This window comes from Maniola hyperantus, chromosome 5 (assembly GCF_902806685.2).
Source record: "Maniola hyperantus chromosome 5, iAphHyp1.2, whole genome shotgun sequence".
Taxonomy (NCBI): Eukaryota; Metazoa; Arthropoda; class Insecta; order Lepidoptera; family Nymphalidae; genus Maniola; species Maniola hyperantus.
Window position 1 is genome coordinate 4959208 of NC_048540.1, and position 253576 is coordinate 5212783.

A 253576-nucleotide genomic window follows, 5' to 3' on the forward strand; every position below is an offset into this window, starting at 1 on the left:
TGGCCTTCGGTCACTTAAAAGAATTAATAAGAAATGATATTCACACTTACTTCCGTATTTTTAAAGGAGAGCGCATCAACAAATTCGAAGACTCAAGTTTTTCACTGCATACCTTATTAAATTTAGCTTATTAAACTTAGCTTGCAATAAAGATCCTCCCCTCTTATTAAGAAATTCAGCCTTTTCTGTTGCCTTTAGAGCCAATAAGGAACTAAGATGTTCACGGGTTTTTATTGCAATTCATTCAATGGGTTAGCCGTTAGAAAACAGGAAAAAACCGCGGAGTGCTATTAAATTAGAGGGTAAACCACCCCTTTAAGTTTTTTCAATATACCTATGTCGTAAACAAAGCAAAACTTTGATATATCTATTGTTTATAAAAAAAATTGTAGAGAATCAAATTTGCCATCAAATAAGAAAATTCGAAAATTAAAAAAAAATCGAAACAGACTTGAAAAAACAGGCAAAATTACGATTTTTTTTTTGAGTTTTTTTGCTTTTTCACCTGAATATATCTTTTTTGGGCTGAAATAGGTTTAAAAAAGGTAAATTAAAATTCCTTCAAAATGCTGGGCTGAAATATTTTTTTGATTAAAAACGGACCGAGATATGGCCATTTGAACATATAGGTAGCTTTTTTGCAAAAATTGCAAATTTCTTTTTTTGTAAAGAATGCATATGGGGATTAATTATTATAACAATGTACAAGAAGCTGATATTGCAAATGACGACATTATTTAAGTCGACCCGCCCCGGCTTAGCATGGGGAGCCTACCCTATTCCGTAGACAAAATATGGGTATGAATGTGTTTAAGCTTCATGATCAACCCCTCTAAGACACAAACTGATATTTTCTCATTGAGAATCTCAAATTCGCTCGCTAATAAAAACTGTCAGCTTCGCGAACGGATGTCCTCGCTGACCAAAATCTGTAACAAAAGCCCGCACAAGAAAATAAATAAATCCAATTTGCTTTATTGGAATTCCATTATTCGTTTTTAGGTGTAAATTTCAACACCAGCAGTGTTGCTGTTGCCACTTGTACTTAACTGCAAGTGTATATGGGCACGCATGATTGTATGAATTCTCAGGTTTTTTGCGTCCAATCTCAATAAATATGAAATTAACCTGGCACTGGCTCAGTCGTGTCACGTGATCAATTATAATGATGTATGAAACCGGTTAATTGATTACATTAATAATTTATATAATTATTATTGACAGTGATAATAACATACTTAGTTGCATGTAACTAACTTATACAATATGTGTAACATTGTCGTACCAGAAAGTAAAGGTAAAAAAAATAAGTACTTAGGTAGATAAAATGTTTCCAGGATCAGTTTTTTAACCTACCTGTTGTAGGTTCATGTACAAGTAACCACACATTATTTTAATATAAGATAATATTTTAAACGAATTTTAATAAGAAATGCTATGAAAATCTCCGATAGCCATATTATGCATGTAGGTAGGTACCTAAGTATTTACCATCGCATTTTTATGGTCATCCACAAAAAAGATAAATTAAAACAGATATTTCGCTATGTAATTATTTTGACTTATTTATAGCCAACAACAGAGCATTTTTTTTAAACTGCACTTACCATTTTATTCTGTTTATTTTGTACAAAAACTTCAAATCTAAATAAAACAGTAAACAGTTTCAGTAGTAACACTGACAAAAAGTTTACCTAACCTATGAAGGAAGAAAATAGAAAGTATGAACCTATAGGTAGATAGGTAGTAACACTTAGGTACCTACCTCCAATTAAAACAAATATGTGCATGTGAGGAGTAGGTAGGTATATTTTTCCTGAAGATAAAGTAAATTTTTTTCTAAACCAAGTCATCATTATTATTATTATATATTTATTTATTATTTAATTAGAACGGCCATAAAGCCAATTACACTAATTAAACTACGAGTACAAACTAACATAAAAGTACATACAAAAATTGTTAAAATTATAAATTTTAAAAAGCAAAATTATAAATTTTCACAAAAGTGCAAAATCTGACCCATGAGGTCAGCCCATTTGTCAGCAAATATGATGATGATGATCATGATGGTTATTCGGTACACCGACACCTACCTACCCCAGAATCGGTTGAATTAATATGAAACTTGACACAGTGATTGAAATGGGGATGAAGCTTTTAACTGCAAGAAAATCCTACGGAAAATCATTAGAGAAAAAAACCGCCCAAGTGCGAGTCAATCTCGTGCACCGAGGGTTTCGTACTCGTACTATTTTTTTTGACATTTTGCAGAAATGTTTTATCAAAAGTTCTAAGATATCTTTAGACAGGTACTTTATTCTAGAAGAAGCTGAAAATACTAGATAGTATTTAAACAAAATTATAAGAAGAAAATGCGGTATTAATGCGCGGCCGCATCTTTTTATCAAGTCATTCGAGTTGCCTCTAAAACAAAGTCGACAACCTCGAACCACCAAATTATAGTGTTTAAGACTTTTAATATAACGCTAAAAAATGTACGTAAAATTATAAAATCGATGGGGCTCATAATATATGTATAACGCTGCCTTCTGGCACCCATTACTTAGGTGCGGGCTTGTTATTAAATTCGGACTCATTTATTTATTTATGAGGTTATACTTACTTATTATGAGTGCATTCGTAAGAGCTTATAAGTTTTCAGGGTTCCGTACAAAAACAAGGAACTCGTATAATGTCGCCTAGTTCGTCTGTCCATAAATCACAGCCGTTTAAAAAATAAATGTACGTCTACCTATTAGAGCTTTAAAGTTAAAATGTGGCACTAAATGTGTAAAAAATACTAATTTTTGTTCATGAATACATTTTTTTTTCTTGTGATGTAACCACAAATTGACGGTTTCCGGATTGTTCCCTTTACTTGTGCTATAAAAATTTCATGATTCCAGGTCAACGGGAAGTATGCTATAGGTTTTCTTGATAGACACGACGGACAGACAGACAGACGGCCATACAGAGAGACAGACAACAAAGTGATCCTATAAGGGTTCGTTTTTCCTTTTGAGGTGAGCTAAAAATCTGAGAAACTAGCACGTAAGTACCAGGCTAGTATAAAGTTGAAGATAAATGTTGCAATTTTTTGAAGAAAAGATCGTGTTTGTCTGCGTGGATTTAGGTTTTTTTTTTAAATCTCATAAGAACTCTTTGAATCTGCGATGCAAGCTATCTCAAAACTTTCGTCACAACGTAACAGACAAAGACGCTTTCGCATTCATAGTAGGTATTAATATGTAGATAAGACCTAATCTATATCTAAAAGATAGGGATCAAACTTATTTTATTATAGGGAAAAGCCGTGATAGCCTAGTGGTTAGGAAATCTGCCTCCTATTCGGGAGGGTGGGGATTCGATCCCAGGGATCTTTTCGGAGTTATGTATATGAGTTTTAAGAAATTAAATATCTATCACTCACTTTAACGGCGAAGGAAAACATCATGAGGAAACCTGCATACCTGAGAGTTCTCCATAATGTTCTCAATAGTGTGGGAATTCTGTCACCACCAGCGAGGTGGTCAAACCCTTTTCATACTGAAAGGAGAACCGTGCTTTGTAGTGAGCCGGCGATGGGTTGATCATGAACCTTATTGTAAGTTTGATGCATTCATTAGTACCTACTGATGTACTTTTTGTACTAACTACTAACTACTAATAAGTAACTTGATGATTAAAAAAAATAGTGTTATCGTATCAACGATAGATAAGATAAACTTTTTTTTTATCTACGTTTCGCCGTTTTTCCTGTATGTAATTAAATGGTTTATTCAACCTACATAGAACACATAAAAGTGCTTTTTATGGATTTTATAGCATGAATTTCCTCCATTGCAGACCATAATTAGATATCGTTTATTTTCAAGACTTGATTTTATAGGAATCTACTCTTTAGATTTCCTTATCAGACTGTCTTTGTGTAGGTACAATGTGCATTATATTCTCTATCTTTTTTAATTGTAAAAAAATGTAGAAGCTAAGGATAGGTAGGTACCTACTTAATCATATTAAAAACTCTCGATTGTCAATGATTAACATCAAGTTAGGATGCGATCACATGAAATATTAATTCAGCGAAAAGAGGTGCCAGTGTTGATGACACCTAGGTGTAAACATTCGATTCTCGAAAATCGATGTTTGTTGTCGAGTCAATCAAAAGGATCTAATAAATAAACTGGGGCAGTGAGCAATAACCTAAAGTATTGATTTCGCGAATACAACATATAATAGCGTAGACTATTAAGGAATTACAATGTAATATTATAAAACTAAAAAATGAGCAAGAAAACCAGACAATAAATGGTGTCACTGCCAATTTTCATAACACCGCGCCTAGGCGTGAACATTCGATCATTGATACTCGGTGATAAATTAACAGCTGTGATTACCTACATATAGAATCTCGATTTCGCAGACACGAAATAAGTATGTAGCGTTGGCTTAGCTAGCGACTACATTGCTGCAATAATTAAGTAACCTGGGTGTGTTTATTAATTCCCAAAAATAAAAAGAAATATTGAATCATAAAATGAACAAAACAAAAAAGGTCCCAGTGTCGATCATAACGCCTAGGCGTGAACATTCGATCCTCGAGAATCGATGATTAATTCCGAGTTAATTACAGGGGCGATCACATAAAATATCGATTTGGAAGTATATTCAAATCGTACAGGTGGCTGGCCCGCCCCGGCCTCAGGCCCGTACACTTGTATAGAGAGAAAACTTTTAAAAGTGTTATTAATTTATGGACAGTAGATATTATGTTAAATCACTCGCGGGTTAACAACCCCGAAAGATTTGTTTTGATGCGACTACCAGACAAAAATACTTTGCGTGCCATTAAAATTCTATTTTTTAGCCAGTTTTAGACATTTTTGTTAAGAAGGTCAAGACATACAGGATGTAACCAGAACGCTAGAAAAAACTTAGCGTTATTATTAGGTAGGTATACTTACTTAGGGGTTGAATTTTAAAAATTCCTTTTTTATTCTGCATGCCAAATTTCAGCCCGAACCGTCCTGTAGTTTGAGCTGTGCGTTGATAGATCAGTCAGTCAGTCAGTCACCTTTTCCTATATTATATACTAAGATTATTATTTAAATCCGCAATGTATAGCGTGCAAAAATCGGGGTTGATGTCCCATCTACGACGCAGCATTGATCCCGAGTGGCCTATCTTCGCAACGTTCGTTGACATCAGTCAGATGTTTTATACGGTAGCATTAAGCTTGCACAACCACCAAAATACTCAGCAACTCATTAGGGTTGAGACATGAAATATAGCAATCGAGATCGCAAAACTGCAAAAGTTCGCAAATTGTTACTGTACGCTGGTGTAGGTATACGCGTCGAGCTCAAGTCTTTTCCGCTATCTCCCAGATTTATCTCTCAAAACCTACCTTTCTGGGATCGTTTGCAGGCAACATTAGCGAAGGCAGATGCATCGAGCACGAAGAGAGTTTCCCAATAATTTCATACTCAGCGAGTCGCGATCGAGAAGTCGTCGTATCGTGGAATTCATCTTTAGCCGACGGCCGAGCGCTCTCTATGTAGGTACCTACCCTTATTACTTAAATGCTAAATTGTAGGTAACTCTGTACGGATTTGTTTCATAATATTGAAATGGTTTGTGTTGAAACACATGTGATACTAAGTAAATGTTGTAGCTTAGTTAGATACTTAAGTACATGCTATGGATACGATTAGGTATAACATCGTTGATATAGGTGATTGACATAACTAGAGATTAAGAGTAGGGTAGGTAAATAGGTAATTGGTATACCCATTAACAGTGTGAATCTGTTAATCTAATGTTAATCAACCACCATTATCGATAAATTATGTTATAGTTTTTTGTTGAAAGTGACATAGGACGTAGGATTTCATATCCTATTTTTAACTCTCTCTCTCTCTTTATAGGATCTACGAACTACAAACATTGATAGAAATATAGTTCAGAATTTCATATAGGTAAGTAAGTAGGTACAGTCCGTAAAAATGACTCCTCACGCGCCATTTTAACTCTATGGGTCAACTGTGATGTCAAAAGTACGCTTCATCTTTAAAATAAGGACTATCACGCGTATCAACTTTTGACATGAAAATTGACACAAATAGTAAAAATGGTGCGCGACAGGTTGAGATGGCAATCGGAGTACGAGGCGGGGACGCCCCGCACACCCGCACGTCACACGTGCTCGTCACCGGGTTAGTGCGGGGGCTGTACGGGTGTGTGTGGCGTTCTCTCGTCGATTGCCATCTTGACCTGTCGATAGGTACAGTACCTACTTATTTAACCAGTAATTCTGTTCTCAACGAATCAGTTTTGGCTACGAAGTTAGAAATCCTATTCTGTCTGTTTGGAGTATTTTAAATTCTGGACGCGCTGATGAGATCGCGCAGCTAGTTCTCAATTTAATGTTCCCACTTCATAACTCAACGTGCAATAAGCTTGCAAAATCCTTTACCGCCCTTGCAGTTTGTAGGCGGGGTCGATAAAACCGGAGATTCCCCGGATTGCGCCTTCACGATGAATCAAATCTTCCCTCGTATTTCAAAACATCTATTTGTCTTGCGAAAATCGATTTCTATATTGTTTCGTAAATTATTTTCTCGCTTTGATTCGATTGTGGCTATTGCTTTATAAAAGTTTGCACTTAAATTCTCAATAAATATGTGTTGCATTCAAGAGTCATATGGTATAGAGCTTACCTAGATTCCTATATTTACAATAGCTTCCACGTTTGATAGGAACCTATAGATACCTAACTACAGTAAGTATACGCGGCCAAAAGTGATGAACATCGATCTTTAGAAGGAGACAGCAGATTTGCAGAGCACTGTCACGGTCGTTGAAACCGACAAAGCGTCATATGGGTGACAGAAACAACGCTCTATGTCATTCTAAAGGCCGATGTTCATCACTTTTGGTCGCGTAGGTAGGTAATGTAGGTACCTAATTAAATATTTACTTATATCCAATCTGATCACCTTATCCGAAACATCCAGGAGATGTGATTGTACCTATAGTTGTTTGTATAGTGATGTACAGAAGTGGTTTTAACAAAATTCGGAACCTGTCTCTTGCAATGTAGAAATTGGATTAAATTAAGTAGGTAAGTAGGATGGCCGCGAAAAGTCAAAAGCCCAAAACATCTAGGTACCTACTTACTTGACGAAATTTCTCCAAATGATAGCATGCATCCTACTAACAACAGTGAATTGTAAGTGTAACTTCTAAGCATACCTACTTACATCTGTCACAATCATTATAACGCACCTGCACAGTGCACGAGGCTGCACATTTACATAAACTAAAGCCCCGTGGACGATACGCCACGGAATTCTGAATATCCATAAACGTAGCTGCCAGCATACCGAGGGCCATACTTAAAAACAAAATTAAAGGGGATAGCCGTACGATAATATGAATTAAAAATAATAAAACAAAAAAATAGGAGTCACGGATCGCCTCGAGTGTTGTTTTTTTTTCAAGTTTTTTCGAACGATGCCTGCGAACAGTCTGGCCGTATCTCATGACAATATCTTTGACGAGTTTTTTATGCCGCATTATTATTAAATGCACAGCTTTTAAATGCTTGTTTGGCGATTTAACGCCCAATCTAATTAGGCAAATGATATGTGTTTTAGGCAAAGATCGATTTACTGTGGCATAGGTTTTTGTTGTTTGATTTCTTAATTGGATTGTGTGATGGGCGGCTCTTTCTTAATTAAACTTTCTAATGTCGTGTCAAGTTTTGATATATTAGTTTTGATAGAGACACAGATTTGTCTACAGTTTTTTTTTTTTTTTTTTTTTTTTTTTTTTTTTTTTTTTTTTTTTTTCTCTTTATTTGGAAGCTTAGTCACTTATAGTGACTATGTCGCTTCGTAGTCTACAGTTTTGGAATCCTCATACAATCACACAATACCTATTATGCATGGTAAAGTTGCAATTCATCGCCTGTGACACCTGTTTAATTTTTTTTTTCCTCTTTAACCTACCTTTATCTCTATAAACCTATATAAAAGCAAAAGCTGACTGACTGACTGATCTATCAACGCACAGCTCCAACTAGGTATGTACTGGAAGGAGGCATGCAGATAGCTATTATGAGTAGGTATGACGTAGGTACACATCCGCTAAGAAAGCATTTTCGAAAATTCAATCCCTAAAGGGGTAAAACCACAGAATATACATATACTTAATAGGTAAAACAGGGATTTGAAATTTGTGTACCTAGTTCACGCGGATGAAGTCGCGGGCTAGTTTGTATTAATGAGGCAATAGCTTGGTCCAAATGAAGATTTTTTTATAGTGCCCAAACAAAACCGTTCTATAGGAGTAGGACAGACAAGATTGCGTGCGGGATGCTCTGATTTCGTACTGGGTCACATTCCAGCAAATGTTACTTACCTACAGGTAGGTAGGTAAGTACTATGCGCTTATGAATTGACTGAAGAGTTTTAATGCTGGGAATTTCTTTCAAAACTACTTTTGACTAACTCGTTTGTGACATTTTTCCAGTTATTAAAAGTAGTTTCGACTGTTAACCTAAGTAGGTAAGATTGATATTGAAAAAGGATCTTAGTTTTACTAACCCTTTACACGTGATTTTATTTGTTTCCATTTAAATAATTCATTAAGACGTGAAGGTATTTGGGAAATGGTTTTCCCTTCGTGACGAATATTTATCTATGCACGCACATCCTACAGGTGTCTTGGGTGTAGCGATGAATGATTACTGGATCCTTGGAAGTTGAATGCCAATGTCGTCATTTAGTAGGTATATAGGTAGGTACCCACTTTCATTTCTTCTATTTTGTTAATTTACTAGCTTTCTTCGGCTTTGGTGGAGTGGAATTCGGCTCATGCCTTATAGGTACCTACTTATAAAGTTATGCAACAATACTTAAATGCTTAGGTATAGGTTACGTACGTTAGAGTTTTTCAAGCGTTAGTCGCGTTCGCTGCGGAGATGATCACATCACATCACGCATCTGTTCTGCAAGACGACCTGCGGGGACTTAGATGTGTGGTGCCTTAGCTACTTATTTAAACTATTAGATATCTACCTATAGGTAGGTACCTACTAAACAAAGTTATTATACCTAACATAGATACCTACCTACACAGATCGTGAAGGAAGCAACGTCGATTGTGAGGAAAATCAGCAGTCATTGCAACCATTGTAGGTAAGTACCTAATTGTTTTAATTGGCTGAATTTTTTAGTAGGTGCCTATTCTCAAAAAAAATTGGTAAGTAAGTATTCTATGGAAATGAGTTTAGATTTGTATTCAGTAGATCAAATCCCCCGGATTAAAGAAACAAAAATATTTCGATCAGAAGTGTAGGTACGCTATCTAATTAATCAGTTTTGTCCGTCAGCTCTTCAATTTTAATGTAGATATCTTCCTACAAGTGAGCGTGTCAATTGCACGCATTGAGCAGTTGAAGGCCGCAAATCATTGACCGGCAGTGGAAGGCGTCAGCGTGGACGTGTGCCTCGACTGCCGATGACTCGGCGACGTGGGAACGTGGCGAAGAAAGTGCCAAATCGCACTGATGCATCTTACATCCGTTATCGCTTGATACCAACACGTTTTCTTACTGTAGGGATGAGTTTTGCAAATGCTTCTACGTTATTTTGTAGCGATAAAGTTAGAATATTTCGACAATTTTAGAAGAATTTGGTTAGGTAAGTAAACGGTTGCGGCGAACCTTGTCATGGTTAGGTAAGATATTGACCTCCTGTTCGGGGAGGTTAGGGGTTCGATTCCGGACACGTAGGTAATAGGTAAATACTGTAGTTTTTGCGTTATTTAAGCAACTTGCTTTAAGGGTGAAGGAAAATATCGTGAGGAAACCTGCATGCCTAAGCGTTCTGCATAATATACTTATCTAGGTAATCTAATGTTCTTAAAGGTGTGAGAAGTTTGCCAATACTTACCTATAGATACTTATTAGCGTGGTGCAACTACCATTTTATAAGATTTAGTTACAATTTTACCTTTAGTAAATATAGTAGGTAGGTAGCTAGTTTATTTATAAGATACTGGTCTGTGCTTTAAGGTTGTGTAAAATTATAAAGTCCAAAAAAAAACTCGTTCAGCGCGAAGTTCAGTCCACTTCAGGCGACATCATAATTTAAGGCCTCGTAAAAAACTGGTGTCTTAATAAATAAATCAACGGATTTTTTCAGCGTCCATAAGTTAAGGCGGGAAATCGGATGGAAGTCGAAGGCGAAACTTTTAAAAAAGGAAACTGCTCTTGCGGCTGCGAGCGCGCCGCGATTGGTCGGCGCGGCGGGGGCGGGCGCTGCCTGCGCGCGATTGGCTCCACCGAGACGCACTATAGGCGCGTTCATCTCGAGACACGAACAAATAGTTTTTTTTTAAACAAGCAATTTTCCTATTCTTCTTGTTTGGCGACGTTTCTATAGTTTGTTTTTGCTCGGCTCCGTTTTGTATTGTTTATTGTCGAGTGCGACAATCCGCTCCCGGTTAATTCCCAGTGATATTAGCAACTCCTCCGCGCATTGTTCCGGAGGTTGCATGTAACATGTAAATTCACTAAAAACTAGCAATTGTTCCAGCGAACACGCACCGCTCTGTAGGAAGCCGGTTGGCTGTAAGTTATTGCTAATTAACATTAGATATTTAACGCGATATCGCTGACTGAAGCCCATTGTGCATAATTGTACCTAAGCTCTTAGGGCTTGCTTTCAGGCATTTTACACTTTTTTATCATTTGATGTAAAGATATACTTACCTACCTACCTAGCTATTGATTATACCTACCTACTTACCTCTGGATAGTAGATAATATTATGTCATTCTGAGCCCATAGGTAGGTATCAGAATTCGAGTAGCAATTCCGCAAAACTAATTTCAGTATTTCTGAATCGGTTTAAAGGGGGATCCGATAGGTACCTGATGCAGGAATTGTAGGTAGGTATTAAGGCACTCTTAAACCTTAGAAATTCATGAACCATAGACAGTGAATTAATGTGGTAAATAACTACCAAGTACTTAGGTAGGTGACTAGGTGCATACTCCACAAGTTCGACCAAGTTACTCTTTAAACTCAGAGTCCCAACTCCTCAAACCTGATGCTACAGGACACTTCACACCTAAGTACGTCGTGGGGATGCACAAACTGTTTATTGTAAATTGATATTGAAAGTAGGTACCAAGTGCAGCAGAGGCGTCTTTACCTATGGTGCAGGGTGTGCAGCGCACACGGGCGCCGGGTCTAAGGGGGCGCCGAGCGCCCTCTAATGCGACACCTCCAAAGATGCGTCGATGCCGGCGCTCTCAAAGACCCTGCGCTCGTGTTATGGCCGACGCCGTCATCATTTAAAATTGCACCATTTGCATCCGAATTTCCGTTTGAAAATATAATTGTTAGTATTCCATTTTGACCCTGCTCCTACTAGACTAGAGGGCGCCAGGGTACTGGTTGCACACGGGCGCCACAAGGGCTAGAGACGCCTCTGAAGCGCAGACTTCGTCATTAAGCTCCCAGTCTCAACTACTTAACTGAAATAACAAAGAATAACTGCCTACCTACCTAAATGAAAACTTTCTTTAGGTAAAAGTTGCCATGATTGGACCGGCCCAAAGATGAAAACTAATAATGGTCCATTCCAGACAACTTTACTTAGGTAGGTACTTACCTATCAAAAAAAAAATTGTTAGGTATAAAATATTGAAAAAAAAAGTTTTACTCCGGAATGTATTTTAATATTTCAAATTATTAAACTCAATCCAACAGAAATGTAATGATACTTAAGTAGGTAAGTACCTACATAAGTTTTTCGGTAAGTAGGTAATTTTTACTTCCCGGGGATCGAATACACGCTTGCGCGCACGTTAGTCATTGCCGAGTCTCATGATGCAACAATGATTCCTGTATGGTGCTGGCAATGCCATGGCACGAAAGTAATTGTGTGGTTAGTTTTTGAAATATGAAGGTGGTCCAATAAAAGCACTGGTCCAATAATTGCAACCTTCCGCTACCTAAGTACTAGCTAGTGCAAAAACCGATAGTCTCTAATTATAAGTAGATATATAGCTGGTAAGTAGAGTCTGGTGGTAGAGTCATTAAAGTCTGACTTTTACTTTGCAATAGGCAGGTAGGTAGGTAGGTACTACATATAGGTATACCTACCAGTTTACCTACTGCTACAGTTTGCATTAAGTCTAGCTGTAATAAATTCAAGTACTTAGATAGGTATGGCATTTCATGTTTCGACATAAATCTCTTAAAATATTCATTAGATGAAATGCAAGTCGTGCGCTCGGGTCGACGAGAATAATAAATAGGTACCTAAGTACCTACCTATAGTAGATACCTACCTGGGTAGATCTATATCGCGCTCCAAATCTGTAGCACTGCGGACATGCTTAGAATAGGATTAGGGAATGACAAATATTAAATATATTAAGTACTTAGGTATCAAAATAAATATTAGGTAGGTACATGTAGATAGGGTAAGGTTGCCACTATTGGACCACATTTTTTTACATTTCGATAACTTGGAAATATTTTATTGTAGAACTATTAAATTTAGTCTTTAGTTAGCAAATATGATTAACTGTAACATGAAACTATTCAAATGTCATAAAAACAACATATAGTAGAGAAAACCTCGAATAAAGCTCAGGTAAAAAGTTGCTTTGATTGGACCACCAGCACCTTGATTGGACACCCAAAGACTCCACGATTGGAACACAGGCTACTTATACAACTGGTCCAATAATGGAAACTCGAAAAAAAAAATTTTTTTTTCAATAAGAAATGAAATTTTTTGAATACTTAAATTTTATAATTTTAATTTACTTCAAATAATCAAACAACTTGAGATCACAATATTGCGACATTATAAAACTTTATTTTTCACGTAAATAACAATTGCAGAAGAGTGGCTTTCAGAACTCCGTAAGATCTAGCTGCCCCATTGAGACCAATTTTTTTTGGACTTATGTGGTTCAAGAGCAAGCGCCATACTTGTTTCGTTACAAGTATAGTATAGCCTTAGCTTTTTGCTTTTACTGGGCTCATTTTCATCATTTTCAGCCATCCTAAAAATAAAAAATAAATTTTGTTTTCCGTACAGATCCATCATTGGACCAGTTCAATGATGGCAACTAAGACTGGTCCATTGATAGCAACTGGGTACTTCATTAGTAAAATGTCATTCACCACTTATACGTTATCCTAAAACTTACCAATCGTGTACCAAAAGCAAGTCAGTTTCATATGAAACCCACTAGCTGTAGTAAAATTGAGACACATTAAAGAATAAAGTACTTACTTGCTACGTCAAACCACCACATAAAAAATTTACTGCACTCTCTGACACACAAAAAAACGTCACTTCGAAATGGACGTTGCTGGTACACTGGCGGTTGTGGAGTAAGCAAGAGAGTTCTAGAGAATGTGTTTTATCTCTTTCTTTCACGCACAGGTCTTTCCAATTCCGAGAAACATCGATGGTCCAATCAAAGCGTCGGTCCAACGATGGCAACCTTACCCTAGGTAGGTACCTGGGCAGGGCAGTAACAATAAGTAAGTAGGTACTTACCTAATTAGTTTACCTAACTCTGACCTAATCATCTTATACAAGGAATATACAGGAAACGTTAATCCATTTGTTAATAAGTACCTAGGTAGGTACCTATACCTACCTACCTACCTATTAAACCATTAACCCGTGGGGATTTGGGAATTTTGATAGTGAAATGATATTTTAGGTAAGTAGGCAATCCTGATTAAGCGGGGTACGTACCTACCTACCTACATCAACGCTCCTAAGCCATGCCCAGGTAGGTACCTATTCAGGAACTGTTATATCTAATGGTCAAATACTTAGTACTTAGGTTAGGTATATTGCAGATGCCGAGCATTGACTTCATCATTAAACCGTCCATGTAAAAAAGCTTAAAATAAAAAAGCTGTAGCAAAAACAAAATTGCAGACTAAGGTAGGTTACTAGGTACATCGTTGGTATTCCTCTAGGTAGCCTAGTAGGTACCTAATGTTCCTACCTATTTGGATTAAATCTCGACTTCCATTCTCAGGTCGACTTCCTCAAATTAAAAATGTCATTTACGTACCTACCTATAGCTATTTAGCATCAACATAAAGCACGACAAGAACTGATTAGTAAGCGCGAGCGCACCCGATAACGCCCGAGCGCCGCCGAGAGCTCCCGAGATGATTCAAGATTGTGCCTATTTTTCCTCCAAATTGCGCCCTTTGTTATGCAAAGCGCGCAAGCGCCGTGTGCGGGCCACAATCGCTCGTTTGTGTTCCGTGTGACGCGGCTTATCGCGCATCGCGGCCACAACGTTAGTGACCGATTAGAATACTTCATCACCCATTTTGGGCATAGAGGTACTATCTAATTACTTACCCAAAAGCTCATTTCCTTTCAAGGTTCGATGACATCTCTCATCTCCGGAGTTAGAGCCTTCAAAGCAACAAGTTTTTCAAAAATTACCTAGGTACCTACTTATTAATAGTACCTACCTACTTAAATTATACTTAAACTGATTTTACAAAGTTTAAAATAAACTTTTTTACAATGGATTTTATATTTGAATAATTCTTAAAGAGGTATCAAAAACAACAGAATCGTCAGGATTGGAACCTTGCGTCTATCTGAGGGTCGCGCTCGGAGTAGAGAGTGCCTTTGACCGCTGCTGGGCCAATGTAGAATTTTCAAATGAAGCTACTATACTGAAAAGCATACCTACCTAAGGTCCGCGACTGGTTGAGATGGTAATCGGGGTAGGTATGAGGCAGGGGGACGCCCCGCACACCCGCACATCACCTGTGCTTTCCCACACCGGGGTAGCGCGGGGGCTGTGCGGTTTGCGGGGCGTTCCCACCCTGATTGTCGATTGCCATCTCGACCTGTCGCGTAGGTAGGTACTAGGTGTAGGTACTTACCAACATACCTAAGATGGGTTTGGTACACAGACATTTATCCAGGTTTCCTACCTACTTTAGTAGTAAGTAGGTAGTCCTTTCCAAGCCTTTTTCACCTAGATACCTAAGTATAGTTAAAATAATTAAGCAATTAATCTCTAGAATCTCTGCCAAGGCATTTATTCAATAACTACCTAAGTGGTCCATTTGGTAATTAGAAATAGTTCCAAGCTCTAATCATTCAAACGATAAATCAGCAGTAGGTACCAGCAGTAGTCCAACGAATAACCAGGTAAGTAAGTATTTCGCATTACACTGATTGGTTTCGTTTACAATCACAATAGCACCCCATTTCCATTATTTAAGTAGAATTTCCACGAGATATATCTCAATGAGTGTCCGATCACTCATTTCACGAGAGTAGACAGGTAATCCACCAAATGAGGCCTCATTGATTCTCCTGCACTAATAATTGCGATAACAACGAGCAACTTTATTTTGCTCACAGATTCACCAAATTGTTGCACCCTGCATTCTTATTTCGTGTGAAATAAAGTTTATAATCGCTTGTAAGGTCTTAGAAGGGTGGCATATGAATTACTTTACCCTATAGAGGCATGATATCGCCCATCATCCCAATGCATCATATTTGTCGCGCGTTTCGTCATCAGAACACACAGAGATCGGGATCGTGGCGATAATGAATGGTGTGCATTAAAAGTACTACTTACTGAGAGTGTAAGAGACGGCTGTAAAACTATGAATTGGGCACAATATAAAAAGTATCTACTTACAATAGGTACCTACTTACCTAATACGCGACAGGTCGAAATGGCAACCGGGGAGGGAATGCAGCACACCCGCACGTTAATCTAGTGCGGGCGTACTTTACTGTACTTTTATTAAGTACCTAGGTACCCATTTACTATGAAACCAGGTCCTCCTGATTTTCTCTTTCAAAAAGGGTTTATTTTATGCTAAAATTTAGTTGAAATCTAGTAATTTCGATCAAAACGGTATGATTTCAGCAGCTTTGATTCAGTTTTTGCTGCTCCTGTAAAACTTTATTTCGTGCAAATTACAACGCCAGTTCCTTACTTATTGTGCTCTGAAATGTTCAGAAAATCTTACGGTCATCTCTTCGACTACAGCGCCCATGTCTTAAACAGAAGCTGAATTTTTAATTTAATAAACACGGCACACAGCTATAAATCATAATTTTTGCTCCCTATAAGTAGTTGATAGAGAAAAGGATATGCTTGATCCTTGATAGCAAATAGATCACTGATTCATTTATTAATCTACTTAATATTATGGCAACTGGCATTGGATCGTTATTATTTTTATCAGTTCTTTGTAGCTATTTCAGAATCACTACCCATACCTATTATAAATACTGTTTGTTTGTTGGTTAAGGTATTGGTCTGTCCTTCAATCACGTCGCAACGGAGCAACGGATCGACGTGATTTTTGTATAGGTACTTACCTGGAGAGTACATAGGCTATACTTTTATCCCGGAAAATCAAAGAGTACTTACCCACGTGATTTTTAAAAACCTAAATCGACATGGATAAAGTTGCGGGCATCATAAAAGAGTATAAGAGTAGAGAGTAGGTAGGTATCTAGGTAGAGTTATACCTAGATCTAAAATCAAATTGTTATACTTCGTGATTTAATTTATTATTAAAGGATTGCAAATGAAACGCGGTGTCGTCCATCGGGCTGCCATAGAGGATTCTTTTTTTATTCTTTTTCTTATAGACTACAGACTAACATTACCACAGACAAGTTTATAGATACATAGACACTTACTGTGACAGGTATATTAGTTGACTAAATTTAACATGACCAAAATTAGTGAAATACTTAAGTACTTACCTTCGCCTATTCAAACCGAAGTGTTAGAGTGAACTGGATCATCACCATGATCAACCCATGACCGGCCTACTGCTGAGCACGCATCTCCTCTCGGAGAAGGGTTCTGAGAACTGGATACTGAATATATACCTAATATAATAATGGATATTAGGTATCTATCTTTTATGTTCCAATATGTTACCTATTGCTTGCTTTATCCAGTAGTCTTTCATTTCAAATACTAAATTCTTGAAAAAACAAGAAGTACCTAAGGCTTGGACTTTTTTTTCCAAGCACAGTGACGAACAACAAGGTGTAAGTTACAGTATTGTACATTACCATTGCCAGATTCTTAAAAAATTGAACAAGGTACAGTGATCACGTGAGATTAGCGCATACGCCATGTTTTTGTTTGAAACCAGCCTTTACACGCTTAAAATGCACACCGAGGGCATAAATTTGAATTTGCGCTTATCAAAATACATAGTTACTCTTACAGAATTTTATTTACGACCGTTGAGAAATGTTAACGAATGAATTACGTGCACTGAAAGGGTATTTAATAAAGGGTTAGATGAAACCACCATCGCGATGTATTCGTCATGTACTTACCTACATACCTACTACCTATTGAGGTATTAATTTATCTCTAAGAAGCTAAAATATAATGTTCCTTCCGATTGAATTTTGGCTACAGCAGACGGCTCATCTCAACAGACATATATAGCCAACTATACGCAGGAGATTGGGCACAAGTGTGTGCGCAAACACAGGAGCTCTCTGTATTCCTATAAACTCTCATAGTCCGATGGGACGGCAATCCGACACGACCAGAGATAGATTATATCTACATATTTTTCGGGTCACGGGGATGAAAAACAGCCAAATGGGAATTTCTTATTAGAAAACCCAATGTTTTTTTTCTCTCGACTTGGGATTCAAATCAGAGACTTTATGATCTGCAGCCTAAGAAGCTAGCAACTAGACCAACGAGGCCGAAAGATGCTCCTACGTAATCATATCAAATGGAAGGAGCTCAGCTTGAGCACTTGACCAGCGTGGTACAGATTATGGCCAAAACCCTTCTCTTTCTGAGAGGAGACCCGTGGTCTGTAGTGAGCCCGTCACGGTTTGGTCATGATGAATGATAATGATGATGTTCAAATTCAAACAACTAAGCATTCCTTATCCCTACAGGTATCAGATAAAAGTAAAATCAAAAATCGCGTAAGCGTTGAGCACGCAAGGCTGTGGTCGGAGACAATTTGAGGAGCTATCAACTTATCAAGTTGTCGGCACAAGCTGCTCGTTAATTTACCACGTGTTGTTTCAAATTGGCTGTTTATTTCATTTTGGTAGGCTATTTTATTTGGTAACCACATCGCTGAGTTGATAAAACGTGTGGCTTTACAAAAAATACTACTGATAGACTTTCGACTGGCGCCTCGTTTACACCTGTTTCACAACACGGAACAAGAAAGCAAACAAAATGTTAATCCGGATTTTCTAAATATGACCACTTTTGTCTCTCGATATTTTAAGTTCTGTTCTTCTTTTCATGCCTCTATTGAAGTCTGGTTTCATCTCGTCATATTATAATCAATAATTTATTGTGCTGTTGGGCGATTAATTTATTATTAAATATTGATAATTTATTTTATGTATTGGCACATAACGTTTCCATTCCCGAGTGTTTGAGGACGATGATCCACTTATTTATTTTCGTTGAACCATTTCAGTAGGTGTTGAAGGTTGTATGTCCCTATTGCAACAGGGTAGGTATAATATCAGTCGATTGATCTAGGTAGCTACTTCATCTACTCATATTCTAGTCGTATGCGGAAATATATTCTGGGATAGCACCAAAAATCACCTAAAAGATTTTGTTTTGGCATGTATTTAAACGAGTGAAAATGTTTTTTTAATTCAGTACTTGAAAATTCCATTACAAGATTAGACGCTTTTATCAGCTCATTTTACATATTTTTTGTACTCCATAGATTTTCGCCAGATAAGTATGTTAGTTTTTCGCCAACATAATATTTGAACAACGTTGGGTAATAGCTAACTCGCTTTAATATTACCCTATCCCATTAGCAGTCACCAACTTATTTCTTTTCCGCACGATTTATTATATCCCATTGCAATTCATCGTAGGTATACCTTACCTAGGTATTCTTATATTTTGGTCGTCTACTTATAATAAGAAATCTAAAGTGTCCAAAACAATCACCAAAGTAGAATACACAACCACATAACCTACTAATATTCATCGCAAACATCTTCTGTCACAATTAATAATTATTCTATTATTGAATTTGAATAGAAAAAAACCCGTGAGGTAGAATAAAAGGCACTTACATTCTACCTCACGCCTGTTAATTAAGCTTTAGAAATATCAATTACTCTAAAAATTACTCGATGTGAATAATTAAGTAGTTATCAATTAATTTGATAACATCCTTTGTAAGTATAAGGGCTAGTGACACCTGCATGCCCTATCTTTAAAACTTAATAGGATTCACAACGTTTATTTGCAGTTCACCTCATTACATTTTAGTCTTTAGGTACATATACTTTAGGATCATAAATCATTTGTGCAACTGCAAAATAAAGTTGGCATAATACAAGGCATTTCTTTAAGCTCGTGAATATAAAATGCATTCAGATATTGGTATTTATTAAGAAATGATTGGAGCCATAGCAGGATTCCGATACGTTGACAGCTAATTATATTTTATTATATTTTTTAATTAATCATGAAACATAGTTACGTGTGCGCTTGATAACATCGGAACTTGCCAACGTTTTTGCTATATATTTGTAAGGTTAGCAAAAACGATTCCTTATTAAGTTTCTAGTTTTGTTTATGGAATTTTAAAACGGCTGTTCAACATCTATTTTGCTCAACGCCTTTTCAACGCCTACCTGCATGCAACGCGCAAGTATTCAACGCCTGTTTAATGCCTATTCAACGTATGTTCAACGCCTCTTCAAAGCATAGGTAGGTTCAACGCGTCTTTCACGTGTGTGCTTGTAAGGAAATGTTTTAATAAGGACAATATCTGCCTTTTTATAAATAAATTCTGCTTGCCCCACAAAACCCTATTTTAATTGCAAACAAGCACTAATGGCATGGTTACAGGAGTACCTAGTACCTACATAACACAGTTTTCGCTTTTATGGCAGCTAGAAGCTTAAAGTAAACTTTGTAGATATTATTGCACATAAAGACATTTATATTTACTAGATGCTGCCCGTGACTTCGTGGTGAACTTCCACCATGTGGATTCAGGTTCTTTAAAAATTCCGTGGGAACTCTTTGGTTTTCCGGGATAAAAATTAAAAAGCAGTACCTATGTACGTTTCCAAACAACCAAACATCAAAATCGGATAATTGGATGAGTCATGAAAAGCTAGAACTAAGACTGACAGAATACACTTTTATACCTATTATAATACTAAATTGATTTATGGTTTACGTTTAGGTACGTTACGTTAAATTGTTATGTTTTTAACTAGCTGATGCCCACGACTTCGTACGCGTTGATGTAGATTTTTAAAATTCCCGTGGGAACTCTTTGATTTCCCGAGATAAAAAGTAGCCTATGTCACTCTCCAGGTCTAAATTTACACATGCAAAAAATCACGTTTATTTTTTATTTTTAAAAAGAACATTAGCCATGTTAAATGACTAATATTCCCCTTTCCTCTCCAACTAAGCGTCAGGCTTGTGCTAGGAGTAGGTGCGACAATAGTGCAACGGGCGGCGTTAGAACCGTCGAACTTTCGGTTTTTAGTCCACTCCTTTACCGGTTGAGCTATTGAGGCTCTAGACGTTGATCCGTTGCTCCGTGGCGACGTGATTGAAGGACAAACCAACAAACCAACAAATCAACAAACCAACAAACCAACAAACCAACAAACCAATAAACCAACAAACAAACACACTTTCACATTTATAATATGGGTACCATAGACTAGCGTTTGGCTGTTAATCAGACCCGCTGGCAAGTGATGATCCAGCCTAAGATGGAGCTGTATAAATTTATGGATGGATATAAATTTGGCTGCTGTCGCTACAATTGAGCGATTGCATCGTCTGCTCGCGCCCCTGCGACGTTCCTCCGTACACTCGTACGCTAATGAATTCGCGTGTTGCTTCATACTCACAGCCTAATTATGGGAAAATGAAATAATGCTTCCACCATACACACTGAAGGTGTGATATCGTAAATAGATAATCCTTTGACGGCTCACTCGATACGAAAATCGCGGCAAAAACGCGTTGAACTTCAATGAAAGCGTGCCGACTATAGAAAAACACGAGAATGTTAATATTTTTAATATGCTTTTTATTAAGCTTGTACCTACACGTATTCGCAATTTTGTCTTCATAGAGTCTACCTACTCATAAAATACTCAGTAGATAATAATATATTATGGCGTGTAAATATTTTCATTTTATACTCAATTCTCGCTCGTTTTTAGAGTTCCGTGTCACAAAAGGAAAAACGGAACCCTTGTAGGATCACTTTGGTGTCTGTCTGTTTGTCAAGAAACCTATTTTATTTTTCAAATTTCGCGCGCTTATGCTCATCAATCAGAGCTAAGACGCTAGCTAAGAGTGTGAAAGCGAGAACACTCACATCACTTTTAGAAAGAAAAAAACATCTACTTAGCTGTTTACTATAGCAAACGATTGTACTTAAATGTAAAAATTCACTTTCCTTTAAAAACCACAAGTGAAATATCAGTGCTATTCATTTTGATAATAACGCCAAGTTAGATTAATGTAGGTAGCAAATGATTGTAAGTGAAAATCCTTTTCCTTGAAAAATCACCAGTGAAATCACTGTAAAGGAAAAAATCATAAAATGAAAATTGTTTGAGGAGCTGGCGAACAAAACGGTATAATTTAACAATTCTGATTAAAATACCTTAGTACTTTTTTCTTTAATCCAGATGTTTTTAACCTACCTTCTGAATACTTATCTGAACTCATTTCCAAGCAAAACAGCCTAAAACTGCACTGAACTATAGTCCAAATTTTATGATTAAGTAGGTATTTCCAAGGAAAACGGCCTAAACTTGTGCTGAAATTGAGCCCAAAGTTCGTGATTTCGATAAAAATATTTAAGTTAGTACAGTAAGTACCTACCTAAAGTTTGACAGATTTCATTCGGTTGTTTGCTCGTCCTGTGAAATTTCATTTTGTGAAATTACACCGTTTTGTTCGCCAGCTTCTCATTGAAAATGCCCATCTCTACTTATGAACTAAGCCTCCGTTCATCACGGTGCCAGTGACGCGAATCGCGTGACCAGCCGCATTCAGTCGCAGAGCCTTGTAAGTTTCTCGCCGTTTCTCGCGAACCGTGGCCGTCGCCTTATCGGAATCGCATCGCAACGACTATCGCCCCCCTATCCAACTTCCACCAATATCTTGGCCCACGCAGGACGCAACGCTAGCTTTTTTTGCGCTTTATCAATTTCTTATTTGCATAAATTCATATTTTTATTGCAGTATTGTAAACTAGCCGTCGTCTGCGGTTTTGGCTGTGTGAAATTTGCGTGGGATTTACCTAAACATACTTAGGTACTTACTTATTATGATATTTTTATATAGGTATATTATTTATTAGAATTACCTATAGAATTATATTTCACACAATTGAACGTAAAAATTACAGATCGAAAATATCATCTAAACCACCGCAACGAGACAGGGTGCCCAGAACGCTGGCAGGGTTACCTCGTTGAATGGCCAGACTAATATTATGCTGACCGAGGTAACTGCCAGCCCTCCGGTCCCCCGTGGATTCCGCGATTCTATTTCACACAGTCCGATTAAGTTAATATTTTGAACCTACACCAAATTTTTCATTAACATTTATAGCCATAATTTAGTATACTTTGTAGAATCCCTCTAGCACACCTCTAGGTTCTAAAATAAAAAAGTAAAAATCAAGTAAAGTACCTAGTTAACAACTTCCCCGTGAATTACCTACTTACTTTCATACGTTTCAAACTTACTAAAAACAAAATTATAAGTAAATGAGGATGTAAAGTTTGTCTTAGGTAAGTGATCTGCATTCAAACAGGTTCAAACAGACTGACAAATAGTTTTACTTTTATTGCAAATAGGTACTTACAGGACAATTAAATGATTCCCATCGCGAAATTGAAAGCGAAAATTTTGCGTAATTTCAAGTTATTTGCATCAAAATTACTATTTTTATAACGAGAATGCGTGCACGCATGCCCGTAACGCATGTCTAATTAGTGTTTTACAACCATGCAATATAACATTGCACTTTCTCGAATAAAAGCCTTACGAAATACCTACCTTGCAGGTATTTACTTACTTATATTAAGGTGTGCCTGATGTCTATTAGTGTAAACATATTAGTTAGATAATTATTGTTCATTTTTTAGGGTTCCGTAGTCAACAAGGAACCGTTAAGTATAGTTTCGCCATGTCCACCTGTGTGTCCGTCCATCCGCGACTCTTCATCATCATCATCAACCGATAGACGTCCACTACTGGACATAGGTCTCTTGTAGGGACTTCCACACGCCACGATCTTGCGCCGCCTGAATCCAGCGGCTCCCTGCGACTCGTCTGATGTCATCCGTCCAACTAGTGGGGGTTCTTCTAACACTGCGTCTCCCGGTGCGAGGTCGCCATTCCAGCACCTTGGGACCCCAACGCCTATCGGTTTTACGAACTACTTACTTATGTGCCCTGCCCATTGCCACTTCAGCTTCGCAGCCCGTTTAACTATGTCAGTTACTCTGTTATTAAAGCTCTATTAAGATAATTATGATAGTATCATAACAATAATTTCCACAGCCTTCTATAATTTGACATGAAACATAACAACTCTCGATTGTAACTGAGTTAACAACAAAACCTTCGCCTATTGTATTGATTAAACTATTTTTCAAACAGCCAACAAGGCAATTAAACAACAGCAATGGAATTTTATTCAGATTCATCAAACCAATTCGAAATCATAATTGATCTGCCATGTAAAAAATATAGAGGGCTGTTAGGTTGGAAATAGGCGCCAAAAATATAAAACTAGAACGATGACTGGGCGAAACACTCGGCCGAAAGTCAATTAACAACCGGCCGGGCACGTGGAACCGGGCCTACCAATCGCATAGTATGTGGAAAACCAAAGCATAAATTCCTATTCGAACAAATAAAAACAGCTTGCGTTTTAATTTAATATCTACCTACGCTTCTAAAAGCTCTTTGTACGATATACAGGTATCTAAGTAGGTATACTTTAGTTTTCCTTAGCTGACTTAAAAGATAAATAAATCACAGAAACCTTACAGAAACGCTTTTCTACGGTCTGATACACGCGTGACAGGTCAAGATTACAATCGGGGACGCCCCGCTCACCCGCATAGCCCCCGCGCTAGCCCGGTGCGGGATGGCGCGGGTGACGTGCGGGTCTGTGTGGCATCCTCATACTCCGACTGCCATCTCGATTCTCGACCTGTCGCGTACTATACCTAAGCTTCAACTAAAGCGAAGCCGTTTAAAGCTAGTTTAAAGTTATTTATCTGATAACTCACACAAGAAAAATATGACGTTGACGATTATTGTAACCAATCGCTACAACAATCGTCATCGTTTCGATACGTTTCATAGAATTAAAATTCAGTTTTATCTTTATTTTTAACTTGTACTATCTAATTTGTTGTGCCTATTGTAAATCTTGTGCCAGTTTACTACAATTTATTTCAATAAAGCACACGGTAAGTTAATATACGATCAAGTTTTTTACTACCTACTATACGAGTATTTTTTGCAAATTGGAGACATATGCATCTTATCATAGTCAAAATATTATAGATTCGTTCATAAGAGATTAAGTTCGAGTAGGTAAATTCCTAGATAAGTACTTACTTTGTCTTATAGATAGGTACGGACTATTGTGGCAAGCTACGAAATTACGCTACATCTGCAGTAAGCGGCCGAAAGTAATGTAAGTAGGTAGGTACATCGGCCTTTAGAATGAAATTTCGGCTTTGTAGAGCGTTGTCTCTATCACTCATACACTATACTACACTATACTCATACACATTCACTATCACACACTTGTCGGTCTCAACGACAGGGACAACGCTCTACAAATCTGCTATCGCCTTCTAAATGTCGATGTACATTACTTTCGGCCGCGTACTGCACCTAAGTACCTACCTACCTATGACATACATACTTAATACTTATTATGAACATACAGCGCATATCTTAAGGATATATGGACATGTAAGTTAAGTACTTAATACTTATAAATGGTGTGGATCATTATATTTGAACATAATAATAAGTAGGTATTATTGTTTCAAATAATTGATCTAAGAGCTTCAAGAAATGAATACTTATTCCATTTCGGTGGTTTACGTGTAGGTAGGTATTTTGGAGCCAGAACAATATTTTTTTATTTAGGTAAGTAGGTATTAGCTGATACCAGTGACTCTGATTTTCCGACATAAATAGTCTATGCCTATCTCTAGGATGCAAGCTCTCTTTCAGCGGTAGCCCCCTGAAAAGGTAACGAACTGACTTGTGCATATTTTATAAGATAAATTATTATTATGTATGAATTCTACGTACCTATTCCATTTTCAATTTTACATAGCGTAAAGCCAATGTCGACCGCGTGGGGGCGCCACCCCCTGCCGCAGCCGTGAAAAATGCGAATTACGTTTGAAGATGGCCAGCCAGTCAGAAAGTCATTGTTGTTGCTGATAACGCGGACTCGCTCCGAGCGCCATTGCTCGTGAAATTATTATGGACGCGGAGAAGTGGGGAATTAATACAGGCTTTTATGCTGTCCAATACAAATATAACATCCTTTCACAGATGCGTATACCTTAGCTGGAAATCCTGGATAGATTTTTTTTACACAGACAATAACATTAACATTTAACATAATAATATGTACATTGTAGGTAAATAATAAGATTTTTAATTTTCTTTTCTAACATAGGCATTTTTTATTCCATTTTTTTAGAATAGAATAGAATAGAATGTTTTTTTATTCATGTAAACTTTTTAAAAGTGCTTATGAATAGTCAGGTTTAATTTACCACTGGTTCGCAATGCCGTTCCTACCGACAAAAATGTAAAATATAGGCACATCTGACGACCTCCCTGGCGCAGTCGTGAGCGCTGTGGTCTTATTAGTGGGAGGTCCCGGTTTCGATCCCTGGCAGGGGTTTGGAATTTTATAATTTCTAAATTTCTGGTCTGGTCTGGTGGGAGGCTTCGGCCGTGGCTAGTTACCACCCTACCGGCAAAGCCGTGCCGCCAAGCGATTTAGCGTTCCGGTATGATGCCGTGTAGAAACCAAAGGGGTACGTACGGGTTTAATAAAAACTGCCATATCCCTTCCAGGTTAGCCCGCAATCATCTTAGACTGCATCATCACTTACCATCAGGTGAGATTGCAGTCAAGGGCTAACTTGTATCTGAATTTTAAAAAAAATGTAAAATGCACAAATCAAAAGCATTCTTGCATATCGCCATGATTGCAATGTGGATGCATTCTTAACATGTTGAGTTATCACTGGTTCACACTACACTGAACATTTACTATTAAAAGTTCACTCCAAACAATTCCATACATTTTCGCTCACCAAAACTATTATTTAAAATAATGTTTGTAGCAATATTCGACCTTACAAAAATTTTTACTTAGAAATTCAAAACATATTATATGAAAATTAATTCATTAACTCTACTGTGTGCGTTACGATACGATGCGTTGCGTTGCGATGCGACGCGTAGGGGATAATCTCTGGAATACTGAATCGATTTTTAAAATTCTTACACCAGTAGAAACTAGAAAGCTACATTATTTCTGAGTAAAATTGGCTTTTATTATTATTATTTTTAATTAGAGATCCCTGCGAAAATAATAATAAGCTACCTGTGTGAAGCCGGGGCAGTTCGCTAGTTATCTTATTACCTACCTATTACAAGTTATTACTTAATATAAATAAACGAAATCCCACACCATTTTTCCCCATAATGGGTAAGTAAATTTAATTCATAAAATTTAGGTATCTACTGGCTAGCAGAAATACTGGATCCATAAAGCGGTTAAAAGGTATTTTTACTTCATTATAATAATTGATTATTATGTCGTAGCAATTTGTAACGAAGCTCAAAAGGCATTCAAGTTACACCAAATAAGGTCCATTTAAATTAAGTTTTACGCTTACAAAATATGGTAAGCTATTTGCATTTTCCGGCCCCGTGTGGTTTTACCCCATTTAGGGGTCTATATTTTTCGCCGTCTTGACATTTTGACGGTCGGGTTCGTAGTGGCGGTGCTAGAGAGGTGTAATGTACTAGAGGAACTAATGTTCCACAAAAAACTTCATCTTGGTCCATGGCCATGAGGACCAGTAGCTCGAGCACAATCAGTGTGAAGCATCTGTCTCAACGATTTTTTGATGAAAAAGCTACTTTGTTTGTTAGTTGTATGGATTATGACGTTTTATAAAGTCTCAGAATACAGAACAAACTGTTTGTTCTGTATTCTGAGCTTATAATATGCGGGAGGCAATTACGAGTTACCATCCCTATTGGCAAAGCCATACCGCCAAGCGAGGTGTTCCGGTATGACTCTATGTATGAATTTTAATAAAAGAGCCAACCTTCCAGCAGGTAAGTTCGCTTCCATCCAGGCTACGTAATAAAAAAGTTATTTAATGCAGTGGAGCTTTTTGTCATACATGTAAGATGGTGGTCTTAAGAAACAATGTCTCCATCATCCATACATATTATAAATACGAAAGTGTGTGGTGTGTCTGTCTGTCTGTCTGTCTGTCTGCTAGCTGTTCACGATCCAACAGTTCAACCGATTTTGATGAAGTTTGGTACAGAGTTAGCATACATCCTGGGGAAGGACATAGGCTACTTTATATCCCGGAAAATTAAAGTAAAGAGAGAGAGATAAAATATAAAGATTTACTTTATTTATAAGTTCCATTACATTATACACATGATAAGTAGGTACATAGGTATAGGAACGCTTTTTGACGCCTGCAGGTTGAGGTCTGCGTCTTATAGTCTGTAACTCAATGGTCGTCTCGTAGTGGTAGTGCTTGCAGCTAGGCTACATTGTATTTTAATTAATTGTTATGGCCGGGGTCAAGAAGGCCACAAACTGCGGGTAGGCATGAAATGCTTGTTGTCATAAAGTTGCCACCAATCGGGCGATCGCCGTTCTATTGTTGGTGCGTCTAGAGTCTGGTTGTTTTAATCCCACTCTTGTTAATTAAAGGGTGCAATGGTAAGGGTAGTCTAGCATAGTTAATACCTGATACATATAGGAAGTAGGACCAATAATTTTAAACATTCCCCCTTGTTGCTATGGCTGAAATAAATTAATAACTGGTTAGTTGACGAAATTCGGAGGTTTTTAAAGGTAGGTTATAATATCAAGAGTACAACCCTGAGGCCCTAATGCTACTTCTCAGGTTCTTGTTCTTGGGTTTTAACTTTCATCATAATTATCATGATAATATGAGGAGTTTCCTTGGTAATCGTCTTAAAGCAATTTTAAAATCATATTTTGCATTCAACTGCCTAGCCTGCAAAGATAGAATAGACATTGGAAAATTTCGCCTTCTGAAACCTACCTAGGTTCCTTCCTAAAAACTTTCAGTTGGCGTGCTTCACGTTGACTCAAAATGTAAAGAGTCATTAGAAAAAAGTCCTAGAGTGGGGATCGTGTAAGTACCTATACTTAAGGAAGTAAGTGTTGTGTGGAGAGCCCTCCAGCACGATGGACTGACGATAAAAAGAGACTTGCGGGAAGTAGCTGGATGAGGAAAGCTGCGGATCGGGTATGGACGGCGCGACGTTCATTGGGAAATGCTTATGTGCAACAGTGGAGGCTGATGATGATGATACAGATACAAAAAAACCAGCCAAGTGCGAGTCAGACTCGCACACTGAGGGTTCCGTACTACAGTCGTATTTTTTCGACATTTTGCACGATAATTCAAAAACACATAATGCATAAAAATAAATAAAAATCTGTTTTAGAATGCACAGGTAAAGCCCTTTCATATGACACCCCACTTGTTATCTTACTTCGAATATTGAAAATACTAATTATTAGTTCATGACCACAGTTTAAATTTTTTGTGTGATCTAACCCTAAATTCACGGTTTTCAGATTTTTTCCCTAAAGCCAGCTATAAGACCCATCTACCTGCCAAATTTCATGATTCTAGGTCAACGGGAAGTACCCTGTCTTGACGGACAGACAGACAGACAGAAGGACAGACAGACAGACAACAAAGTGATCCTATAAGGGTTCCGTTTTTCCTTTTGAGGTACGAAACCCTAAAAAGTGTAAAAAAAGTTTAAAGTAGGACTTAAAAGTAGGTCTACTTGAAATTAAGGTGATTTATATTTTATCCTTATCGTCGAAACGCCGAGATGCAATAGCTCACGATATCAGCTATAAATCCGCACCGCCATTTATATTTGGCTGTCACAGGCTAAAATATTAGCTACATACACCGCTGTGTCGGATTGAGTAATTACAGCGCCTACACATTAGTTGGGTAATGTATTTGCGCTGTGAACTTATGACAAATGTTCCGTAGAGCAATGAACTATTGCAATTCATGTGTGGAGAAGAATTACCTCTACTCGAATTATTGGCAATCCGAATATCACAGATAAGATTATCAGATAACTATATGGTTATATAGTTCAGAATTTATTATTTTATTAGATAACTAGCTTATGCTCGCGACTTCGTCCGCGTGGACTACAAAAATTTCAAACCCCTATTTCACCCCCTTAGGGATTGAATTTTCAAAAATCCTTTCTTAGTGGATGCCTACAGAAAGTAATGTACATCGGCCTTTAGAATGACATTTCGGCTTTGTAGAGCGTTGTCTCTGTCACTCATACCGGATACCTAAATGATATTTTGTCGGTTTCAATGACAGGGACAACGCTCTACAAATCTGCTATCTCCATCTAAATGTCGATGTACCCACATTACTTTCGGCCGCGTCCTGTACTGCTACAAATCGAACTGATAGAATTCGAATTTTAATAGGTACGCTAAGTTCATTAAAATTATTGGTGTCGATATACATAGACGCAATCGTAATAAACGATTACCATACACTCGTCTTATCTAACACATGCGAACCTAGATACATTTCACAATGAGCAATTCCGAACAACATACGTTGATTGTCTAATGAAAAGTAATTAACCTGCGGGGAAGTGCGGAGGGGGGAGGTATGACATGACAATGCCGGACAGAACAATCGCTGGAAAGAGTTAAAGAGGAGATGCTGACTCAGCAAGAAACTTGCGGGACACGGCTTGTAGCGGCGCGACGCAGAGCTAGGAAACTATTACAAGGTCCCTCATGGAAAACTTCAATACCTATTAAGACGCCCACCGAGTCCATCACTAGACCTAACCTCCACTTCTCAGTCTAGAGTTGCCCTTACACTTCCCTACTGTTATCTTTATTATTGCTGTGCCTACTTATTCGTGAATCTCCCAATTTTTTAGGGTTCCATACCTCAAAAGGAAAAAGGAACCCTTATATAGGATCACTTTGTTGTCTGTCGTGTCTATCAAGAAAACTTATAGGGTACTTCCCGTTGACCTAGAATCATGAAATTGGGCAGTTAGTTAGGTCTTATAGCCAGTGGCGTGCACAGGATTTCAAGCCAGGGTATGCATTTAGGTATGAACTTATTTTCCGGCAGGTTTTAATGAAAAATAAGCATTTATTTTTTACAACGCGGGTAAGCAGTGCGTTTATGCCTCTATGAGCTGCACGCCACTGCTTATAGCACATGTAAAGGAATAAACCTGACATCGTGGATATAAAGTTACATCACAAAAAAATATGTGTTATGAACTAATAATTAGTATTTCCAACTTTCAAAGTATGAGTAAAATACCAAGGGATTTACCTGTAGATTCTAAAATAGATTTTCAATTATTTTATGCATTATAGTTTTTAATTTAGGAGTGCAAAATGTCGCAAAAATACGACAGAACTCTCGGTGCGCGAGTTCGACTCGCACTTGGCCGGGGTTTTTTTGTAAAAATATCACAAAATATTTTGCACTCGCTTAACTCGCACTATTGTTTAGTATTATATCATTCTATACTTTTCTCATTTAAAAGTACTTTCAAAAAAAGAAATTTTATGATGGCTAACCTACTCGTAGTTTTGTTGCGCTCTCAAAACCAAACCATTTTTCTGTAGGTAGGTGCTGCACTCGCGTTTCTGTTTGTTATTGAATTCTAACTGTCAAAAAAGGTTACATTTTGAAAAAGGAACCCAGTCAAGTATGATAGGATTCGGTTAAAAATTTCGCCCTAATACTATTCTACAGACTTGCTATACCTAGCTTGGATCTCTACACGCACAAAATCTTCATCTTAACTTATTACCGACCCACTACTGAATACTGTGTTTCCTCTAAGAATAAGATGGGTTTACATGGTCCACAACGCTACCAAGTAGGTACAGATTAGCTCTAGCTTTGAGAACATTAGGGAACATTGGGGAACCTTCAGGCATGTGGGTTTCCTCACTATATGTTTTCCTTATGCGTTAAAGCAAGTGATATTTTAATTGCGTAAAAATTGCACATAGGAAATAGGTATTATTACGGTATAATAAATATCAAGTAGGTAAAAATAGGTATGCTCTAAGTGAAACAACACCGTAACGAAATCATTAATTCCTCAAAGAACGAAAGAGCTAATTATTTTAATTTTATTCATGATATTTTACAATTGTAAAGCCAGGTTTTAACGGCTATTTTACGAGTGTAGGTCATTATAATCGGTATGTGTACCTAATTGTTACGTGGTTATGATACCTACCTATGTATTTTTAGGGTTCCGTACCTCAAAAGAAAAACAACCCTTATGGGATCACTCTGTTGTCTGTCTGCCTGTCCGACTGTCCGTCTGTCTGTCGTGTCTGTCAAGAAAACCTATAGGGTACTCCCCGTTGACGTAGAATCATAAAACTTGGCAGGTAGGTAAGTTTTACAGTACAAGTAAAGGAAAAAAAAAAGATTCCGACGAATTGAGAACCTCCTCCTTTTTTTGAAGTCGGTTAAAAATCCGAACGTTGTGAGTTTGTGGTTGTAACCACAAATTATGATGTATCACAAAAAAATGTGTTCATAAAAAAATAATTAGTATTTTCAACCTTTAAAGTAAGATTACTAACTAAGTGGGGTATCAATGAAAGGGCTGTACCTGTAGATTCTAAAACAGATTTTTATTTATTTTTACGCTTAACAGTTTTTGATTTATCGTTCAAAATGTCGTAAAAATAAGACTGTAGTACAGAACCCTCGGTGCGCGTGTCTGACTTGCACTTGGCCGATTTTTTATAACAACGAAATTAGTGATAATTATAGTCTACGCGTGGTCACCTGCCTCGCACATAATACAAAGGCTTACCTACCTAATTTTAATATTATTTAAATGAAACAGCTGACGTATGACATCATACAGAAATTAATAAATAATAACGCGTATATAAATGGATTATTATCATCCAAGGGATTTTAAATTGTGTTCAAAACATTAATTAAGTAGATTAAAATTAATTAATTAATGAGAAAAACAGAAGTCTGAATAATCATAAGATTTTTCTTACATTACAGAGAAATCTAACAGGTCGAGATGGTAATCCGGATATGAGGCGGGGGGACGCCCCGTACACCCGCACGTCACCCGCGCTCGCCCGCACCGGGTTAGCGCGGGGGCTGTGCGGGTGTGCTGGGCGTTCCCTCCCCGATTGTCATCTCGACTTTTCGCGAAGGTACTATGGGTCTCTAGCTTCTCTCGTTCGTGGTATCTACATTTTAATACAAAACTCATACCTACCACATGAGTAGGTAGGCTGTCTGTCACTGATTGTAGTAATGATTGTGGTATTGTTGAAATGTGTAGGTAGGTACCCATACCCAGTGGCGTGCAGGTCATAGAGGCATAAATGCACTGCTTACCCCTCAATAATAGCTCAATGCATATTTTTCATTATGACCTGCCAGTAAATAGGTTCCTACCTATCTAATGCCTACCCTGACTTCAAACACTGCGCACGCCACTGCCTATACCTACATTTCAGTGCCACATAGGTACAAAACCGTCTTTTCATATTGTGAAAAATAAAGTCTTCATTTTTAACAATGTGAAATTGCTTTGCTTACCTGGAGTTTAAAAAAAATCACACACACAAACGTAGGTACGAATTTGTCTTCTCTTTCCAAATAAATAGGACGACTATTTACGAGCTTTGCTTACTTGATTTTTTTAATATCAGTGCCTCATGTCACCTCTAGTCCTTTGCAGCTCTGCGACGGCTTCGGTTAGTTAAGCCGCAAAGAGACCGACATAACTTCATTGATTACAGCTCACCTTGATCGATGCCCGTTTACGTTTCCTATTCGTGAAATTGCTTAAGTGTGTTGTCGATTGTGTGACGTAACGCGTTTTACGCTCGGTTACAAGGTTTATTAGTGTTTTATTCAAACAATTTGGTTTGAAAAGCGAATCGATTTCGTGGATGTCCGCGTAAATTGAATGAAAAATGATAAGCGGTCTGTTCCGGCTATCGTATGTCTCATCATCATCATCATCATCAAGATCAACACATAGTCGGCTCACTACAGAGCACGGGTCCCCTGTCAGTATGAGAAGGGTTTGGCCGTAGTCCAGCACGCTGGCCAAGTGCGGATTGACGGACTTCACACACCTTTGAAAACATTTTGAAGAACTCTCAGGCATGAAGGTTTTCTCACGATGTTTTCCTTCATCGCCTAGTTCCAAAAAGTTAGAGTTGCGTGCCGGTATCGAACCCCCGACCTCCTGAATAGGAGGCGGATGTCGTAACCATTAGGCTATCACGGCTTTTATTTCTGTATACACTATAGGTACACCCGGACGCAATCGGGCCTCACTCGCAGTCTTTCAGTTCAATTAGATACTCTTACCCTGAATTTCCGGGTTAAGAATCAAAAACCGGCCAAGTGCGAGTCAGGCTCGCACACTGAGGGTTCCGTACTACAGTCTTATTTTTTCGACATTTTGCACGATAATTCAAAAACTATGATGCATAAAAATAAATAAAAATCTGTTTTAGAATGCACAGGTAAAGCCCTTTCATATAATACCCCACCTAATATAGTTATCTTACTCCGAATATTGAAAATTCTAATTATTAGTTCATGACCACAATTTTTTTTTTTGTGTGATCTAACCCTAAATTCACGGTTTTCCGATTTTTCCCCTAAAGCCAGCTATAAGACCCACCTATCTGCCAAATTTCATGATTCTAGGTCAATGGGAAGTACCCTGTAGGTTTCTTGACAGGAAAATTATTGGTGATTTACACGAAATATTATTGGTGGGATAATTATTTTCAATCTGTGTTTTAAGCTTCCTACGGTCTTGATTTGCTATAGACTTATAAATAAACGCTATTAGTTGGCCTAGCTATAGGTACATAAAACAAATGTTTTTCATATTTTCAGTTTCAAGTAGCCATTTCAACCTTGCGTCAATTCAAACTGGCCTATTAACTTAGTAATTCTCTCAGGAGACCGACTACTAACCTAATTGCTAACGAATAATCATTATTTAATCAGCTTATGTGGCAAAAAATCCATTTACAATCGGCGAGTGTATCGCAGGGGTGCGTCATGTGGCCCGGCGGTTAGCTATCGCGGGATCTTCACGCGTGGCCGCCTGTACCTACCTACCTACACTTACCCCTTACGACTGGTGCGTATGCTTAATGTCCGGCAAAGACTAGCCAGATAACGTATTAAGTTTTTTATGTAATTGGAAATGTATCGGTTTTTCGAATGTTTACTGCATTCATTTGCATCAAACCAACTTACACTTAAACCCCTTATAACTGACTAGATGATGCCCGCGACTTATCCGCTTGAATTTAGGTTTTTTGAATCCCGTGGGAACTCTTCGATTTTTCGGGATAAAAAGTAGCCTATGTCCTTCCCCAGGATGTAAGTTAGCTCTGTACCAAATTTCATCAAAATCGGTTTAAGTGTTGGGCTGTCAAAAGCTAGCAGACAGACAGACAGACAGTAGACACACTTTCGCATTTAAAATATTAGTATGGAGTAATAGTATGGATACACCCAGTAGTATGGATGAGACTATTATCGAATATTGTGATCATAGTTTTTTGTTCAATTTAATTAAACTTAATATTATATTTACCTAAGTAGGTATATATAACTGCATTTATCTTAGCTTTCTGACAACTCAGCTGGCTAGGTATCAAGGTGACCCATAGATATAAAATTCATCTTGATGAATGACGAACATTGCTTATAAAACTGGACTGCATTAGACTTTGCAGAACGCAAACGCGACTCACAGCGGCGACACGCGTCGCGCCATCCAGGTAAATAAGTACCTACCTACTTATATTATACCTATAGGTACAAACTGTTTCATGTCACGGTTTCTCATCTCTAAATGCTTTCTATACAAGGCAGTATGCAAGTGTCGCGGTTAAAGTCTACTTCATCACTTTAGATGGTTATTTAATTGCTATACTCCTGCATAGATGCATAGCAATTTTCCTCTATATAAATACTTATCCTTTACCTATTTAGAATACCTGAAAAGACTACCTACCTATTTAAAGTGAATAACTTCAAAAGACTTTAACAGAACACCACTTAATAAGTAAGTAGATGTAGTCCAAAAAGCCATTTATAGGCTATTGAATTTCAGCCAATTTATGAAGAATTTCTAATCATTGACACGTTCATCAACGTGCGCAATTGTCTTGACGATCTGATTCATCATCTAATCCCGAATCAAATCCACCGCAAACGGCAATCAACAATTAAACAGCTGTGGGTACCAGGCATCTCTGATTGCCACGATACTGATGGCAGTGGCGGCCTTTGGGGGTAGCAAGCAGGCCAAACGGCTGGGGCTCCGCTGTTGCAGGGGCCTCGGGCCCTCGTGCTGCAACCCGAGTAAAAAAGTTATTGGGAATCTCGGGTCTTACGCCGGCCGTAGATTAAAAAACCTACAATGCGCTAATTGCATGTAATTACTACTATAGGTAGGATACAATTTGAATTTTTTTTGAAAACTTTAAATTTATTTATTTAAAATTTTTGCAATTATCGTCAAGTATCATGAATGCACTGGAAAGAGCAACGTTGAAAGACCCCACACTAGGTGGACAGATGACAACAAACGAGTCGCACGGAGCCACTGGATTCAGGCGGCGCAAGTCCTATGTCCAGCAGTGGATGTCTCTCGGTTGACAATGATGATCATGAAAAATACTTTCAATAAGGATATGGGCCTCGTTAATACCTAGTGCCCAGAGCTTCGCAATGGCTGAAGCCGCCCCTGACTGATGGCTTACGAAACGGCTCCGTTAGTAGACAAACTAAAAATTAAAATAGCTAAACGGGCTTCCCCGCCACTAAGCAGACCAATTGTAGCTCCCAGCGGGCGGCGCACCTTTCATTATTCTATAATAACTCCGATACAGGGCGAGCCAAACCTCCGTGTCATGCTGCGTCCAAATAACCAACTCTTACCGAATTAATTGCCACATTCTGGGCGGTAACGTCACTCTGGCTAGCTCATTGCCCGATTCTGCAATCCCGATACAATCGTAATTAATGAATTATTGTCATTGTACTTCGATTTTCTTCATTAGATGCTAGGAAGCATAGAAAGGCAGAAAACTCTCCGTTGTTCCATCTCAGTTTTAATTGCTTTTACGCTAAGTTTAATTAGCGTTACTTATAATAATAATCAAAGAAATAGAAGCCTTAAAAGAGTCTACACTCCGTCCGTTGACTTCGGGATGTCCAAAACAATGTGCCTAGGTACTTATATTTATCAAAATATTTTTTGTAGGTACCGAAAATAAGCATAATTTTCGCGTTTGAGATTGAGATCTCAATTACATGAGATTATTATTTTATGAGATTCGTGTATTTTGACTAGCACTTAGTTAAAACGAGACAAATATAATGTATCAGAGGCTCCGCCTTATTTTAACTGAAACTTAAAAACAAAATAAGAAATAAACTCTGTAGACCTCAGCCTGAAAATCCGGAACGTGATTAATTCCTTCTGCCCTGAAACGTAAACGAAAGATATCACAATAATTTTGACACGTTTAAGTTATAAAATCAGTTATCGATTAATCTTAACAAGTATAAAAGTAAACGCGCCCATACCTTGCTTAGCAGCTTACAGAGTTTGTGAACCCTGGGCATTATTCTTCGATCAGGATGATTTGCGTGTTGCGCGCACGGCGTACCTGTACGAAACTTATTAGCTGTTAAGGCACCGGCACCGCCTCCACCGGGCGTTGCTCGGAACATCTGTACAAATCGATATAGCACTCGATCCGAAATCGAGATTATGCTAAAGCGATGTTAGACGTGTCGAAGTCACTATCTCGGATCGATATAAATCATCTTATTAACTATTGTTTCGGGAGGTGTGGTGTGAACGAGCTGATGTTATCGGGCCTCTGATGTGTTTTAAATTAACATAATAGGTTTTGTGAATGGATATCGCCTCTATGTTTGTTGTTATTGACGGCATGGCCTGGGAATATCGGTGGTGTTAAGCTAATCCTCAATAGGTACCTAATAAGGCTATAGGTACCTACCGACAAAACTAGTATCTATAATCTACTTATCTATCGAAAACGAATTCTTCCATCATATAATTTTACACTCCTTCATTTCAGCCCAAAGGTCATTCAGTTGATTTATACCCTGACAGTCACAGTCTGTCCCATGAAACTTTTGACAGACCGACTTAGTATCGAAAGGGTCTATTAGGCGATAGGTATTTTTGTTTACTCAAATACGATGTTTTCGTTATAATAATTTATTATTTGGATAAATGGGATAAATCGTTGCTCTATCAGGCCCTATCAACCATTCAATACCTACTCGCTATTGACGGATTGACCCGTTAATGTCAGAGGAATCTAGCCCTGATATATCGCATAATTTTTTGGCTTCACATATGCATCATTTAAGGGATCTTCATTGACGCCTAAGATAAGCCAAATAATAATTTGTAAAACAAAGCTGCAAATGCCAAAGTTTAGGAATACATAACGCTGGCGACACGTAGGGCAAAAGAGCGAGAGGCCGCTCACCAACTAGGTGGTCAGACCAGTTAAAGGGATCCAGCAGGTGTGGATTTTATCACATAGATAGTGAAAATGGCCACCAACAGAAGCCGGTGGAAACAGATAATCCATTCGAGGGAAGTTTGCCAGGACCACGATCTTCATTCAGCAATGAAGGAACAACCGGAGAGAGACAACCCTTGCAAATCCTGAAGATTGACTGAACTTATCATCTGAGCGGTTGAGCTTCGAGTTTTCACAATATCTACGTACGATAACTACCAATTCCCTATTCTTGGCATGCATACCATCTTATATTATAATACCTAAGTGAACTTAAAATATAATCATGTGAGATCTAACGCTAACCTACCATCAATAAAAAATTTAGAACAATAAAATTTAACAGTCACTTTAAATACCTCAAGTTAATATGCGATTGAAATCTGATACTTATTACTGTTTTATAGGTTTCTATTCCAGTGTTGCTACTTAACAATCTGAGAGATTTTCTCACAAAGTGAATCAAATCCATTACACACATTTTGATAATGATAAGATATGAAACAGGCGTTTGAACTTTTCTATGGGTAGGTAGTACCAAGTAGGTATCATATTACTATTTAAATATTTTTTCTATAAATAACTTTTTAAAATGAAGTAATTATTTTTTGGTAGGGACCTGAGCTTCCTAATCCTAATACGTACGCTCTAATGTAAAGTTTCTATACGTAAATCTGCCAATACCTAGGTATTATGTCCCAACTTTTAGAAGTTCTTCATAATTCCTATCTTAGTTGTAGGTACCCATTCTTCTTCCCACTGTCAAGGGTCACTGAAAGAGATCTCTTATAGAGATGAGTGTTTCATTCTCTGTCTTATGTTTTTATCTTTTTTTCTTCTCATTGATACAATTTTATGTTACGAATAAATTAAAAAAAAGTTGTATAAAGGGGTAAAATCACATTTTCTGTTCCCAGCCCTTAGCAGGACAGTAAATATCTACTGTTGTGATATGCTGAATTTATGGTATTCTTGCATTTTACCCAATAGTTAGCGAGTATCTGCCCAATCAAAGGCGATCGTTACACCATACACTGCAGTAAACTACGGCGGTAGACGGGATTGTCCTAGTTTGAATATGATAAAATATAGGTACAAAACACTGTCTGATATTTGAGAAGTAAGGTATGATCATGAGAAAAATTAAACGCTGATTCATTCACATTCAATGGATGTGAAATCTACCTATGTAGACCTACCTATATTATGTACCTACTATCTACCTATATTATGTGCCTACCTACCTACAGCAGATAGAACATCATTGTAGAGTCTACGAAACTTAAAAATGTTGCATGATCTTACAAGCTATTACTTATGCCAAATAAGTTGCTTTTTGTACCTAATTAAATCTCGAAGAAAATTAGGTAGGTAGATAAACAGGGTGTAACCAGAACGCTACCAAAAACAGAGACAGGTGATAGTACGATTATATGTATAGTTCACGATATATTGAAAATAAAACATCTGACGGACGCTAGAGGTCAACGAACGTTGCGTAAGTAGGCCACACGGAGTCAATTCCGCGTCGTAGGTGAGGCATTGACTCCAGTTTTGTACGCTATACATTGCGGGTTTGATAAATACTAAATCACTAAAACTAAAAATTAAGGCAAATGGTTAATGGTATTGGATCGTGTTAAGATGGTATAATAATAACGCTAAAAGAAAGGTCCTTTTAATTTGGTTCAATTAATTTATGAATTTTGAGCAGTGACTAACAAAGTGTACTTACCTATTTAGTAGTATGAATTCGTAGTTGTACTTGATTTTGTAAGGTTGTGGCACTATGCATTGATGACGTTAAGTTTTGTTTACAGTTTTTTCTACAAGTAGGTTGGTATCTATTAGTACCTAAAGGTTATCTATTTAACATTACATTTAATTACTACATTTCCGTACTTTAATTTCTGCCAACCTCATAGCTTTTTATAAGAAACAATGACTCAGTATTTTTGGGTCACGACTTTAATAAACCTAGAAGCAATATTTATTGTACCTACCTGTCTAACTAGGTACAGTACGCGGCACATCGACATATAGAAGGAGATAGTAGATTAATTGTAGAGCGTTGTCCCTGTCATTGAGACCGACAAAGTGTCATATAGGTATGAGTTACAAGGACAACGCTCTATGCCGATATGTCATTCTAAAGGCCGATGTACAACGCTTTCTGCCACGTACTGTGAGTGTAAGAAGGTACTTACTCTAAATACAAAAACTTTTAAAACTTGATTAAAACAGTAATAGGTACTGGAAACAGTAACAGTAACGTTTAGAACACGACCAGTTGAAATGGCAAGCGGGGAGGGAACGCCCCGCACACTCGCACGGCCCGTGCGCTAACCCGGTGCAGGCGAGCGCGGGTAACGTGCGGATGTGCGGTGCGCCCCTACGCTTCATACCTCGATTGCCATCTCAACCTGTCGCGTACTACACTTAGGTAGGTAGGTACCTACCAAATATTCAATATAAAAAACTAACGGAAGTGATTTTCCATAAAAATTTACCTAAACTATATATATATTGTGTTTGTTACCTACAGAAGTTATTTAATAAGCTGGCGAGAAATTGATTAATGATTTCCTTTCAATAAAGCTGAATCATATACAGCTGATGTGTGGTTTTATTTATTTCTGGGGCTACTTATCTAAGTTTAATTTAGTCAATTGAGTTTGTTTGGAACATTTCTCAGAATAATAATTATAAGTATAAGCCATCCTTACCAGAGTATTATTTTGGGGATGAATGACGAATTTTTGCCCAACAAAGTGTTTGGATAGGCCTACAAGCACTTTATCATAAAAAAAAATTTACAAAAAAAAAATTAAAAAACCGACTTCGATACACAAACACTAAAAATTGAAAAATAATTTAATTTATTACCGAATATATTATGTATACAAGAGTTAATATAGTTCCATAATAATACTTTTTGGTGCCGGTGCCAATTAGCTTTAGCTGCGCGAATCGTCTAGACTTCATATTTTTATGAGACTCCACAATGGCACCTCATTGGCACCGACCCCAAAAAATATTATTATGGAACTATATTAACTCTTGTATACATAATATATTCGGTAATAAATTTAATTATTTTTCAATTTTTTGTGTTTGTGTATCAAAGTCGGTTTTTATTTTTTTGTAAAAAAATTTTATTTCACAATTTTTAGTGGCCCCATGGAGTTATGCTATGACTGGTTAAAAATCTACTGTTTACTAAGCTATTACACTGATCGCGAGCAATTTACTCTTATCCGTTGAGGAGTTCCAGTATCTATCTTCGAAGATGTTCATCAGATCTTCACCAAATTTAAATGGGACCAACTTTGAAGTATACCCTTTCAAACAAAAAAAGAATTTTCAAAATCGGTCTAGGCGTCTTCGAGTAATCGGGGAACATACATAAAAAAAAAAAAAAAAAAAAGATTCCGACGAATTGAGAACCTCCTCCTTTTTTTGAAGTCGGTTAAAAATAATATTTAAAATGCTAAATATAATATTTTATGCCCATCAGAACAATGATTTTAAACAATAAAGCGTACGGCACTTAAATGGGAGAAAATATTATACAAAGTAAGTATATCACTTTTCACTACCCATATTATAAATGCGAAAGTGTGTTTGTTTGTTGGTTTATTGCTTTGTTGGTTTGTTGGTTTGTCCTTCAATCACGTCGCAACGGAGCAATGGATTGAGGTGATTTTTGCATGGGTGTAGTTAAAGACCTGGAGAGTGGCATAGGCTACTTTTTATCCCGGAAAATAAAAGAGTTCTCATAGGTTTTTTTACACCTAAATCCACGCGGACGAAATCAGCTAGTGTACAATAAATCGAGGTAGAAAACTAGTTTTAAACACGCATGTTTATACATAGACCCGTTTTAATAGCTTGGTAACGCCTCCAAAACGATTGGATAGGGAATATGCATGAATGCTAAATATGAATAAAATCAGGCTCTGAAATGAAAAACGCGTCCGATCTGAGATAAATACTCTCGTTAGTTATATCTGCAGTGGGCGTGGACTAACTACGTGTTGTAGATCGCGTAGCCTCAGCTCTAAGCTTTACTCCTTTGAAAAGAGCAGCTACAGACGCACCAACTTCTCGGTAGCTGAGCACTGACAAGTTGAATTGCCAATTATTGTCTTATTACCATTTATTAATTGCCAAGTTACATCAACTATAATCGGCAGCTGAAAAGTTGGCACGTTTGCAAAAAATGATATATTAGCTTTAGTTTCATCCATAGATATTAAAATTATTATCTTAGCGAGGGCTTTGCCGTTCCCCCTGATAGATGCGAAAGTTTGTCTGTCTATCTGCTAGATTTTAATGGCCTTACAAAATTTAATACAGAAAAAGCTTACACGTCAGCGACGGACTAGATTAGTACTAATTATCAGGGAAAATCGAAGAATTCCCTTAGAATTTTTAAAAACTTAAATCCACGCAGACAAAATCGTGGACATCATGTAGTATTTTATAACACAGGACTGGCTCCCTTTTCTTGTAAAAAAACATATCTAGGTCCTAGGATTTCTAAATGTTTTTGTATAACCTTCACAACCCTGTTAATCAAATTAATGTACCTATAGTGATAGATAATATACCTCACCAAAAAAGTGCTTCAGAGCTTCTAAAGTTCCCCCTACATCTAGCTTTTATTATAATAATTTTTAAGCTAGATTTTAGATACTTTATGTTACGCTACGTGCTTGTATCCGCACACGCTTTTGCACAGCTTTGTCCGCGTGAACTTAGGTTTCTAAAACTCCGTGGGAACCCCAGGCCCTCGAATAGGAGGCCTAAATTAGCTATCACATACATGTTCCCGTATTACTCTGTACTAAAACTGTAAAGGTGTCTGGAGTGATTAGTTTAGGCTGGTTCAATAAATAACATCTCATTACAATGGAGGCTCGCGGCAAAGATTGTGTCTACAATATTTTACTTTACGCGCCCTTCGATGTGCGGCCGAGCGTTGGGCGCGAATACAGGGACGGACGCAGCTAATACGACTAAACAGTGCTAAAATCTAGTTATTCGTATGTTAAAATGTATTTATGACAGAATTAAAATCCATATCCATACTACTTAACATGATAAATGCGAAAGTGTGTTTGTCTGTCTGTCGGCTTATAGCTTTTCACGGCATCGTCGGTGCATTCCTGAGACAATTTCCTGATTAAAAGCAATAGAACCTAAAATATGACTGCCCTCCGCTATTTCTATTTCAATAAGGTAAGTAAGGTAACCTTCAACGAAATTACTAATCTATAAACCTATAGAATACTTATACAATACGTCGAAACATTTTTACGAACTTATGATGGTGAGTTATGCTTTTGAATTTTTGAGAAGCATCATGTTGCCATTCGTATAATTTCACGAATGCGCTTCTCGCTGTAGAAAAAGCGTAAAGTTCAACATTGTTATAGATGCCATTTTGCTTTGATTCTCCGATAATTATAATAGAATTTTGATGGTTATAATGAGAACTTTAAGGGCTCCTACAGACCAATAGATTGTTGGTCGATCGATAGTTCAGCTGAATTGGGTTGCGACCGAGTAGGCATGAACAACACAAGTTACATGATTGTTAACACGGGGTACACCGAGTAAGCCAGTCAAATAAAAATTAAGAACTAACTGTTTGTATTATTGCTTATACAACGTATAGAACATGACCAGTTGAAATGGCAAGCGGGGAGTAAACGCCACGCACACTCGCACAGCCCCTGCGCTAACCTGGTGCAGGCAAGCGCGGGTAACGAGCGGATGTGCGGTGCGTCCCCACGCCTCATACCCCGATTGTCATCTCAACCAGACGCAGACTATACTAAACTAAACTACAGACTAGAAATAACAATCTAGCAATAGACAAAAAATTGATCGCAAACTCAGTATTACCTAGCTTTGACAACAATGCTTAGCGCAGGTTTTCTGTTTACTCCATATGTAGTAAGTATGTACCTACTAAACAGTCAAATCGGACCGGATAAATACTATAGGTACATTGAATAGTACGATACGATAACGAACCAAGTGACAGTATTAGGTAAATAATATCAGCCAAACAACAGTTTTGTGTCTGTTAGGGCCCTAATAAAGTTTAATTGGCAATTTTAAATGCTTCGTATGTAGGTTTTTGGACATATGTAATAATATCTCAGAAAAAACGTTTCACCAATTCGAAGGCACCTCAGGCGTGTTTGTATCAGTTCAGATCATATCAATCTGTCTGATAGATTTCTTGTAGGAAACATTTCGATGATATCGCTATAAATTTTGTTACATGAAGCACCTTTATTGTTTGATATGAATTTTTATGGATATCTATAACTTCTTACAATAACGAGTAAGTATTATCGGCAGAATTTTATCGCGTTTTTATTTGCCCTTAGTTTTGTTCAGTTCAAGATACTATCACATTCTCTGAAAGACAAGTACCTATGGGTGCTAGGGAATTTTTCCTTCCAAGGACGTCACACATCTTTCTTCTCTGGCAATAATTGAAAAATATTTTTTGTAGAGGATCGCGTTTCGCTCGTCTGAAAGTAGAAAGAAAGAAGCGACATGCCTATTATATTTTCCCAAGCACAATATTTAAGGCATACAAAGAAGTAGGCAAGAATATTTATCTGAGGAATTTAACTAAGTCGATTATTAATTTAACTAGTTTAGATCCCTGACCTTTATCTACATGCTCAAACTGCTGGTTGATTGAAAAAGTCGTGATCATCACATTACTATACAGTATCAATTATTGTGATTTTGATGAATTCATGGTATTCTTGCTGCAACAATGCATTTTTTCAACTTTTCTAAGTTAAGTAGTTCGTTTCCGTCTCAGTCTGCACCATCTCTTACCACAGGTCAGATCGCAGTCAAGGGTTAACTTGTTTTGAAAAAAAAAAGACCAACTGGGTCCTCAATGAATACTAACATTCTATCCAGCCATTGTTCTTAACAAGTGCATTGTTATGAAATGCAGAGGTTTAATTCTCCAAAAACCCAATGGTCAGTCCGCACCTCGTAGGCGTGGCGCAGTGGTCGTGCGGACTGCGGAGCCGCGGGCGGGGGCGTGCTGCTTCGAAATGTACGTGTTTCTTACCGCAAGGTTTTCTGTGACTTGAATACGATATGAATTGGTTTCAGACAGTTCAGAGAGGAAAACTGTATAACCTCGATATGTCCGCTAGCAATAAAACTTGCAGAAGTCAGAAAGTTGCCCTGGAAACATACTTGCATGTAAACATTTCAATTATTTCACTTGCAAATAAATTTACGGAAGTTTTTTAGTTGCTAAAACTTACAGAAATTAACATTGACACGACTATGACGGCAGTCTTGTGCAAGTTTAATTGCCTTTGTTCACTTAAGTAGCTTATGACAGCGGTGATAGCTTTGTGGTGAAGACGTCGGCCTGCTAATCGATGGGTCCGGGGTTCTATCACATACCTCATGTGGTGACTCATGTGGTTCTATCCCGAGCACGGACCTTTAACTTTTCAGAATTAAATACCTAATAAGCGTTTTGCTTACAACTTGATCAAGTGTCATACTAATTTCGCCAGCTACATGGAACACGGTAATTGTTTGAAATATCAATAATAATAATACAAGGAGTACCTACCTATTAAAATCAGGTAGGTATCAATTTAGTTCAATGGTCGCCGGTATGGTGGTATTTTACACTGGAGCTCATGTTTTGACATCTGCAATTCACGCGTACCAACAACCATAAGTGCAGTGCAGTTATTCCAATCGGCATTGATCACGGAAGACTTGTAACTCGTTAATCCGTAGGTATAAGTACGAGGCGCCGCGCAAGGGCGGGCAGGGCGGCCGTCCCGAACGTATAAACAACTCAACTACAGCATTTAATTATCGCTCTTTATTAAACCAGCTAGTACAAGAGATGGTGGAGCAGTGACGGACCGAGACCATCGGAGACCCGGGGTGGCATCACTGAACGGGGCCATACATTGTACTTTTTTCTTTTTTTGAGCTGTTCCATAGCGCCTACAAGAAATTAGACCAAATAATAGATAGATAATGGCACGAGCGAAATGAGCGATTTTTTTAATTGAATTTTACAAAAAAGGACCCTAGGTACTTACTCATATAACTAAAGCGAATAAATTTTACAGAAATGATCCATAACCTAACTGAAATATAATATTAACTGGCTTTTGCCTAAGAACTTATTGATTTTTTTATTATGTTTTGCGATTTGATTATGGCATATGATATTAGCATCTACAGTAAATACAATATCGTGAATTTAGCACTTTAAAAAATTTCAAATAGATTTTTTTGTAGGTATGTATGAGGGAACTTTCCTTCTCCACTAGCTTTCCATACTCAGATAATGTCATCATCATCATCCCATGCTACCGCTGCCGGACGCACACAATATAACTCTACGAGGATAAACCTATAACTAAAAGGTTTTAGGTTTATCCTCGTGATCAAATCCCGGACCTTCCGAACAGGAGGTCAACGTCAGACCATCAGGCTAGATCACTGCTTCTCAGAAAGTTTACATAATGTTTTCATCACTTATCAATAACCTCCTAAATTTTTGCACCAGCTCTTAATCCAAGACGCTCAGCACACCTACAGAGTATATAGGTTCAGAGCGGATAACAACTGATACCAATCGTAGATGAAACAATGTTCCAATGTGAGGTGCCTAACACCTACCTACTGACATCAAGAGTTTGTAGCCTCATTGTATTATCCATTGTTTTTTCAAATTGGAAAGTCTATAACAAGTCTTTGTCAATCCAATGTGAATGTAATGGGTGAATTCGATTATCAAACATTAATAAGCCTATTGTTGTTCTGACGTTCTCATTTTCATCATAATCATCTTATACCATCGCGCCGTCCCATTACTGGACACGGGTCTCCTCTCAGAATGAGAAAGGGTAAGCCATAGAATCGGCAGACTTCGCATACATTTGAGAACATTGTGGAGAACACTCAGGCATGCCGATTTTCTCATGTTTTCCTTCACCGGTAAAGCAAATACTTAATATTTATTTGCTTTAAATGAGGAAAGCTAAACCTAAGTGCGTCCCCGGGATTGAACAATGGATATCCGAATAGATAAGGCCTCAGATAGAAGAAGCTTAGAAGAAGTGACAGCCTAGTTTTCATTTTGAAACACTATTTTTCATTGCATTAATTAAGTATATCTAACCATAATACATCGTCCTATTTGAACGAATGGATAGATCCTAGACCTAGTAGACCTATCCTAATAGGTACATGTTACGACCTTTGTAGATCTTTAATTTTCTTAATCAACAAAGTAAAAATTCTTACAAGAATTTACTTTTTTTATACCTAGTCCTATCTATCCTGAAGACTGAACACTTATTAAAAGCTATCTATCAACTACCTATACGATACCTTCAAGTGACAATAGGCATCTACTTTTTTTTCATATAATAAAAATTCCACTACCACCTTTATAGGTAGCTGAACTGTTAAACACCGTGACAAGAGCCAAGCAATCGCGTGAGCTGTAAAGAAACTTAATTGCGCCCACAGCAATAACCATTAAGTTTGTAAAGCTAAACAAATCACATTCTTAGAGCAGTAACTCTGGTGTACCTTTCTGTTAATAAATGACATGTTAGTCCTTGACTGCAATCTCACCTGGTGGTAATAGTGACTATGGAATCTAAGTGACAACAGAGTCGGAGTGGAGTCCAGTCGAGTCTTCTTGATAAAAGCTTACTTTGTGTAGGTACTTTGGCAAACGGTTGAAATTAGTATAGATACTGAAAGTGCTGAAAACAAAACACAGAGGACGTGCGGCGATGGATCGAAAGAGAGATGTAGAGCAGTCGCACTGTATGTGGCTAGAGAGAAACCATTTCACAGGTAGCATGTATGAAACAGCACGTTAAAAGGCTTTTTATATGTAACATTTGCTACCTTACTTAAAGGAACCTATGAAAAATCTTTCAATTATTACATTCAATCAATTCAGAGCCTCAATAGCTCAACGGTTAAGGAGCGGACTGAATTTCGAAAGGTTGCCGGTTCAAACCCCACCCGTAGCACTATTGTCGTGCGTAGGCACCCCCAACCCAACTTGTGCTAGGAGTAGTCCTAGCACAAGTTTTTCGCTTAGTTGGAGGGGAAAGGGGAATATTTGTCATAATTAACACGGCTAATATTCTTTAAACAAAAAGAAAAAGAAAAGAAAAAGAAATCATGCTTTTGGTACCTACCCATTTCTTAAATTTTGCACCGTGCGCACAATTATTGTTGACCCGAGCTAAGACGCTTAAGAGCCTGCGAGCGCAATACCAGGTCAAGACCCCGAAGAAAATATTGAGAAAAGCTGGTCAGCTAGATTTAAAAAATTGGATTCTCAAAACACCTTAAGACGTAGAGCCGTAGCTCCAGAAGTGTATTGCTAACAAATCACAAGCGAATGGCTCGTTTAGCCGCCATTTGTTGCCCCGTGGGTGCAGGGCGGGGTAATTGTGTTTACAATACCCCCTTTCTGAGGTAGTACCCCACCACCCCTATCCGGTCGTTCCTCATGCCTGACAGGGTAACGCTTAGCGACTTTACGAAAGCATACATTTGCCGTGTACACCGCTTAATGTGACATAGACTCTAGATTTAAGATTTGTTATTTCAGCGAACATTTTAAAGCCCGGAAATCCAGTGCACACAACTCCTTTTTGTTAGGGTTGCGTAGTAAAAAAGAAACCATCGTTTTATCCAGTCCGACTATCCGACTGTCTGTTGTCACAGCCATTTCAAAAATAAATTTAGAATTCATTATATATAAACCTATTGCCGCTACAAAGAGTTATCTGAATTTATATTTAAAAAAATCACGTGACTATAACGCGGTGACCTGCGTGAGCGACGAATACTACGCGACGCGACGCTGCAAACGCGACGAACGCGATCAACTCAACGGCATACCGTGCTTGCGGCCTAAGTATACGCATTACGTCGCGTCGTCGTATCGCGTCGCTTCGCGTAGTATTCGTCGCTCACGCAGGACACCGCGAGCTCTACAGTTAATGAGGTTAACAAAAAAACTTATATTTAAAAGAAGAATTAATTAACTTACCAAGTACATAAAGAATCAACTAGAGTCACAGCCTCCTTCCCACCGCTCTCCCATGAAAACGCCGTAAAAATAATAAACAATTTACGTTCCCCGACACGCGCCAGCCTCATTACGCTTCAGTATTAGCCATCTAAGATTTTTCATAAACTCTGCTGTTGGAAAAATATTTAACCCCGATTTATATTTGTCAAGTGTTTAGGGAAGTGGCGAGTACAAGTACAGTGGCGAAAGCCCCGACAATGACTATTTTTATATTATATTATTTCTGTATTAGCCGTCAAGTGAGATGGAGGAGCAACGTCACGAAATTCGTATGAATCCTCGCAGATTTTTTTCAATTGTTATAAAAATAACAACAAGAAGTTTTAAATTTTGCTCTCAGTGGCTTTTTTATTTTATAAGATCGATTTTCATTGTTCCATAGACATTCATGAGTAATAATATATTCATTCACAAACTTCACTGTAGAGTCCACAGACTGATCATTTGGCTATTATTTATTCCTATTCCTATTTCAAAACAAGTTTGTGTATAAAAATCTAGCACGTATAACCACGCATCCATCTGCCTTACATAATATACTTATGCATTGTACTAAATTAATTGAATGTTTACTCGATCCTGTGGCTAGACAACCACCGCGCGGGGTGCGCGAGGGAGGTTTTTCTTGCCGAAATTAATAGAAAGGGATTCTATTTGAATCCACCGGAAAGGCAGCTTGCCAGCCAAATTGACTTGCTTCTTTTCTATCGGTTCGGTTTACACTTTACACTACTACCTTACCTACTGTACCTACCTACTTATTGACTTCGCTAAGCACTTGACCAATGTGAATCGGCCATAAAGCTCGCCCATTCTCAAACTTGTTGGCTTTGGCACAGAATAAATAACATCTAGTAGATTAGCTATACAGAATGCAAAGATTAATTAAAAAAAATAGATGATGCCCGCTGCTGCTAATAAATGTCAGCATACGTTAGTCTACAGGTATTATTGTCATGATGAGTTTTTGATGTGATGCAATACAAATGCGTAAGTTCTTGTTTTGTACCAGCAAACAAAACCCATTTCAAAATTTTTTTAGTGAAACACTATTTAAACGTCTTGGCTATTTTTGAGTATGATCTAGCCAAAATTGCAAAATAACGATTTTCACTCGTCCATCCTACTTGACGGATTTACGGAAGCACGTTTTTGAGTATGATCTAGCCAAACTCTCATACACACTCTTGAAACATCTTTGTCTGAATTGCAAAATAATGATTCTTACTCGTTCCTAAACCCGTCCATTCTAATCGACAGCTTTACAGAAGCATATATGTCACGTTGGTTTCCTTGTAAGAGTTACATTCGGCCTTCAAGTTAGATGGTGGTCAACACGTGAAATTCAAAATCGTCATGGCTAAAAAAGCACACGCACCTCGCATTGTGTATACTTAAGTAGTATGCAAAATAAAACTGGTCGAAAGCAACAAGTGTACAATTCTTGGAATACCTAACAAATGTTACGTTTTTTCCGTTGTCCTCGCAACATGGCCCAATTAAGGGCCCAACACGGCCAGCGCCTTACTCTCTCTTTATAATTTATTCGCTAAGGATTTTGGTTTTGGACTTTTATTTTTCTGATCGGAATCGATTTCGTAAACACCTTGTTTAGTGGTCTGCGAGCTTTGTTTCTTGATAACGATGGTAACTGGCATACGGTAAGATATTTGATTATATCGATATTCCGATTTGATAATTTAGTTAGATAACAACATACCTACTACCTATTAGTAGGAACCCGAATAGAATAATTGCCACCGACCAATATAATACCGTGAATAACACAAAAAAAATTAAATAGTGGTCATGAACTAATAATTAGTATTTTCAATTTTCTAAGTAAGATAACTATGATGTAACAGATTTTTATTTATTTTTATGTATCATAGTTTTTGAATCATCCTGCAAAATGTCGAAAAAATACGACTGTACCAAGTACGAAACCCTCATTGCGCGAGCCTGACTCGCACTGGGCCGGTTTTTAATTATTCTCCAATTTAAGTCCAGTTTGACAGTGATGAACTTTGAAGTTCCTAGTGTACCTATTATTGCCTAAATTAAAAAAAAGTGATAAAACGGCTATGTTTATTCTTTAATTAGATTAAAAGATAAGCATTATACGAGGTTTTTGTTTGTAAAATATTTATACTGCGGCACCTGCGGGACCACTAATATTAGACACATCTACTCGTACCATGTATTCGAGGCAATTATAAAATTATATTATAATCTGCCCTTGAGGAAAAACTAGAACTACCAGTCGCGTTAACGCTTTAGATAAAGTTGATTAACACAACCTAACGCGTCTGAACATGTGTGTGAAAGTGGCTGAACGGGCTGAACCGCACAAGGCTGGGGGTAAAAAGCTGTTATTTATATCATTAACGCAAGTTACAATTCATAAGATGATCTTGCTAACATATTTAAAACAAGACATGAAGATGATAAAAAAGTACCTAGTAATTCTAGTACAGTTCTTGCAATTCACGAAGGCGAGTGAACTTTACTTGTGGTTACGTCGTATACAAGGGCATTGTGTAAGTGTGCGTGCATGTCGGACCAATCAGTCGCGAGCAAGTGCTCGCAGACGCACACATTTACTGTACGTGTTACTTATACCGATACAACTTAACCCAAGCATAAGCCACTCGCCCTCGTGAAATGCAAGAACTATACCTACCTGAGCATGCTTCTTTCTAGACCTGCAGTTCGATTGCGGTAAACTGATATGTCGCATCGCAGTAGAAATATCCTTATGGATCGTGATCGTTACAGTTGATAAATTTGGTAGCACGGACGATTGATGCACTAAGTAGGTATATCACAATCGGTCGCGATCGCAATCGCAATGTGACTATCGACATTCAGGTGAGATTAAACGTATGACTGCTATACGTTCAACGGGGCTCACAGAAGTTGAAATACCCCCCACGCCCATGTCGTACACTTCTCTCAATATTGAGAATTCCATTGTAAAGAACACGATGATCTCGCACTTTACTCTGAGTCTAGTCGGAGTTGAGTTAACATCGAGATTCGAGTCAGAGTAATATGCAAAGACCTTTAGCCCGATAAGTAACCAAGTATGGACTTCATAAGTCCTTACGTCTACCTAGTTACTTGTCGGGCTAATTAACCTTAACGTCAAGCACCCAATTGGTACGACAATTAATTATGTAATTAATTGTAAAATAGGTACGTCAAAGTGCAATGGATGTAGTTCAACCAGTAGGTTCAATGTACCTGACCTTTTCTTCGTATTTCAATCTCCACTCTCTAGCGCTTTTGATGATGTGATTGCAATGCGAATTTTCTTCCTAATGCGAGTTGCTGTTGTGTTTCTTTTTATCATGATGAAATTAACTTATGAAATCCATATCGCTACTTTAAGTGTGAAAGTGTATCTGTCAATCTATTCTGTCTGATAGTTTTTCACGGTCTTTCTGTTTGAACGATTAATTATGACAAAATTTGCAATAAAGCTTGCATCCCGGTAATCGACATAGGTTACTTTTGTCCCGGAAAATTTCTCAAATTCAAAGAGTTCCGACAGAAATTTAAAAATTATTTAATCCTTTGCCAAAAGATAAAATAACCAATTAAAAAAATAGGCAACTAATAGGACAACAATTCCTAAAAGTAACATTGCGACTTAAAAACCAATGTTTCATCCAAAATGCTTGCGTGTTACTTACTATTTTAAACGACAAAAGCCTCTCTTTTGCCTTTGGGTGGACTACAATCTTGAGCCGTTGCTCATTGGTCCATTCCTCGCAAACTATGACATTTATCTCCTAAGAAGAATTTAGTACAGATAAAACAAACCAGTTTCGGTAGCGAGTAAATGTCGACATGCTCTACAGTTAAATATGTCTAGAATAGTGATGGACCTCTCCGATTTGACTAAGCCTCTTCGACTTTTCGACTGAAATTTTGAGATTTCGGAAGACTAGAATAAATTCAACCCTTTTCAACTGATCTGCGTAGGTAATAATTTACTTTCGTTCTAGTTATCTAAATAGCATTTCTCTAAATATGTATCTATATTTTTTTAATAATATTATAAGTAGGAATATTCATTCAGATAAATATTGTAAATATAAAAACTTTATATTAAAACATTTTTACTATTAAAATCGTGTCATATAACTATATAAAAGTATTTAGGGCAGATTTTTGAATTTAACTGGCTGAGGAATAGTTTGATTTTTAAAAGTTTTCGATACGGATTTGCAGACTTCACGCACCTTGAGATAGATATTTATGGAGAACTCCTAGGCATGCAGATTTCTTCGCCATATTTTCCTTCACCGTTAAAGCAAGTGATTGCTTAAAACGTACCTACATAATTCTGAAAAGCCCCAGCAGGAATACAAGACAATAAAATCAGACACATTGCAGCGATATTATGCCATTGACAAGTTTGACTTGGAGTTTCTCTACGTGATCAAATCAGAAATGAGGAGAACTGGACGGACGACATCAGATGAGTCGCAGGGAGCCACGGGATTCAGGCAGCGCAAGACCGTGGCGTCTGGAAGTCCCTACAAGAGACCTATGTCCAGCGGTGGACCTTCGGTTGATGGTGATGATGATGATGAAGTTCGACTTGCTCAAGTTTGCATAAATTGCGCATCACTAGCCCAGTCTCAAGCGCAGTTTGTCTTAAATCATGCCACATAATGATACAATTATTTATGTTGATTTATGTCATTCATCAAAAACTGGTATGAGGCATTTTATGTAAAGTTTTATTTATTTATTTACGACGTCTATTTATTAGGCGGCAGTATTTCAGGTCGGTTGTCACGTCGAAAAGTTGTGTTTTGCATTTACGATTGTTATATAATAATTAAAAAATTGGATTTGTATTTTAGGTTGTCTCATTAGTCATGCTCATAATTCATTCTGTCAAAGACTGAAAACGCTCATTGAGCGAAAAAACAGCTCACGACGCGTTGCGGCAATCGCAGTTCAAGCCACGACACGTTTGTGCTATGGCTCTTATTGAAACGCTCATGACTCCCAGAAAATAAAGAGATCCCGCGGGATTTTTATAAATCTAAATCCATGCGGACGAGCCATACCTAAGTACCTACTTTAATTTTTTCAATTTAATTCAAATCATTAATTCAAAGTAGGCATTATTGTACTTAGGTACCTACCTACTCATTTTGATGTTCGGGATACAGATGATACGTACCTAGTAGTGATAATTTTAGTTACGTTAACTTAAAGTCAAAGTCAAAGTCAAATGATTTATTCAAAATAGGTAATAAATTACTCGTATTGATTGTCTGGTATGGTGTTAGATTTGTAAGATATAGTGGTGATAATTATTACGCAAACTTAAAACTAAAGCTACGAGGGTTAGCTTAAAACTAAAGGTTAAACTTGGATTATCATCTGTCAGCGTCTGTTGTAATTCGATCGTAATAACAGAAGCTTTAAAAATCTGAAAGCTTTACTAAAGGAGTGTATTAAACATGACCAAAACAACATTCTTAGTTATCTGCTACATTCTGACTTATTTTATTAAAATTCCACTGCTCATACCTAATAATGTAGCCCTTATATTCGTGCGAGCACCGTGCATACGGCCCGGACGGAGGCGCATCGATTCCCAGAACTCTTTAATTGCATCCACTGCGAAGATCGAACGCTTAAAATCGATTTTTTATTCGATTTATCCCATGTGAGCTCGAGTTCAAAATCTTGTTTTTGTTTTGCGATAGCGAACGCTCTGTTTATGCAAATTTTACACGCATCTACTGAAACTTCTCAATTAATTAAAGATGGTGACAGACGGTTTGCGTTAAATGTAGTTAATACTTTTTTCTATGAAAATATTTAGTTTCGGTACGTTCGGTTTTTCGCTTTGATATAATAATATATTTTATTAGCTATTACATGGGTGAATATTCAATGGAAGAATATTTTATAATAAAAAAAATACATAGGTATGTAAGTAAATAGCTTTCCACTACAAATTAATATGTAGATAGATAAGTATAATAACAAAAAATATACACCGTCCAGCATAGTGTAATAGAAAGTGTATGGTGCGTACCTATATGCTATACCTACCTACTAAATAATATTTTGTGACATAAATCGTCATTTACATATTTCCTAATTAAAAAACTTGCAATACAATTTCCCTAGCTTAGTTACTTTCATAAAATTTTGATAAATTATGTACCTACCTAGTACGTATCTAAAATATATCAATTACCTAGGTATTATTATTTATAGGTATGCATGCATATAATTGGCTTTAGAATTTCTTGATAAAAACATTTTTTTGCGATTATTAAGTAAACTGTATTAAGTCAGGTAAGAAATTAAAAAGATAAATTAATATTCTCTCTGGTAAACCGAGGTTGCTCTTATTGCAACAGTTTTGCCTAATGAAAATTAATTACAATGAAAACAAACAAATTACTTATTTCACGCGACAAGTTTAAAAATTGGCCAGCGAATGCAACAAGACTATTGCATTCTGCATATTATGTTGGGAATTATTTTAATTGGAGACATAAAGGATAGTGGGCATTAGTCCAGCTCCAGTATTTCAATGAGCGAAATTGTCGCATTCACTTCTGCCTGCCCGCGCGTGTCTTCACACCTTTGTAAGACATACTTACAAAATAATTTTAACTCTAAAGCTAAGTTGCTAGAATAGCAATTCGCTTGAGTAAAATATTTAAATCACCTCATTTAAATAACAATCAATTCCCAACTTTCCTACGATATCCTTTAAGTATAAATTTGCAAATAAATAACGACCAATGAAACGCAAACTGTTAGATATCTTTCAATGCTTATTTGTCTCTATTTGAATGTAGATAAAGTTCAAATTCGTTTGTGTTGTAAATATTAATATATCTGTTGTAGTTCTAAAGCTATTCGTGCACGTAATGAGGTGAAACAACTCAAAATGCGAGCGGATTCAAATATGTAGTTTTTATCTGTTGCGAATAAGTAGGCATCTGTAATCGCTATCTAGTTAGACTTTAGAGGGTAGATTTTAAAGAGCATTTGCTCAGAATAGCGTAGGTCAAGTACGAATATAGAAAACGTATTTTCTATCTGTGAATCTGGCGGCTCTTTTGGTGGGAATCCTTTTACAACTATTCTGTATATTTACAATAGTTATACTTGTTAGATTGTACCTTATAATAGGTATATGGCACATACACCCATAGCATGGTTTAGTTTGTGTGGTACATTTTGTGATGGTACTTATAGTTCCCGATAGTTTAATAGTCGCGTGTAACCTACGATGCAATTGCGAGCTAGCGCAGGTATTGTTCCACGAGCTTGAGTACTGTGTACGGATGTAGCACTCACACTAATGCAGATTGCTAACGCGAGGTGCGGTGCGGTAGAATTTCTGTCAATCTCCTGAAAATCCTTTCTTAGTGGACTTCTACTGTAGGAAACCCTACAAACAAAATCTCAAGTTTCTCTCAATTGATTTTAGCTAAACGCACAGCTCCGAAAGATCGAACGCCCAACCACCTGAACATGAGGCCCAAAGTCTTAACCGCTTTTTAATTTAATTCCTAGTAATCCTTTAGCTTCAATTTTAAATCTAGCTCATTTATCCGCATTTAATGAGGGACAGGGATGGTCAGTAAAATAAAAGAGGACAGAGACAGGTGCCTGACTCACGTTGTAGCAAGGTGCAGGATCGATCAGGTGTATTTGTTTAACAAGGTGCTTTCTCAAGGACTATAATAAAATAATAATCCATTGTACTCTTGCGAAATGGCCGTTTTTTGCCCTCATTATCATAAGGTAGCCAGCTATAAAAAATAAAATACAGGATGCAATAACATTTTTCAATTAGGGATAAAAATTGAAGGAAGGAGGATAAAAGAAGAGAAACTCTTAGCAAGTAGCGGAGAGGAAACTTCTGGAAGATTTTGAGGCCTACCAGAGGCAATAAAGAGGTGTGGTGGTTGGAAAGAAAATGGAAAATTGGTGGTTAGAGAAAACCGGAAGATTGATGAACTGATAGCGAACCCACTGCACTGAGAGACGAAATCAGCGCGACTCGCTGCTGGCTTGGACACCTAAAAGAATGGAGAAGGATGGGATATGGGAGAGGATCGTGCAAGAAAAGCATACTTTCGTCTACGTATCTTCTACGTATAACTTATGTAGGGTCAGCAACAAAGCTAGGTTTGCACTTGTCCATAGTCGCTTGTACTGGAGGGTGCAAACCTAGCTTTGTTGCTGACTGTACGTTACTTTTCTTTACTACTAGATTGTCGAGTACAATAATACCCTCTTGGCAGCCCCAGGTACCGCAAAAGGGACCTGGAAGGTAACAATACCACTTGTAATCGGTTTTTATGCGACTTCGTGCTAGAACTCTAAGTTGATAGCACGGCTTTGCCAGCCACGGCTAAAGCCTTTCCACCAGAACAGAACTGCACCAATTTAGAAATTAAAAGTTCATAAAGTCTTCCAGCCGGCAAAGAATTCAGCACCTGCTACCAAAGCACTCACCATGCTACACCACGTAGTCCGTCAAAAATTTGCCCAAGATGCGACATTTTTGCAAATTCAAAAAGTTTTCGATATCCAGGATTGTTCATACATTTTCATTTGTGTTAATGCATCATCCGCTCAAATTGCGCATACCTATTCTCAGAATTATAAACACAGACTCATCTCACAGATTTTAAAACTTATAGACACCCTACATTTATAGCTAGTTTGTGGATTTAATTTTTAACGAAATTGTAATCTAGCTTTTTTTCTATAGGTAGTATTCTACTGTTGTAGCATTTATTGCTAGTTTGAGCTGGCTATAAAAGTTAATCCAGTTATCATTATGTACCTAGTTAATTGAACTCGAGTGCTGCCGTAGTCAATTCATTTGCATGTCAGCTGAGCGTTCGTAATGACGTAACACGCACAAAATAGGCCTAGTGGTTTTTTTAAGAATATTAGCCAAGTTTATCATGCTGACTAATATTCCCCTTTCCCCTCCAATTAAGCGTAAAGCTTGTGCTAGGAGTAGGTACGACAATAGTGCAATGGCCAATGTGCTAGACTGTGGCCAAACACTTCTCAATCTGAGACGAGACCCGTGCTCAGTAGTGAACCGACGATGATCATGATGACACATGCGTTTGGTGTCAGCCAACAAAATTGTATTGTAAATTATTGCATTGTATTGCATTGTACTTACATAATATTTTTTTTTATTCAGATACAAGCTAGCCCTTGACTGCAATCTCACCTGATGGTAAGTGACGATGCAGTCTAAGGTGGGAGCGGGCTAACCTGGAAGGAGTATGGCAGTTTTTATTAAACCCATACACCTTTGGTTTCTACACAGCATCGTACCGGAACGCTAAATCGCTTGGCGGCACGGCTTTGCCGGTAGGGTGGTACTTAACTAGCCACGGCCGAGGCCTCCCACCAGAGGTCTGGTCACCAGAAATTTAGAATTATAAAATTCCAATCCCTGCCAGGAATCGAACCCGGGACCTCCCACTAATAGACCACAGCGCTTACCACTGCGCCAGGGAGGTCGTCAAAAGCACAACAACACACTCGTCCAATACAATTGGCGAATGTGTACAGGGCCACTTAGCGCATATTATACCTAATCGGATGCTGCCAGCGCTGACCGGCTTTCTGAATTTTGTAGGTTTTCGTATACCTACTTACTTTGACTTTGCTCAGACTAAGGGTGAGATCTATAGAGTGCACTCTAACTAACTTTGCTTACACATAAGACATAGTTAAAACGAGACATATGTACATCTCTTACATACATCTGTCTCGTTTTAACTCAATCTTCTACAGATCTCGGTATAACTCTGACTCGTTTTAGTAAAGTCTGAGCAAAGTCAGTCCTATACCTACGCTTTTTCGAACTCCGCCTGACGGTCCGGACAGGTGTGCATCTTTGACATGAAGCTCGTGCGGCTCTTTTGGCCTACTTATACTAATTACTTACCTGTGTACGTGGATAATTAAAATGCAATAAATATCAAAGGCACGTAAATTGTAATTGCAGAACATATTGTAGACTATTTTGTAATGCACATTCCTATTTATTTAGACGTAATTAGTGTGTTATTATAATTGCTTTGTGAGTATCTCGAGACGCCATAAAATATTTTCTACTGGTCTTTGGCTTATTCGGACGTTTTTTGGGTTCTGTATCCTAAGGGTACTAACGGGACCTTATTAAGCCTGCGGTGTCCGTCCGGTCCGTCTGTCTGTCAGCGGGCTGTACCGTAATAGTCATGAGAGTAAAAATACAGTGTTTGTTTGTTTTTATACCTCTTTTAAGTACTGAACAGATTTCAACGAAAAGTTTTGTGCTTTGGCTAAGGGCACCCAGAAGATTGGACCAAGTCACGCGCAAAGCTCTAAACATTTTAAAGAAATCTTCTCACTATAAAACACCTCATCATCATCATCATGATCAACCCATAGCCACTACAGAGTGTTTGCCCACTACAGAGCATCGGGCCTCCTCTCATAATGAGAAGGCTATAGTCTACCATGCTGGTCAAGTGCGGATTGGCAGGCTTCATACACCTTTGACAACATTATAGAGAACTCTCAAGCATGCAAATTTACTCACGTTTCCCTTCATTGTTGAAGCAAGTTATATTTAATTGCTTGAACCGCACATATCTCCGAAAATCAAATTTTGCACGCCATACATAAATGGCAAAATGTAAGAGACTATACAAATTATGTACCATGTTACTTTGTTACTTTGTTACTCATATTTGGCAAATAAAATAATTCATGAAATGAAATGAAATGAATAGTTATAATGCGTGCCCGCGGTCGAACCCCCGACCTACCGAATCTTAACCACGAGGCAAATTACCGCTTTTGTTGAACTTGTAAAATACCTCAACAGAAATAAATAAAAAAGAGATTAATTAATTACATCTATCATGTAGTATGTTCGAAATGCGGTCAGGTGCAAAGGCAGCTCGTGCCTCGCTCGCGCATTGACAGTTAACCTTAGGTGAACTGACGGATTCAACCGTTCATTTCTAAGAACCTCTGAGCTCCCAAATGTATTTTATTTCGCACTAGCGACCCGCCCCGGCTTCGCATGGGTGCAACTTAGATACTAATGTGGTGTCATTGAGGTGTCATTTTCTCGGAAACTCTCAAATGAGAGGATTTATTTCCGACCTAATTCACATTACTTCAATTTCTCTAGGGATCTCTAATTTTTTGAGAATTAAACTATAGCTATAAACCTTCCTCTTGAATCATTCTATCTATTGGTGAAATCCGCATCAAAATCCGTTGCGTAGTTTAAAAAATCTACGCGTTCATACATACATACATACAGACTCGGGAAGCGACTTTATTTTATACCTACTATGTAGAGATTTGACGACCGTTCTCTGCTGTCTTAATGATATAATTATAAGCTACCTACTAACATTTCTTTTTATTTACATTTGCTTGCTTGACCTATGTAGTTTTTGGGCATTCGCTTTTGTAAACGAAATAACCATCTTACGTGATTCAGGATTTTTGGAAATTCTATCCCTCACTGATTTTTAAAAATTCCACTCGACTGAGGTCGGGGCCGGTCAGCTAGTTCTTTCGTGATAAAATTAATGTAAATGTCAGTTGGAAATTGATAGGGAATCGTAAAAATCACTTGCATTACATGAAACCACTTACACCTTACGTATTATCTTGAAACAGGTGCGATTCACGCACATGCATGCTGCCGGCGTAAAGCGCAATAGGCTTACATCAAATGGCTGAGTGGACTGGACATTTATGACGAAAAAAAGGTAATAAATGATAATTCCTTAATGCAAGGGTTCCTTAATCCTAACCGAAGGGTTAGGTACTTGTTTTACTATTTTTTTAAAAAATTGTGTTTAAAAGATACCTAATACATATACCTAACTAGTACCTACTGTATACTATTACCTACCTAAGTGTAATATTTTACTTAAAAGTTTTCATTGTAGGTCCTAATTTGTGACAGGATGATGATGCCCGCGACTTCATCCTAGTCGAATTAGGCTAGCCCGTGAAAACTCTCGTGGATTTTCTAAGATATAAATAGCCTAGGTACACCCGTCTCCGGGATGCAAGTTGTTTTATCCAAATCGATTAAGTAGATGGGACCCACTTTCGTATTTATATGGATTATTGATAGGTATACATATAGGCGAGAATTAAGAAAATTTCGTCACTACTTACTTGCAGTTAACAAAAAATTTGTAGGAACTTTTGAGAGCTTTCTCTGTAAAATTAATAGATTTACGTAAATCAGTTCAGGTGTCTCTTCAATTCCACACGACATTGGCGAAGTAAATTGCGCCCGTTTGGTGCAGCCGCGCGCCATATAATAATAAAATAAAAAAAAACAGTTCAGAAATAGCTACGGGAGATGGCAATGGGTGTATGAGGCGGGGGGACGCCCCGCACACCGGCATGGCACGTCACCCGCACTCGCCTGCACCGGGTTAGCGCGGGGGCTAAGCGGGTTGTGCGGGGCGCTCCCTGTCCCCAATTGCCATCTCGACCTGTCGCGTACTATACCTCCATTGCACAACATAAGTACAAAAACTTACAATCGACATAATAAATAAGTTTATATCGGTCGTATTACTAAAACCATTACGACTTTTTATCTAGGTACCTAGGAGGTAGGTATTTTTCCGTATTCCAAATTTCTCCTCTAGCAGACACTTCAAATTTCAATAAAGCTATCCATCTGACTCGGTAGTTCTTTTATTTCTGAGGCTATAATATCAGAATATGCCAGTATTAGGTGTCTGTAACGTGATACATTTCTTACACCTGCCTAAGGAGGGCTCCTCAACGGAGCATTAATATTTTAATATATGCGGTCGAAACGACCCCTGATGCATTCAGTCTGACGAACTGCCTTAATTATTTGGTGCAAACGTATTGAATTTTAAAATATTGGGGAATTGCCATTGACATAAAAATTTAAAGATACAGCTTTCTAACTACCTACCTCCTGTCCTGTCTTATGTAGGTACGTATAGTTCCGAAAAATACAAAAAATAGTAGGTACTTACATAATATTTAAGCTCTTTCGAGTAGGCAATTAGGTATACGTCGCTTCTTAAAATCACCTATTTAACTAATGAATAGTTAAATAATATTATATTGTCATACATTATTTTCAATACGATTATTTATTTGTTTATTTCATTTGTTACATTCATGTCAGTTACATCAAAATAACGCTTATCTTTCTGTCGTGACTATAAGAAATATAAATTATCAAAATACTTTTCAATTATAAATGCGTGGACGTGCGTTACAGCAAAGAGAATTTACCTAATCACGTTACGGCACACAACGAACACTAGTAGGTATAGACCAATGTTCTGAGATCAGAGTTCCAGTGGCCGTTTCCTATTACTCTATTAACGTTCCTGTTTGACTATTTTTGTATACGTACTTACCGACCTATATGATTATTGATTGGTCTAAAGATAAAATTCTAAGCATATGTCTTAGAGTTTTTAGCATGTAATAGATACAAGGAACGCTCTCAGAACTTTAGATGGCCGATACTAAAGTAGTATTAGATACATGTGTATCTTCAAGTAGTATATCAGTGTATTGGAGCAAATGATCTCTTTGTAAGTATGCTAATTACAAGTGTAACGGACTTTCCGTTGCAGGTGACCCGGTAAAAAGTGTCGGAAATCCGATAAACATGACAATATTATTAATTTCGTATAACTGTACATGACTGTGTTGTTGACATGTCAGTGGTATGTAAAAAATTTGCTCATGTCAATTTATTGGTTTATCGAGGTTTATAATTTTTTTAATTAAGTAGGTACTATTTCTTCCTTTATTACAATCAATACAAAAAGTTATTTTCAATAAATATTAAATAAGTGAAAATAGATCGAGAGTCAGAGATCGAAATCATTATCGACCACTTTATCACTAATTTGAATAATTTGTCAAGCTTTTCATCAGTATACTTATAGGTAGAGTACGTTAGCTATGCTAGCCTCCTTGTTTAGACATCGGTCGGCCTCCTATTCGGGAGGTCAGAGGGTCGATCCCGGGAACGAACCTCTAAACTTTTCGGAGTTATGTCAAAAGCAATTTCAAGCAATATCATTTTCTCATTAGGTATGTCGGGGACAATACGCAGAGAAACTTTGAGCTTTTATAAAATAAGGAAGGTCTGGTACGCGCTGGCTCTCTTTCTAAAACCCTATACCTACGTGACAATTAATAATGATTCGACGAAAAAATTGCTTTTAAAATCACCTGAAATATTACCTTCCTAATCCGTGTATTTCATTATTTATAATTAATTACGTCTGAGTAGGTACCATATTATAGTTAAACAAAGACCAATTTATTTACAAAGACAATTAAAAATCCCATAATAATATAATAGACATGTTCCTATTCCTTGTGTCATAAAAGTAATAATCATAAATTAATAAAAAATATGATTGCAAATTCCCCCTATATTTTATTTACACCCTTGTCATAGAAACAAAGGCTAGTATTGGCTTTTGAATAGTCTAGGAGTTAGTGTCTACCTAGTTAATTAAATCTTCATAAACCGCAACTTTTGTTACCTACTTTCACAAAAAAAATATTATGCAAATAGTACCTACTACGAATATTTCCACTTATCTCTCTGGATTTTATGAATATTGTATTAATAATTTTATAATGTTTTTAACTCAATGTTTTTTTTTAATTTTATTTTTTAATAGTAACACAATTCTATTAAATAAACTTAAATCTAAATTAAAAGTACTTAAAAATATTAAAATAAAACATACAAACTTAAATAAACCTTACCAACTTAAAATTAAATGTCGTCAAAAAGTCCGCCCGTTGCCCCTGGGCCAAAGGTGCCCATTAAGCTGGCACTATTGCCACGCTGAATGGCGATGGACAACCTTTGGACCAGATATCAGGAGTGGGCGCAAAATCTGGAACAGCGGCTATTTTTTGCAGATTCTATGAAACAGTTAGGTATCATGGCCATGGGCACTAGCTCTTGGACTATAAGAAATGAGGAGCACCTGTCTAAAGCTGCGCAGGCTTTATAGCCGCTGATTGAGCCTCTGAGCTTCCAGCAACGGAAGTTTAGACAAGCACCTTTAGCCAACGGGTTCACTAATTACCAGGTTCCTAACTTGGTTCCTGCATTGCTTTCCGAGTACGTTTTTTATATCCCATTTTATTTACTGAAGCGAAACTCAGCTGTTTTCATATCACTAATATTATAAAGTGGTTTCGCAGGTTTGAATTTTTATTTATTTATTCACATACAAGCCCTTTTCTGCAATCTCACCTGGTGGTAAGTGATGATGCAGTCAAAGATGGAAGCGGGCTAACCTGGAAGGGGTACATCAGTTTTTATTAAACCCATACCCCTTTGGTTTCTACACCGCACCGGAACGTTAAATCGCTTGGCAGCACGGCTTTGCCGGTAGGGTAATATCCCTAACCAGCCATGGCCGAAGCCTCCCACCAGACAGAGAAGGGTTGAAAATTCTTTCTCTTATAAATAGCTTCATTATCGCCGAGTGCTATTAGGCTATACGTGAATGAACTCAGGATTCACATAATGGTAGAAATTTTACTGAGATGATGATGATGATGAGAAATGCACTCCTAAATCCTACCTCACACTTATTATGACTAGGTAAGGTAAGGTACCTACGATTTTGATTCTTGGTTTAACAATTAATTTTATCATGACTACTTACCTAGTGTTAAAAACGAAGCTCTCTACGAAAGATGAAAAGTAAAGTCCAAATTCGGACCTCCAAAGAAAGCCATCCTGTTACCGACTTTGGTCAACGTTGATTGATACCTTCAGAGTCTGGCTATCAAGGTTCAAATGTCTTACGCTTATGTGGTAAGTTTGAAATGCGTAGGTATTTGTATGATAATATAATCTTGTTTATTCAAATAGACTTGTAAAGCTCCTTTGAAAAGTCAACCTTCTGTCTGTTATTCAGCAGCGTTGATACTTTGATGGACACCATATAGACACACCATTTAGAAATGCCAAACATCGATGTCAAAAAACATGCAATCTTTCATCCTATCGATAAGGTAGGTATAACATATTTTATACCATTCTGTTTATAGTACCCACCGAAATATGGCGAACTTTTAACCTCAGAATAGGATATTGTAATTTTATCCCTTTGATTATGAGTGAGAGTATCTTCGCTTCTGTTGGGTCTTCCACGACACCTGATGGATATTTTTACTGTCCAACCCTAGTTAAAGAAATCTTTCCTTTTTAGGGTTCCATAGCCGAAGAGTGCCAACGGGACCATATTATTAAGCCTCCGCTGTCCATCCATCAGTCTGTGTGCGGGCTGTATCTTGTGAAGCGTAATAGGTAGAATTCTCTACCTATTACGCTTCATAAGATTTCATAGAATGTGTATTGCCGCTTTAACAACTAAAATAATAAAAATTTTGAAATTATATTAATGCTATGAAAAATTAAAAAATTAAAGTCTTATTTTTTGTACGATGGTCCGAAACCCTTCGTAGATATCTACAAAAAATCCGACATTTAAGTCATTTTAAAAAATTGACCGGTTTTTTAAAATGACTAAGTAAACCATAGTTCATCAGAGAAAACCTACATACCTAGGTAACCATCATCAACACCATGCTAAGTAATAAAAAAAACCTTTTTTTTATTAGCACGTGCCGTCTCAATCCGGCTGGTTGTAAGTAATTGGGTCCGGCGATGATATTTTGCAGCTGTAATGCGCTTACAGCTATTAAGTTACGGATACCCAATACTGTTATGAGCCGTGTATGTTCAAACATGTCAGGAATATCATGTCGGCGTGTTTTGGCGACTTAAAGTATCCTACTTAATCTTTTTTACTTAGATAGTAAGTAGACCATAATAAGTTAAGTTTTTCTGGTGACTGATGACTAAGTACGGCTGTTAGATTAGGTAGTAAAACTAACATAATTTTAGTTCCAGCATATTATGTGGGTGTAGCTGTGATAGCGTAGTGGTTAGGACGTCCACCTCCTAATAGGAGGTCGAGAGTTCGATCCCGGACACGCACCTCTAACTTTTTGAAATTATGTGCGTTTTTAAGTAATTAAAATATCACTTGCTTCAACGCCGAAGGAAAACATCGTGAGGAAACCTGTATGCCTGAGAGTTCTTCTTCATAATGGCCTCAAAGGTGTGTGAACTCTGCCAATCCGCACTTGGCCAGCGTGGTAGGCTATGGTCAAAACCCTTCTCACTCTGAGAGGAGACCGGTGCTCTGTAGTGAGCCGGCGATGGGTTGATTTGGTTCTCAGATTAATATCCTAACTACTCATAGTCCCCTGCTTTATTTCCATCCACTATCGCACCTATCGGATTCCACTAAGTAGATAGTCGTGCATGCTTAGTGTAGAGTTTTATTTAGACGATGATCTCTGATCCCTTATCTACGATACTTACTAGAGTGCTTCCAAGAACAATTTCTTTGACTCCAGCTAGTGACGAAAGTGCCTTCGTCATCGTTTATTGCTTAGTCTAAATATATAAAAGGAAAAGACCCATCAACCAGACCATCAATAACAGTAATTTATTACCTATTTTTTTTTTTTTTTTTTTTTATTCAGATACAAGTTAGCCCTTGACTGCAATCTCACCTGGTGGTAAGTGATGAAGCAGTCTAAGATGATAGCGGGCTAACCTGGAAGGGGTATGGCAGTTTTTATTAAACCCATACCCCTTTGGTTTCTACACGGCATCGTACCGGAACGCTAAATCGCTTGGCGGCACGGCTTTGCCGGTAGGGTGGTAACTAGCCACGGCCGAAGCCTCCCACCAGACCAGACCAGAAATTTAGAAATTATAAAATTCCAAACCCCTGCCAGGAATCGAACCCGGGACCTCCCACTATTAAGACCACAGCGCTCACCACTGCGCCAGGGAGGTCGTCAAAAAACATTTTGAATAAATCATTTGACTTTGACTTTGTGTAGTCCACGCGGACGAAGTCGCGGGGATAAGCTAGTTTATTTATAATAACCGAGGAGAGTCTTTAAAAATTTAAGTGTCATTCTTTGAAGATTATGAAACATCTCATGAACCGTAATATCTATACCCTATCGGCGGAATGAAGTTAGCCTACTCCTCCTCTTAAATGAAGTTAGCTCTCTCCTCTGTTACGTAATTCCAGAAAAAAAACAGAGAGTGCGCTATACCTACTAATTTCATTCTGCGGATAGGGTATAGCAGAGAGTTGTCTCAGAGTGTGTATTTCTATTATAGTCCTTGCATTTACGAAGGCGAGTGGGTCATGCTTGTGTGTAAGTCGTATCGGTATAAGTAAGGTGCAGTAAATGTGTGCGTTTGCGACTTGCTCGCGACTGATTGGTCCGATATGCACGCACACAGTGGCGTGCACAGGGTTTGAAGCCAGGGTAGGCATTAGTTAGGTAGGAACCTGTTTACTGGCAGGTCATAATGTAAAATTTGCATTAAGCTATTACAACTGGGGTAAGCAGTGCATTTATGCTTCTATGACCTGCACGCCACTGCACGCACACTTACGCAATGTCCGTGTATACGGCGTAACCACAAGTAAAGTTCACTCGCCTTCGTGATTTGCAAGAACTGTACCGCCATAACAACAAATAATAAAAAATCCAAATAGCCGCCAAGCAAATTAAAAAATTTAAAAGTACCAACGTCATAGAATTATACCTAATATATTGTACGGATCCCTTCGTTTGCGAGTCAGACACGCACTTGACCGAATTTTTTGAATAGGTACTCCAACCGATGTGTTTAGATTGAGTTAACTTCTAGAAACCATGACAATTTATGTCTTACTGGTTTCAAGACGAATTCAGTATGGGTATTGACCCTTCTCACTCTGAGATGAGACCTGGCTCAGTAGTGGGCCGGTAATGGGTTGATCATGATGATGATTGATCCTTACTGAAGTCAAGCATGAAACAGCTGTTAAACTGCGATAAAAAAGCTTCATACATAATCTAATAGGTATCTAATGTTCGAAAATAAGTAAGTATAAGAACCGTTAAAGTTGATATAAGCTTAGCAAGTCAATTTATATTAACCCACCTTATTCTCTGGATTTCATCAAAAGTATTGTGCCATAAAATTGAAAAGGTAGTCCAAAACCTTGTATTGATAGCTTCGTAGACAGCGAAAAAAGATTGACTTGAAATTTTTGGATTTTGGATTAGGTGTGTCAACGAAGGTAGGTAGGTAGGTAGGTATAGGTAGGTAGGTAGGTCTAGAAGATGCAATTCTAATTTTTCTATGGCGTTCTGATATTTAGGCATAGCTGGTAATTGGAGAAGTCAAAATATAGAAAGAGGTTTTAGAATTGTCATTTAGGTAGTTTCTTCCAAGATGAGGTCTCAATAAGGGGCAAGGCTAATACGTTTAAGGGCTAAAGGAAGCTCCTTACATTTCTCATTTAACTTACTCACTAACATTCTAATAAGTATTATTGAAAATGTAAGAACCATTAAAGTATAAGAAAAGTTAAGTTATTAGCTCAATAAGTCAATTTATCATCATCATCATCATGATAAACCCATCGCTGGCCCACTACTGAGTATGGGTCTCCTCTCAGGATGAAAAGGGTTAAGGCCTAAGGGCATAGTCCGCCACACTGGTCCAGCGCAGATTGGCAGACTTCACACACCTTTGAGAACATTACTTATGCAGAACTCTCAGGCATTCAGGCTTCCCTTCACCGTTACAGCAAGTGAGATTTAATTGCTGAAAACACACATAACTCCGAAAAATTGGATTTGCGTGCTCGGGATCGAACCCCCGACCTCTTGAAAAGAAGGCGGACGTCTTAACTACTTGGCTATCACCAATTTTAGAGACTTTGTATTCCCCGCTTCATTCTCCAAATCTTATGTCAAAAGTATTGTGCTATAAAATTGAAGAGCTAGTCAAATATGTCTTGACACTATATACCCGGGGTCAGCGAGATAAGGCCGGGGTAAATCCATGATTGATTCCGGGATCAGACGGATAGTCGCGAGCGCTGGAGTGTGTACGATTCTTTAGTTTACGAGTCACTGCACTCTCTGACTGACTCCTAAAGGGATTTGTGAAGCTACACCCCCGCCACTTGGAGATCCAAAAGGATATTGACCGTTGATTTATAAAGAGTATTAAAATAATCTCTAGGATGCTTTATCAAGTGATGATATAGCTCAGAGTGGTTCTAGCTTTCAAATTCAAATTCTGAATAGGTCATCATAAGATTGTACCTACCTACCTTTGAAATTTGATTAGGTATTACAAGAAAATATTTGTCTAATTTTCTAATTTCAACTAAGTACAGAATCTTAAACCGGTCGCGGTGGTAGATTCATTACCAATATCCAGACTTGACGATTCAAAGAGGCTTTGAATCGTCAAGATTTGTTTTTGCGAAATGTTTTGAAAGTATGCGATATTTCTCGATGCGTTCATCCGATGAAGTGAATATTTGGGTAATATACACTTCAGTCGTTATTCTTACATCTTTACATTTTTCATTGCCTTTATCTCAATTGAATTTAGGCTCGTGTTACAGCCATCCTCTGGTGCGAGTAAACCCTTTGTTGGGAGGAAATACAGCAGTTTACAGTCGTAATTTAGCCAAGTGCGAAGTTCCGTCACATCAGGGGGTACGCGCATTCTTGCTTAGGTGTAAGAATATGCGCCCAGTATTGGCAAAGTTTAGCAACCGTACAGTTGGGCAACACGTTGATTTTGGAAGAGTGCGACCATAGTTCTATCGATATGACAATCAGATGTAGCTGTACTGCATAAGATACCTTGCAGCACGAGTTTGTAAGCGAATTTCATTTTTGTCAGACACCATATTTGGTTCTCTATGTATTACTACCAAACTGTACACCATTGAATCTAGTTAGACTCTTTTATTTCTTGTCTGCTCTGTACGCTTTCTCAATCCAATCGCTGTGTTGTATATAGGTAGGTAATTGTGGGACGTGACCCCCGGCAAATTTCTGTGCAGGGGCTTTTGACTTTTCTTTACTCATTAAGTAGGTACCTACTAACGTCCGTCACTCAAACTGCATTGTAGTATATAGTTTATGAAGCATTTTTTGATATGCGATGCTGGGGTTATCCGAATATGGCCTGCTCATTTCCTTCATGCCCTGGAGAGCACGTTAAGCCTAGTTTCAGTTATACCTACTGCAACACTAATCTGATAATAGTCGTTAAACCTAAGAGTTCAAATAGTATCTAGTCTTAGTCGAGTCGTATGCGGAAAGATCTGGGAACCCACCGCATTATTCCCAAGATATCCCAAGAGAACCCTTATTTAACTACAACAACAATGATGACTGCGAGGCAGAGAGAGAGAGATAGCTTAAAGCTACTAGTGGCCCAACTGTAGGATTATCAAACTGTGTTGCCATATGCCTCGAAATATTCCGCGGTGTTGCCACACGCAATAAATCCCGTGGAGTGATGGCGCGGTTTTTGCAGCGGGACATTTTTTCCCGCGCTAGTATCGCATATATCACCGGCCGCTACGTAGTGACTTATGCGGTTGTCTTGTGTCCCCGCTTAAAATAAACCATGCCATTTTTGAAAGGCATACTGCCTTTTTGTCCGCTTTTTATTCGTACTTAATATTTCTTGCCTCCGTCAGTTGCATTTTTAGTCTGAAGCGACTAATTTTAATTATTACGCGAGGCTGAAAAATCTTTACCTATCTACTTAGGTATAATATGATTCAACTTCAACGGTTATATAGTCTAAAAATTCGTAGACGAGCATGAAATTTAAAATCAATTTTTGGCAAAAAAAAATCGTAGGGATTAAAAAATTTATAGAGCAACTTTTAAAGATACCTTAATCCTCTTTCTTTCTATACCTTACTCCCTCTATTTTCTTACAGCTGGCCACGTTAACCGCGTCATCCGCCGAAGCGAAAAAGCTTACAAACTAGCAAAATCCACCGACTTAAAAAGATCAATCGCAAACATTAATTGTGTACAACAATGTCACCCTTAAAATCCGGACCGCAAATAAAACCAACATATTTTATTAAGTAAGGCCTATCGTCGGGAACGTTTTATAGGTACATTATCCGGTGCCCTTTCTTCTGAAATGCGATTAAAATTGAATAGGTCCGTATGTCGCAGGCAGCCCCGTTGCGCGACAATCACACGGCCGGTTGCATTTTCAATTTGCCGGGAGATAAGTGCCAGTTTTGGACATTTTTCTGCGGAATGGTGGAATTGATCCGGTGACTTATGGCCAACGTAAGACGGCGGACGGTCAATTGAATCGGTTTCTAATTTAATTCTGTCTACATTGAAAATGTATGCGATGGATTTTGGGGATCTATTTGACGCAGCTTCGTCCGCGTCTCCTATCTTTATAAAAGGAAGTTCATCTCTCATTTCACTGTGCTTTTCATATTTTTAATGTTAGGTATATTGTAACATTGAAAGGAAAAATTACTGTGCAATATTTACCTTAGGTAAGTAAAGATACTTGAGTTAATGGTAAACTTTTATTATTAAAATAAAAAGTCGTATTGAAATATCAATAAGTATTGATAATTTATTCGCAATTTTATTTAAAATACACAACTTCACAATGTTTTGTTTTAAAAACTAAAAACTTTAGGTACGGGATATCGTTACAGGCTGTTCTGCGGTGATCGCTAATTTACATTTTATTATTTTGACAGTTTTATTTTCTAAGGTCATTTACATTTTTTTTATTTACATACTTTTGAGTTCGGAAACATTGTTTTTGAGAAACTAATTTTAATTTTCTTTTTGCTTAAATCAACGCTCTTAAAAACAATGTTTCGTAATAAATTTATGGCCACACAATATTATCTTAATTTTATGAAGGTACCGTTATGCAAAATATTACTGTAAAAATGAATAAAAACAACATGAATTTACAAAAGATTGAATTAACCCAATTTTGTGACCTATTATTGAATTAAATAAGAAAATTGCGGTTGATATCACCACGGATACCAGTCCTCCATACTGATAATATTTTTACCGTAAAGTTATTTACAACTCGCATGTATTACAACTATTTATATAAATTACTATTGCATTTTAATAAGACTACACGAATCGAATTTACAAAAGAAATATCTGGAATATTTTTTTGAACACATCACAATTCCTATAGCGAACTGAACAGTTCAAAATTAAATACAATAACACAATAATAAAAACAATCTATACAGGAACGGAATATAACTTAATAAGATATTATTTACAAAATACATAAATTGTTTACGAACAGTACCTACTTAATTTATTTATATAAATCATCTAAGCGGACATAGTAACCGACCTTAACTATATTATAATACTGTACAATTTCGCTAGTTACTTTATCTTGTAAAATGATCCTAGAATCAAATCACACTGAACTATTCAATTGAAACTAATTTTCTGAACTCGAATATATTCTTACAAAACGAGTAGATGCTTTAAGTCTAAGTTAATGGTACTCAAGCATTTTCTGGACTCTGATTAAGTACTACAATCAAATCGTATTTTTCTCTTATGAGCTAGGTAGGTACCTCAATATATAGCAAAATGCAATATCTTACAACAGCAGTTGCAGTCAAAATGTTTGGTATTATCAGACTCCAGAATTTTATTAATTTGACAGAATTTGACAGTTCAGTGTAATACGATGCATAGATTTTAATACTTGTAGGGAACAATATGACGGAATATAAAAGCCATTCACTGGGAACCACATTGGTATTTAGGTATTTTCGTATCAGATATGTTCTTCAATTCAAATGTTGAAATGTGCGTTTGTATAGCGTTACAAACATCAATTCTGTCCAACAGTCTTATAAATTAGTGTGACGTGTCAAAGTACGTGTAGGTAATTAACACTTTTAATGAAAAACGTTATATGACGTCCATGACGAAATAGGTATATTGCGCACCTTTGCTTTCAACGAAAATATTACTAATTTAAATTTCGACGTGTCAAATGCGTTACAATTTACACGTTTGAAATCATAACAGTAATATTATTGCCTAATCAAAAACACGTCATAAATCGTTTCGCTTTAAAAGCATTGTTACGTTTCTGTTTAATTACTACAAGTGAAATCACAGTATCTATTTTTGTGATGCCTTTGTTTAGGGTCGCTCCGTCCGAGGGACTTTATGCCTACATAATCACCGACATACCAAGTTATGTTCTTGTTTGGTTGACTTATCACGTATACTCACTCCTCCAGCCGGTCTGAAAAGAAAAACATCTTTTAAAATCTAGCAAGTTGAGATATAAGGACTACGTAAAGTAACCTTAGGGCTTATCTTTAACAACGATCTGATCTGATAGTAAAAGTTAAGTTGCAAAAAGTGAATATAAAAAGATTCAACAAAGAGTTAATAGTTGTTTGTACAAATACAAACGGTAGGGTAAAGAATAACAGATGAAAAGTTAAAGATGTGCCATAAAACCGTAAAATTCAATGCGTAATTTGGTGTAGGTCTAGGTAATTTCGTAATCATCACTATTCAATCTCTCATTAACTATGATTTATTTCATAATATCAATATTAATATTAATTAATTAAGACTACATCAAGTATCAAGACATATCGAATAGTGTAGTTCAGAATAATATTGGATACATTCACTAATTCTTAATGATCTAGTGATCTTAGGCATATCTCTAATTTAGCTGTAAGTAATTTTTTTTATTTTATTCAGATACAAGTTAGCCCTTGACTGCAATCCCACTTGGTGGTAAGTGATGATGCAGTCTAAGATGATAGCGGGCTAACCTGGAAGGGGTATGGCAGTTTTTATTAAACCCATACCCCTTTGGTTTCTACACGGCATCGTACCGGAACGCTAAATCGCTTGGCGGCACGGCTTTGCCGGTAGGGTGGTAACTAGCCACGGCCGAAGCCTCCCAACAGACCAGACCAGAAATTTAGAAATTATAAAATTCCAAACCCCAGCCAGGAATCGAACCCGGGACCTCCCACTATTAAGACCACAGCGCTCACCACTGCGCCAGGGAGGTCGTCGCTGTGGTTCCAATATACGGATGGTCTCGAGCGAATCGCCTCACTAGGAGTAGGATTCAAGTAGTATACGATCTGTGCTGCCATCTTTTTTTTTTGATTTTCAAAAACTGACATTTCTTAAAAGAAAGGTAATACCAAAGTTTTTAGTTTAACCTTACGTAGTAAACTTATTTAGAAACATCAGTTTTTCTGGAAAAGACCTTCCTTTTCCAGTATGGCGAAACTTGCTCATGTAATAATAATATGATCGTCAATCTCTTGTAACTATAGAGTCTAAAAAAATTAGAATTTCATAGAATTTAGTTGCGAGAGGTGATGTTGAAGTTAAAGGTAAGGATGGTGATTTATATCCAACTGTGTTCATCAATGTCTTAAGACCATGATGACAACGACGACAAATTTAGGCAAGATTAGAATCGAACCATACCTAGAACTACTACACTACACTAACTAAGGTTAGTAGAGATGGTAGAAGGGTTCGATGGCGATTTTTGTCCAGTTGCGATCGTCAATTACTAAAAACTACGATGGTGACGACGGAGAATTTAGACAAAATTAGTATCTTACCATAGAATTTAGTTGCGCGAGGTGGTGGTGATGGTAGGGGTTGTGTGACGTGGGAGGAGGAGCGAACCCTTGGTGCGGCGCGCCGTACCAGTGTGACATATGTGCTGCCGCGGGATGGACTAAGCCTACTTGATGCTGACCTGTGGAAGAAGGAAAAACACTTGGTATATTAAAAAGAAGATCGTTCAAGAAGGGAAACTTAGGTCCAGTTTGTTAGTTATCAAGGGCACATTGTAGTTGTTTTAAAGAAGTAAACCATAACCAAAAGTACTTATAATATTTAATGACTAAAAAGCGGTGATTGCTATATGGATAAGAATATCGGTATCCTATTTTGGTGGTCCCGTGTACGATCCTGGTACCGCGAAACTTTTGGGAGTTAAGTGCGTTTTAAGCAATTAAATATCGTTTGATTTAACGATGACGGAAAACGTCGTGGGGAAGATTTCTTCATTATAGTTTTAAAGGTGTATGAGGACTGACATTCCGCACTTGGCCAGCGTGGTGGACTATGGAATAAACCCTTCTCATTCTGAGAGGAGGCATGGGCTCAGTAGTGGGCTCGCGATGGGTTGATCATGACTATGGCGATGGAATGATGCTAGTTGGTTATCTAATCGTAGGATGATAGCATATAGGTAAGACTAGAGAGTGAGATAATAGACTAGAGAGTAAGACATGCTAAAGCTTACCGAAGTCCATAGCAGAAGGGAACGCGGAGCCACCAAAGCCCTTGGTAGCATCGCCGAGGGGCTTGATCATGTCGCCCATGACCCCGCCCAAAGCAAGCGCACACGCACCGCCACCACCCATGCCCATGCCTCCCTTCTTCTTCTTACTTTTACTGCTCAGCTTGCGGTTCCGCGTCTGGATCCCTTCTTTCTTCATCGTTAAGGGCCGGTTCACCTGCGTAAAAGGAGACAAAATTTGGTAATAATTTTATCCACACAAAGAGTATGTGTTACTGATGAGGTTTTCTGCCGGCTCTTTTTAGTAGAAATTGCTTTCTGAACCGCGCGCTGGTAGGATTCTGACATAATATCCTAAATGGCAGTTGGCCGACATGAAATAAATACATAGTAAGTTCATTTTATTAATAATATGCTTTAACAGAATTATTAAGTCAAAATGTTTTTTAAAATTATAGGTAGGTATGCCAAGAGTTCCTCGGTTTTCAACAATTTCTTCTATAGAGCAATCGGTAGAGTTTATTTCTATTTAATGTTTAAAAGTTTAAAGAACTGACTATTAACCTGTGCTGATTGAACCAACACTTATCTATTAGAGACTTAAAACTATTAAAAATCTAATAATGACAATTATGCTTTATATATAGGTTTACGACAAAATTCATTAGTACGTTATTTGCCTGCGTATTACACAATTATTCACAGCCACTTTAATCTAAATTTATAAAAGGAAAAGGTGATTGACCGACTGATTGATCTACTTATCAACGCACAGCTCAAACTACTGGACAGATCGGGCTGAAATTTGGCATTTACATAGCTGTTATAAGGCAGGTATCCGCTAAGAAAGGATTTTTGAAAATTCAACCCATAAAGGGGTGAAATAGGGGTTTGAAATGTGTGTAGTCCACGCGGACGAAGTTGCGAGCATAAGCTAGTATGTAACATCGAGTTCTGTTAGCACGAGGTTAACAATCGTAGCGGCTGACTCAGTTTAGCCAGCGCGTTCCCACTTTATTGCTATGACATGACATTAAAGCTGTATAAAAAACGTTAGCAAACTAATTTGGAATGCTAAGTAAGAAGTATAAAGGCGAGCCGAGACCATAAAATGGTATCACAATGGACTGTGTGCGAATATTTAGCTGTTTGGTGGTCGAAGCCGACATGCGTGAAGTGGACCTACGACGCATCCTAATTACTGCACCGATGCACTTTGTGACTACATTTGTTCACATTTGGTGGGAAACTTGCGTTGCGTCATCGTGCATTTTAATGCCGAAATGGCGAGAATTGTGATTATTATTAGCGCACAATGCATGACGTGCAGTTTTTTGTTTTATACCGCACTGATCAAGTTTTTTATTGGAGAATTTGGGTTAATAAATTATGATAACATTTTGCAGCAGTTTTTCTTGAACTCTAATCTAAAGTATATTCATCATCATCATCAACCCATAGCCAGGTTTGGCCATAGTCTACCACGCTGGCCAAGTGCTCATTGGCAGATTATATTGAGACCAAAGAAACAATTCAATAATTCATTTATTTTAATGATCTCCCTGGTGCAGTTGTGTGGTCCGATTTCCGGCAGGGGAAAACTAAATATCCCCTGTCAATTTACAATTTCTAAATCGTCTTTGATCTAATCTGGAAGGCTTCAGCCGAGCCTTGTTACTACCCTACCAGCAAAGACGTATTGCCGAGTGACATATCGTTTCGATACAATTCCGTGTAGAAACCGATTTGTACCCTTTCCAAGTTAGCCTTCTTCCATCAGCCTGCATCATCACATGCCACTACGGTCACACGGAGAAACGCAGTCACTTTGTCATCGAATTAAAAAACATATTTTTCGATCAGTTGGGTCAACGGTTTTAATTTTTATGCCTAATCCTGGTAACGTCGACATTTTTGAAGCACTCTCGTGTAGTCCGCCACAGGTTGAAATAGCAATCGGAGTATGAGGTGGGGGGACGCCTCCGCAATTGCCATCTTGACCGTTTGTGTACACGAAGTCAAGAGATGCGTAAACCCTGCACCAATATTTATTAGTCAGTGCCGTTACGCGTTATGGTATGTATCACTCATCATACATACAAGAGTACGAATTTGTCTTCACTTTTTAAGCTTTGCCTATCTGGAGGTTCATATCTTTGGTCTAACGCATACTTGGCTCCTTCTTCACTTTCATAAATAAAATACAATTACCTCGATTGTCGTCGTTGCAAGAGTTCACATGCACCTCGACTGCCGACGTTTTCTAGCGCGGTCCCGTTGAAAGCTTCGGACAATTTCATTGTTCCCGTGCGAAATGCACTTTCATATTTGTGCATTTCGCGGGTCAAGTATCTCGGTCACTTTCTGCATTGCATCGTTACTTCCAAGAAGCGTGCGTCACGACGGACGGACGGACGGACAATGAGTTATTCATCGCCTTCCGTGGAAGTTTGCGGCGGCATGTGGCCTCAACGCACGATTTCATTGCGCCGGGACGCTCAAGCGCATGACCTGATCTTGTTTGCGCTTTTGGTGTTAGCCAAGTACTTGGATGGCGCTATCATTTTATTTTTTTTACACGATTGTCATGCGATAGTCCAAAAAAAGGAGCGTAATGTTTTTCATGTAAGTAATCTCTTTATTCCACCATAACATCTAAATGCCTCAACAGATTTGGAATTGGGTATCGTTAGAATTCTTACATCATCCCAAGTGACACTGACAAAATTTTTTTTGAAAAAGAAATACTAATATAAGGTATGGCTACATTTTCTAAAAAAAATTACTTTCTAATTCGATTTCGCAGACAGTTGAACATGTCAACTGCATAGTTGCAGTCCTTGTGATAGAGCTCTTATTCATTATTTACCCATCTCATTAGAAACTCATTATTTTTAAAACATTTAGTTCTAGATCCTAACCTGTATTTAAACTTAACATCTATCTCACCTAGATAGAGGTTACGTTTACGACTCCGACATTAGCGTATGAATTGTCTTCCCGTTGCAACCCGCATCGTCCAGGCACGAAGGCTTCCCAATGACCTAATTACGTGCGCTAAATCTGCCGGCATGCGCGCTAATGCATTTTATATTGCTTCAATTGCACGCCGCGGTCGGCGACGTCGCGGTATGCGCCGCTATGTGTGGGCGATTCGTAGGATCGTATTAGGGACGTTGGGAATTAGCACGCACGTTTTACTCCAATTACCAGTTTGAATGACCTTCCATAACACTAAAAATCTGATTTTACCCGACGACCTCTATACTACGCAGACTACGCACTAGACGTCTCATTTCGAACATTTTTGAGCTGAGAAATCTCAAGGGTGGATGACTGGTTGGTTGGACTTTTGGAGTCACTGATTTCTGCGGTTAGTTTCGACGCTGGTGAATTTACTGTAGAAACTGTCGATCATCGAAGATCGATTATGATATTTTTGTATAATTTATTGTTGCTAAGAAGGTATGTGTATTTATTACCAACCAAAACATAAAAATTAAACTTAAAAATGGCGAAAATTGAAAACGTTTTCTGGTAGGTACCTACCTACCTACTGCTGAAAAATATAGTCAGTCCATAAATAATTAGATGTTCCCGATCTCAATTTCAAATTAATACAATTTAGGCATAGATCGGACTAAATATCATCAAATAAAAAATATACAAAAATCTCTTTTCACAAACGAAAAAATATGGGACTATTAGGTAGATACAGATAGGTTTTGAACCTAGACAAGCATTTATACATAACAGTTTAGTAAAAAAGGAAAACAAGATTCCACGAAACACACAATAACATAAAGCAGGAAAATGCAACCAAGTTCGCAATCGTCATAGCACGCAGTTTGCATGCGAATCAGTTCCTTTTAAGGGTTATAGTCTCATAAAGGAAGGCGTATCTCCTAAACGTAGCAGTACCTAGGTTGCTAGGTATCTGTACAACGCACAGTGAGTGGTCAGGTTAGCCAGTATGAAACTACTCTTCAATAGCACCTTAATTTTCATCATCATCATTATCCAACCTATGGACGTCCACTGCTGGACGTAGGTCTCTTGTAAAGACTACCACACGCCACAATCTTGCGCCGCCTGAATCCAGCGGCTTCCTGCTACTAGTTTGATGTCCATATCTAGTAGGAAGGCTTCAAACGCTGCGCCTTGACAAGCAAGGTCACCCTTCTAGCACCTTTAGATCCCAAACGTCTATCGGTTTTACAAACCACTTTTAGCGCTAACGTTTCCTATCCTCGGCCTTTCATATCCAATTGAGGATAACCATTTTTCGGATGTCAATGCTCCAACTGGCCGGTGGGTGCCGTACACTCCGCCTTACGTCGGTTCTCCGTGGACGTCCGTGAATGTCAGCGTGGCAGACTATGGCCTAAACCCTTTCCATTCTGTGAGAAGACTCGTTCTCAGTAGTGGGTCAACGATGTGGCAGTCGCCACAATTACACGCAAATGGCGTATCAATCAATCAATCAAGTAATCACGCGAAACAAAAACCCAAGAGGAAGCAATTCACAAGTAACCTGCCAGATGGCACCATGAGTTAGGTAAGTAGATGATGAACAATATGGAACTAGATGGCGCAATCGTCAATACGACGAAGTCCCGAACAAATATGCCGCTGACTTTACTCGCACTAACAGAGTTTGGTACAGTACACACAGCTCCCGTACAGGTATCATCATGATAATCATGATGATACCTGACACCTGTATGATGATGATGATGAATAATATTATGTTTTGCCCAAGTTTCTAACAGTGTGCAGCGGTTTTAAAAGTAGGTAGCTATAGGTACCTATATAACGTACAGTTAGTGCTTCTAAGGTCTCAAGACAGCCATGTTGCGTCGGAATTGCTTAATAACTGGCTATTATGTCAGGTTAATTACATTGTCGTTCCCACTGACGACGCGATCTACAGGAAGGCTCTTGTAACAATAAGGTTATAAAGCTCAGTGCACCATAATGCTTAATTAGAAAGCTACATGCAGAACTGAAGTTCGAATTTTTCAGTTGCGATGTTAATGTCCTTAACCGAATGAAGAACAGGAAAATCTTACAGTTTTCATTAGCATCTTGGAAGTTGCAACCGCTTTCACAAAATTTTGTGCCGCTTCTGTAGTTTTTCTACCACTGACAGTCACTCGAAAAATTCTCTTGGATCACAATATATGAATATGTTTGATTTAAATTAACGGCATACCTACTTATTCAATTCATTTTTCAGGTTTTGAATTCTATGTTTCATAATATTTTTAATTCTTTAGGTTTCCTTACGATGTTTTCCTTTTTAATTGCAGAAAATAATGTATATATTGATCTTTAGAATTAGATTTCAGCTTTGTAGAGCGTTGTCTCTGTCACTCATACCTATGTGACGTTTTCTCCGTCTCAACGACAGAGACAATGCTCTACAAAACCGCTATCTCTTTCTAAAGTTCGATATAAGATTATTTTCTGCTGCGTACTGTAGGTAGCTTGGATCTCGTGCACTCTACTAACTACCTACAATAACTTATGTAAAAATAAATATCTACTAAGTAACTATTTCTTCTAATCAATTACCTATTTCAAATGATCATTAAAATTAATACTTTAGGTTTCCTTACGATATTTTCCTTTTTAATTGCCTAAAAACCCGGCAGAAAATAATGTAATATTGATCTTTAGAATGAGATTTCAGCTTTGTAGAGCGTTGTCTCTGTCACTCATACCTATGTGACGTTTTGTCGGTCTCAACGACAGAGACAATGCTTTATAAAACCGCTATCTCTTTCTAAAGTTTTTTTTTATTTTTATAAAAGAATATTAGCCATATTAAATGACTAATATTCCCCTTTCCTCTCCAATTAAGCGTCAGGCTTGTGCTAGGAGCAGGTACGACAATAGTGCAACGGGCGGGATTTGAACCGTCGACCTTTCGGTTTTCAGTCCACTCCTATACCGGTTGAGCTATTGAGGCTCTAAGGTTCTACTGTACTGGTAGCTTGGATTGGACGTCGTACGTATCTACCTACAATAACTTCAATAAAAATAAATATCTACTAAGTAAGTATTTCTTCCAATCAATTACCTACTTCAAACGATTATTAGAATCTGTTTTCAGCGCGTACGCCCTGTCAAGTAAGACCATAGTAATTACGCAAAGAAATATCGTGGTCCTACGAGTAGGTACCTACGCCTGCGAATCCGTTCACTAACGATATACGCACTTTGCATGCAACATTCCGCCTCCTTTGTGCGACCGACCCAAACATTTACACAATTATAGTGTTTATTTCTTTAGTCATAAGGACAAAATGTGTGCGCACGTAAACTACTTAATAGGGCAGATTATAATATGAAACATGTAACCATTTTGATATCAATGGGAAAAGCAATTATGTTTAAGTCTATATATTTTCATAGGTAAAATGATTGTTAACTCTACTTACTAGTTACTATACTTGTAACTAGTTACTAGCGAGGAAAGCTAAAGTTTTCAATTGTCTACCAGTCTGTTTCAGCGCTTTTTAGATATTTTGCTATTTTAGTTAAGTACCTACCTATCCTAACCTAATGAAAGTACAATAGGTCTGTACGTCAGCGTATTGTCCACTGTCCACTGTTTCTTCTAGTACACTGAAAATGTAGATATAAGTTCCTTTTATCTTAACGTCTCTTTCTAGTAGGTAGGTATACCTAAAAAATTTAAGGTAACCTTAGACCTAATATGGTGTCGTAATCTTTCAATCACTTCTGCTTGCATAGAATCGATCTACCTCAACAGCGAATTATTTCCTTGCTTTATAAACTAAAACCTTCCTTCAAATATACTTAATACGAGTCCATTCATTTGAGTGCTATGATGCCACAAACAGACAAACAAATGCCACATACAGACAGACATGTGCCTCAAGCAGCGAGCTTGTAACAACCCTATTTACATCGAGTTTTAAACAAAAGAAATGCATTAAAATATTGTGCTGCTATTTATAATAACTCTATAAAACTGACCTCTAGCATAGAAATGTAGGTTAACCTTTAATGTAGCCGTGTTGATATGGTTATACTTAGCAATAATAGCCGGTAAAGCATAGAATAACACGAGATTGAAAGGATTAATACTGCAAGGCGGAGGATAAAGCGCATGTAGGTGAATGTGGCTTGCACATGCGATCGCCCTTATGGCGTGCTAGCATGACTTTGCTTTGTAATTGTTTACCGACTTTCTTCATGAAGTAATTTTCTTTTCATTGATGACAAGTTAGTCTTAGATTGCACATGGTTCAAGTTCAATATGGACGTAGGCTCAGTTACCATACCTACATACTGGTATACCATACTCTGTCTGTCACTGTCATAATTATAACTTCTCTAAATTTAGTTCTCAACGACTTTCGTGGTCCCATACTATAAATGGCTCGAACAGCTCTTTTCTATTTTATGTAATACTATTTTATTGAATACTAGCTGCCCCGGCGAACTTCGTACCGCCTAACAGTCGATTAAATTGTTTTAAATTTTTCTCTCCGTAAGAACCATCCTCGTACTTCAAGGAATATTATAAAAAAGAATTAGCGAAATCGGTTCAGTGGTTCTCGAGATTTGCGATGAGCAACACATTTAGTGATTCATTTTTATATTATAGAAGATTTAATTTATGTAAATATAGCTAATGCTGACGACTCTGTCCGCGTAGATCTAGGCCTTCTCTCTAGGATCTAGATCTTTGATTTTCCAGGATAAAATTCTGTGCCAAATTTCTTGAACATCGGTGTAGAGTTTGAACCGTAAAACGGTCACAGAGAAACAAACAGACATACTTTCACATAATATTATGATATTATAGGACCTATGGAGTTATCTTTCTTGCTCACGCATTTCTATGTATTTCATTGGTAGGTATGTGGTGGAAAACAATCCATAATTATCACTTACTGTTCAATTCTGTAATGCGTAACGCGAGCATGCTTTCGAAACGTAAAAATTGAGCAATACCACCACCCACATAGTTAGCTACACATAAAAATATTTCTGACTCGTTATGTTTTGCGGTGCGTGTGAATAATTACGTTAGGTTTCTAGCTCGGCTATCTGGCCCCATCTACGCAGCCACCATAAAGGCCTAGACAGACCCGGTGCGCGACGGTAGCGTATTCAACGCAGCTCTTAAAAGTTAAGGTAAGTTCTAATAAATAGGAACTGCATAAAGGCCGAAAGAAACTTAGGACATAATTGTAGGCTCAATAATAGGACACTGGGGCCGATTCTCTAGTACACAATCTCTAAACTAAACTAAATTAACAGGTCTAAATCTAATGCTATCCTTTTCCGCAAGCAACATAATGAAAGGGATAGCAATAAATTTAGACGTGCCATTTTAGTTTAGTTTAGAGATTGTGTACAACGGAATTAGCCACACTGTTCGTTAAACAGTACGCTTAGTATAAGATTTTACTTCTCAGCAACGTTGCTAGTATTTGAGAGTCGATACACTTTGGCTTTACGTAAAATGCCCTTAACCACCTTGTTTTAATGCTCAAGTTTGTACATATATTTACAACAGCGCTCCAAGCGGAAACGTTGCGAAATTAAACCAATGGTACTGAATTTTTGACTTTAAATCAAGAAGCTTTAGGTCCATTTTAATTTGACGTTATTTTGTTTCGACTGTCGAATACTATCAAAATTGGTGAGAAGTAAAATCTCATACTTAGGGCACAGGCACTTCTTCGTTCTAGTTATAACCAAAAGTCCTGTATACAGAGCATAGTACCTACATGGAGAGTGACGAGACAGCGGAACACGTACTGCTCAAATGCAGCGGTATTTCTGCCTAACGAGAAGCCTACATTGGTTCCCCAGCAACACTTCCCAAAGTCCTCGTTTACCTGGGTGACCTGCTAGGATTTTGGAGTGAGCTCGGCTGGCTGGGAGCCTCACGTACAACCGACGGCTAATTCTAACGAAACCCAGGAAGAAAAAGAAGAAGAACAAAGACACCGCAGACGCTGCGCGCTGAGACGAAAAAAGATATTAAAATTGACAATTCTGTACCTACCACCGATTTTAATTTCAAAATCCGTCACACCACAAATCTACATGTATGAAAGATGATATTAAAAACAAGGCTATTAAAGTTCATTTTATTTTGAAGCTAGGGTGTTTCGACGCTCGAATCCATGAACGTTAGAAATATGTAATTTCTCATACTAAGCAATCATTCTCACACTGAAGGAAGGCTTTCACACTTTCAACGTAAGATGTAAAACTCTATACCTACTAAACCTAAGTCCCCTGTAGTAGGTACAAATTGTACACTCGATCAGTGTGGTGTCCTGCCGTGCCGCTGCTGGCGTCACGCGTCGCTGCCATTGCGTCGTGTCTATCTAATCCGTATAACCGCAGAAATGGGAAAATAACAGGCTCACACGTACAATGCCATGGAAAATGCGCACGGTACACGTAGTAATTTTTCCGACAGCCAGGGAGCTTTGTGTTCGCGTTGGTATAATTAAAGCAGATTTACGTACGTTTACCTACCTACCTAGCCTACACCTATCTACCTAGCTGGGAAAATGAAATCAACATTTCTGACGACCTCTATGGCGCAGTGGTAAGCGCTGTGGTCTTATTAGTGGGAGGCCCCGGGTTCGATTCCTGGCAGGGATTTGGAATTTTATAATTTCTAAATTTCTGGTCTGGTCTGGCTAGTTACCTACCGGCAAAGCCGTGCCGCCAAGCGATTTAGCGTTCCGGTACGATGCCGTGTAGAAACCAAAGGTGTATGGGTTTAATAAAAACTGCCATACTCTTTCCAGGTTAGCCCGCGCCCACCTTAGACTGCATCGTCACTTACCATCAGGTGACATTGCAGTCAAGGGCTAACTTGTATCTGAATAAAAAATTAAAAAAAAAACACATCATACATACATGCACCTAGGATCTCAAACGACTTTTACGTACCAAATTTATTTTCCGAGCAACTAAAAAATAACGGTGACTCAAAGTTCGCACTAAAAAAGTTTTTGTAATAATTATTTTTCCTTCTATTGTTCTAGCGAGAAAGCTATACTGACAAATCGAGTGATGACGACGTAGCCAGAAAAACTGTGATTCACGTTAAAAAAAATCCCAAACCGCAATAACAGGTAGGTACGCGAGGTCGAACCCTCTGACACGATGAAAGCAGTTACCGCATCCAAAACCAAAAGAAAAACAAGGGACTATACCAAATAATTAATACATTTTCGGTCAATTACTCGTAGGTACAACTTAATAGAGTTCGAAAGAATATTGCTTTTAAAACACCACGAAAAAAAGACTAAAATTCCTTCTTTTAATTCGCTCGCCAATTGAACGATCATGAAACAAAATTCGGTACTGTTCCAAATGGCCCAATTGCAATAAAACCAGAACAAAATGGAATGCAACGGCCACGCAGCGAGAGAAATTGTACAAACCCCGGTTAGCTGTAAATCAATCGATAAGGATCAGATAAATTAGACAGCCGTACCGCACGACAAACCTTAAGAATTAGCAACCAATTACACAACAAAAAAAAATGTACACTGTTCAGTGTACAGCTATTATCAGGCAAAAACTGCCTTAAATGGCTCTATTGAAACCGCATTGAAACCGATCGCTGTTGCGTGCCGCTTTTGTTTTTGTGCGAGTAATCGCCTATCGCTGTCAATATTTACCTAAACAACGATGGCAATTACTTTTGTGTAAGTATAAAGAACACTACTCAATTTTGTAAAGCAGATAAAACTGTGTAACCGACTAATGGTACATTTTTGATTAGGCTAGACGCTTATTAGCTACTTTCGCCTGAGCAAATGCTTTTTCAGCAGGTGAAACGTTTGATTTATGGCAGCTTTGGCATCCGTCGAACGCTTAGGCTCCCGAAAGCGTTCGAGTATTTTTAGCTGTCTTAGTTAGTCTTAGAGTTTTTTTTATTCTGATATGCTCCTTTGGTTTCTACACGGCATCGTACTGGAACGCTAAATTGCTTTGCCGGTAGGGTGGTAACTAGCCACGGCCGAAGACTCCCACCAGTCTAGACCAGAAATTAGAAAATCATTAAATTCCAAACCCCTGCCGGGAATCAAACCCGGGACCTCCCACTAACAAAAACACAGCGCTTACCACTGTACCAGGGAGGTTGCCAGAGTCCCCGCTTACTAGGCAGCCTGGCTGTGACTGCCTGGCTGCGGTAGCCAATCTTTTAAGGGCAGCTTGAGCTACTTATTTTGATGCCATGGCTGCTAGTAGATGATGTACCTATGTACCTTCCTACACGCAATCGTAAATATTTGTTGTTGGAATATCTACTGCAAGTATCTATCTACGCCTTCTTTTAAAAAACAATAATACATTATGTACCTACCTACTTACACATTATCTTTATCATAACTATTTTAATTTAGTATTTGCATACAAGAATGTAAAAATTCCTTATCTATATTGAAAGAAAGTTACCTACTATCTTATGGGTAAATCAGAAAGTTCTGTAGACAATAATCTAATAACCTATCTCTATGGGGTAAATGCTCAAATCAAACCCTTTTTATTAGCATATTATAGGTAAGTAGATATTATATACATTTAATTCTCCTGTCTTCTGTTTTGTAATCATCAACGTCGCGTGCGTCTTTTTATCGAACGACATGTCAAGTTATAATAACCGTAACAAAAGCCTTGGAAATACCTATATCAAGTTACAATAGATATCAATCGTGTGAAAATCAAATACTTTATAAATCGCAAAACATAATAGAGTCGCTTACACGCCCATAAGGCTGCCTTCTTGTATACAATCAGCTGAGATAAAGATGTTAATGACAATTTATAACCGCAACTATAATACCCTTTTTTTCTAACTCACTAAGTGAACCGTTCACTGATTACGTCGTAACTATTACCTAACAAAAGATTGCTTGAGATTTGAGATACTGCACCTTCAGTTTCTTTTCACGTCTGAAAATTACTGTAACTACCTTCTTCGTGGTTATATTTATTGTTATTACGTTTCTTCCGGAAGTAACGAGTTTCTCTACCCTTAGAAAAACTTGTAACTTCCGGAAGAGACGTGAAGGATACCGATATCCTACTTTTTTTATAAAATTCACTAGAAAATAAAAATAAGTCATTCAATTTTAAGAAACTGACAATGAAATCGGTGGAGATAACAACTTTTAGATATTATATAGTAATATTAGTGGCCATTGACCATTGGCCCCACGTCATATCAGGCAGCATCAAGACTGGGAGCCGCAGTATGCCTCCCTTATCGCGAGTTACAATTTTGTTCCGTTGTCTATGGAGACCCTGGGACTTGGAGTCTTACTGCAAATTTTTTTTATGACAAATTTCTTTAGTCATAGAAAAAATTTAGCCTCATCTGGTGACGGAAGGACTGGTTCAATTTTTGCGCAACGGATCAGTTTAGCTGTCTAGTGCCGAAATGCAGCCAGTAAGTATTCTTGGCACCATTCCACGCGGGCATGATTTGTATAGTAATTAGATAAGATTATAGCTTTAAATTCTATTGTAATAGGTATATTAGTGTAGACCTATAGATAAAGAAAGTTAGTCTTGGAAAGGACTTCGTAGCACTAAGTAAATTATAGTAGACAGGTATATAGATAGGTAGACTCACACACATCACTCGAATGTTTGTTTCATCAACCCCACCAAAAATTCTCGGAACTAAACAGCATGGAAAAAAGTACGCATTTCGTAAAAAAAGCATCCCGCCATCTGATCCAATCAGCCTCGTGTCGAAAGCAGCAATTAAAGGGCGAAATGGTCTCGAGGTCGGGAGAAATGTGGCGAGCAGACAAATAAACGAATGGTCGCAATTGGCCGCGACGACACCGGTGGCCACACGCAACTCGTACGCGGAATCCACTGGCTTCTAAGACTTGGGGATATCAGGATCTTTTTCGTGTCAATGGAGTCATACAGTAAGTTATCCGAAACGAAATCTTGTACACCACTAATTCTATTAAAAGCACAGCTAAACAAACAACAACAGCATTTACACCGTACATTGGAAGAGACCTGCAGATTTCCCCCACCGTTAAACCAAGTGATATACCTACATAAAACGGACATAACTCTGAAAAATTAGAGGTGCGTGCCCGGAAACGAACAACTATAGGCTTAAGTTGATTAGTATTTTGACATCAGTTACATCAGTTTAGTAGAATCTTAATATTAGAAAACCTGAGTAGGTATAGGTTCACCAAAATGCGAAAATCTTACGTCCTATTGTTTGTAATGGACCGCTTATTTTAAAATTTTCATCCAAGAATTTATTTGTAGAAGTAACTTTTTGGGATTCCGTAGGTATCTTCAGAGAAAAGGGAACTCTTATAGGATCACTTCATTGTCTGTCTGTCTGCATGTCAAGACAGGTCAAGGGAATCATAATCTATAGGGTATTACTTCCCGTTGCCCTAGAATTATATTATAATTTGGCAGTTAGCACACAGCACAAGTAAAAGGAAAAATCCTAAAATCGTGACTTTGAAGTCTCATCACAAAAAAGTGTTATTTCTTGTACGATGGTACGGAACCCATCGTGTGTGAGTCCAACTCGCACTTGCCTTTTTTCACAAAAAGCAGTGGCGCCGCGGTTAACTTCCAGCTGCGAAAGAGTGGCGCGTGAATGAGATCCAACCAACTGTAAACGGAAAGGGTTCGGGAATTTTTAAGGGCTGGCTTCACTTTGCTTATTGCCTACTGACTGACTTAAAAAAGTTGAGTTTTCGTTGTGTTTGAATAACTGGAGATAATTATTGTAGCTCGTTAGTAACAGTTAGTGCTGGGGACATGAAAAGAGCCTCCCTGCGTGGTGCTTAGTTTTATACCGATCACAAGCACCCGGCGTCTCTGGAAGCAGCCACTACACAAACAGATAAGTAGGCTTACTAATCTTTTCACCACGATCGATGGCTACCTTTAAGACCTAGCTATCGTAGTTGCGGCTTTTTGGGCCCGTTTTTGAGGTGACCGTCGAATCGAGAAGAAGAAGAAGAAGAACAATTAGTAACTATTTTTAAATGCCTAAATATCAAAAATTACGGAATCGGCATGATTCAAACCTTCATGTTCTGTATTCTGAGACCTTCCGTCTCTCTGGGTAGGTATCACCCCGAACGCCTTTAACCGCTTATAGGCTTTGGTCCTTTTATCCTTACCGAAATTTCTAAATCTCATGTTCTGATTATGAAATAATTAAATATTACCTACATTTAGATATTTTCTATGATTTCTTTTAATTAAAGTTAGTTTAAATAACCATTTAGTTTACATCGATTGTTTGCACATTTTAATGCTAAGAATCTCTGTCTAAACTATAGACGGAAAATAACAATGGCTACTTTTTATCCCGGAAAATCAAAGAGTTCCCACGGGATTTTTAAAATCCTAAATCCTTACGGACGAACTCGCGGACAAGTAAATTAATAAGTAAATAATACTTACAACGAGAAATCCATCCCTAACTCTTGCCTTCACATATCGTTTAAAAGTTCAAAAAACATACACATAATATTTTGCGTGGTTCAATGAAGAGACGGCTCTCTCAGTGTTGTCAGAAAATTAGTTCCGCGTTGTTAGCGTGGCAATCGAGCGGGCGGCGCCTGCGCAACGTATCTTGGTACTTGTAAAGTTATACCTATCAATATCTTAGTTTTGAATTCCTTAAAGATAAACAGCTATTTGGATACAATCTATGGTTACTCATCGGCTCGGCTTTTGTAAAATGGCGAAGGTCTGGCACTCACTGGCTCCCTCTCCATAAGATATTTTATAGGACGATATAGTACGCGATAGGTCGAGATGGCAATCGGGGAGTGAACGCCACGCACACCCGCACAGCCCCCGCGCTAAGCCAGTGCGGGTGTGCGGGGCATCCCCTCGCCTCATAACCCGATTGCCATCTTAACCTGTCGCGGACAGCAGAACTTCACTATGAGAAAATCTAATATAGGTAATACTAAAACTGCAGAATGATTCATAAATAGGCGGTAAAAATAAGTACGTACTTTATCTTCAAAATGAGAATAGCTATCGTTAATTAAAATTATAATCACTTAAGTAGATTTTACGTTATCACGCAATGGCTTTAGCTACTTTACTTAGGTACCTACTTTGAGGTTTATTAATCTTACTATGTATGTGATTTATTTTATGATCGATCGATTACTAATTTTAACGTAATATGTCACTAAGATATCTAATAAAGGTTTTGATGACCTCTTATGCAACGACTCGAGTAGGTACCTACTCTCATCGTAACATCTTATAAGATACGGTAATACCCTAATAACTAAGACATTGGAAAGTAATTTGAGAAGTTCGATGTTCGATTCCGGGCACGCATCTCTAACTTTTCAGAGTTATGTGCATTTTAAACAATAAAATATTTTATTATTTTATATAATAATAAGCTTTAAAAAAACGTCGTGAAAAATGTGTAGATACACTTCAATTTTTCCTCTTGCAAAAATCCATAGTTAAATGATTCAAATGGACCTTGAACTTGAAACTTTCAATCAAAAAATTCTACCCCTAATTCACAAATAAAACTTTCAATCAAAAAATTCTACCACTAATTCAGAAATGAAACTTTCAATCAAAAAATTCTACCACTAATTCAGAAATGAAACTTTCAATCAAGAAATTCTACCACTAATTCAGAAATGAAATGTTCAATCAAAATATTCTACCACTAATTTAGAAATGAAACTTTCAATCAAAAAATTCTACCACTAATTCAGAATACAGGTTTTTTGTGAAGAAGCCGACAAAAACCGCGCTTTTACTTTAATATGACATTGATACTTTATTATAGCCGACAAATTATTTATGAACTGGGCTGTATTTTAGCACATAAATACTACCAAAGATGGACGATGCAAGTGTCGTTAATTGACAATTGGTTCAGTGATTGCAATAAGCAATATTTCATAATTAAGAATGTGCCTCGAGAGATGTCGACCGAGACCAGGACTTTGTATTACTTATGTGTGTTCTTGTGTGTGATTAAAATAAATACTCGCGGCAGTAGTCAGACAGCTGCTACTTCAGGGATAATTGAAAATACGATTTATATTCCCGCCAAATTTATCGACAACCTCGATTTTTACGCTCAGTGTGAGCTGTGGAGAGTCACATACCTATTTGTATTTTGGATTTCTCATATTTTTTGAATTGGCATCTTCTATTGTTTTAAATTATAGTAGTTAGCGACTTCTCCCAATTTAGGTACTAATATTCTAATGTGTATTGAGATTTTGATTAAAAATAATACCATTCCAAATTATCGACTTTTCCGGTGATTTTCTAAAAATATTGTCGCATTAAAAACCTTGTCCAATTATTATAAACACAACAAGAAAGAAATCAGCCAAATCGAGATGCCTATTGGTATACAAGGATTAGTGTTAACTTAAATGACGCCAAAATTTTGACGCTAACTACGTGTAGGTACTTTAAAAAAACATTTTTACAAAATAATAGAACAACCCAAAAAGGCATACCTTTACCTAATACTTAATAGTACCTATACCTGCCTACTTAAGATTATAGCAGTTACAATAAATTACCTTAAACCAGATTTTATGTTTACAATTCAGATAGCGGCTATCTTTAAAACAAAATTAAATGGTAATTTTATTATATTTTAAAATATAATGGCAGTTTTAATTGTTTTTTATCAAAATGTTAATTAGTTCTCACTATCGATAGGCACCGTCCGTATCGCGGGAACAACTCGTAAATTATCTTGATTTGTACTTAAATATTGCGACCGGCTTGCAACACTTTTAGGGTTCGGTACCTCATTATAGAAAGTAAATGGTCAAGTGCGTGTCAGAAGTCAGAACACGCAATAAGGTACAGTTCCGTAGCAATGTTAGTTGCTAAAAACTTTGGCGGCCGTTTTTCTTAAACGGTAGGTTAGAAACTTAACTCGAGGAATAAAAACATTTTTTTTTGTCTCATACTTGTCATGTTCAGGTGTTCTTGCAATTTGTCTTTAAAAATTTTAATTGCCTCTATGGCTCAAAGATTTCTAGCATGTGCAAGCTTACAGCTCTTATAGTTTATTTTTAAAATAGTTATGACATACAGACAGATGGATAGACGGATAGATGAACCGGACGAAACTATAAGGGTTACTTGTAAAACCATTTAAGGATCATGAATGATTAGGTTACACACCGTATACCCGCAAAGAGCGGTGCGGGTGAGGGCGAGTGACGTGCGGGTGTGCTAGGCGTCCCCCCGCCTCATACCCCGATTGCCATCTCAACCGGTCAAGGACTATACAATCTGGAAATTTGGCTAAAAGCCACAGAAGATATAATAGTACTAATCAAAGGTAGGTCTTGTGGTACAAGTCACATGAAACAGAAAATAAATAATTAATTTCCAAACCTGTGTTTGGAATAGGTGGATATGCAAAATAATTACATTAAGTACTAATGGTACGGATACGGGACCCTGTCAGAGCGCAAGTCCTTTGTCGCACTTGGTCGTCTTATTAATTACCTATCCACGAATGTAATTAAATATTTTTACCTAAGAAACGACCTGCCGACACAAGGTTTAAAACTTTAATGTTTTTATTTCAAACAAGGTATGCACATATAAACATAAAGCCTCGGTGACTATAAAACATACTTAGCATACATTTTTATTATTCCTTGTTTTATGAAAAGGAATGGCGCATTCCTGATGTCAGGCGACGACTTTGTGAATAGGTGTGTCTGTAATTTAAGGGTTGCATAATTGTCTACTATAGATGAAGCTCATGACTTCATCCAGGTGATAAGGATATCGTGTAAAACTGGCCTTAGAATTTAAGCTTATAAATATAAAAGAAACGGAAGTAATCCATTTGACGCGAATATGAAGGGACGCTACTTGTTGGACATTGTAAAATTATTGCCGACTTCTTACGCGGAAGTTTGTGCTTTGCTAGTAAATTGTACTTTTACATGAACACGCTTTTTTATCGCTGCGAACCACATAATTAGATTTCACATATCACTACACCTAGGTACTATAAATAGTAAATACTATCCAATTTGCATAGTAAACGGTTTTTTCTTGTATGTGTGAACAGTCTAGCATTCTAATGAAGATGGCGCTAGAAGTTCTGAAGGCATATCTCAAAAACAATTATAGGGCGCAATAAATTTATCTGTTTCGCGCCTGTGGCATCGAACCCGGTCCAATTAGATATCGGCGGGTCGTCAGTAAATCTCATACGGCTACCACGCTACACTAATTCATACGCGGTCAGCGAGCGGTAGCTGTCGACATTCGACACGAACTTTAACAGCTTCTCGATAATCGATAACTCTGGTTCGCAACACTTATGATAGCCTGGTAGATTTATATCGTTCTTAAAGGTTTGCTTAGGTTTTATTCATTTTTTGTATGAGATTTAAACGCCTGAATGTTTATCTATGAAAAGGTCCATAAAATTTCTTTTTTTATAGTAAGTAAATATGTTAATTACCCATTGCAGTTTTAACAACTCATGCTTACATTACCACCTATTTCTAATTCATTATTGATATAAAAACAGCTGCAGCCAAATTATTCACATAAGTACATTTCCCAATGGTCTATTTTAAATTATTCATTACAAAGCAATATTTTTACAACAATTTAGTGTTTCAATGTAATCATGTAACGCGGGTCCGAAGTTGTAAATAAATGGACTGGCGGCGCGTGCGGACGAAGAATCACCTGCTCCTAAGACCCTAGTAATTATTCCACCACTTATTATATGATTATAAGGCTTTTTTGGTGCTTTCAATCAAATTACACCTTGGCCTGGCCACTTCGGAATGAGATGTCATAAACTTCGTTTTTTTTGGTTCAGTTATTACGAACGACGGTTTCGTGGTAACGGTGTAAAACGGTACGACAATTATTCCGGACTTTTTGGGGTTATCGATTGGCGACACCTTTCTTCCATTATTGTAATTATAAACAGATGCCCCCGTTTCTTGACCCAAGTGAAATGCTTTAATACGTTCATCATTATCGCGTGCAATGTTAAAAGTGAAGTTTAGAATAATATTCGATAAGCTTTTTCATCTCGACTCTTGGGCCGCTTCTTTTATTTACTTTAGTGTTTGAGATTTCTTACCTCAAATTCTACTTTTAATTTAGTATTTGAAATCTGTTGCCCCAAATCTTTCAATTTAACAATAATTAATCTTTCGGACGAGATTAGACTTTTCTTTGTAAGACCAAGGAAAGCGAGTTTTCTTCGCATGAAGATGGGCACGAGTTCTCGGGTTATAATATTGGCTCTAGAAATTCGGAGTCTATGAGACCAAGTAATATACCTACTACAACTTCAATAACAAGTTATATCATCATTATGGTTCAATAAGAAGTTGGTTCTGATTTCATACCATATTCAGATTTCCAGATTTTTCTATTTGTCAACTCAAAATATGTTACTCTATAATCACCTATCTGTTATAAAAATCTTTCGAGCACTTAAATGGACGTTATACTCATTTTTAATCAATAAATAAGAAAGAAAAATCTACAAAGATTTTCGAATTCAATGTGATTAACTAAAACATTTGAATTTTCAAAAAATAAACAAAACCAATCTATAGAGCATACTTACCTACTACTACTCGCGAAAGATTGACAGTTGAATTACAGTTCAATTCGTTTTTGACCAATACGAAATTGGTTATTAATTGATAAATAATAACTATGATCTTAATCTAAATAAATATAAAAGGAAAAGGTGACGCGCCTACGTGAGAGATCTATCAACATTCAACGCTCAGCTCAAAGTACCTACTGGACGTATCGGGCTGAAATCTGGCATGCAGATAGCTATTATGACGAAAGGATTTTTGAAAATTCAACTCCTAAGGGGTGAAATAGGGGTTTGAAATTTGTGTAGTGCACGCGGACGAAGTCGCGAGCATAAGCTAGTATATATATATAGCTATACTTTGATAGTAATAAAACTGCAAGAAATGTAATTATAAAAATGTTGATTTGCCACTGCTGGCCGCATTGTAGAATGTCGCATCTTACTATCTAGCCGCAACATAAATACTAAAAAGATACTAGGAAAGTTAGCCGTGATTAAACGTCTAAAAGCGCGGGCATACCGCATAAATAGCGTAGCAAAGTATTGAGGCGATTTTAGAACGGACTGTCACTGAGATCGCTTAAATGATAACGTTATGGCTCCATTCTAAATTCGTGCTCATGAAAATACGCAGTTTTGCCGCCGAGCGCATCGATGCTCTGATAAGCGGACATAAATAAATAATTAGACGAAGAGCTGAGGAAGTTATGGAGACGGGGAAGTGGGCAGAGCGAGGGGAGGGGAGGGAGGTATTCGGATAGTTCTTACTTCTTAGATAGTATCTCCCGCAACCGCGCTTTGTGTCAAACGTCAGATGCCTATCTCTTAGATGTTTACAGATGTACCGGAGGGGGAACGGCCCAAATCTTTAGTGAACGCAATCGACCGATATCTACTCTAATATGGTTGATATGCGAGTTAATTACCTGTGCTTCTATACACTTTTGTAACGTGTGAGCTATGACGGAGGAAGGAAATGTTATAACTTTAATAGACGGGTTGACCGAAAATAAAACACGCTTTTTATGTAGCTATTTTTAGGAAACGATCAATCTTATTGTAAACTATATCGGTAAGTCGCAATAAAAAAATGGATCGAAATAATTTAGGCGCTCTATTTGTACCGTTTGAAATAATTGTTGATAAGATATTGGTAGATTAGACACGATAACATAATTATTACCGAAGATTGAATTTTGAAATCGTGGGTTGCCTGACGCAATAGACATAATTCAGTTAAAACTTTACTTAATATAGAGAATTATGTATTTGTAGGTACCTTATTTAATATTTGATCCTGGTGATACGTTTCAACATTAAAATCCTAAAGCCCAGACCCTGAAATATTAAATAGTAAAAATCATACAATAATACTTGTACTATTTAAAAGTTTCAAATGAATGTAGTTCAAAGAAAATGTCTATTTCCCGCCGAAGTTATTTCAGTTCCCCGTAGATCACACGAGATGGCGCTGATAAGGTGGCCAATCGCCAGATCTACGGTCATCTCTGGACTGGCGTCTTCATCGTCTAATTACGAAATCAGCTGCAGATGTTTTATCTTGTTCCCTATCCAGAAAGATTTTCCAAAGTTTAGATTCTAAACTATTATTACAGTAGCAAAAACCCATAAACTTTTGTGGATATGCTTCTCACAGGGCTTGTAGAAGATTTATTTATGGTTACCTTAAACCTTGCCGTTTAAACAAAAGTGATTACTAAAATAAGATATTCAGAGCTAGAGGCCTAAGTTTTAAAGTACTTATGTGCCATAAAGTTCAGATTTTCATAGGAATCACTAACTTAGAGGAACTCTGCAATGAAAAAACTGTTCCTTTAACGTAGGGCTGCAAGGATTTTGAGGATTATTCAAGTTGAGTATTAAATTTTGTCACGTTACGAGATAGTTTCTATACATTCAGGCAAACAGGCTGACATCGCTGGAGTGGCAAATCTTGTTGAAACTAAGTATAAGGGTTTGGAAGAACCAAATGGCCGAAAATGACCTAGATCGTATTAAGTAGGTACCTAACTGAGTCAGCGAAATAATTCATTAATAACTAGCTACTATAATATTATGAAGTATGGTTACTAGCCGATGTCGGCGACATCGGGATTTAAGTTTCTAAAAATCCTTTTGATTTTCCGGGATAAAAATTGCGTGTTATAGATATCACTTACTATCCGTTTTAATCAATATCCATCCAAAAAATACATCTATCCGTTGCTCCTTTGCAGCGTGATTGAAGGACAAACCAACAAACAAACACACCGTCGCATTTATGATAGCTATGGGTAGTGGTTGCTGAAGTTGTGTTTAAAATTGAGATGAACAGAATTGCAGCACAGATATTTATAAAATAACGAAATCTTTATCAGAAGGAAATGATCAACTTAATACAAATATTTGAAAACTTTACACTTTAATAACTTATGTTTTGATTTATAATATTATATTGCTTATTGCACAAATCATTGTAGGCAAGCTGGGTGTAATTGTTTTTTAGAAGGACACTGCTATCGCGCTAACGATCGCCCGACTAACGTGCAGCTGCCATTTTGTTCCTTTTTTAAATATATTTGAAATCCCCTCTGCACGATGGGCCAACAGAAGCGAACATAGGTCAATGCCCTATGCTGGAATGTGTATTTATTTAATATGGTCAATGCCAAAAAACTTATTTGCCTTGACCAGTATTGGCCCAAAGTGGATTTTTAGTAGATTATTATGCCACAAGTGTATTATTTTTCTATGATAATATTCTATACCTCTCTAAATAAGTACGCGGTAAAAATAATGTAAATCGACCTTTAGAAGGAGATAGCGGATTTGTAGAGCATTGTTTCTGTCGTTGAGACCGACAAAACGTCATATAGGTATGAGTGACAGAGACAACACTCTACAAAGCCGAAATGTCATTCTAAAGGTCGATGTACATTATTTTCTGTCGCGTATTTTATTTTACTCTTCAGTAAAGTGTAAACTCAAAACAGAGTATGTAGGTACCTATGTTACATACAGGTTTTCCCAACACAATTTATAGATATGGATGCAATCCCATTTCAATGGATTCCCAACGAGTCACACTGTGACACGATTGGGAACCCCCCACACCTTATTTCTGTTTCAAAAACTAATTTATAGAATCAAGAACAGAATGATGCTTAAATGTACCTATTTATTTGTAAATGTAGTTTATTCCTGAGAACAAAAACGATTCACAGTTTCCCAAATTTATTACAAAGACAATAAATCAGCTGAGAATCGCTCGCTAAACAGAATGGGAGCCTCATGAATAAAAACATGCTATTTAGCGCTACACACCATGCCTCCGAGCCCACAGAAAACGGTTCCATTCACACACTTGATGAAGGAAAATTAACTCTAAGAAACGGTGTCAAGTGTCAGAATTGCATATAACCTGTATTGAACCTACTACCGTTTTGCTTTGTACGCTTGTTCTACGCAAACGCATTTCCGGCCGAACGCTGCCGGGAAAAAGCCATTTAAAACAAAAAATAAAAAATGGTAACGCGCGGCGCGCTCGGACACTTCCGGTGGGCGCCATTTTTTCTGTATTGCCAACAGATAAAATCTTTCCGGCCTACTGCGCAAACGCTAACTTCTATTCATGTTGTTTTATTCAATGATGGGTTTTAGCGAAATTAAATAAAATGAGAAAACGATATGTTACGTCCAGTCACCACGCTATGCAAAATATTAAAATCAAAAGCGAGTTTAATGCCAAACGATCAATGCTTCATTAATTATTATTCAATGAGGAGTTCTTTGTAGGCATAACTTCCTGTAGCATTAGCAATTAGCATGTGGCATTAGGTCGGAAACTTCAAATATTGCAATGGCATGGGAACCTCATACGCACGGCAAATTTCAAATCTACTGCATATCGTCAGCATTCATGAATTAGGCAAAAATAGGGTATTTTTTTTATTTGCTTGTAGGTATCTTGTCTTATGTCGTTCCCAGGTTGAAAGCTATCTCTGTACAAAATTTCGTGAAGATCGGTTAAACATAATGCGCTGTGAAAATGAAGCAAATGGACAGCTGACAGACAGATAGATACTTTTGCATCACTATCCATAATGCGAAAGCGTGTTTGTTTGTTGTTTTGACCTTCAGTCACGCCACAGCGGAGCAACGGATCGACGTGATTTTTACATGGATACCTATACAATTAGATATGGAGAGTGACATATGCTACTTTTGTCCCGGAAAATCAAAGAGTTCCCACGGTATTTTCAAAAACAAACCTACATCCACGCGACTGAAGTCGTTATCAAGCTGGTTTGTATTTGAGTGTAGATGTTAAAGGCGTGCAGTTTACGGCAGTTGGCAACCACATCACTAATAACTTAAATAAAATATAAATTATTAAAACAAAAAGCTTTTCGTTTTCCCTTATCGCTATTGGCGTCGGTAGCTAAAATTAAACACTAGGGCGACATAATTAGGAGAGAACATTTTGCACTGCCACAAAATTCAACGGTCGAATCTATGTAAATGGGATCGCTGTTCGATGTTGAATATTCAAATTGATGTCATTATAACATTCGGCCAAACGTGCTGGCCGTTTGGCCACCAGCCAGATGCATGTGTAATGTTATAATGAGTAATTTAAAGGCTCTTTTCATGTTCGCCGCTGGTTAAAAACTGGCAAGCTTTATTTTATTAACGGAATTTAACTTTATTGTTCTAATTTCTAAGAATACAAGGTAAAGGAATTTTATCTATAAAGAGTGGATACGTTTTGTGTCTTATGCGTTTATTTTCTCTTGGTATATTATAAGATTAGATCTTTTACAGAGATAAGTAGGTACTTTTTTTTCTCTTTTTCTTTTTTTAACAATTTTTTGGTGTAAAGAAATAAAAAACCGGTCAAGTGCGAGTCAGGCTTGCGCAATGAGGGTTCCGTACTACAGATACTACCTCTACCTCACGGGTTCTATACTAATAGCTAATACAAAAAAACTACGTCATCTAAATAGGCGTATATAAAAAATGAAGGTTTACTTTGTATCTATAACCCTACATTTAAATCTAATGCAAAAGAAAAACAGGAGAAAAAACAGTGACTGTCAGATTCCCTCGGATGTTAGCTGAACAAAACAGCACTTTAGCCTGGAAAAAAAAGAACTAGAAGAGCGTTCTCAATTCAAAAATTGAATTGATCGCCCCATTGTATTCGAAATGTATCATTTGAGCTGTTATTATGTGCTCTCTCTCTAGCTTGAATGCAAGCTGGTAATCCAATACTTTTGTATGGAAGGCACTTAACGTCGCGATCTAGTTACGAAACGGCCGAAGTGATTGTTAAAACTTAATTTGTTTAGTGTTTTATCGGTTAATGTATAAGGATGGGTTTGTGGCTGCCTGTTAATGATGGTGCTTGTTTATTGTGCAATTTGTACAGCGTAATTTTAAGTTTACTATTTGTGTGATAAATAGGTATTCTTAAAGAATGTTGGAATGTAGGTGTGCGCTAAAGTGTAGAGATCGATGGCGAGATTTAACAACCAACCAATAATAATAATAATTGTAAGATTTACATTATTTACTATCTGATGCCCACGATTTCGTCCGCGTGGATTGAAGTTTTCAAAAACCCCGTGGGAACTCTTTGATTTTCCGGGATAAAAAGTAGCCTATTACTTATAACTCTCCTAGTTTTCAACTACCCTTGCAAAAATCACGTCAATCCGTTGCTCCGCTGCGACGTGATTGAAGGGAAAACCAAAAAATAAACACACTTTCGCATTTATAATATGGGTAGTGATATCATAGTTAGTTACTATTTTTTATTTTTTTATGCAACTTGGTGTATAATGTATGTGTGTAATAAAACGTCTTTACTTTTACTTAGGCACTTACCTAAGTACCTACTTCAAAAATCAGCATCGTATAACACAGATGTAACTTTTACGGTCTATGTTTGTAACAATACATTAGGTATTAATTTATTTTTGTTATAATTAAGCAAAAACCTTTAAGAAGCCTGGCTAAAATTAAAATCATAAGTTATAGCGGAAATGATACAAAAAATACTTAGGTAGTAACTAGAAACACGCACGAAATAATGAATTTTATGTTTAAATGAAAAAAATTCAAGCAACACAAAAACCTAATCGTTTATAAGTAGAAGGAAGTACCAAATAAACGAGCGTGATAAATTAAATAAACAAATTTATAAAAACCTTAACAGACAGACGGGCTTTTTGTTGTTAAACCTTTGCGGTTGGTATAAGCACCCCGTTTGTAATACTAAATCAGTTTTTAATACTGAGCAAGCAGAGTTTATTTTTGTATAGCTACTTTAACAGCAGTTTAGTTAAGCGATTTTGTATTGACTGCCGAGAATCGAACCCACGCACCTTAGTTAATCCTATTAACCGAGTATTGTGGTTGCCCAAATAAATAATTTAATTTTCTATTAATATAAAACCGGCCAAGTGCGAGTCAGACTCGCGCACCGAGGGCTCCGTAATATAGTCGTATTCTTTCGACATTTTGCACGATAAATCAAAAACTATTATGCATAAAAATAAAGAAAAATCTGTTTTAGAATGTACAGGTAAAAATCCCTTTCATATGATACCACTTGGTATAGTTATATTACTTTGAAAGTTGAAAATACTAATTATTTGTTAAAGTTTTTTTTGCGATGTAGGTAACTACAAATTCACGATTTTCGTCTATAAGATCTACTTGTCCTATAAGATCTACCTACCTACAAAATTTCATGATTCTAGATCAACGGGAAGTACCTACCCACGACAGACAGACAGAAAAAAAATATTTAAAACGTGTGATTCAGTTATAGTACAGTTCAAATAACCATATGAGCTTAATATGAGGTAGTTATCCGAAATTACAGACAGCCACTTCGCACTTATTTATTAGTGGGTAAGTATAGACTATAGAGTATAGATACCTACCTAAGTAAAGATTAGATATGCCAACCTACGAAGACAAAATATAAAGACATAGGTTGGTACTTTTATATGAAACAATTTATAGATGTACACAACTTTCTATGTAGGTACATAAATTTTCCAAACATAATTTCATTGTAAACATGAAATATAAATATTTCATCCAAATTAATCATCATTGAACCTTCTATAGTACAAAGCTAAAGTTTCCCATATCAATCAAGTCACAAAACAAGAATGTATCAAAAGACGAATAAAATGTTTTTATTAAAAACAATAATACAAAAACGCATTTACCAAAACCGAAAAATCATGATCGTTGTGTTCGTAACTGTAAGTTATAAGGGCAATTTAAGGCAAGCTCTTGTAAGGACTTAAGAGGCGTGTTTTGAGTAAACACTCGAAACGTATTCGAGTGGTGTAGTTCGATGTATACCCCTTAATGCTTGATTTGTTTGTTTAATATTATAATGTTTGACGTAAGTATTTATTTTAAGTGCGATTCTCGTATTCAAATTTGTATGCAAAAGCAAAAAAATAAAATGATAAACAGCTTAACCACTCAGACCAGAAACTTGATTTTCTGCATGAAACGTAGTAGGGAATTGCTAAGAAAGAATTTCTAGAAATTGCAGCCGAATGAAACCTGGCTGGGTCATCTAACATAATATAATATGCAAAAAGTTTTCAGAAAGATTTCAGAGTTAGTGTGGATCTATTAACACGGTACGTAATTTCGCTTTATAATGAATCATTTAATTTTAAAGACATCTATGTGTCAATTAATGTAGCTTTTGCCTTCTGGTTATATCGGAAACAACTTCATTAATTTTTTTGAACATAAAAAAATTGATTATTCCATAACTTCAAGTGTAAAATATATTTTTTCCTAAATAGGTACCTACTTCGATAATTCATATTATAAATCAAATATGATTATGATAAAGAAGTTGTTTGTACACTCACTGAAATTTCCGATGCCGATAAGCATAATCTTAATAAAGATAAGCTATAATGCGAATGCATGTAGCTCCCAAAAATCAAAACTAATTACTTACTGATAAATTGATTGCCGTTTGTTTTATCTTATCACCATAATGTGTGTGACATATTTTGAGTTACCTATCTTCAGTAGGTTCGTATTACGGTTGGTGTGGCTTACCTACATGACTTTTTAATTTTATCAATTTTATTGATTTGCATAATTAATGCGCTCCCGCGTTGCGGGGTGGAGCCGAGGCGCGGCGCGGCGCGGTTAACAAATCGAACTAAATTTTAATTACTTTTACATAAAGGTGGCAGCGCGAGACTTGTTCAGGAACGCTCATGCGTGGCACGCGTTCTTGGAGCCTTCTCCGTTTTTTTGAAGTAGGAATTTTAATTTTAACTAACTATCCGCTTCACAAGAAAGCTCAGAGTCACATAGCGGTCAATGAAGAGAGAAGAATGAGGAGATCTGTCGCAAAACCAGTGTAACCGATAGTAGGTGGACAGTACCCGTAGTATAAGATTTTACGTCTCACCAAACGTTGCTAGAATTCGAGAATCGAAACACAATAACATCAAAGTAAAATGGACCTAAAGAGCCTTTAATTGAAGTCAAAAAGTCAATGCCACTGATTTTAATTTCGCAAGGTAGCCGCTTGGAGCGCTGGCTGTAGATGTGTAGACAAACTTGAACTTTAAAACAAGGAATTTAAGATCCAGTTTACTATAACGCAGAGGTGTTTCGACTCTCGAATTCTAGCAACGTTTCGTGTGACGTAAAATCTTATACTACGGGTACAGACGACATCAAACAAATCAAGCCGCTGGATTCATGCGGCGGCGGCGCAAGACCGTGACGTGTGGAAGTCTCTACAAGATACCTGACCATGCAATGTTGACCTGAAAATGAAATGACCTGAACTGAACATGAAGTGTTCTTAATAATGATCAAAAATCCATTGAACCATAGATATAGAGTTAAAATGTTTTAATTAATTTTACAGACAAATGGGGATTGTAACTTTATGAATTATTTATTTTAATATCAACAACTTGGAATAACACAACAATAATAAAGTTAAGACCTCAAATTTTCGGTATAAGAATTGAACCTGTCCAGCATAGATTTTTCTTTCCCAAAAAATTCTGAGTAGGATTTACGTAGTTACTTGCAACTTTAGTTAAATAAGTAAAAAAAAATACGTATTTACATAGTAATTTGATGCATGTATCAAGAATAACGAGATGCTGTGTAGGCGGCGTGCGCGGGTGACGTCGCATCACAATAGGCCCGTGCGTTATTGTATGAATCGCGTTTTTTTGAGTGAAATCGATCGCGAGCGGCCCGGTGCCCGACATCATACTGTATTTATTTACGCATTGTTACTGAATAGTCCTTTGCTGGAGCCGATAGGTACTTTGACAATAGTGCTCTACTCGAGAATAATAATTATAGGAGAAAATTCTCTAGGTAAATTTAAAAAACTGCTCTACATTGCATATAAAGATAATAATTATGACTAGTTCAACATCCCTAAATTCTCTACTGTCATTTATAACTCTACAAAGTTGAATTTTGCGAATAAGTATCAAATCTAAATACTTTATTTTATAAGTGAAAAATACAAAAAGTAACAAATTTTCCGAACTCAGGAAGCTATGACTAATAATTAACCACTAGCGGCCGAAATTAATATTTAATCAACGTGTAGTCTAACGATAGTCGATAAGTAAGAAACGTTGTTATTTATCAAAAAAAAAATGGTTTTCTACGTACGACAAATAACAGTGTAGCTAAGTACCTACCTTATTTATCGATAGCATATAATAGACCGATTTTGTTATTTTTGACAATTTTCTAGACATTCCGTGACAGATTTTTATAGATAGATTGAATTAGATAATATGGAGCAATATTTCTGGAATATTGGTTATCGAAATGCAAATAGATGCACATTACAATAAATTATTATTTATCGCTATAAAAAGGTTGCAAGCGGATCCGAACTCGTTTCCTCAAACTAGATTCTCACATTTTATGTATGATTGATGGGGACTCGCAGCCAAGGCCAAGGGGCCAGCGAATGTTTACAAGATTCTATAAATATGTATGAAGAGGCGTTCCTCACATCTTGACATCGCTACTGGTGACTGCCGACTGGTCCACTCCCGTATTGTGCTCCCGACATTATGCCTTTAGTTATCTCTTATGTGTTCTCTATACGTATAATTCAGAAAAGAAAAGCTGTAAAATATTTCTAACATAATATTATCTATTCCTTTTAAAGTAGGTAGCTACATACCTATACCTAAGTAAATAAAAGCGTCACGCTAGACAAACTTGGTGTAAGCATGGTTAAACGTTTATATGATGAGCTACGCAAAATAGTTGTGGCGCTTGCAAAAAATTTACAAAATATGAGTATCGCTTCATATTCTGAAACAAGATATTATTTAGAGTTACTAGTATGTTTTATTCAGGTGGATATCTATTGTATTCTATCTGTATGGATTTCAAAAATCACTGCGAATATTTTGGCAACCTAGGTACTTGGCACAACAATTAAAAATCTAGCCATCAAAAATCTTAGGTAACAAAGTATTTAACTTGGAACCCCCTGAACTATTAAGAAATGCTCTCTCAGACTCCGAAAAACTGAATCAATTGCAAATCTACCCTCAATCGTTTAATATAAATTGTGAAATGGTGCACGCATTCCTCTATTCTACATCTGCTGCTTTAGAATTTAGAATAATTAGACCAAACCGTATTGTCGGGTTCGAGAGAGGCAACAAAGTATACATTACAACAAAAAATAAACTCAAGTGCTTGAAGGGTCGCTATGACTGTTAATTCCTGTCATTGTGCCGCGCCATACCATGATGTTTGTTCTTTTTGAAATGAAATGTATCGTTGAAAGTGCATACGGTTTGATACGGGGTTGTGAGAGTCGTGAGAATTGTTTTACAAGTTTTATTACGTGATTATTTCGATAAATAAAGTTAGTAGCTTTTCACAGCGTGATTATTTTGAGATATGGCTGCAGTAAAGGCATTGAACCAACTACCTAGATGGTTGAACCCATTGATGTTGGAATCCCTTCTGTGGTTGAACCAGACTGGGCTGATTTGGTCACGTAACTCGAAGAATATACCTACGAGGGCGCACCCCCTCGACGGCACATGAGTTGCTATTCATTTAAACGTCTTTGCGTAGTGATTTCTCTACCTGAAAGGTGCTATTACGTACTTGTGGTTCCAGCTTTACTGCCAATATTGTTACCTAGATAATCATTAATCAGGTAAACTGTCTTAAACTTTTGGATACAATAGGTAACTATCTCTTAGATTAAGGGTTGGTCTTCGCTGCGCTGTCGTAGCGTAGCGGAGACCAATCCTTAAATTAATCTAAGGCCTATCTGCTATAATAAACCGTGGTGACATAATACGAACACTATGTACATTGACAAAATTTTAACTTGTCGTATAATTTTGTTCATTGTTATTTTGTCTTCAAGTTTCATTTCTACATGTCTACTACAGGCAGAATATCTTAGAAATGTCGAAAACCAATAAATCGTAGCTTCGTATATTAGCATTGTCATGGAAGTCAATCGTTTTAACTTGACACAATTGTATGGGTGTTATGACACATTACTCCCCAATCCCCGCGGGGGTGCGGCGGGACCCCAAGTAAGTAAACCCAAATACAGTCAACTCATCCAGCAGTGGGACTTACTCGCCCTAGGGAGCTAGGGACTCGATTTGAATTTAGCATTTTTAAGTACTTTTGAATGTTTTTTTATTTATTTACTAGCTTATGCTCGCGATTTCGTCGGCGTGGCTACACAAATTTCTAACCCCTATTTTACCCTCTTATGATGCCTACGTCATGATAGCTATCTGCATGTTAAATTTTAGCCCGATCCATCTAGTAGTTTAAGCTATGTGTTGATAGATCAGTCAGTCAGGCAGTCAGTCACCTTTTCCTTTTATATATTTAGACTGACGAGTTAACTTTTCAATGTGAGAATTTACGCGATAGAAAGAGGGGCCTATATTATTTTTTTGGCCACAGCGCTGTGCGATCTGAATTGTTCTTTATTGAGTCGTGATAAGAGTCCCTACTTATGTAGGTAAACGTCTTTACGGAGTGAACCTTCTGTACCTTTAAGGTACTATTGAGTATTCTATGATTGTACTCACATTATGTAGTCTGCTATCTCCCTTATAAGAATTTACATCATAGAAAGAGAGGTGCTTTTTAAATTTTTGGCCACAGCGCAGTGCGAGCTGAATTGCACTTTATTGTGTCGCCATTTATCGTCACAGTATAAGAGTCCTTTGATCTCGTGGTAAAGGACAACCACGACGACTCTTTAATATATGTCCAGGAATTAATGCGTCTCGGGTCGCCCCCTTACCGCACAATTGCGCTGTCTACTCTAGATCGTTTCGTCGAACCTTTGTAGGTAATAACATAGTATTTTTACTCTGTTTTATCGTCTTGTGTATTAAAGGTATTCTGTGGTTGTACTCACATTATGTAGTTTGTAGTAGAGTCCACACGCGTTGCACACGGGTTCGCCGTTCTGGTTGCGCCTCCACAGCGTCGTCGTTGTGGTCTTGCAGTTCGCACACGACGTGCCCGCCCGCCGCGCTGCACTTTGTAGCGACTGGAAACAAGAAAAACGTAGATATTATTATCACTGGTCATTAGAATATCCCACCCGTTCAAACCTCACCCGTTGCACTATTGTCGTATCTACTCCTAACACAAGTAGGTCGATTTCATAAAACCTGCATCAATCATTATTACAAACTCAATTGTTCTGATTGGCTGAATTTGTTCGATTCTTGTTGCAACAAAGCATTGTAGCCAATACTTAGTGAGCGAGCGTTAACCAATCAGAGGTTATTGCAATCGTGACATTGTAGCTGTCATTGTCCCGCAATCGCGCAGAAGCTACGCTTACGCTTAGTTGGAGGGGAAAGGGGAAAAAAGAATATTAGCCATGTTAATCATGACATGACATGATTAACATGGCTAATATTCTTTTTTTTAAACACTAATGACCATCCTTAACTTTGCTCTGTGACAGACACACACGCACACAAGTATCCGGTTTTATATCCAACCTACTAAATATAAATTACCTACGTCTAGATGTTTCTTCCATTCATCCTATGATTTATGAGTACTATTAGTTTCAGGTTCAGGTGCAAACCAACTGCCGCTTTGCCAATATCATCTACTTAGAACTGGGATAGGTATTGTTCGCTGTCTGTAATTTATGTGACCATAAAATTTTTTTACAAAAAAAATAAAAACCGACTTCGATACACAAACACTAAAAATTGAAAAATAATTTAATTTATTACCGAATATATTATGTATACAAGAGTTAATATAGTTCCATAATAATACTTTTTGGTGCCGGTGGAATTCTGCTAGGAATTATGCTAGGACTGGTTAAAAATCTACTGTTTAGTAAGCTATTACACTGATCGCGAGCAATTTACTCTTATCCGTTGAGGAGTTCCAGTATCTATCTTCGAAGATGTTCATCAGATCTTCACCAAATTTAAATGGGACCAACTTTGAAGTATACCCTTTCAAACAAAAAAAGAATTTTCAAAATCGGTCCAGGCGTCTTCGCGTAATCGGGGAACATACATAAAAAATAAAAAAATAAAATAAATAAAAAGATTCCGATGAATTGAGAACCTCCTCCTTTTTTTGAAGTCGGTTAAAAATAGGAAGCCCGTGTTATGAATCGCTGATTAAAAAGCACATGTTAAACGTCACTTGCAAATTTACAGTCCCATTAAAGTTAAAAACAATCACACGACAAAAGCTATTTTGCGACTCGGCCGACAAAAAGTGAACATTTGAACATGGAATCAAAATGCGGGTAGCTATCGGAAGGCCCTCTTACGCACCTGCCCATTACTACACGTCAATCAAACAAAAAATATCCACGGCATGCGGTGGCCGTTTTATACAGTCCACAAAAGTGCCTCACTCAATTAAAAATGCATTCGTCCTAAACCGACACGAAAATAAAACGAGCCGCGCAATCCGACTCATAATAAATCCATTAATTTGTCATGTCATTTATCGAACAAAAAGTATTGAGGTCGTAAAATATTACGAACAAACTATTCGGTCGGATCGATTCTCGGTAACTAGAAACGAATACTACCAAGATTATCGTGACCGCACCGCGCGCCGCCCGTATTGTCCGACTTAATATTGTAAACTGTATCGTAACTCCCTGACGAGCTCGAAAGTCAAACACATTACCGAAACGTTAATAAAAATGTGGCACAAAACGCGCGGCAAATGTTCTCATAACGCATAAAACGGCTGTATTACAATAATCATGATCTCGTGATCAGATAAAAGATATCTAAACGAGTAGGTACATACATACGTATTTGTGTCAGCCAAAGCCGATGCACTAAGCGTGTTTATCTCAGACAAAAACAATAGCGTCTAACATGAAGTAACAATTTTTAAATCAATACTGGTTATACCTGTTGTACACGTCGCGTCGGTACAAATTCATATTGGAATACCTAAATATTAAATGGCTTGCGTCGATATTCGCCTCGTCATGGCATCTCCTTTGTGCCAGAAGATTAGAGCTCGCCATATTAGCCGAGCCAACAACCAAATCATTTTCTTCCTATTAAAAAATGACTAAGTCGAGTTCAATCTGTAGCCCTGTCAAAGAAATAAGTAATTTTGTCCTTGAACATTTATAGCATAGCTAGATTTTACTGTATTAAAATAAATAATAATATGCAATCTATCTGTAATCTGTCGATAGGTAAGTTACTCAGTACCTACTTACCTATCGTTTGTCATTTGTCAGATCTACGATTTTCTCGGTACTTACCTACCAAATTTTCTCAAAATCGGTAAAACAGATGGACCGTGAAAAGCTGGCAGACAGACAGACACACTTTAGGATTTACTTATACGTAATACAAATATAGTAGATTAGGATCACCGCTTTGCTTATAGACGCTAAAAATTAAAAATCTACACAGTGAGTGGAATCCGTTCATAAACCGAGCCAAAAATTAACTTTAGCTTTTATGACTCAATTACGCGAAACCGATTTTATAATCTGTAGATAAGGTTTTCTCATCAAGCCATAACACCCGCTGCATCACGCGGCTCCCAAGGGAGAGTGCCGTCTGAACCGAGGGGTAGCTCCTAAGCCGATTATAAAAGTCAACCGATCGTGGGGGCGCTTTTATTTCCATGGAAAACGGCTGTTTACTCGTAATTTTATGACCGATATTACTTTCGATACCTGAACAACATGGCTGAAAAACACTATGAAATCACGTTTCTTCTTCGGTCGGAACAATAAAACATTGGGCTCCATTAAAAACTAAATGTTTTTTTAGGGTTCCGTACCTTAAAAGGAAAAACGGAACCTTTATAGGATCACTTTGTAGTCTGTCTGTTTGTTTGTCGGTCTGTCTGTCGGTCTGTCTGTCTGTCTGTCGGTCTGATAAGAAACCTACAGGGTACGTCCCGTTGACTTAGAATCATGAAATTTGGCAGGTAGGCGCGAGCCTGAGTCGCAGTTGGCCGGTTTTTTTTTATTTGATCCAAAATTTTAGGAAAAGTTAAGTAAGAAACGTCTTAGTTGACTAGTGGTGCTTTTTCGTGATTTTAATTGAAAGGAAAAGGTCATCGACACCATTTCCACCACCACCATTCAAAATTGCTTCAATAACATTTCAACAATTAACAAATAGGTAGATAATAATTTAGTCTATAGTTAAAGTTAACTTTTGATTTGTCACAAAGGCTTCGTTTTTACTCAGTATATAGGTAGCTACTGGTAGCTAGCCATCAATAATATTGGAAATAATTTTAATGTTATTTAATTTGTATATACAACACAGCTCTTGAACCCCAAAGAGACATCAGAAAGAGACACTATAGGTACTTACTTAATTAAAAGTAGAAAACCTTAAATTCCCGAGGACGAAGAATAAAAATCCAAGGCATGCGGACACTTGTCCCGAAGATCAAAGAGTCCAAAGAGTTTTATTAATTGTTAAACCCATTTCACTGTCAACAGCATTCCTCAGCGATCAATATCGCGCAGGCTCCCAAAAAATAACTATCAAACAGAAAACAGTATGCCGCCAAAAATAAAAAAGCTTCATACAAAATACTCGTACTTAGACCAAATCCAGTACATATTGTTGTGGCACTCTAATTTTCAGTGTAGTGTAAACTCAAAGGACGCGATGACAAAATCAGAGCTCCTTTGTGTTGTGACGTGAACAAAAACGGTCCCATTGTTGACAACTTTGGACTGAATATACCGATTATAATAGAACATAATGCTGTCCCTTAGAAGTGGTCAATCTAAGGGATTTTATCTGTAATAGTAGGTAGGTACTCTTATTTCCTAGTTTACGAGTAGGTGTGTAATTGAAAACAACACACATCATGAACAACGGACAGCTACATCTAAGTTTGGAAAATAAATCCAGGAAGAAAGAAGAAACGCTGGCAGAATCTTGAAAATATCTGATCTGAAAATCACGCACGATTTCTAAGTTCTAACTTTAATGTTCATTTATTAAGATTTAATTTAATTGAATAAGCTCTTGCGTGACCATCTATCTATTCTTTATAACATTAATTTCTTAAATAGGTATCTACCTTAGATAGAGAAAATACATTTCACTTACTTTCGTTCCACTGATTCTATACCTAATAACATTTCCAAAACATTAATATTGCCTTAAACATACTGAGAAAACACAAAGTTTACCCATATCAAATTCAATGTAAATAATTCAATTAAGCCAATGAACAAGCACTCGTTTTAATCATTAACCAACAAACAGCAAACGGATTAGTTACACTCCAGCTCGCTTCAACTGAGATAATTCAATAAGCTACCCACATTAAAAACATATTTCTATAAGGGCCTGCCCTCCCTCTAGCGATCCAATCAGCCTTATCTCCCCGACCCTCGGCAAACACCTCCTAATCAAATCAAATCACAGCCTCCGTCTTCCCTAATCTATCCACCTATCTACGCTTAAACATAAAATTATATTACAAAAAGGGATGGTTACCTACAGCCCCTCATATATTTGCAAACACGGGCAGAATTTAACCCGTCGGAAGCGTCCCTTCGCAACACCCGTATAACTTCGTAAAACACAGACCAGCTCGACTATAGACTACACATAGACAAACTCCGTTCAGCCACATCGCACACATAGCCGCCTATCAGCATATCTACGTCATCTAGATCCCACTATGAGAACCCCCAAGAGGGAGGCAATCCATTTACCGAAGAGCTCTCACTACTGAAATTTCCCTCCTACATAAATAAATTTAGAGATGACAATCGCATGGCAAGAGCACTATTTTTAAAGGTTTACATGGCCCCTAGCAGTGAAAGCGCGGAATCGATGTAGCCTTTACCCCTCGCCCCGCACCAGTTTTTCCGGCGTTCCGTCCTTATCAGACCGGGGCGATTAGATAAAGAGAGATAGAGCGTGAAAATAAAGATTTTCATCGTGTTCACCCACACTGAGTTAGTTTCAGTTTATAATAATACAAGGTTGTTTTGCGTGTGTGATCTGTAGGTATCGGGAGGTTTCGTGTAGGTTTTAGTTTTTACGTCATAAAGAGGGCTCTTGAAATATAATACAGCGCAAGGTTAGGGTGGAAAACGAAGTGATGGAAAAGTGTAATAACGAACTTTAAGTAAATAAAATTTGCATAGTTAAAATGCGTGCAAAATTTGTAATCCTATAAAGATTTATCTTTGATTATTTTGTTGTTGAAACCTTTGTTATCAACGCTCACTTCCACAACAGAAACCGGGATATGGTTTATATCAATATTGAACCCGAAGCCTTACCGCCTTCAGTACCGTTACCTTTACCTTAGATTAGAGCTACTAAGGTATAGAGCTGACATTCATCAATCATGATCAACCCATCGCCGGCTCACTACAGAGAACGGGTCTCCTCTCAGACTGAGAAGGGTTTTGGCCATAGTCTACCACGCTGGCCATGTGCGGATTGGTAGACTTCACACACCTTTGAGAACATGCAGAACATGGAGAACTCTCAGGCATGCAGGTTTCCTCGCAATGTTTTCCTTCACCGGTAAAGCAAGTGATATTTAATTAACTAAAACGCAAACTCCGAAAAGTTAGAGGTGCGTGCCCAGGATCGAACCCCCGACCTCCAATTAGAAGGCGAACGTCCTAACCACTAGGCTATCACAGCTGACATTATTAATTTATAAACTAATTGCTCAATACGGCGTATCAATAAAAAGTGACAGCCGAACAAGATAGATACAGCACAACAGCCAGCATAGACCGAATTTTTATGAATCCGTTACGTTAACAAAGGCAGTCGGTTGCCCAATAGGAGCGGTCGGAATACGGGCCCGATACGAATCGCATCGGATTGACACATCAAGCCGCCGCCGTGCGTTCTGCGAGATTACATCGTATACGTCGTAATCGACGCCCGCGTCACGCCGCGTCATGCAGCATAAAAATCTTTCAGTACCTAGGTATGTACAATTGAATGGACTAAGAGCCAGCGCGTGCCAGACCTTCGTTATTTTATAAAAGCTGAAAGTTTCTCTCCTATTGACCCCAACACAGGGAGGAACAATCAGTGACTATAAAGTTTGGATCATGGTGGTTTTGGGAGATAACAGATTATAAACATAGACACCCTTAGGTACAGTTTAATAAATTGTTAAAGTTTAAGAGTGTCTGGCAGGGGGTTGCCACGATACTAAGTATCTGGCAATGCATGACATAATTTCTAATAAAACACATATCATCACCTATAATAGGTTAAATTCTCTGTGTACCTACTATTCCGAAGAAATTATAAAAATTGGACTTTATAATTTTACGTACGTAAGATTTTTTACACCAAAGTCAAAGTCAAAGTCAAAGTAACACCATTATTACCTGTTATCTCACAAAGCCACCATGATCCAAACTTTATAGATAGATTTTTATAGATCGTTCCTCCCTGTGTTGGGGACAATACTGTTGTATGCGTATTACTAAGTACATAAAAAGTGCATGCAGGTAGAATAAAAATAAATAGTCACTATCGAGCAGCTGGACTTATCATTACATGGTGACAGCGGTGGGATTTACCGGAATTAAGTCCAGGCGAACAGGTAATAATGGCGGATGGTAAAACTGAACGGCGTCGCATGACGGTACAGGCTGCCACGCCACAGCCGCGATCATATTTTGTTGTCGATGGGTCTGGCAGAAAATATAGACGCAACCGGCGTCACCTCATTCGGGCGGAACTTTGTCCGACGGCTAGTCAGTCACCTCCTGCTTCTTTCGATGAGAAGGGGGATAGTGACCATGATGCAGACCGTGCCAGCCTGCACGGGGATGCAGAGGAATATGCCGGTGGCATTGACGGGTCCAGTGAAGGTAGTGACCACGAGATTCGTCTTCGGTCGGCTAGTGCCTCGCCTAGTGGGTCGGATAAAGGTCAAGGTCGAGCGGCAGCGCGTAAGGCTCGTAAACAACTAGCATCATTTTTTAATAGAAAATAATGTTTAGTCTAAGTATGTTTAATTAGAGTTAAGTATTACCTATATGCGGAGTTCTATTAATTTTTAGTATTTTAGATTTAGTTTATACCATTGTTTCTTAATTTGTTTGTTTTAGGGGAAAGATGTTGTATGCGTATTACTAAGTACATAAAAAGTGCATGCAGGTAGAATAAAAATAAATAGTCACTATCGAGCAGCTGGACTTATCATTACAAATACGTAGAGAAACTTTTAGCTTTTATAAAATAACAAAGGTCTGGCACGCGTTGGCTCTCTCTCTAGAATGTTGTGTATTTTTTAAAACAAAAATAGGTTAGATTTAAAAAAATACTCTTTCAAAGTCGAAGCTTTTTGTAATGTACTAAAACGGATATAACTATATACTTACTCATAACATAAAACAAGATAGGTCCAAACAACTGTCCTGCCATACGGCTTTGCCGGTAAGGTGGTAAGCCACGGCCGAAGCCAACCAGACAAAATAATATATTGAATAAAAATCACACGCATTCATTAATTTCACATTATATTTTTTTATGATAACAAAGCAAATTCAATAAATTAGATACTAACACAGAAAAATAAATAATAATAATTGAATGAAATAAAATTCAATCGCCAACCAAATTCTATCACGAGCATGGTATATAGATTGTAGAATCATCATTATAATAATACAGTTTGCAGTGCTTATTAAGTATAGTAAAAAAACATGGGAATGCACTGTAATTAGTTCAGTCAGACGTTGATGGATGGCGCCACTGTAATGTAAATAAGGTCTCGTCACAGATACGAAGGCCTAGCGCTAACTTTGTGATTATTATTTTTTCTATTCATATTTTTATGCATAGAGATATGCATAATTAGACCGTGCCAATGTCCCGCAAAATGTCCTCGACCTGACTAGTGTACAAGGCAAGGACAGTAGTCATGCTTTATTTTTAGGGTTCCGTACCTCAAAAGGAAAAAAGGAACCTGTCCACTCCGTTGTCTGTCTGTCTGTCAAGAAACCTAGGGTACTTCCTGTTGACCTAGAATCATGAAAGGCAGGTAAGTAGGTCTTATAGCACAAGTAAAGGAAATAATCCAGAAATAGAATTAAAAAAGCATTTGTTATAAGTAGGTACATGTTTATGTTATCTTGCTGTATATAATATAGTAATATTTGCATCAATGAATAAAATACTAAGTTATTCAATAAAATAATTATTTTATTGAATAACTGCATATTTTACTAATACGATTTTTTTTATTTCATATATTTTTACAGCGATAAATTTTTAGATAAATGTTAGTTCATCATAATCAACCCATGACCGGCTCACTACAGAGCACGGGTCTCCTCTAAGAACGAATGAGAAGGATTATGACCTCTACCACGCTGGCCAAGTGCGGATTGGCAGATTTCACACACCTTTGAGAACATTATGGAGAACTCTCAGGTTTCCTCACGATGTTTTCCTTTACCTTTAAAGCAAGTGATATTTAATTACTTAAAACGCACATAACTCTGAAAAGTTAGAGTTGCGTGCCCGGGATCGAACCGCTGACCTCTGATTAGAAGGCGGACGTCCTAACTAACTGGCACAGCTTTTATCTTAGTTATTAAACACACTATATATTATACGAAAAAAATACTCTTAAATATAAAGATGTAATTATGAACGTTTTTAGTAGTCTCTTTGTAAAAGTTTGCAGTCAGCAGTTTTAGCAGAAGCTAAAAGACATATTATATTAATATAGGTAGATATCTACCTATAGTTCATTTTATTATATTTTACAGTTATCATAATAATATCAAATTCAAGAACCAAAAATAATATCTAAAACATTATTAGATACTAAGTTACCTTCGATGGAACATAACAGTGGAAGTGATAACACTAATTTTCGGTTTTATCAATTGATAATCTCGATTGATAACGAGTTACAGCGACTCTATTATTTACCGATGGTTGCACAATCCTTATCTTGCATGTAGCATTAAGTAGTTTATTTTATTTAATTAAAGATAATACTTATTGTTGCCATGTAGAAGCTAAATGTAAAAATAGTAGGTGTACGCTAGATTAGATGTGCCATAGAAAATGATAGCTATTTTAGTGCCGATTCAAAGCACCCCCCGATACCGCGAAAGTACCGGCAATTGTTTTTTTTTTATTCAGATACAAGTTAGCCCTTGACTTCAATCTCACCTGGTGGTAAGTGATGATGCAGTCTAAGATGAAAGCGGGCTAACCTGGAAGGGGTATGGCAGTATTTATTAAACCCAAGGCCCCTTTGGTTTGCCGGAACGCTAAATCGCTTGGCGGCAAGGCTTTGCTGGTAGGGTGGTAACTAGACACGGCCGAAGCCTTCCACCAGACTAGACCAGAAATTACAAATTATGAAATTCCAAACCCCTTGGGGCTTAACAACGGGAATACCTACACCGTTTTTGTAACCTATGTACCTACTTAATAATATTAAGCATGTGTGATTCAAAAGATTAACTGCGCCAACATTACCAACGAATTCAAAATAATATCCAGAGGCGACTAAACGTTGGTAATTCAGCGTCGGATCGCTTCTCGCAACGTGTGAATTTGCATTGAATGGCAAAGGACAGTGCGGCCGTTTTCAAATTAGATACAAGGCGAGGCCGCGAGATACACTGTGTTTCATATCCAACGAGAGACAACCGTCAAAACATACATGTACCGTATACAGGAATTTAATCTCTGTTGTTATCGGGAATAATAGTTTGCCTGCATTGGTTAGGTATCTTAATCAATTTATTATAAATGCGAAAGTATGTTTGTTTGCGAGTTTGTTGGTTTGTCCTTCAATAACGTCGCAACGGTGCAACGGATTGACGTGATTTTTTGCATGGGTAGGTATAGATAAAGACCTGGAGAGTGACATAGGCTTCTTTTTACCCCGGAAAATCAAAGAGTTCCCACGTGGTTTTAAAAAACCTAATTCCACGTAGGCGAAGTCGCGGGCATCAGCTAGTGACATAATAGGCAGGTAATTGTTTTTATTTCATTTAATACATACTTATTTACCACAGTGCATCCCTACAGTTTAAAATTAATATAAAAATATCGCAGTGACGCAATAGTGCCGAACGCGACAGCCATAAAGTAGCTGGCTTCGATTTGGTAAAGTCAAAGTCAAAGTCAAATGGTTTATTCAAATAGGTAATAAATTACTCTTCTTGATAGTCAGATGTTAGCTGTGATAGCCTAGTGGTTAGGACGTCCGCCTTCTGATCGGAGGTCGGGGGTTCGATCCCGGGCACGCATCTCTAACTTTTCGGAGTTATATGCGTTTTTAAGTAAATAAAATATCACTTGCTTTAACGGTGAAGGACACCATCGTGAGGAAACCTGCATGCCTGAGAGTTCTCCATAATGTTCTCAAAGGTGTGTGAAGTCTACCAATCCGCACATGGCCAGCGTGGTAGACTATGGCCAAAACCCTTCTCACTCTGAGAGGAGACCCGTGCTCTGTAGTGAGCCGGCGATGGGTTGATCATGATGATGATGATGATGTTGGATTTGTAAGATATAGTGGTGATAATTATTACGCAAACTTAACGGTACGGAAAGCTATTGAGGCTTTATTTGTGTTATTGAGGTTTTTCCCCAATCAACTGGAAATTTGACCTTACATTTCGGACGGTCGTATCTGGGACTACATTTAAAAGACATCAAGTAGGTTACTCCCAAAGCTCGTGTGTACACTGTGGTTCACAGTGCAATAGGACCAAAAAACATTCGGAATTTGTAAGTTTTATTAGAATGCCTGAAGGTTACTGTTTGTGATTTACTGCAACGACATAATAGATTACTTATAGCTGTCTTCAAGTGATATTTATGGCCCCACGATTATAAAGTTTGCCATTACACTTTTTATAGTGCTTAGGAACTCATTTTATGATTAAATGGTTCATGTTTTATTTATAATGTAGGTTTCTAGACCGTTGATAATGATGTAATAATTTCATTATTTCTGAATTAGTAAAAACATGTCGGTTTCGATTCATTATTTGAATTAATTGACATAACCGTTTCTTACATAGCAGGGCAGGTAGATCTTCTTTCCCTATAGTGATACAGTAGTGACCCCTTGTAGGAGTACCTACTCTTGAGATAATAATACAGTGGGATCCCAGATCCTTCCGTATACAACTCGACTAAGAGAACGAGATTTCGACTCATACGTTAATTTACAGTTAGGTACTATGAGATATTAGTCATAATAACCAGGACTGATGGCTTAACGTGCTCTCTGAGGCACGGAGGAAGCGAAAAGACCAAATTCAAACCTTCAAAGTTGGTCACCCATCCAGTTACCGACTTGAATCAACGGTGCTTAACAATCGCAATCAATTGATATGCGTTGTCACAACTATAAGTCCCTCACGTATTGAAAGTGCCTTGGAGTGCGCTAAGGCTATACTTCTCTTAATACCACATAGTTCCATCATGGCAAACAGAATTACAACGCTTTCTCGCAGATTATGCTTTGACAAAGCTTTGTCACACTGATTGTGCTTGAATGTATCAAGCACAATCAGTGTGATAGTTTTATTCCAGCGCTTCTTCTGCTTGAGGTCTTTGGCTTTAATATTCAAGTATTAGAGGCGCCGGGATAACCAAACCCGTAGTAACTGGTAAGGTGTGATAGAACTTTCAAAAATAAACGTTTTCCCTTCTTTCTTTCAGATGCCTAGGCACTCATCGCACCTCAAAGGGACAGGAACTCAAGGTGTATAAAATGCTACAGTTAAATTACAGAAGAATGGTGAATTAATAAAACTAAACAGGTGGAACGAGCGGGCTCGAGTCCCGTAGGAAAGCGAGGAAGTCGTAAATACGACAGCTGCCCCGTCTAGCCTCCACGATTTTACACATTTGCATCCAAATTGGACGAGAGTGTATGTATATTCTAATTTATTACGAATTTAATTCGTGTATGATAAAAGTAATTTAATTTGTACCTAAGTATGTATGTAGAATAGTAAAACGCTTAATTAAATTGTAACAATTATATTATCAACTATAGCTGACCCGGCGAACTTAGGACCGCCTAACAGTCGATTCTTTAATATTTTTTTAATACTTTAAATTATTCTCTCCGTAAGAACCATCCTCGTACAGTACGCGCGGCGAGAGTTTGGCTTTGACCGTTATTGCGCAGAAATCAGAAATTGGGTATCAACGGGCAATTAGTGGGGTGCGGGGCGGGTGTGTAGGCGCACGCGGTGCTCTGATTGGCGCTCCACTGCTCCAGTCGTTCCCTGCCTCTGTTTGTACAATCACGTTCACAAGTGAATTGCTATTTTCGTTAATTGTTTATTATATAAGAATCTGAATAGCACTGCTGCTAAGACTTTTTTTTAATGTTAACTTTTGTATTTAATAATTATTTTAAGTTTTCTTTTGTTTGTATGTACCAATTTTACATGTATCTTGGAATAAATAATTTTATTAAAAAACAATTATTTAGAATTTTCATCGCTGTCTCTGTAAACTTTAAAAGGAAATAAACATTTTATATAAGTAAAATAACTATCAATAGTTTTAATAAATGAAGAAGTTTATCTATTTCGTATTATTTTCTAGCATTATTACCACTGTACATGAATTTTGACCCACTCAAATATCCAACCTGGTACATAAAAAAGGAAAAGTATTGTGTGCGTGACAGTACCCATGCGCAGTAATCCCCTCCACCCGAAGGTCAAAGCCAAACTCTCGCCGCGCGATCTGTACCTACTTCAAGGAATATTATAAAAAAAAGAATTAGCGAAATCGGTTTAGCTGTTCTCGAGATTTGCGATCAGCAACACATTTCGCGATTCATTTTTATATACCTATAGAAAGATAGGTAGGTACTAGGTATCTACCTACGTTGCATTTAATGTTTTTAGCAACTCACTCACTCACATACCTATTTAGATACGGTCCATATTCATTCATACCAAAGTAGTACTAGATAGGTATGTAGGTAGGTACTTACTTACTATAGCGGATGTTCGGTAAAACGTCACGATCTCGTTAAGAGGCGTTAAATAAATAAATAAGAGGTTGTACGGTAGATCAACCTCCCAACAGGATTGTAATGTTTTGCGCTGGACATAGATACACGATCAAGTTTACCGTCAAGTTTGCAGCATACTTGAAGCGGGTCCAGCCAACTACTTAATAGCCATACCGTCGTAACTCGTATGTGTGCATGACATCATACACACTGATAGCCATACAACGTCAAGTTTACTGAGCGCCCGCTTCAAGTCCGCTGCAAACTTGACCGATAAACTTGATCGTGTATGGCCAGCGTTACCGAATACCCGGTATATATTATAAACACAGGCTCTTGTGTAAGTTTTAGGTTTTAAAGTTAAAAGACAAGACACCGGATGTCCACTGGTCTTCTATATATCTGCACATTTATGTCAATATGGAAAATCTATCTGTCGAAAACTTACCTACATTCAGGGCACCGGTCTCCTAGTAGGTCCAGGTACCTAACATACATATTAAAGAAAATTCACGTTCACTCATTCGGAATCCGGGCATCTTAAAAAAACTACTTAATGATTTAATTCTACAGATATGAATATCTCAATAGTTTAGTCCAATAAGTTCTCATTCAATACGCGCTGATTTACGAATCGGAGGGCGTAGTGCGAGCCTCGTTCACACTGCCCGCGCGGGTCGCAGGGTCAATTCGCACAGTTTAGCACCGCGTCATATTTATAATTACCGCGAAGCGAGGCGCACGCGCGCTGGCCTCTCCCGCGTTCGTCGATAAATCAAAATTTTAAATCACCGGTGGGCGGGACACCGTCCGGCGAAGCGCCGAATAAAATGAATTAAAAATAAAACAAGCCCCATCCATGCGCGCCCTGAGAAAATTTAAAGATATTTTCGCTTTAGTTTTTTTTAATTAATACCTTGTTAAATTTTAATATTGAGAGCGCATGCGTTATTACAATGGGTGTGCGCCGTGCGGGAGAGTTAACCGGCCCCTCGGACCTTTCGGTAACTTATTGACGCTTGCAAGTCGCGTCCCGTAATTGGATCAGTTTTTAACGAGAATTGATAAGCTCCGCGAAGGGTGCGACGGGTTCATCACACGGAACTCTCGCTCTCGCAAATTAATTGCCAAAATACGTCGCGTGTGAGTTAAGAGACGCTTTCGAGGAAGCATCTCTTTTCGATGCTCATAAAAAGCTATGGGCTTTTGAAAAAACATTTTTCTTTTGGCTCTCGTACCTACCACATGGTTCATTATTAACATCATCAGCTGCTGAAATACGGGTCACGGGTCTCCTCTCAGACTGAGAAGGGTTTTGGCCATAGTCTACCACGATGGTCAACTGTGAATTGGTAGACTTCGTACACCTTTGAGAACATTATGGATTACTCTCAGGCATGCAGGTTTCCTCACTCACGATATTTTGCTTCACTGTTAAAGCAAATGATTTTTAATTACTTAAAACGCACATAACTCCGAAAAGTTAGAGGTGCGTGCTAAGGATCGAACCCTCGACCTCTGATTAGGCGGCGGGTGTTCTAATCACTACGCTATTGCAGTTGTAGTAGTTACAAATATGGAAATAACCTAAATATCAGGACCCGAATAGCATTGGGCATTGTCTCTCTTCTGTCATGTCAATCGGCAGCTGTTGCCTGATAGTGGATAACACAAGAGTAAAACACATTTCATAATTTTATATGCTCATTTTTTATATACTAACTTTAATAACCACAAGCCTGCTTTTTACGTTTTACGAGAAATAACTGACTGGGTACTCTGTGACTTATACAGATTGCTAATGACTTTTCAGACTTCATTTAAATTAGAACTTTTTAATTTCGTTATACTGAAATTAATATGGTAGGTAAGGATGATGTGTAAATATAACAATTTTGTAAAACTTGACGAGCGAAAAAAGCGCATTGAAAAATTACGAAGAGATTACAGAATAATTTCACCTTCATTTCGAGCTGCCAAGTTATTCAATTACCTACTCGAGAATTACTTAATCGAAAGTTAAAGTTTTTTATGAAGGTAAAATTAATTTTATTTCATAAAAATGTTTTATTCATACGACAAATTAGTTAAGTAGAGTGGAAGTCACTACTACACTTTCTAGTTGTTAATCAAGTTTTTTTTTTGTTTTTACGCTTTCTTTTCAACGTGTGCCTAAATAAAAAGTACGGCACTTATGATCCATTCACATTAATTCACAACGTAAAAAATTATGTAATGATTGTTATTAAATGTACTTAAATGACTCTACCATATGCTGTAAATAAAAAGGAGTATCGTAATTTTACGTAGATATATTCAAATTTATGTATGGAGCTTGTTTCTATTATTGGTAAGTTTGATGTTCTATGGTCTAATCTTATCTGGTGGTAGGTAGGCATATTCGTGTATCTAAAACGTAGTAGCTTGCGCATAGCTTTTTAATCCATTCTCTGTCACACAACTCATCGCTGGCCCACTACTGACCACAGGTCTCCTCTCGGAATGAGAAGGATGTCAGCCATAGTCAACTTTGGCCGCTCGTCAAGTGCGGATTGACGTGTGTCAATCCGCACTGTCAACCGCGTCAATCAGTCTGCACTGATTTCGATACCTAATTCTTAAAAAAATTAAATAGTGTACCCACTTTTTGGTGAAGATCTTCACTATCAGTGCAATAAGTATAATCAATAAACAGTAGACTTTTTAATAAATCAATAGTATTGAAATGGTAATCAATGCTAAGTATGAGGAATATTGTCACAATTCATGAAACCATTAAACCCTACGACACTTAAAATCCTACTCTAAAAAATGTTGTAAGTAAGTAGTACAAAAGATCTCTTTTTATTTTAACAAGTAGGTAGACAAAATAGCTGGATTTCATTCCGTAAATGGCCTAAGCAAGTTACTCATTAGTTCGGTTTCGACGCGGGTAGCCGTCACACTGGAATGATTAAAGGCGCACCAATCAAACGTCCAAGGAATGAGCCGTCAGCTAAGTGACGTGTGTCTGACTACTGTCTACTGGCGGAGTGTATGTTGAAAATATTTGACCTACGAGGTGACTTGGCTCGCTCTTAAAACTCGTACGTCCCGTTATTAAGACGAAAAATTTGAACGTGTAATGTGATCTTCAATTTATTTTTTAAGCCATAAGCCGAAAGCACATACCTACCTACTAACTACGAATTATTTATTCAGCCTGTGCCTGTGTGTTGAATATTTTATTTATTTATTTATTCTACAACAAAAAGTTAAAAAGAGATGGGTTTAAGACTACATTGCATAATTAGTTAACTGTAATGTATTTAATTTTATATGTAACGAGTTAATAGGTAGATAGGTATAACTCTTTTACATCATAAAATATGCGAAAGTGTGTTTGTTTATTGGTTTGTTTGTTGGTTTTATCCCGGAAAATCATAAAGTTAACACGGTATTTTTAAAAATCTGAATTCACGCGGATGTTGTGGTGGCCATCAGCTACTTAGGTAGTTCATGATAATGATCAAGACCCTACACAAAAATATTTTTGATAATCCCTTTTGTCGACACCTCATCTACGGGAGATGGCGACACGGTGCATAGATACCTACACAGAAAGGGTGCATACAAGTTTTCAAAATTAATAATAGGTAATTAATTAAGTTATTAACGTAGAAAAATTTAAAAATTATCAAATAATCTAGCCAATTGCAAAATAAATAATCTTAATCATGCTTATCTTATTTTATAAGTAGAGTTTAATCAAACAAAATTGGTATTAGTACCCATATTATAAATGTGAAAGTGTGTTTGTTTGTTGGTTTATTGGTTTGTTGGTTTGTCCTTCAATCACGTCGCAACAGAGGAACGAATCAACGTGATTTTTTGAATGTGTAGAGTTGAAGACCAGCTAGGTGATTCGCTAACTCAGTGTCTAACACAGAATGATAGCCACCGAGGTTGGTTGGTTCTATATTGCTGCTTCACTGGGTGGTAGTAAAATGTGTTTTCGTAGAAAACCTTCAACGGATTAAAAAATGAGCTCTATGGCTATCGTTCAGTGTTAGACACTGAGTTAGAGAATCACCCCGCTGGAGAGTGACATAGGCTACTTTTTATCCCGGGAAATCAAAAAGTTCCCATGGGATTTTTAAAAATCTAAATCCACGCGTACGAAGTTGCGGGCATCAGCTAGTTAGTACTAAAATCTATCATGACATTAAGTACGATAAATATAATAGAATAGGACTTTTCGAGCTTTCAAAGTCAGTCGTTTGTTTTTTACTATTAATTAATTTTCTGGCGTGTCAGCCCTACCTAAGTGTCCGTGAAATGACATTCAATGTGTGCAAGCGTAGTTTTTTCGCACACTAACCACTTTTTGTAGATACTTGATTAATGTACTTACCTTATATCTATGCTGGGTTTCCACGTTCGTATATGCTCGAAGTTGATAAGTTCGTTCAAGCAAATTCAAATATTGAACATCGTGCAATAATAAATGCTCTACCAATATAGAGTTTGCTATTCGAGCATTCATCTGCATGGGGTGGGTCCTCATGGTTGGTAGGTACCTATATCTTACAGTGCTAGAAACGATGAGTAGGTGCTCGAATTTTTTCAGTTAGGTAATTCATGGAAGGTCGCATGTTTGCATGCAACGTGGTACGTTTTTATTTATTCTTCTATACTAATATTATAAAAAAGAAAAGTTTGGAGTTGGTTTGTAATCGATAAATTCTGAAACTACTTTATTGGTTTTAATAATTTTATTCACCATTAGAAAACTTAAGTAACCATAGGTAGGTTATATCAAATTTCAGCCAAGCAAATACGGGCGGATCACATAGTGTTTGTTTTCTATGTAAAGCTTGCTTGACAGCATGTTTCTGAGTGAGAAACAAGCTTAACATGAACTGCTCAACTCTATTAATGTGAAAATTATTACTTATGCCTTTTTTGCTTTTAATTAAGTGTAAAAGATGGGGTGTTGGGCAATTGCATGCCCTCATGCTTTTCAAAGACTACCGGGCTGTAGAAAAACGTTTACGAGGATGTTCAACAACTAAGTTAGGTACAGGAATAATGTTTTTAAATTAACGAGTTGAATGAATTAGTTAACAATACAAGAAACAATATTTCTAATTAATTTCACAAGTCATGTAACATACAAGTGCGTCTACGCGTTTTATAGGTGACGTATTTTATTTCAATAAAATCTTTTTCAGTGGGTTTCACAGACATATTAAAAGTCAAAGAACTTTAAGCAAAACTCTAAATTAAGAGCAAAATTCGACAAAACGACGAAAAAGAGTCAACTCCTGCAATGCACAAAAACATTGCTCAATATTGTAGAGTATTTATACAACAAGGGCTAGCGAAAAAGTGTCAACTCTTGCAATGCTTGAATTGATACTTAAAGTCACAGCACCATTGCCTAAACCCTAAATTACGAGCAAAACCCGACGGGACGATCACAGAGTGCAAGGGTGGCCCCACATTTAACAATACGGATTAATTATCGACCGAAATCGACCACTGAAATATACCTGTCAATGCTGTAAAACAGCGCGACCCAATTTATAAGGGCCCCGAACAATGGTAAAAGCAGTAAACACAATGGATCGCCGCAAAATGAGCAAAACTGACTGCATCGCAATGAACGCCCGCCGCCGGCTTCGCGAGTCGAAATATACAAACTATTGTTTTCAGAGTGTAATAAAATGTAGGTATAATAATGTATTACTTATTCATATTTTGCGTTATGAACATTTTTGATAGGGAATCAACTCGGCGCATATAAATAACTAGCTTATGCTTCGTCTCCGACTTCGTCCGCTTGGACTACACAAATTTTCAAAAATCCTTAGCAAATGTCTACTTCATAATCCTTAGCTATCTGCATGCCAAATTTCAGCCTGGTTCGTCCAGTAATTTAAGTTGTACATTGATAGATCAGTCAGTCAGTCAGTCAAAGCATAGTTCATTCTAATGCATCTCTTAAAGTTAACACAAGTCGCAACAGAGTTACGATCGGTGTAACTACAATATGTTAACCAAAACCAGAGCTGGTGGCTCTGGTTTTGGTTGGAGCTTCTCCAAACTAAATGCTTACAATTTTAATTGTTACATAATAAAACTATTACTTTCTTGTATCTTGAAGTAGGTACCTATTGACTGTATAGCACTTCTAAGAGTATAACCACTTTATAGTGCTTTAATGGACACAAAATAAGGTTTAGGGGGCAACTACAGATAGGCAAGTGCTACATATACTCGTAGGTACCTATAATACTTATTTAGTATCCCTAGGGAAACAGATTTAAATGTACCTTATAGCCATAGGTACTGCATTTTGTATATAAGGCACTTGGAAGTATTAAGTATTTATGGCATGAGCATATTTCATATTTCTTGTGAAATTTTTATTCGCAAAATTTTCATATTTTAATACAAGATTTATCTGAGTGGTAGGCTATATCTTGAATGTTTATGTAAATCAAAGGGTTGAACAGAGCCGCGCACGCGCTGCTGACGTGCGGACCACCGGCGGCTGTGTCAGCCCTGATTCACGGCCCTGCGGCTAGGGTTGTACAACCATTCAAACAAAAACTTGAAAATAATCTAATCCATGATAAGTCCCATTGCGCTGGAACCATGTCGTTATATATGTTAATATAGAATTGACGTCATTTTGACGTCAGCCGAAATAAAAATATACCATCAGCTCGAAACTTCAGTCTAGTGCTGACGTCACTAAAATGGCAGCCACGCGTATTAGCAATTTGCGGATTGATACATTGATTAAACAAAAACTTGAAAATATTCTACACTAATCCATACTAGACTATATTAATTCATACCTACTAGTCTATACTAATCCATACTTGATATCATAAATGCGAAAGTGCGTCTGTCTGTCTTTCTGTCTGGCTGCCAGCTTTCCACGGTCCATCCATTTAACCGATTTCAACGAAACTTGATACAGAGATAGCTCGCATCCCGGAGATAGATATAGGCTAGTTTATTCTGGAAAATCAGAGTTGCCACATTTATAAAAACCTTAATCCACGTGGACGAAGATCTGTATAATATACCTACGGCTTCTCTGACACAGTGGTGAGCACTGTGCCTTATAAGTCGCATGTCCCGGATTCTATACGGCTTCTCTGACACAGTGGTGAGCGCTGTGCCTTATAAGTGGCAAGTCCCAGATTCTATACGGCTTCTCTGACACAGTGGTGAGCGCTGTGCCTTATAAGTGGCATGTTCCGGATTCTATTCCCGAAAGTAACGATTTGAAAATTAATAATTGCTAAATTGGTTTAGCGCTGGCTGGGTAATTTTGACCAAGCAATTAGGCATTCCAAAACGATGCCAGGAACCAATCAGGAGTATCAGTTTAATACAACGGGTTAGCCCGTTACCATCTTAGCATCATCACTAATGGTAACTACCCAAATAAGATCGCAGTCAAGGGCTTACTTATACGCTTGCTATCGAATAAAGATAGAAAAACATAGCTGTATTTCAGCTGTAAAATATATAATGCAATTCAAATATAATTTACCATCTCCTATAGTCCTATAGACTATAATAATCTGGCAACGGCACGAAAATTTTACATATCTACTGATAGGGTTAGTACAAGACTGTACATTTTGCCAACGTTGATAAAATTCGAGCGTTAAAACATTTTAACGTCAAAGTAAAATGGACCTTAATCGACTTGTTTTGAAGCACAAGTTTGTTCATAATCTCAGCCAGCACTCCAAGCGGACATCTTGCAAAATAAAACTCAATGGTAGGTACTGAATGAATGACTTCATATCAAGGAGTTTTAGGTCCATTTTACTCTAACGTTAAAGTATTTGGTCGCTCGAATACGGTTTACGTTGGCGAGATATTGGTCTCATACTAACCCTACAGCACTAGCTTTTGCCATAAAAATTTATAGAGGATCATGCGATCGCTTTATTTTCAGGCTTTATGTTGAATAGGTCGGCGGCAATGCTCCGATATTGTTATGGACTTGTTGAGCCAGCCCTGCGGCGTGGCTGCGACAAGCGTAGCATTGTTAGGCGGAGGCCGCCCTGCCTGTATAAATACATTCATATTGCCACTCTAAATATCTGGAATAAGCCCTATAGTCTTAGCAGAAAAAGACCCGTTCGTAAAATATATCGCTGTTTTGAAAGATTGATCGGCGTGTGAATAATAATCTTTACACATTGAAACCGGTCTATCAAAGCTGATAAAGCCACTACTCAAATACAAACAGCCACTTAAAACCCAAGTGCGAAACTGAAGATAAAATACGAAACTAAGAGCGCTCGAAATCGTTAACACTAACAACTCATTCCTATCGCACTCCGGGATTTAATCGCACAAAATCTACCGCATTGCCGCACATTCGACGCTTCAGAATGCACAGAAAATGGAAAAAACATGGCGCTAAACCGCGAAACCGTATGTATTTAAACGCCGAATCCAAGATTCTGGCCATCAAAAAAGCGGGCTATTTAAATTTTATCAAAACGTGAACACAATGGAACAGATTCAGAGAGTCGTCGTTTTGTTTTATTTTTAATTTTAAATTTGAAAAAGGAATTCGGTTCGGCAAAGCCTGTCACATCATTCCAGCGCTGCTAAGTGACGCCGGACGCACGTCAGTCCCGTGGATGTGTTTTATTTTCATACGAATCCAACCGACTCGGCTTGTTTTTTGTTATCCTAGATGTCGGACTCGCGTATACGATTAATTTTATAAACGTTTTATCGATCTTTTCTCTTATTTTTAGCACCGTTATAAAATGATCTAAGCGACAAAAACAAGACATAATTTTCATATTTCATGGAATATAGTAAAACCTAATTATTTTAAGCACATTATTATTCTACACATAATACAGCCTCATCATTGAAAATTGCTAAATAAATATGAGTATAGTAAAACAGTCATTGGATGAAAATTATTGATGCAATTTCACTAAAGGAGAATCAATTGTTAAAATTATAATAATTACGGCATAGTGGCCATAATACGGCATACACTGTATCGCTCGGGGATAATAAAGGCCGTCGCTCACTTGCGCTCAGTGGGGCGACTAGCGATTGACGTACGTCGAGATGACGCTAAAAGGTCTATTGTATACGAAATGCTCGTTACTCGCCATCCAACCGGTCTTTAACACGCCCGAACAATGTGATCACTTTATACGTACGTACCTTTTTATGTGGCAATGATTGGGCTCCAATACATTGTATTAGCAATATTTATTTTATTAGCTGTCTGTCGCTGTGGTGACAATGATTGTTTGAGTACAACCGCTTTTCTATCCGATTCAATAGAAGGCTGATTTTATAGTGGAGTATAAATAAATAACGATATTCCCGTAGTCTCCACGATCCGGTTATATTTGTAATTTTATTTATAAATCCATTTTTTAATAAAATTAAACTATTTAAAAATTTACTACGAGTATTAAATCGCAACTTATTATTCGTACATGAAATGCGAATATTGTATTATTTTATTGTTTTTGTGCCACACCGTAACCGCTAGAGTTTATTTAAAATGATTTTTATGTATTTATTCAATAATAATAAAGCCGTAACTCAAACTGACCGTTTAATGTAAATGTAATTACTCCATTGCGTTCTTTTATAGTGCAATTAATCAAAGGCTGTTACAATATGCATGATTACTTAAACAAATAAAAGCAATTATGTAAATACGCGGCTCATTAAGCATTTCACGTGAATATTGTCGCGGTAAGGGCTATCAAGTCAGCGTGTGATATCGCATCTCGGATAAATATCGGATTGCGTCAATTACGCGACTGATCTACCGCGATCGGGCGATACATACAAATGTGTGCGTCGACCCTCATATTTGGCGAACCAGTTCTACGCATATTAAATTAGCACAACAAACTGTAAGAGTGCTAGTAAAAACTTACCAAGTGCGATGGCCGATGGCATTCGTCAGGCAAAGGCATATCCTGATCGTTTATAGTTTATATTAACTCACGAAATTTTAAATTTTAAAGTATTAAATATAGTAAAACAGAATATACAAAAATGCTGTATGAAAAATTGATCTGCATCAAAATTTAAAATAAGAGAAAAATATCATAATAATAATTATTAATAAGTAAGAAAGTATAGTCCGTAAAAAATGACTCTTCACGCGCCATTTTAACTCTAGGGGTCAACTGTCACATCAAAAGTACGGTTCTACTTTACAATAAGTACTAAAATCATACTTTTGACATGAAGTTTGAGACAAAAAACAAAAAATGACGCGTAAGACTAACTAATATAACTTATATACCTACCTACTACTCTCTAGTAGTGACCCATATTTTTCCTCCCGTACAATAGTCCCTCGTCTGCTCCGGCTATATTTTTATATTTTTACATAATAATATATCTATCGATGTTTTATTTGTTTAAGTTTTAACCAATCTTTGGTGCAGTCTTTCTCTCGAGTCCGAATCTCGTCTTTTTTTAAGCCGATCTAAAAGCAGAGTAGTAGCAATGTTATGTTAATTGATTAGGTAGTCAATACTACGGGCATCGAAATCATTTATTTGATCGAACATTTCGATCGGCTGATCGACGGAAGCTGCTTTTACTCGACTGTCAGTCCGACCGAGGCTTAGCCCAGATTATAACGTAACACGGTAGTTCTGCTTTGATGTCATTCAAACGATTGCTTAATGCTCTTAATTGCTTAGTTTGGGAGCAACATGAGGAAATATGGTGATTGGCAGTTTTACAGAACCACTCCGCTTTGGATGTAAGCGGAAGGATCTATTCTTTTTAGGGTTCCATATCCGAAGGGTGCCAACCTGACCCTATTACTAAGCGTCCGCTGTCCGTCCGTCCGTCCGTCTGTCTGTCAGCGGGCTGTATCTCGTGAACCGTAACAGGTAGAGAGTTGAAATTTTCACTGAATGTGAATTTATATTGCTGTTATAACAACAAATGTTAGCATTCAAAATAACCACTATGAAAATTAAAAAAAATTTAAAAGTGTTAAAAACACGATGCTACGGAACCCTTCTATGCATTTGACCGATAATGTGGACACACAATATTGTACCATAAACTATAGATAGATAGACAGTTAATAAAATATTGACCTATTTATTCTTCTTCCTTTGCGACCTCTCCCACTGCCAAGGGTCACTGGTAGAGATACCTCATAGAGAAACTTAAATGGTTCCCTATCCAGTGTCCACTTCTGAGCCTTTTTCATTTTATTGTTACTAATTTTTGGTACGAATAAATAAATAAAAAATCTCTCTGTCAAGATATATAGTGTTATGCGAGAGCCTTCGAAGGGGCGCGCCACTATAGGTATCTACAGTAGGCGGCAGAAAGAAATGTAACATCTACCTTTAAAAGGAGATTTAAAGGTCGATTTGTAGAGCATTGTCTCTGTCGTTGAGACTGACAAAACGTCATATAGGTAAGAGTGACAGAGACAACACTCTACAAAAACGAAATGTCATTCTGAAGGCCGATGTACATTACTTTCTGCCACGTACTGCACCTATATTTCCCTGGTCACATGAGCAAGTAGGTAAGCCTGACGACCTGGTATACTGACTTAGGTATACTATTGAACATTGATTTTCAAATCCAAATAGGTTATATTACAAATTTCGATATTGTTCGGAGCCTTATCTCAACAATTTAACCTAAACCGTTGTTGTACTGAACCCGGGAGCAGGCGTTTTGTCACCCGCGATGTAGCGACCCACGCGTGCGCCACTGAGCCCCACTTCGATTCCCCGTTCACTTCCTTGTACAATCCCTTGATACATGCCTACCAATTGGTCGTACCATTTTGTTGTCATTTAGTGCTTTGAACTCGGTAAGTATTTGTGGGAATTTATTGATCCCAATTTGTATTAGGTAATCAACTACTTACCCAAATTATAAATGGCAAATTAGAAAGTGGTGGAAAAATATTAATAATAAGTATTAAACAAGGTGGGATACATAAAATTGTGTCTCATCACTAAACATTAGTTTCGATTACGCGTGCTTGATGGTCACTGATGCTATCAGCGCCAAAATGGCGAAAATGAAGTTGCTCCAAGAATAGCCCCCCAATTCTGTAAGAATGACCATTTCATGACTATCGCAATCGTCAACAAATTCTGCCCTTTGATTTGCAATGAAAAAATGTAAACAGCGAATCAACCAATCAAAGGGCAGAATTTCTTGACGATTGCGATAGCGATGAAATGGTTATTCTTACACAATCGGGGGGCCGGTCAGCAATGTCAGATCCAGCGTACTTGTATAACTATAGGTCAGTGATAGGTAATGGTAGCAAGTTGCAGCCGAAGAATAACACGGCGAGCAGGAAGCAACGGCCGTCATTAGGCCGTCAGCGCCAACTGTTCCAAAAGCACTCGAATCACGGTTTACGCTCATATAATTAGGAGTCCAATGGTTCATAAATACAAATAAATAAAGATCGGTGTTGTGGCAGGCGGCAATTTAGCGATGCGTTCGCCGCAGCTCAAATTATCGGGTGCGAGGGCGACGTCTCACTGACTAATGACTCGGCCTAAGCCGTGATATAAGCGTATTTAATAAAAATCAATTTGAATATTTTATATCAACATATGCCTTACATCCGTTGTCATAATATAACTAATACTGCAGCTTGGGTTTTGTCACAAAAAAGGGACGTGAATTTTTTATGACTAGGTAATGCATTCAAACTAAACATCAATGAACAAGATAACTAAAAGTTGACACCCACACAAATACAGTGTAATTTCAATTTCTGTTTTTCAAATAAACAGAAACTGAATAATCATTGAAAGTATAACAACGTATAGAATGCACCTATGTCTTTGACATCTAATCTCCTGTCCACAATTATAGTTCACTGTGAGAATATTGTGTTATTCATGGAACTAGGAATCTGCTTATGGGTTATCTGTGGTGTTAGGTTATTAGTGAAAAAGTTTTGGACTATTCTAAGCTTGGAAAAATTAGATAATAATGTGATACTAATAAAAATCTAATAATAAGATTGAACTATATTTTCATCTCCACCAGATCATTAGAGTTTCAAGTTTTACATCTGCGCTTTACACTTATACCTACTATGTTTAATGTAAATAAGACCACAAGTTTAAGGGAAACGCTCTCATAACTCCAAGCCTTGCAATTTAAGGCTTTAAATCAAAGGCCTCCGCAGACGTTCTCGGCTACCGATAAATAACTTTGCTCGCGCGAAACGATTTGTGTAACACAAGGATCTTTCCACTACATTTCTTATGAAGTTATTATGCGCTTATAGTTTAACAAACAAATCCCAAGATATCTATTGAGGAAGAGATGTTTAGGTGTACCTACCTAATAATTGCCACTTATTTCTAAAATACGTGGCAATTATAACCCGTAACAAATAAAGTTTTTTGGATGAACAATGCAGCTTAAATCTCCCACCAGACTAGACAACACAAGACCAGATCAGACCAGCCAAGACCAGAGCAAACAAAACGGACCCGTTCTATTCAGAAAAGACAATTTTTCAAACTAAAGTTAACCGGGTAACTTAACCAGTAATTGAACCAGGAAATAGTTTATAGACAAGCAGACCACTCCTCTAAAGACACTGTCAAAGTATAGAAGTAGTAGGATAGAAGGTTGTAGCAATAATTGATTTCGGGGTAGGTTTTATATCAGGGCCTTTTTAACCGAATTCTCCCATGATAAAAAAATCTGCCCTGACTTAAATATTGGACAAAGTCGCGGGCAATATTTCCTTAGCTAATTAGATTACCGTAACTAAAGTTACGTTCTCTTAAAAAATTTGACAACAAGGAAGCGTAGTAAGAGTAGGCTACGTATATGCAGACCCAATTGAGTTGATACACGTCGTAGCGGGCAATCGATTCTCCCCGGTTCACGCGTGAAATCGTCGGCTCTCCAAAACCGATCCGTTTAGCCGGCTCACTCGATTACACAGCACACACTGCCAGTGCCTTCCTATACAGACCATTGAATTATTATGTACTAATTTTGCCCGCGACTTCGTCTGCGTGATATACCTAATTTATAGCATACTACTAGCTGATGCTTGCGACTTTGTTCGCGTGGATTTTCGTTCAATTTCATTTGAAAAGTAGCATATGCCCGTCTCCACCTTAAATGCTATCCATCATTGGTCTGAGAAGCTATCTCTGTAGGTACCAACATGTCAAAGTCGGTTACACGGGTGGCCGTGAAAAGTTAGACGTTACAACACTTTTGCATACATCCGTAACCGCGTGGATTCAGGTTTTTAAAAACCCCGTAGGAACTCTTTGATTTTCCGGAATAAAAAGTAGCCTCTGTCACTCTCCACGTATTTGACTCTATCCATGCAAAAAATTGCGTCGATCTGTTGCTACGGCGCGATTGAAGGGCAAACCAACCAACAAACACACTATATGCGTGGTGTCTGGTAATGATTAGGATGGAATGAATTGTAAATATTGACGAACGATACAAAAATCTTATAGGTAGGTACCTACATAAATAAAGTAGTAAATTTAAACAAAAGAGCCCGTACTTAATTTATTTTAATATCGGTAAAAAATATCCCACGCCCATTTAAACAAAAAAAATGTCAGACTCTATTTTGACACGCAAATAAAACAGGAACCCTGCAGTCTATTTATATGAATTTATAACCAGCCTGAAATGGTGTTCCTGTTATTAATATGGACATTAATACATTCCCAATATCCTGCCCATAAACGTCACAGCCACTGGCGCCTAGGACAGGTAGAGACAATCTCAAAGTGCGTACAGAAAAACATTAGGATCCCGAAAAAAATTAAAATTTATAACACCTCGCTATCCGGCCACCGCGTATAAAAATCCGGAGAATTGTAATTTTTAGGGTTCCGTACCTCAAAAGGAGAATAGAACCCTTATAGAAACACTTCGTTGTCTGTCTGTTTGTCGCGTCTTCGAGACCCGTCAAGGGAATCAAAACCTATAGGATACTTCCTGTTGACGTAGAATCATATTATTTGGCAGGTAGCAATGGCTTATAGCACAAGTAAAGTGAACAATCCGAAAACCTTGAATTTGTGGTGGCATCACAAAAAAGAATACTTATTTCTTGTACGAAGATACGGAACCCTTCGTGTGCGATCCCGACTCACACTTGACTGTTTTTTTTTTCTTTTACGAAATTTAGTGACATGTCAAACCTGTTCGACGTAGCAAATAAAAATGTACGAGGCAGTGGAGAAAAAACGAACTAAAGACTTTGGGTTATTGCTAAAACAAGGGAAGGTTACCATATCAATCAAGGCGTTGACAAAAGTGGAATTTTTTTACCTCGTGCTCGGACCGTGGGATGAAAAAAGGGTCCGTGTTTATGGAAATGCAGTAAGAGAGACACGAAGGCTGCGCGGGCTGGCTCGCTGGAATAGCTTCGCTTCGCCGGTGTCTTAGAAAATATTTATACAATGCAGTGGTTCGTTTGGTCCTCTTTTATCACTGATCTAATTAGGATTTAAAACGATTACTCTATTCCTATCGCAATTGGATAATAAAGAGCTTTAGTAAATGTACTTACCAAAAATATTTTAAACGCCAAATATTTCATAGATCTTTGCATTATTATATAAATCGATGTCCATAAAATAGTATCAGACTATCATCATCGTTAAACCAAGTTTTACGATGACAGTTATTATTAAAAAGTTTCTCAGAGACTAAAGAGATCTCGATAAAATTACACTGAGCGTGCGCCTCGAGCGCCTCTTATAACTAGTGCCTAGAGTTCCGTTTTTTCATTCGGACGTACGGAACCCTAAAAGCCGTTAATATCTATAAACTTAAGCCGCAAATCGAACCCACTCGCAGTCGTAGCTGCAGGTGTATAGTACGAAGCAGCAGGCAGGTCGCAGGTAGGGTAGGGTAGAGTAAGATTGATACAATGCCAGCGCGCCCCCGCTGCGCGGCCGCATGTCACTCACCGAGCCACACCGAGCCCCGCGTCGTGAGAACTGAGAACTACCTTGTACAGACTGTTGTACCCACTATCGAAATATTTGTAACTGATGATCCCCGCGACTTCGTCCGGGTGGATTTAGATTTTTTGAAAATCCCGTGGAAACTCTTTAATTTTCCGGAATAAAAAGTTAGGCTATGTAAGCTAACTCTGTACCAAATTTCATCAAAATCAGTTAAACTGTTGGGCCGTGAAAAGCTAGCAGACTGACAAACAGACACACTTTCGCATTTATAATATTAATACGTAAGTATGGATATTCAAATATAAAAGGATGTAATAGTAATATTAATAACACATATTATGTACCTTTTTAGATATCACACAACTAGAACAGGTATATAGCATGACAAAAAAATAACGGACCTCTTGGGCAACAAACAAGCTTTTAAACTTTAAAATCAAAACACAATGACGCAGAAGGAAGTCAAACTCAAAGTTACATTAATTTCATTGCCTAATCAGAATTTCAACAAACAATGCTGCTTTACGATCTGAATGTGTCTAGAGAAGTCGTTTTATTGTCTTTTAGGAGGACAATTCGAAAAGTTTACGACGCCTGCGGTGACAGTTAATTGTTTTGTATATTTGATATCCAGTGAAATAAAAATCGCTACATGTACATTTGTTAATTTGAATTGTCAACTTGAACAAAAAAAGTTTATTGATGGACTTTAATAATTTATATACTTACCTGACTATTGTTATCCAACCATATCAATGCCTATGTCTTCTTAGCCCGCCGCAGCAGTCCCTGTAAGGGAGGCGGCCTCTGGCAATGATAATTTATTTTTTCACTCTTTGTTTATGTTTCAAAAACTTTTGCTCATGATTTTGATTGCCTTAACTATTGAATATCCCATTTAAATAAGAAACTTCGGCAATGTGCCACAGAAACAAGAGGATAAAAAGGTTGGTAATAATTGAGAACTTAAATGAAAGGAAGGGAACAATTAGGTACGAGGCTGGCTATCCGACTAGGTTGACGAAACTGAGCCAAATCTTGATCCTACCTAATGGATAGGCCAAATTCCAGAAATAGCAGTCCTTAATTTCCATAGTTCTATGATAAGTTCTCAAATGTGTTAAATATACCTACTCGCCTAATTAATAATGAATAAAATTGATGATAAAGATCTTTGGAGATTATGTAGCTCTGCACAAAGTTGAAAATGAGATCCGATTCAGACAATTCTTTCACTGATAGAAAAGTACATTATTCCCGATTGCTATGGGCTATAAATAATATCACGCAGACGAATTTAAGGGAAAAAACTAGTTATAAATAAATAATATATTTAATAACTTGATAGCTTAGTGGTTAGGACGTCCGCCTTCTAATCGGAGGTCGGGGGTTCGATCCCGGGCACGCACCTCTAACTTTTCGGAGTTATGTGCGTTTTAAGTAATTAAATAGCACCACTTTAACGGTGAAGGAAAACCTGCATGCCTGAGAGTTCTCCATAATGTTCTCAAAGCTGTGTGAAGTCCACCAATCCGCACATGGCCAGCGTGGTAGACTATGGCCAAACCCTTCTCGCTCTGCAGTGAGCCGGCGATGGGTTGGATTATGATGATGACGATATTTAATAAGCGTTTAAACGAAAACGTGACAGAGTAAAAGTGCGCGCTAAAACAACGGCTTAACGCAAAGATTAACCCATATTCAAACAGTCATATGAACTCGGCAGTTACCATAATCTTTCAAATCAGTTGACCGCAAGACGTGAACGACCTAGCTACACATGACTGAGTCAAATGAATCACGTTGCATGTATTTCGTTAAATTATACTTAGGTATACCCGAAAGCTTTTTGTTTTAAGCATTTCGCGTCCAATTAGTGAGTGTAAGGGAACTCTTGAAAACGCTGAATATTGGTGAAGTCCACATATAGCAGAGGAATTAGAATGAATGTGTAGCTTTGCTAGACAGAAATCTGAAAGCTCTGTGTCTCGTTCTTTAGTTTAATATCAACTATCCCCAATCCATCGAAAAAAATAAAAAATGCTAAGTAACATTATCATGACCAACCCATCGCCGGCGCACTGGTGGCACTGATCTTCTCTCAGAATGAGAAAGGTTTGACTATGTCTACCACGCTAACCAAGTCTAGGTTGGTAGACTTGTCACACCTTTGAGAACTCTTAGAAAACTCTTAGGCATGCAGGTTTCCTTACGATGTTTTTCTTCACCTAAACAAGTAGCATGTTTCACCAAAAACAGGATTCAAGTGGGTTATTTTTTTTACTCGACTGCACCGAAGGAGCATAAAGTTTTTCGTGTACATTATGTATTTCAAAATAATTCTGCCTCAAAAAAATCATGTGACTGATTTGAATAAAACGGAAGCAACTATAATTTTAATTAATATTGTACCAAGGCCATATTATGATCTTTCATAATCAACACTACACCGTTTGAAATTACCAATTAATCATTTAAAACTGCCTTCGTAATGTGCATTTAATTACCAAAAAGGCATTTTTTGGTAATTTAAACGCATTCCTATTTAAGTTAGTTAGAGTTTCGTGTCTCCAGAGAAAAGGGAACCCTTATAAGATCACTAGCTTATGCTCGCGACTTCGTCCGCGTGGACTACACAAATTTCAAACCCCTAATTCACCCCCTTAGGGGTTGAATTTTCAACAATCCTTTCTTAGCGGATGCCTGCGTCATAATAGCTATCTGCCTGCCAAATTTTAGCCCAATCCGTCCAGTAGTTTGAGCTGTGCGTTGATAGATCAGTCAGTCAGTCAGTCATTTTTTCCTTTTATATATTTAGATTTCGTTGTCTGTCTGTCAAGAACCGTCAATGGAATCAAAACCTATAGAGTCCTTCCCGTTGACCTAGAATTATGAAAATGTCAATAGCACAAGTAAAAGAAAATACTTACCCGAAAACTGTTCACAAAAAAATGTTATTTATTACTAGCTTATGCTCGTGACTTCGTCCGCGTGGACAACACAAATTTCAAACCCCTATTTCACCACCCTACGAGTTGAATTTTCAAAAATCCTTTCTTAGCGGATGCCTACGTCATAATAGCTATCTGCATGCCAAATTTCAGCCCGATCCGTTCAGTAGTTTGAGCTGTGCGTTGATAGATCAGTCAGTCAGTCAGTCACCTTTGCCTTTTATATATTAAGATGTTATTTCTCGTACGATGGTACAGACTCCTTCGTGTGCGAGTGCGACTCGTACTTGATCAGTTTTTCGATTGGTTTGTCCACGCTTTCGCTTGTAACTTGTGTCAGGTGCCGAATCAAGATTTATTCGTCGGCCCTCCGTGATCGATGAGCGGCCAGCGGGCCCGCGCGACACCGGTCACTACCGTACGAACAATAAAAACTATATACATTTAATTAAGTTTTAACTTATATGCCCGATTAACTGATTGGTATCTTACAATCGTACAAAGATACGAATTTAAATTGTTGAAGTAAATTTTTTTCAATAAATTTGTTAATGCTGCTAACCAGTAATTTCGTAAATTAAGTTAGGAATACACATTATGTTAATTTGTCATACATCATCATCAACCGATAGATGTCCACAGCTGGAGATAGGTCTCTTGTAGGGACTTCCACACGCCACGGTCTTGCGCCGCCTGAATCCAGCGGCTCCCTCCGATTCGTCTGATGTCGTCCGTCCACCTAGCGAGGGGTCTTCCAACGCTGCATCTTCGGTGAGAGGTCGCCATTCCAACACCTTGAGACCCCAACATCTATCGGTTGTACGAACTACTTATGTGCCCTGGCCATTGCTACTTCAGCTTCGCAACCCGTTGAGCTATGTCGGTTACTCTAAGTTCTCTAGAGTAGTTAGGAATACACATTACGATTATTACTAGGCAGACCAAGAATATCATATCATAAGAATATCTGATCTCTCAAGTAACGATGCGTCTGCAGAGGCATAAGTCTTACAAGAAATGTGTAGGTACTAGGTAGAAGGAATCTAATTCGCTATTCTATATTCAAATTTCCCGGTATTAAAACCACGCACCTTATTTATTTCGAACATTCTTATTCAGTATGACGTCAGGGCAAAGCACGTAAGGCAGACAGTGTGGGACCGATTTATACATAAGGTTTAAGGTGACTGCACTAGCGACACGTCGCGCGATAAACTGTCACTAAACATATATGTAGGTACGTACAAATTTTTTAAATCAAAAATTTTGCAAATCGGTCCAGAAATCATATCATGTAAGGTTATTTGATTAACACTCTATAGTTTTATCAGGACTCAATTTTATCGGTGCAGTTTAGTTTACTGGCGATAGAGATTGTCTAAGTAAAAAAATAAATGAATGAAATGTTTATTTTCAATTATCTTGTTGAACACACAACATGGATTTGATCTCAAACAATTTGCTTATGGCGTTAGCACATACAGTTTTAAAAAATGTTTCAAGATCAAGAACTCGTTATCCTAGCTAGATTTTTAGATCTGTGTTAAGGATAACCAGCCCTCTCCCTCGGTTTAAATTGACATAATATATCATTATAAGACTTTCCTTTCGGTTCCTGACATATTACGGCATTATATAAACTTGTGCGTTAAGCAACGCGACAAAACAAAAAGTCGCCAGTGAACCCATACACTCAAGTCCATAGAATTCTTATTGTAATATATATTTGGCAGTTGCTAGAGCGGTGAATGCCAAATAGGCAAGTTCTATGACCCGGGTACATTCAGGCGAAGGATGCGGTGATTTAGATGCGTGATTATACCGTGTGTAGTGGTTCGTAATTGAGGCATTTGCAAGCCACCTGGATGTATAAGATTACGTGGAAGATTTAGGTTGTGGTCGGAAGAAATAGATTATTGTAACTGCCTATTGTCGAAAATGGTCGACGAGTGAAGATATCTAGGTACTTACTTAATTTACATATAATTTTATACTTTGCTATAAAAATTTGATTCACCATCTTATCATCACAGTAATGCAGACTCTCAAATCCTCATAAATAATGTGGACAGAATTACTAGTAGGTACCTACAACCAAGATAGGTAAATGCCTCAGAAATGCTAAGTCAAAAGATTAACGTAGTAGCTATAAATTATAGCCATGTAGATCAGCCTTTATTATATTATTATCTGAAACACAGGTGCTCGTCGTTACGCGCAGTATACACTCTTTTGTTTCCATTATAATACGATTTATTGCTCGTGTAAGCACCGAGTGGGAATACTGGGAAGAGGCCCACAGAGCTAAAGTGGCCTAAACTCAAAAATGAAAAATGGTGAAAGTGGATGGACCTTTCAATTAAATTAAAGAGAAATTAAATTTGACAATGATTTGGATTGAAGACTATATTAATTATCCTCTTCATAATATAATAATATCGCATGGCTGATATGATAAGGTAGATTGTTTCTTGCATGTAAACTAATTTAAGATCTACAATATATTGTAACAGACGAAAAATAACCTACAAGATGAAAAGATTAAAAAACTTCGTAAGAAGCAATTCATTATCCCATTTTGTAATTGTAACTTTTATCTTGTTTAACGCGTTAAACATTTAAATAACAGGTGTAGATAACTATTCATACACTTTTTCCCTAAGAGCGGTTTATGATTTATTGACAATTTATTATTTATTATCTGCAAACATGGTAATTTTAAATAACAAAGTGAATTTACGACGGCTTTAAGCGGCATTAAAGATAACGCGATTATAAAATCTATGAAGTGTTAAAAGTAAGTAAAAATGGAAAACCGGTCGATTAAAGCCACGTTAGAGCTTATAATACAGGCTCTATTGACATATCGACTTTTAATCGATTTGAAAAACATTTCGTAGCAAGTAATATCTTTACTGAATTTTCGATCGTGAGAATGGTAGGTAGAGACTTTTTCTAGATACCTTTTATGTTTCTAAAGAACCTACATAACAGGTATTATGTTGAATTACCTATACTAATATATACTTATAATACCTAATATAAATGCTAATAATATAAATGTGTCTGTCTGTCTGACTGTTACCTTTTCACGAATCATCTATTTAATATATTTTGCCGAAGAGACTGGCATAGGCTAGGTACATATACTATTCCCGAAAAATTAAAGAATTCCCATAGGATTTTAAAATCGTAAATCCACGCGGACGATGATTATCTTCAGGATTTCGCCGTATGCTAAATCTATACACAAATTAAAATTGTTTAGAGTAGGTATGTGGTAGAACATACCTATACTGAGGTATGTATTGAAATAATAGGTAACAGGAACAAATCACCCCTGATGTGATGAAAACCTGATTAATCGCATTAAAATCGGTCCAGGTGTTCGGGAGATAGATCAGTCAGCTTTTCCTTTTATAGGTATAAATAAGTAGATGGACAATAAAGAGTTATAAAAATGCTTACCTACCTTAGTAGAATAAGCTCAATACTTGTTTTTCATTATACCTACCTACCAACCTAACAACTGCCTACATTGGCTGCAAACTCTGTGCACGCCACTGCCCAGACAAACTGACCGACCGACAAAGGAATCAAATTTATAACACCCCTCATTTGCGGGCGAAGTTAATAATAACTTAAAATGTAATATGTTTAAGTAATTTTCGCAAGAAAATAGTTTATAAAACAATTTTGAACACACATACGTTCAGAAACCTGAACAATAAAAGTGTATCACACCCATCGCACAACAAACTGCGAAGTAGCATCGCGACTTATATTACAGACTACAGCTTACACCGGCCACCGCAATATTGCCATATTTGCATTCATATTATTTTTATTTTATTATGAACAATAAAGAATTATAAAAATGAATACCTACTTAACTGTCTTTATTTACTTTATAAGTTCATACGCGCTGGTGATTATCACTTATTCAGTATTAAATTATAAATGTTCATTTCATTATTTAATTGAGTATTGAAACAAACTTTTATTAACAATTCTCATTCATATTATCCTGTATCAGTACCTACTTATTAAAAACATGTGCCTAAATGCGAAAGTGTGTCTGTCTGTCTGCTAGTTTTTCACGGCCTATCAGCTTAACCGATTTTAACGAAATTTGGTACAGAGGTAGGTACAGTACGCGGCAGAAAGTAATGTACATCGGCCTTTAGAACGACATTTCGGCTTTGTAGAGCATTGTCTCTGTCACTCATACCTATCTATATGACGTTTTGTCGGTGTCAACGACAGAGACAACGCTCTACAAATCTGCTATCTCCCTCTAAAGGTCGATGTACATTACTTTCAGCCGCGTAATGTAGCTTGCTTCGCTTGGGCGGACATAGGTTATTTTTTGTTCCGGAAAATCAAAGAGTTTCCACGGGATTTTTAAAAACCAAAATCCACGCGGACGATGTTGTGGGCATCATTTATTTACCTAGTAATTTGATCATAAGCTCTTTGCATCGTATTTCTCATGTCTGAGAATCGTACCCCTTTCCATTAGGATATCATGGTAGGGGTTTTCTTAGGGTAATAATGCGGTGGGGTACCCTGGTCCTTCCACATCCATTCGCCATAGTTCAAATTCTGAATAAAATCTCGCTCATTGTAGTTTTATTTAAATCACGGAATATTTAAAATTATTAACAAATTGAATTATCTTTAGAGCCTTAATTGGCAATTATGTGTTTTCATTGTTTATTATTCCAAATTGTTCAACTATTTCATTGTCGCGTTAAGTCTAGCTAATTTGTATTGTCCAAAGATTCCCACTTCAATTCTCATTCGTGTCAAGTGCACTTTAGTAATTAGTCTATTTTATTATTGTTTTAGCTCCTTAATTCTTTGATGTGCTCTAGCGCCGCACCCATAGAGTTGTTGTTCCTAGAGCAGCAATGCCCCTCAAAAGGGAACTAACCCGCCTGCTATAATTTTATAGACATACTATACCTACCTATGCCATTTAATTTGCTTTTCACCTGTCATACTTTTGGCCATTTAGTCAATTGGAATTGGATTTACGTTTATGATTAATGGTCGCTTTTGTGACTTCGCCGAAAGGGTAGCGAAGCTGAAGTGGTAATTGGCAGGGCACATAGTTTGAAGAACCGACAGACGCAATAGTCCCAAGGGTCCCAGTTGCGATCTTGCACCAAAAAGCACAGCGTTGACAGAGTCGTGGAGTCAGACGGCAGAATCAGGTGGCCTATGGGAAGACTCTACAAGAAAGAGTGGGTACCTTAGTAGGTACCCACTCTTTCTTCCTAGTGGCAGCAGTGGACGTCGGCTGACGACGACGCATTTTTGACGTCTGATGTATGAGGATTGCTGCTCTATGGTCTTACTCAATGGCCGCGCGTCAATTACGCTGCTTGATTTCCACAAGGTCATAGTTTTGTAACGACTCCCGCTATTTCTCTAGATTTATGTAGGAAAAATTCGTTTCAAACTTAAATGTAATTAATTAATTAATTAACATAATATAAGGAACCGTATCCAATTATAAAAGTAGAATAGCAATTAAAGATGTGTGTCAAAACATGTAGCCTGTCAAATTGGTTTAAAATTATGAACTAACTGACTGTGAAGAAAAAGAATGGCAAGGAAACACAAAAATAAGGTTTCGAAGATAAAGTTGCAAAGGGCGGAAAACATAGTGCGAAGAACAGATAGACGTTGGGTAATCCTATAAAGTACCTATACTGGAATAGCGGCCTAGCAACGGAAAGCGTACCTTTGGCAGGCTTTTACTAGGACAGAACTGATGACATCAAACGAGTCGCAGGAAGCCGCTGAATCCAAGCGGAGCATAACTGCGACGTGTGGAAATCCCTACAAGAGACATATGTCCAGCAGATAGACGTCTATCAGTGATGACTATGAAGGTTTCGACCTAATACAAACTAGTTAATTTGAAAGTCAATATAAAAATAATATTTAGTAGGTAGGTACGTATAAGAAAAATGTTTACAAAATATATTTCAACTCCATGTTCAGTAGCTCGGCACAAATCTTCCTACCTAAATAAGTAGGTACCTCGTAGTAGTTATATTTAAAAATTTATGAACCAAAGTTTTTCTATCATTTTTAAAGCAAAAAAACGTATTAGCAAATGGAACATTTTTTGTTGATTTTATGAAGACGTTAATGTTATAATTAGCTCAAAGTAAAATATTTATAAAGCGAACAATATGTCTAATTTAAGTTGGACTTAAATACCAACTCTTTCAAATTTAGTGTTAAGATTAAGTTCAATTTTTTCGCCGCCGCCGCTGTCCGAGCGACGCAAGCATTGTCTTGTAATATTCCCACAACGAAATTAAAAGTGAGAATTCAATCCCCAGCAAGCCGCATTAACGGTATCACTGTACAGTACACTGACTTTAAATATTTAAACAACGTCCATATTATTACATCCGGGTTTAAAAACCATAACACGAGCAACCTACTTGGAAATGTTTACGTAGTGAAATTATGCCAAAAATTGTAGCAAAAGTGAACTACACCTACGTGTACCGAGCTTAACGTCGAAACGGGACGCTTCGGAATACGTTACGATGCGATTATATCATAATGTTTGGACATTACGTAATTTAGCGAACAAAAGGCGAATATTTCGAGCTGTTCCTCTAGTTTATGTCGGCGAGAAGGGTATTAAGGTAAATTGTACAATTGTGGGCACGGGCCACTCGTTAGCCGGCGACTCGACGAGCGCGGCCGACGTGACGTCTCAACGGCGATGTCGCATTGTTTCAGTTTTATGCGTGCCCGACCTTAGATTAAACGTTAACTGGAAGATTTATGGCGGTCATAGAGAGGCTAGTTTTGTGGCCGGAGAGGTCTTTCGTCGAAATACTCAGGTTTCTTAAGAGCCCAATTTGTGGGAGCGCTTAATGCGCTGTCGTGCTCGCATGCATGCCCCGCCTTTTTATTGCTGCCCCTAACTGTAAACAACACCCATTCTGGGTTTGGTCTTGGCCAGACTTAAGGTTGTAATGTGACTGACAATATGAGATAAATCCGCTTATTAAAATAAGTTTACTCTTTCGTCCGTAAAGGAGCTCGAGTGGAAAATTCACAATTTGATATTATCTTGAACGTTGTTTGCTCAACAATGACTGATATTTTTACGAAAGATGTTGCTTTGCTTATGAATTCGTCATTTTTTTTTGTATGAATTTATTAATCCTCGTGTGAAACTAATTATAGTTGCAGAGTGCTTACTTGGAAGTAACATGGATCTGATTCTAAATGTAGTAGAGGAAACGACTAGCTCTAACGTTAAAGCGTACAAAAATACACAAAATTGGTCGGATTCTTACACTCACCAGTCTCCGCTTGGGCTTGATGAGGGGCCTGTTCTGGCCATTCATCTTGTAGTAGAGTCCACAGGCGTTGCAGAGGTAGTGGCCGGTGCCGTCGCGTCGCCATAAGGGTGTACTCGTCGCCCCGCAGTTTACGCATTCTCGACCCTCTGTGTACGACAAAATTAGGTTCAAAATTATGGTCTATTATATCTACAGGTTCAATATAGATAAACAAAATAAAATCAAAATCTACAAAGTACAGCTCCAACATAAACAATTTATTTTAATACTCATTTTACTTTGATATTCTTGTAACTCTTTTGAAGTAGTGTTAATTCAAATAGATAAAGTGATTTGTCTTATAAAATAGGGGCAAATAGACGAGTGATTTATTTCATACAATAGCGTAAGGAAAATAACTGAAAACTTAATATATTGATAACATATTATTTGATATTGATATAGATAACGATAAGGAAAACTATTAGTGATTTAGTAGTAGGTAATAAAAGCAAGATAGAGTGTTTAGGTATATCCCAATATCACACATAAAATGACAAAACAAACAAAAAGTGCATAAGTAAGTACTTATTTGAAAATAAAATTAGTAAATAAATAAAATTAGGATTTAGTTGTTTACCTGTCTCCTGGCAGGCTGGGGAAGACGACAGAAAATCACATTCAGAAACATTACCAAATACCAATCGAATATTAACTAATTACTTTAAAGCATGCAAACAACACACAAATCACAAGAGTTCTGTTATCTCTATAAAATACCTGCTAAAATGCAATTACAAAGGAATTTTTTAAATATTCAATTAATAAGGGAAAGCGAGCTAGTTTCGCTCGTAGAAAATATCAAGATTTTTTTACACGCAAGGAAAACGTAGAGAAAGTAACGTGGCTCGTTAATAAAGCGTCATACCATACAATTATTTAATAAAAAACTTGTTAACTTGAGCCGTTGAGACAATACCTACTAACTAAGAACTATTTATCTAAAAAAAAATATCTACTGTTGAAGTAAGTATTCATGATTAGAATTTTATTGTTTAGTCAATCTGACAAAATTATAAATCCTACTCAAGATTCTTCATCGCATAAATATTTTAGTATTTTTTTCTCCCTTATTAGCATAAAAGTAAAAACACAAGCAATAAAGCCAAACATCAAAAATATAGACCTTTTTAACACATCCTGCCTGCCTTAGGGGCTATAAAATCTGGGAAATGCCATAAAAACAATCCCTCTTATGGGAGACCATATCCCTATACCTACCTGTTCTCAAAAATAGTTATTGTGGATGTTAAAAAAAGTAAAAAAAATCTTGCCTTTTTTTTAAATCTTCATAAAAATATAATAGGTATCTAATATAGTGTAAAAATGACTCATGCAATGATGTAAAAGAGACAATAGGTCAAGATTTTATAAAAATAAAGCCAGATAAAAATAATGTACGTAATACTAATAAAAATATACATAAAACCCATTCATAGTTACGAACAAAAGCGAGTTTCTTTGTAAAAAAAAATGTGTGTTGCAAAAAGATTCGAGAGCAATGCACTAAACAGAGCGTAAAGGAGCCATAAGTAATACCTACATGCTAATTTTCACTATGTGTAATTGTATTATACGTACACAAGTTCATAACAATTTCCAACGCAAGCATTTCAACCGTAAAATACATCCGCATAACTATAAAAAAACACTTGTTTAGGACGACTTTTTTGTACTGAAAATAAGTGCTACAGAAGCAATAAAATCAATCATGAACGATTACTTATGAAAGCTGTTGTTTTATACCACATACCTACGAGATTTGCATGCTTTATTTTAAACATGCAGAAGTATTTTGAAATTTTTCCCCAAGATGAGCGGCCCTCTGGGAATTTTATTAATTTTTATTTATCTTTCACTTCAAAAATTAATTCGCTGCACTTTGGATCCTGTTTCATCACCATCACTGTTTGGCTAGGATTGTTAACTTGGTAGTAAATTAGTATTATATGAGTAGAAAATTTAAGTCTTCCAAGCAGAATCAGAATTCTCAAAACTCGATCTCAGAGGATATTCACATGTGAACAGCTTAAGACGCCCCTAATCTTTCTCCAAACTCGATTACCGAAACGATTATTTATCGAAATCGATTTAAAAATCCATTTAGTCATGCATCCTATTCTCCAGTCTCAGAAAGTTTACAGCGACCTTTATTTATACTTTCGATTTTTAAAATAATTAAAGTAGTTGTAATAGTTATATTATTAAAACTCGCTGTCCATTCATTGATCTGTAGTAAAATAATTCAGTGTCAATAACATTACTCATTCGGAAGTGTGTAAAAATAACCTCAAACCGAACAAGTTTATTACCCTAGAGATGATATCAGTAAGGTGTATCGGTAGGTATGTATATCATAATAATATGTATCTAGATCTGATTATCCAAGTCCCCAGGTAGACGCAGCGGCGCACAGAATAAATAATGATTCCCGTGCAGGGAACTAACAAGAAAGGTGAAAGTGCCCGAGCATCCGATAGGAAAAAACTCCTCACAGAATGTTCCCCAGCTTAAGGCAGAATAGCCATTTATCTTTTTTTATGTAAAACCAGATCACAACCAGCAATTAAATCGCCCGGACCTTATCGAAAACTTATTGCGATCGAACCGACAACTCACTTTTTGGGCTAACCCTTTATTTTTTGTACGTCGATAAAGCCTGTAATTTGCTCCGAAGTTTCTAATAAATAAACACCAATAACGATTATTACTAAAAAATAACAGGATATTACAAGTAACGTGGAGTTCTATTTTGGTGTCTCTCGCACGGAGACTGATCAAATTCAATAGTAACATCTCTATTGATATTTGTGAAAGTCGGTGCGGCCCGCGGCGGCGGGCAAGAATTACAGCCTGCTGACCGTTCGAGAGGCCGAAATCACACGTATTATTAAAGATAGCACGATTCTGATTAATTGCTCCACAAAAAACAATTCGAATCCTGTTAAGTCGTAACTTGTGCCGTGCGTTAACTCCTTCGTACTGTGAGAATTATTACTTCATTTCTCTTCTGGTTTTGACTATCGAATGATCTAACGTTCGCCGCTCGCTCGCTGGACGTGATTCAGACGTGAAATAAAGATACCATTTAGTGCGCACGTAACGGTGCCTGTCCGGCTAGAGATAAACCTATCCTGAACGACTGCAGAAGTTTGAGCAAAAAATTCCAGTGTTTGTTCAAAATTAGAATGCGGCGCGCTCTTTATTGCCTGGAGTGACGTGCGGTCGTGACGCGGCAGTGCTACGTGACCGCGATAAAAGATTTTCATCTGCCATATTTACGTAGCCGAGTGGGCGGTTTTTATTTTTCGAGAGTCTCCAAGCGAGCGCACTCCGGGCTCGAGGAGAGTGCGCAGTTTTCACACGCCCTTCGCGCTCTGGGAAAATACATATATGCTCTGCAGGACTGCTGACGCTGCGAATCGGGGATTAAGCTCAGCTAGCGATGCGTTCACAGACGGGCCGTTACTCCTCAATGAAACAGCGCCGTAAAAACTGGAACATAGTCACGTATAGCGCGCTTATGCGGAGCGGAGCGGGGTAATGTAATTCAAATGAAGGACTAATTCCCTCCCGTGTAGCGTGACGCGCTCTCTCGGCGCTTCGGCCCATCAACACGTAACGGCGCGGCTATTTTGCATACAAACCATTAAATTATTGCTTAAAACTTATTCTTTGTTGCGCCACAGAGGCTGTTATTACCGCCTAATTGTATGTCTGTATGCAAATAGATAATTTTATGGAAGCCAATAATCTTGTATTGTTTCATTGGGCGTCGCTACTCTCATACAAACAAGGTCAATGTTATTTCATACAAAGCATATTATTCCATTTACATAGAAAAATGCTTCGTATCAAAACTATTTAAGCCAGGACACTGTTGTACCTAGTAGTTCAACATTTTTGCAAATTCGAAAATAATAGCTAAATACTAACTACTAAGTATAGGTAATCGAGTCGCATAGCTAATATTGTAAAATCTTCCATAGCCACAAATTTTTCCCAAAAGGTTTGTTGAATTGCAAAATTGACCTCTGCACGTCACCGTATAGAGGCATAAATTATTTCGGCATTAAATACCCAAAGATATTTTACATAATTAAGTCTTTGTCCATACCTAGGTAGGTATAAGTTTTTGTAATCAGGCAGAATGACTTTTTAAGCTTGTGTGCTAGTGCACTTGTCCAATTCAAAACTGAGAAGATCTGGACTTAATAGAGTTATTGTAAAAGACATAAGATATCTGAACTAGCTTATGCTCGCGAGTCGCGACTTCGTAACTCGACTACTTAGTGTATACTACCTTATGCTCGTGACTTCATCAGCGTGGACTACACAAATTTTAAACCCCTATTTCACCCCCTTTAGGGTTGAATTTTCCAAAACCCGTTCTTAGCGGATACCTACTTCATAATAGCTAACTGCATGCCAAATTTCAGCCGGATCCGTCCAGTAGTTTGAGCTGTGCGTTGATAGATCAGCCAGTCAGTCAGTCAGTCAGTCACCTTTTCCTTTTATATATTTAGAAATTTTAAATCTGAATATTATGAAAAATACTTTCGCATTTTCTCGGGTTCTGCTAGGTTCGGACTAGTGCACAGTCGCTCTCAAAGGAATAAAGTCATTTTTCACGGCGCTCGCACAGGGCTGGCGCGTATTTGCATGATTATCATACGGCCGGATAATTGCGTTTGACGCCAATGCAGTGGCCGCCGGCAGACGTAATTATCTACATCTGCATGTGATACGACGCGGTCTAAGCGATCTGTATTGTCAGGGATGATTTCTAACTAACTCAGAAACTTTATACTTTTAACAGCTGAACAATAGAACGAGTTGTAATTAGAACAATTGAAGAAATACTAAACAAAAACTAGATAGGTATGTTAAATACTTAAAAACCTAAACCTATCGCAAAACTAACGCATTTGCGTCAAAACGTTATTAAACTAAGACTTGTATGTATCATTGTAGAGAAAGCCAGCGAGGACCAGACATTCGTTATTTTATAAAAGCTGAAACTTTCTCTGCGTATTGTCCCTTACACAGAGAAGAACTGCGACTATGAAGTGTCCGCCTCCGGCAATGCATGACGTAGGTATACTTTTTATATATTTCCGAACAAAATATATAAAAAATACACTTTACACTTCGACGTAAGATTTTTTACACCTTTGTTAGGTACCTGTTACCTCCCAAAGCCACCACGATCCAAACTTCATAGTCGTTGAGCGTTCTTCCGGCTTCCCTATGTTGTGGACAGTACGCAGAGAAACTTTCAGCTTTTATAAAATAACAAAGGCCTGGACCTTGCTGGCTCTTAGTCCATTGTGTTTGACTGACTAAACAATCGCTAACTTTCTTCTCAACAGATCCTAAGTTCCGAATCTGAGGAATAACTAGGTATGATAATATATGTATCCCGTGTAAAACAGGTGGTGGAGCCTTGATGTTTATAAATGCTTTCAAAGTAGGTAAACCATGAAATATATGATTTTGACTTTGAATAAAAGGCACTGCTGCACTGTAAGAAAACTTTATAAGTACTAAAAGTAGTTCGAGATTTTCGACTGAGGTCTGAATAATTACGATGAAAGTGTTCATGGAATTTACCGCCACGGCATTACAAAACGCCAATGGCGCCGATTCTGTTGTCTTTCTCTATGCTAAATTTAGAGTATCTGCATCTTTTTCTTTTTAATATTGCTAAAAGAGGACAGAACATGAATTTTACATTTAAAGGCTAAAATTTAGAGCATGCTACTTTAAACAATAGGCTCGCGATTGGCAGGTCTAGAGGTTTGACAGCTCTAAATTAAATTTAAGACTGTCAAGTTGTGTCTGTTCTTTTCATATAACATTAGTAAGAACAGGATGTGAACACTAATATTTAGTTTTGTTCAGAATCAGTACCTATCTTCTTCTTCTTCTTCACTCTGGGCACACTTAAACGTTTCCGTCTGTTGTGCGTACCTAATCAGTACATTTATGTCGTTATAAATTTCAAATGCTACACGTACATAAATAAAAAACTCATTTAGTAGCCCGCAAGTAGGTAGGTACCTACACGTTAATAATAATGAATTAATCACTGAAGTTCCGCCGAAGTCATATGCAAATTTTTGTATAGTGTTGCAATTGTATCCCACTGTACCGTCGGACCGTGACGAGCCCACTATATTGTTACGTACTATGTTATACATTGTTTTGTGTATACACAGCTTAAAGAGATACTTCATACAGTCGGTCGAGATGTCTATACCGAGCAATCCTACAGTTTTACAGGGGTGCGACGTGGGAAGGGCGGTCGGTAAGTATACGACTGGTAGACGGCAGAACCACTGAGTAGAAAAAAAAGAGCAGAACAAACTTTAGTTATTTTGCTTTGTAGTGGATCATTCGTAAGGGCATAGGCATAAGTATATACCTAAAGTCCGAGACAGGTTGGCATGGCAATCGGGGTATGAGGCGAGGGGACGCCCCGCACATCCGCACATCACCCGCGATCGCCCGCGCCCGGGTTAGCGCGGGACTGTATGGGTGTGCGGGGCGTTCCCTCCTCGACTGCCATCTCGACTATACGTGACTATACTATACTTGCGTACTATAGATGCCCACGACGTGGATTAAATTTTTCATAAAGTGCCATGGGAATTCTTTGAGTATCCGGGATAAAAGAAGCCTACGTTTGTCTCCGGGTTCTAAGCTATCACTGCACCAAAATTCATCAAAATTAGTTGAACGGATGGACAGTCAAAAGCTAGCAGACAGACAGACATACAAACACAGTTTAACATTAATAATATTAATGTGGATTATAGCCGCAAATAAGTATCAAGGGTGCGTCGCTTCACTGTACGTATATTTACACTTTGGTATAATAATATGTATCTACTAATTTAACTCAAAATATTCATTAGAAGCTCGTTTCCAATTATAGAACGGCAAACCTCTTTATTATTTAAGAAACTATCAAAATTGTTTTTCGACATTTAATCCGATTCTGGCTTTTGCCTATCAGATTTTCTGGAAATAATGCTTTCGTATGTTCCTATGTTGCAAAAAATGTAGGTAGGTACCTAAATCATATTAAACTCAATATTTACTTACCTGTTTAAAAAATGCGGTGCACGAATAGAAATCTCATTTTATGCAGATCTTGTAAAGCCATCATGGCACAATATGCATAAAAAGAATTGCATTCAACAAAAATAATAACACTAAGACGCCGTCCCGTCTTCATTCCTCTAAGTCGGCCGTCCGTAGCATACAGGGTACAGTAGTACACCACTGAAATCCTTCCCGATTTATTCAAACTACTTTAAGACTTACAACTTAGAAAATAAGGATTATAATTTCTTGGGTAGTTTTAGATAGTAACATAATCTCTTTATGAAATGTATGATTCTACTAATTGGTTGCGCAACTTTCCGCGAAACATCTTTGCTGCAACAGTACGTGAGTTGCATGGAAATATGGTAGTGTGGACTTTGTGAAAAAGATACAGGGCAATATGAATCATAAGGCCATTTATTAAGGACCGTGCCTTAAAGTGCAATGGACTTTTGAAATAGGTTGGATGTATTTCTGATTTGAGTTATAGTTGAAACAAGGATTGTAGTTTAAATTAAATAGCATTAAAGTGAACGTAGTCGTAGCGTATTGTTTTAGAAAGTTCACAAAACGATTTGAAACTTCGTTAAAGTTTAATGTTATTTCATGTTCTTAACTTTCCTGGACTAGAATATTATGAGAACTAGGTAGAACTTACAGTGCACGTAACGTAAGTAAATAAGATATCAAACATGTAAGATATATCTACCTACGTCATATTATATATTTGACTAAATGATGCTTGCGACTTCGTCCGCGTGGATTTAGGTTTATAAAATCCCGTGGGAACTCTTTAATTTTCTGGGATCAAAAGCAGCCTATGTCCTTCCCTGGGATGTAAGCCATCTCTGTACCAAAGTTCATCAAAATAGGTAAAACGGATGAGCCGAGAAAAGCTAGCAAACAGACAGACTGACACACTTTTGGATTTGGTAAGTGATATTAAAATATCTAGTTTTTAGTTCACTACTGAGCATCCTCACTACCACAGAGCACTACCGATCTCTTCCCAAATGAGAGGCGTTTGGCCATATAGTCTACTACGTTGGCTAAGTGCTGATCGGCATTACTACTTCTTAAACATTTGAAAACATTACGGAGAACTCTCAAGCGTGCAGGTTTCCTCACGATGTTTTCCTTTACCGTTTCTTTCAAGATTAAAACGCACATAACTCTGAAAAGTTAAAGTTAGAGAACCCCAACATCCCAAACTTATAGCAACTAAGATATTATCACGACTCTTAATTTAAACTGCATTTAGTATAGATATAGGTAGTAGCTACTTTAATAAAGTAATTCTAATAAAATTTGCATAACAATTGTTGTTAAATGCGAATATTTAATTTCTTCTAAAATGCTCTACAGCTTCGAGGCCGTATCTGCAACAATGGAATGGGCCACATCCGGCCAACATTATCATAATATTGCTTCCACTAAGTAACCGCGCCAATATAGCGTTTTAATGTCGGCTTAACTCAACAGTTACTTAACTATATCTACCTATGTACCTGCTTATAAATCTACACTGATGTTATATAAAGAAGTATAAAGTTTGTAAGTTTGAATGAAGGGACTAGAGAGCAAACTCCGGAATTAATATCCGATTCTGAAAATTATTTCACTGATAAATAGCTACATTATCTCCGAATATTATAGAATAGATACTTAAAATTTATATCACGCGGACGAAATCGCAGAAAAATATAGTAGCAAAAAACCGTCCAAGTGCGAGTCGAAATTTGGCAGGTAAGTAGGTCTAAGAGCACAAGTAAGTAAAGGAAAAATCCAAAAACCGTGAATTTGTGGTTACCTTCCTTCTTTCCTTTGTACCGTTTTACTTCTTCTGTAGCAAGGAACCCTCGGTGCACGAGTCCGAATCGCACTTGACCGGTTTTTTTATAAAACAAAATAATACCTAACACCAGCAACGTGCACAGATTAACAGTAGTAATAATAAAATTAATTTTAATATTAATTTCGTCCTTTCGATATCAATGGCGACCTTGCAATAGAGATCCTGCTGAATGCCGAACGTGGCAAGGCTTAGCTAAGTTTTCCTTGAACCTAGTATTAGAGGTCGGCTCACGGGCGCGTTTACTTAGAATTCCTTCTCACCTACCTATACAAAACCTACCTATACATCTAACAAATGCAGAAAAATAAACAGTGTGGCTAATTCCGTTGTACACAATCTCTAAACTAAACTAAAATGACACGTCTAAATCTATTGCTATCCCTTTCATAATGTTGCTTGCGGAAACGATGCATTAGATTTAGATCTGTTAATTTAGTTTAGTTTAGAGATTGTGTACAAGAGAATCGGCCCCAATATAATATTAGGTATGATTGTAAATAACTTTTTTTGACTAAGCTTCATAACCTATAAGGATTGACCTAGAATCATCAAAGGCAGGCAGTTAGGTCTTACAGCAGATAAGGAATAAATCTGAAAACCGTGAATTTGTCGATCACACACAAAAATTAAAATGTGTTATCGAACAAATAATTTGTATTTTCAATTTTCAAAGTAAGATAACTATAGAAAGAGTTTTACCTGTATATTCTAAAACAGTTTTGTGTTTATTTTTATGCATAATAGTTTTTGATTTATCGTGCAAAATGTCGAAAAAAATACCCGAGTACGGAACCCTTGGTGCGCGAGTCTGACTCGCACTTGGCCTGTTTTTTTTTATTAAATTTCGAAGTTTTATCATTATCGTGTATTGAAAGCCTTTTTTCAGAGTTACCTATACTTAATTTTCTTAACACGGAAACGATTTTTGATGAAAGATTTCCAATTTTGTAGAATAACGCCATATTTCAATCACGATTAGAAACTACTTATTGCAAAAGCCGAGTAACGGAAGTAGGTACCTACCCTGATACCTAATCGAAAACAAAATGCAATTACTAATAATCGCAAAGAATCTAGGTACCGAACCGAATCATTCTGCCAACTTAATAAAGAACTAAGCACTTCATACTTTTTATTCCTATTCCACGATGTCGATGCAATTGTCGATAAAATAAATCAAGCAATATTCAATAAGAAGTACGATTTCCGCCGATATCAGCACGTACGATTATAATCGCAGCCCGTATTGACAACAGTTCCACTTTTTCTATCGCAATTAGCACACCTTTTTCACTACGGCTCTAATTATCCCCTGAGAATCCATTAACTAGATTAGATGCATCGTGAGATCGGAACATGTAAATCCGAGGTGGAATTTCACAAAATATTGAATAACCATAATTGCTCTCAATTGAATGTTTGCGTTAGCATGTTTTTAGTCCGTAATGAGAGACAATAAACGGCCGCTTTTTGTTCCCTTCCATTGTTAAGCTCAACTATGAGCGTTATAATTACATATTTATGTATAAAATAAAGCGGCTGTAATACAATTACTGTTGAGCAATTCTCGGTAATATGAATATTCGTCATATTGTGTTGGCCATTGCGCAAAACTTTGCGGCCAATTGTTGGGGTAACAATGCAAGCATTACTAGCAAAGGTCAGTAGAACAATATTACGCGAAACCGAGTTTTAATTGTATCTTCAAATTTGCATTATAATAGTATGAATAGGTAACATTCTAACGCCTTGCTCATCATTGCATCATCATCATCATCTTCGTCAACCGATAAACGACCACTGCTGAAAACGTATAAGTCTCTTGTAGCCACGCCACGGTTGCCACGGACGCCACGGTCTTGCACCGCCTGAATCCAGCGGCACCCTGCGACTCGTTTGATGTCGTCTATTCACCTAGAAAGGGGTCTGCCAATGCTGCGCTATCCGGTGTAAGGTCGATACATTCTAGCACCTCGGGATCCCAATGTCTGTCGGTTTTTTGAACTATGTGCTCTGCTCATTGCCACTTCAGCTTCGCAGCCAGTTGATCTATGTCGGTTACTCTAGTTCTCTTACAGAATCATTTATATTGCTTAGGTAAGGTACATCTGTATGAGCTTTTATTTTATTCTCTTGCTAAAAATATCACTCTTTTTATTTGGACTCATCAACAAGCGATGTTGTTTTATTTATTTTTAAATAAGAAGCCGTAATAAATATAAGTACCTACTCATTAAATTATTTTTAATAGAAATTCTATCAGTGGGAAATACAACAATTATTTCATCTCAATTAAGAATTTAAAATTAAAATGTAAACCCACTAATCTGATTAACTTGTGTTCGAGAGTTAAGAGAGACTTTCGTAACTACCGCATTTCGAATACTGGCTTGAAAAGCAACAAATAAATTAGAAATCCGCCAAGTTTTACATAAAAACAATAGCTTTGCCTTTAGGTAATGGGAACTTTGCTATTTATTCAGTCATGTAAGCAGAGGAGATTCATATGTAAAGCAAAACAAAAGTAGAATTTTCCATCTCGTAGATTTGAATAAGAAAAAGCTTTTTAAAAATCTCAGTGGAATTTTGACTTACCTAATAAGTAAGCTGACATTTTATAGAAATGTTATCATATACCCAAACGGTGCCAACGGGACCCCGTTACTAAGCATCCGTCATGTCCGTCTGTCTGTTTGTTAGCGGGCTGTATCTCATGACCCGTAAATGTAGTGGATAGAGAGTCAAATTTTCAGTATGTCCATGTCTATTGCCGCTATTACCGATTTTACATCGGAAAGCGCAGTGCTAATTTATTTGTTCCCTTACTAGACGGACGAACCAAAGAAAAAAACAATCGCAAAAAATCGCTACGAACTGGACACGAGGGACAGAAAACTTTGGGATGTGGGAATCCTATGTCTGACTCATCTGTCAGTTGAAATTAGCGATAGATTATAAAATAGGACAGAGAATTTGGTAATATTTGCCCCATCACAGCACACTGCCTCAGGCATTCCGGTGAGGGCCGGTCTTGTGGCTTTTGGACTTCATGTAACAAAGGATTGCGAACTCAAAGAATTGATACCAGATAAAATGCAACGGTGAATGCATAGATCAATTTCAGGAAATCAAAGAGTTCCCACGGGATTTTTAAAAACCTAAATCACTGGACGAAGTCGCGAGCATCGGCTAATTATAAGTAGGTATATTTCATTAAAACTAGCGCCATGCGTTACAGTGCTGAGTGCGCCATCTGCGCTGATGGTTTGTACTAGGTACTCGTATGTTAGAAACCTCCCCGCAAGTTCTTACAATAACGGTACAAAGTTTCAACTCAATCTGGCGAATAATTTGCGAACGTATAGGTATGTTACTGTATAAACTAACAAATATTTATTTTAAGTATGTATATAATTGTATTTTATTAAAATTATTACATACACTTAATTCTGCGATGCATTTAAATTCCACATAAATATAAAAAGCATCCGGATTTAAAACGGCATAATAATATTATTTCGTTAGTGCATAAAGGTAATTCAAATCTGAATTAATTAACATTAATGCATTTGGAATTTATTATTAGCACAGACAACTAAGGTCTTATAAAGCTAGGTCATAACTTTCCAAAATAAACAATTAATTGCACTCGGTTTAATTCTTGAAGATATTGTAATAACTCTGTCATCACCTTACTTTTGATCTAAATTTGATAAAAGATAATTAAATGTGTTTGTTTAATATAATTTGTTACGGATCTATTCATCTGACCTGTTCGTTTAACTACTTAGTATGATTTTATTATTTTTCGTGTAATTACTAAGTTTTATTAGATTTAAACAAGAGCAACAGAATGCAAATCTTTAACGCTTTGGATGTTACTTGTTGTTTTTTTTACGTAATCCAACCTATCCATCTAACCACTAAGTTTTAATTAGTTTTTTTATTTTAAAAAATGCAAATCTTCAACGAGTTTCTTTTATAATGCAGAAATCTTGCTATAGGTATATCATCCTATTCCTGTAACGTTTTTAGACCAACTATAGATACATACACTTCAGCTCTATTCTTTCACACCTATGTTGTTATTTATCATTATGTAAAGCTTTATTAGTAACCTCCACCAAAATTAGCAGTTAATTATAAGCGTTATTCAGTGACATCACAAGTGGACCATTGTGACAAAAACGTGTACCAACCCCAGTGCAACCACGCTTATCTGAACACATCTGACTGTTATACAATAGAATAGAAATATCGAATTGGTTATAGGTATCGCAGACGAAAGACAAAATAATCGGTCATACTGTATAACATCATCGGTAGAAATAAAATGAAAATCTAATACAGGTAATTAAGGCAAAAAGTTGAGTCTCCTTGTGATCGGCTCGACTGAGCTCATGTTAGAGAAAAAGTCAGGACATACACGGCTTCCATGACTTGTTGAATGCAGTAAACCTTGTTCAAAGCCTTTCGTCTTCTACAAAAAGTCGACCGTCTGTGTTGGACCGTATCCAATCAATAATCGCCAACGATGAGACATCGTACCGTGATTCTAATTATCGCTACTATGACCCACCATTTTGTTACCGGCGCGAGAGCGGCACGGTTATTTGATTTTACTGATTAGGAACTATGGATTTTGAAAGTCGTAGTTAGATCCGATCGAAATCGGAGCGCAGATGAAAATTAATCATTGGCAATATAATAACTTATTTTTTTCCTCTTAATGTCCCTTTTATATCTGTAAACAGACTTCTTTGATACATTTTATTCGCAGACAGTAGACAATTCAAGTTACTCGAAAGACAATTTTATTGCTCGCTGTTTGTGGGAAAGTGTGTTTACGCACCAAATACCTACTAGACCTAGCTAAATTTTCATTGCTTTACAAGGAGGTCAAGAAGACTTTTTGGGAAGTTGACCTATCAGGGGCCGTATGTGATCGGATAAGCGTGAAGTCATTAGTGTAAGTGCGAGCGAGGGCAGTGCATTGTACGGTCCGGACTCACCGGCGCTAGTTCGCGTCTTGTTCGGCCGCGGTTTACTCTGCTGTTGCCCGCTATACCCCTTCCCCTGGTAGTTATAGTAGTCGCCGGAGTTGTATTGCGCGTTGTACTCCCCGGAGGGCTGGCTCTCTTGGGGACACGTGTCTGGCTGCGCACCTTCGCGTTGTTTCGACGGGGGAGCGCCCATCATGGGCTTGACGTCCCCGCACAGCGGGAGCTCCTGCTGCTGCTGCATGAACGCGACGCTCATCGCCGTGGCGTGCGCGACGGCCGCTTGGTAGTCTTGCTGGCCGAGCGCCGCCGCGGCGACGGAGTCGGGCGTAGAGTCTTTTGGTGGCGTGGGGGGAAAGGAGAACAGAGGATGGGGGTGAGGATGCTGCGCGGGGGAGAGGGGCTTGTCGGCGGGCGTGTCTTGCTGGAACCCCCCACCCCAGGCTCCACTGCCTAACGCTTTGGAATCGAGCCAGGGATGCAGCGGCGTGTGGAAGTGCGGCCTGCAAACCTGCCCGCTGCCGCCGCTTAGCGTTCGACCTGCACACAGAGAAAAACTTTTTTAATACAACAGCATGTCAACAGACACGAGTACTTACAGATACCTACCTAATATAGATTAGGGCAAATACCAAACTATTCAAATCAAATATTTTGACAACCACAAATCATGTAATGTATGAACAAATCTTTCAAACAAATGAAAAGGTAAAGTCACCTAATTTCGGCTGTCGAAACTTTACGGGAATTTGAGCGCGACTGACAAAGATCTGCCGATAGACGAGTCATTGTCCGGAGTGGCCGTCATTAGGGCGGACAATTTGGAGGCGTTACGAACCGCCCGTGATACCAAAATTAATATTATTTGGTACCAACAACTCTTTCACACGACATCTCAATTCCCTATTTACATGCCCATGAACATTTAAAGAGCATGCACAAACTATGGATATTGAAGTAGCTTTAAATCTTTTATGTTGAGCAATCAAGAAAAAAATTACCTCATGAACGAATGATTAATTGAAATGAAGTTATTAAAACAGTTAGTCGGTACCTTTGTTTTTTACTTAATTGCAATGGGAAAAATTACCTATTTGCTCTCGCGTGGCAATTCTGGATTGTACAAGTAGGATAAAAAAATTGACGTTTGATGAGATTCGATAACGTTTTATTAGACAATTTTCACTAGGAGCACTTGCTGTAGGTACGAGTACATGTATGAAACATTGATATCGATTTTCATTTTTGGTAAAGCATAAAAGTTCATGGTAAGCTTATACAATTATACATATTCATAATTAATATAACATACAATAATAACATAACATTATTATTATTATTCAAGGAGTGGAGCACCTTAACAAACATCCTCCAAGGAACAAGGAATATAGGATATTCCTTGTTCGACTAAATTTAAAAACGGGGAATGCTCAATGTTTTGTTACAAGTGAACTGTGAATGCTCAGGTTCATCAGCACCTTTAGGTCAAGCATTCGTTATACGAAACGCACGGAGCATTAACATCATTGGGCAGTACCCCGTCTGCGAATGTGCACCCGACCTTAACTTTAATGCGTATTTGATAAACAAATAACGGCCTTTATTCAGAGTTGGTTGCGTCCGAGAACAAAGGCGCGCTTTTCCGAAATATTACAAAAGTCGTGTCAAAACACCGGGGCAATTAAAATAGTGGGCCAGTTGGAAAACTTCGTTAATTAAATACTCTACGGTGGTGTACACGGCGTGATTTGTTATAATATACATGTATAATTAAGCAGGCGGATTTTAAAATGGGCCTTTGTAAAGATGCCGCGTCATCATTTTACGAGCGGTCGAAAAAAACGCTCGCCAAAATGTGGGCTGTTGAAATTCCATTAAGACTTCGTGGTTGGATAATGTGCATTTGTATCAAATATATTCAGCTAAAGACTATTCTAAAACATTCTTTAGGTAAATAAAGAGAAAATAAGGAGCTTTTATTACTCAGACTTATGTCATTCTGTTAGGAATAGTTTTGTTAGGATTACACACTGAAGAAAATGTTATGAAAACCTACTTATTAGCTGATTCCTAAGTCCGTCCAAGTTGCATATTAAGCAGGTAGGGTCAGCAACAAAGCTAGGCTTGCACCCGTCCATTAGTCGCTTGAACCTACTGGTGAGTGCAAACCTAGCTTTGTTGCTGACTGTACCTAAAACTAAGCAAACTCCTATCTAGAAATATTATCTTTGTTCTTAGTCACCCTAGCACAGTCATCATGATCAACCATCGCCAGCCTACTACTGAGCACAGGTTACCTCTCAGAATAAGAAGTAGGCAATATTCCACCACGCTGGCCATAGTATAGTAGGTATATGTTTTTGAATTCGGTATAGGTATGTAATGTTTTTCTGTTGCAATATTTTCCTACCCAGTCACTATGACGTTGTTGAATCACACTTATCATCACACACGGATTTCAAACTTTATTTAGAAAAGTGATTAAAATAAAAACTTTGCGAGTATAACTGGCTCCCCATATGTTAAACTTCTCTTTAAATAACACCCCATTCAATTTAACAATCCACAATTATTATTTAAAAGTGAAAGCAAACATATGTACACGATCGGGGGGTAATGATAATTGTGCGAATGCGACCGCTGATTGGTGCATTTACCCGAGGGGACCATCCCTTGTCTATTGGTGAAACAGGGTAAGAATACCATTGTCGGTACATCCCTGTGGTGCGCTGCGGGAACCTAATAGTTGGTATACTGTAAACTTACATTTATGTAGGATTGAAACCTATACCCAGTTATTTCTGATAGACATGTAGAAAGCGGTTTTAAATAGTTCCCTGCATCTTTGTTACAAAGCTGTTTAGCTTATTAAAATACACACTGTACTTACTACAATCATGTGTACGTACGTGTATGTAATCAACTACATATATCTAAATATATAAAAGGTGACTGACTGACTGACTGATCTATCAACGCACAGCTCAAACTTCTGGAGAGATCGGGCTGAAATTTGACATCATCAACATCTTGCCATAGACATCTACCTACTTCTAAACTAACAAATTATTTAAAAAGCCGGCCAAGTGCGAGTCAGGCTTGCGCAATGAGGGTTCCGTACTACAGTCGTATTTTTTCGACATTTTGCAGGATAATTCAAAAGCATAAAAATAAATAAAAAACTGGTTTAGAATGCACAGGTGAAGACCTTTCATAATATGATACCCCACTTGATATAGTTATCTTACTTAGAAAATTGAAAATACTAATTATTAGTTCATGACCACAATTTTTTTTTGTCTGATGTCATCACAAATTCACGGTTTTCAGATTTTTCCCCAAATATTATCTATAAGATCTACCTACCTGCCAAATTTTATGATTCTAGGTCAACGGGAAGTACCTTGTAGGTTTATTGACAGACAGACAGACAACAAAGTGATCTTATAAGAATTCCGTTTTTCTTTTTGAGTAACCCTAAAAAACATTTAAAATCTTATACCCTTGTAATAAGGACTAGGTAGGTTTGATCGTGTGTAATATTGTTAGACCCGCATCAAGTCGATCCAGGTGGTGATTGTAGCTAAAGATTATCATCAGATGGTTATCAGGAACACCCGTACGCAGCAAAAGTGAGCGAACTGTGGCGCTTGTCGAAATATTAATTAGTTGACGTTGTTTATAAACTACTTATTAGCTGATTCCTAAGTCCGTCTAGCTGCCGTCCTCAGAGTCGCTAATCGTTATTTAAGATTCAGTTAAAACGAGACAGATTTATGTGAAAGATATAGCTCTGTGTCGTTTTAACTATAAACTTAAGTAACGATTAAGCGACTCTGAGTACGGCTGTGAGTACAGCAGCTAGGGTGAGATCTATAGAGCGCACTCTGACTTAGATTAGACTTAAGACAGAGTTAAAACGAGACCGATGTATATTTCCGAATAGTTGAAGATAAATATCTAAGCTGTACATACTAACATAGTTCTTAAGTTTTTAAATATTTGTGTACTTATTTACTAACACCACATGGGCCACGGCCTGAAATAAAGAAAAATTTATTTATTTATTTATTTCTCAACTAAATCTGTCTCGTTTTAAGTTTTTTAACGCAATCTTAAGTCTGAGCAAAGTCAAAGTGCGCTCTATAGATTTTAGCCTTAGTTGCATAGGTACGTACCTAAAACTAAGCAAATTCTTATCTAGAAATATTATCTTTGTTCTTAGTCACACTAGCACAGTCATCATGATCAACCCATCACCAGCCTACTATACTGAGCTTATGTAGGTCACCTCTCAGAATAAGAAGTAGGCAATAATACACCACGCTAGCGTTAAAGCAAGTGATATTTTATTATTTAAAACGCACATAGCTACGAAAATTTACAGGTGCGTGCCCGGGATTGAACCCCCGACCTCCGATTAGAAGGCAGACGTCCTAACCACTAGGCTTTCACAGCTTAATCACATATTTATCTTTAATTGAAACTAAACTGGCATCGATCACACGATACTTTAGTACTCTACAAATTGTTACCAGTTACCAATTTGACGGGGCTGCAAAACGTCGATCGCCATTAAGTACTTACCTACGGCAAGCACGGAATAAAACAATAATCGAGTCCACTACTATGAGTTTTTCTCGATTACTCGCTAACTGCCGATGTTCTGGTAGAAAATTTGTGTGGAATTGTTCATGTAAGTAAATTCAAATTCGAATCGTAGCCCTTCCTGGCTTTGTTGTAGTCGGCTAAGCGCTTATACTAGCCCTACAGTCGCCAGCGTCACATTAGGGCGAGTGCACACACAACGTTGTGACAGCGTCCGCGACACCGGGAGCCACCCCTCGTTCACAATGCCACCAGCGATGGCAAGCCGATAACGCGTATGAATAATTCCTGTTATCGCGCCATCTCGCCACATGCCCTACCTGCCCCCTACCATGATATCGAAATCGGCGAAACTTTACAACACGAACATACATACTATAGGACTACATACCTACGGAAAAAACATACTCCCATACTAGGTAAATAAATGAGAAAGTGTGTCTGTCTGTCTGACTCGGTCGGAAAATGTAGATATAATATATAAAATGAACAGCTGACTGACTGACTGACTGACTGATCTATCAACGCACAGCTCAAACTACTCGACGGATCGGGCTATTATTTTAGGATATTATAAAACATTATTCATAAAGAAAATCGAATTAAGATCAAACGAAAGGTTTGTTTTCAAACTTATTTGAATGCAGTGTTCAACGCTGTAATTATTAAAAATATTAACAGAAAACACATCAAATCCGTAAACTAAACTATAAAAATATTGCTGTCAAATAAAATTACAATAAACTTGGTCCGTCCTACAAGCGACAAAACGCAACCAAAAATAATTCATGAACGAAGCTAACAGTAACGTATCATGGTACGGGGGAATACTACAGCTTTTTATTTATTATGGGGCTGGTAGTTTCGGCCATTGTGCCAGATATGTGTGCTAAAGCCTTGATTGTATGGGGATTTTGTGTGCGGGAGTTATTAAAAAGAGAAAAGGACTCCATCAATACAACGGAAATTGAATTAGGATTCATTTCATACAAAACTCTTTTTTATTTACTTATTTATTTATTTATACTTTACTAGCTGATGCGATCCGCGGCTGTTTAGTTTTTTAAAATCCCGCGGGAATTGTTTGATATTCCGGAATAAAAAGTAGCCTCTCCAGGTCTTTAACTATGTACATCCATGCAAAAACTCGCGTCGTTCCGTTGCTCAGCTGCGGCGTGATTGAAGGACAAACCAACAAACAAATACACTTTCGCATTTATAATATGGGTAGTGATTGCACACAACATAAAGTAAACATACAGGATGAGTGCGTAACCGCCGTAACGGTCAAGTAAGATGCCTAAAATAGAGATTGCCATCTCGACATATCGCGTACTATACATAACCGAAAAGTTATAAGGTGAGTGCCCGGACTCGAACCCCGAACCTGTGCCCGGATTCCCCTAATAGGAGGATGATGTCTTAACCACAGGCTATCGCCACTAAAGTAGTACCTACTTACCTCTATTCACCAATGGATAAATTAATCAAAGGTAGCTCAACTGGGTCTAAAAATCTACATGTTTTGTTCAATTTTTTTTAATGCTAGTCTTATAAAAGGAAAAGGTGACTGACTGACTGACTGATCTATCAACGCACAGCTCAAACTACTGGACGGATCGGGCTGAAATTTGGCATACAGATAGCTATTATGGCGGTAAATGGTAGGCATCCGCTAAAAAAGGATTTTTGAAATAGGGGTCGGAATTTGTGTAGTCCACGCGGACGAAGTCGCGAGCATAAGCTAGTTTAAAATATTTTCGCAAATAATGTTCTTAATGAATGTAAATAGGAAATCAAATCATAAACCAATCATGGCGAGTTCTCACAGCCGGCGAACAAAACACCGGAATTGAACCGCCTGCCCCCATGCACCCCCGGCAGATGCAACTGGAGATCTTATCAACGCGCCACAGGGCACTGCAAGTGTTACTAAAAATGATGCCAACTTTATTTTGTAACGGTTTTTGGTCCTTTCAAAATATTGCTAGTTTATAGCTACATAGTTATAGATAGATAGTTAGCAGTACGCGACCGAAAGTAATGAACATCGACCTTTTTAGAAGGAGATTTGTAGAGCACTGTCTCTGTCGTTGAGACCGTCAAAACATCATATAGGTATATTGACAGAAACAACGCTCTACAAAGCCGAAATGTCATTCTAAAGGCCGTTGTACATTACTTTCGGCCGCGTACTGTACCTACGAGTACGCGGTCCAAAGTAATATACATCGACCTTTAGAAGGAGATAGTAGATTTGTAGAGCACTGTCGCTGTCGTTGAGAACGACAAAACGTCATATAGGTATGAGTGACAGAGACAACACTCTACAAAGCCGGAATGTCATTCTAAAGGCCGATGTACATTACTTTCGGCCGCATACTGTACCTAGTTACTGTTTAGTGTTTAGTTTTAAAATTGTGTAACACAATTTTTTTCTTGATCTACGGTTTTAACTTTTAAGTATTAAGTAATTAACTCTTTTACTAATTTAGATGAGGCAAGTACTTTAAGTAACGAAAAACAAACGAAAATCTTACTACATCATTGTTTTTAATGAGGTTAATGTCTACCAAAATAACTAGGTACTAACTTAATAATCTCGTTTGGTTTCTAAAGGATGGTTAGTGTCGTACCTACCTTTATCTATCTATCTTACATATTAATTTGTTTTTTGAAAAATAAAAATATGATAAAAACATACTTTCACTCTAATGCTACATCTACATGATTTTTTGATGACGATCTACATAAGTATTTACACCTACCTATTAGGCTAAATTCTCTAGGCTCGATCAATGTACCTACTGTTAGGTCTATTGTTGATAGTGTTTTAGATGTATTGCGGAAAGTCTGGACACGGCCTAACACGCTCTGACATTTCTCCGAGAGTCTATGGTTTGGCATAGACTCTAGACTCGATGGGACGCTTGGGATATTATGAATAGTTCATTGTACTTACTTGTATAACAATTTAATAAGCAAACCGTTATTAAAAAGTAAGTTAACAGTATATCAAAGTGGTTTTCATCTTAACACTACCTACTTACTATAAGGACCTTATCTTAGTAAAATTAAAGCCCTTGTATTAATTTCTGCAGTAGGTACTTAGTTACATTATAGGTGGGCACATACGCTAATAATATGTTTGTGAAAAACACATTGATTCTGTTCGACCCCGATTATTACCATCACACAAAAATTTCAAGGCGTGGTTACACCGCCGGCTCCCTCCTTTTATATTCCTTCGCTCACGGCGAAAATTGCCCCATTCTGCTTATTACCTCGTATAAGCGTTTAGCGTTTAACATTATACTCGCTTGCAACTACATTCCGAATGTACATTTACAGGATGTTCGCTGAAGTTACGTCTTATTTCCTACTAACTGATGCCCAGGACTTGTTCACGTGGATTTAGTTTTTCTAAACCTGTGGGAACGCTTTAATTTTCCGGGATAAAAGTAGCCTATGTCCTTCCCTGGGATGTAAGCTAACCTCTGTACCAATCTTCATCAAAATCGATTGAACTGTTGAGCCGTGAAAAGCTAGCAGACAGACAGACAGACAGACACACCTTCACATTTATAATATTAGTATGGACTAACTGATGCCCGAGACTTGTTCGCGTGGATTTAATTTTTTTAAACCCGTGGGAACTCTTTGATTTTTCGTGACAAAAAGTAGCCTATGATATTTTCCGAGTCTTTGACTATACTTAACCATGCAAAAAACCATATTGATCTGTTGCCCCATTGCGATGTGATTGAAAGACAAACTAACAAACAAACACACTTCCGCTTTTATAATAAGGATAGTGATAAAGTACTTATGTTTCACGGCCGTTTGTTAGGCTATCTTTCCACCAGAGATGTGCTAGTTTGCTAAGTTATGGACAGGTATAGGTATGCGTCTAATCCACTACTAGGATCGGTTGGTTTTCCCAGCATCTTTTAGTTTAGCTCTGGTGGAAAGGGGTACAACGAAGCCATTTTTAAGTAGGTATACTATGCAGATGAAGCGAGGAATCCAAGCTAAGGGCACTAGATAAGGATGCGAGCTAGAGATGCGCCAGTGATGTAGCTATGGAAAGTAGGTATATGGAGCACAGTCAATGACGCGTACTTTAGCTCGCATCGTGCACCTTCCTCGAACAGCTATGCCTCGCGCAAAACTCACCTTTTTGTACCTACACCTTACCCGCTCCGCTACACTTCTTAGCTTTGCTGGAAATACACATAGTTCATAACTTAGTTCTAGCATCGCTCATCTCTGGTGGAAAGGCAGCCTAAATTAAAAAAGATCTTATCAATTCATGATATCTACCGCGTGGTCGATATTATTGGTTTGAAATAAATTAATAATAATTAAATAAGACAAACTTTTAATGCAACTTTAACAAACTTTACAATGCTTTAGGAATTTACCAGTAAAGATAAAAATAGAGTCTATCTCATAAAAACTTTGATCCGCATTAAGTAGGTGCTAAACATTTTATCACAGATCTTAATGTAAAGGCTGAATCATCGGTCAGTGGGTTATTGCTATAAGGCTTCCCATAGAAGCGAAGTTATGTAACTCGAGCCGTATGTTCTTATTCTTCTTGCAAACACATCTAAATAATTTCACATAATTTAAAGCAAATGTCAAAAGCAGGATTTGCGTATCGTGAGAAACTTCCCAGTGAGTCTCAAGGCCGTTGTCGTCGCGGAGTCTGCCGCGGACTGCGGTTTATTTGCGAAGTTCGCATACGAAATGCAGAGTGCATGCCGGAGCGTGTGTAGCCAGCTTAAGGCTGCCTTTCCATCAGAGATGTGCTAGACTGCAAAGCAACGGATACGTGTCTAACGCACCAATACGATCGCTTGATTTTCTTTAGATTAGATTTAGCTTAGCATTGGTGGAAAGTGGTTCAACGAAGCTAAGTTTTTACATACTAGTTGAAGCGAGGGATGCGAGCTGGGAATGCGAACTAGGCAGGCGAGCTAGGGATACGAGCTATAGATCACGTAGCTTTGGTGGCAATAGACAGATAGTTTCGTAGCTTAGCTTTAACCTCGCTCACCGATAAGCTACATCGCACATCTCTGGTGGAAAGGCGGCCTTAGGGCCAACACGCATGCCAAGTTATCCCTTCCTGTTATTGTCTTTAGAAGTGTTATCCTTTGTTCCTGCAGCGGATCATTACGTGCTCGATCATCTACGCACTGGTAAGAGCTCTTGGCCCTTATGTCGTGGGTTGTAAACACCACAGTCGGGCGACACGCGTCCGCCGTGAAATGTCCGACGTGTTAGCGAATGATAAATGTAGGCGTCAGTATCGCGCATCGGATCTCGCCGTTCGCACGCCGAATTAATTTTAATTTATTGATCGTCGTATCGACGACGTCGAGTATTTTAGGTGCCTACTAAGACAATCCAGCGTAGCGTGTACTTATTTAAAATTGAATCACTTTTATAATAAGCTTCCAATACAAAAATGAAATTTGGCGTGCAGATAGCTATTATGAGTTATGACGTAGATATCCGCTACGAAAGCATTTTTGAAAATTTAATCCCTAAGGGGCAAAATAGGGATCTGAAATTCTTGTAGTTCATGCAGACTAAGTCGCGGGCATAAGCTCGTTGGACTATAGAATAATGGTGAAAGAATTTTTGAAATAGGATGAGTAGTTTCAGAGACTACCTTTCTATACTATTCTATACTATTCTATAATCAAATTCTACCATTTTACAGAATAGTATTTATTATAGATTTACATCTAGTTTGATTTTATGTATTTATATCTGTGTTGTTAACATAGATATACATAATTTATCCAAAAACTACATGTAACACCAGCTAACCTTGTTAACGATCGGAATCTCGGACCAATTGGAATACATACATATCTACCTACATGAGCTTAACTGTTGAGCATACCTACCTACAAAATAATATCCATAATTTATATTAATTTATTCATCTACGGCGTGGGAATTATGCAAGAAAAGACATCGGTGTTGAAGCTATCATTTTTTTTCTTTTTCGCGCTTCATTTTAACTCAGTCGACCGATACTTAAAAGTTGGTCCGACAAAGGTCAGTAAAAATAGTACTAAAAAGTGCGTCGGACCACATGATATTTAGGTACTAAATTAAATCCAGAAGTCTCACTCAAATAACGGAACTATAAAATATGACCAACTGACTCACTGACTCAACCCGATTTTTTACGATGAATGACTGTTTGCTTGAGATGGCGAAAAGTTTGCCGCTTCTAAAGTTACCTATCAGGTCTCACCATCTAAGGCAAATGTCCCACGGCCGACGAGGAAGCAACTAACTATCGACTAATTTCTCGCTCAAGAAACTTACAATCGTGTATCATTAAAGGAGATAAATATATACTTACCTATTAATTGATAGGTATATTGATATTATTTGCCGGCAAGAACTCTTCTCCAATAGTTTGTGGCACACACACTCCACAGCAACAAATGCTATACCTAACAGAAACATTCGCTCAACACGCTCTCTTGGCGGCCAAAACAATTGCGCTGTTTGCGTGACGAGCGAGTAGCGACAAATCGCCCGTCGCATTTATTATTTATTACATTTTATTAGTTTTTAAGGCTAAGCTTCTTCAGCTACTGAAAAGAAGCTATCAGAGTCACAAAGACCAAATAGGCGCCCTGCAGGGTTAAAATAGTTGTATAGGATTAAGAAAAGGATTATGAATAAAATACAGGAACCAAGAGACAAAAACAAAAACCCCATTAAAATATCCTCGCATTTACATAAACACATTTAGTAAATATAAAACAAAAAGTTACGTATTTCTTTTAGCATTTTAAAATATAAATAAATTACGTCTTTTATTGCATTGCATCCAGGTTGTGAAGTAAATAAAAGAAGTAATTAAATGCTTTAATTTACAATCCCTCAGCGAAGACGTGTTAAACAAACTTACAAAGTAAAAACAATACATTTTTAGGTATAAGGCTTGGAATACACTGTGTCCAACGCGGCTTCTAGAAGTTGTAAAATAAGGAAATGTGTGTGTATGAGATTTACATCTCACGGTGAGATTTTCGAGAATGTTGATAGAATTCGAGCGTTGAAGTACAACAACGGCAGAGTAAAAAATGTACCTAAAGTTACTTGATTTAATTAAAATCAAAAATTCAGTACCTACCAGCTATTTTAATTTTGCAAGGTTTCCAGAACGTCTAAAACGCCGGGCAACTCGCGTTGCCTACGCGTTTTTCTGAAGTTTTTGTGGTTCGCTTACCTTTCAAATCAGATTATGAAAAACTAGAGTAGTTATAGGTGCCTATAGCTGCAGAAGTCGCAACCGGCTGTTGCCGTCGCGTTTAACAGTTGAACATCTATCTATACTAATATTATAAATGCAAAAGTGTTTGTTTTGTGAGATAGTTGAAAGGACGCAGCGTAACATGGACTACTTTTATCCCGGAAAATCAAGGAGTTCCCACGGAATTTTAAAACCCTAAATCCACGCGGATGAAGTCGTGGACATTAGCTAATGCCTCATAGAGTTCCCTGTGTTATAAATTGTACCCGCGCAAGTAGGAGCACACCACGCATTTATTTCAACGTCCGTCACGTACAGTGCAGTCGCATGTCACTGCCGTCGCACTTCTGCTCAAGCTCTTATATTTCAATACTTTTAATAGAAACAAATTTAACATATATGCACGAAACTTTGACGAAACTGCTCTGAAACATGCCAAGTTTTGATTTTATAAAACTTGACATAGATATTGTATGTAAAATGTAAATTTAAACAAATATGACGGCATTTTAAAGTAAAATTAGATATACAAAATATATAATTTTTGAATGTTTGGGATTCGATTTGTTACGGATCATGTAAAAGTAAATGTAGTCTACGCAGATTGAATCAATCACGAAAAATTCACATATGCGGTCCAAAAATTAAAGGCTGTTTTACGCCAGAGCAACACAATGCGACATTGAATAATTTGAAATGCAGCAAGAATCATCGGCAGACACTCGTACGGTAATATTTCAATCCTACAGCACGATGTTGTATCGGCATAAAATAGACTGCCGCATGCTCTTAAGGCTGCTAATTAATATTTTGAAAAAAGTAGCATGCCGCATTATTGCATTATTGCTCCGGCCATACATACATAGGTAGGGTACATAACTCTACTATAGTAGGTATAGTATTCTTTGCTCCGGCGTAAACAGCATTTAAGGTGACATCTTTTGTCTTCACAACAATTTCCAACCTGTATGAGTTTATGCTGTCACTAATCAGAAACTGGAGCAGAGATAAAACGATAATATTGTATGTCAAATCTTTGAAAAGAGCAACCGCCGAGTTTCTTTTCGGTAGGCATTCTGAACCAGTGGTAGATGCATTTGATGCTCCAAAAGTACTCGTAAAAGCTTAATTGAATAATATTTTTTTATAACTTGAATTGAACGTGTGCAAGCGCCTTTAGAAAGCATCGATTGCTACGATTTGCTTTGGTCTATATTTACCTACCTAAATAATAAATACAGATAAAGCTAAAGGATAGATATCTATTACTTAGTCGTGTAAACAGTGGTAATAAAATCAAAACAATCTCTATTATAGTATAGGTAAAGTCACAGGTAGAGTCGCAAATGTCAACATCGTGCAACTACTTGGCAACACTTTTCACGTTAGCAAGCTACTAGGTACAGGTTTGGTGACTTCTAAAGTTTCCAGTACGCATTGGCCCAATGCATTTATGGAGTTCCACTTAAAAGTGTAAACGCTGAAGCAAATAGTGCCAAGATTGTTTGATGTTTGTATGAAGGCACTTACTTTTAAGCGCCGACTCATTATAGAAGAAGTATGCAATGCATAGTGCCAGCGCCTTTGAAACATTTCAGTGCCTATTTACCTTTTATGTCCGTTAAGGAAAAATAGATAGAGGAACCAAATCCCTTGCGCGGTGTTCCCACTTCCCACTAGATTTCAACATGGGGTTATTCAAGGGCCGGCAACGCCTTGACGATTCCCCTGGTGCTGCAAATGTTCATGGGCGGCGGTAATCACTTAACATTAGGTGACCCGACTGCACATTTGCTCGCTATTTCTACTTTTTTTTTAATGGTAGGTATGCCACGTCTTGGCTTTGCCCGTGTGCATTGTGCTTTAGGTTTTATGGTATTGATGCTAAGGTATTTAATTGAAAACGATTATAATTACCACACATGGAGTCAACAAACATTTACATTTATGTTACCCGTCAATACAAAGTGTCCTTCTAATTCTTATAAGTGTTGTCCTAAAAATACTTTACGAGCTCGCGGGCCGCGTCCAGAATGGTAATGGTGTGATGGTGAACGCGGGCGGCCACCTCACGTCGTCCTGATTGGATTATAATACATTTATATTACGATTCTTATTATCATGGTTGGCTACCGGGCGTGTGATAGGCCACTGGGGGAATAATAACTAGTGACGTTTTTTATTGATACGACTACTTTATTTTATCAACTACAATGCGGCTATCGAATGGATTTAATACCTGATTTATCAGTGCGCTGTGCAACAGAAGCCGTGATAATCTAGTCCGCCTAATAATAGTCGGGAGGTCGGGGGTTCGATCCCAGGCACGCACCTCTAACTTTTAGAAATTATGTGTGGTTTAAGCAATTAAATATCACTTGCTTTAACGGTGAAGGGAAACATAGTAAGGAAACCTGCATGCCTGTGAGTTCTCCATATTGTTCTCAAACGTATGTGAAGTCTGCCTAGCCCCTTTTCATTCTGAGAGGAGATCCATTTTCTTTATTTTTCTTTTGTTCATCCAGTTTTTTTTTTCTTTTTCTTTTGTTTTATTCAGTAATTTGGTCTAAAAAAGAGCCAAGGGTTGACAATAATGTGCCTAAGGTTCACTTAGATAATATTTAAAAGAAAATAAGAATTGCTTACGATATCACTCACCATCATAGATAGTCTCAATACATCACCAATCCACTACTGAACACGGGTCTCCTAACAGAATGAGAAGGGTTAGGGCCATCGTCCACCACGCTGACCAAGTAGGTACGGATTTACAGAATTTATCTACCTACATACTTTTGAGAACATTATACAGAAGCGAAGAACCGTTAAAGCAAAATGATATTGAACTGACATAACTCTGAAAGTTAAGTCAGAAGTCACCACGAGATTACTAGGGCTAGAAAGGCAGAGGTACCTACCTTTAATAGGTAGGTATGTGCCTAAAAACAGATTTCCCAATAACGATTTGCGAAGTCCGATCGGAATATCAGACTTAATAATAAGTATGTAAGTATATCGTGTGGGAAAAGCCCACAACTCGTGATGTCGAACGGAAGAACGTTAGATCGATACGAACATGAGTGGTGAGACCCACATAATATCCGGGTTCAATTTTGCTGCTCTAAATTCAGCCTATGGAAACCATTCCGTTCAGATATTTTTAATTAGGCTCTGACGATTCCCAACATGGCCAGTACGAACTACTTTTTAATTAAGTTACAAACTATTCAAATAGATTTTTTATTTGTTGAATGTAAAAAAAGCTGTGTAAGAAGCCAAATTGCAATTTGATGTTATTTAGATTTATAGTCTGTACAAAGTAGACGTATCTAATTGGGTAGCTAATTAATATTATTAATTATGCGTTTATTATGATGTTAGATGAATAATGAAATGAACTTATTTAAAATTCGAAGTATCTAGAGGTACCTACTTACCTAGAATTTCACTAAATGAGATGGTACCTAATCGCATTTACCTAAATTAGCAGTGTCATCATTTGATAATAATTTTACATTATTTTAACAACCGTGATAATAAGAACATATCGCGAATGGGTTGCATATCGGAATTGTGTTATTTCGCATCTCCCACTTTAGCAACAAGAAAAGTAAGTTTGCCTGTGAAAAATCGCTCAAGAGTCAAAAACCGTCGTTGTAATGTGAATGGGGGTGGCCTTATAAAATCAGTCCACACAAGTAAAAAGTTTTTTATCTTCAACCATCTGTTAACCATACGAATTCAATACCAATCGAAAGCAGGAAAAATAAGGTTGCCTGAGAAAAATCGGTCAAGATTCGCGGTTGTAATTTGAAGTGAGTTGTTCGCCTGATGGCAAGCTACCTATGACTGGTCACTCCCCTACCTATTATGCAAGAAACAACATTCGATTTTATGATCTGGAGTACACGTCAATAGCGTTCGAAAGCGACAGGAGCCGTTAAGCTGAGTCGGATTACGCCGAATAGTTGAGTTGATTCGTCGTGGGTGTCTCGCCGTGATTTATAGCATTATAGCCCCGTATCGCGGCTATAAACTTCCTATACTATGTTTGTTTATATGAGATTACACGTGCCGGTTAATAAAGATGAATTGTAGATTTCAGAACAGCGGGTAGCCGATGACGATTTGCGGATTGTCTTCTGGAACAGGTTTGTAAAGCTATGTTCGCGCTCCAACTAAACTTCTTCTAAATATACTTTTAAAAAGAAAAATCCTGACTGACGCATCAACGCTGATCAACGCCCATAGACCTAATTTTGCATAGAGGTTACAAAGGGTGGATTATTCAAAATCCCAACGGGATATGTAGGAGAGGATTAATTTAAAATATTTTCACCGAATGAAGCCGTGGGCGTCTCTAATAAAGCTCCATGTAGTGAAAGTATGCACATTTTTGGATGATAGAGATTTATCACTAATGTAGGTACAACCTACATTTCTAATTGGAATAATTTGGACACATTCCAGATCTCCACGAGCTTTAAAAATATACTTGTTTGCAATTCTACCATCATTCACTGCAGTTTTTCAAAGAGTGGTAGAATCGAAATAGAGTTTGATAAAGTGATCACGTAATGAGATCATTGCCACGATCAAGAGAACTGCGATCTGGCGAGAACTGAACTAGCGATCCCTACGATCGCTAATAGAGATAAGTTAGTACTTCCCTGTCTACTTATCATATATTTTCTCCTTATTTTTACAATTATTTTTGATACGAATACATTAAAAAAACCTACGATTCTCTTCGCTTTAGTTCGCAATCGTGTTTTTTGATTCAGTTCTGTATTAAAAATGTTCTAACAATTTCCTCCGAGTTGTAAAAACGCCGTGGCATTTCTTTGCATACAAGACATGTAATTTTAAGTGCACGCGCCCTGCATAAAGAATGCGCCTTGTTGGTTTGTACCCGGGGTGGGTACATTGTATTTTTATTTTCTTACGAACCCATCACTTCTCATTAAGTGGCGTTTGGAGAATAACTTAACATCACTAATGTCCGGACACGAATTTTATTGTTATTGCATTTTAATAAATTTCATTGTTCGAAGCCTTGTCAATGCCCAATCCTCCTTTCCTTTCCGAGTAAGGAAGGAAGTAGCATTTTTCGGTTTCTTACTTTAGAGGGGTTTTGGGAACATTGAATTGATTCATTAGCTATCACGAATTCTAGAACCTCTTATATCGTGGGAATAATTTCATTATAAACTTAATTTTTAAAATCGTGATGAAATCATACCTATGGACTAAGATTTAAAAAGCCAGACGTGATTTATATGTGCCTACCTATAGATATAGTCTATTCAAAGTTAGGCAGAAATTATTATTTTACCTGATGCGTGTGATTTAGGTAGGTATGGGTAGCTACCTACTATTAGATATCCGTTGCGGAGTTCCGTTCTTCATCTCTGAACTCATCAGATCTTCACTAAATTGAAATGGGGCTAATCTGACGATATTTAGGTACAAATAAGAAAATAATAATTGATATCCTCAAAAAACCTAACACTGCCTAAAAAAACGCGTAGAAGTGTAGAATTTAAAACTGATGAAGTATGTTAAAAACGAGATTTTAATTTAACACGACTTACCTAAGTAGATTGCATCTTACCGTTTAAGGAATGCATGGAAGTGACTTTGAATGCCCCTGGGTGGGAATGTGTAAAAAGTACCTAAGTACTAGGTACAACACTTGTCACTACCTCACTTAGGTATAAAATACTAAAATACATTTAGTGACGTCAACCTTGACAGCTCTTCACTCTTCATACAAAACTGTCGACGTCACAAACTGTATAGTCACATCTCTATGGTCACGAATAAGGCACGATTTGAATGACAGAAGTTACAGTAAGTTACTTGCCTACTTGAAAAAAGGGAATCGAAATGTAGGCTATCAATCAATTCAGCAAAATGCAGACAACTGAACATGCAACCTCGATTTAATACAACCTTTACCTAAGCCAACAATATATACCTAGAACAAGGTAAAGCCCCTGTAAAGACAACCCTCGTAGTTAGTTTTAAGTTTATACGCTATGAATTTACGTATTCGTCGTATTTTGTTTGTCATATCCACCATACCTAATTTCTTTGAGCCATTACGCACTGTCAACAAGTTGCTCGGCCGAAAAAAATCATGAGATCAAAATGAAGTAGTTTGGCTTAGATTTAACGGTTGCCTTTTATATCAGATATCAGCTATTCGTGACAACAATCAGGACTAGAGAACTTTACAACAGAGACCCCACTAAGAAAGGATTTTAAGAAGTTCTACCTGAGCGAAGCCGGGTCAACTAAACGAATGATATGCGCTGTCAGAACTCAGAACTAGGTCATACCTATAAGCTACAAATATGCGTTCAAAAAAATACATTGAGCAATGCAAATAAGCTATTTTTAGAAATGTAAAACTGAACATGCAACAATAACCAAGAAATCTAGTAGCTGTATCAAGACTAAAAATAAAAATAGAAATAGAATTTTAATTTGCTTAAATATCAAACATCAATTCAGCAAAAAGTTATTTATAAAATTCTGAAACTGAACATGCGACCTCGTTTAAGAAAGCTAAAAACAAATAGAAAGACAAACACAAAATTAAAGCATTTGCATTTGCTAAAACTGTCAACACACCAGTCGCTTAATCACCAACTAGCTATCAATTTATTATAGAGTAAGTAGTCCTAGCTCTAGCTGCATAGTTATTAAAAGATTAACTTCTTATGTAAATAAACGTCACCGTATTTAAAAAACCGGCCTAATGCGAGTCATACTCGCACACCTAGGGTTCCGTACTACAGTCGTATATTTTCGACATTTTGCATGATAAATTAAAAAGTATATAATGTATAAAAACAAAATAAAATCCGTTTTAGAATGTTCGTATAAATGATACCTACCCCAATTGTTACATTAATCTTATACTTATTTGAAAGTTGAAAATACTAATTATTTGGTCATGAACACATTACCCTATAGGTTTCTTGACAGGCAGACAGACAGAAAGACAGATAACAAAGTGATCTTATACGGGTTCCGTTTTTTCTTTTGAGGTATGGAACCCTAAAAATTACTCAACAAGATTATGATAATTGAAGTTAATCGCACATGTACAAGCTCGCGCAGAACTCTAAGCATTATACCTACCTACCTGGGTAGTACCTACCCAGTTAAATTAATAATATGATGTCACCTGTAGATAAGGATCGATTGCATCTTATTCGTCAAAGAAAATCACATCACATCGTTTGTACTGAAGTTTGTACTTAATTTTTTTTCCAGAAATTTTATGTCGAGATCGAGTTTTCAGAGATTTCGATTTCGATTTCGAGGTCCTCTGAATATCCACAGCCATATTCCTAACGAAAACTATGTGAAAGGAATCCTTAGTAAATAATTCTTCACCTTCAGAAAGATAAGCTCAAGGTTCATTTTACTCTGAATTTATTGTATCAAAAGTCATGAAACCTTCAAAGGTGAAGTGTAAAATTTGACTAGGGTTGCTAAAAAAACGCGTTTCAATGCGTACGGTGCGTGCTGGTAGATGTACGAACAGTTTCAAAGCTTAAGCTTATTTTAATAAGATCATACCGGTTAATATTGGATAGCGCATTAGAAATCCATATCACACACTTTCCTTGTCTTCGTTCCGAACCCACACGATTATGACGGAGTGAATACATTAGGTTAAACCATAAACATAGGTGTCTACAATTTACATACGGTCTACCTACTTTATATGTAGAATAACTTAACATTACCAAATCAGTCAAGATAAGTATCAAGATGTAATAAAATTTTATGTTAAATACATACATATATATTTTTTAACAACGGAACCTATGTGCCTATAGGTACCTACCTACCTGCATTTTATGCCATTAAACACACAAAATTAGTGTACAAACAAACACTCATTTTCTTTGTGTGTAGCCTACTTTCGGCTTACCTCAAAGAGTTCATGGATCCGTAAAATTAACCACCGCATGTCATCTTATCTTAGTGTTGGTTAAAAGTCTTCTACACGAGCTACTGTAAATTATCTACCGCTTTACCTACTAGATGCATATAATCACCTACAATTATTTATTAACCTAATAAAAAGTAGTGTAGCAAACTTTCAAAGCTTTAGGCTATTTTCTAACTAAGTAGATCATCTTTTTTGGACCATCATGTCTGTTTGTTCCTAAGTATTTTTGTAACTTAAACTAATGCAGAACTAAAGGCAGACCATCAATTGCATACCCTAGCTACTTGACATCTAGATTATTACTTAGCCAAATATTTATTCGATTATTATAATTTCGAGATATATTCAAATTCGCCATGAATGTTTTTTGATGCTTTCTTAATCTAATGACGTCTCCTACCTATATGCTTCTACGAGTTCCATTTCACTTTACCAAATAGTACAAGTACCTAGATAATTGTGAAACTACTATTTCCAATAAAAATCCGATCACTACACAATCGAACGTTTTTTTTTTCAGGTAAACAAAAAGTTCGGCGTTCTGAAAAATAAATAAAAATAAATCAAAGAGGCCGGTATGGCAGCACTGCTTCGTCACGCCATAATAATTAGGCAAATCTAGGCAAATCTAGGCAAATTATAAGTCACCTACACCTGCTACTATGAGTTTTCCTGCTCTTACTACCTAGGTATAGTACCTACGTTACAGGTCGAGATGGCAATCGGGGTATGAGGTGGGGGGATGCCCTGCACACCCGCACGTCACCCGCACCGGGTTAGCGTGGGAGCTGTGCGGATGTGCGGGGCGTTCCCTCCCCGATTGCCATTTTGAACTGTCGCGGACAATACTTTGTCCTTTACTATCTAATGTAGTACAAGTGAGTACAACATCTTCTTTAAAAAAGATTCCGATCAATTCACAAAATAGACAATCGAACTTTTTTTATGTACCTAACCAAAAAGTTCGGCGTGCCTCAGAGAGTTCATGGATCCGAAAAATATCTCACAGCGGCCCCGACCGCAGCGCTGTGCTTCGGATATGTCACGCTATACACTTGTGATTCACTTGATCAAAAAACACCGACTCTTTGCTATGCCGGCGGCGCTCGGCGTACGCAGCCTAGAAAATTTCCACTACATTTACTTCGACAGTTCCGTACGGAATGGACTAGGTAATTGTTAATATCAATTTGATACTCGGCGAATCTGCCTATCCGTTTTCATTTCAACTCTGGTATTCAGATGCGTTTCGACAGTATGACTTTGTGTGGTTGGCTTTCAAACTTTAGTACCTATTGCTTTCTACATAAATAAAAGTCTAAGATATTGCAACATTTTAGAGTTCACAGGTAGGCAAAGCTCAAACTTACAATTTGATTTAGACAATTTTAAAAAGTAACGACAAATTCGTTATGTTTTGGCAAATTCGCGTAGCACACAGAGACTACATGCCACACATGCATATTGGCGCAGGGTTTACGCACCTTTTGATTTGACACATACGAACGTGCTTTAAAAACTGGCGGCCCAATATCACGGTTGATAAAAATTAACAAGAAATATTTCGTTTTGAGATGAGGAGGGCATTCATTAGTTGGATGTTTCAAAATAATATTCAATGTCAACTTCATGCAAACAATAAAATGGATAGATGATTACCATAGCATACAAAGAAGCCGACTCAGCTAGGCAATCAAACTGGTAGCATATTTGAATTATGACAATAGGCATCTGACGTACCTACATCAGCAAAGCAATTCACGACATGAGCAGAATATGAGTCGCGGTAATCATTTCAATAATTAATAACCGTGCGCTCACGACGTCTGCCATTAAACGTGATCCGAGCCTGGCGTTTCATCGAGGAATGAGGTAAATTGTTTTGCGATTTATAGGGTTATAGGATAGTTATAGGATGGTAATGGGAATAGGAAAATTACGTGGCTGGTTAACGTCGGGCCGGGTCTCTCTGACCCCACAATCTTGACAATGGCCGGGCGAGAGACCGAGTGTTCCAGTAATAATGCCTATAATGACGGCGCCGGCCGGCAGCCCGCTTACATAACCGCTCGTGACTTGCGCATTACGGTATCGGGGAAAAATACGAGTACGTGCAGAGACCGAGTGGCAGCACGCGTTTGAAAAGTAACAGTTGTTCGATGTGGGTCCATGCAGCTGACATACCTCTAATTCTAACATTTTAACATATCTAGGCCATTGGTAGCTTATTAAGTCTGCTGTAAGTAAGCATCTAATGACTACCGAGATAGCAACGAAGGTGGAGATTGTAAAAGTAGGGGCAAAGAAAGAAGGAAGCACGCGTTTCAAAAGTTGCAATTTTTCCGATACGGATTCATTCAACTGACACATGTAGGTACCTACCTATCTTTACTTCTTACAGTTTCTTAGTACCATAAACTTTCTTTCAAACCATAAACTTATTTGAATCGTTTGACTGACTCTAAGTAGGCAGGTATACCTATTTTTTTGTTAACGGGAGGGGAAATCTTAAGATACCCGACGTCCTGGGAAAGGCGTCGGGTTATGTAAGATTTTACCCGCTAAAACCCCCTCGGAGGCCACCCTCAGCGCATATGGGAAGCTCCGAGAAGCCCTTGCGCGACGCCCATTGGGCTCGTCCCAGAGAAAATAGCCCCTGTCTCGCACCTCCACCACCAGATATGACAGCGTGTGCACAGCAAGCTCCCATCTTCCCAGGGTCGCATACGAAATGTTAAATTGAGCGGCTGTAGCCCCCACTCCAGCCGCTCGCAACACTGTAGTCTCTTCCCCTGAGACTATAGGATGGATGGATCGGGGCGGTTGTGATCGCCACCCCGGTGTCTACGGGTCTACGTCTCCGCGCAGGACCGACTCGCTTTCAGTGGTCTCTTTTTAATCATTAGGTTTTACATAAAGAGACCACTGCCCTGAAATCTGAAACTGAAACGAAGAAGCATAAGATAATATAGAAAGTAAATAAAAAATCACACGCACCTTTCACTTTCACACATACGCATAGTTGGGCATATCTGGCAATAAATATGTAACAAGTTGCTCCGCTTGTAATGGCTATCAAATAGCTATTCCAGTTACACGTAATTTATTAATGGATGTGGAGGTGCCGTACCTTTTAATAAAATAGATAACACGTGTAAGATGCCATAGCAACCTGTAGACATAGTTAAAGGTTTATGAACTGTTTCTATACTCTTTTACATAGACCTGCCTCTGTTATTTTACCCACATAAAAGGGTAGTAGGCAAATCTTCTATAATATAAAAAAGAATCGCTAAATGTGTTGCTCATTGCAAATCTCGAGAACCGCTGAACCGATTTCGCTAATTATTTTTTTATAATATTCCTTGAAGTACGAAGATGGTTCTTACGGAGAGAAAATTTAAAAAAAATTGAATTGACTGTTAGGTGGAACGAAGTTCGCCAGGGCAGTACTTTATAGATACCAATAGAAGATAGAAGATAGATAGATAGAAGTATAGAAATTCTAAAGTAAACCTACAAACAAGAAAAGAACTATACACCATATTGAATTCTTTTCAAAAATTTATAGCCAGTGTCACTCGGGATGATACCTCATACATCCAAATCTGTTTAGGCATTTAAGTGTTATGATAGAATAAAAAAACTCTCATATTCTCTGATACATAATAGACATAGCTACATTGAACCCTGAAAACATTACATTCCTTTTTTAGGGCAGTCGTGTAAAAATGGTGTTATATTGTTGATGCAATGTTTTGACATCCCTAGTTTCATATTAGGCTGGCCGCACATGTTATCAAGAACCTGATCCGATTCTCCAATTCTCCAGTTTCCCGATCGGATGAGCTCCTCGCACGGACCTCCTTGGCGCAGTGTTAAACGCTGTTGTCTTATTTATTAGTGGGAGGTTCTGTGTTCGATTCCCGGCAGGGGTTTGGAATTTTATAATTTCTAAATTTCTGGTCTGGTGGAAGGCTTTGGCTGTGGCTAGTTACCACCCTACCGGCAAAGCCGTGTCGCCAAGTGATTTAGCGTTCCGGTACGATGCCGTGTAGAAGCCAAAGGGGTGTGGGTTTATTAAAAAAAATTGCCACACCCCTTCCAGGTTGGCCCGATTCCATTTTAAACTGCATCATCACTTACCACCAGGTGAGATTGCAGTCAAGGGTTAACTTGTTTCTGAATAAAAAAAAAACGAATAGATTGTTTGCATTCCACTTCTACTTTTACTCTTTGGAGCTTCTCCATTTCAACGTGATTTTCTTTTTTTCTTTTCTTTTCTCTATTATGGGTCTGTTGTATACTAAGCCAAGTTGACAGAGAGACAGAACAATTGCCATCTAACGATCTGACCTCCAGAATCAGTAGTAGATGAACTAGTAGTAAAAAACTCTTTGTACCATCCCCATTATTAAACAAAGTACAGACACTTCCTTCCAACTTTATCCCATTATACCTAACTAACAGCATAACCCTGTAGGTAGAATAGATGGAATTTGTTAACAATAGGCCAGTTTCCGTCCGCAGTGCCTAACTACAATTTTAAGTTAACATTATATTATTCTGAGGCCAGGCGCGTGCAGGCGAAATCACTATTATCAAACGAGCTTCGGGTGCATTCTCTCAGTTGGCTATCTGTGCAGCTAACTTAAAGTTTGTTTTGAGACCACAGATTATATTACTTGCTTATAGCCCGCGGTTACGTTTTTCGAAGTGTGTAAAAATAAAGCGGTAAAATAGAGGTGAATTTTCATTTTTCTTATTTTATGGACTAACGCTTGGCTGCAATCAGATCTGCTGGAAAGTTAAGCTATTTTCTTAGTGATAGGTTTTTTCACTATACTTTATTTCACAAATTCACATACCTAAGTAATGCAAACACACATACATTGTGACCTAGAATAGTAAGTATAGAGTTACCTAGTAGAAAGATAAAAATATACCGAAATATAATTTCGCGTTATATTTCGATGGGAAGACTATTTTTATCACGACTGTACAATTTCTGCCGTAAAGAATCTGTCGTAAAGCGAATCTGTCTTAAAGCGAATTTCTCCTAAAGCGAACCAGTGGAAATATATGAAAAGTATACATAATAGATAGTATTCTCAGCGAATTAAGATAATGTTAGTTTTCAAATTGACCCCTGCGAGTAGGTAACTAGCCCGGAACCGCGCAAAGTTGTGCAAGTTTAGTATAGATAAGATACGTCACCTATGTAACCCTGCGCTAAGTAGATCATCAATATCAACGACGTGGCATTGACCATTTCAATAGAACAATTTTTTTTCGCGGGCTACGATTTTAAATTATGCTTTGAAGTGACGATTGCCACGATCTGTCAGCATGTGGCAATATTGATTAGAATGTCTGCCACAGACTAAATGAATAATACGAGTATGTCCACTCAGTTGTAATGTTTGATTTATTATAATATGATCGCTGATATCAGAATTAAGTATATCAGCAAATTTCACATTACATTTTTATTTAACACACTAATAATTACGACACTAGTGTCGTATAACTTATACAAAAATGCATTTAAATCTTCACTTTAATAATATTTAGTTAGTATGGATAATGTACCTACGTACATTTTACATTTACCTATACGTACTGTACGATGATATTTCATTTCATGCAAATATTTTAATTTAAATGTACTAGGTCTTACCTAAAAAGAAAAAAAAAATCATGTCCTGTCCTTTTCTTTTAAGTGTAGTGTGAAAAGGAGGGCACTTTGGTCGGTCGGTCAATTATGTCAAGTCTACAAGTTTTGTGCACCACAGAAGTGACACTATTAACGCCTTCGATAAGATGGAGATTGATAAATAATTTAAATACACTGAATAACAAATAAAGCTGTAACATGATATGACTTTTATAAAAACGTGGCGTCCATTTTTTTTACTAAAATAGACTGTGGTATCATCTGATTATGAATTGCTAAATTCGACCAGTTTGCACTGGCTTCCAGTAAGTATCTCCTTAACGCATTTAATTAGATTCAATCAATTTAAATAACATGATTTGTAAGAGCCAATATAATAGAAACTAATGCTTATGTTGGTAGATATGTATAGTGCTCGTATTTGTATTAAGGGGCCATAACTAAACTGTTTTTTAGCAAAAATATAAGGAGCAAGGAAGAATTAACCTAACTGCAGTGTATCGAGAGACAGCTGGCAATAAAGCAAGCTGGCTGCAACGGGGCAAGAAAAAAAATTATGTAGGTATTATATCGTTTAAAAAAACCACTTTTTTATGATTTTGGGAATTATAACTATCCACATAATAAAAAAATTAGAAAATTTAAACCCGTCTGATTAAAACTATACCTAAATCAGGATATATTTTGTAGCAATTTTCGGATTTTTTCTATAGAAGAAATTGCGCCTAATCGTGTTTCTATTTTTGACGAATTTAGATTAAAGATTAAAAACACCTATAACAATATCCTAGATATTGTATTTACATTTTTTACATAGTTTAAAAATGTTGCAAAATTTTCGATATAGAGCCTGAAGTCGATACCGGATTAAGTTATCGGTACCTACCGACCTAAGTTGACGTCAAGAACTTTATAACTTAGTGCTGCATTAACACATACTCTAGACGTTCTTTCGTTAAAAAAATAATACATATTTCACAATTTTATATTGCATAAAATCTTTAAACTAAATTGCGGAAAAGACCGCCATTTTTAAATGTGAAAAAAAACATATTTTTTTACTTTTTAGTCCTTTTTTGGCAGGGCAGTCGTGTTTTTTTTTTTACTTTAGGTTGGTACCGAAATTGATGTAGGTAACCTTGTTTATTACACATCGAATAAAACTAGTGCACTGTGCATTCTATACACAAAAACATCAATTATTAGCATCACAGATTTCTGTGATTAGCGTAATACCTACTCATACAGAAGTACATAATAATATGTTCATACATCAATAATAATAGCAATAGAGAAACTTCGATACAGCGTTATAAGATCGATGGGACCGCGATATCGCGTCGCTCGCGCAACAAAGACTAATGCGGGTAACTTTATACAAAGGTATGAAATGGATAGCTCTATTCTTCACTAACGGCCTGTAATGACTCTACGTAGGGTAACCAGTAGTCAGAACATAAGAGATTATAAATTATGGCGAGCCAGGAAATCATTCATCCTCTAATCTTCGACCTTTCTAATTAAATATTACCATACAATACTCAATAGTACCTATATGACAGGTACAGAAGGCTCACTTCGCAAAGAAGTTTAAATAATAAATAGCGACTCTTGTTACGATTTGATTATGAAGCAGTAAAACACAATTTAGCTCGCACAGCACTGCGAACAAAAATGTAAAGAACGCCTCTCTTTCTGTCGTGTAACTTTTTATGTCTTATATGTATGTATGTCTCTCTCTGTAGAAAGTGAAAAAAAATCCTTGTGGTTGATGATGTGTAATCGATATTAAACCTAAGGGTGGTAACAGGGGTAACACAATTATGTTACCTACATAAAATCGTTTCATTCTCATGAACAAGTTATACCTACATAATAATTGTTGTCGAGCCCGAGGCATTTATATTTTTTCGATGACCTATGAGGCCAACTGGATATTAGTATAATATTTATATCTACATCATTCCAAAAAAATCTGAAATCTATTATGTTAAGTAGGTATATCAATTAGTATCTTATATTATAGTATTAGGTATATCAATTTGTATTTTAGATGTTTGCTCAGCAATATTAATTAGTATAGGTAGATTATGCTCAATGTTTACTGAGCATTATGTCGCGCGACAGATCTTATCGCGACTTTTATCGCATTGGTATGTAAAAAAATAGTCAAGACAACTTTCCCATATAGGAAGTTATGCAATTTACTGCAGATATCTTTGGACATAATGTCACAGTAGCGGCTTGCTGTAAAAGCACCGTTTGACTTTGACAGTGACGTTCCGACAATGTTGTGACAGCCAATGGCGACGTTTTCTTATGCCGACAACGGGTCCGTATTGCCTATTGAAAACAGACTTTGGGTCTACATAATAAAACTTTAACATCGACTGACTGACGAGAAACAACACACAGCTTAAACCTATGGATCTAGCTCAATTCAATTCAAATTCAAAATTAAGTACATGTTTCTAGAAGTTTGCAATTTTGAACACTACTTAATGAAGGATTGTTAGAAATTCCGGTAAAGCAAAGTCGGGTTGGGTCAGCTAGTACCTACCTACCTATTAAAATGAAATATACCTACATAAGTAGTTATTACTGTGTTTTATATATAAAATATGTTTATCGGTTTAATTTTCTGACTCTCTTTTGCACGTGATGCTATATTATGACGTCATAACAAATCCAATATGGCGGACATGAAAAAATACGGCAACAATCAATTCAAATTTTCTGCAGAGGTGTACCTATCTGCCGTGTATAAATAACTGACTGGTGCCGCATCATATTGTATACGCGTGAGTAGGTAACGTAGTTTATTGTCTACCCTCATTTTATCACAGATTAGTAGTTTTTTGTTTTCCTTTAGGTGTATTAATGTTTTTCCAGATATTTTACTTTATTCAGAACTGGTGCCCGGTAATAAGTCCACAGAGTACCTAGCTGGTACCCAGAACACAACAGCGTATAAATCATTTGCTGCACAGGAAATCATTCATCCTCTGTAATGTGCTGCGAAAATAGCCTTCCAGGCGGAACAGACGCGACGCCAACGCCCTCTGCCCTAAATGCTTAACCTAACCTAGAAAACATGGAGTTAAAGGATCCATACACCAAGAATTTTATTGCACAATGTCATTGACCGTGCACTCAGTAGGTAGGTAATGCACTTTTTTAACGACTAGTTAAACAATAGTTTGACAAAATGATAAAATAAAAAATAAAATAAAAATCTTTTTTATTCGTATAAGCTTTTACAAGTACTTACGAATAGTCGGATGCATCTACCACTGGTTCGGAATGCCTTATATATATATAAGGAATATAGGATATATAGGTAAGACTCGCCAGATAAACTTTAACTAACGAATTACCAATACAAAAACTGTACCTACTACTCGTATAGTCTATACCTACTACACTACAACCTGTAAGACAGGCCCGCCCTAAGTAAATTTTGATTGTGCAGGTCAAACCTAGCCCCTAGGTCTATTGCTCAATGTGTATTGCGTTATTCACGAAAATATGAACACAATTGTGTTTAATTCTTGTGTAAACAAATAACAAACACAATAATATTGTAGTGATATTGTTGGTGTATATGGGCGCCCTAATGAAAACATAAATCTTGTTCATACAATTTCTGCAAGGTGTTAAACTTATATACGAAATATTTTAGATTGCTTACGTGTTGTTGCTAGTCGGCTGGTGCTGTTTAATTTATTAAGTTTGTCGCCTTTAATAATATATGACTCTTGACATTTCGCCAAGGTTCCAGAATTCCCGACAAGTCAGAGTTCATGTTGGATTTAAATATGGTAAAGTTCCAAATCAAAGGGAAGTAAGTACCTACTATTATGAAGTAGGGGTACTAGCAGGTTTGTCGCGACTTTGTTCATTTAGGTATATCCCGAAAATTACGAGTAGGTAGTAGGTACATAGGTATACCTACCTACAGGCTACATAACGAGTCTACGGATTACTAGATGATGCCCGGGGCCTCACTGCGTGGATTTAGATTTCTTAATCCCGTGAGAAATCTTTGATTTTCCAGGATAACAAGCCTGTGCTCATCCCCGGGAAGTAATCTCTGTACCTATTAAATTTCAACAAATAAATGAAAAGCTAGCTAGCTAGCTAGGCAGACAGACAGACACACTTTTGCATTTATAATAATATAAATGGATTAGTATGGATTTAAAAACATTATAATATTACTAATATCAATGTCATGTTTGACACATACTTAATATTAATAATATTAAGTTTCTACATGACAAAGTTATTATTTCATCGTATTTCATGGGATACTTAGGTACCTACTCATAACTTCTATTTATTACTTAAATTACACACAATACCTATTAGGTATACCTACTTAACTAAAATTTAAGAGGATTTTCTATGTGATGCAAGTTGCAACGTTTATTTTGACGCGTTTTGGCACATACTTAGTACTTAGGTATACTAAATAATAATAAATTAACACAAAAATAATATAATCTGTAATAGTTCATTGACTTTTCATTTCAATTAGTATTGACTGTTTAAGGAAACCTATAAATTACGTAGGTAATAAAAACGTCGTAAAAGCTGATTCAAAATGTCAATCTCCAAATTAATTAGACATAATCAACAAATAATCCTGGTCTTTACCTACCATGAAATTTTTAAAATACCTCCAACTCAAATCTGTAGTTACCTTGGGGTTGTCGTTAACCACCTTGGTTAACCACACATAGACGTATGACAAATCGTGACATAACCACCGACTCATCCACACTATTGCACGCAAATTTACACATGCAACCCCCAAAATACTTTGACATACGAAATTAAACTTTACGACACAGCATTAAAGTCGAAGGTGTTTAAGACAGATGTTTATTGGATGTGTAGTTTTTTCTTGTTTGAATTCCTGTGGCCGTCTCGACTTCGCTACCTTCATCCATCAAGCTCTGCGTGCATCACCTTCATGGTACCAATCGACCGGAAACAGGGACCGACTCCAAATTGGACCGAGACCCTTGAATAACTGCCAATGTAAATAAAACTATCAATCTTCCAATACAGTCAGCGTAACAAGTGATTACCTATTTACAAAAAATATACCTACGTACCTACTCCTAATTACCAGGGCTCGTGTCTAAAAGCTGCTAAAATATCACTTTTTGATAATAATGTAAAAGTGATAAACTGTTCAAACTGAAAAAAAAGAAACTTTGCACACAAAAGGTAAAAAAATGTAGACGAGAATTAAAATGAAAAGCATGCAATTATTGAAATGGTGGCCTTAGTGTTCAAAAAACCTTTTGTGAAAGGTTTTTGAAAGTAAATAGGTACCTAGTGTCTGTGTGTTTTACATTAGGTAATCCTCACACTGTCTATCCATCTTATCTAATAATTATTATTCCAATTGTCATACATAATATCAAAAAATAACGTCAAAAAAAACCAACAAAAGTTTTATGAAAACCAATTTTTTTTTCATAATTTCTTAAGTTTTTAGCAAAAACAGTTGCATGTACTTAACCAGTTCCATTTTACTTATTTTGCTTGACTATTGATTAATTTTTACTTTTCTCTAACATAGAGCGAACTCGTAGCTTTATTTAAATTTTAAAAACAAAAGTCAATATTTGGATGCAATCAATCAAAGCTAATCACGCGAAAGACATAAAAGCAAAATGAATATATTAAACTAGTCAATAACGTTTGTTGTGCATCGAAGCAGGCCGAGAGCCGTTTTTGTACTAACCCTGTCATGGTTCTCAAACATATTGATCGTTTTTCAACAACTTACACTACCCGGCAGGGAATATTGCACATCGAAATCTAGAAAGAGGCAACGGTTTCACAGAGCGTTCTCTGTCGTTGAGACTAACGAAACATCACATAGGTATGAATGACAGACACATATTTTCAGCCTAATTTTAAGACAGTGAATGAAAATACTATTACCTACTGACCTAAAGTCGTATGTAATTTTCAGCTTTTCAGGTATTTCAAATACTAGTTTTTACAATAATGACTATTTCAAAAAATAAACGGACGTGAAAATGACTTTTACCAGTAGCGTAACTATCTCTATGTTTTCATTTGTTCTGTCGATGTATCGATTCGAGACAGGAAATCGATTTTGGCACCTTTGATTTTGACGCTTAAATTTTATTGTTAGCAATAATGTTTGCGTGTCTCTTTATTTTATTAAATAAGACGTATTTAACGAAATAGAGGATAAGTTAGATAAATACGTATCTACCCTAGACTTTACCTGGTTACAATATGTTTCAATACCTACCAAAAAGAAAAACTGTTCCTTATTAAATAACTTAAAGTAGAAATGACATTATTGTTCACATTTGCCGAATCATTATTTTAGCTTTTATAAATGCTGATAAATTTTATACTCAGTTTGCACTTTGAGGGCCGGTGTACCAACTTAATAATGACCGATTATATAAAAAAAGCCGCTGGGGAGCAGTGTACCCATTTTCTTAAACATTATTGTCGTGACGTCAGCAACTTCTTTAATTAGCTTTTAATAAGATGAGCCGAGGTGCACGTGAAACAAAATGTGAGTTTTTTTTATATAGGTAGGTTTCTACTTAAGTAGGTAGGCTGAGATGAAGAATAATACGAACTTCGAATTAAGTTAAAAGATTTTTTATTGAATGCTAAAGAAAACCAAGTGTAGGCACTTGCTAGACGGATAAATGAATTTTATAACACTCCTTGGCTTAAAAGTTTGCAGTTTACTACGGAATCCTAATAAAAGTAACAAAAAAAAACACGACTACACTGCCTGAATAAAACAGTAAACAGTATTTGTATTGCTTATAAGTACCTATTCCATTTTTTGTTTCGAGAATGGGTAAACTAAATTGTTTTAATCTACCGAGCGTGTTCGAGGCTACTATAAAACTTTAGTAAGGTCAAATCAGTCAGCATAAAAAGTTTACTAATTAGGTCAACTCGTCCCGTGTTTAGAGGCGATATCGATCGATGGGGGCAAATTTGCTGTGGCCTGCGCACACTGACGTCTTAAGTAGCACTGTTTTTCTGCCATACTTATACGTCAGTTTTTTATCTTAAATCTCTCAGATAAGTTAATGAATATTCGTGGAAATAGAGGTAAAATTCGTTAAGTGTCATATTGGGGCAATACTAATTATAGTTCTTGCAATTCACGACGGCGAGTGGACTTTACTTGTGGTTACGTCGGATACACGGGAATTGCGTAAGTGTGCGTGCGTGAGGTACCTCCGACTTTAACAAAAGCATAAGCCACTCGCCTTCGTGAATTGTAATGACTTTTACACCCACGATATCTCTCGGATAACTACCCTAGGATCGGATATGAAACCCTTAGAGGGTGTCATATGTATCTCATGATATTCTTGTAAGTGGATGCAGTGAATTTTATAGTTTCAAATAGACTACATATTCATCACTTACGACCAGATAAGATTGCAGTCAAGGGCTAACTTGTCATGGATTAAAATACGTACTTAGATAATTGTTGGTAAATTCTGCCACCAAAACAATATTGCAGTTAAAGCGCTATACGCCATAAACATGGCATTTACAAGACAAGTCGCTGATGTTTTAAAGTAAATCCAGTCTGCATTTTTACACAAGTTTGGTAGAGGCAATAAAATTAAACGCCCCAATCCCATTATTTCTTTGCGTTCGAGGAACTTTTTTAATTATTATTGCAAGTCCTTTAAGGCATGAAACACTTTAGCTTCCAGAATCTGTGGTGAGAGTGCCGTGAGACACTAATGTCGCGACGTTCCAGAACCGTCTGCATGTTTGCACGTGTTTTGTAAGAGCAATAAAATTAAACGCTCCATTCCACTATTTGTTCGCGTTCGGGCGGGATCGATTTTTCTAATTGTAAGCAACAACTAGGTATACGTTTACATACCTATAGGTAGCACTGAACTAAACTAGTTTCTCATTTACGTCACACGAAACGTGACATGCGAGCTTTTAGCCATTAGGTAAACTAAGCACAGCACTTAGGTACTTATACCTAGTGCTTCAAGAGCTGGTTAAGAAATTTTGTCTTCACAAAATATTCTATCTAAAATTATCTCTTTTCGTAACACTCTTGGCACAGTGGTAGCCGTAGTGTATCTTTGTGGTAATCGTAATACTCCATGCACCTATGCTAGCCTATAGATATTTCTACGTTTCCCTAGGTACTCAATTAAGGTATGAGTTCTAGTTGCGGCAGAAAAAAAGGGTCTCTATCTTGAACAAGCACAGTGACCCTCACTATGAACTGTTTGTTGGTATACCTATACGAGTGCGGTGCGATTGCTTTGTTAGTCAATCTTTCGCTTTTCTGGCTGTAGGAAAGAACAGTAGGTACCTACCTATACGCATACACATCCTCTTCACTGTCGTTGAAATCTCTTTTTACCCGACGCCTAGGTATACTACAGTTCAGGACAGTTAGGGGACAAAATGTCAAGGCTTCTGGCCACTGGCAGGCGTCAAAATTTTAGTACATTTAACGCAGGTAGCCCTAAAGTAGCCCTATTTTTCTTTGATTTTACTTCACCATAGCCTAATAGGTATTTGACATTTCATCAATTCAGGATCAGACTAAGAGTTCCCTGACTCTAGTTTACTCTGCCCTTTAGAATAGTTATTTTCATTTAAGACTGCCTATACTGACTGTACCTATTAGAAACAATCAGTTATATATAAGTAGAGGAAGTTGGTACCACCTTTTAAAATTTTCCCACCAGCTCTGTTGGTTTTGTAAGTGCAGTGACTGATTTTATGATGGTCTAAAATAAACGTATGATTTAGTATTAGATCTTTATCGAGTATTTAAATTATAATTTATGGACTTTATTAGCACAACAAGAATTCCGAATGACTTTCAAATAAGTCAGCTGCGTCGGTAATTTGCAACGTAATAATGCCAGTAATTTAAGAGCAGAATTTCATACCTATGTATTTTAAAGTATTCTCTGCAATGTTTGCTAAAAACTAAATTTTTAATCCCTGACTAAAAATTAGCTACTGCTTATAGTAGGTACTACATGGTAATAAAAAAATAAACAAGATAACATATTATTATTGTTATAGGTATGTCTATGACAATTAAAAACTAATAGACTGTGATTGTACCTAAATAGTTATTTATCAAACATGTAATGTAGGTAGTTTACACGCTAATTTGGAAGACTGAACCCAAATGTAACACGAAAAGTCCGAGCACTGAGTAGCGGCAAAGGCCAAGGGTGTTTAACCTACATGACTCAACATTTACATATAACTTAGTATGGCTTAATTCTTAAAGCCTGATCACAAGCAACGCGTGATGGCAGCGACTCCAAAACGGCCACTAGAAGTTGTAATAAAAACGCTTACGACGGGGTAGAGCCTTGTTAGCAACTTAAACTCAACTTTATGTGCTTTGAAATAGGTTGAAATTGATATAAGTACTGAAACAAAACGCGAAGAAGACTCAAAGGAGCCCGGGTGTGCCGCCGCCGTTATGCCGAAGTAACAAACCTTCAGTGTGCATTATTTATTATCAAAGAAAACGTAGCACCTTGGCTCCACTCCACACTAAAAAGTTGCATATGTGTGCGATTCCACAGAAGTGAAGAAGAGCGGAGCGAAGAAGAGACGTTTTCGGCCAGACCAATCAGTTTAAGAGGAAATCACGTCAACTATCAAATATAACTTGATCGCTCTATCCCTGCACGTCTCATATCCACTCCAGACGTGGCACACCCTAATATTTATTTTATCTTCATAGCTATGTGCTGCGAAAGTAGACCTTGTAGTTTTGTGATGTGCAATCGACATTAAACCTGGGTGGTGCTGCTGACGCGTCGCCACAATCACGCGTTCAGTGTAACGCCCTGCTGTGCCGCCATCACTCGTTGCCGCCGTCACGCGTTTTGTCTGACAACGTTTTTATAAAAAACACAAAGCGGCCGCTTGTTAAATGTATTGTGACGGCCAATAAACGCCAGCTCTAATGAATAACGGTTCTTGACTTAATTAATCTTGAAACTTCTGAAGTTCGACTATGGCTTTCGATATTTCCCTACTCTGAGTATTGTCCACAAAGTACGGTTTATTTGATTCTTGATAAATAAATTGTTTGTGCCTACTTAATAGTTCAACCAGCGATTGCCGTTGGAAACAAAAAGGCCTGGAATTAAGGCAAGTGCCTTGTCAAGTACCTAAGGCCCATGAAATAAAGAGGGTGACGGGGTGAGGGGAAAGTAGCTGAATACTGGCTGACGAACATTGGACGGTCATAGGTTAAATGTGACAATGATGATGATGATGTGAGAGAGTTACACAAATTCAGTCAGAAAATAAGGCGTCTCGTGGTAAGTAGATTTATTTTTAGCATAATATTGACGTTCGGGATTCAGCATGTTTTAAAAATATTCCTGTGCCCAATGTTGCAACCAGAATATTTTATTGGAAACTCTTGTTTTGTGAACAATAGGTTCTACATTTTATGCTAACTGCGAGGAATTGGTGAGTTGCCAGATATTTTATCTCGATTTTAAATGATAAAATAAACATTCATTGGTACTGATTCTGAGCACACCTAAATTTTAGAGCATTCACATCCTCTTCTTACTATAATATGAACAGGACAGACAGCTTGACAGTTTTAAATTTAATTTAGAGCCAATTGTTTAAATTTGTAGCGTGCACTAAAATTTAGAGTCTTTAAATGTTAAATTCATGTTTCGTCTTTTTTAGCAATAATAAAAAGAAAAAATGCAGATACTCTAAATTTAGTTTAGAGAAAGACAACAGAATCGGCGCCACTTTCAAACTACAGTTTTGAGTTAAACTAACTAAACATAAAGGTTTGTAATGAGATTCTCAAGTTGCATTTAACTAGGTATTCTTAATATAGCATACCTACATACCTACCTAACTTTTCGATTTTTTGCTCAAGTCAGATAATTGAATCTAACAGCAAAAAGCGTGAAGGTATGTGTTAATTAATTTAAAGGTTCTTGCACATGAAGAGTTTCAAAGCAATTGAAGACTTAAATAACTGCGAGTGATTAAGCTTCTTAAGAAATACTTACCCATCTACTTAGGTATCTAGTCATTTAGGATTGTGCAAACCTGGGTACCTTCAAGGCAAGAGTGAATAGGCATCTTCTAGGCAAGCGCGCTCCATCTTAGGCTGCATCATCACTTGCAATAGCTCACACACGACAGGATATCTACTCAGGATTTTTGATTAGGCAGGATATTTGGCAACACAAATAGTATAAATACAGTAGCCAACAAGAAATATTGTGCATCAACATTTAGAATGAGATAGCGGTTTCGTAGAGCGTTGTCTCTGTCGTTGAGACCGACGAAACGTCACATAGCTAGGTATGAGTGACGGAGACAACGCTCTACAAAGCCGAAAGTAATGTAGGTACATCGACCTTTAGAAGGAGATAGCAGATTTGTAGAGCGTTGCCTCTGTCGTTGAGACTGACAAAACGTCATATAAGTATGAGTGACAGAGACAACGCTCTGCAAAGCCGAAATGTCATTCTAAAGGCCGACGTATACCTACCTTTCTTGTTGGTTCTTCTCGGTAGGAAAGGCATTCCGAACCAGTGGTAGATGCATCCGACTATTCGAAAGTACCTACTTACTTGTAAAAGTTTATTCGAATAAAAAAGATTTTTATTTTTATTTTATTTTATTTTACCTATCACTTTCTGCCGCATCATGTTATGATCAACCCATCACCGGCTCACTACAGAGCACGCGGGTCTCGGGTAGTCGTACTTATATTGTGTCGCCGTTACACAGATAACCGTGTGTAAGAGCCTTAACAGTTTTTCTCTACTAACATTTCGTAACTCAAGAAAATAAAAACTAAAAGTTGCTGATTATCGAAATCTGTTTTGCTTAAAAATAATTTGTGCAGTTTAAAACCTGCTTACTTAGATAATTTTATTTTTATTTTGATGCTAGCTTATTCCCACGACTTCGTCCGCGTAGACTACACTAATTTCAAACCCCTATTTTAACCCCTTGGGAGTTGAATTTTCAAAAATCCTTTCTTAGCGGATGTCTACGTCATCATAGTAGGTACCTATAGTTCGAGCTGTGCGTTGATAGATCATTCAGTCAGCCAGCTTTTCCTTTTATAATATATTGAAAATGAATGAAAATGAAAATGAAATCGTGAAAAGATCTGCCTAATAGGTAGAGTACGCGACAGGTCGAGATGGCAATCAGGGAGGGAACGCGCCGCACACCCGCACAGTCCCCGCGCTAACCCGGTGCGGACGTGTATTGTAAATTACGTAATAATATATTAATACGTGTAGTGTATTCGAAAATAAACAAGATTAACGGATAACAAAATTACCTAGGTACCTACTTACCTACCGTCAACCTTTTGGTTTTTCAGTCCACTCCTCTACCTGTTGAGCTATTGAGGCTCAATTTCAACACTGTCTATAATCCATGTTGTCCAATGAAACAAGAAAGTCACACATATTGACTGGAATTCGCGAGTGAATTCGGGCTTGTCTGGAAAGTTTGCGCCAATATGTACCTACCTATTCCATTTCCGAGCAACGCGCCGCCTTTGCTGCACACTTGAAAGCTTTTGCTTTAAACTTGAAAGCACAAATTTTATGGCACCCGATATCTAAATACTAATAAGTATGAGATAGGCAGTGACTTGCAGTTCATAGAGGCATAAAAGCACTGTTTACCTGAGTTGAAATAGCTTCATGAGCTCATATTTTTTCACCGTAGCAATCAGTAGGTATATAGGTAACCTAAGGAATGCATACTCCAGCACCTAAACCTGGGCACGCCACTGGCCTCAGATAGGTAGCACCTATGTCTTTGTAAAATTGTTGACTCACCTTACATTACATAGGTAGGTACTTAGATAAAATTCATTTTCAGGGTTCCGTATTTTAAAATATTTTGCAACCTAGGTATTAGGTACAAACCCGCATCGTCATTATGAGTTAACCTACGCCGGCTCACTACTGAGCATGGGTCTCTTCTTAGGATGGGAAGGGATTGGCCATAGTCTACCACGCTGGCCTTGGGGATTGGCAAACTTTATAGGTACATAAGTATACCTATCTAGACTTTTAAGAACAATATTAAAAACTCACAGGCGTGGAGGTTTCCTCGCGATGTTTTCCTTCACCGTTAAATCATACCTATTTGATTGCTTAAAAGTAAGGTAGAGGTGCGTGTTCGGGATCAAACCCTGTACTTACCGCCGGCTGAAGGCCGACATATTAACCCCCTAGGCTACCAGCTATTTTTTTACAAGACTCCTTTTTTCTTAATCAGGATTTTTACTAGTAGGTAAATAGGTGGATAGGTAGGTATCTGTTCCTACATTTTTAGTAAGACGTTTGAACCTGCTGGGATAACGTTTAGAAATATGTCACCTGTGTTTACTTACAAACTAAGTGTCTACTTAAACACATGCCTTGTGTTTTTACCAGTGTAATCTTCTTGAACTATAAAGTTAACATGCCTGGTGCATAGCTATTATCACTTGGCCTGTGCAGTCGCCTGCATAGCTCAGCATGGCAGTCAACAGAATATAAATAATTCACTCCGTCTGCGTTAAAGCAATTATAATGTAACATGTCATCTCGCCGGTTGAAATAAAGGTAATTTACTTACAGTTTTCGCAACAACTGGCCGCTAATGTGGCCAGGAATAGGGGGAAATAATTAATGTTTCATAGCATCATTATTTTGTGGCAAACACGCGTGTGTGCGTGCGGGGAGGAGATGTCGCGGCGCAGGCGCAGGCCCCGCCCCCCGCGGCTAATTGCGCCAATCTGCGGGGCGCGTCTCACGCACACACGCATTTTTACAGACCAACACAATCACACCGAGGCACACACTTCGACATTTGATAAGTAAGACGTACAGCGCATTAGGGAAATGCACGCACAGCTTTTTTGCGGCACTCATTCATCGTTAAATTACAAAAGAAATTAATGTAGCCACCGCGTAATGAGCGGTTAGAAACCTATCATTATCTTCTCTTACATATAATAAAACAGAAGAGGGAGCCTTCTGCACTCTGATTAAAAAAAATCGAAAATCTTCACAGAATCACTACTTACATATACCTAATAGCTATACCTATTTGAAAAACGGAGGCAATACAACTGACATTTTTTTATGTTTTTTTCTATTTTCAAGATCACAACCCCTAGCATCTCCTACCTACTTAACTATTTGTTTGTCCACCTCCTATCTATTACCTACTTAGTTAGATAATCATAAAAGACAATAAGACATTTTAAACTCAATCTTTTCTTATTATTTCTAATTCAAAAGTACCTACCTATAATCGCTACAGATCTACCGGGCATGGTCCGATTTACCGTTTCGGAATATTGTTCCTATCGAAATTGTTGTAGAGCAAGCAAGTCAATGGTTTCAAAAACTCTAGGGTATATCTAACCTATAGGTACCTACCTACCTACCCAGTATTAGGTAATACACGCTCTTGGAAATATTTTTCCCATACTCGCCAGACAAAATAAAAGGAGTGAGGGAAACAATAAGACTAATGGGTCCGCGAAGTTGTAGGTAGGTACTTACCTATGATGGGTGAAGTGTAGGTACGAGACGAGACACCGACGGACGGACGGTAGAGCACATTTGAGCAAAAGGAATGTTTACTCAATTTAATTGGTATAGTGATGAGGCCGCCACTTTCATATTCATTTACTTCACCAGACTGAGTAATTGGAAAAATCTAGCCTGTTAAGGGATTGTACGCAAAAAGACAAAGATTCCCAGCCAGTTGGCAGATGGATGGCTAGGGTGACTATACCATTAGTTTCTCTCCGGAATAATCTCCGTATAAAATAAAAGGAAGAGGTGACTGACTGACTGACTGATCTATCAACGCACAGCTCAAACTACTGGACGGATCGGGCTGAAATTTGGCATGCAAATAGCTATTATGACGTAGGCATCCGCTAAAAAAGGATTTTTGAAAATTCAACCCCTGAGGGGTGAAATAGGGGTTTGAAATTTGTGAAGTCCACGCGGACGAAGTTGCGAGCATAAGCTAGTCTCCGTATAAAATGCCCTCATGGAATCCGTCCAGATGACATTCGTTTTTACTCCCCGTAAATAAATAGACCGACGTAACCGATACACCTAGCTCAAAGGATTGCGAAGCTGACGTGGCAATTGAAACATAGTCAAAGAAGTCTTGCTAGAATAACGACCTCGTAACGAAATGCATAGGGTTGGCAGACCCCCCCCCCCCAATACACCAAACGACAGAAGCTATCAAACGAGTCGCATGTTCCTACTTATTTATTCCTTTTTAAGATACGGTAAAAAAAAACTCTAGTAGGTACATATAAACATACAATATCTACCAACCTATACCTAACTCTGCAGGCTTTTAGACAAATCAGTCAATTACCTACATAGTGTTTGAATATTAGGCCCAAGATGTTTGATTAAGATATTAAGTATGTAGGTAGGTACCTACCTACCTAATTATTCATAACTGACTCTGAAAATTTGTAAAAAAGCGTGCTCCCAAATGGATCTATAAGTACTTACTATTACATATTCTGTGTCTATACTCTATAGAGTAGTAGGTACAGTAGAGTCATACCACCTATAATAATCTAGAAATTAAGCTGTATGCTGGCTTAGCTTATACCTATTTAGGAAATTGAGTAATGTCCTGAATTTAGTAAAACAATTGGTTACCCTACCTATAGCTAGAATATATTGATACACCCAGAACTCATAACGCGAGGAGTCAAAAGAATGTGGTTTGGCATCACATTCTTACATGGTATACATACCTACCTACTACCTACCTACCTATTACAATAAATACTAGGAGATAACCAAGAATCTGTTTCCATTAAATAATAAAGGATTTTGATCTTAAGGACACATAAGATTAAGAATAGCAAAAAAAGAATTCTATTTATATACAAAACTAGCTTATGCTCGCGACTTCGTACATTCATGAATGGGTACATTCAAGTCAGTGCAGGTCGCGTCATCGCAAGAGCAAGTTGCAAGCGCAAGGCGTAAAAATTGAGTACACTTGAGCTCGAATGGGACTTTACAAGTCAGTCTACAGCGATAAGTAGGAGTTTCTTATGCGCGCAGGAAAACAAAGACGAAATCGCAGTCAACAACTTGTTATTAAGTTAGGTACTTGTTGTTATATTAGGTACTTATATTAGGATATCTATGAATACCTTTTCTTTTGGTTTAAAAAGCCATCCGTTTTAGTCCAGGGTGGGTAACTAAGTTACTACTAAGTTCACGGTAAGTATTATGTCTTTACTTGTGTCTTGTAACTGGTGTTACATAGTTACAACTTGCCTTATAAAGTGAAGTGTGTAATTAATAATTGTAAATAGCAAAATAATATTATTTATCGCATAACAAATAAGCTTCTGTTATGAAGTTTAACAGCTAGTTAATTAGTTGTTGGTTCACCTGCTATACTTATCCATCTATAAAATTTATTCATCTTTTATAATACTTAAATGGGTTTTGGCTAGACTGCAATATGCCTTATTTTACAAAAGCCGGCCAAGTGTGAGTCAGGCTCGCGCACCGAGCGTTTCATACTACAGTCGTATTTTTTCAACATTTTTCACCAAAAATCAAAAACTATGATGCCTAAAAATAAATAAAAATCTGTTTTAAAATCCTCAAGTGAAGCCCTTTAATATGATACCCCACTTGATAAGATAGTTATCTTACTTTGAAAATAGAAAACACTAATTATTAGTTCATGACCACAATTTAATTATTTTTTTGTGTGAAGTAACTACGAATTCACGGTTTTAAGATTTTTGCCCTTATGTCTGCTATAAGCCCTACCTACCTGCCAAAATTCATGATTCTTGGTCAACGGGAAGTACCCAGTAGGTTTCTCGACAGACAGACAGCCAGACAACAAAGTGATCCTATAGGTAAGGGTTCCTTTTTTCCTTTTGAAGTACGGAACCCTAAAAATATCAAATTCCATAAGCATGTGATCCTGATAGCCTAGTGGGTAAGACGTCGACTCCATCGACCATTACTTATTCGGGACCCACTTCAACTTTTCGGAGGTAAGTATGTGCGTTTTAGGCAATTAAATGACACTTGCTTAAACGGTGAAGAAAAATATCGTGAGGAAACCTGCTGCTCGATTGCAGTAGAATGAAAGCTACAATGTATCTGCCAATCCGCACTTGGTCAGTGTGGTAGACTAAGGCAGAGACTCTGGCTCTGTAGTGAGCCGGCGATGGGTTGTTCATGATGTTGATGATACAGAGGTAGGTACAGAGCAGTCATGTTTTTTTTGTTTTTCTTTTGTCATCAGATTTTGATTTATCTATTTAAACATCTTTAGGCATGCAGAAGAGAAAAAAGTTTTAGTCGGCCTACATCTAGCATAGGATAGGTAAGCAGAAGCTTAAGAGCGTGAGCAGTGAATTTTTTTTTATTTAAAGAATATTAGCCATGTCAAATGACTAATATTCTCCTTTCCTCTCCAACTAAGCGTCAGGCTTGTGCTAGGAGTAGGTACGACAATAATGCAACGGGCGGGGTTTGAAACTTTGAACCGTCGACCTTTCGATTTGCAGTCCACTCCTTTACCGGTTGAGCTATTGAGGCTCATGAAAATATAATTTTAATAGGTATTAGGGAGCATTAAATTAGCTCAGATAGTATTTCACGTTCCAAGAAGTTCACAGTCTAGTCGGGAATCTCGGTCGGCGTGTGATAAATAATTTTATCCGCGCCATCAATCGCGTCACCAAACAATAAATTATTGGATGAGCGTCAAATCGACTTGCCTGTAGATCGGGTTACAACTCAGCCTACTAAGTAGGAAGAGATATTCCAAATTATAATTGTATGCTCCAGTCATTTATTAATAAATTAGATGATGCCCGTCCCGACTTCGTCCGCGTGGATTTAGTTTTTTAATTCCCGTGGGAACTCTTTGATTTTCTGGGATAAAAAGTAGCCTATGTCCTTCCCCGGGATGCAATCTATTTCTGTACTAAATTTCGTCAAAATCGGTTGAACAGATGAGCCGTGACAGATAGACAGACAGATAGACACACTTTCGCATTCATAATATTAGTATGAATAAGTTTATACCTACCTACGCACATTGAAATCAGCATAGATAAATTTTCCTGCCTCAAAACAAATCTTTCCATTAATTTTTTTTTTGGATTCCATGTTGTTCAGTAGGTACGAGGACCTACGAGTAGGTAGGTATAGTCCGTACAAAATTACTCCTCACGCGCCGTTTTAACTCTATGGGTCAACTGTCATGTCAAAAGTATGGTTCACCAGGCGACGCGCAGGAGTGCCGCTGGGTTTTAATGGGTAGGTATTCCGGTCGCCTCTCGGCCGGCGAGTCCCACATACCTTCCCTCCAGTTGGTTGGCTGGCTGGTTAGCTGGCTGGCTTCCAGGAGGAGGGGATGCGTAAACGCATTTCCCATCGTTAAAAAAAAAGTCCTGGTAGATAAATTAGGACTGTAAACTTTATTAGTGTAGACTTGGAGCTTTTTCTGAAGACGAGGAATGATAATAAGTATTATAACTTAGTATACCTATTGTATTTTTGCATTTTTTAACCTATGTAATACGATGAACGTAATATGCTCAAGAATAAAGAGTATAAAAATAAAGCATTACAGTTTATTAAATAAATAAAGTTAATACAATTATGCGGTGGCCGCGAGGTCGAGCCGCGAGCCGCTCGTAAAATGTTTTAAGTGAAAACGATCCGCGTTGTCATCGCACCGAGTTTATACACACCTCAGTCAACTTAAAAATATGTTTTATTGCCCTTTTTAACAGCCAGAAAGTCGACAGGACAAAGCGCACATACTTAAATAAAACAACAAAACTGCTCGCAAGCGTTAAGTGAAATTCAATAGAGTTTTCAAATGCAAACGGGTTTTTCCAATTTTCAGTGGCGTAAATGAACAACGCGTAAAGAGATGAGGATCAATGTTTTACGTAATTTTATAGTACCCGATCGAGTCGCCCGCTGCCGTCGACAAATGAATTTACCAAATTTAGATATAATCAAAAGCGACAAGGAGCCGCATCGTGACTGTGGACATAACACGATAAGGGACTGGGTTTACAAACAGGCTAAAATTTTTGTTGGTCGAGGACGTACATAAAGTATGGGGCATTACTGCTGTGAACGCGACAAAATCGATTCCGAGTTCCGATTCCACGAAGTGACACAGTTTCTTAAGTGTCACATCACTACCGACACACCGCTTAATAAATTAAAGGGCAAAGGCCGCATGCCAATCTAGCCTTTAAGGACCACGCTATAGACGTGTTTCGTCCGCCTTCGGATGAGTAGTTAATTTATAAAAAAGAGCCACCTGTCTCCACGAAAAACTTTATAGCGACCATAAAATTTAAACCTCAAAAGACAAAAACAAAAAGTATGGAACGATTTTTTCTTTTACGGTCGAGACCCATTTTAGATCGTGTTTACCTAAGCTGTCACCTCACAGAATGGCGATTTTGACTGGTCGAAGCCGGTGAATTAATTGTGGAGGTTTTGGAGATATCGTCTGATGCGCGATAAGATTTGGCGGAGCTGCCGACCGTCCCGCTCCGCAATTTGGTTTTAATACTGACGGTTTCCTCTGCGGAATACGATCGCGCTTAACATATTTAATTGTTACGACTCTTAGTTCTGCTAAGTTTCTCTGACTTAGTTTAAAATAAATTGATGTTATTTATGGCAGTAAAACTACGTTATTTTTTTTGATTTAAAATTAGACAAAAATACAAACCTGCCATGTATTATAGCAACACAATTAAAGTCTGCGAAATGACTCAATTTGCAAAATTGGCACCCGACAAAATGCACTAAAATCTGACCTCATATGCATGATTTATAATATGAAACCGTAGTGTGAAAACAAATTTTTGCTAATAATAACTAGGTATATTCGTCACCGTAACAAATTTTAAAGTTTAGAATCTAAATCTAATCGCAAAGTAATATAATGCTATCAGCATTACCACAGCCTAAAGAGATACTTCATGCAATCTGTCGATGTGGAGACGTCTGGAGAAAGAAATCATGCGGGGTCACAGGGGTGAGACGGGAGAGTAATTTTACCGACCGTCAGAATAAACTTTAATTATTTTTAGTGGTGGATCAATCGTTTCAGTATTTAGGTGATAGGTGAAGCCGGCTTGTTTGCAAATATCAAGGGCGTCGTTCCAGGTCTAGGTCGCACTGGCAAGGCAATGATGTGACTGCGATTAAAACAAACACGTAAATAATTATGGAGGTGGTCGTTCAGGTGATGTGGCTACTCTCATAATGTTTAAACGAGTTTATTTTAGCGGAATCATTTTTGCGTTTCCGTCGCATTTGCATTGCCAGTATAGATACGGCCTTGGCATTACTATTTACTATTTACGCTGTGGCATTACTATGTGAAAATAGGAGAATGAACTTACCATGCGAGCCGACCGCCGGCGAGTAAGGGGCGTGCATCTGCTGGTGGTAGTAGCGGGCGCGACTATGGTGGCTGCCCTCCAGCGGCGAGTGGAAGAAGCCGTCCCCGTTGGCCTCGACGTCGCCGCCGGCCGGGCTGCCGTTCACGCGGCTGTCGTACCAGCGCTGCTGCAACGCCCCGCCCGCCCCCGCGCCCGCTCCGCCCTCGCTCATGTCCATGACCGCCGCTCCGACCTCACAAACCATGCATCGTTTTTTACACACGCACTTTAAGTCCGCACCCCTATCCGCATTTCAAGAGTCAAGCGCCGAGGAGTAGCTCCGCAGTACCGTCGTCCCAGTTATCGAGTGCCGGCCGGGCTCAGTCTTGACGTCATCGAGACGACCTCACGTTCACACGACACTCGACCGATTCATACCCGTATCTGCAAAGACGGATAGCGATTAACAAATTAAAATAAAATCCACTAATATTATTAGGTACGTGCGTGGCGGGCTATTTTCATAACATCAAAGAAAAAATCAGTAAAATAATAAGTCGGTATTATGTCAAAAAAGAGACAATCAATTAAGATAAAAATGGTGCGCTATCGAAAGACGTCCGTGATATCGATACGCTCCCAATTTGATTAACTGATACCAAACAACACTCGATACGGCTGCGATAACGTGTAACCGCGCATTAAGCGTTGTTGGCCAACCGAGTACTGATTTTTATTACTAAGTACTATACTCACTAGATATCTCTACTTTGTATCTAGTTACCAGTAAAAAGCATGGATTTTGACACGCTTTAACCGACTTTAAAAAAAAGGTGTCATGTAGGTATTCCATCCCGTCCATCCGTATGTGTATATGATGTCTACGATTATTTCAAAGACCATTGAACCGCTTTTGATACCTATTATTTTTACAATCACAAGTATACCTAAGTCTCTTTTACTTTGTCTTATCTTAAGAGGAGTTTATTCGTAGTGCACTCTAAACAAACGAAGTTTAGCTCTGATACGAACCAAAGTCTCTATTAATAAGGGATCTATCTGGGATCTGCCTTGTGTACATAACACTCATCATCATCATGATCATCCCATCACCGGCTCACTACAGAGCACGGGTCTCCTCTCAGAGTGAGAAGGGTTTTGGCCATACTTAGTCTACCACGCTAGCCATGTGCGGATTGGTAGACTTCACATACCTTTGAGAACATTATGGAGAACTCTCAGGCATGCCGGTTTCCTCACGATGTTTTCCTTCACCGTTAAAGCAAGTGATATTTAATTAATTAAAATGCACATAACTCCGAAAAGTTAGGAGTGCATGCCCGGGATAGAACCCCCGACCTCCGATTAGAAGGCGGACGTCCTATCAACTAGGCTATCACAGCTTCAGTACATAACATTATTTCCATATTTTTTGTCCATATTCTATTTAAATAAAGGCATATTCTTTGTAAGAGCGTGTCGCGTATAAAATACCTTTAGAGGTAGGCAGATTCTCTGAAATAAGTCGTACTATAGGTGTGCAGAAACGAATCGCGAATTAGTAACTAGGTAGGTATAGTACGCGACAGGTCAAGTTGGTAATCGGGAAGGGAACACCCCGCACACCCGTACAGCCCCTGCGCTTACCTGGTGTAGGTGAGCGCGGGTGACGTGCGGGTGTGCGGGGCGTCCCCCCCACCGCCATTTGTATCTAGTTACCAGGATTTTGACACGCTTTAACCGACTTGAAAAAAAGGTGTCATGTAGGTATTCCATCCCGTCCATCCGTATGTGTATATGATGTACCTACCTACGCGATTATTTCAAAGACCATTGAACCGCTTTTGATACCTTATTTTTACAATCGCAAGTAAGTCTCTTTTACTATGTCCGCGATTATTTCAAAGACCATTGAACCCCTTTTGATACCTATTTTTACAATCGATCGCCATTAATTCAACCTGTCGCGGACCACTACTTATTTTATTCAATTTCTAGAGGATTCATTCGATGAATTTGTTCGCGATGATTTATAGGTATTTTGCTCCTATTGTAATAATATGTTAGAAATACTTAGATAAGAGATAAGTAACATGTTTGCGTTATTAGGGCGTGCACACACTACTATTTCAGTATTTTATTAATAAAAAAACGGAACCCTTATAGGATCGCTCATGTTATCTGTATGTCATAGCCAATTCGGTCCGAATCCACTGGACCAAATAAGTTGAAATTTGTTACAAATACTATGAATTCCTGTGACACAAGTCACAAACACGGGTCGAATTAGAATCAGCCCTTTCACTTGATATGTCACACTCACACGGTGTCTGTAGTAGGTACAGTATGCAAAATTGTGTGAAAAAGTGACGCCATTATCAAAATTTATTTAGGTAAAGTATTTATGTCACATGCCCGAGTGTAAGTTAAATAAATTTATATGTAGGTACCTAACCAATCTTTCAACTTAAGTAGAGTAGGAGTAATTTGGCTGTGATAGACGGATAGACACACATAATATTAGGTACGAGTGATCCCGAAACCGAACACGGAACCCTACAAAACTGCTCATAATACAGGTATAGGTAGGTAGGTACCATATCCGCCTGATAATAATTGTAAAACTAAACGATTACTGGCACTTACGCTCGCCTCTATTAATTTATTTGTCTTTAGATTAGATAAGCCAGAAATCCGATTCGATAACATCTACTTACCTATAGATTGTATCGAAGCTAATGTCCAAATTAATACTGCACGATACGTAATGAACGATTCAAATCACTGCCAATTTAAGTGCTTACTGCAAATCCTTTACAACTTGCAAAATACACTTCATCAAAATATATTTTTTTTCCTATATTATAAAAAATAACCTTTAGTATTTTTTTCTATAGTTATACCTACTCTGCCTTCTGGCTCCTGATTTAACCATTATTAACGCCAGAATCTGGTATTATAAGTAGGCAAATCACAACAGTCAAGGGTATAGGTAGGTAAAACACACATATAATTTCCCGATTGACTTATTTGTTTCCTATTCTGTCTCTAGGTAATAAGTAGGTACGTCTTTCTTTTATAGCCCTGCCCTGTAACCCAACATCAATCCAATCTGCTCCGAAAATACCTACAGGACTATACTATTCTAATTTCTACTATTCTATATACCTTACCTACCTACATACCTATCACTTTGTAAAAATGATTTACTTTATTTTAAAGATTTTATTTAAAGTGAGTTGGGCATTTCAGTTATTCTTGCCATTTTTTTCGCAGCTAGGTAAGACAAACTAAGGTCAAGTAGGTAAGTAGTTATGATTGGAGGCGCGTAGCAAAGTCAAGAAGATACGGTAAGTAAGTAGGTACTTGTTAGATAAAAGTCAAGTGTGTAACGTAACAATATGCAATGATAAAACCAATCTTAAACCATAACAATTATCTACTAGATCTTTGGGTAAGCCCACAGCGTAGAGCCACATGTGTGCGGGACTTTTTTTTAAAAAATCTAGATGATGCCCGCGACTTCGTCTGTGTGGATTTGGGTTTGTAAAAACCCGTGGGAACTCTCTGATATTCCGGGATAAAAAGTGGCCTATGCTCTTCCTCAGGATACCTATAGGGTAACTCTGTACCAAATTTCATCAAAATCGGTAATACTTTTGGGCAGCAAGCAGACAAACAGACAGACACACTGTCGCATTTACTTATAATATTAAAGTATGAATAAATAAAAATTGAAAAACTGACAGCAACCCTTGTCCTTCAATCCCGTCGCAATGGTGCAACGGATTGATGCACTTATAGATAAAGACCTGGAGAGTGACATAGGCTACTTTTCATCCCGGAAAATCAAAGAGTTCCCACGGGATTTTTAAAAACCTACCTAATTCCACGCAGACGAAGTCGCGGGCATCAGCTATAGTCTCTACTTACATTTTTTTAATAAAATATAGCCTATGTCACTCAGTACATATATATAATGTTGCTTTCTACTGGTGAAAGAATTTTAAATCAGTTCAGTAGTTCCAGAGATTACCTACTTCCTACAAACAAACTTACAAACTTTGCATCTTTATAATATTAGTAGGTACCTATATTGTACCTTATTTATTTATTTACAAACAACGTTTTGGTCATTTCGAATAGGTTACCTAGGTACATTTTTGATAAAACATTACTTCGATCGATCACCAAATATTGAAATTAAATCTTGGCTACTGGTATTTGATTAAGATGGGGATTAGATTTATGATTAGATTCTATGATCTAGATTTCCGATCAATGATCCTCAAAAAATACTGCTTATATCATTTATCAATCTAAACGACTAAACATCCTAAACGACGTTCAATCACCTCACATCAATTTTTCTTCTCATTCTGAGAGGAGACCCGTGCTCTGTAGAGAGCCGGCGATGGGTTGATCATGATGATAATGACATCAATTTTTATCCAGTAAAATAAGAAACGAGTACCTATGTCGATTTTGCTTACTTTCCTAATGAAATTAAGCGGTAAATTGTTTTAGGGAGATATGGAATAGAATCTATGAATTAGAGCTAACATTAGTAAAACAACAAGAAAGTGAAAGATAAGTAGGTACCTATTTAAATAAAAACAAATAGTTAACATGAAGATTTAGAACTAGACTCAGTTTAAGTTCCTAGTTCAAACTATGTAGAAATTAATTAATAAATCAGAGTTTAGGTAAGTACCTAAATATTTATTACATTTAATACAGAGCAAATAATTCTGAGAAACCGGCTTTTATATTTACATATTTAATTTTTATTTTAATAAGGAATCTCATGCAAAAACATATTTTGTCATAATAGACCTACCTAGTCGTTCACCATAGCCGAGAAAATAATAGCCTACACTTAATCTCTTTTAAATAGTAGAGTTTCAATACAAAATCTGTTCTGTGAATGTAGCTTTTTTACGCCCAGTTTACTTGAAAAGTTGCACTAGAGTCTGTGAATACAAAACAGATACTCACCAATTCGATAAACCAGCATAGGTACTATGGCATATCACAACCGTTAAAGCCGCTATCTGACCATCGACTGAAAAAATCAGCTCGCAGATAATAAAAAGAAATCACACATTTATCGCAAATTGCGTCTATTTCGTATGATTTCCTCACACACACTACACACACACACACACAAGCGTTCACACACACTGTTGTAATTTTATTATTGTATAATATACCTACATTTATTCCAAATCTATTCTGTTAAAATAGTTTTAATTATAATTTTAAGTAATCTCTTTTGGCCTTCTGTTATAACTAGATTTAAATTTAAATAATAATTATGTATTTACGCTGTTGATTACTTTCAAGTGAGTTACGCAAACAGGATGGTACTTACCAAGAGATGACGGGAGGCGCAAGAAGCACACACAAAGCATTTGTCGCAAGCAGCAAGAGTTGGACGCATCGGGAGCATCGAAGTAATGCTGTTGAGATGACATCAGCAATGGCCAGCACTCATGTTTCGAGCTCGATTCTCGGCAAGGGCAATCGTAGCCTAGAAGGTAACTATTCTCGGCCGAAACCTCCTACTAGGAGAATAGTTACCTTCCTACCTGTAAAGACACACCGCCAAGCGATGTAGCGTTCCGGTACGATGCTGTATTGAAACTTGACACGTATTATGGTTATGCGTTTAAACTATCTCGTAACGAAAAGAGCAGCGTTGGAAGACCCCTCACTAGATGGCCAGACGACATCAAACGAGTCGCAGGGAGCCGCTCGAGCCGCTGGATGGCGGCGGCGCAAGACCGTGACGTGTGGAAGTCCCTACAAGAGACCAGCTATGTCCAGCCGTGGACGTCTATCGGTTAATAATGATGATGATGTTTTACTAAACTGCTATGACCCTTCCAAGTAAGCCCGCTTCAAACTACCTGTTGAATTTTAAAAAACTCGGAATTTTGCTGACTAATTATGAAAGGATTTCTGAAACACCATTCCTATACCTACTGTTACCTAATGATGTGTACCTACCTAATAGGTATGTAAATGTTCCACGTGGAAACCTTGTAGCCTTGTACAGTTCCTTGCACCCATATCGATCACCTAACTGGGTGTTGTGGATCAACTGTACAACCAGTTAACACCGAGTAAATTGAGCTGTTAATGCTTATTTAACAGAGAGCTATAATATTAGAGCAGCTATGTCTCGTAAAATAGGGCGTGGAAAAAACAGTTTTCTTTAAAAAAACATCTTTTGTTCCGAACTGTTTTTTTAAATAAAAAGACATGTTTCAAACATTTGTTTTAAACAATTCCAATCCTGCGTAAAATGGGTTCAAACGGTGTACATTAAAATCAATAGTGCTTTTTGTCATTAGTGGTCTGCGCCTAATTTTATTGGGTTTGTCAACAATATATTGCTATGTTAAAACTTATACCTAATATAATAGTAGGTATCCATCTCTTTCTGTAATAAAATAAAAGTAAAAGAGATAGAGATGATATGCTTAATTTAAAATGTTTATTTAAGTCGCGTTTCCATTATGCAAGTTGCATGTATGTACCTTAAACGGTGGAAATGTAAATCTGCATGTCAGCTACAGGTTGCATGTGAATATGTAGGTATGTAGGTATGTTTTGAACTTGTTAGCAAAACTGTCACTTTCGTGCAATTTTTATGCAAGTGACAAGCGAAACTGACTTAAAACCTCTGCACAACTCTTGCTTGCAAGCGAAACCTTGCATGCGACGTGGAAACTCTGGCAAACAGTTATCTATCTAACTCAAAGTAACTTGCACACAAAATATGTGACGTCATACTTGCAGGTTTAACTTGCATAATGAAAATACGACTTTAGTTTCAATCTTACGTGCTTATAATAAATCGTCAAAAAGTGCCCCTACAATAGTAGGAGCATTTTTTGAAGCAGATGATGAAGTTTGCTACTCCATGGTCCATCTCAATGTTATTCAGTATTTATTTGCAACACTGCAATAACTTATCATAATATACAAGTGTAAACTTATTTATAGCATAATGTATATTAAATTTAACTCCAAATCATTATGTAGATACCTACCTTTATGCTTCATTCGTAATGCCTCTAGGTAGGTAGGATACGTAGTACCTACAAGATCCTTTGAACCGTCAAATAGGATTTATTTGCAAGCTAAATCTTATGTAGCTATATACTATTTAAGTACATATTTTTACCTAAGAACCTATATTAAGATGCTATATAAGTACCTATGTAGTAGGTAAGTCCTACCACTTCAGCCTAGTTTCTAAAAAGAAGAGAAGACACTGATATATTTTATGAAACAAGTTATTTTTTTATCCATTTTATTAAACAATAGTTACAGTACGCGGCCAAAAGTGATCTAGCTGTCTCGGTCGTTGAGACTGACAAAACGTCATATAGGCATGAGTGACAGAGACAATGCTCTACAAAGCTGAAATTTCATTCTAAAGGCCGATGTTCATCACTTTCAGCCGCGTACGTAACTGTAGAGTACCTAAGTACCTACCTATCTAATTTGGGATTCAGAAAACCAAACCAAACTGTTCAAAAGATAGACGTTAGTTTAAGAAACTATAACAACGGTAACTAAAAGTTACCTAATGTAATTTATAGTAAAGCGGCGATAGCCTTGTGGTTAAGACGTCGGCCTCCCAGTCCGTGGGTCTAGGGTTCTCAGACACTCACCTGTAACTTATCTTTGCTTTAATGGTGAAGCAATACATCGTCAGGAAACCTTTATCCTGAGATTTCTCCATAATGTTCTCCAAGGTATAAGATATGTAGTTCAATTTGAATCGAAGTCATAGAAGTTTATGAATACTGTCGTCAATGTCATATCACAAATCACTGTTATAATAAAATAGTAGTTCGAAGTTTGTTATCTGTGATAAGCATAACGACATTGTTACATTTGCTAACCTTGTAGGTATCTACCTATTTGTTGTGTAGTATTTTTCATAATAATTATGCTTATGAAATATTATTTTGTGTAGGTAGACTACTATACCTACTTACTTTAGGCAGCGGCGTGCAGGTCATAGAGGCACAAAGGTGGTGCTTACCCTGATTCGAATAGTTCAATGCTCATTTTTCATCCTGACTGCAAGTAAATAAGAAACTACCTAACTTATACCTACCCTGGAAATAGGCTCTATGCACGCCACTGACTATAGGTAACTACACTTAATCAAAATACTCACAACACGCACGAAACGTTTTGCGTCATCATTCCTCATACACATGGCTAGGGTTTGGAATACTCTTCCACGATCTGTGTTTCCTACCAATTACAACCCGGGTATCTTTAAAACAAGAGTGAATAGCAACTTCTAGGTAAACGCGTCCCATCTTAGGCCAAATCATCACTTTCCATCAGGTGTGATTCTGGTCAAGCGTTTACCTATAATGAATTTTTTTTAAAGTACCTATCTACAACGAAGCTAATTTTTTATAGATTAAACTAGCTAATGCTCGCGACTTCGTCCACGTAAACCACAAACCCCTTTTTTACCCTCTTAGGGGTTAAATTTTCAATTTGGCTTGGATTTAGGTTTTAAAAGTCCCGTGACTTTTAAAACCGTCCTTCCGTCTATAATTTTTCGGTATTTACCTCTGTCCTTCCCCGGGATTAAAGCTATATTTGTACCAAATTTCGTCCAGATAGGTTGAGCGGAAGGGCCGTGAAAGGCTAGCAGACACACAGACATACTTTCGCATTTACAACATTAAGTAGTAGGTAGGTATATAGATATTAGTATGGATATAGAATATAGATACATTATATTAAGTAAGTAAATTATAAAATGTATATATAACTACCTAATGAATTTTTACGACTAGGTAGCCACATAACAGTTTCTATACACGAACAACCGTCGTATTTCAGAAAACACCAATAACCACACCATCAATCGAGCATTATCAAACAAGTTATAACAAACATGATGTTACACCCGGACGGTTATCAGTACTTATTAAGATTAGACTAACTCCCAATTAAGATAATTGATTCCTCCGCCGCCGGTTAGGCCCAAAAAAACATGTCCGACACAATCTCTACCTTTTATCGGATGTGATGCCATACGTCCCTAACTTTACAAAAGGTCTCTTAAAAATACTCAATGTATTTCGTACTTACTTAAATGTTTTAATAACTCAAGATCATTATTTTAATTGTCAATTATCAATTTCCTATCTACTCTTACATTTTAACTATTTTATTTTTGTAAAAAAAGAAGATAACTACCTAGGTAGGTATCTTTGAGAAAATCTATCGCAAAAAAAATAAGTTAAATATTGAAATATAATTAATGAATCTATGTAATTAATTTTATCGATACAAAACAAACATTTAAGTAGCTAAAAATAATAAAGGTATTTTAATGCTAACATCTCGAAACAAAGATTATAAAGCTTTCTAAAACTATAATGCGTCTAAAAGATAAGTTACAACTTGTTTTTTAATTTGGTTATAAGGTTCCGTATAGTAAGTAATATTATGGTTTTTTTATTATCTAATTAAAACATTATTATCAATATTTTCTTGAAAGAATTAATGTAGAAAAAAATTAAAGTAGTAGGTATCTATCTAGGTAGGTACCTAATAGTACGAAATATAAGTACCTGGTATTTATTCTAATAGGTAGGTATATAGTTCAAAAGATCAAGCGGGGAACTCAAATAAGGTACTTGCACCCAATAAGGACCACTTTTATTAAAATGCTTGTAATTATTTAATTTATCTAAATATATAAAAGGAAAAGGTGACTGACGGACTGACTGATTGATCTATCAACGCACAGCTCAAACTACTGGACGGATTGGGCTGAAATTGGGCATACCTACAGATAGCTATTACGACGTAGGCATCCGCTAAGAAGGGATTTTTGAAAATTCAATCCCAATTCAAAAAAAATTGAAATTTATGTGAGGCGCGGACGAAGTCGCGAGCATAAGCTAGTTGATCTATAAAATTGTAACCAGTGTACTAAAGAGTTAAATTTTGTAAAGATCTTATAGGTACATGGTGGAAAAAGTAATCCGCTTTCTTTGTTTACCTACTGTTAAAAAAGCAATTTTAAAAAGTTATGTTTGCCAAATTAGGCACCCGACTTCCTAATAAGGACCACAATAAAATTGATTGAATTTTCATTATTTTATAAGATTATTACTTTTCATGTAAAGTAGTTATTATATAGGTAATGACTAAGTAATATCACATTGCAAGCAAATACATACAAATAGTGCAGAAACTTAGATGTGGGCCTTACCTACCTAAGTATTTTATTTTATTTTATTTTTTAATAGATATAGCGAGCAAACGAGCAGGCGGGTCACCTGATGTTATGTATTTTATTTTTTCAGTATATAATAACACTTTCTTTAGCTAGTACCTATTTACTTGTCGGATATGTAGCTATGTTTTAGGCCAGGTCTAAGGGCCGGCTCTTAATACGAGCCCCTATGGTGATCCTTATTAGGATAACGACATCGTGGCAAAGAATCACATTTTGTAGCAAAAACCGTAAGTAAAACAATGTACTTAGTTCCCTTTGCGTTCTACTTTTCAATAACTGAAATCTAATTTTCTATTTAAAAAAACACACTTTTTTCACTAATTAAGGCGTAGGTACCTGTTTTATAAACACTATGTTCTAACCGTTACATGACACAAATTACTTAGTGGTTTCTATCAAGATGGTGGCGCCCAAGCGAGATGGCATGGTTGCATTTTGTCTATGAGTGGTACAGCACATTGCAATATGACAAGTGAGAGTTTTTTACAGTGGCCGGCCCTTATTGGGTGCAAGTGTTTTATTTAAGTTATATTATATTGCACCTACCTGCTTAGTTTTGCGGTGCCAAATAAAAGGAATTGTTTTTAAGATTTATAGATTGATCATTTAAACAAAATTAGTTATTCATTTTTGTCTCTTTCCAAACTACGAAACCCTCGGTGAGCAAGACTGACTCGTACTTGGCCGGTTATATCTTTTATTTGTTTGTAACGTTCATTTGTTAGGATATTACAACTAGGTCTTGAATACAAGAAAGTAGGAAAGTTTTAAAAGATTATAAGAATAAAATATAACAATCACCAAATGGTGGTTTTTATATAAACTACCGAACTCTAAGCCGTTTCCAACTAATCTTGGAGCAGAGTGGCCCACTCATACCCGACGTTAAATTGATAGGGTTTGATCGATGCACTCCAAAACGACAAGATGCAATAAATTATTGAAACTCCTTTATACCTACGTTTAAAACTAAATCGATTGCTTATCTAACAGTTTAAATATTCATTAAAGGATATTAATTACTTGTAACTTCATAAACAATAAAACAATTTGATCCCAGTTGATTTTCATGCGCCCATTAAGTATACCTATTATATCCAGATCTGAACGATTTTAATATAAAATCGTTTATTAAAATAATCTCCTTTTATTTTGTACTAAGTAGCTACACTATTGGTATGTAGGTACTTACGTAAATAAATTTTTATTTCAAAGATATTACAAAACTCCAGAAAGGCAAGGCTCATACAATTGTACCTATTTTAAAAACTGAAGACAAATTCGTACGCTCGTGAGTCTCATATATATCTATATCTACCTAGGTAGGCACGCGTAGTGGCAATAGACTACATAGATATGGCGGTGGGACTTAAGCACCTTTTGATTTGACACCTCAAGTATATGAACTACAAAAAAACCGGCCAAGTGCGAGTCAGGCTCGCGCAATGAGGGTTTCGTACTGCAGTCGTATTTTTTGCGACATTTTGCACGATAATTCAAAAACTATGATGCATAAAAATAAATAAAAATCTATTTTAGAATGTACAGGTGAAGACCTTTCATATTATACCCCACTTGATATAGTCACTCGCTTCGAAAGTTGAAAATACTAATTATTAGTTCATGACCACAATTTAATTTTTTTTGTGTGATCTAACTCTAAATTCACGGTTTTCAGATTTTTCCCCAAATGTCAGCTATAAGATCTACCTACCTGCCAAATTTCATGATTCTAGGTCAACGGGAAGTAAGTACCTACCCTGTACGTTTCTTGACAGACAGACTGACAGACAGACAACAAAGTGATCCTATAAGGGTTCCGTTTTTCCTTTTGAGGTACGGAACCCTAAAAAGGCATGCCGTTACCGGGTTGCTTAGTTTAAAGATTGTGTTAAACGAGGTAGGTAAGTACTCCTAATAAAGTCCTATAAAATAGTAGGTCACAAAGTAGGTCTCTACTCTCTACCTACCTACTATTTATAAGCAGTAACAAATAACCACATTTTAATATACAATAATAGCAATTATGTATGTAGCTACAAGATGTTAACGCTTATCTATCATCAATTTTGCAAAGATATTACCTATATGTAAACCTTTATATTATGTAAAGATAAAATTCATGAATTTATTCATTAGATGTCATACAAGCCATAGATGTTTATCTTCATAGGTGTCAATTATTATGGTTCTATTGAATTCATCAATTTGTGTCTAATCCAATAATCATATGTTATCAGTTCGTCCTTGACAGGTTATAGCAACAGACTTGCACCTGCTTCATGGTTGTAATCATGATGAAAATATTATATATTGTATCACCAAGGAATAGGTACTTAACTGTTTTCTTTTTGCATATAAATTATGTCTATCATAATATTATCGGAATCTAAAGTTAACTAAAAATTAATTTAATTCAGTACTTATAAGTATTATTAGTAAGTAGTAGGTAAGGTATGCACCTAAGTATATTATTTTCTACTTTATGTATTTTATTTGCCACAAATTCTTATTAGGTATATTAATATCTGATTGTTAAACACAATTATTAAAATCTGATCGTCTGCTTTTTACAAGTACATAGCTATAGATATGTCAATTTTTTATTTTTTACTGATGGACAAACAGGATATAGCTCCTTCATGTGTATGTCCGGCGGAAATGTGTACATACGTAACGCACACAAATACAGCTTATCGAAGGTTAATCGATGGCAGCGTTTGCGCATCTCGGACCGCATTCAAATTTCGAACGACTGTCATGGCAACCGAACGCAACGTCCGAAAACTGAATGATACGAATACTGTGTTTTTGACATTGATTTGTTGATACCTACTTTTATTTAACTGTAACACGGCTTTGAGCTCCTGGTAGCCTTATGTTATGAGACCAAAAAAGCCTTATGCAAAATGCCTACTTACTTGACTAAAAGATTTATGTAATAGGTACAGTACGCGACCGAAAATAATGTAGGTACATACATCGGCCTTTAGAATGAAATTTTGGCTTTGTAGAGCGTTGTCTCTGTCACTCGTACATATGTGACGTATTGTCGGTCTAAATGACAGGGACAACGCTTTATAAATCTATCTTCTTCTAAATGTCAATGTACATTACTTTCTGCCGCGTACTGTATATCCTTCCCTCAACGGTAATTAATACAGCAATAAAAATTAAAACCTTTCCTTTTTTCTTCATTTTTAAGGTTGCCAACTGGAACCTATTACTAAGCCTCAACTGCCCGTCCGTTTGTCTGTCTGTCAGCGGGCTGAATGTAAATACCTACCTACTTAGGTAGAAAGTCGAAATTTTCACAGAATGTGTAGGTATTTCATTTCTATTGCCGCTATAACAAAAAAAATGTAAAATTTAAAAATGGCTGTTATGTAATTTAAAAAATGGTTATTTCTTGTACGCAATTGTACGGTACGAAACATGTGCGAGTCCGACTCTCATTTGACTGGTTTTTTAACAATTCTCTAATTGTAAAATATAAAGCTATACACTACAGGTACCTACTACACTACCTACATACCTATACTTACCTACCTACTAACTAAAAGATAACTAAGAAATAATTAAAATTTTAGTACGCTCAAAATAAAAACTAGGAACTTTTCCTGATGAATTTTCTTACAGCAATAATAAGTATGAGATCATACCGATTCTGAACGCAAAAGTTACGAAAATACCTGCATGAATTTTCCAAGCGACGGACAATAATTTTATGCAGGTAGGTACTTAATAAAATAAATTAGACAAAATAATTAGAATTTAATAATTTTAAACCAAATATCACTTGTAGCTACTTGATTATGTTTGATGTGTGGTTTAGTCAAATCAGTTTTTAACTGTTACTATGTGATTGACTTTTAAAATAATTATTATTAGGTACCTAACTTACTTTGCTAACGAATTTTCTGACAAGCAATTATGGGGTAATATTGAATTTAATAAAATACATACTTAAAATAAATTATCACAGGTCCCCGTTGAAGTCTTTTGTATGGAAATTTTGTAAAATCAGCTTTGACCTGCTATGACTAGTTTTTAAATAATTAGTACCTACCTAATTTAGATACTTAGGTACTTTTACTAGCAAATTTTCTCACAAGCAATACCCGTGGTCATACTCATTCTGTACGCTGATGCTATGAAAATAGATGAATTTTCCACGCGACAAAGTATTAGGTATATTTTTGAGTAAAATAAATAAAATAAATTGGGCAAAATAATATACCTAAGTAATAATGTCTACTAGAGTAAGTTTTTTTAATAATTGAAAAACATACTTACAGGTATTCGTTTAAGTCTAATGTTACCTTACTGAAATTCAATAATTTTAGATGCTATTTACAAGCGTGATTTAAAAAAAATAGTTTTCCTTAAGAACTTTCTCACAACAATACCTACTATGAGGACTGAGGTTAAACTCATTCTGAACGCAAAATTTATGAAAATACTTAGGATTAATTTTCTAAGTACCTAACGAACAGTATTTACCTACCTACAAAATAAATACAATAAATTGTGAAAAATAATTTTATTAAAATTTATTAAGTTTCAAGTAGGTACAGGTGCTCGTTGAAGTCTAATGTTTGGAGATTTAATAAAATCAGCTTTTAACTGCTACTAATTAGATAGGTAGGTACCTACTTGATTGACTTCCAAAACTTTAAGCAATGACATCTCTTTATAGCTTCACCATCTAATCTACCTATAGTACGCGACAGGTCGAAATTATAGTCGGGGAGGGAACGCCCTGCACACCCACACAGCCCCCGCGTTAACCCGGTGCGGGTGAGCGTGGGTGTGCGGGGCGTCCCCCCGCCTCATACCCCCATTGGTATCTCAACCTGTCGCAGACTATAGGTAGGTAAATACCTATGCAAGTATAGTTATAATATAGGTACCTAAGCATGAGTCGCGTGCACAGGGTATGCATTTTCGGTAATAACGAGTAAATACCTACTAAGTAAGTACCTATAGATACATTTCAAATAAGAAGACACTCGTCCTTCGGCAATATCACTCCGTAACTCGACCAGCAACTAGTATTACTTATCTATCGTTTGATTTAAATTGACTGATTTTATTATTGAGAAAATACCTACATAAAAATATTAAATATATTCAAAATGTCAGGGTAAGCAGTGCCTTTTTGCATTGATGAAGTGTACGCCACTGCTAAGCATAGCCTATATAATTATAGTACCTGTACTGTACCTGTTATTATGTAGGTACCTACACATGTAGGTAACATTTCAAGAAACTAATCAAATAAAAGTAAAACATGAAAAAAATGTAAATATATAACTAATTCATCATTAAATAATAAAACACGTATTAATTAAGATTTAGTTTGCTAATTGGCAATTCAGTGCTATAAAATTGGATTTTAAACAAATCACTACAGAATTTTAAATGTCCACTATGTTACGGTACCTACCTACCTACCTACCTACCAATTTCGGTGGGAATCAAAAAGGTAGTAAAACTTATTGTTTAATTAGTTCCTTATCTAGAAAACTTGTCTTAATTCAATATGTCTAGGATTACATTATAAAATAATAATTGGTTATTTATGTAACGGATTTATGTAACATTTTACAGAAATACCTAATTTTATGACTATAAAATTTATTCAACAGATTATATTATTGGATCAGATACCAACTAGTTTACAATCTTAATGACATGCAAACCATTCAAATCTGAGAAATAATTTATCGATCAAAAACTACCTACGCATACTACAGAATAAAGAAATATACAAGTTCACTATGATAAGGATGATCTTGAAAAAATTACGTACTGCACAATCACATCATTGTTACTGAAATACTCTGATTTCAATTCAAAATCATACCTACTACCTATTACAGTTGGAAGATATTTTAATTTACAAAAAATATGTACCTACTAGGTACCTACTTAGGTAGTTATATCAGTAAGGAATATCCAATTAAATTAGTGAATTTTTAAAAAAATATGTTGATTTATATAAAATATACCTACTAAGTATATAAGTACCTATATACCTACCTACCTACTTACCCAAAAGTAAAACATAATTATACATAACTACATAAAAATTCTAACCTATGGCTTAGCAATTTATAAGTAGTAGGTATAGATATAGGTATATATACCTATCTTTACCACACGACCTATTTTATAATTTTTATGATAGTATTTTACCTACACTTTGGGTTATAGGTACCTACGGGTATTGTTAATCATATTTATATACCTAATACATACATAATTATAATATATATCCTATATACGTATATTATATTCATAACAATATATTATATCATATTTGTTAGATAGGTTTATTATTACAAATTGATACTATAGGTATATATAAATAGATTTAAAAGAATAATATTATGCAATGTTATTGTTTATTTAGTTACTTTTCGAGTAAACTATTCAAAACATTCTGATATGATTTTTATCAGTTAGCAAAAAGACGATTCGATATGTCGTATTCAGATCCCGACGGATAATTTTGTAGAGCTCTTGTATGACTCTACGTTTCTAACTTCATATAACTACCATATTGGTTATTTTTGATTGTATCTTAATATTATCCATCATTTCTTCTCGATTTTACTCTATATTTATTAATTTTTATATATTATTAATAATTATTTTAGACCTTATAATTATTATTACCCTACTCTTACTTTACTTGGAAAGGATGAAAAATTTAACAGAAATATTGGCAAGTTTTTGTTAAGGCTTTAAGAAATACCTATGTCCTATATATTTCCATTGCTTATGATTGTTTCTGTTCTCTAACTCACATAGAGTTAAAAATATATATAGATACCAGCTGGCTCTACATTTGTATAGCTTTGATGGGTGCTGTTTTATTTACTCCAGTTTTTCTAATAAAAGACTAACATACAATTAATTTGGGAAAATGAAGGTACCTTGAATGTCCTCGTCAGATGAATATCACAGTTATATCGTTCACTATCACTTTTATTCACTGAATAATCATAACACACTGAAATCATATGCTCCATTCCGTCAAGTCCATTTTAGTAACGCAACAGCACAGGTCACAATGCATAAATATTTTGCTTTTTTGATCAGGAGATATTAGGTAGGTTAGTGAGATGTAGATGTTTAGATAATGGTGTTTTGAATGAGAGTAGTTTGATAGTTCATTGCGCAGGCGCGGCGCGGCGTTATAAAGCGACCGCACGTGAAGCGGCGTCGTTGGGACGCAACCCGACACTAAACCCGTCGTATGACTTTTTGTACAAACGCGCGCAATCGGCCGTCCTCGGTTGCACTCGGCTCCGCCGATTGCCGCTCGGATATTTCTGCAATGCCATTGGTGGAAATCTACGTCGGGCGGCCAACGAGGGCGTGACTATACTACGTGATGGGAGTGTTCTCTTTTTAAATTTTCTTTTTCTCTTTTTGGGCGGGCGTACAGTGGTGTGCGTCAGTCGACGCTCTCGCGCCGCGAGTGATGGATGGCAGGAGAGGAACAATGGAGGCGATTTTTATTATATGTTGTTATGAATAACGCTAGGCCGTCGCGTCGGCTCAGCAATACCTATTTGAGATTAATTGCCAATAATTCACTGAATATTGTTATAAGCTATAGAAATCTCGTTTTAAGTATATAACTTTAGAGTAGGTAGGCCTACTCTTGCCTTATAAGACGAACAACTTTCTTACTGAAGCTAAGTACCTAGGTGTTCAGGATTGTTCGTTCTCTAAGTTTAATGTTTTTTTTTTTTTATAGATTTATAAATATTGAAGTAACCTACCTAATAGCTACACACACAACACAATATAATAAACACAACACAACACAATGTAATAGGTACACAGCAGTGGCGTGCAGGTCATAGAGGCATAAATGCACTGCTTACCCCAGTTGTAATGGCTCAATGCATATTTTTCATTATGACCTGCCAGTAAATAGGTTCCTACCTAACTAATGCTTACCCTGGCTTCAAACACTGTGCATGCCACTGGTACACAGTGGCATAGAGCATAGAGCTATATCAAAAATAAATGAGCCTTTTAAATAAATTAAATGAAAACGGTGCAAATGGACATGAAATTTTACAGACATTGTAAGGCATTGTCTTCAATATGTGTCAATAAATATAAAAAGATTTATTAACTAGGTAGTTAATAAATCAATGGGTGAAAGAAAGAAAATAGAAATCGGTTCTGTAGTTCCAGAGATTCCCCCCTACAAACAAACTTTACGACATTACCTCTTTATAATATTATAGTATAGATTTCTAGCTTAACTTAATATGTGATCTAAGTTACTTATTAGGTAGGTAGGAAGAGTCAGGATGCCGATTATGAGACACCATTTTTGTTATTGGCCATAAAAATATATAATTGGACTAATGACTATGAAAATTGCAATATTCGATAGGGCATTTAATGAGGTTTATCTATAAAAGACCATTTTGTACTGAGTATGATGCTTTTTTTATTATAACAGATAATGTCAGAAAATTCAGAAATTACGTCTCCGGTAAAAAGTCTCATTTAATTGGTTTGAGTATAGATTTAGAGGAAAAGGAAAAAATAAATTCAAATTTAACTTTTATCGGCGATGTTAATTACGTACATAGGTATTTCATAGATATAATCTTTCACAGACTCAACTTAATCACAGTGATTTTTAAATGGCATTAAACAGTATCAAAAATCAACTTATTACGATAAAATTAAAAGTATCTATTAAATCTCAAATTTAAAAAATACAAAGAACACAAAAATTGACCAATATTAACTTCTCTACAATACCCATGACTCCACTCTGACCAGCCTTGACATCTAGCCTATCTTTCTCCTATCCTGTCTTCTGTAAATCTTCCGCTACAGTAAGTATGGCTATTCATAGTCACATAATTCATAATCACTGCTGCTGTCTACAAGATCATGTAAGATCTAGAAAATCTAAAAAAGCTATTTTTGAATAGTCATATTTTTATATACTATCCTAATATAAGATATCTCATTTAAGGAGCCCCCACGTGTCTCATGTTAGGAAAACATCTACATTCAACAAAATGGCTGCTTATTATTTTTTGGCAAAGAAAATGTAACAAAACTGCAACTGCCTGTTAAAATTAATCTTATAATTTGATACAATGACTATAAATTGAAATCATTTAGTGCAGTTATCAAGTTGTGACATGCCTTGTAAACATTTGATGTCCAAACTCTAGTTTTGTGGTTCCGTAAAAACCCACGTGTACACAACTTAACTTCGCCTCAGACTGGAAAGCAGTAAGACACGTTTCGATCTGTTGCCGCGCGGCTTCTAACGACAGTAAAGCCAAATAGCGGCGGTGATTAGTTACGCCAAAACCTCACTATCTCATATTTGGCAACCATCTCATATTCGGCATCCTGACCCTACTATTCGGAACAAAATCACTTAGTAGGTAAGTGAAAAAATCGAAACTGGTAAATTTTGAGTCAAATTTGCATACGTATTATATTATATCAAAATACGTATCTACCTATATAAAAAACTGACATAAATTTAACTTTTTTAGGAATCTATTAATAAGTCAATACTCTTAAAAATCGGTCCAGTAGTTTTAAGAATGTCACAAAATCACGTTAAATTTAAAATTAATTATAATTTTAATTACAATTCATTTTTAATTTTAACAATAAGTAATTAATTTTTATTTTTAACTACTTACTTATTTAATATTAGTTTATTTTTAATTTTAATAATTCACGTTATTAATTTGCCAGTAGGTATGCTGTAATCTTTACTTGTCCATTTCGAAACATTTTCGTCCGGCTTATTGTAACGTTTCGAAACAGACGTTTCAAACATGCTGCCGCTTCACAATCAATTTAAAATTATTCGAATTTTACACGAAAAATCCTTTCATGCCGTATTTTATTAGGTAGGTACATAGAATACATTCTTAGGCATGAATTAAAAATAATTTACCTAACATTGTTCAGGCCGTAAAAGTAGGTACACAAAATGACGTTTCCAACCAGACAAACACCAACCTTAAATTTGTTACACGAAATTTGACCGTCCAATAATATTGCTTTCTGGCACTTGTTTCAAGTTATCCGATGTTTCTAGTAATAGTCTGAGGTTGGGGTTAGGAGACTTAGGTATAAATAAACAGCATCTCAGTATCTCAGCATACGAAACCAGAGCGAAGAGATATTTTCCGTTACCAACGACACCTCACACCCACACTCCAAGCGGGCAACCAGTCTGAATAACATTTAACCCCTTTTCAAATGTAAAAGCATTACGGAATGAAAAAACAGCACTTATGTACCCCGCGACGCAGATAAACCATCTCCCGTACAAAGCGTACAAAGATACAATACCTCTGAAAGGGTTCAAGAACGCACTTTTAAATTAACCCCAGACAGCACAACAAGGACTGAACGATCTCTCCAGTCACGTCCCAGTTTCAACCTTCGCGCACTCCACTAGAGATCAAAACACGTCATACTCCCTCGCGTTTGAAAAGCGGCATAAAATATTAGTCGACGCAGTACCTCTGTTTAAAATAGGGCCGTTTATATTTTTCCTTTTCATGTTATTGTCTCTGGCTGGCAGCGCTTGCAACCGTCACGTTCCAATTTTGAAAAGTGTCGGAACAAAATGGTTGGCGCTTTGTGCTGCTCCCTCGCTCGGCTGCGTTGAATTCGCTAATTTAGCAGATGCTAGCTTTGGCTTTGATGTCCCGACCATGTATGATGTTCAGACGTCTAACTACGTTTTATAAAGGTATTTTCCATGTTGTTTGCTCCGTAAAGGAAAAACAGACGAGCGGCTCGCTCGGATCGTGATTCGTAATTATTCATACGGCATACCGACGTCAAAAGTATCATCTTAGCTATAGGTGAGCAGTCATAGATACAAGTTAAAGTACAACCTTCGATCAAAGCAGGCTGGTAACCAAATTGGAACATCACTGTACCGTGTTTACAACTCGACAAAAAAAAATGTATAACAAAGGAGCCGAATTTAAATTCCAATCGAACTTTGACACATGTCTGCCACCATAAACAATGAAAATTCAAATCATCGTTCAGTTCGACAGCCGACCTAATGCGATTGTGGCTTGCGCTCGTAGTCTATGGCTCTTCATCTATAAATGGGAGCCTTTTCTTTCGCTTTTTCTTCACAAAATCTGAGTCGAGATGGACCGATAAGCTATCTCGTGTGAGATGGTCTCAATATCCACAGATGGCCTTGCTCTCGAGTAATCTCTGTGCTTGGCGTAGATATTTTTGTCATTTTTTGCTGTGGTTTCTTTGGAAACGCTTTGTAGTCTAATAAGGACATTATTTTGACGGGATCACGCCGTTGTAATAATGTAAACACTGATTGAGTACAGATAAGTAAGACAATCAGTATGCTATGAATTGAGGTTTTTGTTGTGGTATGAATTCGTCCCATATACCTATTCAGTGCTCAGTGTGGATCTATTTTGCTTAGAAAATTTATCTTACAGCTGCTTGTTGAAATCATTGCTTCCTTTATTTAGAAGAAATGAATGAAAAACCTACCTACTTTCTATTAGGTAGTTACAGGTATCATCCATGGAGCTGTGAATCAGCTTAGCTTATTATCTGTTAGGTCTATGCTGTTACAATAAATAGGTAGGTAGGTACAATGACCTCTGGTCTCTGCTGGATTGGACTGTAATGTACTATTACATACTAAGTATTACATCTTGTTAGGTAGGTATGTGATATCTCCCAAAGCCACCATGATCCAAACTTCATAGTCGCTAATCGTTCCGCGCTGTATTGGGAACAATACGCATAAAACTTTCAGCTTTTATAAAATAATGATAGTGTGGGCTGTGGCCCTTCCGGACTCTAAGTCCAATAGATACATACTTAAGTGTATCTACTTACCTATCAATTCAAAAGTGCTCGGTTATAAATTTTAGACTTATAAAATTATATATTGTATTTACAGGATTTTGATCTGCTTATAGGGTTCAATAAAATTGAACAAATATAGCTATGGTTAGGTTATCGAAAAAAATATTCATTAAGCATCCGTAAAGTTGTCACGCAGCCATGAAAAAAAAAAGTCCAGTTTAGGAGACAATCGCCGTACCTATACCTTATCTGTGCAAGTTAGCAAACAAAACATCGGAGCCGGCAATAAGCATAAAACAAAATCGTTTCGACCCCACACACGCCGTCGCCGGAACACTTGGAAAAATCCCTATGGATTTTCCGCGCGGGAGTGAGGCGACCGCTGCGGGGGACGGGGGAAGGAACGTAAAAGAGAAAAGCTGCGAGTTTTTATCTCGGCGCCATAAATTTTATTCGTAGCGTGATTTAGTGCGCAGATTGCCCCCCTCGCCCCGCGCCCCCGCGCCTACGCCTCGCCCGGGTAAGGCTGCTAGTCATTGTCAAAATTATTGCACCCCTATCTACTGAAGCTTTAAATATATGTCCTCGACACGTTCCTGTGCCTACAACCCGTTCCAAACCTGAACACGCTTTCATGTAAATTTTATAAGTCGTACACCACCGAGAATCGTGCACTTAAACTCGTCACTTCGATAAGGATCTCCGAATAAGAACCTCTAGTAGGACAAACGAGAGTTGCCATCCAAGTTTTAATTACTCGACTGAGACATTCCGAGCTCTCGCTCATTGTACCCGCGGCCTGTTTATTCCAGTAGATAGTTACGCAAACTGCTTTACTTACTTGTTAACGGCGTTGAAACTTCCACATGATCTAGTTCCAATACTTTTACTTACACAACATAAGGCTCGGCCCGACTGAACGAGGATTAGTGCAATATCGGGCCAGTGGCGCCATCCGACTCTGAAAGGCTCCAACAATACTCGCTGCTGCGTTAATCCTTCATTATTTTAGCTTTAGAGTAAATCTCGAGTTATTTGTCAATAGCGCGCCACAAAGGCACCCAAATACCCTTACTATGGCTGAAAAACATAATAGGTACACGCCTCATAATAGTGGAACAATTGAGAAACTTGTTAAAATCATAATGCGCTTTTGTTGGCCCCTTGACAGTTACTTTGTGAGTTTTTTCGCAAGCTAGGCTTCGGTCTCGTATTGCGGTGCGCTTGCAAATGACATGTTTCTTTTTCCGAGTTCTGGCGAATCCTCGATCGCTATCGGCAGCGCGTATTTTATGTAAACACGACAAATTTTGTGGCATGGATGCGGAATGGGACCCGCAGATGCGCCGGCGTTATTTTTATTGTCTATGTAGGTTCGAAGGTTCGCATTTGATCCGGGACGCTCTCTCCACACTGTGTCTTATCTCAGATCGGGTTTTATGAAACCCTAAATTTACGACTGTGGTCGAGGGGTGGGAGCCGGTATAAGCTCTCAACGCGCGACGCTTCGCTGCTAGGAACACTTTTGTCACCTACAATTCATGGCAAGGCACGTTCGGCAAAAATTCTGCGTGTCAAATTGCTGTAAGCGTTCGATCGATGCCAAGATCGGAGATAGATCAGCATTGATGTCGCACCTATAAAACTGTGGATCTTTGATAATATTCGAATTTTGAATATTGAAGCACGATAACCAACTATCGAAATATTTAACTCCGATTTGTTTTTATTGAAAATTTCAAACTGAATAAATAACGGTGTTTGTACTTTTGATGTCAAAGCTTTATAGCTAAAACTTGTTTTTTAATATTTTATATAAGACTTTTAAATTATGCCAAACTCTTGTAACTCCTTAATTGGGAAGCGTAGACCCAACCGGGTTAGTCCAGATACAGGCAGATCCTCTATAAATTACGAGAATAAATCCCGGGAAAGAAAAATTGCCCTCTAGAGCACATAATTCTTTCCTTGTCACAATCCCTCCTTATCTACGGCCAATACCGGATTACAATGCGATTTTTATTTCATGCCGTAAGTATTTACCTACTGTTGTATTTCTATGTGTTTTATCTTAGCTGCCTTTGCACGTATGTACGTTTGATACTTGGCCGGTGGAAAGCTTATCTTGTATGACATAAACAAGTTCTTTTTTTGTACAGTTCAGTCGTAAATAGGTAAGACTTTAGTAAATTTACATAGATAAATAAGTGCTTGTTCTTCATACAATAATTCATAATGATTTATATTGTGTACATTACTTACATGAGTACCTACGTACTTATGTAGTTACCTATATCAGTGCCCTTTATACCTAATATATTTTTAAGAGTAGGTACATATTTGATATTATAAGAAAAATTAATTGTTGCTTCTTATAAGCTAGATACTCATTACACCTACTTGTGCGATTTATTAAGTAGACAGGTTGACCCCAGGAAGCCCACTTATTAAAGCAGTACCTAGATAGTTAATAGGAGAGAAAATAAAAGGATCTAAATCAGCTCTACATTTTCAACAAATTCATAATAAATATACCTAATACTTATCTAAATCAAAACTATTATGCCAAAAAAAAACTGATTTAGAATGTACAAATAAAGCTCTTTCATATGATACCCCACTTGGTATAGTAAGTAATTTTACTTTGAAAGTTGAACATAGCAATAGGTTCATGAACAAATACCTAATTTGTTCGTGAACACATTTTAATTTTTTTCTTATAATGTAATTATTGTATTTTCCCCCTTATGTCTGCTATAAGACCTACCTACCAGCCAAATTTCATGATTCTAGGTCAACGGGAAGTAGGTACCCTGTAGGTTTCTTGACAGACAGACAGACAGACAACAAAGTGATTCTATAAGGGTTCCGTTTTTCCTTTTGAGGTACAAAACCCTAAAAATGGTTGTTTGTGTACTGCCTACACTATCTGCTCTACGCCCGCGCCACATCAAAGTAATGTGGTCATAATGCTAAAAATAAGATGATGACCATCATCCCCCACACCGATTTACCTAAACCAAAATGTGTCTTTGTATTAACAAAAATGTACACACAAATTGATCAATCACTATATTATATCACGATAACTAATATTTTATACTTTTAACAATATGTTCTAATGGACAGTGACAAATGCATCCCTTTGTTGCAAATATTGAGATGTCACTGTTACGTGGGGTAGCCAATCTTCACTTTTTTTCAGTATATTTCCTAGTTTTTAACTTTATAGACTTGCGCTTGACTGCAATCATACCTACTTCACGCGTAATAAACATAGGCATTTTGCTGAAAAACCAGTAGGTAGGTATAACTATATTATATTCTTTGGACAGTGACAAATGCAGCCCTTTGTTGCAAATATTGAGATGTCACTGTTACGTGGGGTAGCCAATCTTCACTTTTTTTCAGTACATTTCCTAGTTTTTAACTTTATAGACTTGCGCTTGACTGCAATCATACCTACTTCACGCGTAATAAACATAGGTATTTTGCTGAAAAACCAGTAGGTACTTATAACTAATATATTATACTTTTAACAATAGGTATGTTCTAATGGACAGTGACAAATGCAGCCCTTTGTTGCAAATATTGAGATGTCACTGTTACGTACTTGGGGTAGCCAATCTTCACGTTTTTTTTTTCAGTTTTTTTCCTAGTTTTTTAACTTTACAGACTTGCGCTTGACTGCAATCATATTTCACGCGTAATCAACATAGGTACTTTGCTGAAAAATCAGTAGGTATTACAGAATGCAAAATGGTCGTTTTATGAAGCCATGCTGCAAATGGAAAAAATTACTTTGCAGCCTTAAGCAGTATGCGACAGTCTATTTATTCTCTGTCTTGGTATTCTTGTTGAGAAATGGCGTAGAATTGGAATTCCTACCTACGTCACGACAGCCTGCCGACTATTCTCGCTACATTTTAAATTATTGTATAATATATATACATGTACATATATGTATATAATAAAATATATAAATTATAATTTATTACATTTTAAATTATTATACCTACCATCTGGCCCTGCGGTATGCCGCAATGTTGCACTATACTTAGTAGGTATGTACCTAATTAGGCTTATTTTTTTAGTTAGCTAGAATTAAATGCTAAACAGAAAACTCAGAAATAACTTTGGTACCAGATCCTAATTATATCGGTATGGCATAATATGATTGCAAATTTAACACTTGAAAAGAGCAACCACTGAGTTTCTTGCTGGTTCTTCACGGTAGAAACGACACTCCGAACCAGTGGTAGGTTCCTAACCAAGATAAGCGCGTATAAAATCAAAGTTTTTAAGTTGCTTCGAATATTTCTCTTCACCGAAATTTACCTATCTAAGCTGTTTTTTTAACTGAAGGTATACTTAATCAGAAAGAAAGAAAAACGTTTATATCTTAAATCCTTCTTAAATAATTATTATGTAGTGCTAGCTTTCTACAGTCCGAGTCCTGTTTCTCAAATTTTAAAGACGGGACCCCTACAATTGCAAAGCGACAATCCTACAAATTCACAAAAATATCCCAAAAGTATTCTGGGAGAAATATTTTGACAGCATAATGAATAGGCAGGTATCGGCCGTGACAGGCTAATGGTACTTTAATAGATATCTAAGGTATCGTGACTAAGTATAGATTGGCATTTTCGAAATACGTCGAATTTTTTCGAAAGCAGCCTGATTTTACTTTCACTTCGATGAGTAAGGTACCTACAGCGGTAATCTAAATATATAAAAGGAAAAAAAAGGTGACTGACTGACTGACTGACTGACTGACTGACTGACTGACTGACTGATCTATCAACGCATAGCTCAAACTACTGGACGTATCGGGCTGAAATTTGGCATGCAGATAGCTATTATGACGTAGGCATCCGCTAAGAAAGGATTTTTGAAAATTCAAACCCCAAGGGGGTGAAATAGGGGTTTGAAATTTGTGTAGTCCACGCGGACAAAGTCGCGAGCATAAGCTAGTAATATATTGAACTCCAAACAGCACACTCATTTTAAAGTCGTAAGCTCTGGAAAATCTCTGCCCCTACCTATACAGGTCTATAAAACTTGTATAACCATAATCAAAACCATAACTGTCCATGGGTAAGTATCCAAATATTTTGCAAATAAAAATGAATTCTCAATGATTGCTTTTTGATTTACGAGTAGGTACCTACGTACACGAATCACTGTGCGCCTATTTATTATGACTATTATCTAGTTTTTCCATTAATTGCGCAACAAATGCGGTGACATAGCATTGTATGGGATTTATTGGCTCCTATTGTTGGCTAGGGGCTACACCTCAGACTAACGAATATAGTATAGAAGGAGCATACACTTACTCTGTACGGGATTATTAAATAGTGTACCTACATACAATCTAAAATACAAAATCTAAGACCTGAATAGGTAGATATACCTACACTTGAAACACAATCGCGGAAGAATAGTTAACATACCTATCAAAATTAAATTAATAATTTGGGAAATCTAAGAACATTTAGGGCCTGTTTCACAACCGTCAGATAAACTTCATCTAATAAATATATTGGATGTTACGACAGTTTTTTGTACTGGGCATCTGTCAAAATGCCAAATTATTCATTAGATAAAGTTTATCTGGCGGTTGTGAAACCAGGTCTTACCTTAAACTTGTAAAATAATAAGCCTTTCATAGCCAAGATGCAAAAGGTTGAATTGTAGCCAGCGATATTACAATGTCTGTGCATTAAACGAATGGATCGATTACCTACAAGTACCTACGTTGCAGCTAAGAGTCATTTCTATTATACATATATACGATTGTAATATACCTAAGTATAATACTAGGTATACCTACCTATTCAATGTTCTGAGGGCATGAGGGCAAGAAAGATCTGGAAGCACAATCATCAAGCTGGGCAGGAAGCTGTGTGTCACGTAGATACACAACATTTGTATTGCGAATCGGCTTCCTTTGTATCGAAGGAGCCCATTTGTTCATCTGAACAGTGAGCGTATTTCAGTTTCCCTTAGTCCAATTCCTATCTGTGTTTTATCTTTAGTCTGTGACTGAAAGTTGCAACGCAGCGTGCAGTAACGGCGCTATTTATTTACTTTGTTATGGAGATTATTTATTTATCTGTCCTAAGGATACATTGTTGACCACTCTTTGTAAGCTTTGGTGGCTTTCAAAAGCTTCCATTGCTACTTGTATCTAACAATTTACAAACACGTTGTAGGTAGGTAGGTATGTGTGAATTGAGTCAACAATGAAATATTTATTTTGATAGATATTTCTTTGGTGCATTGGTGAGCGTTTAAGTGGGAAGCCCTGCGGGGTGATTTTCTAACTCAGTGATCTTAAGATCACTAACTAGTAAATGATAGCTATCAAACTCATTTCTATACCTAGTTGAAATGGCAATCGGGGTATGAGGCGTGGGGACACCCCGTACGTCCGCACGTCACCCGCACTCGCCCGCATCGAGCTAGCGCGGGGCTGTGCGGACTAGATTTCCGGAATGGTGTATTTACGAATTTGTAGGTAACTACTAGGTATGTAACTAATGCTAATTAACTGATGCTATAAAACTAACTAACTGATGCCCGCGACGTGGATTTAGGTTTTAAAAATCCCGTGAGAAGTCTTTGATTTTCTGGAATAAAAAGTAGCCTCCTATCAATCTCCAAGTTTTATCAAACTATGCAATGCCAGCCATGCAAAAAATCACCTCTTTTGTTTACCACACCATTTTGTAGGAATGTCTACCTTGGTAGACATTCCTACAAAATGGTGGCATGAATTATTTTGTGTGCACTCCACTCCACAAATGCTTGATTTAAATAATTTGTGTGTTGTTACGTAAATATTTCCGTATGACTAGATTCACAACAGAAAGTAATTTGAGTTGTAAAAAAACAAATTCCTTTCATCTGGCGCTTAGTTTGATGCCTTTGTCTACACCAGACACAAAGATATGCCCCGTTTGCCACAGATTATAACAAAGAAAGGAAAGGCTACTAGATTTTTTCTCTATTGTTTGACCAAGACTTACAATGGAATTTTTAATCCGAGGGCGATGGGCGAAACACAAAAGATAGATTCGATATTTAATACAAAGATCTACATAACATGGAATACAATTATTTTTATCACATGTACCTAGGTAAGTATGTGAAACACCTAACATAAGTTCATTTATTACTGTAGGCAACCTATCTTGTCTAACAGATTTTCAGGTAAGACATAGGTAGGTAATATTAAAGGTGATTTAGAAAATTAATTTCAAATGACTCAAAATCAATTCAATCCGAATAAAGCTAGTAGCAACCATTTTGAGTTACTTAGGTAGTTGTTAGATAACTGTACCTGATTAATTATACAAAATAACAAGTACTTAATAATTTCAAAAATCAAGTCATCATAACCATCGTCATATCCACTAAGTAGGTACTGAGCACAGGCTTTCCCTAGTGAGCGCCACCATAGCTAGTCCTTAGTCTTCCTCATTCAGCCGGCCTTCCTAGGCCTAGTAGACCTAGTATCTATAGGTAGGTACCTAGGTAGGTACTTGCCGTACAGTTACAAGTTTCTAATAGGTAGGTATAGATAGGCAAGTATAGAGCTATCATAGAACCACTTGATAGAAAAACCCCAGTTAGACTCACAGAATAAATTAATTGCACAAGCGACTACCTACGCATTTTCTGCTCAAACTATTCTCTGCTCAAACAAACAATAGCAAAGCCAATAAATCAATATGGATTCGAAACAGTGTATCTCAAATATGACGGACAGTGCCACACAGAGCGTTCCCAACAACATCCCTATCGCACAACAACCTAAAAGAAATTAAAGTGTCCGTCTGTTTCAATTGTGTCCCCTTAGCGCTAAAATTGTGATTAAGTATCATACCTATCAAGTACTACCACGTACGTCGTACAATCGCAGTTGTTGCTGATTTTCTTGTTATCTTGCTGCAACTATGCCTTTTACTGCCGAAATTAATAATCAGATCTGATGAAAAGTTACTTTGTAATTTGACAAAAATTCTATTAGGTAAGTATATTTTTGACAAATAACAAAGTGATCAATAAGCTGTCGATAGCTTACCGATAGATTGATCATTAATTAATTTCGGCTGTTAGCCAATAGTGAGAGAGAGTCAGCCAATCGAGGTGATCGAGATCTAAGCTTCCTGCTGGTCGATTGCTGTATCAGTTATTGCTACAATGTCGTTGATGTGATTGGCTAGATTTTGTGAAATTCTTGCTGCAACATGCATTTCAGACAATAATGAGAGAAAGTCGCTCAAACAGAGCTGCGAAACGAATCTTCGGAACGGTAATATGTAGGTGTAGTACGCGACACGTTGAAATGGCAATCGGGGAGGGAACGCCCCGCACACGGGTGACGTAAGGGTATGCGGGGCGTCCCTCCACCTCATACCCCAAATGTCATCTCAAGATTCTCAACCTGGGCGCGGACTTACCTAAGTATTTTGTCGGAATTTTCTCTAGCAGGTGGAGGATAACGCAAGGGCGATCTAGGCTCCTTTTTGTCAAAACAAAGGATTCCTATGGGATTTTTTGAAAATTTCAATCCATGTGGACAAGGATGCGCGCTAAAACTAGTCCCAAATATGATGACGGACAGAGCCATACAGACCCTCAGGGCGCACCGTGAAACATCCCCATCGCACGCTCTATTAGCTGCATTAGCATTGGACACGGCCGCCTTGTTACCAAACACGAAGCCCAGAAAAGCGAAAACAGACATATTTATTGCAATACGAGATAATTTAACGATGTGAACGCGATCCGGCCGCGGTAATTCGGTCAAAGTTTAATTCGTTGACAAAGATTACGAGACTTTCTAATCGCCTGGGCGTGAGTTTGAGTGCGTAATTTCAATTTTATGTTCGGCTAAATTGTGGGAGGAACGCGCACCGCTCGTGCCTGACGCGATTATTTCGCAGTAAACTTAATGAAGAAAAGTCGTAATTTTTTTATGTACCAAAACATAAAAGAGCACTGCCTCTGCTTAGAAGGATAGCTATGCTTTTCACACAATAACACTTACGTATTTTTTCACGCTTCTTTTTATCAGTTTTCATTGTCAGTCATATCCACTCAAAATAAGGTAGCCAAAGTTTGTTATCATTATCGTCAACTGGTAGACATCCACTGCTGTAGGGACTTCTACATGGCACGTGATATACTTACCTATGTGGGTCACAATCAGTACCATTATTATAAATGCGAAAGTGTGTTTGTTTGTTGTTTTATTGGTTTGTTGGTCTGTTGGTTTGTTGGTTTTTCCTTCAATCACGGCGCAACGGTGCAACGGATTGACGTGATTTTTTGCATGGGTATAGATAAAGACCTGGAGAGTGACAAAGGCTACTTTTTATCCCGGAAAATCAAAGAGTTCCCACGGGATTTTTAAAAACCTAATTTCACGCGGACAAAGTCGCGGGCATCCAGCTAGTAGTAAAATAAAGAACGAGCAATCTGAATAATGTCTACGTAACAAATCAATCAAAACAGATCGACGCACGACTTTAATTCTTGGATTAGCACTTAAATAAGTTTCATACCTAGTACCTACTTACCTACTTAGTAAAAAAATTACGCGTTGAAGTCATGTTGAAATATTACGATGTAAACAAACCTCCCATATTAAACAGAAATAAAACGCATATTTAGCCAAAAGGCGAGGGTTGATTAGCGACGGCTAATCACAGATTTGATACGGCCGCGTTACAGATACGTAGATAAAAACTGAATGTAACCACCCCTACAGTATGAGTATTAGCTATTAGCTACAATAAATTAGATAACCGAAAAGTTAATTTATTAGTGTACACCCAATTTATCTGAGCCTTTTATTTCTATGTTATACAGATTAAGGTCACGGTTATAAATAGATAGTTGAATTATCTTTACGGCTCATTTTCATTGATCGATACACCGCATTCGGGATAACAGCCAGCGAAATTATTATACGATCAAAAACTAAGTCGATAGGTGTCCACCTACAGTATGCGGGTCAGCCCGTAGGCTGCGTATAGCAACCAAAATAATGAAAAAGTTGGTTGAGTGTGAGTCCGACTGACACACGAAGGGTTGCTTACCATCTTACAAAAAAATAACGCTTTTTTTCGAGGCGGCTATTTCGAAATCGTGATTAGGTATTTGTTGTTATTACGGCAATAGAAATACACATTCTGTGAAAATTTCAACTCTCTGCTTATTATGGTTCACGAGATAGAACCCGCTGACAAACAGATGTACGGGCGGACGAACGAATGGACAGCGGAGGTTTAGTAATAGCACAGGTAATAGAGTCCCATTGGCACCCTTCGGGTACGGAATCCTAAAAATTGGATAGGTATGTGCGACATGAACTCGCGTGGAGACGATTCCGTACTATAAATATGTAAGTTTGTTTGTTCACACAATATTAAAAGATTTACCATGTTATTTTGAGACCATAGACTTGTTAAGTATTATAGGTTTATAAGTAAAGAATATAGATATCCACGTTTTTAAATTAAGTAGGTAGGTACACTGTCTTTTTATTTTGGCTCAAAATAAAAAATAAGTAGGATCTATTGCAATATTATTATGTAAACTTATCATTAAAAATTTTATACACCCGTCTAATATTTCAGAATGTGATTTTAAAATATCCGGTCAAATATGATTAAGTTGTAACAGTTGCTGATTTTGATGAATATTCATGAGCAAAATTAATTTTGTGATTAAATTAATAAATATGACGTGTGTGTACCTACCTATGTGCACATTAAAGTCAAAATAAAACCTACTTTACGATTTAAGTACAGGTATTAAAGTATTACAAACTTACTCAATGATTTCATAAGTCCTATAGGTAATTAGGTAGGTATTGTGACTTACCTATTCGTAGATTGTACCTAATATAAATAAACAAATTATTGATCGAAAAACATAGATACAAGTAGGTACATCTGCATATTTAGGTAAATGTACAATACGTTCTTAGAATATTTTTATCCTTACAATTTAATTGTTCTTACAATTATTTACTTATTATAACCAATTGTAGGTTTTTTATGGCACTATTTCATTTACAAATTATGAAATTTAAATTATTAATACTTCAATTTAATTTAGAAATCCAAAAAAACGTTATTTCATAGTTTTAAGTTTTCACTTCTGTCGGCAGTCCTCACTTAGTTCCATTTTTTTCTTTATATAATTAAGTAGGTACAATGAAAGAGAGATGCCAAAGTGTAAAAATTGATCACTACTAGAGAGATATTTCCAAGAGTCTTAGTACCTAAGTAAAATAAAATCTTTTATAAACTGAGTAATTTTCCTTCATACAAATCCGTCGTAAGTGTGCGCATACCTCCTCTATTATAATATTATTATTTACGAGCGACTCCCGCGTCGGCTTGGCAAAGAAACTTTAAATTTAATTAGATAGCGTCATCGAAGAGATGGGATGTATTCGGAAGTCGATCCTTATCTCGATCACCTTGCGAGCAAGGATGCTGTGATTTAGTAACCGAAATCGTTCCCAAAACCTTGTTACCTAATTAACTAGATAAACAACTCGTCGGCTTTTGTAAGATGTCGTATCTTAGGTTAGTATAAATAAGTACGTACAAAATTATTCTTTAAGAATGTTTAAAGCATCGATATACATGAACAAAAATTTTCACGGTTTTGGAACCAAATTAATCAGCGTCTTAGATACTAATGATTAATGAACGACCCGTTTGAAATCCAGAAGTTGCATTGGTGCTAAAGCACCACTGAGTCTGTGCCATTTTGTTTGTTCACTGGCCCTGTCCATACGAGGTAATAGGTATATAAGTCAATGGCTTAAAAATAAAATTTGAAGACTAAGTATAGATAGGTAGGGGAGGTGTGCCCAAAGTGGACATATCGGGCAAAGCGGTCACTCGTAAGTTTTCGGTTATTTGAAATAACTATTATGATATTTATTACGATGAGCCAGTGAACTTTTCTTGAAGGCTTACCTGGCGATGGTTTGTTCGTCTACCACCAAAATTACGTTTGCCCTTTACCATGCTTTTAATAATTATATTGAATAATTTATTTTATTAGGTATATTGAGCATTAGATATACCAACAACATAAAACCATTAAAAATAGCTTTTACGTTGCACATACTTTTTGCTAGCTATGTAAATACAATACCCTACCATGATTTTTAAAAGCAAAACTCACGTAAGTAGAATTTCTACCTCCAAAGTATCCTTAAAACGCAGTCTCCTCCGGACAGATCGGATAAACTAGCTCAAATAATATGTTAATGGCATGTGACACGGAATACAAAATTAACTATCCCGTATTCAAGCCGCGCAGGTAAATGCATCAAAATTAATTAAGGTGGGCACAGACCGCCCGCGCGCTACCGTCCCGGCGGGGCGTCCCGTGACGACTTCATGCGGATTCCGGGAACCCGGGACGAGGTGATCTAGCCAGACCTATCCTTGTACGAGGCTATGGGTTGTACGTGCTTTCACTTAGTGAATGTGAACTATATTATGAGGTTTACGAATGTAAACAAAGATAGGTACGTCTTGTTACTTACGTAACTTGAAAAAATTTGGATTGACGCGTGTTTGAATTTTTTATACTTACTACCAGTTAGTACTATTATATTATTCTGTGCTACTAGTGAGTACTGAGTAGGTATATGTGTGAGTTATGATATACGTAAAAATATTATGGTATAGGAAATATCTAAAAGCTATTGCCAGCTTACTACTGAGCGCAGGTCTCCTCTCAGAATTAGAAGAATTTAGGGGGTTTAGGACATAGTTTGCCACGCTGGCCCAGTGCGGATTGGCAGACTTCACACACTTTTGAGAACTAACAAAAGTGCTAAGTATTTTTATCAGTAAGTAGGTATATCACTGAGGCTTTTGGCCTGCAGATCATTATTAAAAAATCTAAGCATTCCTATAATATAGCATAATATGAGCACAATCTCGCTGTATCATCACTTGCCAGCAGATGCTTGCAGCTTTTAGCACAAAAGCGCGGCGCTCAGTTCGATACCTTATTATATCTACTCGACTCGTACATCAACAGTCCAACGCCGATGAATGACGGTCCATTAGATCTACCAACATGAAGTAAATATAAAGTTTACGTTCCGCTCTGGAAACCAAACTCCGCCATAGATTACGGCGCCAAAATATTTTTATTGACCATAAAATTTTCAGAACAAAACAACAAATCATTGGGACAATTGTCTAAAAAACATCAAAAGCGAGGAAGACGCAATGCGTAGCGCCACTACTAAATAAGGCATTTTATACACGAAGTAACCTAAGTATCTGATACATGGCGGTTTATATCTAGATCACTATCGCTATCCTAATATTAGGTATATAAGTACGAGTATTAGCCTCGGAATGAGTATCGCTTTGCCATCACGAAATGTAAGATTATTTTCAATCTGCAACATTTTTTTCGATTATATACATAAGTTACCAATTGGGTATTTTCCTACTTTTGAATTTGATAAATATTAGGTACTAGCTCATGCCCACGACTTCGTCCGCGTGGACTACACAAATTTTAAACCCCTATTTTACCCCCTCAGCGGTTGAATTTTCAAAAATCCTTTCTTAGCGGGTGCCTACGCCATAATAGCTATCTGCATGCCAAATTTTAGCCCGATCTGTCCAGTAGTTTGAGCTGTGCGTTGATAGATCAGTCAGTCAGTCAGTCAGTCACCTTTTCCTTTTATATATTTAGATTACTTTATAATAAACTAGGAAAAAAATAATGACTTAACCATTGGCTATGAAGCTGAAGTTGCCTAGTTTATGAACAGCCTAACGCCGCAGCGGGCGTAAACACGGCGTACCTGTGCGAAGATGGTAACAAAGCTCTTCTCTATGAGTTATCGTTGCAGCCCCTAAAGATATTTCATCGATTTTATTGTGGCACCAATGTCAACTCCGTCTCGACGTAGCCTATAAAAGCGACAGTTTTTTGCGTAATCTCCTCGCAAGCCGAATTGTGGGTTTATTTAATATACCTACCTTCTACTCGTAAACTGAATACATAGATAAATAAGTAGGATCCTTTTTCATTTATTTATGACTAGCTTATGCTCGCGACTTCGTCCGCGTGGACTAGACAAATTTCAAACCCCTTTTCACCCCCTTAGGGGTTGTATTTTCAAAAATCCTTTCTTAGCGGATGCCTACGTCATAAAAGCTATTTGCATGCCAAAGTTCTGCATCAGTAGTTTGAGCTATGCGTTGATAGATCAGTCAGTCAGTCAGTCACCTTTTCCTTTTATATATTTAGAGATATGGGGAAAACCAACATTTGATTCTAGGTAAGTACTCTTTTATAACATTCGATGATATTTACAAACCTCACTTTCATTACTCGAAAGAGAACGCATTCAACGGCTTCGGGGTGTGGGCGATCTTAAACGCATGCCATAAGATCCGCAAAATGGAAACCATCTTAATTGGTCCATCATTAGGAGTGCACGCCACTATTCTTGCATTGTAAATTACTCTGTTTGTTACGCCTCCTGCGGGAAGTCCAAGCATGCTGTAAAACAATGGAATTATATAAAATACCTAAGTCATGAAAACATTAGGAGTTGGATACGCTATTGTAAACGTGCTAGACTGTAGGTATCCGTAGGTAAGTACCTATGTTCAGCAATCATGCATAATGTAGAACCAGCATGATAAAGAACATTCCTAATGATGACCAGAAGACCTCATATTTTTTTCCAAATCAATCCTTGATTAGGTATAATTGAATTGACATCATTCTGGTACTGATTACCTAGTTCTTACTTTTAAGACAACATTGAACTCCACCATGAAACTCCTAGAATTTTGTAAATGTTTCGTTAATTTTAATTATAAAGAACGAACAGTTAATAAATAGATACTAAATAAATTACTCATTCGATTCCCTCGTAAATGAAACCCGAGAACAATAATTGTAACATACGTGAACGTGAAATCCTATTACACAGTACCAAAGCCTTAGAGGCTTCAATAAAATCAGTTAACCCGTGCTCACCTGGCCTCGACTCTCCCACGAAGAAAAAAAACTTTTATAAAGAAATAAATTATTACATTATGGCTTTTTGAAAGAGTCCACTGCTGCTGAGAAATGACAATATTATTAAAAAGTACCTACGCATCTTTGTCACACTATCTTTTTGTATTCAATATATTGTCGTCATAATAAATGCTGGCCTTTATGGATAGGGTATTGTGCTCTCCACCTTTGTAGACATTATTAAATATATTTTAAAGTGTTTTATTAATGGTGGGCGTCGTAAGAGCACGGTTTGATTTATTTTTTCGACGCGTGTTCTCAACGTTCGCGTGATGTCCTTCAATCATTTTAAATTAATGGAATTACTTGTTCAAATTGAAAATCTGTAACATTAATTGTGTGAAACATCAAAACATAGCCTCAGTTGTTATTTAGAGGAATATTAATAGTTATATTTACTTCATTTATTTTTATCAAAGAAGTACATAATTAAACTATTAATAAACTTAAATCTAAAAAAAAAAACAACATTAAATTAAAACTAAAATAAATTAAATTAAATCTAAAACCTCGTCGAGACCACCGCAGCGAGGCATTGTACCCAAGATGCTGGCAGCATTACCCCTTTGGATGGCCAAACTAATTCTTTGACCAAGGTAGCTGCCAGCTCTCGGGTCCCCGGTTGACTCGATAACTCTTTTCGCAATTTCTTCAAAAAGAGCTCGAGCCCCCGGGCCCCACGGCCCCAAGGTCTCCACACCAAAAGGCACGAATACGAAGCTCCCATCGAGGTTTTCATATTTGCGCCTCTTGGCCTGTTCGGCGCTGATGGCCGCTGCACCCGCCATAGAGGAGGTCGCCTGAATGTGGGATGCAGCTAAAGTGTCTACACAAGTTGCATCCCAAACAAGCGACCAATCCAAATATAGTTATATTTGGATTGGGGAAAATATTTAGAATCACATATAGGGATAAGAACTACCTACCTACTCTTGCTATAGATTTGTTCCATTCGACATATCTACGTACAGCATACAGCTGCCTATTATAGGTATTTATAATATTTATTTACATAGTTTTAAAATTTTCGCGAACTATTTATTACAGGTGTCATCATCAAAGTTAACCACTGTATTAATGCAGGAAATAAAAATTCTGTGATAAAAATTACAAAACAAAAAGATTTAATTTTGACGATGACTGCCAACATAAATAATTATTATTTCTACGGCTTACAATCACCTCAAACATGAAATGATACAATTATTACTTTTTACCGTGAACAATAATATCTGAAGGGATTAAAAGACTCATAAAACGTCTAAACTCTTTCAACCTGTCACAAAGGTGTAAGTATAAAATACGCGAAAAATCGTGATATCAAATTCGTTGTTTTGAAACATGACGCGCGGGTCCCACTCGGTAGGTGTTATAAAATCAGTTTATTATATTCGAGTTCAATTTCTATAGATTCTATACCTTACGCAAGTGCCCACAAACATTTTTTGCTTCGACATGATTTTTTTGTTGTAAAGCCACATATTCATGCATAGCTTTTTCCACGACTCTGCTTGTAATAATAATAATATAATATCGACTTTGTTTCAGTTAGCCTCTAGTATTTCGTAAATACCTCTTGCATATTTTAGATGTAATTATTTTGCGAATGTTAAAAAACTTACCTATAATATTATTACTTAGGTATCCCTAATTCCCTACACAATAAGAAATATAGTACGGGATAATTTTCTACCTAGTGGCTTTGTGTGTCTAATAAAAATTCTTGTCATTTTAGTATGGAAAAAGTCCACAAAAATGGGTAGCTACGTACTGAATTGGGAACCCCTTCGGTTTCAATTTGTTTAAAATTACTTATATCGATCGGAAAACACGTAAGTATTCCTACTTTCCTACCAGAAGCAAACCCACACTAAAAGTCTTGGTATTCTGTTTATGTCTTATAAGAAATAGTTATAAGTTCTTATAAAATTAAAATCCCATAGGAATACGTGCTACCAGAGTAACATTACGATAAAGTATAGTAATCAATTGGTTCCCGGTGGCACGCGGTGGCAAAGCACGTCGCCTTCATTTGTTAAACGCCACGAGGTCCCATTTTATTATTTATTGCCTTACGCTACTTGCCTCACTTCTATTCACTGAAGAAATTGCTGCTAATCTTGTATTACAAGCATATTATGTATTGTAACTAAGTATAGTACGCGTCAGGTGGAGATGGCAATCGGGATGGCGACGCCCTACACACCCGCACAGCCCCCGCGCTAACCCAGTGCGGGATATCGCGGGTGACGTGCGGGTGCGCGGGGCATCCCCGGCCTCCAAGTAAAGAATATCGTTGAACACGAGGACCGAACTCCTCTACCCTGATGCTGTAAGGAATTGCATTCCTAAATCATGGTTGATTTAAAAACTGACCTACTAAGTCGGTTAGAAAAAAGGAACGACTAAACCGATGCGATGCCGCTTGCTTCCAAGTTCTACTAACATTCCTATTTGCAATGGGCTTTGAAATCGGTATGTTATTTGCCAGCGGGACAGGAGTGGAGAAGGAGGGTAAGTAGAGACTTGGAGAGGCGCGAGGGGTGCAACGGATCGACTACGCGAATATTTTGCACGAATATCTTATCTATACTCTATCGGTAGTTAAAGACCTTGAGACTGGAGAGTGGAGGCTACTTTTATCCCGGAAAATCAAAGAGTTCCCATGGGATTTTTAAAAAACTAAACCACGCGAACGAAGTCGCGGGCATCAGCTAGTGATTGAATAAATACCTACCAGGTTACCGGTTCAAACCCCACCCGTTGCACTATTGTCGTACCTACACGTAAGCACAAGCTTAACGCTTAGTTGGAGAGGAAAGGGGAATATTAGTCATTATTGGCTAGTATTCTCTCTAAAGAAAAAAATCCATAAGTTACTTATATCATTATTTATTTAGGTAGATACTTTTATTTTGGTAGATACTTAATAAGGGCGTCCACGCACTCCTTATGGTTACTTCCAATTTTGTTAGTCGTCTATCTCTTCTAATCTAATTAGTATTTAGGAACATTATTTCTAATAAGATACCTACTTACAAGTTAATACCTGTTAAGCGTTTCTATAGATACATTTTGTTTGCTACGATGCCGTAGCTTTACCTATAACACTACTGTTTAGATGATGCTCGCGACTACGTCCGCGTGGAATTAGGTTTTTAAAAATCCCGTGGGATCTCTGATTTTCCGAGAAAAAAAGCATATGTCGGAATGCAAACTATCTCTGTACCAAATTTGTGAAAAGCTAGCAGACAGTCAAACAGACACACTTTCGCATTTATAACATAAGTATGGGTAGTAAGTATGGAAGTATGGATTAGTTAGGTATTTCAAATAGGTTTAGAGTTCAGCCGTCCAACTTCCAAATCTTTATAATACTTATACCTAAGTATATTGTGTTAACTCGTTGACGCTCAAGCTACTCGATAAAACAATATCTACAAAACAGGAACATCATCAAGTGGTAATCAACATGTTAATTTTGGACCACCGTGCACCGTGCAAACACTTGTAACAATTCGCGTCAAAGTGCACGCGCTCGCAGCTGCGTGCTGTGTACGTACTCTAGCTGCAGGGCTCTGTTTAGCTCTATTATACTCTGTGGCTCTTCATAGGGTGCTATCGAGGATGTATCGAGGGCTGACGAGAGGGTAAACTGAGGCACGTGCTGACGCCCGGTGGGCTGACCACCGTGCTATCGGATACGTTCTGTTTAATCGAAGGTGCAATGCACTTTGAACTTATATGCGTTGAGGACTAAGGTATAGTCGACAAGACGAGATAGCAAACGGAGAGGGAACGCTCCGCACACCCGCACATGCGCTAACCCGATGCAGGTGACTGCGGGTGGCCTGTGGATGTGCGGGGCGTCGCGTCCCCCTGCTTCATCTCCCGATTGCCATCTCGACCTGTCGCGTGCTTTTAGGTAAATCCGTCAATTAGTATGGAGTAGGTATTGACGGCAGGCAAACCTTGGGCCGTCATTAATCTGCCTTGGGCAAAGCAAATATTATCATGCATAAGTAATTGACAACTTCATGTAATTTTGGAACTTTGGCACATTAGTAGTAAATAATGACCTCTACTAATATACCTACTCGTAAGTAGATACCTACGCTGAATTTGTTATTGCCATCCTGTTTTTTTATTTGTTTTTGACTATCGCAATTTTGGCGCTGATAGCATGCAGTGAGCATGTGAGGACACTCGGAATGTCCGGAAGTCAGAACTAAATGTTAGGAAATTTTAAAATTAAAAAGTCCACGATATGCATTTTAAGGTAGTTTCGAGTATTGGAGTACGATTTTAATCTTGGGTTTGAAATGCGTGAAATTTAGGGTTTCCCTGAAAAATGTGCACGGACAGTGCGGTCGATACGGAACCCCCCCCCGTCCCGCAGGTGCGACGAGATAATCCAAGATGGCCGCCGAGATAGGACGTGACGTCACGGCCCTCCCCCGCCCCAGGCGCATCCTCGAGGCTTCGCCACCCTCCTAAGATCCTTTCAGAAATCTGCCGAATACCGTTTGCAGAAAAAACAAGACGCAGAGCTTAAATTATTTTCTTTATAACCATAATATTATCATAACCTGGCTCTGTTAGATTGATTTTATTTTGTTAAATAAATAATGACCTACTTTTAATTAATATTATATTAAGTAGGTGTATAATTCTCTACCTAATATATTACTATTCATCATGATTATAATGATCAACCCATCGCCCTTGCCGGCTCACTTCAGAGCACGAGTCTCCTCTCAGAGGGGATTTTGGCCATACGTACTTACGCTGGCCGAGTGCAGACAGGCAGACTTCACACACCTTTGAGAACGTTAGGAGACCTATGATTAGGAGGCGGACATCCTAACCACTAGGCTATCACAGTTTTCTTAGGTATGAGTAAGTACTTAGGTGCTCCTTTTGAACGAGATCACCACCCATTTAGAAAGTGTGTTGGAGGAGTGACAGGCTACTTTTTATCTTGGAACTTAAAAATCCACGCGGACGAAGTCGCGGGTGTTATATTACGATAAAATTGGATACATAATTAATATGCTAAAATTCATCTAATCATAAACTTGGGAGTCTGAAGTAAATGTTTGTTATGATGTTTAAAACAGAATCGTTATTCCGTTTCCGGATACAATGTCAATGTTCCTAGTTTCTTACTGTCATCATACAATACAATAGTGTAAAACTATTATTGTTTATTCTTGTTTAATTTGGTATCTAGGAATATGAAAATATGAAAAATAATATTATATAAATTATCAATACATGTCACTAATTATTCATTGTAAATTAAATATTGTCACTGTACTAAGAGTGACATTATACTAAGCTATTGTCAACATACAGTTGGCAATAGCTATTATGTGAAATAATAATGTTGTGTAAACTGACAATTTAAGTCGCTTATTATTATTGTAAATTATTAATACGTAGACCATCAATGTCACTGATTTTATTATTGTAAATTGGGTGTGTCAACATACCTTTTGTCAACAAACCTAAAATAAATAATGATTAATATTAAGATCATGTGATAGTCGATATCCGCCTTGTTTGCGATGGCAGTGTTATAAAAGTACCCTACCTCGACAGAGAGGGGACAGTCTTGTATCGACAGCCCAGAGCAAACACAGCGGACCTTACTGAAGTTAAGTATTCTTATATTTTATTATAATGTAATGTAATCGTTTGCCTTTTATAGGTTACCTGTTGTAACTGTGTACCAAATAATATGTACCTACTACTTTACTCAACGTTCTAATGTTTTAAAAGATGTGTGTTATGGAGTTTCTTTGCCCTTTCTTCTCCATGACTAAACACCTTAGCGAAATGGGTGGTAGATTCATTTTAATATAAATAGATCAATGCTGAACAATACAATTCAATTATTATTGGACTTGGTTGGTTTTACTTCTGTATTTATCACCTACCCTCTTGTGCTATTTATTTTATACATTGAGATAAAAGTAAACACTAGGTTGTTAGCTTCTAATTATTATAGAAGCCTGTTTAGATGATTAGGATTCTTACTTTGAAATAATACAGCAGATGCTTTGCTTGATTTTTAATTACTTAGTATTTGGCCTTACCTGACAAATAATTGATAAATGATAACTTTCATTAGTAATCATTGGATTTAATTTATCATCACTATTAAAGCCCACTGTGTTAACTTCTCTTTTTATCTAAATCTCACATCAGAAGTGGGATACGATATGGCTTTGCCTGATCATAATACTAATACTTTTCAAATGCTTTCAGCAATCGTGGATGCGGATTCTCCTCGAAGCGATAGGCTGCCGCCTGTCGTCGGCGGCACTTGGTATTGGTGTCCGATGATCCCAAAGCGAGAGGCAACTCGGTTGTCAGCGGCACTTGGTGCTGGTGTGGCACCGCCGGTTGATCAAGCTAAGTACAATTTTGTGCGTTGTGTGTGAAGAAAAGTGTAAATTTAAAACCACGATTTTGTGGTATTGTTTCTTTGAAAAAGTTTTTGTGAGGGTAATCATAAAAGATTTTAATTAGTTAGATAAACCACGTGTTGTGGTATAATTTATTTAGATAAGAATAAGTCTAGTTGGAGGTCAGATTAGCCGAACGGTTTTTGATAAAGTATATGTAAATGTGAAATCATTTAGAAAGTTATGATATACCGAAACAATAATACTAATCAAATCAGTAGGTTTGCTTTTGAGAAATTGCATCGTACTTACAACTCGAAACTTGAAGAAATTACCTTATTTTGATTTATGTAACTTAAACATAAACTATATTTATTTATTTATTTTGCTTCTTAAAATAACTCAACCATTTTTCTTCTCTTAAAACAACACAAAAGAGATGGTCCATTCAAGTAACTTTTATTATTTAGCTAAATTACTTTTTTAGCAACGTAAGGCAGATTACCTGCTCAAGTTTTTTCTGTTTAGTAATGCTATCAGAACATTTTAATTTTATAAATACCTACGTTACGTGTTATCAATTTATTCTTGTTTTGAGTTGGTTTGATGTACATACACTACACTTGTTTATAAGACATAATCAACAAAAACATATTCTCTTCTACTCTAATTTTGGTCTGACGTCTAGCTATTCTAGTTTTTATGACAGTAACATTGACATTGAATCATTGAATATCGTTTTGTGAATGAAGCAATCTTATATTTTTTTATGTCGGTACTTTTGTTGCCGCTGTTCATTTAAGTTCACTGGCTGCATTTTTCTATTTTCCTATGTACTTCGGGAACGAAGTACTTATCAAGATGGCCGAATTGTAATAAAACATACTAATAATTTATGCTAAATGACAGAAGCAGAACAGAGAAAAAAAAAAAAGAAAAAAAAAGAAAAAAAAAATTTTTTTTTTGGCATATGATACAAAATGTTAAGACTCCCAATGGGACAAAATGTTAAGACTCACTATGTGACAAATGTTAAGACTCCCAATGGGACAAAATGTTAAGACTCACTATGTGACAAAATGTTAAGACTCCCAATGGGACAAAATGTTAAGACTCACTATGTGACAAATGTTAAGACTCCCAATGGGACAAAATGTTAAGACTCACTATGTGACAAAATGTTAAGACTCACTATGTGACAAAATGTTAAGACTCCCAATGGGACAAAATGTTAAGACTCACTATGTGACAAAATGTTAAGACTCCCAATGGGACAAAATGTTAAGACTCACTATGTGACAAAATGTTAAGACTCCCAATGGGACAAAATGTTAAGACTCACTATGTGACAAATGTTAAGACTCCCAATGGGACAAAATGTTAAGACTCACTATGTGATAAAATGTTAAGACTCACTATGTGACAAAATGTTAAGACTCCCAATGGGACAAAATGTTAAGACTCACTATGTGACAAAATGTTAAGACTCCCAATGGGACAAAATGTTAAGACTCACTATGTGACAAAATGTTAAGACTCCCAATGGGACAAAATGTTAAGACTCACTATGTGACAAATGTTAAGACTCACTATGTGACAAATGTTAAGACTCCCAATGGGACAAAATGTTAAGACTCACTATGTGACAAAATGTTAAGACTCCCAATGTGACAAAATGTTAAGACTCCCAATGGGACAAAATGTTAAGACTCACTATGTGACAAATGTTAAGACTCCCAATGGGACAAAATGTTAAGACTCACTATGTGACAAAATGTTAAGACTCCCAATGGGACAATTTTTTTTTCTTTTCTTTCTGTTTTTACCTATGTACTTCGGGAGCGAAGTACTTGTCAGTATGGCCGTGTTATATTACGATAAAATTGGATACATAATTAATATGCTAAAATTCATCTAATCATAAACTTGGGAGTCTGAAGTAAATGTTTGTTGTGATGTTTAAAACAGAATCGTTATTCCGTTTCCGGATACAATGTCAATGTTCCTAGTTTCTTACTGTCATCATACAATACAATAGTGTAAAACTATTATTGTTTATTCTTGTTTAATTTGGTATCTAGGAATATGAAAATATGAAAAATAATATTATATAAATTATCAATACATGTCACTAATTATTCATTGTAAATTAAATATTGTCACTGTACTAAGAGTGACATTATACTAAGCTATTGTCAACATACAGTTGGCAATAGCTATTATGTGAAATAATAATGTTGTGTAAACTGACAATTTAAGTCGCTTATTATTATTGTAAATTATTAATACGTAGACCATCAATGTCACTGATTTTATTATTGTAAATTGGGTGTGTCAACATACCTTTTGTCAACAAACCTAAAATAAATAATGATTAATATTAAGATCATGTGATAGTCGATATCCGCCTTGTTTGCGATGGCAGTGTTATAAAAGTACCCTACCTCGACAGAGAGGGGACAGTCTTGTATCGACAGCCCAGAGCAAACACAGCGGACCTTACTGAAGTTAAGTATTCTTATATTTTATTATAATGTAATGTAATCGTTTGCCTTTTATAGGTTACCTGTTGTAACTGTGTACCAAATAATATGTACCTACTACTTTACTCAACGTTCTAATGTTTTAAAAGATGT

General features: G+C 37.2%; 1 protein-coding gene across 4 annotated transcripts; it reads right to left on the reverse strand.

Moving 5' to 3' along the window:
* Nucleotides 1-71854: 71854 nt before the first annotated feature.
* LOC117982359 (GATA-binding factor C-like) lies at nucleotides 71855-224768 on the reverse strand. 4 transcript variants are annotated; one of them, XM_069498947.1, is made up of 9 exons: nucleotides 224466-224768; nucleotides 207243-207665; nucleotides 161321-161695; nucleotides 147768-147782; nucleotides 147143-147294; nucleotides 107745-107879; nucleotides 75616-75829; nucleotides 74924-75063; nucleotides 71855-73560 (listed from the first exon to the last, which is right to left on the reverse strand). In XM_069498947.1, exons 2-9 carry the CDS (start codon nucleotides 207484-207486, stop codon nucleotides 73534-73536), a joined length of 1302 nt encoding a protein of 433 aa, XP_069355048.1. In that variant the 5' UTR covers nucleotides 207487-207665; nucleotides 224466-224768; the 3' UTR covers nucleotides 71855-73533. The 4 variants fall into 4 exon arrangements, with proteins under 4 accessions (XP_069355048.1, XP_069355049.1, XP_069355047.1 ...); XM_069498948.1 differs by lacking the exon at nucleotides 147768-147782; XM_069498946.1 differs by lacking the exon at nucleotides 147768-147782 and having other exon boundaries at nucleotides 147149-147294; nucleotides 161168-161695.
* Nucleotides 224769-253576: the final 28808 nt, after the last annotated feature.

Bases quoted from the DNA above. Each gene is read 5' to 3' on its own strand.
- LOC117982359 (XM_034968713.2), bottom strand. From the start codon at position 207,486: ATGGTTTGTGAGGTCGGAGCGGCGGTCATGGACATGAGCGAGGGCGGA. The intron at 161,696-207,242 runs GTAAGTTCATTC...CTCTGTGTGCAG, and splicing joins GCCGGCGGTCGGCTCGCATG to GTCGAACGCTAAGCGGCGGC. The intron at 75,830-107,744 runs GTGAGTACAACC...CCTTTTACGCAG, and splicing joins TCTACTACAAACTACATAAT to GTGAACCGGCCCTTAACGAT.